Below are 288,358 nucleotides of genomic sequence, written 5' to 3'. Positions count from 1 at the left end.
CAGTATGTGTGTTTGCAAATGTCCTACCTGGTACAATACAGAACGGCTACAGTGCTGAACAGTTTATGTAGAATGAATATGTGTGCTCAATGTATATGTGCCTGTCACAGTACAATTCATGGACATAACAGTACTGGGGAGTAAGTGTGATGGGAGTGCACACTGAGTGCTAACGTTCCAGCAATGGTACATTGCATGAAGGACCCAGGGTTCAATCATGGGAAGCCCAGGCCTGCCTGTTGAAGACACAAGGAGGAGAGGAATCCCACAGCCAGATTTGTGAATTGCTGCATTCTTGTCAGCAGAGTGGGGCACACACTGAAGGAAAAGAAGGAAGGGATTCTCCCTTTACACTTCAAAAGGTTGCTCTTTTTCAGTGATATTTCACAAGCAACAAGCCTTGAAAAATCCCAGGAAGGCAGATGATGCTGCTAAAAGAATCAGAAAGGGTAGGGTTGGGAGCCCAGGATGACCTTTTTGATGCACATATCAGCGTGGCTGACATCCAGGTATGACCTCTGGTCACTCCCATGAAGTATGTTGTGGGGCCTCCTGCGACAAACAGAGGAAAGAAGGAAAGGAAAGATCTAACACAAACACGTGGAGTGCACTGCAAGATTATCAGTCCAATCAGTCATATATATTCTTACAAATCTTATTTTTCTTGATGATAGTACAGGACAACCAATGTGTTACATTCACATGTGAACTTCATCAGGGCTGTGAAAAATATCTATATGAAATCAAATATATATATAACATACATATCATGCAACATAGACATAACACAATTTCAATATTGACAACATTAAACAAACATATTGACTTAATACTGACTACAAAAGAACAAAAGGGAAAATTAGATGCAAATCAACATACTGTTTTGACAAGAACATATGGCAAATATATATAACAATTTTAAAACCAATAAAAAAACAATTAAACAAACAAGGCATGCCAAATTGACAAGTCCTAGTCCACAGTTTCATTTTCACTCATGTTCAAAGATATTGTATTGTGATGGGAACTAAATATATTTGAGATCCTGAACCATGTAAAGAGCAAAGATGGAGGAGATAAAGAGGATTTATTACTAATGGAGAGTATCAGATATAATATAAAGTTGAAAAATAATATCGTAGGTCAGAAGCAAAAAAAGAACTGAAGATTATTTTCTCTTTTTTTCTTTTTTCTTTGTTCTCTCCTTCTAGGGGCTATAGCCCTCCAAATCGTATCAGGGTCCTCACAGAGTCAATCCGAACTCTATGCAGTAATATGGTAGTACTGAGGGAGGGATTGATTTCCATAATCCTGGGGGGGGGCACTACAAACCTGTCATTTTATAGGCCCCTCACTATGATTAATGTTGATAGGAAGGTGCTGTGAAAGGTTCTAGCAGAAAGGTTGAAGGGTGTTGTGGTAACCCTGGTCCATGAAGAACCGTGCGTATTTATTCTGGGAAGGAGCACGGCTCTGAACCTGCCAAGCCTTGCACATGTGATGCATCCAGTACAGCACAGGAGCACAGCTCTGAACCTGCCAAGTCTTGCGCATGTGATGCACCCAGTACAGCACAGGAGCGCGGCTCTGAACCTGCCAAGTCTTGCCCATGTGATGCACCCAGTACAGCACAGGAGCGCGGCTCTGAACCTGCCAAGCCTTGCACATGTGATGCATCCAGTACAGCACAGGAGCACAGCTCTGAACCTGCCAAGCCTTGCACATGTGATGCATCCAGTACAGCACAGGAGCACAGCTCTGAACCTGCCAAGCCTTGCACATGTGATGCATCCAGTACAGCACAGGAGCACAGCTCTGAACCTGCCAAGCCTTGCACATGTGATGCATCCAGTACAGCACAGGAGCACGGCTCTGAACCTGCCAAGTCTTGCACATGAAATGAAATTAAATGAAATGTTGTACTTGTATAGCGCACTGCTGCCCCAGCAACGGGGCGTCCTGGCGCTTGCACTCATACCGCTGTGGAACCCTTCCTGGCTTTCCCTGTGAAATGTCCACTCCTGGGCACCCCCAGGGTGAAGCCAGGCATCCCCAGCGCTGTTGGGGCCATTGTGGAGATTAAGCAAGCTATTGCCCAGAGTTGCAGAGTGGGACCCATGATTAGAGTAGGCACCGAGGCGAGAATTATCAGGTCAGAGGAAATTGAGCCCAAGACCCGCCGAGGCGGGAATGGAAACCTGGTCCCGGGCAAGATCTCTGCATCAGGGTCTGCCGCTCTAACCATTGAGCCACACTTCTCCACATGTGATGCACCCAGTACAACACAGGAGCGCGGCTCTGAACCTGCCAAGTCTTGCAAATGTGATGCCCCCAGTACAGCACAGGAGCACGGCTCTGAACCTGCCAAGTCTTGCACATGTGATGCATCCAGTACAGCACAGGAGCACAGCTCTGAACCTGCCAAGCCTTGCACATGTGATGCACCCAGTACAGCACAGGAGCACGGCTCTGAACCTGCCAAGTCTTGCACATGTGATTGTTAGAACTGGCGATCACTAGGTGATCCTCCTCAAATGGGCTAACAGGACAGCCCAGGTCCCCAACTTGGTGTTCCCTCATGAAACCATCCAAGTCCTGAGGCAGGGTTTCGTACGTCTGGGGACCCTCGGTCACCCACTTACTCCCGCTCCACTGAGCCAGGCCGTAAGCCCCTACACCCTCCTCGCTATCCTGGGACCTAGCTGGGCTACACGGAGCCTCTTCCACCACGCTGGGCTGGAAGATCCCTGAACCACTACTTTTGGAGTCACTCCCTAATGACTCTAGAGAACCTTGGGCCCTTTCCCAACGGTCTGCTTCCTCTGCAAGGTCCCCTGGACTAGCAAACCCATACTCCAACAGGTGTTGGCGCAGCTCGAAACAACAACTCCTGAGCATCTGCTCTTTGACAACCAGACCATACATGGCGGAATAACTGCGTTTCGGGTTAAGACTCGCCCAATCGTCCAGTGCATCCTCACATTCACCCAAAAACTCGTCCCAAGACTGGTGAGACAGCTTCCTACTGCCCCTAAACTTCAACCTTAACTCCTCCTCTTGGGAAACAGGTACCAGACTGGGGGAACTGGGACTTCCTATACTGAAATCTATCTCGCTGCCACCACTGGACTCAACCCTCCCTGGGGAGCCCAGAAAACTAAGACTGCGCGCAGGGGATAGTCTACTCTCCAGCGCTGATTTCTCCCTGGTGAAGGCCCTCTCAGCCTCCTCTATCCTCTCCTGCGCTAAGACCCTCTCGGTCTCCAGCTTTTTCTCTTCTATAGTCAGCTGCGCCATCCCCCGGGCATGCTCTAACCTGAGCTTCTCCATGGCCAGCTGATGCTCCCTCTCTTCCCTCCTATCTACCCACTCCTCTGGGGACAGGGAAAGGGATGGGGTGCTGCTCCTGACACTGGACCCAGCAAGGGACTCCCTATCTTTGGGGTCTTCACTTTCTACTGGCGTCCCTGTCAGGTAACCTTCCTCTTCTTCAGATTCCTCAGGGCTCTCCTCAGACCCACCACCCCCTCGGCGTGCAGCCCGGGCCCTATCTTCCTCGCTGCGCTCTCGCTCCCACTCATCCTTTTGCCATAGGATCAGGTTGTCCCTCAGTTTGGACTGGGTATCTGACTCACCCACCTCTATGTCTCTCTCTTCACAGAACCTTACCAACTCCAACCTACTGTATCTAAACAGACCACAGAAATTAAAAGCAGGCTCCATTTTGGCGGACGTTCCTGAGAAGAGTTTAACACAAGGAACCTGGGTGTCTGAGCTAACACAGGAGTACATAATTCACAAAGGACACCTTTAGGAGAGGAAATAATGGAACTTCAAAAAAACAATAATCCCTAAAATGTGGTTATCTAATGCAGAGTTTTGTAGTGCAGCCAGTTGCTGCTGCGGTACAGCGCAAACGCAAGTCCAAATCCCACCGCTGATCACCAATGTTAGAACTGGCGATTTCTGGTTGGCTAGGGCTTGCGCCAAAGCCAGGCAGAAACCACCACTCTAGTCAGGGCTGGGGAGTTACACGCCAAAGATAACCCCTGCTCACCCCCTTGGTAGCTTGGCACGAGCAGTCAGGCTTATCTCTGAGGCGATGTGTAAAGCGTTTGCGCGCGCACCCAGCAACAACACCCAAGGCCCACCACAAAGGAAACTCCACACAAGGTATTCTATAAAAATAGCCTTTGTATTATAATAAAACACATTAGATAAAAACACACACTTTACAATGTGCCAACAGGCACGGGCAGAATTTACAAGGGATTATATGTACAGGGGACATGGCCACATGGACCACTGTCAGGAATTAGCACTTTTTAGAACGTAACACAAAAATATATAAAATTACTGTAGCACAAAAATAATAGGTATAGCACACAACCAGTACTTACTGGTATCAGGAAAGTACCACCTACGCAACCGTAACTACCTTAGGAAACTGTCACGCAGGGGACTGGAACCTCACTAGCACCACCTGTACTAGGAGAAAGCAAACAACCACCTAAGTATCACAATACCTGTAGGGGTAATAGGACGTTACACATGATGCATCACATTCAGAGGTGTAGGGAAGGAAAACACATGATGCATAAAAACACATTCAGAGGTGTAAAGCAATGGCACATGACGCATAAAAACACATTCAGAGGTGCAGGTTGGAACAACAGCGCAAAACTCCACATGAGCCACCACCTGTGGCAGTCCCTGGGCCAACTGGCCTTGTAGGGGCTAGGACGCCCTTGTCCCAGTAAAGCTGCGCAAGCCAAAACGTAATTATCCCAACCTAAACGTTGCAGCTGCCCACTAAGTGCTGGGCAGCTGTGAAACGGAGCGTGGGCACCACTGTGCCCTTTTACCACAACTCACAGTCGCGAGGGGGGGGGGGCCTCTGGGCTCTTAGAACAGGCAATGCCCCCTGAGCCTCGCAGGCTCTAGACAAATACTGGGCCACTCGTGGGAGCCTCACCGGACTCGGTAAAATACTGCCACCACGTTGGAGCGCCACGCGCTCAGCAACCACAATGTCCCCCACGTTGGAGTCCTTCTCCTGGACTCAGAAAGAATAATGCCCCCAGGAACGTTGGAGTCACACTGGACTCTGACGCACAATGGTCCCAACCGTTGGCGCAACTCGCGCTGGTAGCAACTCTGTCCCTCAAGCGTTGCCGCTGCCCCCTGTCAGGCGGGGCAGCGGGAGGAAAGAATGAGCACTATGCCCGCAGTGCTCGAGTTCCACACGAGGACAGCCCCGGACGATGCGCCCCACCACACCCCCAGCCACCCAAGCTGAGCCGTACTCACCGGCTCACAGGCAGACAGCACACGGAGGCGGGGTGGGCTCCCGGTCCTCCTCTCGATGGGGGCACTTCTTCTCACGGCGTCACTTCTCCCCTCCTACGAGGGCACCGGCGCGCAGGGTCGGCTCCTGCCTGCTCCGGGGCCCAAATACAGCCGCGAGTCTCAGGAAGGAGGCGGGGTAGGCTCCCGCCCTCCTAGTTTTGTTTCCGGTTGTCCCAGCGTCCCGCCCTCGGCCTGCCTGACTTCCTGCAAGCCCGGCCGCGGCGGTGATCTCCAACCTCGGTCCACAGAGGGGTAGGCTCCCTCGGTAGAGATGATATTCGGCGGGGTGGGCACCCGTCGTAAGTATAACCAAATAAGCGGGGTGGGCACCCGCAAATTAAATAATTAAATGAGCGGGGTGGGCACCCGCTATCAGGATCAGAGCGCTCACAGCGCTATGCAGCAAAACAGCGCTCCCAGCGCTCTAGAGCCCATAAAAGCGCTCCCAGGTGCTGCGGGTCAAGAAGGTCCAGCAGAGAGTCCTTAAAGCGCAGGGGGGGCAAAGGCTGGGCCCAGAGCCAGCTCACAGGGCCCTCCAGCAGGGAGGCAGTCCCCAGTGGCGGTCTCTCCTGGCGCCCAGCAGCAGCAGGCCCCCTCCAGATGATCCTGCAAGAGAACAAATTGTAAGGGGACACAGCCCCTTTTTATACAGTAAAAGTCTTTGTCTGAAGGTGCAGGGAAGGGGCGAACCAGTTCCAACAGGTTCCTGAGCACTTTGTTTTGCTCAGCCCCTCTCCCTATTCACTGGCAGGCCAGGGTCATCAGACGCAGCACAGGGGCCGGAGCCAGCAGTGTGTGGGGAAAGCCCTGTCCTATTCAGGACCCAGGTATACTCCTCCCCAGCCATCAGTATGCTAAACTCCCATTCACCACTGGGTGACTCCTCCTGACTCTGGGGATTTCCCTAGTCCGTCACATGACCTCCACCAGCCAATCGCCAGACAAGCCACACATTTCATACTGCACACTGAAGTGCCCACTTCTAGAAGTGGCACTTCCACACTAGGTACATGCACGCCGCACACATCATCGCGCAGCATTCAATCACACGAGTCTGCACATACCAAACTCGGGCCTGCACACCCCACGCATCAGGAACTACCAGGACACATACATTCCCCCATGCATTCCTATGGGAGGGCAGGCCAACCTCAACACACGCACGCACTTTTACCCTGGGACAGAGCGGTAAAGTGCGCAGAAACCAAAAACCGTTACACCAGGTCACCAATAAAAAGCAAAAAGTCTCGGGGGTGAACCTGCCAGAAGGGCCAAGTCCAACAGTGATGCACCCAGTACAGCACAGGAGCACAGCTTTGAACCTGCCAAGTCTTGCGCATGTGATGCACCCAGTACAACACAGGAGCGCGGCTCAGAACCTGCCAAGTCTTGCACATGTGATGCACCCAGTACAGCACAGGAGCGCGGCTCTGAACCTGTCAAGTCTTGCCCATGTGATGCACCCAGTACAGCACAGGAGAGCGGCTCTGAACCTGCCAAGTCTTGCGCATGTGATGCACCCAGTACAGCACAGGAGCGCGGCTCTGAACCTGCCAAGTCTTGCGCAGGTGATGCACCCAGTACAGCACAGGAGCGCGGCTCTGAACCTGCCAAGTCTTGTGCATGTGATGCACCCAGTACAGCACAGCAGCACAGCTCTGAACCTGCCAAGTCTTGCACATGTGATGCACCCAGTACAGCACAGGAGCGCGGCTCTGAACCTGCCAAGTCTTGCACATGTGATGCACCCAGTACAGCACAGGAGCGCGGCTCTGAACCTGCCAAGTCTTGCGCATGTGATGCACCCAGTACAGCACAGGAGCGCGGCTCTGAACCTGCCAAGTCTTGCGCATGTGATGCACCCAGTACAGCACAGGAGCACGGCTCTGAACCTGCCAAGTCTTGCACATGTGATGCACCCAGTACAGCACAGGAGCACGGCTCTGAACCTGCCAAGTCTTGCACCCAGTACAGCACAGGAGCACAGCTCTGAACCTGCCAAGTCTTGCACATGTGATGCACCCAGTACAGCAAGGGAGCACAGCTCTGAACCTGCGAAGTTTTGCACATGTGATGCACCCAGTACAGCACAGGAGCACGGCTCTGAACCTGCCAAGTCTTGCGCATGTGATGCACCCAGTACAACACAGGAGCACGGCTCTGAACCTGCCAAGTCTTGCGCATGTGATGCATCCAGTACAGCACAGGAGCACGGCTCTGAACCTGCCAAATCTTGTGCATGGGATGCACCCAGTACAGCACAGGAACGCGGCTCTGAACCTGCCAAGTCTTGCGCATGTGATGCACCCAGTACAGCACAGGAGCGCGGCTCGGAACCTGCCAAGTCTTGCGCATGTGATGCACCCAGTACAGCACAGGAGCACGGCTCTGAACCTGCCAAGTCTTGCACATGTGATGCACCCAGTACAGCACAGGAGCACAGCTCTGAACCTGCCAAGTCTTGCACATTTGATGCACCCAGTACAACACAGGAGCACAGCTCTGAACCTGCCAAGTCTTGCACATGTGATGCACCCAGTACAGCACGGGAGCACAGCTCTGAACCTGCGAAGTCTTGCACATGTGATGCACCCAGTGCAGCACAGGAGCACAGCTCTGAACCTGCCAAGTCTTGCACAGGTGATGCACCCAGTACAGCACAGGAGCACGGCTCTGAACCTGCCAAGTCTTGCGCATGTGATGCACCCAGTACAGCACAGGAGCGCGGCTCTGAACCTGACAAGTCTTGCGCATGTGATGCACCCAGTACAGCACAGGAGCGCGGCTCTGAACCTGCCAAGTCTTGCGCATGTGATGCACCCAGTACAGCACAGGAGCATGGCTCTGAACCTGCCAAGTCTTGCACATGTGATGCACCCAGTACAGCACAGGAGCGCAGCTCTGAACCTGCCAAATCTTGCACATGTGATGCATCCAGTACAACACGGGAGCACAGCTCTGAACCTGCCAAGTCTTGCACATGTGATGCACCCAGTACAGCACGGGAGCACAGCTCTGAACCTGCCAAGTCTTGCACATGTGATGCACCCAGTACAGCACAGGAGCACAGCTCTGAACCTGCCAAGTCTTGCACATGTGATGCACCCAGTACAACACAGGAGCAAAGCTCTGAACCTGCCAAGTCTTGCACATGTGATGCACCCAGTACAACACAGGAGCACAGCTCTGAACCTGCCAAGTCTTGCACATGTGATGCACCCAGTACAGCACAGTGAACACGCACTTGCTATGGTTTTGGTAGATATTACGAAAGCGTTTGACATTTTGGAATGGCAGCATCTATAGCTTGTGATCTGGAAGATGGTGTGTGGGCATCGTTTTTGTGCATGGGTGGGAGTATTGTACATGTCTAGAGCCAGGGTGTATAGTGGGGGCATGCTATCTGAGGAATGGAGCATCAGATGGGCACGCAGCAGGGATGTCTGCTCTTGCCTCTGCTGTTTGCCCTGGCGATGGAGCTGTTAGCAGGAAAGCTTCAGGAAGATATGAGTGAATTTGACATGGTGGGGGGGGGGGGGCTCACACACCTGATTACCCTATACGCAGATGATATGTTGTTTTATCAGCCTCGCCTGTGTATTAAGAGACACAAATAATTGTTGTTCTCCCTGGATCCTTGGCAGGTTCTCATAGAGATGATTTAGGCCCCCTGGGCTTAAAATGGAAATTCAACTTGTTCTGCTATCTTGGCAATATAGTGGGACACACCCTAGAGGTATCTGACCAATGGTGAACGGGATGACGGAGTCCGTCAAATTCTGGACACACAGCCTCCGTCCATGGCAGGGAGAGTCGCGGTGACAAAGATGGTGTCCTTACCCAGATGTTTGTATGTAATTCAGAAGTCCTGTCATACACTATCATGTAACCCGTTCAACACATTAGTTATGTTTCCCTGGTGAGGGCATCACTATTACAGCTTAAACAGAGCCCGTTGGAGTGTGGCATGGGTCTCCCTGATTTAAAGTTATGTATCCATATTGCTACATGCTGCAAAATGGGTCCCAGAGAATAGAACTGCGACACGCAGCTTTTACATGGAACATATGGCAAGCACTCCCTGCTGCGTGGCAAGAGTGCACCGGACGGCACCTCTTAGGTGTGGGAACGAGTGACAGTGGGCTGATTAAATGACCTCCCTTTGCTCGGGACCTGGGGCCATGGATGCAATTCCCTTCTAGTTGTATCGAGGATGACGTGTCTGTGGTGGGATGGAGGGAAGGGGCATGCAAAACCTGGAGGGATTTATATCCGGGGAGACGTTTCTCACTTTTGCGGAAGAGCAGGAGGCCTTTGTGCTTGGGTTGGACAATAGTGACCACACCGTCATCCGCTCCACTCAACACGCATGCACAGACGTCACCCAAGGATTACACTGACACATTCGTTATGGGTGAAGAACTGCTGCAGGTTTATTTCAACAACATAAGTATGACGATAGAGTGGGTTATCTTACGGGCGATCCAGGGCAAGCAGCCCCTCGCTGCTCCGCCCGCCTTACGAGCCAGCACGCACGGTGGGTCGATGCCCGACAGCGCGGCACATTCTTTTCAGATCCTCCTTTGGATCACGTGATCTGTCTAATACTCCCGCCCCCTTTTTACGGGGGACGGAGCGTGTTATGGCACACCCCCGTTCGGTCAGGCCCCCCAACCGCCCGAAGGACTAACGGGGTGCCGTCGCGGTCTTCCCAGAACCTCCTGCGGCTCACGGACCTTGGCTCGGGCACCCTTACTGTGCCGGACAGGGGTACCCTTACTGTACTGACTGTCGCAGAGGTACCCTTACTCTACCCTTCTGCCTCCAGATCGCCCTGTAACTCCGCCTGCAACACAAGAAAAAACATTATAACATCCCAGTTGCGCGCTGCCTACGCCGCGCAGGGTAAGCGGAAAGGGTGGGATCTCGCGCGGCCAGGAGAGAAACAGGAAGCAGAGGGCGATCTACGGAGGCGGGAGGCATAAATAGGCCTGGCCCCGCCCAGCCCAGTGGCCCGCCTCCCCCAGCAGGGCCATTGATTGGGGCCTCCCCTCCCAAGGCGCGGCCTCATGAGAGAGGAGGAACAAAGGGGGGGAGGCTCCGACGGGTGGCCACTAGAGGGCTGACCTGCTAATGTCCCCCTGCATGGGACGCGGCCAGCGGCATAGTGACCACACCATCATCCGCTCCACTCAACACGCATGCACAGACGTCACCCAAGGATTACAGTGACACATTCGTTATGGGTGAAGAACTGCTGCAGGTTTATTTCATACAACATAAGAATGACGATAGAGTGGCACATTCTTTTCAGATCCTCCTTTGGATCACGTGATCTGTCTAATACTACCGCCCCCTTTTTACGGGGGGCGGAGCGTGTTATGGCACACCCCCGGTTGGTCAGGCCCCCCAACTGCCCGAAGGACTAACGGGGCGCCGTCGCAGTCTTCCCAGAACCTCCTTCGGCTCACGGACTTTGGCTTGGGCACCCTTACTGTGCCGGACAGGGGTACCCTTACTGTACCGACTGTCGCAGAGGTACCCTTACTGTACCCTTCTGCCTCCAGATCGCCCTGTAACTCTGCCACAGCTCTGGGGAGGCTTCCGTCGCTGCCAGAGTCCCCCCCTTCCTCCCTTCGCTGTTATAGGTGCCCTGCCCCTGCGAGCTAGCTTTTAGTGGGCTAAATTATGGATCCTGTTCTGTAATTTGGAACTTTACTCAGAACACCAGCGCCGACTAACAGAGGGGGGTTTCCTCCAAAAGTGAATTGGCGCAAGGATGTCTTTAGGCCCCACTGCTGTTCAGCTTATACGTGACTGCTGTTCCTAACTTCTTTGCGATGCACTGCAGATCATCCTAACGTAATTGTGTGACGATCTAAAACCTGCATTGTAGAGCCAGAACTGAAACATAGTTTCTTCAATCCATCGATACCCTTCGTTCCTTGAACATAATTTTATAAACAATGGAAGACTATGTTTTCTGCAGGGGAAGGTGGATGTATTTACGGAAAACAGTATCTTTCCTGGCACGAAGAAGGTTTCATTTTCCACTTTGTCTAAAAAGGTGATGTGTTGATAGTGTTTATGGTTCCCGCCATGCAGCTGCTTCGGGGTTTGCATGATTTCTAGGCAGGGCAAAATATTTAACGCTGCCTGCTACAGATGAGAATTTGCCTCTGAAGGATACATAACTTCCAGCTCGCGGACCAAACTATGCGAACGTCTCAAGCCCCTGGGCTACAAGGAAAGACTGAGCGAAGAAGAGCAACACTAACTCTGTTTCTCAGGCTGGAAGATATGGCATGGGCAACAAGGCATTGAAACTGGCGGTTATGGTATGGACAGGAAATCTTATTGTGATTCTCAATTGGGCCAAATTAGGGTCCTTTGTGGCTTAGAAGTGTGTTTCCAACAGCTACAGCACAATAAAGCAAGATAAAGGTAACGTGTGAGTTACTGCCTTCCCTACGTTTATCAACACGAGCTGACATCACGGGTATCTAATGATGGGATGGGTGCTTAAAAGCTGTGAACATCAGACAGTAGGGGGGCAACAGCCTCTGTCTTTGTACTCTCACCCAGCACACAGGCAACATATGCTCACTCTCCCTGGCTGCTTCATGACACTGTCTCCGAATAGTTAATGCCACCCTTAGCTAGTGACAGCATTCTTGGCAAGTGATTCGTTGAGACAATCTCACCTTCCTACAGCACGCAATAAAATAGATAAAACTGCTAACTCTGCCGTATTTACCTTTTCGGCCAAAGCTCCCTACTTATGCTTCCTTTCACATTGTATTCTTATCCTATTGTTTACTTCAAATGACCAATATCTCAGCAACATCTCCTGGTTTTGGCCTCCCTACTGCCAATAATGACCTGGCATTCTCGGGATCTATCTTAACTAACCAGATAATACGAGTTTTATTGCATAATCTTGCAAATTAAGTTACAGTAATTGGATGACGGAGTCTTATTCCCGCCTTGTTCTTCAATAGTTCATATAAAATCAAACTAAGATAAATATTATTGAAATATTTCGGTCCATTCCTACTTTTTAATTTACTTAAAATTACAGCTTAATTCCTGAAAACGACATGTAATTTGATCTAATGTTTATTGAATTCAATCAGTTTTAATAAGTGGATTGGCTCAGCACCTCCTTCCCTACTTCAAAACCTAATGCTAACCTAACAATCGGGTACATATGTGCAAGTGCCTAAACAGGCACTGAAACTATTTACCGTTCGTGTAATGTTTGTTATATAATGTTGTTGGTTAATGTTATTGACTGATACAACTTGAACTGCAATTTTTAGAATTGCTTTTGTAAAACGCTGTAACCTTATCTCACCTTTAACCATAACTATTAGTCCAAAATATCGTTAAACTTGTTGACTTCCATTTAATTAATTCCAAAATAGTGTAATTTCTTTTTTACTAATTGTTTATTCCAACAATATGGTTTGCTGTCACCTATGGAACATCCTGTGTGGTTCCACAAGCTGTTTTCGAATCTCTCAGTTTGTGCAATAAACACATTATGTTCTGCTCCTAAAAGATTATGAAAAACCATCCAACATTTGTTGTGTTATGTTACACTAAATTTGTAGGGCACACGTACCAGATTGGTTTCCTGGCGCTACTCTGAAACCTGTTAGAGTGGTACGTTACTCATATACCTGTCTAACTAGCCATGTTTTAGGAGTTTGCGGGAAGTCATGAGGTCTGTGCAGGACCTAATCTCTAGAGGTGGGGAGTTCCAATATCTGGGACCTGGTGTGATAAACCTTGTTCCACCAAAGTGTTTCCATGTAAAGGATCCCTGGGGAAACCACATGTAGTTTCAATCTTGGGGGTCACGACGTGGCCAAGGTGAACATTTCACGTCAACACATTAATATCGTAGAATGGATAAAAGAGAGCGGTATTGGTGGATTCCATAACAAAATGACTTTCGAGCTTTTGCACCATGACCACTTGATGTGCCATTGGCTTGCCTATTTGGCAATATCCTTTTCGCAGGAGTACCGCTCTCAGATATCATTCCCCCACACAGGGCATCTTATGAGCGACACCAAAAATATTTACCGCTCCTTGTGCTTACTAAAATGGACCCGATCCTTAGTTCCCAGAACACGATGCACTAAATGTCATCTGGCCCTGGTGCCTATCAAACAACTGTGATAGCATCTGTCACCCTCATAAATAAATAAACGAACTTCAAAAGGTCGCAGAAGAGGCGAGCCAGGCCAAGTCTCGGTAGACCATGTCACTCTGGGCTTTACCTTGCCTCCCTGTGGAACAGGGAGAACAACCTTAAAGATGTTATGTATGACACACAAACCCAGGCCTTCCGCTTGTCTCAAAACAGCTCAGGCTGCTGACTGTCCTGTATAGACTAAGCTGCCACTATGACTGAGTTGAAGAAAACATTATGCCAGCTGTTTCCGAATAGCAAGGCTAAAAGATGAAAGGCAGCAGCATCTCCTGACTTAAGTGTGGAACTCACAATAATACATACCTTCAAGATGTTATGAATGACCCACAAACCCAGGCCCTCCGCTTGTCTCAAAACAGCTCAAGCTGCTGACTTTTCTGTATAGACTAAGCTGCCACTATGACTGTGATTTGAAAGAAAACGTTACACCAGCTGTTTTCGAATAGCAAGGCAAAGATGAAAGACGGCAGCACCTCTTGACTCAAGCGTGGAACTCACAATAATAACATCGGTATTCCAAATCCAAACTTCCTTAGTAACATGGCGAGTGGCCCGCCAAAGAGTACATTTGAAATATAAAGCCCTGCATTTTCAACATGAAGCCAGGAATCGAAGGAAAGATTGGGGACAATAGTGTGAATAGTGATGGTGGCCTCTGGTTCAGGGCTTTCCTGAATGAAACATCCGTCAAGGTAAGAGAGACCATTAACTCAACTCGAGCTTGGGAAACTGCCCCATAGGTTGCGTGCATGGATAGTAGTTCCACCAGCGTGTGGGCTGCAATAAGAAATACATTACAGGGACCAATATGAGCATGATGTTTGGACAACAAAGCCTATATATCTTACATCAGACTCTGAAAACCATGCTGTTTTGGCAAGCTGTTATGTTCGACGAATGTGGGAGTAAAGTAGCCAGTCTACTGTACCTGCAAATAACAACATGTATCTATACCAATACTTGTCTCATTCAGAATGTTCCAATAAAACCCTCACACAAAGGAAAACATATTGCAGCCTTCTAGCCCGCCGTAGCGGGCTATACCAGCTGTTAGTAGGCCCGCTGCAGCGTGAAAGGCCCGACAGTAAAGACTATTCCCTACTCCCACCGCTAATAGCATGGCCTGGGCAGCAGGCAATAGCAATCTTAATGAGATTGAATTCCTCAAAGCATGCTGCAGTGGTACGCTCTAAAATTAAACCGACAGGAGAGAAACAGGAAGCAGAGGGCAATCTACGGAGGCGGAAGGCATAAATAGGCCTGGCCCCACCCAGCCCAGTGGCCCGCCTCCCCCAGCAGGGCCATTGATTGGGGCCTCCTCTCCCAAGGCGCGGCCTCACGAGAGAGGAGCAACAAAGGGGGGGGGAGGCTCCGACGGGTGGCCACTAGAGGGCTGACCTGCTAATGTCCCCCTGCGTGGGACGCGGCCAGCGGCATTCCTGCAATATGCTAATTTGGCAAGTACGGCGTGGGAAATTTGGACTGACTTCCCGAGAGCACCCTGGCAGATGGAAACCTTACATTGGTCATTGACGGAGGGCTCGGCGACACACATGGTGAGGCCTATTTATAACATTCTTAAGAAGGAAAGAGACAGGGCATATCCTGGAGGTGTGGAGGCCATGGAGGAAGGATCTTGAGACACTCCTAACTGACCAGGAACGGAACGCCCCCTGCACCCTCGCCAAGACAGTCTCGTGCAATGCCAGATTTAGATCGAGACATTGTAATGTTGTACATTGCACCGACCTGAAGCCAGTTAAGCTCGGCAGGATGTATTCAGGCAAGGAGCAGATCGTCCCACATGTAGAAGGTAGGGAGCCTCCTTCCTACACATGGCAGGGGAGTGCCTGGAGGTGCGGGATTATTGTCTCAGGGTGATTGTGAGGCTGAGGTGGTGACTGCACTGACAATTGAGGGGAGGGCTAGAGAGTGCCTGCTTGGCATCATTAAGAAGCCTGGAGGGGGTAAAATGCATTGGAAATATACACATCTGCCATTGGCCTTTGCTAAGATAAGAGTTGCTGTGGGAGGGCTGGGTGTCACGGCCCCTCCATGACACTATGGTGCAGGGATATATACGAGTGGGCGGTTACTGAGGAAATTCATAGGAAGCTTAGTCTCAGGGATGACAAGCTACAGGAGGACTTGGAAACATGGGCCGCATTGTTAGAAGCCATGCACACAGAACAATAGGCGGAGGATGGGAGGGGAGCATGGGCTCAGGACACAACCCCAACCGGCACATAGGAACACACCCCGCGGACCGGGGGATCAACTGGGGCTGCCCTGAGCCCTGGATGACCGCTTTGTGGTCCAAGTAGGGGGATGGGACCACATGGTTGCTCAATTCCCCAGTGTAGGACTGCTCCTTAAGTTAACTGACAAATAGTTCCAGTAAGGAAGATAAGGATAGGAATAGCTAAAAAGGGAATTGGGCGTGGGCGGAGGGGAAACTGATGTCTCTGTAAGGTATCAACTCTACTGAAGAATAAACACAGTTGAAGCACCAAAAAAAGAATAGAACATATAACTTTAAATTGCTGTGGGAAGGCAGGTAGCCCCTCACACCCTGACAACTCAGCTGTGCTAACTTCTGACTGGGACTACTAAAGTTGGTACTTCAAGATATCAACATAATCATTACTTTAAACCCGACTTGAAGCCTGTGTCCCTATTAAATATAAGGCAACATTAGAAAATTGCAACTCTGTCGCCCAGGTTTTCCAATGGCCATTCACAGATGCTAGTCCCAAGGCAAGACAACCTTCTATCCTCCTTCGAGCTTCAAAGGGGGAAGTCACGTTTGAATGGTATATGGTGGACACACATGAGAAAGGCTGTTCTTTTGTTCAGGTAGACAGGCTGGTGTCAGGGACAGAGAGTGGTGACCAGTTTTCTGTGGGCATGTAGCCCTCAAGTAGCCACACCTCTAGTTTCTACACACTAGAGGTTCAACTCTCTTGAGAGTGGCAGAATAGTGCAAAAACTCACCAACATTTTCCAATATTGAGAACGTTTCTTTTTTTGTTTAAAGCAGTCCCATTTCATTGAAAGAAATTGAGCAGTTTTAAAAAAAGATTTTCAATTTTGACATTCAATCAGAGGTAAGGTGATCTGCTGACCCTTCTGGGCATCATTCCTGTGCTGTCAATCAGAGGGAGTCACAATTTGGGACCAGCCAAATTAATATTTATTAGGCAGGTTGTTCTGTGAACCCCTCCAATTTGGTATTTTGCAAACCGGCCTATTACTACTTAGGTCAGTTCACAAAATAAGATATTGGTCTCAGAAAGCAGAGTTTGATTCTGTGAGCAGTATCTTCGTACATCAGGCTAAAGGTGTACCATGATGAAAACCATCCTCGTCAAACCAATGCCCAGGCTGTGCTGGCATGGAAAGTCCCTCAGCACTTGGACCACAGTGGAAGCCTTTCTATGTCTCACTCTGAAATATAGGAACCTTAAGGCCTACTGTGAGAGCCTATTTGCCCTCTGACAGCCCTTTTCCCTAAGAAATGATGCAAGCAATGTGTGTGAGCTGCATTGAGTAATGCCCTAGTACCTTATGCTCTTGACCATAGTCAGCTGTTTGTAGTACGGACGCTTACTTCCAAAAAGGAAGGTGAGGGTATTTCTTGTTCTCCTCGATGAGAAGCTAAGGAGATGTCTTGGAGGTTTAATTGTTCATAGACTGTTGTCCAGAAAGAAGAACTAGGCCATACTTACAGAGCGCTTTAGAAAACATTTGGTACCTCAACCATTTTTAATTCTTAACCTGGGATCCGGGGACACATGGGAATCCGCAAAGCCTACTCAGTGGGCCCGCGACTGCTTACAATATGAAATAATATGAACATATTAATAAAGTGTAAATAAATAAAGAAACAAAATGTACAATTGTAAATTGTAAAACTTTTTTGTAGATGTGAAGGAATTTGAAATTTGAGGCTAAAAATGAAGGTATCGCCCACAGATTGATTTGTGGGAGCAGTATGGAGAATGAGTGGCCTGAATTAAAATTAGAAATGCCTCAACATTCCTATTCAATTTATAATTTAAAAAAATATATATTTGTGAATTAAATTATACACTTTATTATTTGTTTTTATATTTTATAAGTGCTTCTTTTTTACTAGACCCGGGCCCAGTTATAACTCCGTGGAGGTACCCGAATTCCAGTAAAATGCAGTGGGGGTCCCTGTGTTCCAATAAGGATTAAGCAGGTATCCATACAAGTCAAAAGGTTAATAACGACTGCTTTAGGTTGTAAGCAGATATGAAACGTCTCAAGTAGATGAGGCCTTAAAAAAGGGGGAGCACATTTCCTTGGAAGGCTTGGTGTGTACCTAGAACCACAAGGCAAGCATCTCACAATGGAATGCTGATGGTCCTTGAAAATGTTCCAATCAGATGGCAGACATTCCTCTGCATATGAGAGATCAATTTAGATCCAGTACTGTTAAATCTCTGCTGAAGACTCCAGAGCCACTTCCTGTTGAGTAGCATCATCCAAAAGATGTGTCCAGTATAATGTAGTACCTTACTGCATAGCTCCTTGAATACTGTTTGTGTTTTTAACTCGGACCGTGATGTAACTGGGGCCGTCAGGATTGTTGATAGTTTTTAGGTGCCTTAGGTTTCATGGATGTCAAAAGTACATATAACTGGAGGATTTATTGAATGGATTGTCTCAAACACCATATGAGTACCAAGCCCCTCGCATATTCTAGAGTTCCTGAAGTGAGTCTTGACTGTCCACCCTCTCTACCCTTAGTGAGTCAAGTGTTCAAAGACATAAGGGGCATATTTGCTAGGAAAGTGGCGAAGCGTGTCGTTAAGCCAAGAAGGCTAACAACGCACTCCGTCACTTTAGAAATGCAGGGCTGCACCATATTTACAAGAATATGGTGTAGCCCTGTGTTCCCTCTTGCGCTGGTGCTAAATTTAGCTGCCTAGCACCAACACAACGCATGCACCCTTGCACCATAGTGCAAAGGTACCTGTGTTGAGGGGAGGGATTGTTTATGTGCAGGAAAGTGTCCCTTCCTGCACATAACTCATGTTTAAACGGAGTTTTTGTAACTTCTATGTGTGCTGCTTCATGCAGCACATATAGAAGTTGCAAAACGTAATCTAAAAAAAATGATTGTTTATGTGGAGGAAGGGACACCTTCCTGCACATGAACAATCATTGGTGTTTTGCACTTTCCATGTGTGCTGCACTACTCATGGAAACAGAAAAATGAGGAGAAATTAAAAATGTCTCCTTGTTGCGCCAGCGTGCTTTTTCCTGGTCAGGAATCCATTCGATCATTCCGGCTGGCTTCCGACGGGCTTAGAGAGCCTGTCCACCAGTCTGAATGGCGCAAGTAATCTCAAGGGGAGGCCTTTCTGCCCTGGAGATTACAATGCCGTTTTCCTACATGGTTTTCATGCCAGGTTGTCCGACAAGAAAGCCATGCTGGAAAGCATCTTTGGGGGCCCCCAGCATGGCCCCTTTGGTGCACTGCGCCCCTGTTGATCCCTGCACCTTGTGGCAGGCACCTTGAGGTACCTACCACGGGGTGCCGGTATGAACTGCATCTCCCGTTTTACTATGGGAGCATGCATTCCGGACGGATTCCAGCCGGAATGCATGCTCCCATAGTAAAATATAGGAATGTGACTGATCCTAATGGGGCGGTCGGGAGCGAGACGGTGTCGGGCAGAGTTATCCCGCCCGACATCATTATGAGCCCCTATATTTGTTATCCGATCGGAATATAATCTGAACTTCCTCTCTACTTCTAGAGAGTAACGTGTGGAATGGGAGTAACTTGGTTATCCAAATGGGATGTAATCCACCCACGCTGACAAGTTTGTAACTTTGTTGTCCTACTGGAGTGTAATCGGCACTCCTGCTCTATTCTTAGAAAGCCAGCCATTTCAATGAAGCGCCGGACAGGTGCTGGGTAGGGGTGTTTCTCTGGGACGCTGGATCACCCGATGGGGACCTGCTTGAGCCTTACATCACCATATCGGGTCTTCTGGCTATGTTAGTCACCACTATTTGTTCTATCCCATAATGTGCAGGACACCATCTACTGAGGTGTCAAGAGCTGAAAAAACCTTAAGAAGCAAGACCTATCATCTAGTTAGGTGAGACATCCCACCCTATACTTGATCCGTTTTATTTCTTTTTAATTGCGTTCTCTTCCAGTCATCCTTTCTCTTTATTTGTTTTAAATGATGAGTGCATTGCATTACCATATATGCACTGACTTGATGGGCAACTTTTTGTGGGGCTGTGAGGATGACTATATACTCTTTCATACAGACTACTATTTCTATTGTTCTTGTTTTTGTCATCCCTGTCTAGGTTTACCACTAGATCTGGCGGGACCTTGTGCTCGCACTTAAAAATAGTGGTAGGTAGGAACTCCTACACCCAACCACCATGTGCAGATAGTTGTTTTTATAGGTCCTGATGAAATGCATAGTATCATTTTTTGAACACACTGCATGAAACATATTGACCACCTCCTTAGAGCTGACCATTGCTCCACTGGACCACTGAGCCAGCGAGCAGCCTCTCTTTTGTATATTTTTAATAAGGTGGATAGCCATTCCATTAAACTTTTCTTTTGGATTATACAACCTTTTTCAATATCACTCACTCACATCTACACCTTCACCTAGGGCCCTCACACCCACGGCACCATATGGCAGGAACAGAAGGTCTCCGCTAAAGAGCCCCTTTATGGGTACCCATCGGGTATTGCACCACCGACCCGACAAGGAGCGAGTCCATATGATGAAGCATGACACCTCGCTTGCTGGGTGTGTGAGGACTCTAGTTCCGTTTAGGAAGATTCTCCTCCTGTGACCTCCCCACCCGTTGTCCATCCATGTGGGGAGCAGCATACCCTTCTTAGTTTACATTATCTGGGCATGTACGCTGGACCCCGAAGCCCTATTAGTCCCCCTTCTTGTTTAAGATTTATTCTGTTGTCTTTGTAGTCCCACAGCTCTTTGGAGAACCTGAGCAGTACATGGACACTGGCGTTACAGATGGACTCGCAGAGGGGGAGAAGGGGGAGAGCCGGAGTCGACGGAATAGGTCTGGTGTAGCTTCATATCCCTTAAAGCGAAGTTTGTTATGGTCAATATGCCGCGATCTACACGATGCGGTCGGTTCGTCCAAATGGTTGAGAAAGACGCAGTCTTGGTTTCCTAATCAAATCCCACACTGAATCTGGGGTTCTACACTTGGGTGAGCCCTTAACTACCCTGGGGACAGGTTTGGGATGATTCAGGGGTCCCTCCCAAGCATCCCCACCCAGCCGTAATACACTAAAGCTCGTCTGGGAGGTGGTCATACCTCCCTGTGACAGGATACCTATTGTTCAGCCTTCCTCTGCTTGAGCTTGGCTCATCAGCAGGAGGGCAAAATCGTGTCTCTGGTTGCAGCAACTGAGTCGTGCCGTCCGGGTCGAGCAGACCTGTACCGGGAGCACCAAGAGCCTAACGAAGGCCCTTTCTAGTGCTTGGAATCATACCTCTCACACCTACTACAGTGTGGTGGTATGATTCCAACATGTTTGATACCAAACATGATAGAAATCATATCAGTCACTTTCGAAATGGTCACCGCGTTCTGATGTGGTTACCACTCCACTATAGTCTATGACTGTATCACTGACAACCTAGGAGAAAGGACACCATTGGCTGCAGGGGTGTCCCGCTCATGCAGGGGCACCCTCTCATGTAGAACCATGCACCCTGCCTTTAGAATTGTGTAAAGCCTGTGGTTGGGGTGACCTATATCTTTAGTAAGGGGTGATAGCACCACCTTACACAGGCTGCAATGGCAGACCTGTAGGTTTAGTTTGAATGGTCTCTCATGGATGGCATAATACATGCTTCAGCCCATGGAGGACCTCTGGGGTACCTTTGCCCTGGGTACATGTCTAGCATATACTAGGGACTGACAAGGGTACCCCGGTATCCAATCTGGGGTGTACCGAGGTACTCAACATGACAGTTTAGGGAGAAAGCAGATAGACTGGGGTCATGATTAGCCGGATCCCAGTCAGACTAGTCAAAAACAGCATTGCATCAAGCAAAAAGTGGGGGTAACCATAAGAAGCAGATCCTACTTTCCTACAGGGAGTACATTGGTCATCCAAATGGACTGTAATTGTCCCACCCACTTTAACATCAGAGAGTCAAAGTTGAACACCAGTCATGAACAACAGTTCCCTCTGAAGATACTGTCTACTAGCCCCTCCCTGCCACATGACTTTCAGAAAAGCTTGAGTAATTACTAGTTGACCATGGTAACAAACTATGTAATTTCCAGGCAGGGTGTAATGCCACAAACTGTAGATGGGAAATGATGAAAATCTATGTCAATCATGTAAGACAAGTCAAACAGGCTAATGACGTGGGGTGTTTTCGGAAATCCCCTTGTGCTGGAAGCAAACAAGCCTAGAATGTAACAGTGATTTCACATCCAAAGAATGTGGCTCATGACAAGTATCACCTACCCTCTCTTCTCAGCCTTTCTGTGAAACATGTGGTTAGTTCTATCAATTTATAGGATATTTCACTTAGGGCGCCCACTGTACTGTTATGGTGGATTAATGCATCAATATATTTTTTATTGACAAATTTCTGAAAATTCATGCACCCACCTACATCCACAGGACGGCATGGAAATGACTGATGTCACTTTAATATAGAAAAACAATATACACACCCAAACTCTTCCACTAACAGATTTGGTGCCTCATTTACGAGGCCCTGGGATATATTTACAAGTCACTTTTTTGACACTCGGTGGTGCTGTGTGCTGAATCATGTTTACAAGGACACGCAAACCCAACATGCGTAGCTTTTCATGGCCTTGTATATACAGGCCCTTTTCAAGCATCCCTTTGCGTGAAGGGGGCATGCAATGGGTGTTGCTGTGGGTGTTCCACCACAACACCCATTACTTTTTGAAGCATTCCCATATTTACAAGAATCTGTAAATCTGAGGCAGTGCCAAAAGCTAACGCCAATGAAAAGCAGGCATTAGAGTGGCAAAACGAGGAGAAATACATTTATTTCTCTTTGTTTTTTGCTCTTTCTATGTGTGCTACATTCTGCAGGACACATAGAAGGAGCAAATCGCCTTTAATCATTGCAAACAATCATCCTGCAACGCAGGCACCCTTGCACCATGGCACAAGGATGTCGGTGTTGGAGCAAGGCAGCTTTTTCAGCTCTTCACAAGGGAAGATACTGGGGTGCACCATATTCTTGTGGATACTGCGCATCCCTGGATTTTTTAAATGATGCTGCGAGATGCTGCTAAAGTGCTTGTAGCGCCGGGTCACATCTTTGTAAATATGCCCTCTTGTGCGCCACCGGAAAGTTAATTTTAGGGAAGGTCCGGTGGCGCACAGTGCAGGGCCATATCTGGAAGGCCACGTGAAGCCACCCTGCGTGGCTTTTCATGGCCTTCTAGATAAAGACTCAGGCAATGCAGCGCAAGTCGCTGAGTTGCCTCACACTGCGATGGGGAGGTGTGCCATGGGTGTTATGGTAGGTGTTCCCATATAACATCCACGGCATTTGACACATTCCTCTAGTTATGAGTTTTTACAAACCTGGGAATGCATCAAAAGCCTATGCCTCCCCAAGGGAGACGTAAGGGAGGCACAATCCCTTTACGTCTCCTTGTTTTTCCTTATTCTATGTGTGGTGTGTATTGCAGCACACATAGAACGAGGAAAATACCTCTCATTATTGTTTTTGTACAGGAAGGTGTACCTTTCTGCACAAAAACAATCAGCCCTGCAATGCAGGGTGGTGCATGGCACATCGCTGCCAAGGTTTCAGATCGCTATGTGTGACAGTTTCATAATTGCAGTCTAATAATGAGCGACATTTCAACGAGTATGAGTGACATTTTCTTGCGTACAAAATCAAGCAAAGGAGACGAGGGAAATATATAAGTATCAGAAATTACACCCATTGGAGCAAAGAGACACTCTAGGATCCTAACAAAAGAATAAATTGCCCTATATAGAATCTGGAAACCTCAGTGTTCTTATTAATATTGTGTGATCCTTGTCAAATCACTGGTCTTCATGCACTCAGCTCCGTTACCTACAGCCTGTCTGCTATGTAAAAAACACCCACCCGCCTCGCATGGTCAGTGACTGGCTGCCGCCCCCCTCCCTATGACCACACCAACCCCTGGACACAGGAACATAAAACATGGTATCTTTGGAAGGCGGGAGGTCGCAAGACCCCCCGGCCGTATTTATTAAGTTATAAAACAATAAATTTTTAATTGCACGATAATCAGTTATACAAAAATTAGCAGGACATTAGATACATTATTGTCAACAGGTGTGAGTGACTATCCTTAACAAAACTCTAATACAGATTGTTTCCTAACCGAGTCTATCATCCTCCTCTGCATTTTTGTATACTAACATTTCTGGGCCATATGGCAAGGTCGCTAACCGGTGTCAGGTCCTACTAGCTGCGCCTCACCTAGAGATGTGCGCATGCGCAGCCGGGCCCGGTAATTAACCCGGTCCACGCCGTGAACTTCATTTACCCACTAAAGGAGGGCCCTTACTCTGCGCCATCCGGTGACGTCATGAGTATGCGCGCGCGGGGTGGCTACCAGCCTAAGGAAAAAGCAAAAAACAATGGTTCTGTTGGGGAGTGCACAGACTTATTTCAATATGTACTTAATACAATGAACTAATAAGCAGGTACACATTCAATGAGAAGCAACAAAACACACACATGGGTCCTGAAATTCAAAAATTGAATTAATTTTACTCAACAGTGTGACTAAGTCATACATCATGCATAACACCGTAGAGCTACAAGGGAAAAAGGGCCTAAACACAATTGCACCAGCAACACATAATACAGTACCATTCACTACAATGGGAGAGAAAGTCCTACGAGAAAGCATCATCAGCAACATAACATTCCAGATACAATATCGGTCACTACAATGGGAGAGAAAGTCCTAAAAGAAAGCCTCATCAGAAAATAAACATTCCAGATACAGTTTACTACGCATGGGAAATTAAGCTAACAACATCCTAGCAATTTACACACTAAATCGGACTAGTAACGCATCAACCGCGTTGCTCCAGGGATGGTGGGTGGGAAAACAAGAAGCCCCGAGCGCAGGGCACGTCCAGTGTGGGGGAGCGTCCAGGCAACAAGGGGGTCACCTGGGTGCTCCCCGCTTCTTTATCCTGGAAGGCCTGAGGGGGGGGTGGCTACGACCCCCCACCCAGCCCCTCAGCAGCCCGCCCCCTCCCCCCCGACCCGGATGTCGATTAGCGCCATCCGGGTCAGGGAGGGCGGCAACCAATCGGTAGCAGGGCGCGCCCCAGAGAACACGCCCCACCACCGAGAGGTCCAGGAGGTAAGGGCGGTCGCCGCACCGCCATGCGGGTGGGGGGGCCAAGAGCCCCCCCTTTTCATTTAGTGACTATTATTTCTGAAACGCTCATCTTTCTAGAGCCGCTTCTGGGGTCCTGTATGCATGAACACATTTTAAAGGGGCTACCGAGGAAACCTGTTTCCAAGAGTGGCCATCTCGCCAGGTTTCAAGAAGTGTTTCACCTCCATCGAAAAGAATATGAAGAACCTTTGCCAGAAAGAGGCTCTGTGCTCACACATTGGAGGCTCTTCTTCAGAACTGTCGCTGTTTTTAAAGAAATGTCTTAGATTTAAAATGGTTACGAAAGATCAAAAAAGCTTGAAGAAGCACTATCTAAAGCAGAAAACTGCACTAGTGTTGCAGAAGCGTTTCATTACGTGTACAGCAGGTTTGCTCCCTCTGACCTCAGATGGCCCTAGCATGACGCTTGTAGAGACATCACAGCCTTTTGGCTCTGATTACATCAAGCTGAGGTTGATGCACGTAATCTACGATAATTTCTCCAAACGTCACAAAACCAGACTTGAGCCAGGTGTAAAGGTGGCACGGGGCAGCATTCGGATGTTAGACCCTCCCCCGCTGGCAGCCAAATCATGCCTCTGACGTCAGTTTCGGGCTTCAGAATGCCGGGAGATCAGCTCTGCATCTTGCCTGCTAAAGAAGAAACTTGTAATCTATACACAATTCTTTTTCACCCCTTTGAATAGCTCAAACCTTGTCTAGGTACAAAAGAGTGCTTCACAACTAATGCAAACGACATTAGAGGTGTATTTTATAGCGCCTTGTCCAGCGGAAGAGAGCTCATTTAACCTGCCAGAGCGAGGCAGATCCCCGAGTCTCGGGACTCTCACACCGGTCTGTTTTGTGTCATTCAGCAGGTCGGCTTCCAGCTTGACTGGGCACCACTGGAAGGAAATACTATGCTTTAAGCAACAACACGCTGCACAGTCTAACTCCAGCAAAGAGGTCCAGCACGTGATGTGAGGGCCAAGAGCAGGAAGAAATGACAACCACAGTCACCTTCAACCCTTATGCTCTGGCTGCCAGCGGCTCAAACAGAAGAGCTATTCAGCGGTGGGCGCTAAAGCTGCATGGACGAAAAAGCTGTAACTCCTAATGCGGTAATAGGCGTTCAAATGTGCTAGCCTAACCCACGATGCGTGGCACTTTGTCAGGGCTGCCCACCACTGGCGTAACGAAACTTGAGGGGGCCTCCCTGCAAGGTACGTGAAGGGGCCCCCTCCGGGCTCTATCAGGAGCTCTCCTACCAGAGTGCTGAGCTGAGGGGGGCCCCTGGAGCTTGCCACCCACCCCCCTCAACACCGCAGTGATGCAGGGGCCTGTGTTACGCCCCTGCTGCCCATTTTATATCCCAATAATCAGCTTAAATAAATATGCTGGACTATGAGAACAAAATCGCGCAATCCTCAAAATCCCTGAGGATCACCGTTGACAAACAACTGAATCTTATATAACAAACAGCCTGCAATTCTGACTCGGACGTCTAAAAATCATCAAACCTTGCATTCAAGACACATAAACTCACCTGGCAGTCATACACTCTGCTGCAAGACTCATCCCAGGAACAAGATGCTACAATTGGGGAACTACCTTTACAACGCAACTTTTACAACGCTGTGCTATTACAACGCATTTTTTACAACGCTAAAACTTTTACAACGCATGCTTTTACAACGCGTTCCATTATATGGTAAGTACCTTTACAACGCATATACCTTTACAACGCATTTGGTGGAAATGCTTTTACAACGCATGTATTTACAATGCATGTGTTTACAACGCAAGATGTTATAATGTAAGTACTTTTACAACGCATATACTATTACAACGCATTTTTTTTTTGCAAAATATTTATCTAAATATTATTAGTTGGGTAGCATTAAAATTAATACTTGAGTATTTTTTTTTTTTTTTTAATATAGCAATTCTAATTAAAAAAAGGGCAGTAGTTAATAAAAAAATTATTACTTGTGTATTTTTTCTGGTAGAAAAGTTTGGTTGGTTAGCAGTAAAATAAATACTTGAGTATTAAAATTTTTTTAAAAAATGCAATATTTATTTGAAAAAAGTGAGTTGTTTATAAAAATAATAATACTTGAGTATTGTGCCTGGTAGAAAAGTTTGGTTTGTTTGGTGATAAAATAATAGTTTAGTATTTTTAGTTTCTATAGTAGTTTCAAAAAAGTGAGTAGATAATCAAAATATTAATGCATGTGTATTTTATTATGTAGAAATGATTAATACTTGAGTTTTATAAAATTTAATACTTGAACATTTAGTTTATTGTTTTAAAATATAAAAAATAGATACTTAATAAAAACTTATTTTAAATGTTGAGTATTTATCTACTTAAAAATAAGTTTTCTTAAACATTAAAGAGTATATAATATTTAAATATATGGAAAAATGATTGAGTACCTATTTTTAAATACTAGAGTATTTTTATCACATATGAAAAGACAACAGTATTTATATGTTTAAAAGAAAGTGTCCTTTTATAAATAAATGGAAGTGTATTTTTGATTAATTTATTATATAAATAAATTAATAATATATTTAAAATATTAATATCAACATTAAAAAATATTTACAGTAATAATTATACCAATTTAACATTTTTAAAATTTAGAAATCAGAAATAACAATTATAACTTACTTTTTGAATTTATTTCCCACGGTTTTCCATTGAAGTCTATGAGCGTGTTTGTCCTTTATTTATTTTGGCAGCCTCAGCATATACAGCCCGCGGAACAAGAAAAGAAGGTACAGAAAGTGAAGTAAGAGGAAGTTTTGAAAGGAAAAGGCAATAGAGCCAAGGTAAGGAACATATTAAGTAATTTTACAGTTATTAAATTACAATATTGGAGATTTAAAAACTTAATTAAAAATAATGATAGGAAACAAATATTTATTTCACAATTTTATTTGATTTAAAAAACATGAAAAAATTAAACATATTTTTCATTAATTTTTCAAAGTAAGTTTTATTTTTTAAACAAAATATAAATATTTTATTTACATATATTAACATTTAATTACAGTTGAATGTAAAAAAGTAGTCCGCCATAAATAGAGAAGCACGCGATGACGTAAGGACGTGTGCGTCGACGTAATACGCCATTTTGCAGAGCATCGGAGGAGGAAGCAGCAGGAAGCTGATCTGCGTCCAGGTAGGAAATATTTTCTGTTGATATTATAGATTAAACCTTTTTAAGGGATACATATATAGTAAGGAAAGAATAAGGGGAGGTTGCTGGAAAACTAATAGATGTTTTAAAAGTTGTTAAACATGTCCACATTAATGTCATTAATACATGCCTATGTCGGGTCGCTGAAAGTAAGTTAGTTATTTTAAAAAAGTATGTAACTCTTTCTAAATAAAAAGTTACGGTTTAGACAGTTGATTTCTTTGTTTCCGAAGATAAAGATGTACTGTCGATCTTCATTTCTTGGTAAAAAAATTGTGCCTACTTTAATATTTTGAAAATCTTATTTTGAAATACAAATGAAAATTCAGCTGCAATGTGTATTAAGGAATATGGTTTACTTTCTATTTTATAGTTCGGATTGAGTTTTGGTGATTGGTTTTGACGGACTTTAAATTGGATTTTTTCGATAATTTGAAAAATGGCGTACCGATAATGATAAATGGTTCGAATACTATGGAACAGTAAAATTTTTCAACATTGGTTTTGTTTTGATGAAATGAAGATTTGTTTGAAAAAATGGAAAAAAACCCGACTTATTAATTTGAAAAAAATTTTTTAAAAAACATCTTTGTATGCCAATTGAATCATTGTAATTACTATAATTTTTAGCAAAGCAGGAAAGTAAGCAAATTCATTGTTTTAAAAAGAAAGAATGTTAGAAAGATTTTCGAGGTAGTCTATAGCCACACACAACGAAAACTGTTGTAGAATTGCCAATAGTCTCTCAGACATTTCCCTTGTTTTGACTGTTACTCGTGGGTTTAGACTACCTGCGAGTGTTTGTGCTAATCTCATGTCTTGGAAACTTTGCTCCTTCTTCAAAGTTTCCAAAAATGAGTAGAAGTTCGGATGTGGTTTTCCAATTGTATGATTGAAGGAGTTATGCCACCCCTCAATGGCATTGTTTGTTTTGGCCTCTCCCTCTAAACAACTCGTGTAGCAGTTCCACCACTCCACATGGAATCGTGGCTTCCTCCTGCGACCCGATCTGCTTAGGTGTCCAATCCATGTGTCCTCAAAATAATTTAGAATGGGTGCCAATTTTTCCTCGTTACTCGTATAATAAACAGATTCTATAATTGCAGTGTAGTACTCGTCCACACTTTCGGGAGGAACAAAACAAAGTGCAGTTAATTTTTTTAGTTCAAACTGTAATTTGCTATCCCGAGAATATTCTGCAACTAGGGATGTTTTTTGTAGTTTACGCCAAAATGCCTGCGAAAAATGGAAAAAACATCCCTGAATTTGGGTATCCGTGTACGTTTTGGTGATCACATTGATCATGCTCAATTCGAAATCGATTATTATTTTTCGAGGACTTGCAGATGTTTTGCTTTTAATCACTGATAAAAGTTCAGTGTATGTTGCAGAAGTCTTATCAGGTAGCAAACTATACACTAAGGGAATTACACTATTGTTAATCTTAGCATGTATAGTGTAAATTTGAGTGAAAGGATGGGGTGTACTTTTAAACGTCCCATCCATCATCCAAATTTCACTACTTTCTAACTTAGCAAGGTTACGGGGGGTACTAAAAATTAAAATACGTTTCTGAGGGTTTTCGTTGTCATGCAGAAGGAAAGGTTCATCAGAAAAAGAAATAGAAAGATCATGAGGAATTCTAATGTCAGAGAATGTATGTGGTGTAGACAATTGAATATTACTTGCCTGCTTTTGTCTCTGAATAATTCTTCTCAAATTGGGTATTATAGGCATGTTGCTAGCAACATGACTGGGGACATGCTGTGCAACCTCCCTTAAAATGGATCCTGTAGAATCATTGGAGGTGCTTGCAATAGCTTTCATCTCATTAATTGTCTCTCTGATTTCTACATCCATTGCAGAGGCAGAGTGGTTATGTTCTGTGGTTTTCACAACCAAATTATCAACAGTAACCGCTCTGCCACTGCAATGGGTAGTGTAGTATTGCACGCACCTCCAATGATTTCTAGTTAAACTTATTCTTTCCTTACTATATATGTATCCACCATGGTTTAACAGATTTTTGCCCTTCCTGGATTTAATGAAGTTGGCTGCTCCAAGGCTAGACATTATCTGAAAAAAGGAGAAAAGATAAAACATTTAGCTTGATATTTATTAATATTTGTATACAAAACATAACATGTACTCAATCCTTTATTTTGCCTACTGATGCATCTTCATGGAGTAAGAATAGCACATTGTTACCCCTACACTATCCAACACTTACCCTACTGCTGCACCTTCCTGGAGTTAGAATAGTAAATTGATACCCCTACACTATCCAACACTTTCCCTACTGATGCACCTTCCTGGAGTTAGAATAGTAAATTAATACCCCTACACTATCCAACACTTTCCCTACTGCAGCTCCTTCATGGAGTTAGAATAGTAAATTAATACCCCTACACTATCCCACACTTTCCCTACTGCAGCACCTTCATGGAGTTAGAATAGTAAATTAATACACCTACACTATCCAACACTTACCCTACTGCTGCACCTTCCTGGAGTTAGAATAGTAAATTGATACCCCTACACTATCCAACACTTTCCCTACTGCTGCACCTTCCTGGAGTTAGAATAGTAAATTGATACCCCTACACTATCCCACACTTTCCCTACTGATGCACCTTCCTGGAGTTAGAATAGTAAATTAATACCCCTACACTATCCAACACTTACCCTACTGCTGCACCATCCTGGAGTTAGAATAGTAAATTGATACCCCTACACTATCCAACACTTTCCCTACTGATGCACCTTCCTGGAGTTAGAATAGTAAATTGATACCCCTACACTATCCCACACTTTCCCTACTGATGCACCTTCCTGGAGTTAGAATAGTAAATTGATACCCCTACACTATCCCACACTTTCCCTACTGATGCACCTTCCTGGAGTTAGAATAGTAAATTAATACCCCTACACTATCCAACACTTACCCTACTGCTGCACCATCCTGGAGTTAGAATAGTAAATTGATACCCCTACACTATCCAACACTTTCCCTACTGATGCACCTTCCTGGAGTTAGAATAGTAAATTGATACCCCTACACTATCCCACACTTTCCCTACTGATGCACCTTCCTGGAGTTAGAATAGTAAATTGTTACTCCTACACTATCCAACACTTACCCTACTGATGCACCTTCCTGGAGTTAGAATAGTAAATTAATACCCCTACACTATCCAACACTTTCCCTAATGCAGCTCCTTCATGGAGTTAGAATAGTAAATTAATACCCCTACACTATCCCAGACTTTCCCAACTGCAGCACCTTCATGGAGTTAGAATAGTAAATTGATACCCCTACACTATCCCACACTTTCCCTACTGATGCACCTTCCTGGAGTTAGAATAGTAAATTGATACCCCTACACTATCCAACACTTTCCCTACTGATGCACCTTCCTGGAGTTAGAATAGTAAATTAATACCCCTACACTATTCAACACTTTCCCTACTGCAGCTCCTTCATGGAGTTAGAGTAGTAAATTAATACCCCTACACTATCCCACACTTTCCCTACTGCAGCACCTTCATGGAGTTAGAATAGTAAATTAATACACCTACACTATCCAACACTTACCCTACTGCTGCACCTTCCTGGAGTTAGAATAGTAAATTGATACCCCTACACTATCCAACACTTTCCCTACTGCAGCACCTTCATGGAGTTAGAATAGTAAATTGATACCCCTACACTATCCCACACTTTCCCTACTGATGCACCTTCCTGGAGTTAGAATAGTAAATTAATACCCCTACACTATCCAACACTTACCCTACTGCTGCACCATCCTGGAGTTAGAATAGTAAATTGATACCCCTACACTATCCAACACTTTCCCTACTGATGCACCTTCCTGGAGTTAGAATAGTAAATTAATACCCCTACACTATCCCACACTTTCCCTACTGATGCACCTTCCTGGAGTTAGAATAGTAAATTGTTACCCCTACACTATCCAACACTTACCCTACTGATGCACCTTCCTGGAGTTAGAATAGAAAATTGATACCCCTACACTATCCAACACTTTCCCTACTGATGCACCTTCCTGGAGTTAGAATAGTAAATTAATACCCCTACACTATCCAAAACTTTCCCTACTGCAGCACCTTCCTGGAGTTAGAATAGTAAATTGATACCCCTACACTATCCCACACTTTCCCTACTGATGCACCTTCCTGGAGTTAGAATAGTAAATTGTTACTCCTACACTATCCAACACTTTCCCTACTGATGCACCTTCCTGGAGTTAGAATAGTAAATTGATACCCCTACACTATCCAACACTTTCCCTACTGATGCACCTTCCTGGAGTTAGAATAGTAAATTGATACCACTACACTATCCAACACTTTCCCTACTGCAGCACCTTTCTGGAGTTAGAATAGTAAATTGATACCCCTACACTATCCCACACTTTCCCTACTGATGCACCTTCATGGAGTTAGAATAGTAAATTGTTACCCCTACACTATCCCACACTTTCCCTACTGATGCACCTTCCTGGAGTTACAATAGTAAATTGTTACCCCTACACTATCCCACACTTTCCCTACTGATGCACCTTCCTGGAGTTAGAATAGTAAATTGTTACCCCTACACTATCCAAAACTTTCCCTACTGCAGCACCTTCCTGGAGTAAGAATAGTAAAGTGTTACCCCTACACTATCCAACACTTTCCCTACTGATGCACCTTCCTGGAGTTAGAATAGTAAATTAATACACCTACACTATCCAACACTTACCCTACTGCTGCACCTTCCTGGAGTTAGAATAGTAAATTAATACCCCTACACTATCCAACACTTACCCTACTGTTGCACCCCCTGGAGTTAGAATAGTAAATTAATACCCCTACACTATCCAACACTTACCCTACTGCTGCACCTTCCAGATTTTGGAAAAGTAAATTGTTACCTCTACAGCATGGTACATTTTAAAAATTGTTGCAACTTACAATGTTTGTCTAAATTACCTTTTTTTCCGAATTGGTTTTCTGGCAGACTCCTGTTCAGTGGTATTGCTGAGTCGGTTTGTGTAGACACTTTTGAGGTGATTTGTTGGGGAATGGATAAATAAATGTCTGGAAAAGTGAAAAAAGAAAAAACTTTGAAAACAGAACGATGTTGAGAAATGTGTTTACTAAAATTATTCCACAAAAATTGCACATGTGATATAAGTTGCTGCACATAACTATTTCCGTAATGAAAAATACATTCTTTAGACATGAAATATAAATCTTAAATTTGTAAATGTAATCATAATTACATTGATTATTTCTTTGAAATTTAGCTATGTGATAGTTAGTCAAATATTTTGAAGGTAAAGAATCCGTGCTGTAAAAAAATACCTTGTTTTTGATAATTTGCTTTTGTGGATGAGGTGGTAGAGGATGTTTTTCTTTGTTGGCTCAAATTTTTAGTTTTGAGAAAAAAAAGCTTTTCTGTTCTGGAAAAAAGGCGAAAAAAAGATAATTAACGGTGGGTAGAAATGTAGTACTTGAGTATTTTTAAAATTAAACAGACATACAATATAACTAGTACTACATGATACTGTCCTAATTAAAACACATTACTGTATTAGAAATATAGATATGTACCCCTACCCTACACGAAAATATCACTGATGGTGCTCTTTCCTACAGAAGAAATTGAATTTTGTTTCTCAAAACTATCCATTAGTTTTCAAATTAGGTACGATACAGGAGGGATAATTGCAAAAGAAAGGATTTCTAATGTTTCGTTATAATGAAATGGGAAAGAAAACATACCTTTTCTAGTAGGTATTTTGTTATCGTGCCTTTATCCTGATGTTTGCTGGAGGTTAAAAGGTTTTTGTGAAAAGATGTTCACTGTTGGAGAAAAATAAAAAAAAAAATTGTTCCTTTGTCAACGTTGGTTATAAAAAGAAAATTTTGATTTTTATGCGGTGTGATTGAGTATTAAAAAAAAACACCATTGGCATACATGACTTTATGAAATTTTTATAAATAAATTTTACAAGTAAAACCATGACACAAAAATAACATTTACCTAAACAATTGAGTTTGTCAGTCGTTTACGTGGTGGGGATGTCCAAATAGGTTCAGCTGCTGTGGAATGTAAAAATCTTCCGATTTTCTGGTTGAGGAAAATAAATTACTTGTTTTAATTTTGAGTTTTATTTTATTGATAATATATTGGAAACAGTTCATTTCTTAAGTTTTTATTATTAAGTGAAAAAATATTTTTTGTGGTTTCAGAAAATATATTTTTCTAAAAACTATCGTTTACATATATATTAATAACTTACTAGTACTTGCTCTGTTGTGAATTCCGTGCTCTCTCTGAGGAGGTCGCAGTGCAGGTGACAGAGGGTCAGCTTATTACGTCTGCTCTCTCTGCTAGTTGATAATCAACTGAGTGCAAAATGGTGTCTCACTTGTATTTATAAGTTTTACTGTGTGTCACTATTAATTTTTTTAAAAACTGCGTTCGTTGTGTTTTTTTTAATGCTTTGTTTTACTGTGGAAAATGATATTTTAAAAATGCTTTTAAAGAAATATTTATTTCATTCATTTGCCCCGTTTTGGCATCCATTTTGGAACATGTCTTTTGGTATTGTTTACATAGAAACTGTGGTAGGACAAGTTTTATAAGTGAGATGGTTAAAATGGCGCCTATGTGTATGTGTGTTATGTTTTCGTTAGTTTACTTACTTTGCGATCTTTTCATGTTAAAAATGTGTATGTACTGTAATTTATTTTTTCCATATTATTTAAAAACTTACAAATGTCTTAAAACGAATTTTTATGGGGAAATATGAGTATTGATTTTAATACTCGAGTATTAATTTTAATACCCGAGTATTAATTTGTTACTGCATTTTGGTCGATTTACGTACAGTTCTTCTCCACGTTTTAATACACTTCCCCACCCTAAAACCCCTAATTTCCCTGCATCCCGTGCCAGATTTTATTGTACTTTTTATTTAAAAAAAAAAAAAACGCGTTGTAATGGTATGCGTTGTAATATACTTCGTTGTAACAGCACTTTTCAGTATTGTAATAGGTTTTGCGTTGTAACAGAATTCGTTGTAAAGTAATGCGTTGTAATAGTACTAGCGTTGTAAAAAATGCGTTGTAAAGGTATGCGTTGTAATAGCATGCGTTGTAACGTCATACATCCCTACAATTATATTGCCACATTTATCATTTCATTCAACTAGCGCATATCATCGCTCGAAACATCAAAGTAGCATGCATTACACACAAAACCATTCATTGTGGCACCCCGGAATGCATGGCCCCAAAACTCATCGCTTCTTCTGGTGGATGCAGGTCATAAAGAAACCATAAACTCCTTTCTGCCACAACCACTAAAGTTTAACCCAATCTCTCCTCGGGAAGCATGCCCAAAATATGGAAGTCTATTCCCATAGGAAAATAAACAAACTGCTCATTCGAGACTTTCAAAACAACTTCTGGATCCAGAAACACCCTTGAACGATGCGCTGCATTGCAATATGTCCATTTTTAAAAAAACACGATAATGTGATGGCACATAGTTAACACGGCAATGTGACCTAGTTTGCCTCTAATGTCCATCCTCTGGAACCCATCACTAGGCCTGGGCTAAATTTCCGTTCCGCTTGCGGAAATTGCGATAATTTGACATTTTTGCGTTCCGCGGAACGCGCAAAAATGTCAAAATTTCCGCATTCCACAGCTTAGCGATAATTTGTTTCTTGCTCGCGCTGTAAAATAATATATTCTCGCACGCGATAACCTTACCTGAATCCCCGCGTTCGCCGACAAGTTTTCCCGATCCGGTCGCGTTCTCCACGAGATGTTGGATTGTTGGTAGCCATTTGCGCTGTCTCGCGACAGTTCGCGCCCGCAGTAATGTCATTGCTCGCGCGATCACGTCTTTCTTCTCGCGATCATTCACCGCGACCCATCACTCAAAACCGTTCTGTTATACTAGCTTTTGCCCTCACACTTTCTTCAAAATATTTTGTTACTTTTGTTGTATGTAACTTGTAAATTATGCAAACCTCTCTGACATCCTAGGGTCTAGTTCACGCTAGACAAAACTAAGCAAACAAAAAAATCTACAATACTATTTTTCAGAAACTAAATGAAGAATCAGAAGCCCACATCTCCATGGAAAGTGGTAACTGTACAGCTGGAAATCTCGGTAAGCTCAGGAATTCTCTGATGTTTAAAGAACAATTTTCTGGTTGGCGAATAAGAGGTCAAGTCACAACAAATACCGCATTTGAAAAAGAACAGGGGAGAGAAGGGCACCCACTCCTTCCTTGCTGTGATAGGAAGTCACTTCACCCCTACCCCCTCGTAGGTCCCCTTCACTCTGCACTGACTATACTCTAGAAAATCTGCATGGGGCAATTATTAATTTATCAAGGCTGCACGATGTAACAGAAGTCTGAAACGGAGTGTCGTAAAGTAGTTTTGAGTGTCATGAAGTGCATTTGAGTTGGACTGGCATAGCGTGCAGTCAAATAAAGTTTCATTCATTGAAGTTGCGCCTTGTAGAGTACAGGAGAGTAGTCTGTCATGAAGGTTTGGAAAGTCTTGGTGAGTAGAGTAAAGTGTTGTAGAGTGGTGTGCAGCCGTATAAAGTGTAACTTTAAACCTGAAGTCTAACTTTACAGCTGAAGTCTAAGTTTACACCGGAACTCTAAGTTTAGACCTGAAGTCTAACTTTACAGCTAAAGTCTAAGTTTACACCTGAAATCTAAGTTTAGACCTGAAGTCTAAGTTTAGATCAAAAGTCTAACTTAGACCAAAAGTCTAACTTTACTACTTTTTGGTATTCACAATGGTAAGTTACTACTGGCAACTTTACTACTAATAATTTTACTTGTAGTCACATAACTGTACTACTAGTAAGTTTACTAGTAGTCAACATTTATTTTTTGTGTTTGAAAAGCTTTATTGAACCAATTGATAGTACATCAAGATATCAGCTACATATAGACAAATAAACTTTAAAATAGCATATTATATCAAGAACGACAGCTGATACCAAAAACCAAAGAGTAAAAGCAATTTGTGGAATTTTGTATATGTAGGAGGGGGAAGGGAAAGGAAGGGGAAAGTAGGAGAAGGGTAGCAGGGGGAGGGGGAAAATTAAATCTATAATATAAAGAAAGAAATAGGAAAATAAAAGGCATATAACATATTAACAAAATACTGTAAATAAATCAATACATTTTGTCGAGCATAAAAGATCATATAAATATTAACCAAGTGAGAAGAAAGAAAGTAAAAGTAAAAATAATATTAATAATAATGAAGGACAGAGATGCAATTCTTCAAGGGGGTTTAAAGTTTTCAGAATTGATATGTGTATTGTTCTTTAAGGCCAACCGGTCCAACTAGGTAGTAAGGGGCAACCAGAAGAGATCTCTATTGATGGTTGGATAGCAAGAGGAGGCAAAAGCCACATCAAGTCTATGAAAATGACATAAAGAATTCCACCAAAATTGTATGGAGAGCTTTGTGAGATTTTCCATTTAAGAGAAATATGTTGAAAAGCGAAAGCAAGCAAGAGATCAAAAAGACCATGGCAATGTGGAGAAAGGTCTAAAGAGTCGGAGAGACTACCTGCAAAGATGAGAGGTATAGAGTAAGGAATGGAAATTGTAAATAGACGAACAATATATGACCAAACCTTCTTCCAGAAATCAGAAACTGTAGGACAGAGAAAAAAGAGATGAAAAAGGTCAGCATTAGGAGAGCCACAAGTCCAACATTTCGAGTCAGAAGATGCAGAGAAACGCGACAAAGAGGCTGGTGAAATATAAAGTCGATGATAAAGGAAAAACAAAGATTGAGTAAGAGAAGCAGAGCGAGAAATTTTTAAGGATCTGGACCAAAGTTTATCCCAAAATGTGACAGATCAATTGCATCCCAAATCCCGTTTCCAAGAAAGTTCCAGCTTAGATTTAACTCGATCTGGATTGGGGGCTGAGAAAATCTTTTAGATAAGGGAGGCTTTAGGAAGAGTAAGAAGTATGTTGAGGAGAGAAGTCTGAGTAAGAGAAGTAGATAAAGAGGGAAGAGAGTAATAAGTATCAAGAATAACAGCCATAAGAATAGTAAATTTCTGCAAAAAGGATTGAGGGCAATGAAATAAAGATTGAAATTGGGGAAAGGAACAAGGAGAAATTTCATCGAAAAACTGATTAACCCATAGGATACCTTTTAATCTCCATGTGTTCCAAAAGACGGGTCTGTTGTTGAGAAGAATAAGCGAATTGTGCCAAATAGGAGTGTCTAAGAAAGATTCACGGGACATGGTGGCAGGATGTATCAAGGATTTCAAGAGGGAACAAATGTGTCTAAATAGGGGAAGAGAAGTATAAGAGGTTTTGGTGGAAAAACTGATGATTTCCTTAAAGGAAAAGGGAAACAGTAATATTTGTTCAATGGAAAGCCAAAGGGGAGTAGAGGGAGAGGAGTCTGGTGTGAGCCATCTTGAGGCTTGGCGAAGTGAAAAGGATTTACGATAAAGACGAAAGTCTGGGAAATTAACTCCACCATTAGATTTTGGTTTTCGAAGGGATGTTAAAGCAATTCTGAATTTTTTATTGTTCCAAAGAAACCTAGAAAGGCACGAGTCAATACGTTTAAAATAAAAAGCAGGGATATGAACTGGAAGCATAGAGAGAGTATATATTAAAATTGGAGCAATCATCATTTTAATCGAATCCAGCCGCCCCCACCAAGAAAGAAAGAGAGGATTCCAAGCAGAGAAGGATTTTTCAATTCGAGATAAGGCTGCAGACATATTGAGATTAATTGAGAAGGCAATGGACTTTGAGAACCATATACCTAAGTATTTAATTTTCGAACTATTCCAAGCAACCCAGTGGAAGAGAAGGATTGAGGAAGACAGAACTTTGTGAGAGGAAGTATTTCAGTCTTATCCGAGTTAATTTTGAATCCAGAAACCTGTGAAAAAGAGTTAATTTCAAGTAATAAAGGGGGTATAGAGGTTTCAGGGGCAGAAATAAATAACAAAATATCATTTGCATATGCGGAAAGTTTCAATTGGCGATCCCCATAAGGAAAACCAGAGATGGAGTTATTATTACGAATAGAAGTCAAAAAGGGTTCAAGAGCTAGAACAAAAAGAAGTGGGGACAAAGGACAACCTTGTCGAACACCCCGGTGAAGAGAAAAATAAGATGATATATAACCGTTAACCAGGACCGCAGCTTTAGGGGCAGCATATAGTAAGGAGATAAGCGATATGAATTTAGGGCCGAAACCATGCCAGCGTAATGATGCAAACAAGAAAGACCAATCGACTCTATCAAAAGCTTTCTCTGCATCAACAGAGATAGCAGCTAGAGGGATGGAGAGAGAGGGGGTTTTATTTAAAACATTAAGAAAAAGACGAGAATTATCCGAAGTAAGTCTGCCCTTGACAAAGCCACATTGTTCTTTACCAATAATGTGAGGCATAAGGGGGTCCAAGCGCAAAGCAAGCAGTTTAGCAAATAGTTTGTAATCCACATTGACGAGAGAGATCGGACGATAATTTTTACAAAATTGGGGGTCCCGACCCTCTTTAGGAATGAGACAGATAGTGGCCTCCTGAAAAGTGCCTGCAGTTGTGCCGGATGAGTAAAAGGATTGGAAAAGAATTAAAAGTTTAGGAAGTAAGAGATCAGAAAAATGCCTATAAAATTCAACAGGAAAACCATCTGGACCTGGTGATTTTCCTTTAGTTAGGGTATTTAAGGCTTTGGAGAGCTCATTGAGGGAAAGATCAGTTTCAAGACCAAGAAAATTGAGATGGGAAGTAGAAGGAGTAGGAAGTTTCTCAAAATAAGACTGAATGAGAGAAGGAGTGGGAGGAGATTCTGGTGTATACAGATTTTGATAGAAAAGTTGAAATTCATTAAGTATTTTCTGATTTTTATGTAAAAGAGAGTTATCGGCAGAGTAAATAGAGTCTATAAGAGAACGTTCCTTGCGCACTTTGAGATAATTCGCGAGGAGGTTCCCCGATCTATTTCGACCACCATAATAACGAGCACTACTACGAAGCAGTATTGAGGATGCATTATCAGTAGTAGCTTTATTAAACTCAAGTTTAGCTCGTATGAGTTCTGGTGAAATTGAATTATTAGAGGAGATATAAAATTCATGTTCCAAAAGTTTAATATGGGACAATATATTTTTCTGTTTCTTTTTTTTAGAGACAAAATCAATAATGAACCCTCTTGCTGTAGCTTTAAAAGAGTCCCAAAGAAGATGGGGAGAAGTATTGGGATCGCAATTAAGTGAAAAGAATTAATTAGCGAAGGAGCGAAAGGAGGCGGAAAAAAGAGGGTCATGAAGAAGAGAGCTATTAAAATGCCAATGTGAGGATTTTGGATGTGGCGGGAGCAGGTCAAGAACTGTCACAATTGGGGCATGGTCCGAAATGACTATGGGTTTAATAGAAGAGGACAGGAGATTTTGCGACAAAGATTGAGAAAGAAAAATGTAGTCTAGACGAGAAAGAGATGCATGAGGAGGAGAAAAAAAAGAATAGTCAATAGTGTCAGGGTGAGAAAACCTCCAGGAATCAATGAGGTGTGTTTGAGAGATAGTGTCAATAAATTGCTTGTGGGTCTTGTGAGGTATAAAGCGAACTGTTGACTTCCGATCAAGAAACGGGTCTACAATCTGGTTGCAGTCACCACCCGGAATAAACAAATCCTCTTGAAATTGAATACAGTTTTGTGTGATCAAAGGCCAAAAAGAAGAATCAGGTTGTGTGGACCATAGATATTAAACACAGTTAAAGATACAGAATAAATTAACAACTTAGCTGATACCCATCTCCCATCATTGTCGTTTTCTTGTGAGATGCATTTACATTTTACTTTCTTGTGACAAAAAGAATAGCGACACTGTTTTTTTTATTGTGAGATGGAGAGAATAAAACCATACCCACCCAGCTTCTTTTTAGTTTAAGTGATTCGGCTTCAGTAAGATGAGTTTCTTGTAAAAGGACTATATCAGGGTTATAAGAAGCAAGGTGGGAAAGGATTCTCTGTCGTTTAATAGGATTAATAAAACCTTTTACGTTCCATGAAATAACTTTGAATGTAAAGACAATAAAAATTGAAAGGAAACGAAAGTTACAATAGTGAAAAATGAAAGAAAATACCAATAAATAACAGAAAAAGAAGGTAGTAAAAAGGAGAAGCCAAAGGAAAGAATTGCAGAAGCATAAGAAAAAAAGAATAAAAACTAAGATGAAGAAAAGAAGAAAGATATAGGGATGAAAAAGGAAAAAAAGGGATAGGTAGAAAAAGGAGAAATAGTAGAAGAGACAGTACATATCCAAAAAGGATGACTGAAAATAACATACCTGTGGGGAACAAAGAAGGGAATAGTGGGGTAATGGCGACACACGACAAGACGATCCACCCAAGACTAGGAGTCTCTACCACACCAGGATGAAAAGGATATAGGGAAGTAACCATATGGTTTGTAGGGACAGATCTGCATGAATAAACAGAATAAAGAAATCGGATAACATTAATATATATCAATAAGGAGAAATACAACCAGTGAACAAATAACAAGAGAGGCAATAACCTAAGAGGCTAACAGTGCCTACAAAGAACAGATACAAAAAAAAGGTAAACAGTAAAGGGAACAGCGTTACATCTAATCAAATAGTATCAGAGCAGAATGGCATATCCATTGCATAACAAATAGAAAGAAAAATATATAAAGCCATATAACAGGAAACCTGTAAGGAAAAAAGAAAAGTTAAACAATCAACCATTAGGAGGAGTAGTAGTGTCCATGCCAGTGGTAGTATTGATATGAATAAAGTTTTTAAGTTCCGCAGGATCTTGGAAGGACCAAGTCTGATTCTAGTATGTCCCCTTAAAGATACATGGATGAAATAAAACATATCTAGCACCAAGAGTTCGAAGAGGCGCACGAAGACTCAGGAACTCTTTCCTTCTAGATGCAGTAACATTGGAGACATCTTGAGAGAAGAACACCTTCTGACCCATCCAGGAAATTTGACGTTTAGACCTCGCTGCAGACAGGACTGAGAGAAGATCCGTAAATTTCAAGAAGAGGATGATGACCCCACGTGGTTTAGCTGGAGCTGCTGACGAAGTTAAACGCGGATCAAGTCTGTGTGCTCTTTGGATATTGAGAGACGTAGTAGATGGCATATCCAGAAGTTTTGGAAGAAAGGAAGAAAAAAATGATACAGGCTCATCACCTTCCAAGGACTCCGGTAAACCATATATACGTAGGTTATTCCTCCTATTTCTATTTTCTAAATCTCTCCTCGAAGAGCTGCATTTTGCTGTTAGTGTCCTCCACGAACGGGCGCAAGGCACGTATCTCCTCCAAAAGCAACTCCAGAGAAATGGGAGGTGGAGTTTTGTCCGGAGATGGAGGATCATGTTTCAAGCGTTTAGAAGAAGCAGTAGGGAGAGAGGATTTGCTGGAAGTAGGTTGCGTTGGAGAGGAACGGTTAGAGGCAATTCCAGCCATTTGATCAATGTTAGAAGAGGAGACTAGTGATGGAGTGGGTGAAGATGAGGCAAACGAAGATTGCTTCGATGGAACAAAAACAAACCTCGGTTTGTGCAACTTTCCCATAAATATCTGATGTCAGAGTGCAGCTTGAACACCTGTAATGAAGGCAGAAATAACAGAAAATCTTCCAAAATAACTGCCTAATAAGCTGTCTTCAAAGCGCCTCCAAGAAAAATCGTGACCACCATAGATTGAAAGACAAATAAGGTTGACTATTGGAGGAATGTGTTCAAAAGAATAGACCCATAGAACCAGATTGTCCTCACAATTATAGTAAATACAGTAAAAACAAACAAAGACCCTCCAAGAAAAATTGTCTTCCAAGATAATTGACAAAAAGATGCAGATGAACACAAGAGGAAGGCATAAAAAGGAGCAGATCCAAAAATTCAGTCATTCCATGTTGAGTGTAAGCACAAATTGCGTACAGGTCAGGAGATGTGAGATGTGACATTCACAGAGAACAAGTTGCACTGAAACAAGGATCCTGAGCAAGTGCAACACTGTATACGGGGAACAGCAGGAAGCAAGGCATAGGCAGCATTCGTTTCAGGCCGTTAAACTCATTCCTGAGGAGATACGCACCTAAAATGGCGGGCGTCTCTAGAGAGACAAATGCAGTGGTGAACAATCCTCCAAGAAAAAGAAAATGCAAAAAAACTGCTTCTTAAATAAATTGTCAAAAAAATGCATGTAAACACTGGAGGAAGGCAGAAAGAAAAATAGTTCCAAAAAGACAGGTATTCCTTGTGAGGTATAAGCACCAATTTATGTTAGTCAGGAGAAGCGGTGTAAAAAAAAAAGAAAACAAACTCCAATATGCCAGAGGTTATAAGTTCTGGAAGATCCTTTTGTGAAGATGCAGCAATAAACAAGAGTTCAAAGGGCCCAGTAAGCAGGGGGGGTCGGTATGTAGACAGCATTCATTTCAGCGCTTAAATGCATTGTTGACAGAGCGCGCATTTAAGATGGCGGGCGCCTCTGAGGAGACGAGCGCGTCGGCAAGAAATTAATCAAGCGCGACGCGCTTAGATGTAAAAAAATAGCTCACCGGAGAACCCAGGCATTCCGATTCCGTGTACAGTTAAGCTCCATTGGAAAGGCAGCCGGGAAAGGCACCAACAAACCAAGAGTATGTCCCGGCGCGGCGGAGCGGAGCCTCTAGGTGGCCATCTCGTCCGGCATCCTAGCCACGCCCCAGTAGTCAACATTTTTATTGCATTGGCCCAGAGGATGGGGTCCCCGTGGCCAATAAAGGGTCGGGAAGGGTGGCCATGCAACCTCCCTCTCCTTTTTTATTCCATTTGAGCCAAGGAGATGGCTTCATTATTAGAAGTTGGACCAGGGATGGGGTCTCCAGGCCTCTGAAGACATGGTGAAGGGTGCTATGTGTCCCCTAACCTATAATTTTTTGGTCCACAGGGATGGGTTTCCTGGGGCCCATTTTGGTTCGAGGAGGAGGACCATGCAACCCCTTCTCTGAAATAATTTCTTTTGATCCCATGGGATGGGGTCCCAGGGGTCTCTTAAGGGTTAAGGAGAGGGCAAGGTACCACCTCCCTTATATGTAATTTATTAACCCGGGGATGGGGTTCCTTGGGCCCATTTCGGCTCAGGGAGAAGGGCTGCAGGTCACTCTCACTTATAATTATTATTTGGCCCTGGTGGATGGGGTACCCAGAGGCCCTTTGGGTTCAGGGAGGGTGCCAGGACCCTCTCTCCTAAAATATCTTTTGAGGCTCTAAGCGATGGGGCCACCTTCCCCCTATAGTTTATTTATGGTGATGGGGAAAGGAAACCTGGGGCCCATTTGGACCAGTGTGCCCCCTCCTCTATTTTAAAAGTTTCGGCCCGGGGGTGGGTCCCTGGGGCCAATAGTGGCTTGGGAACAAGGGGGTGGGGGGGAGGGATCCCCCTTCTCTGGCAGGCCATGCAGCAAACCCCATGCCGCTCAAATGAATGCCATGCATTTCTGAGGTTGGCTGCCCGATGAGGGTCATTTGCAGGCACTGAGGCCAAACCTATGATGGGCAAGGCCAAAGGCTGTATGCACCATGGGCTAGCTTTCCTGTGAGGGGTTGGCTGTAGAACCTGACTGTAGACAGGCGCAGTGGGAGTCGACTTTATGTATGATAAAATAATATTACTTTATGTTAAAAAACCCTCAAAAATCTCTGGAAAATCCATGGGTAAAGTGACATAATAGTTAGAAATTATAATGATATCTTAATTGACTTTAAAGAAATAGAATTAGAAATTCACAGAAAAATGCAGTGATGTTATAGTTAGGTCAAATTTTCAGTTCCAAAGTAATATTTTGAACTCAAACAAGCACCACAGCTAACTAGAACTTGTACCCCACCATGACCTACATATTGCCTTACATATGACATCACTCATGACATATATAACAGTGCAAGATAAGGGTGAAACAGGAATGGGACAGATAGGAGACAAGGCAGGCAGGAGCATGAAGAAGGCCACACCCTACTTAAAAAGGCCACCCCCACTGTCCACATCTCCAATCCCACAAGATTTTGAAAGGTAGTGTTCACATCCACTTTCAGCTGTCAGCATTCCAGGTACTTTCACTGAATTATGAGGGAATTACCAGAAATCCCACTAAACAAATATATGCCAATTATGTGTGCCTATAGTTTCAGTGCTGGGAGGCCTTCGGGTAGTCATGCACTATATAAAAATTCTAGAATAGAATAGAATAAGTGAATGTGATCAAACAGAAAATGAAAATATAAGTTGCAACTTTTCTGAGGAAACAATATTTCATATGTAATATTAAGATATAAATAGGTTATAATTCTGTATTTCACAATCAAAATGTGCACAGCTGCAAATATGGTGCATCCTCAGTTCCAAGAAATCAAGTAATGATCAGGAGGCTGGACACATATCACCACAAGTAAAATATGAGTAAAGATTCATCACATCATCATGGACTATCTCTGACTGAAGTGGGGTAACGTCTGATAATGTGGACTTACTTTGCCACATTTAGAGAGCAAGTCTTTGACTTTAAAAGTTGAACTTGTTCATTTTCTTTTCCAAACACCCCTCCAAAATTAGCATAATTTCCGAGCACAGCTATGTAGTTATGTCACAGAAGTAAAACCTGTCTGTCTGGTCCATATTTAACTTTACTGGCACAGCTGTAAGAAAACAGAGTCTATAGAAAGGCAAGCATACACATTCCCTGCACATGTGCAGACAGCAAACAGCACAGAATCTTGCTCACACATACACACACACACACATACACAATATACACAGACATCACTTACCATTACCGCTAGGACACGAATATCACACATCAACAACACACACAGATTTCACACACTACACACAGATGATACTCATCCCGCACAGGTATACCACACCCATGCTCCACTGATATCAAACTCAGACTTTACAAATACATCGTGCACAAAGAGTATTTTCTGTCATTTTGTGGCTCGTCATTTGCAGAGATGAGGTGTCTCTTGGGCAGTGTACTGGCTGCGGCACTCCTCGTTGTCTCAGGTAAGATTTACTCCATATTTTACAATTGTCGACCTGTGTGTAGCTCTACATGTCACCCATCACCTCCAGAGCTACTATGAAGGAGCCGTCCAATATGTGTGTGTGGATTGGAAATGAGAGATGTATCTAAAATCCGTGATGGATGGCTGGTAAGATATGATTCAGGGTTGGTCACCTTTGGTTCTACCCAAGTGGTGCTTGGCAGAGTCCTCTGACGCTAGCAGTGTGGGATGGTGCAGATCGGGTCAGCTATGATTCTACCTGCGTGCGGCTTAACATAGCTGGTCACCTTTAATTTTACCCCTGTGGTTCTGTGCAGAGCTGGTCTCCTGTGATTCTATCCTGTGCGGCTTAACATGGCTGGACACCTTTCATTCTACCCCTGTGGTTCTGTGCAGAGCTGGTCTCCTGTGATTCTATCCTGTGTGGCTTAACATGGCTGGTCACCTTTCATTCTATCCCTGTGGTTCTGTGCAGAGCTGGTCTCCTATGATTCTACTCTGTGGTGCCTTGCAGGCAGGGTTGCACGTCTATGATTCTACCGACATGGAGCTTAACTTGTACTTGTGGTGCTGTGCAGAACTGTTAGTCAATAGCTTTAACTCTGTGGAGCAGAACAGGACTGGTGTCCTTCATTCTACCCAAGTGGTGCTGTATACGGATGTTCACATATGATCCCATCTTTGTTATACGCTGCGAAGCTGGTCAGCCATGCTTCTACCTGTGTAGGACTTGGCAAGGCGGTCGTGCTACTGTGCAGAACTCACCTCCCATGATTCTGTGCCTGCATTGTTGTGTGGAACTGGCCTCCTATGGTTCTGCATTTGTGGTGCTGTTCAGAACTCCTTTCCCATGACTGTGTTTTCCTGTATTTCTATACAGCAGTGGCCTCCTATGATTCTGCCCCTAAACTGCTGTGCAGAGCTGGTCTCTTATGTTTCCGCTCCTATACTGCTGTGCAGAGCTGTTCTCCTATGGTTCTTCCCCTGTCTGTATTGCTGTGCAGAACTGGTATCCTATGATTCTGCCACTGTGTTACTGTGAAGAACAGGTCCCATATGCTTCTGCTACTGTATTACTGTGCAGTACTGTTATCCTATGTTTCTGCCCTGTATTGCTGTGCAGAACTCGTCTCTTATGATTCTGCACCTGTATTGCTATGCAGAGCTGGTCTCCTATGATTTTTCTCCTGTATTGCTGTGCAGAGCTGGTTTCCTATGAGTCTGCCCCTGTATTGCTGTGCGGAGCAGGTCTCTTATGATTCTGTCCCTATAATGCTGTGCAGAGCTGGTCTCCCATGATTTTGCCCCTGTATTGCTGTGCAGAGCTGGTCTCCTCTGATTCTGCTCCTGTATTGCTGTGCAGAGCTGGTTTCCTATGATTCTGCCCCAGTATTGCTGTGCGGAGCTGGTCTCCTATGATTCTGTCCCTGTAATGCTGTGCAGAGCTGGTCTCCCATGATTCTGCCCCTGTATTGCTGTGCGGAGCTGGTCTACTTTGATTCCGTCCCAGTTGTGCTGTGCAGAACTTGTTCCCTGTGATTCTGCCCCTGTATTGCTGTGCAGAACTAGTATCCTATGATTCTGCCCTTGTATTGCAGTGCAGAGCTGGTCTCCTATGATTCTACTCCAGTATTGCTGTGAAGGACTGGTATCTAATGGGTTTGCCCATGTATTGCTGTGCAGAGCTGGTCTCCTATGATTCTGAAGATGATAGATATACAGGGTCCAGGGATCCCACATCCAGATAGTATTGCCCAATGTATGAATAAATAGTTTTGGAGGAGATTCACTCGAGGCACTGGACCTCTATGGCCTCGGAAAATAGTTCATGTAAAATGTTGTGAGTTGATACTCCTCCTCATTTATTTAGATATTGGGGTAGTCAGAAAGAAACCATTGAGTCATTTTTTTGAAAAGCTTGTTTTGTTTATTTTCAATAAATATTCTTTGAATGGTCCACCACAGAAGTTACATCCTTATTTCCGTATGATGTTATTTTGAGATATTACTAACAGTCGACACGTGTTTCGACCAGGGCTTTTTCAAGGCTTTTATTTTGAGGTAGTAACGCATCACAGATATTTTTAATCAAGCTTTAAGTTTGGTAGGTCTTCAGATTTATAAGTGGTAAGAATGTTTATGGTCTATGTCAGGCAGTCGTAGTCCAGGGACAATCCCGCGTTTATGCTTCCCACTGGTGTCAAATGATTCTGCCCCTGTATTGCTGTGTAGAACTGATCTCCTATGATTCTGCCCCTGTAATGCTATGCAGAACTGGTCTCCTATGATTCTGCCCCTGTAATGCTATGCAGAACTGGTCTCCTATGATTCTGCCCCTGTATTGCTGTGCAGAACTGGTCTCCTATGATTCTGCCCCTGTATTGCTGTGCAGTGCTGGTCTCCTATGATTCTGCGCCTGTCTTGCTGTGCGGATCGGGTCTCCTATGATTCTGCCCCTGTGTTGCTGTGCGGAGCTGGTCTCCCCTGTATTGCTGTGCCAAGCTGGTCTCCTATGATTCTGCCCTGTATTGCTTTGAGGAGCTGGTCTCCTCTGATCCTGTCCCTGTATTGCAGTGCAGAGCTGGTCTCCTATGATTCTTCCCCAGTATTGCTGTGCAGAGCTGGTCTCCTATTATTCTACCTCTGTATAGCTGTGAAGAACTGGTTTCTTATGGGTCTGCCCTTGTATTGCTGTGAAGAACCGGTCTCCTATGATTCTGTTCCTGTATTGCTGTGAAGCACTGGTCTCCCATGATTCTTCCCCTGTCTGTATTGCTGTGCAGAACTGGTATCCTATGATTCTGCCCCTGTGTTGCTGTGAAGAACAGATCCCATATTGTTCTGCCCCTGTATTACTGTGCAGAACTTCCATCCTATTATTCAGCCATGTATTGCTGTTCAGAACTGGTCTCCTATGATTCTGTCCCTGCATTGCTGTGCAGAGCTGGTCTCATAGGATTCTGTCCCTGTATTGCTGTGCAGAACTGTTATCCTATGATTCTGCCCCTGTAATGCTGTGCAGAACTGGTCCTCTATGATTCTGCCCCTCTATTGCTGTGCAGAGATGGTCTCCTATGATTCTGTCCCGGTATTGCTGTGCAGAGCTGGTCTCCTATGATTCTGCCCCTGTATTGCTGTGCAGAGCTGGTCTCTTGTGATTCTGCCCTGTATTGCTGTGCATAACTGGTCTCCTATGATTCTGCCCCTTTATTGCTGGGAAGCACTAGTCTCCTATGATTCTGCCCATGTATTGCTGTGCAGAGCTGGTCTCCTATGATTCTGCCCCTGTAATGCTGTGCAGAACTGGTCTCCTATGATTCTGCCCCTGGATTTCTGTTCAGAACTGGTCTCCTATGATTCTGCCCCTGTATTGCTGTGCGGTGCTCGTCTCCTATGATTCTGCCCCTTTATTGCTGGGAAGCACTAGTCTCCTATGATTCTGCCCATGTATTGCTGTGCAGAGCTGGTCTCCTATGATTCTGCCCCTGTAATGCTGTGCAGAACTGGTCTCCTATGATTCTGCCCCTGAATTTCTGTTCAGAACTGGTCTCCTATGATTCTGCCCCTGTATTGCTGTGCGGAGCTGGTCTCCTATGATTCTGCCCCTGGATTGCTGTGCGGAGCTGGTCTCCTATGATTCTGCCCCTGTATTGCTTTTCTGGAGCTGGTCTCCTATGATTCTGCCCATGTATTGCTGTGCAGAGCTGGTCTCCTCTAATCCTGTCCCTGTATTGCTGTGTAGAGCTGGTGTCCTATGATTCTTCCCCTGTATTGCTGTGCAGAGGTGGTCTCTTATTATTCTACCTTTGTATTGCTGTGAAGAACTTGTCTCTTATGGGTCTGCCCCTGTATTGCTGTGAAGAACTGGTCTCCTATGATTCTGTTCATGTATTGCTATGAAGCCCAGGTCTCCTATGATTCTGCCCGTGTATTGCTGTGCAGAACTGGTATCCTATGATTCTGCCCCTGTGTTGCTGTGAAGAACAGGTCCCCTATTGTTCTGCCCCTGTATTACTGTGCAGAACTTCTATCCTATGATTCTGCCCCTGTATTGCTGTGCGGAGCTGGTCTCCTATGATTCTGCCCCTGTATTGCTGTGCGGAGCTGGTCTCCTATGATTCTGCCCCTGTATTGCTGTGCGGAGCTGGTCTCCTATAATTCTGCCCCTGTATTGCTGTGCGGAACTGGTCTCCTCTGGTTCTGTACCTGTGTTGCTGTGCATCACTGGTCTCTTGTGATTCTGAACCCTGTATTTCCATGCAGAACTGGTCTCCCCTGATTCTGTACCTGTGTTGCTGTGCATCACTGGTATCTTGTGATTCTGAACCCTGTATTTCCGTGCAGAACTGGTCTCCTATGATTCTGTACCTGTGTTGCTGTGCATCACTGGTCTCTTGTGGAGTCTGAACCCTGTATTTCCATGCAGAACTGGCCTCCTATGAGCTGGTATAAATGTCAGTAACACGCAGAAAGAGGCAACATAAAGGATAGAAACGAGCCTAAAGAGGTAAAATAAAGGTCAACAATGAGCAACAAGAGGCAAAACAAAGGTGAGAAATGAGGAGAAAGAGGAAAAATAGACGCCAGAAACCAGCAGCAAGAGGCAAAATAAAGGTGAGAAAAGAGGAGAAAGAGGAAAAATAGACATTAGAAATCAGCAGAAAGAGTTCAAATAAAGGTCAGCAACGAGCAGAGAGAGGCAAAATATTGGTCCGTATCGAGAAGCAAAATAAAGGTGAAAAATGACGACAAAAAGGCAATATAAAGGTGAGAAATGAACAGAAAGAGGGAAAATAAAGATGAGAAACGAGCATAAAGTGGCAAAATAGAGGTCAGAAACATGCAGAAATAGGCTAAATAAAGGTCAGCAATGAGCAGAAAGAGACAAAATAAAAGTGAAGAATGAGCGGGAAGAGGCAGAATAAAGGTCAGCAATGAGGAGAAAGTGGCAGAATAAATGTAGGAAGGTGGAATCTGACTATATGGTTGCCCCCACTTTTTTCCTGGTGTTTTGCTGGTTTATGACTTAGTTGGACTGGGACCCTGCTATTCAGGGCCCCAGTCTATCTGCTTTCTCTGTAAAATGGTTTCCATGTACATTAGGTACATTTCTAATTGGATTCTGGAGTGCCTTATAAGCCCCTAGAATATGATATACTATGTACCTAAGGCATAGGTACCTCAGAGGCCTACCAGGGGCTGAAGCATGTATTATGCCACCCCTGGGAAGCACTCCAAAATGGCACCACAGGTCTGCTACAGCATCCTGGGTAAGTGTGTGCTTGCACCCCTTACTGTGATATAGGCTACCTATATCACTACCATTGCACACATGTATAAAACCTATAAGTCACTCCTATGGCAGGCCTTAACAATCCTGAAGGCAGAGTGCTTGGTTTTTATGTGAGAGGGTGCCCCTGCATGAGCAGAGCCCCTCTGCAGCGTTCGGAGTACGTCCTCTGATGCTGTTTGTGGTGCAGCCTGACCATATACTCTTAAGTGCATTATAACCTCGCGGTAAATACAAACTTTGGGATGGCTGCACGGAAACATGTCGTGTTTGGTGTCAAATGCTTTGGAATACTACCCCCCGACCAGTTCTGGCAGCAGGGGTAGCATTCCACCCTTCTAGAGGGAGAGACACGTTCACACTGGTCTAACCCGGTAGGACTTTCTACAGCCCTGGCATCACAAAATGGATGCCTCTGCCACAGATACAGGTCTGGCCTCCTGCTGCTGACCGAAACTCCAGCAGGGGAGGCCTGGACAATAGGTTTCCTGTCCCAGGGAGGTGTAACCACCTCCCCAGGCAGGCAGATGTGTATTGGGGCTGGGCGGGAGCACTCTCTGGTGCTTTAAAGTCCTGCACTGGGGGTACACTTGGTGTCCCTGTGCATAGTCCAGTTCAAACCGGTTGCAGGGGCTACCTGCCCCTGCTCTGGCGTGAAACTGGACAAAGGAAATGGGTGTAACCTCCCCTCTTTCCAAACCCTCCCATAGGTGGGTCCCTAGAGTATGTCCAACCCCCAAACTTTGTATAAGTATGGGAACCCAGTCCTTGCGATTTTAGATTACCCTGGATGAAACTTTGCAATATATATCCTGGACCTTCGACGTTCTACTTTGCTTAGAAGACTGAAGAAATCTCCCTTGGGGTCAAGGAGTGACTCCCCTGCTTGGCAGGCACCAAAGAAGCAACTGTCCAGTCTGCAATTCCGAAGCTCCTGTTGGACGCCAAAGTCTTTGCATCACCAGAGGTGGATTTCCTGACTTCCCTGAGGCTACCCTAATTCCACAGAAAAGCTGAGGCCTGTGGCTATTGTGGGTGACGAGGAACCATGACCCCTGGGCACAGCGTACTATTGCTGGTACATCGGCTTCCAGTTTATCCTTGAAGTTTTGCTTTGGGCTCCGAGTAGCCCCACGCTTGAGCACTGACTGCACTGAAGATCTCTGGCCTCCACTCCACGAGTGACCTGTGGGCTGGGTTCCAGTGTGACCGCTCAAGGCTCCTTCGCGATCGCTAGCCCGTTGGCTAGCGGGTCCCCACGTAGGCAACTCCTCTTCTGCTTGGGCTTTCCTGGTTGCTTCAGACGTGCCCCGACTTACCCTCGCTAGGTGAGTCCCTCAGACCTTCTTCGTCGGCACCGATGTCCTTCTTCTCTTTCCAAGAGACTTGCCGTTGCCAAGGCTTGTTGGGTCCATTCTGGTCGCCGACACCACAGCACTTGACAGACTTCGCGGGACAGCTGGAATCCAGCTCCTAGTTGTCATCGGCACCACCTGGACCTCGTGGCTGAAGAGTCAAGACACCCGTCAACTCACCTGAAGCACCCGACATCTGTGGTCATTGGTCCATCCTGCTCTCGGTCACTGGCAAGTGACCCAGACTCTGTCCCCCCTGCTTTCAGGTTCCTTCCATCCTAGATCCAGGTTTCGATCTCTTCGGACACTTCTCCTCTTCACGGCAGCAGCACTTCTTTGCCAGCTTCCATTGAAATCGACGACGCGACCCGACACCAAAAGACACCTATGCACCCGGCTTCACTGGGTGAGGTAACACGAGTACTCCAGTGCTCCCGTGGGTGCTAGCCCTAGGACTGCCTAAGTCCAAAAGGGTTTGGTCCTTACTCGATTCTAAGTGTCCCTAATCTTTAAATTTCCAACCACGACATTGCCCATAGAAGCTAATGGGAAACGGCGGTTGTGTTTACACACTGCACACTGCCCCCGTGGGTCCCCTGCGTCACTACCTTGGGTGGTTCCTTGGGGTCCCAGCGATTCTTCAGGCACTAGGCCTTGTGTCTAGTTTAGTGGTGGTTCTTATACCACTTTATTGGTATATGGTTTGGTACGCTCCTTAGGCCCAAACGTGTATTTGTGCTATTACTGTTGATTGCTAACTTCTAAATTAAGTACTTCGAACTCCAGCCTCATAAAGAGACTAGAGGGGTGTGTTTTATCTTAAATACATATATTGTAAATATATACCTGGTGTGGTTATCCTTTCATTTGATCATTCAAGAGATTATAGACTGGTAAAACAAGCTGCTTTACATTCCTTCAAGACTTAGCCTGAAGGCTGCTCTCCATAGCTACTACTAGGATAGCTTTCAATAAAGGTTGTCTTTAACCTATTCACCATAAGGGGTTGTTTGGACTGATGCATGGTGCCCACTATAATTAGTGGACAGCATATATCAGGCCTACTTCTCACAATAAAGGTCAGCAATGAGCAGATAGAGGCAAGATGAACGTGAGAAATAACCAGAAAGAGGCAGAGTAAAAGTTAGATACTAGGAGAAAGAGGCAGTTAAAGGTCAGCAACGAGCAGAAAGAGGCAAGATAAAGGTGAGAAACAAGCAGAAAGAGGCAAAATAAAGGTCATATACGAGCAGAAAGAGGTGGAATAAAGATTAATAAATGGCTCGAGCATGTTTCCAGACGATTTTGGTGTTGCAGTATTGATGCACAGTAATGCGAGGACATCTCTACCAAACAAAGAAACACTTACTTCATTTAGTTAAAGGAAGTACCCTGTCTGGTGGAGATTCACCTCTTTGAATTCTTGTCATCTTCTCTTGGCGAGTGTTCACATTATCACAGATTTATGGAAGAAGACGATTGAGGAACAATTCCATTGCCAAAATTACATGCACACAAGGTTACTGGAAACATTACCCTGTGGTCCTTTACAGAGCTGGAGTGCAGAATATGCACAAGACATTTACCCAACGAGGTAGCACTTACTAATTAACCTGATGAAAGTTCTTCTTAGAAAAAATGAGGTTCATTATATATTGTGCACAACAGTACATTACAGTGGGATGTGATCATTTTGTTTGTACTTTCCAACCTACTCTCCCCCCTTGATTCCTGTGTGGCTCTCTGGATGCAGTGTGGCAAGCTCCTTCTTCTCCCATTCAGTGAAGGTTAGTGGTGGTATGGGAGGGCTGCCACCAGTTCTTTGGGCCACCTCGTGTTTGCCATGGACCTGATGCTTGACCCGGGCCTTGAGATCGACCCACCACCTTTTGATGTCAGGCAGTGAGCGTAGGGTGGTCCCTACAGCATTGACTTTGTTGTAGATCCTTGCCCGCATCTGACTTTTGCTCACAAGTAGGGTGTGTTGGTCCAGGCTGCATTGCAGATCTGGTTCTATCCTTATTGTTTCATCTAGCATCACTTTCAACTCAGTGTCAGTAAAATTGTGCATTTTTGGTTTGTCCATGGTGCAAAGGTGACAGAAGTGCAGGGTGTAGGGGTGATGGGTTTATGTGAATTATTTCAGGTGTGTGGGTGGGAAGTGGTGTTGTGTGGAGATTGGTGTATGTGATGTTGTGCTGTGTGCATAAATGGTGTCCTGTTTCTCTGTATCAGCTTCTGGTGTGCAAGTGATGATGGTCCAGGAGGGGGGTGTTTAATGCTGTGGTATGTGGGTGTGTCCACATGAGTGGTGTCCTCCAGGTGTTTCTTCCATGCTAGGCATGGCTTACATTGCCAATGGACATTTGGGGTGTATCATTGTGGCATGTGTGATGTGATTGAGGGCAGTGTCGAGTGCAGGCACACTTTGTACATCGCTTGTTCAGTTTGTTACTCCCGCCATTGATTTGTTCTATGCGCGAGCAATGTTATCAGAATGCATTGCTCCATCCTCCAGCTCCGCGGTTTCATCGTAATTGTCCATGCGGACATTCCTCAGAAGGAATGGGCTTTTTAATCCCTTGAAATGCTTTCCCCGTCCGTCGTGGTCAGATTTGCCACTTTTGCAAGCATGGCGGACGGTCATTTGTGAGTTTCATACGCCGTAGTAGGATTTTCCGTGCATTGCATCATAATTTGACCGACAGAGTTGCCGAGAGTCATGCGGGTGGATTTTTGACAAGTGCACGGCGGACCAAAGCCTTTTTGGTCCGTCATCCTAATGAGCCCCTTAGAAGACAGTAAAAGCACCTACATACACTAGTGTACACTATGGGCCCGATTCACAGAACAAACTTAAGACAAAATCCTAAACTTAGTACCATTTTGGTATTCACAGAATGCACTTACTACTTCTGGTATTCACAGAATGAACTTACTACTGTTTTGATTCACAGAATAAACTTACTACTTTTGCTATTCACAGAATGGATTTACGACTACTAAACTTACGTCCGCACTCGGGCCGGAATTTCCGGCCCAGAGGAGGGGCTTCCGGGCCGGAGGCGGAGCTTCCGGCCCGAAGGTGGGGATTCCGGCCAGTGGCGGAGATTTAGCCATGGCCAAAATCTCAACCTGTGGTCCGGAAGCTCCGCCTCCGGTCCGGAAGCTCCGCCTCCGGGCCGGAAGCTCCGCCTCCGGGCCGGAAGCTCCGCCTCCGGGCCGGAAGCTCCGCCTCCGGGCCGGAAGCTCCGCCTCCGGGCCGGAAGCTCCGGCCCGAGTGCGGACGTAAGTTTAGTAGTCGTAAATCCATTCTGTGAATAGCAAAAGTAGTAAGTTTATTCTGTGAATCGAAAAAGTAGTAAGTTCATTCTGTGAATACCAGAAGTAGTAAGTGCATTCTGTGAATACCAAAATGGTACTAAGTTTAGGATTTTGTCTTAAGTTTGTTCTGTGAATCGGCCCCTATGGGTTGGGGTACCCCTGTGATTGGCATGACCTTCACTGTAAGGCCCTAGTACATAATAGGGCAGCGGGATTAGAACTAACTCTAAGTCAGAGGTGCGGAAAGAGAAGTACAGAAAGAAGAAACAGAGGTGCCGAAAGAGGCAAGAGAAGTGCAGAAAGAAGCAAGTGAAGTACAGAAAGAGGCAATTGAGGTACAGAAAGGCGCAAGAGATCTGCACAAAAAAGCAACAGAGGTGTTGAAAGAGGCAAGTGAGGTGCAGAAAGGGGCAAGAGATCTGCAAAAAAAGCAACAGAGGCGCTGAAAGAGGCAAGTGAGGTGCAGAAAGAAGCAACAGAGGTGCAGAAAGAGGCAATAGAAGTGCAAAAAGAGCTAAGAGGGGTGCAAACAAAAGTAAGATAGTTGCGCAAAAGGGCAAGACAAGTACAGAAAGAGGCAGGAGGGGGGCTGAAAGAAGGACGAGAAGTGAAGAAAGAAGCAACAGAGGTGCTGAAAGAGTCGCGAAGAGTGCAGAAAGAGCAAGAGATGTGCAGAAAGAAGCAACAGAGGTACAGAAAGAGGCAAGAAAGGTACAGAAACAGGCAGGAAAGCCGCAGAAAAAGGGAACAGGGGTGCAGAAAGACGCAAGAGAGGTGCAGAAAATAAAATAACGTGCAAAAAGAGGCAAGAGGGGTGCCGAAAGAAGCAAGTGAGGTGCTGAAAGAGGCAACAGAGGTGCAGAAAGTTGCAAGAGAGATGCAGAAACAAGCAAAAGAAGTGCAGAAAGAGGCAAGAGAGTTGCTTCAAGAAGCAACAGAGGTATGGAAAGAAGGAAGAGAAGTGCAGAAAGAGGCAAGAGAGGTGCAGAAACTGCCAAGAAAACAGGAGAAAGAGGCAAGAGGGATGCAAAAAAGGGAAGAAGGGTGCAGAAAGAACCAAGAGAGGTACAGAAATAAGCAAGAGAGGTGCAGAAAGAGCAAAGATGAGTGCTGAAAGAGACAAAGGGGAGCAGAAAGAGACAACAGAGGCACAGAAAGAAGCAAGAGAGGTGCAGAAATAGGCAATAGAAGGGCAGAAAGAGGCAAGTGAGGTGCAGAAGGAGGCAAAAGAACTGCAGAAAGGGACAAGAGAGTTGCTGAAACAGGCAAACGGGTGGAGAAAGAAGGAACAGGTGTGCAGAGAGAGGCAAGAAAGGTGAAGAAAGATGGGAAGAGGGGTATAGAAAGAGGCAAATGGGATGCAGATATTTGCAAAAGAGGTGCATAAACAAGCAAGAGCAGTTCAGAAAGAACCAACAGAGGTGCAAAAAGAGGAAAAAGAGGCGCATAAGTAAGTATGGAGAGGTGCACAAAGAGGCTAGACAAGTACACAAAGAGGCAGGAGGGGAGCAGAAAGAAGGAATAGAAGTGCAGAAAGAAGCATCAGAGGTGCTGAAAGAGGCATGGAGGGTGCAGAAAGAGCAAGAGAAGTACAGAAAGAAGCGACAGAGGTACAGAAAGAGACAAAAGAAGTATGGAAACAGGTTGGAAAGGTGCAGAAAGGGAACAAGGGTGTAAAAAGAGGCAAGAGAGTTGCAGGAAGAGGGGTGCAGAAAAAGGCAAGAGGGGTGAAGAAAGAAGCAAGTGAGCTGCAGAAAGAGGCAAGAAAACTTAAGAAAGGGGCAAGAGCGTTGCAGAAACAGGCAAAGGGGGTGCAGAAAGAGGGAGCAGGTGTGCAGACAGAGGGTATAAAAAGAGGCAAAAGGGATGCAGAAATTTAATTTGAAAAATAGGTGTATAAAGAAGCAAGAGCAGTGCAGAAAGAACCAACAGAGGTGCAAAAAGAGGCAAGAGAGGTGCAGAAAAAAGCAAGAGAAGTGCAGAAAGAAGCAAGAGAGGTGCAGAAAGAGGCAAGTGAGGGGCAGAAGGAGGCAAGAGAACTTCAGAAAGAGACAAGAGAGTTGCAGAAACAGGTAAAAGGGGTGCAGAAAGAAGGAACAGGTGTGCAGAGAGAGGCAAGAAAGTGCAGAAAGAGGGAAGAGGAGTAAAGAAAAAGGCAAAAGGGATGTAGAAATGTGCAAAAGAGGTGCATAAAGAAGCAAGAGCAGTACAGAAAGAACCAACAGAGGTGTACAAATAGGCAAGAGAGGTGCAGAAATAAGTAGGAGAGGTTCACAAAGAGGCAAGACAAGTACAGAAAGAGGCAGGAGAGGTGCAAACAGAACGAATAGAAGTGCAGAAAGACACAAATGAGGTACAGAAAGAGGCAAGGGAGATGCAGAAACAGATAGGAAAGGTGCAGAAAGGGAACAAGGTTGCAAAAAGAGGCTAGTGGGGTGCAGAAGGAGGCAAGAGAACTGCAGAAAGAGGCAAGAGAGTTGCAGAAACATGCAAAAGGGGTGCAGAAAAGGGGAACAGGTGTGCAGACAGAGGCAAGAGAGGTGCAGAAAGAGGGAAGAGGGGTACAGAAAGACATAAGAGAGGTGCAGAAACAGGCAGCAAAGGTGCAGAAAGAGGGAACAGGGGTGCAGAAACAGACAGGAAACATGTAGAAAGTGGGAACAGGGGTGCAGAATGACACAAGAGAGGGGCAGAAACAGGCAAGAGAAGTGTAGAAAGAGGCAAGAGAATTGCTGCATGAAGCAGTAGAGATGTAGAAAGAAGCAAGATAAATGCAGAAAGAGGCAAGTGAGGTGCAGAAAGATGCAAGAGAGGTGCAGAAAATGGGAAACAGGGTGCAGAAGGAAGCAAGAGTGGTGCAGAAAGAAGGAAGAGAAGTACAGAAAGAAGCAAGAGAGGTGCAGAAAGAGGCAATAGAAGTGCAGAAAGAGGCAAATGAGGTGCAGAAGGAGGCAAGAGAACTGCAGAAAGAGGCATGAGAGTTGCAGAAACAGGCAAAAGGGGTGCAGAAAGAGGGAACAGGTGTGCAGAGAGAGACGAGAGTTACAGAAAGCGGGGCGAGGGATACAGAAAGAAGAGAGTAAGGTTCAGAAAGAGGCAAGAGAGAGATAGAAGGAGGAAAGAGAACTACAGAAAGAGGCAAGAGAGTTACAGAAACAGGCAAAAAGGGTCCATAAAGAATCAACAGAGGTGCAAAAAGAAGAAAGAGGGGTGCAGAAAGGGTCAGGAGAATTGCAGAAAAAGGCAAGTGAAGCGCAGAAAGAAGACAGTGAGATGCAGAAAGAAGAAGAAAGGTTACAGAAAGATGCACAAGAAATGCAGAAAGAAGCAAGAGAGGCACGGAATGAAGAGAGGTTTGAGCACCATTAGTACCAATTTAACACCCGCATTTAGCAATAAGTAACACGTGCCCATTCCAACTTTGCAAAGGGCCTTCCACCATGCTGTAACACGTAAAGCTGCATTTTTGGAAACATTTGAGCCATTTGAGCTAGAAACAAGGCTTTTTTTATTAAATCTACAGACTAGGCAGCAGATGATGGAATATTTGGAAAATGCAGAAAATGTTTAATTATGTGACAATTGGTGCAGCCGAACAGTCACATAATTCCAGTGCCCTGCTCATACCTCCGACTAGGTCCAAAACAAGTTTGACACTCACTTCAGCTGCTGTCTTGAACATTTCAGGGAGAACTGTCATCCGGCATACGGGGACAGAGAAAAAATGAGGGGGTCCCAAAACACCTTTTCCCCTTGATAGTTTCCACAGAAGATTTTTAACAAGGCTACAGCCCGAACTGCTGAACGGAATTACATCAAATTTGGCAGAACGGTGGCTCATTTGAGATGTCATGAGTGATGTCATCCGTGATGCCACTGACAATGTCATCAGTGATGTTATATGTGAGGTCATCAGCAAAGCATTGTGGGGGCACGTTTTATACTTAAAGCTTACTATAATTGCTGAATTTTACTGTTTTTGAATAAGTAAAACCTGAGCCAAACTATAACGACACTGCAACCTTTGTTTTTTTCAGTGAATTTTTAAGTTTTTTTAAAATTCTATTTCCTAACTACAAAATCCCTGAAACCTTTGGCTTTTTCAGTGTATATACAGATAGATAGATAGATAGATAGATAGATAGATAGATAGATAGATAGATAGATAGAATGTTTATCCACAATTGTTTAATCATCTTTTTTTTCAGTGAGACAGATAGATAGATAGATAGATAGATAGATAGATAGATTATCCACAATTGTTTAATCATCTTTTTTTTCGGATTGTATCTTTAGACAATAAAAGACAGCAGAAGTATAAATACAGCATAAAATCTTTCTTAAAACCAATTCATGCATAAACAAGACAATCCAAATTTAAGACCACATAATTAATCATCCCTTTACTCTGTATAAAAACAGCAGCGTTTAAAAAACAAATAACATTTGCAACAACAAATTCACCTGGCAGCATCTGCAGATGCAATAGTGCTGGGTGAACTTGTTTAAAGTCATTTCCTTTAAATAAAAAAACTGCAAGGGATCTCCTATACACAAATCATCATTAAATGCAACGTATCCTGTTGACATTTATTATTGCAGCCACAGGGACCCAGGGATTTAAAATCATAAGAACTTTGTGGCAAAGCTAAAGTCAGATGAAGCAAGTTAAATTGAAATCGAGTTAATAGATACCTATCCTTATTGTTCTTCACCAGGATTTAATAGGACTCCATCTCCAGAGTGGTGGTTGTCAAAACACATGTTCAGACTGTGCGCTATATTTACAAGCCCCGTCCGTCACTTTTTTTGACACTCTGGCTGTATAGAGGGCAGACCCATATCTACGAGGCCATGCAAATCACCATGCATGGCTTTTCATGGTCCTCAGATATGGGGTAAGGCAACACAGCGCAAGTCATTGCGTTGCCTCACACTGCATCAGGGAGGTGTCATATGGGGTGTTGCTGTGCATGTTCCTACACAAAACTCATGGGTTTTGACGCATTTCCAGATTTACAAAGATCTGTAAACCTGGGAATGCTACAAAGATGTATGCCTCCCCAGGGCTGGTGCAGCACTTGTTTTTGTGAAGGAACAACACAAAACAATCTGATTTCAATGCAGGCACCCTTGCACCATGGTGATAGGGTGTCTGTATTGGTTCAAGGCTGCCTAAACGGTGCCAGTGCAAACAAAAAGACAGGGATGCATTGTGTTGCCATAAATATGACACATCCCTGCACTTTCCTTATGGCGCTGCATGCCGCAGCAAGCTGGTTTGTGGCACAGCACAGCATCATTTTCTTGTCAATGACACAATGTGTGGTTTCAAAAAACAACAAAAGAGTGGAGCCACCCAGGAATAACAATGGCAAAGAGAATCATTCTGAAGTGGAAAAAGAACCCTCACTCACCAACCTAGTTGGTTACATGCTTCATCATTGGGTCCTACCAGAAAGGCCGAATGCCTCTCTGGTGTGCTACAACACCTGATTACAGCGGAGCAGGTGAAAGTGACAGTGCAAAAAAAGTGAACCAAAAGTGAATGGATAAAATTTAGTTTACCAAACCACAAGGATTATTTATTAGTGGCAAGGTAAGTCAAGATTAAAAATGTGAAATGGATGATAGACTGGATAAATTGTCCAGTCACATCACTAGTGTAACAAGAATGTGGTCTACATGTTTCAGCCTAATAGGTGCAGATTCGCAAGGCTTTCTTCAGGACCTAGCGCCATGGCGGTATGTACACTCTAAGGTACACCCTAACCAGTGGCAAAAAATGTTTACCGCTTGACTTACGATTTTCAGGAACACTTCAGTATTGCTGAAGGCGTTCAATCTCTGTTGAATAAAAAAATGTGCACAATAATAATAAATAAAGTATATATACCCAATACACCCAATCGTGATATGTATGTTACTGACTGTGCCATAGTTAACAAATAGGAGTTGCTCAATTATAAGTCAGTCTCCAAGCTATATCATACATTATGATCACATAGTCTCAAAAGTAATTGTATAGGAGAATAAACATGGTAGGTATCTAAGTTTGATGATTGCACAAAGGAAAAGATTCATTGCCCAGTGCATATGTGTTTTATCGCAATAAACTTTATGTACAATGTGAACCTGACTTAAAAACAAAAAGAGCGTGGTAAAAAGATTAGGACTTTCAGGAGAAAAATGGAGGCAGGTGATAAAAAGAAGGAATACATTCTTACAAGAAACGTCATTTAATCTCACGTCATGGACCCAGGCGGGGAGCGAGGACTTGTAGTCACACTCTGTAACACATAAAACTCCCATGAATGCTCACACGCACACACAGCGATTCTCAACCACTTCTCTCACGGGCTGTTACGAATACTTACTACTCCAAAGTCAAACGCTCGCAAAATACCTAGATTCACTCGTCCGCAGGATACCGACGATGTGGTCTGCCGGCGTCTGGCGCTATTTGAATAGGGTGTTTCCGCATCATGTGATCCGTGAGATGTGACGTTTACGTGATGACGTTACTACGCTCACGGCAAACAAATGAGACGCATTCAGTCAAGGACAACTAGAACGTTGCCTCAATAGCTCACCATTTTTCAAGAAAACTTTAACAATAGACCAGGAAGTGGCGGATTCGGAGCAAATACTACATCATTGGGGAGACAGTGGCAGCAGTTGGGGGACCGGACACTGCACAACATGACCTAAGCCAACAGCAACAGAGTGAGTAACAACCAGGGACTGGGGGGACGGGGTAGATGGGCACAATGGCACACATGCACAATTAAGTATAGCACATCTGCAGACAAACCATGCCCAAGAGTCACAACTCCAACCAAGAGCCTAATTTACCCAGGTCTGCAGCATCTCACCACTGTGTAAGCACAGAAGTGAAAGGCACACCGCCTGAAAGGGATAAGGGCCAGCCAAATCAGAGCTGAAGGGGCAACTCACCCACAATGCAGCACCCACACATAAGAATCAAGCACCTTAACATTGACAACAATTTGCTACAAACTGCAACACTTTCACAACAGAACAGAGGACACAACTGCTGCCTCATGTGTGCAGAAAATGGCCATTTGCATTTGGCATAGCAGGAAACTGTGAGATGATAATGTACAAGTACAACCTCACATCCCTGATTGTGGAGAGATGTCCACTGTCCCGCATCAAATAGGCATCTCCTCACAAAGAGTCACAATGTACATTGTCATGCAGTCTGTTTATAAACTTGTACAATCTGTAAACATACATGTGAACACAATGTCACTCTGCATCTCCCCTTCACATTGCAGAGGGAGAATCAACACCTCCTGCAGAGCAGACCCAACAACTCAGCACTGATGATGAAGAGGACCTGCCCAACATCCACACCGACGCCCTCCAACAGCTCATAAACAGCTTCGGCAACCCACCTCCAGGAGCGGGGCAGCCCAGCTGCATCGAGGAGACCCCACCCCTGCACAGACCACACAACAGGAAGCACCCACACCACGGCTGTCTCCCATGATCCCCACGAACAACACATGGCATTCTGTGTGTTAGGGTGCCAGGAGAAGAAGCATGATGAGCTGCGGGTGGGGTTCGACCTCATGGCAGCCAAACTAGATGCCATTCGTGGGTGTCTAAGTCCCATCAGGGACCACTTACAGTCCCAAATGGACACCCACTGTCCGCTCCATGCTCTCCAACAATCTATGGCTGACATCGCTGGAGTTATAACTGTAAGCCAAGAACAACTGTCTAGTCAGAGTGGCTCCAGCAATGTCAGCTGGGATTTGGGACACATAAGGAGAATGATGGAGAGCTTGGAGCGGATGCAGGTGGAAAGAATGGCTGCCACGGCTGCACACCAGCGAGATGTAGCTGGGATCTTCCATGCCCTGCAGATCCACGTCCTGACATTGACAACACAAGGCCTGGCGCTGATGAATGCTACTGCTACTACTCCATCCACATCTCTGCCCCTGAAGTGTCACTGCCACACAGTGATGTAGACAAAACCCCACCACCCACATGTGAGGCACCTGACACATCAGAGGACGAAGATGATGATGAATCTGGCTTTGTGGTAAGAATGAAGTGGTAGCATTCACCTCCGCCATATGGCCGGTTTCAGCTTGGTACTGCCCTCTGCATCATGCCCTGGAATAAGACCTCCCACTGTCCCCCGATACACTCAGTGACACTCACCTTGGACCTCGACATGGACTGCCATATTTTGTTGGGTTACCAATCACACTGCGGACTGAAGTCTTCCACTTCCAATGAACTTGTCAATTCCTAAAGGACACTGGCCCTCCACGGGGCAACAATGTAAAGTGGTGTTTGCATGGCCCTGTACTGCTCAAGCTTCAACACTCCACTGAATGTGAATAAAACATTTGAATTCACACAGATGTATCATGGCTATGATCAATCAAGTATGATAGTATGGATGAATATAGGGACAATGATTCCACAAAAAGGTACTCCCTGGGTAATGCAATCATTGCGCATGTATGGCCGTGACCCAGATAGGCAGTGACACACATTGCCATACAAATCAACACTCATCAAAGTTGAATACAAGTGAAGGTGCGTAGACTTTATTAGCATATGTGTTTCAGTACGGGCAAGCTAAGTGCCCCAACATGCAGAACAATGCAGCAGTATGTCAGAATGAGGAATGTTGCCAAGTGCCGCTGTCCACTCTGGGGTAGTGCCTCACCTTTCACAGTTGTGTGTTAACCCGCGTCGTTGTCCGCTCATGTATTCGGAGTCCAGGCAAATGCAGCCATGTCCACTGTTGTCGTGACCAGATCTCCAAGATGCAACAAGATGTTGGGACATGTGCAATGGGTTCCAATCTGTTGTGGCTGCAGGTTTGTAGTTACTTGTCCATCAAAGCGATTGCAGCTTCATAGGCTATCATTTCCAACATGAAGTCGTTGTCGACTTCATCAAACAGGACAGCGATCCGATCCGTTAGCAGGTCCGGACAGATGTGCTGCATCCACCCCCTTTCACCAATTAGCACTACAGCCCAATAGGGGAGCCGTTCAATGTGGTTACTGCACAGGAGGAGTTGTGCAATCTCACAGGTCCAGCTGCCAGCATGTATGCCAAATATCAAGGCATCCCATAAACGGCTATCACAGTGCCGTGCTCTCCATGCCACTGGAATCAAGCTATCCTGGCTGAAGAGGGGTGAAACCCCGAAACCGGTCCTACGATGCTTGGTTCCAGTCCAAGGAGGACTTGGCTTGGCAGTTCGGGCTTTACTGTTCCCATGAGGCACAGGGTCAAGACTGATTTGCATATGGCTGGGTTCAAACTGGAATGGCATGGTGAGCAAAAAAACGACAGATTTAGGCCCAGATCTCTGTACTGGGGTGATTGTATGACATTGTTCTGCATTCTGTCCATCAACTGTTGCTTTTGCATTTGTCACCCCGAGTGGGACGGGTATGCTCAGACGTGAGTCCCGTGCTCTCCATGCCACTGGAATCAAGCTGTCCTGGCTGAAGAGGGGTGAAACCCCGAAACCGGTCCTAGGATGCTTGGCTCCAGTCCAGGGAGGACCTGGCTTGGCAGTTCGGGCTGGACTGTTCCCATGAGGCACAGGGTCAAGACTGATTTGCATATGACTGGGTTCAAACTGGAATGGCATGGTGAGCAAAACAACCGATGGATTTAGGCCCAGATCTCTGTACTGGGGTGAATGTATGACATTGTTCTGCATTCTGTCCATCAACTGTTGTTTTTGGATTTAACACCAGTAAAAGGCAGGTGTTAAATCACAGCCTGGTGAGTACACAAACAACTTACGTAACATGGGGGTAATGGCATCCACACCCCAACTACAACAAATGCACTCACCTACCCCCAAGCCCTCACCGGACACAACCACACTCAAAAACAACGCTCATGCCACTAACATGTGTATGCCCCATTCACAAAGCAAGGCCATGCCATGTCCCAGCCTACACAAACCACAAACCCAAGACTGGATGTACGGGATGCTGGGAGGGTGGGGATCGCTAAACATATTGTACAACTCAGAAACAGACACCATTGCCCTCAGCCCATATGGCCCAGGTATATACCCATGCACCATGCTCAATGCACAGGGACTGGCAAAGTACTGACAAGGTAGCAGACACTTGGCCCCGCTGTAGGCAGCACAAGGCCCTCCTGTGACCACTGCAAACTCTAACACAAACACAACAAGCACAGATATCTAGGACAGGAACTCACACTCACTGACATGACCGCTACATCACCTGGGAGACCCACTGCCAAATCACACTACACCCACCAGCAGGGACCGTCAATCAACCAACAATCGATCAGGGTACTTGTAAGGTGCGCTACTTACCTGTGAGGGTCTCAAGGCGCTGAGGGGGGGGTTCCACTACTGCTCGAAGAGCCAGGTCTTGAGGAGTCTTCTGAAGGCAAGTAGGTATTGGGTCAGTCGTAGGTGGGTTGGGAGGGTGTTCAGGTAGGCTTGTCCGGCGTTGTGGAATGCCTTGTGTGTGTGGGTGAGGAGCTTGAAGGTGATCCTCTTGTCGATGTGGAGCCAGTACAGGTCACTCAGGAGGGGGGTGATGTGGCTGTGGCGGGGGGCGTTGACGATCAGTCGTGTGGAGGCATTTTGGAAGCGTTGTAGCCGCCGTTGGTGTTTGGATGGGTGTCCTGCGTAGAGTGCATTGCCATAGTCCAGTCTTCTGCTGACGAGGGCCTGTGTCACTGTTCTACTTTTTTCGGTCGGGATCCACCTGTAGATCCGGCGGAGCGTGCGTAGGGTGTCGTAGCAGGAGGAAGAGACGGCGTTGACCTGCTTGGACATGGAGAGGGAGGATGCGAGGATCAATCCTAGGTTGCGTGCATGGTCGGTGGGTGTCGGTGCTGTCCCCAGAGCGATCGGCCACCAGGAGTCGTCCCATGCTGAGGGTGTGGGTCCGAGGATGAGGACCTCCGTCTTGTCCGAGTTCAGTTTCAGATGGCCGCTCCTCATCCAGTCGGCGATGGCCCTCAGACCCTCGTGGATGTTTGTTTTGGCTGTGTGAGGGTTCTTGGTGAGGGAGAGGATGAGCTGGGTGTTGGCAGCGTAGGAGATGTTTTTGAGGTTGTGGTGGCGGGCCACTTGTGTGAGGGGGGCTATGTGGATGTTGAACAGCCTCGGGCTGAGGGATGATCACTCACCCCTTACACAAGCACACACCCCCGGGGCAGCCAATGGAGTTACACACTCTCACAATGGACATGTGACACAACAAGATCAAGCCACAGCCAAAGAAGCATCCAAGGCCAAATTTGACATGTCAAACACCCTGGAGAACATTTCAATCAGTCCCCTGCAACATACCCATCCACAAGTGAACATTGATGTGAATGCTAGGCACATACAACTACCTGGAGGAACTGTGGCAACTAGAATATGTATGAAACATGGATGTCGCATTAAACAGCATTAACATTGTCTCTCTCTCACACACAGGGCAACGTCATGGATCTCCCCCCAACAATGGGGGGGGAAGTACCACAGTCCCAGGCTCGGGAGGAACCTGATCCCACCGGCAGCGACACCTCACAACACTCCGCGGATGACCCCAACCCACCTGGCCCCTCTGTTGTCCAAGCCCCTGCAGCACCTGCTTCAGGTACATCTGTGCCAACCACCACCCCCATTACTGCCACATCCCAGGAGACACCCAGGAGCCCTGCCCACACTGAACAACTGAGCCAGTCTGTCCTGGAGGGACAAGGTTCGCCGGGCACCCAGGAGGAGGCAGCCAACACCGACACTGCCATTCCTCAGGGGTCCCGTCGACCCGATGTGCCCACAACGGCAGGCCAGGCTCGTGTGGGCAGGGGTGGTGGGAGTGGAGGCAGGCGGAGGAGAGAACCTGACCAGACAGCTGAAGGTACCGGTATGTCACACGTACGCAACATCATGGAGGCATACCGGCGTGACACCAGGGCCATCAATCAGGTAGTGGCGACCCTCACAGACATTAAGAATAAGCAGGCCGAGCAACAACCAGTCAACAACAACACCAAAGACGGATGGAGACAAGACTGGCTGAGCTCCTGGCGCTGCAAAGGGACATAAGCCATTCACTCCGTCGGATCGCCGACAACATGGGCAACCCTCCCTGTGACACCAGGCGCAGACCAGCACCAGCCACAGGGAGGTAGGAGGAGGAGGAGGATTCGTCCGACGGAGCGTCCTAAGCATCGTCAAGGCCTGCATCTGAGGGTCCCCGGAGGAAGGTGGGTCGTCCACGGAAAAGACCGTGAGAGGCAGCGAACCATCCACATCTCCCAGGTCACCTGGCCTGGCACCTGGCCTTCATGCACAACAGCAGCACATCATTCACTGACATTCTCTGCCACATGGACTTGCTGGTCACAGTCTGACCAATGATGACCAACACTGTGGTCTGGACTCTGAAGACTTCAAATGCCAAGGATCCCATCTCCCCCTGTGAACTTTGGATTCTATGCACCCGGTAGAGCACCTTATTCTTTCTAACAAAACACGCACCCCACCAAGAATAAAACTATTTATTTGTCATTAGATGTTGCAGTCAATTAGCATTAGTCCACAACATACGTGTAGGTAAATGTCAAACTATGCCTGAGTGTTGAACTAACTCCAGCCATCCATACCCTGGGATCTGAGTCCGGTACAGGACACACATGGGTCACAATGTATCATCCGATACAGCCTGGGAGCCCAATACTCACTTGTGATGGCTTCAAGCTGCTGAGGGGGGGTTTGAAATACTGTGCGGACACACCAATCAGGAAGAGGATCATGAAGGCCTAGAGGTCATGGTTCATGTGGAGGTTCCCGGGGAGGGAGTCCCAGGTATGTTTGTCCAGGTGGGAGAACCCTCTCCTTCATGCTGGAGTGTTGTGGATGTGAAGAATGGTGGCCATGCCAAGATCGGATGCATAGAGTTGGGCCAACGGGGTCTTGGATGACAGACGTACAAGGTTGATTTTGGGGTCTGGGGTTGTTGACTGCCTCCTGAGTGTGTGTGAGGAGTGTGAAGGTCATCCTGCAGCACACAGTGATCCCTTGCAGCTATCTCAGGTGGACGGTGATGTGGATGGGGTGCGGGATGTTGAAGCTGAGTTGTGCAGATGCACCCTGGATGTGGACAAGTTTCCCGTGAGTTTGGAAGTACTTGCTCCGTAGAGGGCGGGGCAGTAGTTGACACGGCTGGTGTCGTGGACCTGGGGGATGGTCTGTCTTTCCTTGGAGTGGATCTATCTGTGGATCATGTGCATCATGCAGAGGGTGTTGCAGCATGAGGTACGGATGCTGGTGATTTGCATGGCAAATGTGAGTGACAAATCCATGATCCACACCATCTTGTGTGCGTGGCCACTGGGTGCTTGTGTAGGGCCCCTGCGGGTGGGACACAAGGAGTAGAGCCAGCTGTAAGGGGACAATCCTCAGATGATTACCTCAGTCCTGTACAAGTCCAGCCTCAGGTGGCTGATGTTCAGCCATTCATCCACAGACCTCATGCCTTCTTGAATGTTGGAACGGGCAATGGCTGCGTCTTTGGTGAGGGTGAGGAGCACCTGGGTGTCAATGGCATACGACATGATGATGAGGTTGTGTGCGCATGTGATTGTGGAGAGGGGGGTCCAGGACATATTGAAGATTGACACGCTGAGAGATGATCCCTGGGCCATGTGCCAGATGACGCCACTATACTACATGCTGAAGGCTTGAGTCCCACTCCCATGGCCTTGCTGGTGGACGGATCCGATGTGCAGCAGGAGGGACATGATCTGGTTGGTGTGACAGGGCCTGGAAGGCGGGGCAGCACTGTGTAGGCAGTTGGAGTTGCACACTCAGCATGCAAAGGTGTTGTGTGTGCGCTTAGGGTATGCCTGAGAGCAGGCGGTTGATTTTCGGATAGACATTGCTTGGAGGGTGGCTGCAACATCAGACTGTAGTGTGATGTGGGTCATGCAAGGACATGAGGGTCGTGCAATGTGCACGTTGCATGTGCTGATGGTCCTGCCTTTGGCACTGCGTGGCCGTAACAGTGGCACAGACAAGATGATGACAGCCAAATGAATGGGTGGAGGGAGGCAGGGAGGAGCATCTTTGAGGCATGTGTGTTGCCGAATCCCGCTACTTTGTGTGCCCTTGCTGCAGGGGCCGCAGCAGCAGGCAGCATGTCCTGGAAACTATGCCAAAAGTAGCACACAAAGACAAGGATGTAATGTAATGTAATGTAATGTAAAGAACATTTATATAGCGCTTCTATCACTCCAAGGAGTATCTTGGCGCTCAATCGACCCAGATGGAGGGGTTGGAGGGGAAGAAGACAGTTTACACTTTACACTACACATTACACATGTGCTCTACAGGCCGCTTCGGTCAAAGAAAACACCCATGTTTTCAATGCTTTCCTAAACTGGGTTTCATGAGGCAGTAAACGTAAAGAGGGCGGGAGCTTGTTCCAGGCCTTAGAGCCCAGTACAAAAAGGGATTTACCCCCTTTTGTTACTAACTTAAATCTGGGAATTGTAAGCAAATTCTGGCCTCCGGACCTTAGACAACGTGTCGGATAATATCGTCTAAAGCCGTTACATAGGTATTTTGGACCTTGTTGTTGAAATGCCCTAAAAGTGATTAGTAGAATCTTAAAAAGGATCCTTTTGCCAATTGGTAACCAATGGAGCATGTTAAGTGCCGCTGAGGCTGATGACTTGCGAGGCCAACGTAGTACTAAGCGGGCCGCTGCATGTTGGACCATCTGTAATCTATGGAGTACAGACTTATTGGCTCCAGCATACAAACCATTACAATAGTCCAACCTGGAAGTTATTAAGGCGACTGTAACCGTTTTTCTAGCTGGCAACGGAAGAAGATCAAAGAACTTCCTTAAGGCTTTTATAATATGAAAGCACGTGCCAGCTACGGCAACCGCTTGATGTTTAAAAGACAGTTGGTTATCAAACTTAATACCCAGGTTTCGAGCAGATGTAATGGTGTCTGGAGGGGCTTCTGCGTCATCAGGCCAACAAATCGTTGGGGAAAACAGATTTTGATTTACAAACGGCAAGATTTCTGTCTTTCCGGCATTACATTTTAGATGATTGTTGGTCATCCATTTAAATGTTGCCGTTAAGCACTCCTTAAGGTTTTCCTCGGCGCCAGGCCGTTCCCTATCCAGCACCAGGATAAGCTGAGTGTCGTCAGCATAAGATATTGTACTGATCTGGAATGATGCGATCAGTTTTACCAAGGGGACCATATACAGATTAAAAAGTATAGGGCTTAAACTCGATCCCTGAGGGACCCCGGAGCTGACGACTTTAGCTTCAGATTGGTATTGACCCAGCACAGTGACTTGGTGTCTATTACTAAGAAAACTACTGAGCCATGCCAAAGCCTCCCCATCCACACCTGCGGCAGCCAACCGGTCCACTAAGATGTTATGTGAAACCGTATCGAAGGCTGCCGACAGGTCAAGTAGGATTAAGACAGCCTTTTTTCCCTGGTCGATAGCCATTCGTAGGGTCTCTGCTGTGAACAATAGGGCAGACTCGGTAGAATGTTTTGACCGGAACCCTGACTGGTTAGGATGTAAGATGTTATTCTCTTCCAAGAAGCTCGTAAGTTGACTGTTAACGAACTTCTCTGTCAGTTTGAACATCACTGGAAGCAGGGAAATAGGGCGCAGGTTGGAGAGGGTAGTAGGATCAGCTAGTGCCTTTTTCTGGAGAGGCCTAACGGCTGCAAGCTTCCACACGTTAGGAATGTCTGCCGTAGCTAGTGACGAATTAATAATACTATTAATAATAGGATTAATCGCCACTACTAAGGTCTGCAAGACCAGAGGGGGGCAAGGATCAAACGGGGATCCGGATTTACTGGCAAGAATAGCTTTGAAGGTATCTTCAGGGGAAACAGGGGCAAATCTTTCTAGACAGGTTAAGGACTTCTCTCCCTCTGTCCTTTCAGCAGCTCCCGACATAAGGGAAACTGGAGGAAAGGTCTTCACAATATCAAGGATCTTATCTTCAAAGCAATCAGATATTGCATTGCAGAGATTTTGGGACGGAGGAATCTCCTGCGAGAGAGCTGATGGGTTCATAAAATCCTTTACTTTCTTAAAAATTTCTTTTTGCCCATGACCTGCCATGGAGATAGCCTGTAGATAGTGAGCTTTCTTAGCTGACTTTATTCCTGCATGGTATTTCCTTCTAGCCCATTTATAGACATCACGGGCAGTGACCTCATAATTCCTGCGCCACCTCCGTTCCAGTACTCTCACTTCTCTCAACTCTGTTTTCAGGGCCAATGAGAACCAGGGGGCATTCTTTTTGGTCTTAGTGGGATTCGAGTTCTTATTACCAATTGGTCCTAACAAATCACCCGCCATGGCTATCCAGTCACAGAGGATTTGATTATCCGCAGAGGTATTGCCTGTTAGCACCGGTATACTTGTTTTTAGTATGTCTATGATGTCAGGTCTACTAGCTAGATTCTTCCAGTTAGGTTTGAGGTTTCCATCAGGACGTTTTATTTTGTTTGTAGTGGTGACCGTAGTTTTGTGATTTAATAGGATATGAAATGGGATGAAAAAATTATCGGACTAGGTCTGAGGGCAAGGAGATTTAACTATGAGCCTAGTAGAATTTGAACAAATACAATCCAATAAATGTCCTGCTAAGTGTGTATGTTCATGATTCAAAAGAGTGAGTCCAAGAACATTGATGATGTCCATAAAGCAACCAACTCCTGGTTCTTTAGGGGAGTCTAGATGCAAGTTTAAATCACCCAGTATTGTAAAGTTGGAGAATCTGAGCGCTAAATCACTCAGTGCATCTTCAACTGTTTCCAGAAACTCCATAGGGGATCCTGGAGGGCGATAGATAAGGGCACCTGAGAAGGTAAAAGAATCGTGAATGCCCAAAGAAAAAAGCTAACGCCTCTGCTCCTTTAATATCAGACAGTTCGTGGGTGGAACATTTTAGAGAATTGCGATAGATAATAGCCAGGCCTCCTCCCCGTTGTTCAACTCTATCCAAGCGCTGAATAGAGTAACTCTGCGGGAGGGCTATGGCTAAATCGGGATTAGACCACGGTTTAAGCCATGTTTCAGTGACCAAAAGCCAATCCAGATCGGTTTCCGTGATAAGATCGTGTATATTCTGGGAGTTTTTACAGAGCGATCGGGCATTGATTAATCCACCCCGTAATACAGGGGAATCAGAGGAAGCCTTACTAATATGCTCTGAAGTTAAAACAGATTTACCCTGACCACAACATACAGGATCAGACGGATTGTCAGGGTTTGAGACCTCATAACAAAGCGAATCTAGCACAATGGGGGGTGACGAGAATATATTCGACATACCTATATCGGCGTATCGTGGACGTTGAATCGCACAGCGTCTCCCGCCTCCGCGCCTCCTTCACGCTGACGAGCGCAGACGGGCAAGACTCTGGCCCGACTCAGGCACTAATCAGGCGCTACCGCTGCGCGTCACCGCTGCGCGAATACATGGGAGGTTTCAGTACAGTCTCCACTCACCGTCCGCCTGAGCACTAGAGCGCTCAGCACTATGGCGCCACGAGACCTCCCCAGCTACCCCCAAGATGGCGGCAAGACACGAAGAACTACAGATTCGGCCCGCTAAAGCAGCGGTGGGGGCACAATTATGGTGCGAGAATGTGGGCAATGATTCTAATTTAAAATCAGGGGTAAATAACAAATAACTAAATCAAATATCTAAATTAGGTAAGTTTATTTTTTTTAAACGCGAGTATTTTCCTGTGATCGAGCGCGCTAGAATGCTGGCAGAGTGTAAAGCGCTGTGATCTATAAATGCAGCTTTCCCTTCAGGATGTCAGAAAGGACAACTGCAACAGGCGTATGTAAAGGAATGAGTGTCCGGTTACCCATGGCACACCCAGAGAAAATGGATGTACAATCACCAAAGATGACTGACACAGGATCAGGAAACAGAAGGCCGAGCCGCGCACAGGAGACACACCGTCAGCAGGCGTTGATGCCCCGTCGTGGGGACCAACATGCCCAAATACATACACAACCATGGACTTCATGCACAATCGAGATTCTAACCCATGAAGAACTGCATGCATGTAGCCAAACCACACATAGACTCATACGCACAATCTTTGACAACTATGCCAGAGATGCCGCATGCAAAGTGGCAAGAGACCTGCATTGACAGAGATGCGGCACCTTGGAGGGTGAGAAACCCCTTTATTACTCAGGCTCACACTAAGGGAAATGCATCAATATGAACAGACTCACAGGTCATTTGGCTGAACATGTGGGACCTACACTGGACACCCCCTTCACAACACAGATGTAGTAAATCCAAATGGCCTGGTACACAAGTTAAGAGGATGAGCCAAACACCCCCTGCCGCACACGGAGAGGCTGCAATTCCCCATTGAGCCTCTTATGGGGATGTCCCACACTATGTCCACCCGTAGCATCCAGTATGTTTCTGAGGGAAGTTTTACACACATTGATGCCTTCATCAGAATCCACAAACCATAACAGATGACTGTCACAAAGGTTGACTATCAATTCATGGGAGTCATGATACATGTCATGTGCCCCATGGTGAGTCGACATGTATGCATGGTAACCCAACATGCACAGGAGCAGTCCCCACACATTCCAAACACGTAACACCCCCAAAATGCCTTGCTACAATCCTCACCCAAAATGACTTTTCCCCATGTCCGTGCATGGAACGCTGATTCAGCACACGTTGCAATTCTCATGAGGAATAGCAGGAGGCCAACGATGACACGACCAGACAACATGCGCAAGAACCTGTGGATGACAGACACACAAGAAGTCAGCTAAAAGATTGTTATCCGCATACATGGTCATTTACTCTACAGGAATAATGTCACCATGCGATTTGAAAATTTAGTGTCTCAGCTAAAATGAGTGGAATGACATCACTCGAGTGACACATCAGAACACACATCTAAGTCACTTAGCATACAGTCAGCTGGACACACACATTGCAACACATGCCACACAAGGCTCCAAGCGTGCACACTCAGACCCAGTGACTCACCATTATGAGAAGAGGTTGCGTACGAGCTGACTCTGGATATCCTCCTCCTCCTCCTCACTTGCCTCGTGACCAAGCCCTTCATCCTCCACGGGTGGATGTTCCTGCTCATGCTGCTCCAGGATGAGTGGCACTGCCTTCTCCACTGCCATGTTGTGCAGCATGCAGCACACAAGGAAGATTTTGCAGACCTTTGCCGTGCATATGGGAGGGACCCGCCTGTCTTGTGAAGGCACCGGAATCGGCTCTTCAGGAGGCCAAACGTCCTCTCAATCACTCGCCTGGTCTGCCCGTGTGCATTGTTGTAACGGTGATCTGCAGCTGATCTTGGGTTGCGGAGAGGCGTCATCAGCCATGGCATGTTGGGATAGCCAGAGTCCCCTACATGGAAACACAATGTAAAGAAGTGGGTCAGGAGATGCTGTAAGATACAAAGATACCGCAAAACACAGGACAAACAGAGTATACCCACCAACAAGACATGCTCGTTCGTTGTGCAGCCGCAGCATCATTTGTGGCACCCTGCTACGCCTCATGATGTAGGCATCGTGTGCTGACCCTGGAAAACGTGCACAGACATGGGAAATCAGCATGTTAGCAAGACACACCACAAGGGCATTTATAGAGTGGTAATGTTTACGGTTGCGATAGGCGAGCTTCTGTGCCTGTGGTGGTACCAAAGCCACGTGTCCCATCAATGGACCCAATGACATGGGGCATCCCTCCCAGGGCATAGAAATTACCCTTGACACCTGTCAACTCCTCAGGAGTCGGAAAATGGATGACTTCATCCAGGTGCTCCAACATGGCTGCCAAAACATCATGCAGGACACGGCTGAACATCGTCTGTGACATGCCACCAACATCAGCTATGGTGAATAGAAACGTACCTGTGGCAAAAAAATGTAGGGCTGCCATCACCTTCATCTTGGGGGTCAGCGCAGTAGGATACCTTTGTCGTGATTGGAGGTGTGGTGCCAGCTTTGCGGTCAAGTCCTCAATCAACTGTTGGGTGAATCTGTAACGAGGTATGCAGTCACGTTCCCTCATGGCACCCAAGTCTGGCATTGGTCTGGGGACAGGCGGTGCCCTGCAGAAAATTGAAATGAATAACGAACAGTGAGAACATGACAACATCAATGTCAATGAACTGAGCACATGCTCAACTGCTAATACACATCTGCTAAATATAGAGTCTGGTCTGTGCAATACATCCAGGACATGTATGCCATCCAGGTGATACTCTTACGATAAGCCAGCTACACCCATTGATTGTCAAGTCTACATGACATGCCCTGAAACGAGCTGTGGGCCAGTGTCAGTGAACAGCCAGAGACATCACAAGAGTGACATACATCCACATATCAGCATTTGAAGAATGTCATCTCATACAGACAGCTGACGGCAAGCTAGATGCACAGATCACATGGAATGTCAAATGTACTGATCACACACATTGCGATGAAGGGGTACACGTGAAAACAGAAAACACAGACATTGAGATGACGCAGATATGTCCTCATGTCAAAATATCATGTTCGATGCATACAGACACAAGTTACGTGGAAATCCACGTGTGGCATGGTGTGCACACAGACATATGTTGGATGCAGCAACAGCAGATGCAGTTGACGGAACACCAACAGCAAGCTCATGGGAACACATGACACACACATGACATAGTCACATCGGTGCACGCTGGTTGTTGAATGTCAGTTGTTAGTGTCCCTGTCCCTGGCATCAGGGGACAGTTGCGGGTGGTGGTGACTGTGCCATACCAGTGATGCTGTGCTTGACACGTTTGTAAAGTGTGAAGGGGAAGTGTGCCACATAGTGCCCCATCACACATGACATGTGTACACAGGTCATCACACATCAATTGTGCAAATACATGAGGAGACATGTGCAATATCACTGCCTGACACACCTAGGCCCTGCACATGTAGGACAGCAATGACAATGACTTGATGTACATCCTTGTGCGAGTCTGAGACCTCCATTCCTTTCGTGTGCGCATCCTATCAACAGTGGAAGCGTGTGAAATGCACCGTACACACGCTCTGAGGGCGTGTGTACGGTCCGTATCACTATAGTAGTGGTGCCGTAGGAGCACGCGTGGTAAGGACCGTACACACGTACATGTACTACCAGTGCCTACACGTACGTGTACTACCAGTGCGTACCCGTACGTGTAGGCACTGGTAGTACACGTACGTGTAGGCACTGGTAGTACACGTACGGGTAAGTGTACTACCAGTGCGTACACGTTCGTGTAGGCACTGGTATAGGCACTGGTAGTACACGTACGTGTAGGCACTGGTAGTACATGTACGGGTATGTGTACTACCAGTGCATACACGTACGTATAGGCACTGGTAGTACACATACGTGTAGGCACTGGTAGTACATGTACGGGTACGTGTACTACCAGTGCCTACACGTACGTGTAGGCACTGGTAGTACACGTACGTGTAGGCACTGGTAGTACACGTACAGGTACATGTACTACCAGTGCGTACACGTACGTGTAGGCACTGGTAGTACACATACGTGTAGGCACTGGTAGTACACGTACGGGTAGGCACTGGTAGTACACGTACGGGTAGGTGTACTACCAGTGCGTACACGTACGTGTCAAACGCACTGTGCAACTGGTGTCGTAGGGGGTACGTGTCAAACGCACCGTACCTGTGTGTGGATTTGAAAATTACATAGGGGACACATAAGGGACAAGTATTAGGCACTAAATGCATGCTGGTTGTCATGGATACAGAGTTTTCACTTCAAATATTTCCATCAGGTGTCCTGGAAAAGTCAGTTGGCCACAAAATACAATGTTGCAAAGTGGTTGTTGACTTGACATGATGCTCAAAAGTTGAACGATGCAAATGCTGTCACTGGTGTATGCGGAAAGGCATTGGAGTAAACGTAAGATGCAAATGAATCTGACCAATCACTATGTACTCCTCCAAATGAATGCCCCTCAGCAAGACAGATATAAGTCAGCCAGAACCCATGAGAGGGCACTTGCCTGCACAACTTTCCTGTTGACAACACTGCTGCTATCTGTGCTTCCTCTGGCACCATGTCAAGGTCTGTGGAGAGGGCCCAGCCATTCACCCATGAGGAGAATGAGGCATTGCTGGATGTCATCCTCCCACAGTATACCAGCCTGTATGGGAGACCAGGTGAGCAGGTGAGTGCTGACTCCACTACCTTTGACTGTGCACCTTTTTTGTGACTGTCACTTCTGGCATTGTGTCCAGGTGTGACAGACATGCAATGTTGTTTAGAGTGGGTCCCAGGGGGGGAATGGCTTATGTCTCCCATGCAGAGCATGATGTAGTTCATGTGTGCACTCCTCACTTGCATTGTGCTTACTGTGACATTCACTGCATAGTGCATGACACATTCAGCCTAGCTAATCCTTTCTGGCATTTTTTGTCTATAGTCCTGAGGTGATTCAGTGGTCCCCCCAGTGTGACAGGTGACTGTACCCACAGATGTGTGTGAGTTGAGTGGAGCTGTGGTGAGAGTGTCCAAGTGATGTGTACGCCCCCTGGATATTGATGTGTGTGAATGTTCCTTGTCATATGGGTGAGTGTCTATGTGAAGTGTTGCACCACAGCTGCATGGAGGAGGCAACAGCTCTACCCATCTGATGTGAGAAGTAAGCCGTGCTTTGTGTCTGACTTGCTGAGCTCGCCCCACACCTGTGACACCCCACAGGCAAGTGGCACATGTGCAGAGTGAGGTTTGTATCCGCTGTTGCCAATGGCATGTGATTGATCTGCGCCTGTGTGTGTCTGTGTACCCTGCTGAGGTTACGCCAGTTGCCTGGGGCATGTAACTGCTTGGAGGTGCTGTCCATCAGCCTGGTGTTGCTTGTGATGCACAGTGTGTGCCATGATCATGGAGTGTGTCGCACCCCTCATGCCACCTGTGTACTTTCAATGCCATGTAGTGCATTGGGGCTTCCACAGAGGACAATGTCCATATGACAAAGATGCTATTCCTTGGCAGCATCCTATGCCCTGTTCAACATATCAAAGATGTTCAAATGTGTGTCTCTCTGACATGGAGCAGGTGTAGTGATGTTGTCTCACTTTGTCATCCTCACTGTTAACTGCCTACGAGAAGGGGGAGATCTGGAAGCAGGCCGTCAGTGCCGTGAGAATGGTGGAGGGTCGCAGTCGGCGCCTAGCCCAAGTCAGAAAACGGTGGCAGGACATCCGGTGCTGGACCCGGAGGATCGCCCGGGTCCTGCTGGGGGACTCACCTCCACGCCCCCACGGCGGGCGCCGACACCTGACCCACCAGATGAGGCGTGTCCTTGCGGTGGTCTTCCCTGACATGGATAGGCAGTTACAGGAGAGACAGCAGCAAGGAGGGGGAAGGTACATGTGTGTTTGTTGTGTGTCACCAGCTTTTGGAAGTGCTCAGTCGCCTGGATACACTGCCAGGGTTTATATGTGCAGTGCATATCCTGTTCCCCCAAGTCAACCGGTGCTGTTCTTCTTCCCTTCCCCTCCTAGACATGTGTTCCCTGGTCTGTGTGTAATCACTATTGCACATGGTCATCTAGGCTGCCAGTTAATCCAAGTGCACATTGCTTTCTGCATCATGTGTGGGGGTGGTCTGTGAAATGTGTTGGTACCTTAGTAAGTTTCAAATTAACAGACTTGCAGCATGCATGACCGATGTTGTGGCCTCAGACATGATGTGCATGAGTGGGAGCTATGCAGAGTGCCGGGACGGTTGCTCATGTTACAGTCAGATCATTCCAGGACCATGGAGCAGTGTGCCCACTACAGTCCCCTGAGACACCCTTGCCTCGGAATCATGTGTGTCATTCAACACTGTGCCCATTCTCTGTGTGTTCAGCATAGGTTGGCCTCTGTGGCATTGTTCCCTGGCCTCATTTGTATTTATCTAAAGTGTGCTACATGTGTCCACTGGACAGGGTGACCCCATTTGGCTTGTGCATACTCACACTGGGCAGTGCCTGTGTGTCTATTTACAACTATCTGTTGATGGTTGTTTGTCACAAGTATGTGTTGGCAGCCTCACCAGGTGATGTGGAGTACATTTTGGAATTCTTGATGCACATTTTTGAAAACCCTGATTAAGAGGTGTCACTTCTTGATCTGTCTCATGCACATTGTCTCAGGTATAGGGGGTTTGTGCGGGCGAGGCCTCATGTCCAAACCTTATGTCTCCTTGCTAGGTCTGACCTGTGTGTGATAATTGTCTGGACAGACACTCAACATACAATGACCCAGTGATGTTGTGCAGGCTTTAATGTTTGTGCTTTGCAGCATGTGTCAAAAGTTTAAATACATGATTCCTGCTCATCCATTTTTGGCACCAGTGTGTGGTCCAGATGATACGTAGTTTGGTCTTTGTATGCTGACATCTGTGTGGACATTCTTGCTTGCCATGAGGGTGTGTCCTCAGTGCAGGTGTGCCTTATTCCGACACAATTGCAGGCCCATTAGCTTATGCATTGTCCTGTGTTTGGACATGTGTGCCACTCCACATGACAGGCAGTGGGTCAGATGTGTTGCCAACTGTGTCATCATGGTACGGATGGCCATGTGACAGGTGGCATGATTCAAGTTGTTAGTCAAGAAGTCTTGTACCTTGGCACTCACTACACTTGTCAACATGTCTTAATGTTTTCAATGCTTGACTTTGATGTTTTGTTGTGAAGGACAAATGTGCCTGCATGACAGATGTCTCCCAAGGAAGTGCACAAGAAACCACCTTTACACTTTCAGGGGACACGCTGGCACATTTTAAAGAAAGGCACAGTTCGAATAAGACTGTTTTTCAGATTATACATATCCATGTTCCCACAGTGTGGTGGCATTTGGGTAAGTCCTTGGTTGTTGCTGATACCAACTTACGAGTGTCAAGTCATCCAGACCGCCGTGGTGCCATGTATATGTTCTTACTGAAACCCCATTTCTTTCTAACAGTGGCTTCTTTGAAAACGGCTGGCAGCTCATACAATGACTGTGTAAATGTAGTTTTGTTTGCACCTCCTTGTGTGACTTCTTTTATACAGGCACATGTGTGTTCTGTTCACAAAGTGGCACTTTCACACATTCTAAACACGTAGGGCCCGATTCACAGAACAAACTTAAGACAAAATCCTAAAATTAGTACCATTTTGGTATTCACAGAATGCACTTACTACTTCTGGTATTCACAGAATGAACTTACTACTTTTGCGATTCACAGAATAAACTTACTACTTTTGCTATTCACAGAATGGATTTACGACTACTAACTTTACGTCCGCACTCGGGCCGGAAATTCCGTCCCGGAGGCGGAGCTTCCGGCCCGGAGGCGGGGCTTCCGGGCTGGAGGCGGGGCTTCCGGGCCGGAGGCGGAGGCGGAGCTTCCGGCCCAGAGGTGGGGATTCCGGCCAGTGGCGGAGATTTAGCCATGGCCAAAATCTCCACCTCTGGGCCGGAAGCTCCGCCTCCGGCCCAGAAGCCCCGCCTCCGGGCCGGAAGCTCCGCCTCCGGGCCGGAATTTCCGGCCCGAGTGCGGACGTAAAGTTACTAGTCCTAAATCCATTCTGTGAATAGCAAAAGTAGTAAGTTTATTCTGTGAATCGCAAAAGTAGTAAGTTCATTCTGTGAATACCAGAAGTAGTAAGTGCATTCTGTGAATACCAAAATGGTACTAGGTTTAGGATTTTGTCTTATGTTTGTTCTGTGAATCGGGCCCGTAGATTGTGTAAAGGGGTGTGATTCCCAAGAGATCACAATGTATTTCGTTTGGGTTTCCAAAGTACTTACAGGTCTCTGAGTGTGGGGACACCTTCAGCATTGAGGTCTGTTATTTAGCCTTGGGTGCACCAATACTGTTTCTTTCACAGTAAACAAGAGGTGGCATGCCTTCATAGTATTGCTGTGCTGAACTGTTCCCAGACACTAGCTTCTCAGTGTATTTCTAAATCAAGTTTTTGGCTGTTGTGTCCTATTTTTCATTGTTTCCAAGTGGCATGGTGGGTCAACCAACTGGGGAGTACAGGGCTTACATATGTGCGGAGTAATCTAGATGTTACTCATGATGCATTGCCTGATATGCACTGTGACCTATTTTGTTTGGACTCATGTGTCAGATGTATACAGGTGACTGATTATTTTCTGTATCTTCACCTTGCCCACAGCATCATCGGAGGAAACCGAGGGAGACACCTGCACGGACCTGGAGGAGGGATCCAGCACCGGTGCCACCAGTGCTGGCGAGTCTGCGGGAGCAAGTGGCACGGAGGGCGAGGGGAGTCAGGCGGAGGACCTGTCTGGTGGCGACACCGACTACGACGCTGACGGGTCCGAGGCTGAACTCATCAAGGGGGCGGAGGCTGCTACAACACCTGGCAGCAGCACAACATCTGTCCCCGCCTCCTCCATTCCCATCACCGCCCTCCCAGTTGCTCCGGTCCCTTCTGTCCGTGCAGGGCACCACCATGTCTCCTTTGTGCCAGGCACCTCACCCCCTGCCCCTGTCACCCCTGCTGCCCTCACTGCAGAGTCTGTGGACATTCAGCGGCAGTTGCAGGTTGGCCAGACATCGATGCTGAATGTCCTCCATGGCCACACCAGACTGCTGACACAGATGGTGTCGTTCATGGAGGGCATGTCAGCAGCGATGTCTGACCAACGGATGTTGCTGAGGTCCATGGACTCTTCACTGACGGCAGCAGTGAGTCTCCTGCAGCGCTTCGTCGTCCCCCTACCCCAGCCCCATCCACACTTCCCACTCCCATGCCTGTCCCATGCACACCCAGACATTCCCAAGCACGCACCCCACCAGACACAGGCAGCACACCAACACGTAAGGGCAAGCACACACCTCCTGGCACGCACACTCAGGGGAATAAAGGCGCACCCACTGGGTCTGGGGAACACAGACATACACGCAGCCCCAGTCTGAGTCCGCATTCCTCACTACCCAGTCCCTCCAAAAGCACTCCCCTTGGCTCCCCTGCCACACAGTCAGACAAGGAGAGCTACATGTCTGTGCTGGGCCTCAGCCCCATTGGGTCACCAGCCCGCAAACGGGCAAGGCACTCCCCGGGTAGGGGAGTTGAGTCCCCCCCATGTCCACCCCCTCCCCCAGTAGCGCTGCACCCCATCCCTCCGACCCCCCCTCCTTTGTGCCTGTGGTTTCTTCCGGTGCAGGGGATACTCTGGACGCCCTGGCAGAAGTGTGCAGCGACGAGCTCACCTCCACCTTTGGCGCTACCCCACCCCCAGTGGTGGAGGCGTCCAGCCCTGCACCCACCACACCTACCCTTACACCTCCTGTCCCTGCGGTGCCTGGTCCTTCCCCACATGATACCCCCTCCCCAGTCGACGAACCTGAGGGTTCAAATGTGCAGGCAAGCTAGGGGAGACGCGTGCCCATGTGTCCCCCCAAGGACTTCTATTCTGGACTGGCCATTGGCCTTTGTATATAGTGTTCTTGAAAAAAAAAGAAAAATTTATGCTGATTAAAGCATTTTTTTTTTTACTTTGAACACTATTGCATTTCAGGTATTGATGTTGGTGCTGATGCTCCAGGAGTTGGGGTTGTGGTAATGTGTTATGTTTCTGGCAAAGGTTCGAGTCTGATGGTCATGAGGTGGACCATGGGATCTGCGTGCCATCACAAGGTCTCTGCAAAGGATCTTTGGTCCTGTGTGGTTTTTGTTTTTTGATACATTGTACCAAGGAGTGTCCCTTCCTCCGTGGCACCTGACATCTTCCCTGCAGAGAGTTGACCAATTGTTGTGCTGACCTGTGTATACATTCCCTTTGGTGGTGACAGATCCCTTCAACTATGGCCATGCCTGCTCAGCAATGTCTCCGGCTGCATCGTCTGTGCCATCCTTGCTAGTCACTGTACTTGTGTATTGAGTATGTTGCCATGCCTTCATGGAGAAATTCTCCCTTTTCCGCACTATGCATGTGTGTAATCCCAGCCTAGCACACATATGGTACTTGTTCTGCAGGGTATTTGGGCACCTGACTCACAATTGTGGGCATTGTATCTGTGGGAACTCCACCCTATTCCGTCCATAAGAGACAACATCTTGGTGGCTGTCCCAGCACCTGTACATTCCTATCAGTCCTGGGATGTGCGTGACAGTGTGTGTTCCCTTTGGCTCTCTTAGTTTAGTAGGCATTGACATGACTATACAGTCTTGTGGCATGATCTCTGTGTGTGTATTGTGCTTCATCTGCCAGGGGTGGGTATGCATGTGTCATTTGTCCTCACACCCACATGTGGTGTGTTATGCAGTGGGGGAAAGACATCCATCCTCATGGGAGTGGGACACTGCTGTCAGTGATGTGTTGTTATGGTACTATCAACATAGTCGAAAATTAGGGATGCGTACATACACCCATGGAGTTGTGGTCATCTGATAATGATGTGCACATCCCCATGTCTCTGTCCACTGCTGGGAGTGATAGGCACCCACCCCTCACATGTCTCTGTCCACTGCTGGGAATGATAGGCACCCACCCCTCACATGTCTCTGTCCACTGATGGGAGTGATAGGCACCCACCCCCATGTCTCTGTCCACTGCTGGGAGTGATAGGCACCCACCCCTCACATGTCTCTGTCCACTGCTGGGAGTGATAGGCACCCACACCTCACATGTCTCTGTACACTGCTGGGAGTGATAGGCACCCACCACTTACATGTCTCTGTCCACTGCTGGTATTCCTCTGCACCCACCCCTCACATGTCTCTGTCCACTGCTGGGAGTGATAGGCACCCACCCCCATGTCTCTGTCCACTGATGGGAGTAATAGGCACCCACCCCTCACATGTCTCTGTCCACTGCTGGGAGTGATAGGCACCCACCCCTCACATGTCTCTGTCCACTGCTGGGAGTGATAGGCACCCACCACTTACATGTCTCTGTCCACTGCTGGTATTCCTTTGCACCCACCCCTCACATGTCTCTGTCCACTGCTGGGAGTGATAGGCACCCACCCCCATGTCTCTGTCCACTGATGGGAGTGATAGGCACCCACCCCTCACATGTCTCTGCCCACTGCTGGGAGTGATAGGCACCCACCCCCATGTCTCTTTCCACTGATGGGTGTGATAGGCACCCACCCTTCACATGTCTCTGTCCACTGCTGGGAGTGATAGGCACCCACCCCTCACATGTCTCTGTCCACTGCTGGGAGTTATAGGCACCCACACCTCACATGTCTCTGTCCACTGCTGGGAGTGATAGGCACCCACACCTCCAATGTCTTTGTCCACTGCTGTGAATCCTAGGCAGCCACCCACCCACCCACACCCTTGGTGCAGTACACTGCTTTCCTGGGCATACACACACCCCAATATACTGGTTATATGCTGCACCAGGCCCTAAGCCAACATTCGTGGCGTGTGTACGCCTTGTATCACAAATGTACTGGTGCCCTAGGGGTACGGGTGATGCGGTCCGTACCCCCGCATTCATAGGGTGGGTACGGTCCATACCACGTGTACCCCTATGTCACCACTACAATGGTGGTACGGACCGTACCCACGCTCTGAGGCCGTGGGTACGGTCCGTACCACCATTGTAGTGGTGCCGTAGCGGTACACGTGGTACGGACTGTACCCACGCCCTCAGAGCGTGGGTATGGTCGGTACCACCATTGTAGTGGTGACGTTGGGGTACGCGTGGTCCGTACCACCGCGAGTGACGTAGGCACGAATCGTACTTGCTGGTCTGTAAAACGCTGCCTGACTCCGTACGGACGTCACGTACGCGATGTCCCGGACCAGAATTGTGGGGATTTTTTAGCCGCACGTAGTTTTTTACGAATCGTACGGAAATTGTATTTCTGTACGAATCGTACTTGCTGGTTTGTGAGGTGGATTTCCCGGGTACGAGTCGTACGGAGAATACGCTCCGTACGACTATTCGTACCCGGGTTTTACAGGATTGGAATCGGCACCTTATTTGTTCAATATTTTTTAATTGGTAATTAATGTTTAATATTTATTATTTTGGGGTATAACAAATATTTAATTGTTCAATATATTGAAATTGGTAATTACTTTATAATAATTAATATGTTTTTTGTTATGAAAAATATTTTATTGTTCAATATTTATGTTGTAATTAATGTGTATTAATTATTATTTATTGGGGTGTATTATTAATTTATTGCTAATTAATTATTCATTGGTAGTTTTGTTTGTAATAATTATTTATTGGTATTCTATATTTAGAGTTATTCAATAATTAAATCAATAATTATTTTAAATAATTATTTTATTTATAAGTATGTTATTTTTAACTTCTACGCTATCCAACACTTTCCCTACTGTTGCACTCTCTGGAGTTGGAATAGTAATTTTTACCCCTACGCTATCCAACACTTTCCCTTACTGTTGCACTCTCTGGAGTTGGAATAGTAATTTTGACCCTTACGCTATCCAACACTTTCCCTACTGTTGCACTCTCTGGAGTTGGAATAGTAATTTTTACCCCTACGCTATCCAACACTTTCCCTACTGTTACACTCCCTGGAGTGGAAATAGTAATTTTTAGCCATTCGCTATCCAACATTTTTCTTACTGTTGTTTTTGTTGGAGTTGGAGTAGTAGTTTTATTCTCTCTGATATTTAATATTTTTTGTATTATTTTAGCTAATGTAATATATAATTAATAATTAAAAATATTCAAATTGAATGTAATTTTTTTAATTTGTCATACGTAATTATTTAATTTGTATTCATGTTATTGTTTTATGTGTATAGATGTATTGGTAATTTATAATATTTTTAAATAATTTAGAAGTTATTAAAATAATTATTCAAACTAATTATTAAGTATATATATTATATATTATATGTATATGTTTAATTAATGTTTTATTAAATTATATATATTAATTATTAATTTTAAACATTATAAAATATATTTAATTATGTTTATTTTATTTATAAGTGTTATTTGGTTTATTTTACATATTTTTTGAAACGAAAGAAAAAACTATATTTGTTAATAACGATATTTTTGACATCGATATTTTATTTTCGATATTTTTGTACTTACCATGTTGTAGATAGGATATCGATATTCTTGACATAGATATTTTTGCTCCGATATTTTTGTAGGTCGATTTTTTGACCTTCGATATTTTGTCAGTGAGCCAAACTGACCACTTCACTTTTCATTGTGTTACTGATAATCTGTGGAAGACCCACATGATGCAACACATGCATGATTGGAGACCTGCGGGTCTAAAAACACAGAAACCTACCTCTTTAGAGAGGCGTTCCAGACACAAGCCCATTCCTGCCTTTGATGATTTACTCCCTAATACTAGTGACACAAAATGTTCAGGAGCAGTGCTGACCTCCACATATGGCAGCCACACACCCCTCCTTATGCCTTTTTATCATTCAAGTTATGGGTCTGACAAGTCCCATGAGGAAGTAATCAAACCATTATAATGGCCATTGCAAATTATAGTAACATCTGCCATTACCCCAGTAACTCTCTGTGTTTCATAACACGAAGGGAATTATGATGCACAGATCTCAATTGCGATGTGGCAGAGTCCAGGTGTTCATTAGGAAGAACGATTTGCAGTAGGAAGTGTTAATCAAGTTATGAACCTGTAAGAAATGAGCTTGGGGCAGGCACAGATTGAGCAGTACGCCCAAAATGTCACCTAAGCTGATTTAGGCTACTTGCCAAAATGGGCCATTTGGGCAATGATGGTCTCCCTGTCTTCAGTTTCAATAATGCTATCATTTGGATACATAGGTTTGTGTGAAGTGTCCATTTTCCCTGAGGGTATGCCTGACTGTATGACTAGCAGTTCAAATGTATGACTTGAGAGGAGTGTCATATTGACAGTCTTAGCCAGGTCCTAGTACAGTCGTTGTGCGCCTCTGGCGTATGGATTGTGATACATGTGAAGATTATTCTATCCATTTGAGAGTCTTTGGGGAAACTATAAAACTGGCATGAGAGATTTAAATCTGTAGATTTATTAAAATAAAATAGATGGTGGCAAATAGTATTTTGTTAAAATATGAGACAGTTTTTTTTGTGAGATTTAGGATGAAAAAATCCAAATGTGGAATTTTGGAAAAACAATTTGGTTATTGGTGAATTGCAAACTGATGTTTGAAAACCTTTTTAGATGTACATCCTACTCTCACTTTTAAGTGCTTGTTCATGCTAATGGGACAAATATTGCCTATGTTATTTCATGATTGCCTATGTTATTTCATGGTTGCCTATGTTATTTCATGATTGCCTATGTTATTTCATGATTGCCTATGTTATTTCATGATTGCCTATGTTATTTCATGATTGCCTATGTTATTTCATGATTGCCTATGTTATTTCATGATTGCCTATGTTATTTCATGATTGCCTATGTTATTTCATTATTACGTATGTTATTTCGTTGGTGCCATTTGGTATCTCCTGCTATGATTGCTATTTTGTGACTTTCTGAAGACCCAGGCAGCCATGGCCGGGTCTACCAAAGATGTGCCCGTTTTTAATGCAGACCTCCTCCCAATACTGCTTTACACAGGTGATGCAGTTTTAATAGCAAGAACTGGGCGGCACTGTAGGAACCTATAGAGGCGTATTCAAAATGTATGAAAATTCTGGACTTTCATCTTAACAAATCAAAATCCTTTGTATTAGCGGCACGGGCACGCCCTAAGTAAAATGCAGCCTTTCACATAGAGACACGCAGGGCGGAAGTGGTGCATACCTTGTCTTACCGGGGGTTCTTTTTGATAGAAAGCCCTCCTGAGTAAATATGGTGGATAGCAGAGTTCTTGCTATGGAAAAAAGGGTAATGGGCATTTTCAGTTTTATCAAGAAGCTCGGGTCTAACCTATAGTGGTCATAAAAAAGGTACACTCTGCCAAAACCATTTCTACTGTGACAACAGATCCTTTACAGTGAGTAGAGGATGGATTTTATAAGGCTACTCGCTCTTCCGCGCAGCTGGTCAAATTATGTTTGTCATACTGAACCATGTGCCCCATATCTTTCTGATGCTGTCTGGTCAGCACCCATATTGCTCTGGCACTCGATCTGGAGGTGAGATACTGTTAATCTGACACAGAATGTCATCAGGGACTGTCTAACATCAGACCATGAACATAAGTTTGCATGCAGGGGCGGCTCTAGGCTCATGGTGGCCCTGTGCAGGGAGCGCAGGTAGGGGGCCCCGGAAGAGGGGGTCCGGGCGGGGCGGAGCTCAGGAAGGTGTTTTAATAAAACATCCAGAAAAGGCGTTAGATGACCAGTAACATGGTAACAGAAAAACAACGTTTACTTTTTGAGTGCTCATCACTTGGATACTTTGTTTTAGAATCTGGGTCTCTGGAGGGACCCCATTCAACAAGAAAAACACGTTGCGCGTCCGTAAGAGAGTTTGGCCACAAAGCAGGATCCCTCCAATCACATAAATCATATTCAGAACACGGGTCTGTAACATGGTCCTGCTCTTTGGCTTCCTTGTCAATACCAGCATCATACGTCTGTAAACTCTGAACCTCCTTCAGAATGCCAGATGTTGATGGACCGATGAATGATGTTTCAGTTTCTCTGTCTGAGGGTCTTTTGTAATAATCCTCATCCTGAGTTGGTAATTGCTGCATGTTTGTATCAATTTCAGAGTCACCTTGTTCATTTTCATTGGTCTGCTCATGAGTATCATTCTGCTCATGGATATCATCATTTTTTTGTTCTTCTTTATGGTCACCAGCGCCTGTTTTACCTAGTGCATCAGCAGTCCTCTGGCCAGAGGATTCTCCATCTTTAGGTTTCCCTTGGGTGATAAAGTTCAGGATTGCTCCTTCCTGTGACACTACGAAAGCCTGCTGAGCCACCTTTCTCTTTCGTTTCGAATAACCAGATTTGTGTACTCGAATTCTCTTCATTTTGCTTGCAATGCAGCGGGCGAGGCTAGCAGTGGGTAGGGAAAAAAAGAAGACAATCAGCAGTGGCGGCTGCTGAAAGATTTTGATGTGTCATTTTTATTTTCTTGCAAAAACAACAGTTGATGGACAGAATACAGAACAATGTCATACATTCATCCCAGTACAGAGATCTGGGCCTAAATCCATCGTTTGTTTGCTCACCACACCACCCCAGTTCAGACATGGCCATATGCAAATCAGCCTTGACCCTGTGCCTCATGGGAACAGTCCAGCCCGAACTGCCAAGCCATGTCTTACCTGGACTACACAATGAAGGACCAGCATACCCTAATGAACGAGTGAATTTCCACCAACCTACCAGGAAAATATGTTCCAGAACCATCTCCCTAGCAGCCACCCAATGCAGCCGCCGATAAAACAGTGGAGGCCGCTACTTCTCTCACCTGGCAGTGAAGACCTGAAAACCCTCCCCCTGCACCTCAGAGCCTCACCATCGCTCCAGCAGTTCAGGAAGGACCACAAGACCTCGCTGTTCAACCAACAAGCAGCATGATCCAGCAGCATGAATCCCACACCGCCTCGAGACCCTTATGTGTGAAGCAGCTGAGCTTTACAAACCCTGACTGATTGATAGTAATTACCCTTCCCACTACATGTATGACACATTGTGAGGACTAGCCACTTATGGAAGGTTTATTTGAAGAATGTTATAAAACTATAGGGTAGATCATGTGACTTGGCATACAAGGTCTGTTTTCTCAGTCCACTGAGAACAGTAGAGCCTGGAGAATAGTTCATGATCTATTTGGGAAGTGACCTTAGCAGGAAGAGAGTAAGCTACCTTGAAATCATGGCACACAGAGACCTGTCTCAGTACGTCACTAACTGATCCTGAAGACAGCCTACAGGTAACCAAAGACTCGTCCACTTTACCACATTGTCAAAAGACAAAATACAATATATTTCATTAAGGTTTCTTGTATAGTGCCATATTCCAGCAACCAGTTCTGCTCGCTTTCAGAGCACTATTAAACAAGGATTAATTACAGTGAGTCCTAAGGCTATGAAAAGGCACTAGAGGTTCACTGAAGCAAAATTAATGTGCAAGGTACATCCAGTCAGGAGACAACTTTCAAGCAGACGTACGAATCACTAGCACAGCGTACCAACGACCCCATGGGCCGTGGCATAAGCAAGGAAAATGGCCCCTTTGGCTGCTGCTCAGGAAGTAAAATATAGCAATTATCAGGGTTCAATGGGCCCCTGAGGGTTTTGGGTCTCAGTACCACTGTACTTGCTGAACCAATGGTAACTATGCCCCTAGTATGGACAGAGAAGGCTGCTTCACCAATTGCAAACTGAGGACTAGTTAAACTAGTTTTCTCTGCTAGTCATATGACAAGCACTGGAATGTAATTAAAGAAAAGATCAAGAAGCCAGTCTCCTACCAAGGTCTCTGCAAAAGGGCATTAGATTGAGTTAACATGGGTAGGCACTGCCATCTTATTCCAGGCGTCCATCCATAGGTGCTTGCATTTCATGTCTGCCTCAACACCATATAAACAGACATAACCAAATGCCAAGTACATTCGAACACTCGATATTTTAAAAGATTTGTGCAGGCAGATCCACTCATTAGATCACAAGTATCAGCTTCATACTCTGTTTTCATGATTGCTGATAAGTAATTGTAATCATTGTAATGAATCCTTAACATTACGTCTAATACCTCGTACCCTGCTCTCCTCTTCCCCCAATACAACCATGCCTCCCACGTTACACCTCCAAAAGTCACCATTCCTCCCCTCAGCCACATGTAAACACCGCCCCTGCACTCCTGACTCACTCTTCCCTCAATATAAAGCGCCGATCTGTACCACTCCCTATCCCTGGCGCACGGTGACCACCTCTCCGACCCGCGCCCTCTCAGAGATGAATCGTGAGAGAGAAGCTCTCTCTCACGATTCATCATGCCCTCCCTTCCCATGACCACCAGAATACCTCCAGCTCGCCACCTCACATGGCTTACCTCCACCCAGACCCAAAGCACACACCATCTACAATAACATCCTCACCCAACCTTCCCCACGCCCCCGGCTCCTCACCCCCACGGGCTGGGATACATTCCTACGCCTGATCTGCCCTCCTCCCCAGGGCTCCCCACACCCTTGTCCAATGGCTCACCTTCCCCCGGGTTCACTCTGCAGTGGCACACGCTGACCTCCTCACTCCCCCTCCCCATGCTCTGACCCTCGAGCTGCTCACCTCGCAGCTGGCACCAAAGGTTGCACACTGGCATGCTATCCTCTGCAAGGCGGCCTTTCTTGCCCAGGGTCTCTAGGCGCGCTGGTGCATGGCCTCGGCCGGTCTCGGTGCTGCTCGCTGCACGCCGGGCACGGGTGCTGCCACCCCTCCTGCCGCCAGTGATGCGTGGTGCTTCTGTAACCCCTTCGCTGCAGGACTCGCGGGCACTGCGCATGCACGCGCATGCGAGCCTCCGGAGGTGCCAGATCTGGACTATTAAAACAAGCTCGATTCTCCTGGAAAAAAAGTTCTAAACCAGCACAAGACCTACCAGAAGAGCCTGAAACAAGGCCGACCCCACACAAAGACGAGACTGGGTTAGAAAGGAAAAGAGTATAAGAACAACCATTCAGCGTGCATCACATTGGATTTAGCACGCCTCAGTCATTCATGCGCCAAATCCCTGCCAGGGGCCGCCACGAATATGTATTGTATCCGATTCCTCGTGGTGGCCCCTGGGGTTTGGTGGCCCTGTGCAGGTGCACTGCTTGCACATGCCTAAGGCCGCCCCTGTTGCATGGCTGCAATATGTGAAGTGTGCACTGGGAGCTTTGGGTTTGGACGTTTTATATGTAAATCCACCTAGGTGTACGAATATGTCCAAGACGAAAATTAAAGAAATCTTTTTTAGCGAGAGAGGAATCAAGTGGACTAAAATCCTCAGTAAAGATGTACCTCATGTCCCCCCAACACACAAGTCGACGAATCGTATTTAGCGTTTGTGACAAACCCCCAACACCATTTCATTTTATTGAGGTTTTGTATGAATTTCCTTACCCTAATGATGGGCTTTCCAAACAATATGTACTCATTAAGGGCCATATGTATCAAGCCTTTTTACCGTTTGCAAACTGGCAGATTCTCTCAATCGGCCCGTTTGCGAATTGGAAAAAGCCTTTTGGGATTTATCATTCCAAAAGTCCATCGCAAAATAGTGATTTGCAAAATTTGCGATTCTCTATTTTGCTAATGCAATTACGGAATTGCAAATTGTGATTCCTATGCAATTCTGGAAGCACCAGAAATATGCTATTTGGCCTCAAGGAATTGCAAATTATCACCAACTTCAAATGGTGGTAAATTGCGATTTTCTTCAAAAAGCATTTTTTTGATTTTTTTTAAAGTGCCATATGTCGCACATACATGCCCTTAGGGCATGTATGTGCGCAAAATGTGCACACACGCATATTTCAGGGGTGCAACAGGGTGTCCTTTTGGCACCCTTGCAACCTTGAAATTACAGTCTCAATTTGCGATTCTCTAATTGGTAATCACAAATTGAGAATGTCTTCGCATTCATTCCTATGGGCCTCCTAGCCCATAGGAATGAATGGGTAGGTATTCCTTAATTGTAAATCTTTATTTGCGATTTGCAAATAAGGAATATGTAGGATTCACAATTTTGTTTTTGCAAATCCTACATACATTGTAGTTTGCAATTCTCTAATTGCAATTCGCAAACAATCGCAATTTGAGAATCAAAAAAATATTTTTTGATACATATGGCTCTAAATGATTTGCCAGCCTGACCTTGTGATGGAAGGTCAGCTTAGACAGATTTACATAGATTGTTCATTTTCAGATTTTATGATCTACAAAGGAAGAGGTTGATTCTCCCTCTTTTGCGTAAATACAAATTTAGGCAATTTCGCCCAGCCCTTTCTTTTATCAAATGACTGAGCGATCCATTTGTTAGTTATGCAACTGCCTCATTTCCCTGGTCTTCTCTGAATAGTAGGAGCGCTAGTATAGAATGGGAGACCTGAGGATAGTATTGGTGTGTAACTTGAGCTCAGGGGATGGGACATGGATGACAAACTGGAGGAAACCCGAAAAGTGCGCACAGAGAATTTTAGGGGTGTCAGGCTTTGGGCTGCAGAGTTAGTGGCATGGTGTTGCATATGAGCCCTGATGCAGTAGATTTTCTCTAATGATTCCTATATTCCAGCCATATTTGGGCTGAGTATGCACTATGAGGCAGTCTGAAGGTCTTCCTGTCTGTACTTAAAACCAGGCTATGAAGAAGCAGGGCATCCCTACACACAGGGCTTCAGACCCATATCAGATGGTCGGGATCAATGTTACCTTGATTGCTTCTGTGATTGGCGTCAATGAAGGGCGGACAGGCAGTCCATATGAGATGGTCGGGATCAATGTTACCTCAATTGCTTCTGTGATTGGCGTCAATGAAGGTCGGACAGGCACTCCATATGAGATGGTCAGGATCGATGTTACCTCGATTGCTTCTGTAATTGGCTCCAATGAAGGGCGGACAGGCGCTCCATATGAGATGGTCAGGATCGATGTTACCTCGATTGCTTCTGTGATTGGCGTCAATGAAGGTCGGACAGGCACTCCATATGAGATGGTCAGGATCGAGGTTACCTCGATTGCTTCTGTAATTGGCTCCAATGAAGGGCGGACAGGCGCTCCATATGAGATGGTCAGGATCGATGTTACCTCGATTGCTTCTGTGATTGGCGTCAATGAAGGGCGGACAGGCAGTCCATACGAGATGGTCGGGATCAATCTTACCTCGATTGCTTCTGTGATTGGGGTCAATGAAGGCCGGACAGGCCCTCCATATGAGATGGTCAGGATCAATGTTACCTCGATTGCTTCTGTGATTGGCGTCAATGAAGGGCGGACACTCAGTCCATATGAGATGATCGGGATCAATGTTACCTCGATTGCTTCTGTGATTGGCGTCAATGAAGGCCGGAGGCAGTTTGACAATTTTCCAGAGGGGTTTTGAGGAGCTCCAGCCGTATTCCTGATATATTTCTTTTGTGGCAGGAAAGAGCGGCGGCTACCTAGTAGCACACCTAAACCCATATAGGTGTTGTCTTTGGAGATTCTGCTTCCATTTAAGAACCATTCGTCCTCCTTTTTGATTTTCATCCCTATGATCATTGTTTATGTCTTTTGTGAGTTCACCACCGGTTGGTGCTTGTCAGTGTATGTTTGGAGGGTGTTTCGCTAGCGCCGGAGGCCTATTTGTGCCTGGCTTATAAGAAGTGCCTCGTCTGCGTAGAACAGCCACCCCAGATGCTTTATACCTATTTTTAAGGGGATGTGCAGTGATGTCATCTAGGGAGATTGCCAATTCTGCCAAGAAGAGATTGAAAAGAAGTAGGACTCAGACACGCGAGATACCTCAACACTTAGGGATGGCTCCGGTGTGTACTGAATGATATTCTATGCCAGTGAAAATGTGCACTTTGTACACTGCCAACTCCAAGTAGATTCCTAGTCATAGTACATGCTTGAAATCTATTAGGTGGGAACATGAGGAGTAAGCAAAGGGGAAGAAGGAAGGGGAACGAGGGTAAGGTCTGACCACACCTGGTGATGCCTCTAACATGCTCTTACTCCCTTTTCAGCCCATTCGCTGAGCTGCTACTCATGCAGCAATGCCCTCCATGTTGCTGCCTGTCAGACCTCCATCAACTGCTCCTCTGACCTGGACTCCTACTGTGTGAAAGTGGAGGACTACAAATGTAAGCTGACATTGATGTATATCCTGGCTTTCATCATGAACAGAATGATTGTTGTTGTTTTAAAGTGACAGAAGAGGGACATGATAAATAGAAGAAGCACCAATGCCAAACACACGTCAGTGCAGAGAAGACTGCAAGCAAATAGTATTACCATGACCTTTAGTGCCATTTATTATAACTAAAAGAGCAGCAAGACTGCTTATGCAACATGTGCGACGCATATTAAGGTAAGGACCTTACATCGCCTTTGCTGTGTGACCCATCCTCGAAGCGGTACTCCACTGCATTAGCAACACATCAGACCAAAGATAAGAGCTTCCCAAATAGCAGACACTCATTCCTGCTCATCATTCATATCTTCCTCTCTGCAGCCTGCCTGTATGCAAGGCCAATCTTTACCTTTTTCATTCTCAAAGTTTGCCAAGAAACCAAGTGCAACCTTGGCACATACTGTTGGTTGTAGAAAGTCTGAAGCTCCTTTCTCCCAGAGAGCCTGTGATATAGACTTTGTATAACATTTCTCAACATTAGTATGAGAAAAATGGCCCATGATCTGGGTTGTAGGGTTTGCATATACATGAGGGATATCCCCTGGGCATTCAAATATAGTTGTCCATGGTCCACTGCCGTAAAGAGCTTAATATCCAGGGAAACATTTAATATCTGGTTCACATGGCCAGTTCATATTTACAGAAAGCAACAGCTGCACTCATAATAATGACATAATAACAACCATTTGTAAAGCGCACTCATTCACCTTGATGGGTCCTTAATCACAAATACACTTTACGTCTGGATCATCCTTACATACCAACCAACTACTCTGAAATGGTGCAGCACTTAGGGGTTTGGGCAGACCCAATGCTGTCCCAGGGCATCTTTGTTCAGTTGTAGATCACTCCCATGGCAGTGTGCATTCTGTCATTTTCACAGTGTCTGTGATTCTATTATCATGTCAGTCTTTCCCTGATACAATTTTGTAATGAATATGTCAATGTTAATATGCATATCACAAACCTTGCTGTGAAGGAAAATACCATTCTAAAGTAGAATTTGGGAGAGAACAGAATTGCTAGACACGATGGCTCCTCAGACAGTATCCTTATCTGTTTATCCTAGTGATTAAAAACTCTAATAATCTATTAATCTTTCCAGCATAAACTCAAGGGTACAAGAGCCGCAAATTGGGTCATAAATTCCTAATTACGATGGTTTTGTTTTTTTGACCAAAATGTCATCTTGTCATCTGTTCAGTCTGGATTCAGATATGGGACAGAATCTGCCCTCTTTGATGTCTGGGAAGACTGTGATTCACCGATAAAGGAACATCTTCTGTCCTTTGTAAATTGTATTTCTCAGCTGCTTTCAACACCTTTACTCAGGCTCCTTTCCCGAGCAATTATCCATCGTTTTGGGGAACTCGGACCATAGCATAACAAACTTAACAGGTAAAGTTGGGTTCTTTTTCATCAAAATCCTTGGCTTCCATCCATAAAATTCTACTGGTGCCTGATTTAAAATCCACTTATGCCCAATATGTGGTCTGTACTGAGATTGCAAAAGTTGCAAGCTAATTCTATGCAGGTGATACTCAAATCTATACATCCCTTAAGAAGAAAAATCCTGGATGACCTCATATCTGAAACCAAGAGCTGTGCCGGTGGTGAATCCTGCTATGAAAACTAAGAGCTGTGCATATGGTGGATGTCACCACAAAACCAAGAAATGAGCCTGTGGAGGATGTCACCACCAACTCCTAAGTAGCTTGCTGGTATTAGATGTTACCACCCACACCAAGAGCTGTACCTGTGGCCACCACTAAATTTCAGAGGCTGCCATCAGTCTGCTATGACCACTATCTGTGTGACGGCCCATCTACTATGAATCGTTGAGTGACCCACAAGGGGGTCCAGCGACTGCTATGGGCTACCACCGACCCCCAGTGCCTGCATTTATTGAAGTACTCCAGGCAATGGTTTCTTCTGCACGATCTGCTTCACCCTACTCTTATCAAGGGACACTCCACCAACTGGAACGTGTTGTCCCTGAAGCAGGAGAGATCAGTGATTTGTGTTGGCACTTCTATGCACCCACCAAAAGGGACATGGAGACCTGCACTCTAGTGAGGCTGTTTCAAGAGACTGTGCTGAACTGTGCGCAACCATTATTAAACTGAATTATCTGCTCCTGAGCCTTGTATCATGCCACACAAAGATCTTTACCCTTAAGGGTTCCTGCCTGGATTCCAAAGAGGAAAGACTCCTGGGAAAGGGCAAGTGTAGGGCAATATCTCTTATAAACCTGCTACTATTATGTGTGTGGTATTCTGTTTTAAGAGGGTGTATTTAAGTATTTGCCTTATCTAAGTAAGGCACTGGTTTGGACAATCAGTAATTACACTGCAGAGTGATTATTGAGTTCTTAGTTTTTGCAATCCCCTCCCACTCTCCCTGAGAAGCTGGTGACTGCTCACCTTTTCTACGACTGTGAGTCAAGTAGAGAAGGGGTTGTACTAGACATGGTTTGCAGTGCCATAGTATTATGGATCCTGGGACATCAGAGGCAAACAACCACCTACCCCTACAACTTAGGACAATAGAACTAAACTTTATGGGAAGTATTTCAAACCAAAGGAGATTCTCTCTGGTACAGATTCAGTAGACAGTAAAGAGGATATGGCGTATCTGATTGCCCAAATTGACATAGGAATCGGCAAGTTGTCCATGGCTGGTGTAGGCTCGAGAGAGAATCAAGATGCTGGATGTCTCTTCAGGCATTATATGATTGCAACTGGTTTAGTATCCAGACCAGCATTTCCTATGGACCACATCAGCTGTGTTGACCAGAGCACTAACTGGACGTCAGTTTCAGAAAGAGCCTGGGACCATTCCAGATTTTCCTTGAGCAGTACAGGGTAGTAAAAGGACTGGAGCGCACTCTGAGAAAGTACTGGCTATGGCATCCACTACCCCTGCTCTAGAAGGAGAGGAAGATGAGATAACTGAGCAGACAAAGTGTTGGAGTCTGGTTCTCTGCCACAGAGGCAGGGGTTGTTACTGCTGTGGAACCTACCAAAGGGGAATTCTGTGAGGCACAACTTGAGTACCCTGCACTTGAATGAGGCTAGCACAGGTGTAGTTGGAAGGTATTTTATTGGCTTGGAGGATTATTGGTAGCATGTGAATCACAGTCAGGTGCTAGCAAGGGGCTGGCGGCTCCTCTAGTGCACATGAACTTCCAGTAGCCACTGGCCCATAAAGTGTCCTTAGCAGGACACCTGGGGATAGAACGAGCCAGGATAGTCTAGATTCCCAGTTCTATTAGCCAGGGATGCATTGAGCTTCTGTAGAACCTGTTCAACTTGGTATTTGTGGGAGAAGTTAGGATGTATGACTAAAGCCCCATTAGTGCCAAATGCCCTTTTTTAAGTGTTCTGTTTCAATAGACATTGTCGATCCATTTGAGGCAACAGGTTTTTGTGTTTGCTGAGGCTCAATGCACTCAGCATCAGTCAACAATAGTATCTTGATTCCGGTGGAGCAGTACAGCAGGGATCCAGAGGCGGTACCTCTGTGGAACACAACTGCAAAAGTGGCACCTACAGCACTGCTGGGGACCTTTTCTAGCACTGGAATTCAAAAGGCTGTGATTTGTGTCTGAGTAACCAATTTGATCGCCTCTTGCATGAAAAAGATGTGCAAGCACACTGGTGTGAAAAACTACTTCCCACTGCTTACCATTCACAAACTAGGGGTGTGCAATAAACTCTGTTCCACCGGCAGAGTTCCCTGAGTTTTGCCCGGTCTGCTTGGAACGTGAACATCTGCCAACCGCCGCATGGTGGAGTTTTTTCTCACATGCGGCTCACCAACATTAGGTTGGCAAGCACAAGTGAGAAGATAAAGTGCTAGATTGCTACCCAGTGAGATTTCTCAGCCCAGTCGATCACAGCAGGTCACTACCATTTGTAATGAGAAAGCTGCCACTTTAGTGGAAAGCCACTCGAGCAGCAGAAAGAAGCAGTGCTCTCTGTCATGCACCGTGGTGCCATTGGCGCTGATTTTACATTGGGACAAACTCCTGGCACAAAAATCATCCCGAGCTGCGCAACGTGCTGAATTCCGCTGCTCGTGGAACTCCACAGAATCTCGTAGACTTTTTATGGAACTTCCTCAGAGTTAAACTCCACGAGTTCCATCCACCCCTACCACAAACCAATAGAGTGGAGACAAAGAACCAGACCTAAAGGAACAATTAAAAGCATGATGGATGTTAGACCTTATGGTGGCTGTCCCCCAAACCGTTAGTCTTCACCTCTCATATTGTTACTGAATTCATTCTTGTTGGCCTTAGGACTCTGTGCACTTTACCAATGCGAATTAGTGCTAAAGGGCTTTATACTCTCTCCCTTAAACATGCTAAAATTGGCTAACATCAAATCAACACATTTCGTTTACTTGTATGTCCCTAGGAAAGTGGTGCTACTTCTACCCACAGCATGTAAATTAAATGCTGCCAGTGAGACTGCAGCACTAATTGTGTCACCCACTTAAGTAGCCTTTCAAATATGTCTCAGACCTGCCATTGCAGCCTGTGTGTGCAGTTTTTAACTGCCATTTCAACCTGGCAAATTACATTTTTTGCCAGCCCTAAACCTTCTTTTTTACCTATATAACACTCATACGGTAGTCTCTAAACAGCCCATAGGGCAGGACAGGGTGCAGTGTATTTAAAAAGGAGGACATATACCTTTACATTTGTACATGTCCTGGTTGCAAAAATCTCTCACATTTGTTTCTCTACTGCAAGGACTACCTTTCCCATAGGATAATATTGGGTTGCCTTATTACATTTAATAAGTGATAACTTTCAATTGGGAACAGGTAGAATTGTAATCTAAAGCCCACTCAAAAGGTAGATTCAGATTTAAGTCACAATTCTGTAAATGCCACTTTTAGAAAGTTTGTAGTTTCTTGTCCCAACCATCTGATGACTGTGGCCTGTATCCTGGGTCACATGACTAGGTATAATTGCCAATTGGTCTTTGTGTATTGTTCCTAGACTGTGAGACAAAGGGAGGCTAGGTGTTTGCAGCATGGACCACTGAGACTTGACGAAGGGGGAGGAGCTGTCAGTTACCATACGTGAATATCACAAAGGCCCTGCCTCAACACACTCACAAAGGGTTTGTCACTAGTCCTTTGTGTCCCCAAATAAGCTGGGGCCAGTATAGGGAAGAGGAGGATGCCTGAGCCCTCAAGCAGGTGTAAGACTCTAGGGGGCAGATCTATGTTTCCTGGCGCATCCCTGCAAATCAGCATGGATGCGCCAGGAAATATGCGTCACGCAAGTTTAACCTTGCACCACCACAGATGCGCCGCATTTACAATGCAGCGCATCGTGGCGCAAGGATAAACAAATGCGTGACGCATCTGAAGGTGTAAGGCGGCGCATTGCTGGAGTTGCGTCACAAGCGCGACGCAGCTCCAGCAAGACTCGGGGGTGCCCTATCGTCACAATGCTGCGTCAATCCTTACGCCTGCTTCAAGCAGACGCAGGGTTTTGATGCAACTCTTGTAGATTTCACTCAGCCACTTTTCGGAGGCGTTCCTGCGCCGGAACGTCCCCCCCTGCACAGGTACGCCCACATGTGGTGCAAGCTTTACAACGTGACGCATCTCCCTAGATGCGTCACGTTGTAAATAGCCCGCAGCATGGCGCTGGCTTTGCGCCGCCGCTGCTTCACAAAAGTGACGCAACGGCGGCGCAAAAGTGGCGCACGGGGCTTATAAATCTGCCCCTAGAAGCTTATCTTACTTCAAAGTGGGCACCAGGTATAAATATTGGACCCTCAGACACAACTCCTCTGAACCTGTGGAGGAGTCTAAAAAGGACTGTTGTACTGCTCAAAGGACTGCCACTCTGCTGGATTGCTGGACTGCTGAACTGATGGATTGCTGCCCTGCTGTCTTCCTGCCTGAGTAAGAAGGACTGAACCTGCATCTTGAACCCAAGGCCACCAGACTGACTTCAAGGGTTAGTCGTCTAGTCTCCTGATTAGAGCCTTATGGCTCCAACAACCTTACACCCAGCACTTCAATTCTACCAGCTTTGAGTCCTGCTCTCCCAAGTGATCCCACCCCAGTCCTGGACCCTTGGAAGTGGGCCTGAAGGTTATCTGCCAGCCCATCACAGCCCATCGTAAGTGCGGCTATGTGATGCATCTCAACGCAAGTACCTTGCATTGCCTATTTCAGCTCCCTGGAACTGCTGCAGCACAATGCTTCTCCACACAGGGAAAACCCATTGTTGCTCTCCAGAACCACCCCTGCACGACGAGTCTCCATGCAAGTACCTTGCATTGACTTTGCTGCATGATGCATCCTCCAAGTGAGAATCTGCATTGCTTAACAATCAGGATTTAAGATACTTTGTAGCCGGCCTGTGCTCCATCGCTATTGCCACGAACGTGTGTCGCTGGCAGGTGCGAGAAGATAATCACTGTTGCAACGTTAGCACTATTTTTACCTAAATCTTTAAAATTGCATACCGCTGATTTCCACGGATTGGAATTTTGATGTTTGGTCTTAAATTATTTATTCAGATTTACTCTATTTTTCTAATTTGTTGTGGGATTTTTTGCGTTGTTTCCTACTGTTTGATGTGCTGCATAAATACCTTACACATTGCCTCTAAGTTAAGCCTGACTGCTTTTGTGCCAAGCTACCAGAGGGTTAGGCATAGGTTAATCCGTGGTTTGGATGTGGATTCACCCTAAGAAGGATGGTGGATGCTGCTGGAGTAAGGTGGTAACCCCATCAAACAGTAATCCAATTTCTTACAATGGAATCTTTGCCAGAGACCCTCAGAAGGCTACTGTATATCTGATTTGCTTACTGTGAACATCTGTTTGGGCCCACAGTGCATGCTCCATTCACTTTGATTGGAGTAGGCCTGGGTCAAATTTCAATTACTCCAGAGGCATCTGAGGAATTTCAGTAATTTTGTGTTACTCACTCATATGGCATGAAATTACTGGAAATTATACAATAATGCCCATTTATGTATTTTATCTATCTATCTATCTATCTATCCATCTATCCATCTATCTATATATATATATATATATATATATATATATGTTATCTACTGGCGGTCGCCAGTAGATAGTTATAGTTAGGATCGTGTTACCATAGGAAATCCGCAACATTCTATTTGGAATAACTTTGGCGCCGGTTGACGAATCCTCGCGAAATTTTCAAAATAGGTGGGGCGCTCCGCTCCGCTCCTACCCTGAAAGTCTCGGGGGGATTCGTCAAGCGGGGGCTGAGAAAAAAGGGGGGTCCCAAAACGCGTTTTCCCCATCCAATTTTCCATAGGGACCTTTAGTCCAAGGTACAGCCCGAACGGCTGAACAGAATAACTTTAAATTGGGCAAAGAGGTAGTCCTCAGGTCAGGGATGTGCCTTTTGCAGGTCTGGTGTCAATCTGTTCAGTAGTTCCTGAGAAAATCAAAAGTAAAATCATATATATATGTGGGCAGAGCCTAACCACACATCTCATCCTGAGATCTGATTGGCTGTCAGCACTTCATCCAAGAAGTGTTGGCAGCCATCTTGGAACCAATATACATGATAGCACCTCATTAAAAAGCATTGCAGTTAATAGAAGGTTTTAAGACTTTAGTTACATTATAAATCATTTGTTGATGGTATCATACTCATTTTAGGAATTGTGGTATGTTCCAAGGTGATTTCACCATGTGAAAAAGCCTTCTGCTGGGATATCATGATTGAGAGAAAAATATTTTCTCATGCTTTTCCCACAGAGGTTTGGAAGGTGATCTATAAGCTAAACTGAGAGCTTATTTTCTGTAAATTCACATTATCTTTCTCAGTCATGTGAGAATGAAGTCTGACATTCTCAGTAAAACATGTACATCCAACAAGGGCAGAGACTGTCAGTTGATTCCTTTGTGTTCTACTGCAGCTTCCCAGAGTGTTCCAAAGAACAACTAGAGCGCTAACAGTCCTACTTATGATAAACGTATGGCACACCTGAAGCCATCTTGCTTGGATTAAAGTGGTAACTCTTAAAACATTTCATTTAAAAAGGAACAAAATGAGGGGGTTCATTTTTCCATAAAAAGTATGATTAGTGCTGCAGAAAGAAAAATTAGGGCACATTTTGAGTGACTTCTCAAATCCTCTACTATTTCATTAAAAAATTCTGACATGCAGACTGAAACATGCACTTTCAATACCAGCAGCAGTTTTCCCTGGTGAGCAGTAGCTTTACTACAGTGATCTAATGAGCAAAAAGAGTGCTAACATTCTGAATTTATGGCAAATGTGTGACACATCTGAATGCCTTCTTGATGGAATCAAAGTAAAAAACTGAAAGTATTTCCTACTGAGGAGACTGCAGTAAATGAGGAAATTAGGAAACTTCATAACAAATAAGTCTCCCAAAATGGCCACCAGAGACAAAAGAGCCCAAATGTAGCCGAAATATCACCCAGATGTAGCCCAAGTATAGCCCAATGACAGAATGTCCCAGAGTGTTCTTAAAAACAACTAGAGCGCTTACTGTCTTCATTATGACAAAAGTATGGCACACCTGAAGCCATCTTGATTGGAATAAACTGGTAACACTTAAAACATTTAATTTAAAAAGGAACACAATGAGGGGGTTCATTTTGCCATAGAAATTATGATTAATACCGAAGAAAGAAAATGAGGGCACATTTTGAGTGACTTCTCAAATCCTCTTCTATTTCATTAACAAATTCTGACATGCAGACTGAAACATGCACTGTTAATACCAGCAGCAGACTTCCATGGTGAACAGTAGTTTTACTACAGTGATCTAATGAGCAACTAGAGTGCTAACTTTCAGAATTTATGGCAAATGTGTGACATATCTGAATACCTTCATGATGGAATCAATGTAAAAAACTGAAAGCATTTCCTACTGAGGAGACTGCAGTACATGAGGAAATTAGGAAACTTCATGACAAATAAATCTCCCAAGATGGCCACCGCAGACAAAAGAGCCCAAATGTAGCCCAAAATCACCCAGATGTAGCCCAAATGTAGCCCAATGACAGAAGTGTGCAAAACACTTATTATTTTGTGTTTTTGCACTGTTATATAGTGCAGACTTGTCAGGTATTGGAGTGCTTTACATGAGCATTGGTTACATCACACAAAAACAAATTCATTTTGGTTGTAGACATGGGGAGACTAAGTGATTTGACCAGAATCACAGAATGTTGAGCTGAAGCAGAAACTCCAACCTGGTTCCCCAGTTACAAAGTCTGCAGTTCTGGAAGTAACACCACATCCTCTCCCCTAAGTGCAACATTTAATCAAGTGGTCAACTGGATAAAAAAACATAAAGATAACAAATAATTTAAAAGTGCTTTGTCGCTATTTGAAAACTCAGAAAATATGTCCTTATTTTAGTCTTTTAGAGCACTAACCATAATTTTGATGCCAATAAGACCCTCTCATATATGTAATTTCCTAAGGAAATGCTCTAGGTATTACAGTTTTGATTACATCAAGATGACGTCAGGCGTTCCACACTTTTGTAATAAATATAGAATGTTAGCAATCTAGTTGTTCATTAGGATACTGTTGAGAGGCAGAGGCCAGGGGCACGGACTCTGAAAATTGAAGGCAGGTAGGAGGGTGCAAAGGCAACAATTTAACCACACTGAGCAGGCAGGAAGGGCCGTGGCAGCACAACAGACTATGGAGGGCAGTGGAAAGGGGGGCAGGGGCAACAAACCAACAATACAGGACTTGCAAGAGAGGCTGTGGCAATGTAATAGACCATTGTGGGCAGAAGGAAGAGGCAATGGTAGTACAACCATACATGCCAACAGACCCGATTCAGCCAGGAAACGTCCAATGTTTTTAAGCTCAAATGGGCTTTATTTGATCTGTCTCCTGTCTACAATCTCCTCTTTTTCAATGTAACTCAAAGGGGAAAATCAATACCCCAGTTCTTTTTCAAAATCTCCCTCTTACCAAGCTCAAAATGTTCGCAAGTATGGTACATTGGATCATGGAAGGAAATGGGGTAGGGACATGGACTTGGATAACAGAGGACAGGAGGGACATGGAGAGGTGCACCAAACTGACCCAGCAGGGCAGGCATCAGGGTTTGCAGCAGCACAATACACCACACAGGGCATGCGGGACGGGAGTGCAGCACAACAATCCATAGAAAGCAAGGGGGAGGGGACAGGACCATGCACATGGACAACAGAGAACAGAAGGGCAAGAGGCAATGGTAGCTAGCTGACCATAATGGACAGACAGGAGAGAAAGCTGCAGCATAACAGACCATAAAGGGCAGGAGGGACGGATCAGGGGAATTACAATGGAACAGACAAGCCAGGAGGGAGGGAGTAGGGGTCTTCACATGTAAACAGAGGGCTGGGGGCAAGGGGGCAGGGCAGGAGCAGCAAGATAGCCATGGAGGTCAGGCAGGATGGGCACTAGAAGCAAGACACACCATGAAGAGCAACAGTGAGACTGTGATGGCATACACACAGACCATGGAGGGAAGGTGGGAGGGGGTCAGGGGCAGCTAACTGACCACACAGGGAAGGTGGGAGGGGCCATGGCAGCACAGAAGACCATGCATGGCAAGTGGGAGGGTTAGTGGCAGCACAATGGCTATGATGGGCAAGAAGGAGGGTGCAGGGGCATGCACAAAGGACGATGGAGGATAGAAGGGAGGGTCAGGACCTGTGCACAGACAAGAAAGTTCAGGGGAAGGGGCCTCACAACAGACCGCACGGGGCAGGCAGGAGGAGCAGTTGCAGCACAACAGACCAGGGAGGGCAGAAGGGTGTGGCAGTACAATGGACCATGTAGGACAGGAGGAAGAGGATAGGGGCATGGCATGTGGACAGGCAGGGTGGAGGTGGCAGGGACAGGTTACAGTCATTTGACAATGCTAGGCAGGTGGGAGGGGAGTGGCAGCTCAACAGAACACTCAGAGTAGATAGGAGTGGCAGGTCCATGGGACATTGTGGGCAAAAAGGATGGAGCAGGGGCATGCACAAAGACATCGGAGGACAGGGGGAAGGAGAATAGGGGCAGCAAGCTAAGCACAGAGTTTAAGCAGGAGGTCAATGATGGGGCATAGAATTAGGCAATGGAGGGCAGGAGGAGTGGACTGGTACATCATACTAAATTGAGGGCAGTGGCAGCACATCAGACCATGCATGGCAGGAGGGAGGAGGCTAGTCCATGGATTCACACAACAGAGGATAGGGAGGAGGGGGATGGGGCAGCAAGCTAACTGTTCAGAGAAGGCGGGTATTAGGAACTTTATTGTTTTTAAAACGTGTGTCTGTGCGAACTACTTAAAATATGAACAAGTATGCAGCATAATCTCACTTTTATTCAGGAAGAAGAGGGCGTTTGTGACTGTGACTCCGGGCTCACTTGGCAGAAACACCCCCTGACCCTCCACCCCCTATCGCAAAATGTAATGCCCGTGAAAAGGGTAGGTGAACACAGTGTTATATAGAACATACTCCTGAGAGCACGATTGAAAATTAAAACTAGATATAGTGTATGGTATAAACTATGCACCAAAAAGTGTGATATAAGATGAACCGGGCGTGAAATATAATATGCAATACATTGTGCGCAATGACAGATTCATTGGAGAGCGCGAGATAGCACAGGCACTAGCGCGTGCTATGCGATATGCGCCTTGGAGTGTAATATGCACAGGGCAGTGTTGTGTAACCTAACTAGTCTCTAAAGTTGTAATATAAAATATGTGCTGGGGAGTGTAACGTTGCATATGCACTGTGACAAAGATATGGATCCCAGATTGTAATATGTATGGCATAGCACTGTGCGTTATAACACAGGCATCGAGGAAGGCACGTTAGATGGGGCAATATAACCCGTGCGAAGACAAGTGTGGCACGACATATTCACGGGGTGGTGTTACAGTGCACATGGGCTAGAGAGTGTCATAGCATATGCACTAGCTGGTGGAATACAACACAGAGGTGTGTGGCACTCGGCAGACAATGGTGGGTGTAACACAGCATTGGGCTCTGCCAAGAGCGCGCTGTGACTCTCAAGTGATGTTCGTCCCCTTTCCAGAGAGTAAAATAAAAAGTATTACACATCCGGCAGTGTATTAACCGTGAGGGGGGTTTCTTGCATAGTTTTGGTCGAATTCCTGTCAAATCCCCTTTGAATGGCTTGGTGTGCATGTGTATTAAATGTGCCCGTCAATAGCTACCCATGTTTGTATAAATAAACGACAAGGGTGTCTACCGGGATTAGGCACGGTAGGGCATCAGACATGTCAGAGCTTCACTAGTGGTGTAAATACATTCCACGTGGATTCATTGTATGCATAGTCGCCTTTTAATGAATATCACGCAAATCGTCATGGTGATAGGTACGTACGGTTTGTCCAGCATGTCCTAGGTGTGTCTATAAATATATATTTGTTTAAAATAATAAAACACAGTGGCCGGCCCTGGGGATTGGGGTCAAAAAAATTTAATTAGGAGACAGGCCCTGGGGGGTGGGGTCATCAGGGCCAATAAATTAGAATAAGAAGGGGAACCACACAGTCCCCCTTCTTAAAAAATTAAAATAAATAAAAGACTGGCATCGTGCCAGAGGCCACGCCCCCTCCTTGCAGCACTCTGCAAACGCGCCCCCTGGCGAGTTGTAAGTTGGGGAATTCATTCCTCTTCAATACTGAGGGTCCCTGAGGGCCAACTAGCCCAACAGGCATCTCCAGTATGCGCCAGGGAGCTGCGCTGCAGAGAGGTGTTCTGAGGGCAAGTCCCTTTTTACACCTCTCTGCAACGCAGCTCTGTGGCGCTTACTGGAGGTACCTAGTGTTCTAGTTTGACCCTAGGGACCCTTAGGATTCAAGGGGACTTAATCTCTCAACTTACAACAGCCACAGGGCGCGTTTACACAGTGGTGAAGGGAGGGGACGGGGCCTGAGGTGACGTGTGCAAACACGCACTATGGCACGTTTTAAATTGGGGATATAATTTCCCTTCAATACTGAGGGCCCCTGGGGGCTAACTAGCCCACCAAGTGCTTCCAGTAAGCGCCACTGAGCTGCATTGCAGAGAGGTGGTCCAGGCCGTGCCACTTTTGACACCTCTCTGCAACGCAGCTCTGTGGCACTTACTGGAGGTACCTAGTGGGCTAGTTGGACCCTAGGGACCCTCAGGATTCAAATGAACTTAATCTCCCAACTAAAAACGGACACAGGGCGTGTTTACACAGTGGTGAAGGGAGGGGACGGGGCCTAAGTTAACATGTGCAAAAACGCCCTGTGGCCTGTTTTAAGAGGTAGTTTTAACCCCCCTGCCCTATTATATACTAGGGGCTTACAGAGGAGGTCATGCTAATCACAGGGGGACCCCAACGCATAATGTTCCCTCGTGTATGTAGGTGTTTTCACTGTATTCTAAGTGTCTTTTAACATAGCACTGGCTCTAGGACTGGTTAGTCAGACTCAGTTACCACCAGTATCAGTCTGAAAAAGTTGAGGGTACAGGATGATTTTGCAACAAGGATTCTTTCTGCTCTTCTTTTTGTTCTTTCTGCACGTTATCCTTCCTCCTGCACTTTTCTTCGTCTTTGAGGACTTCTGTTGCTTCTTTCTGCACTTCTTTTTTTTCTTTCTGTGCATTTTTTCTTCTTTCTTCACATGTCCTATCTCTGTAGGCATAGTTAGAAATTAGCATTTAAAAAACCTCAGAAATTCACTGAAAAAACCATAGGTTTCAGGGGTGTTATAGTTAGCTGGACTTTTCACTTGTACAAAACCATTGAAATTCCCCCGTTATAGTTAGTTCAGCTAACTATAACTCGCGCGCCCGCAATGCACTGCTGATGACGTCACATATTACATCACTCATGACATGGTCAGTGACATCACTCATGACATCACTCATGACATCTCAAATGACATCACTGATGACATCACTGATGACATCATCCTTGTGATAGAGTGGCAGACCTCCTCTCACCCTAATATAACCTTTGATAAACACATTCCAAAATAGAGACTAAAATGTTCAAAACAATGGACATACCAATACCAGTTACAACAACCTCTTCAGTAATTCTAAGATCCACATACACATCCACTCATTCACCAACAGTCCTATACAGTCACTCATACATGTGCTCACTCATCATATGTACTCATACACCTATACATCCTGTTACACAATGCCACTCATCCATAGAGTTACTCACACACATAGTCACTCATGCTAATAAAGAATCAAACATACATTTACTTACATATACAGTTATACACACACCACCACACTTACTTCTACGGAAACTTACACATACTTAGTCTTTTAAACAATCACTTATAGAAACACATACTTATTCATACAGGAACTCTTTCAATCTCTCACTCTCACATATACTCACTTATATACACCAATAGTCACATATACTAGTTTAAAACATATGTAGTTACTCAGACACACTATTGAGACAGTCATTCACTCACTAACACACCCATACACACACTCATCCACCCATACAGTCCTGCACACATGCTGTCTTCAACACATACAAAGAGTGAGTCACTCACTCATGCACCTATGCACTACGTAATACCCCCCACCGAACCATGCAGACACTCAGACTGATACAAAAAAAACCCCACTAATAACCTATATAGACACCCATGTAGCTACTCACCAACCCATGCAGCCACTTATACACAAAGTGAGAGACTGATACAGATATTTACATATTTAAACATTACTCACTAAGCCATGTATTCACTATGATACACTTAATCAGTCAGTTACACAATCAATTTTTCAAAAACAAATCATCCATTTAGACACTTATATACCCATTTATTCTTCCATCATTGTTTAGATATACATATATAAAACATATTTAATTTTCTGAAAAACAGACATTCACTGGATGATGTCATCAGTGATGTCATGAGTGATGTCATTTGAGATGTCATGAGTGATGTCATGAGTGATGTCACTGACCATGTCATGAGTGATGTAATATGTGACGTCATCAGCAGTGCATTGCGGGCGAGTTATAGTTAGCTGAACTAACTATAACGGGGAAATTTCAATGGGTTTGTACAAGTGAAAAGTCCAGCTAACTATAACACCCCTGAAACCTATGGATTTTTCAGTGAATATATATATATATATATATATATATATATATATATATATACACACATCTATACATCTATACATATATCTATCTATCTATCTATCCTTTTTTTACTGGAAAAAACAAGGGTTTTTTGCATGGATTCTGCTCAGGAACAGAACTATACTTGAGACCACAAAACATCAGTATGTAGGGACTAAATCCCAGGAAAGAACAAAATATGAAAACAACTGCATGTTCTGCGGTACAAAAACAAGCGTGGGTATGTAGCAACGTGTACAAAGCAAGTGCGGCCTGCACCATGAACAGTTAGGCTAACATAGGGAAAACCACAATGGTCCATGCACTGAACAACCGACAGTGATGTTATACAAAAAAAAAACCATAAACTCAAGGTATAGTTTAGTGAAGAAACTATACCTTGTACCCCCATCACGCGCTGCCTAAAACTTCACTTATCAGATCACTTTTGCCATTTCTAATGGCAACATGGACAAGCAATATGCTCATCGCCCCATGTTCATCCAACCCTCATGAGGTGTATAGTCTTCAGCCATGCACAGGGATGGGTTAGACCTGCACCTGACCCAGTGCAAGAGGAAAACCCCACTGTGCATGATGTATGACTGGTACAATAGCGGTTAGCCACAGGGTCTAATCTATGACCAGACCCTTCTCATAGTTTTTAAAAATGTTTTATCAGTACCACTGTACATCAGCACTTCATTATTGTGATGCCAGTACCACAGCATCATACGGAGTGCTGCATTGCCATTACATTTTTTGTTAATTTTTTCATTAATACCTTTGGTACTGTTTGAGAAATCTGTATAAAACATTTTAAAATGCTTTTAATGTGGCTCTTTCATGAAACAATTAACGGTGATCCGTTAATCATGGCCGAGAAAAAGAGGGGCAAATGTGTAATTTCCTATGGTAATTCATATTGGAATGTTTGCTCCCTTATACAGAAAAAAATGGCTGACTGGAATTACAATGGAATTTTGTATTTTCTTGTAAATTGATCCAGTCTTAATCGAGAAATTAGAGATTAAAAAGTTGCTTGGGGTGTGCATGGATGGATTAATGCTGATAAAACGTTTGGGATATTTGGACCGCAGGCGTCATGATACTCTTTGATTGGCCCACTTACAGTGGGTTAACAGATCCTGATTGGCTGACCACAACATGGAGATTACGCTGTGGAAGTCATTACACTGCGTCATGAAATAAAACTGTCCACACATCTGAAACCCACTCCACTGCACCGGCTTTACAGATACCTTAATGCTGTGCACTGCAGAAAACTGGGCACTGCATGGGTGTTTGTTGCTTTTAGAGTACTGGGCACCAAGGGTGGTTGACCACACATGGGGGTTGATGGTTGTCCTTGCAATAAGACTACTGTTGACCCTGGTATGATCCATTCCTAATGTGATATTAGGCCCAGGCACACAAGTGGGGAAGCATTTTTATTGGGTCAAGTGGGGGAACATTGGGTGGTGGGATTTTTGTGGATCCCTGCACAGATAAATTGTGTTTTTATTTACCATTACATCTTACCTCAGGGTATTCGGGGTAAAAGAAAACATTGGGGGATCCAAGCAAGCCACACATCCCCAGGCTCCCCCTGGGATCTAGTGTTCACAAATGTCTGTGTTTGGTAGGTTTCCCTAGATGGCTGTCAAGCCTGGGAACAAAAATGCATGAGCTCTCCTTGCAAAACCAGGTAGTTTTATGATAGATGTTTGATGTCTCTACAATAAGTTTTGGGCACTTCCCTGTCGTGAGCACTTGGTCCACCCACACAAGCGAGGCCCCGTTTTTCTCAGAAGTCTCAGAGGGAGGCTGTGTGGTAAGAAATTTGTGCCGGCCTAGTCATCCGACAACTGTCCCACACAAAAATGTGAATTTTTATCTAAATTTGAGGTTTGCATAAGATTCTGGGTAAGAAAACATTTAGGGATCTACACAAGCCACACCTCCCTGGACTCCCCTAGTGTCTAGTTTTCAGAAATTTCTGTTTTTGTTAGGTTTCCCTTGATGGCCACCGAGTCTGGGACCAAAACCGCAAGTGCCACCCTCGAAAAACCAGGCTGGAAAAAAGGTGTTTTTGTCAATTAATTAACCTTACAAGGGCTTCTGGGTAAGTAAACCTTGTGGGACCCACACAAAAAATACCACATATTATTCACTTAGTGACTAGTTTCCAAAAAGATTTGCGGACAGAAGATGTTCACGACAGAGAGAGTATGCAATCAATTCTAAAACATTATTGGACACCCATCCACTAATCAATCACAGGCATACAGGTTGGATTTGGCAAGATGGTAAGTAAATGGTTCATAAAAACACTTATTGAACTTAAATTCACAAAAGTCATTGTTAATAATTTCATCTGATCAGAGAACCACTGCCTTACAGCTCGTGAGCTGTAAAGACACGTGAAGGTACCAACCCCTGTACAATCCATTCACACGCCATTCATTTGTTACACACAGATAACGATTCACACTGCCAGAGGCTGGCCCAACACAACACTTACATTTACAAACATCGCCATTCAAGGGCCCATCACTCTCATAGGTCAACAGGACTAATACGCCTTTCTACACACACCGCAAGCCAAATGTCAGTACACGCACAGCCCCCCCACGCTCGCGGAGCAGTAATCCACTCCAAACAGGCACAAGTATAGGAACATTTCTTTCCTTTCCCCATGTACCTGTCTTTTGAAAAAAATAATCCAGGAGAAGGATTCACCTTTGGGAGTTCCTTTCTCCCGACGGACTGGAAGCAAATTGCTTCAAGCACATCTGTGGAACCTTTTGATGACGTTGGCACAGCGTTCGTGCACCAACTTTTATAACAATGGGGGGTTGAGCCTATGTACCCTCCCAAACTAGGCCACCAATCAAACTAGTAACAGAAGATTGTTTGGACGTGTCGTTCGACTAAATCTATTTAGACAGATCCCTTTCAAACAAGTCTGTACCACTATTATTTCCTTTCTAAATTAAGGACTGATCATTCATGTTGCTAATGATTTTTGTTTCATAATTGTCTAATGTAAATTGTATCGTATTTATTATTGATGTCGTGTTGAATTGTCACATGTGTGCCTCTTTTCAATGACATGAGTTTGATGTTTTCTATGTATGTTTCACAAATAAATGTATAAAGAAAAGGTGACCAAACCCACTTTATGTGTTGAAAGGGGTTTGTCTAAATAGGTTTAGTCGAACAACACGTCCAAACAATCTTCTGCTACTAGTGCTTGCACCAACGTCATCAGATCACTGAGATGGTAGAGGGAGTGCTTCTGCTGCCATCCCTGCTTGGGGTCTGTAAAGGGGTGGCCCAGCGCTTCCCCCATGCGTTTGTGAGAGGGTGGCTTGGAGCCATGCCCAGCACACACACACACTGTGGCCGCACACATCTCCAAGCAGTCCCGGGCACACCAGGGGTTAAACATGTTAGCCAGAGTGGAAGCTACTGCTGTCCCACCTTTAAGCATAATAACCAGGGGAGCCGCATCCTGCGTGGGGCCTGATTTAAGATATAGTCGAATTTCCTGTGTGTTTTCTAGCGAGATTTCAGGAAGAGTGCTCCGATTTCCGTGCCCCAGCTGGGTGGTGGGGGGGGGGGGGGGGGGGGGGGGAGTCTTATTTGCCCCATCATCTCCTTCCATTGTTCGAAGGATATTATTAACCCCCTCCAGGAAGAAGTTAGTCGCCATCTTGCCCCGCAACTATGATGCAGGCGGACCGGATGTATTATCAGCGGGTTTCATCAGACAGCTCACCAGGTTGAACAGTTCCTTAGATGAATCAGATGCGTTTTCGATCTCTGCAGAAACATACTGAACTCTGGTTTCTCTAATGGCGTGATGATACTTTTACCGCCTTCTTATATTTGTTCTTGTTGGCTTCTTCGTAACTTTTACTCCATGCCCTTTCTACTCATTTGGGTGCATATTTACAAGCTGGCGATAAAATATTAGCGCCGCTTTTGCGGCTGTTTGCGGCCGAAAAGCGGCGATAATTTTATCGCCTAATTAGCAAGGCCACGCTAACGCGTGAAACCTTGCTTTAGCGTGGGGATTCCTAATGCCCAGCTTTGCATCTCTAATGAGATGCAAAGTGGGCGTTCCTGACCCAACATGACAGTCCTATCATCAATCCCCACGCTATGAAGCATAGCGTCAGGAAAAGTAGCGATAACAGGGGTTATCGCTACTTTCCTTACGCCTGCTTCAGGACTGACTTAGCCATGATATCCTATGGAAGGAGGATATCATGGCTAAGTTTCTGAGTCCCTATCAGCAAGCTAACTCCATATTGCGTGAGATTATCGCTGGGTTTCCAGCGATAATCTCACGTTAGGCAGTTAGCGTGAGGGTTTTTATTGCTGAGGAGATAAGCTTTGCTAATAGCATGCTATCTTAGCGATAAAAATCCACGTTACCCAGCGATAATTATCCTCACGCTAAGAGCGCTTAGCGATACTTATCGCCGGTTGTTGCTGATATGCCCCTTTGTTTTTCACATTGTTCTCAATGAAGAGGCAGCGCTTTACAATATCTTTATTTTTAGTCCAAAATGATGGTAGAAGAGGACTCCTCTGGCTGCTTCCCCATCAAGGTTGGCCCCGGTACTTCTTCTGATGTCACTTCATATTTCTTTAGTAGGAAAGTCTGCTGTATTCAGGGGAAGATATGCCACAAAGCAGCAATCATTTTTTTCACTCCATTCTTTGCCCCTTGTTCTTGATCTTTTTACCATAGCTGTTTTCTTCAGGGTTTCCTTTTTTCTCAAGAAACATTTGCAAGTCTCTCCAGCATCTGCTGATTCAGAATTCCTTTTGGGTAGTTTAGCATCTCATCTTTCTATCAACTCTTGATTTGTTTCTCCAAACATTGTCTTCCATCTCCATGTGTTGGTTTGTTTCCCTTCTTGCTTTTTTTTCTTCCACTTCAAGCTTTATTGAGGGCATCTGTTCACCTTTCATTCTGCCCTTTCAGAATTTCTGTTCACTATGCACTATTGCACTGTCAAGGTGTCATTGTTGCTGAATTAAATATTTGTGCTAGCTTCAGGCAGCTCCAAAGTCAACACAGCCTCTGTCCAATCCAGAAACTGCAAAAAAATGTCACTTTAATGCACCCTAATTTCTCCCCCGTTTGATGGATCTGCTCAAATTTGCCTTGCCAAACTCAACTGGATAATGTTTATTTGGAAAATGTCATGCAGATTCATTGAAAAATGTTGAGGCTGCCATTACAGGATTTGGGATCTTGGTCCTGGCAACCTATTAAAAAAACTTGGAGGGCACTTATGAGGTGAATACATGCAGCCACTTGGTACATGAGGGGAGACCTAAAGTGTGAATAATGAAAAGAAACAGTAATTAGGACTTTGTAGTATTTTTGTGGACACAGGAGCTAGGTTTGCGGCTCCCAGTCCAACCCCCTGAGATCCATGGAGCCCGGCTAGGGGTCTGAAACGCAGCACAAATATCATGGACCAGGGCCGCAAACACTCAGTAAGCTTTATGGGCTTATGCTGATGTTTTTTCTGCTTCTGCCAGTCTGAAACCAGTTCAAAATATGACAAAAGATGCAAGGAATGCACAATCCCATGACACGTGCCACAGGTTGTGGTCCATGGCTGCAGGAGGCAAAGCTTGCCCTGAGTTCACAAACACACTATTGGGGTCAGCAAACCGTAACATGTTCATAGAAAGAGGAAAATAAGGCTGTGCAAGACCTTGCAGTGGTGTTGTCCTTACCCAACATATTAGGTGCAAGGTCTGGCCTGAGGCCAAGCCTGGCAGATGACCACAGGTTGCCTCTTTAACTGTGCAGCTGTGGTTTGGCTCCCAGTGCCAGGGTGCCTGGTTAGAAAACTGGTGAATATAGAGTGTGATAAAAAACAATCACTAAAAAGACGACAAAGTTAAACTGTAGTCATGATTAGATTTGGTTATAACACATAAATGTAGTCTGACGGCCATTGTTTGGCCCTCTGGAGATCACCGACACAATACCGAGGTAAACAATATCGTTTGACACAAATAACATGTCAAAAATATTGTTTACCAAAATATTGTGTCCCTATATGTATAATGATAAGTACAGAAGACATCTTACATAAAAAAATCAATTTGCACCAGTTTATATATAAATTATCAAATTAATAAAATATAAAACATTTCAAATACGCCAAAAATATAAAACTAAAAAAAATATATAGTTATTCAAAATAAGGAAACATATTGGAGTCTGGGAATAATAGATATACTATTCCCACTCCAGTTTATGCAACAGTAGGGAAAGTGTAGGACACCGGAGGGGTTACATTTATTATTCTCACTCCAAAGAGAGCAACAGTATGGGAAGTGTTGGACATCAGAGGAGTAAGATGTACTATTCTCAAGCCAGTCTGTGCAACAATACAAAAAGAGTTGGAAGTGGGAGTGTTACATTTAAGATTCCCACGCCAGTCTGTTCAACATTAGGGAAAGCATCGGATGGAGGTGTTAAATTTACCATTCCTACTTCTCTCTAAGCAACATTAAGAAAAGTACTTCACTTTAAACACATTACAAATTTGAATACCTCTATTAAATTAAGAAAAAATGTAAAACATATTTATTAAAACTGGTTAAAACACAGCTCCTAGCCTGCCACTGCAAGTTTGCCATTACCATTAATGACAAAGTCCCCAAGTCCCTTAACAGTACATATATAAGTTTCCTTTAAGGCAGGCCTATATAGCTCAATGGAAAGGACCTGTATGTTGCTAAGCAAAATATATATTTTTACATACGTTTAAGCAGCAAAACCCTTAAAGTGTTGATCTGGCTGAGGAAAGTTAATACCCCATTAGCTAACACAGGGTTACTCCTGAATGGGACTACCCTACTGGGAACTGTAAGGTATCAAATTAATTGGGACATTAAATGCAAATTGATGGTCAAGTTGACATGTATAGCATTTTTAAGGTTTGCAACTTTCAGAAGGTTGCCATTCTCTGACTCAACATGTCCAATTGTTCTACAGAGGCACTTGGACTGAGACAGATTTCAGCCCACATGCTGCACTGGCAGGTATGAACTCCTCCCCCAGGAAGGGTTCATGGGGTGGTAGCCTAAAGGCAGGCTTCAAATGGGAGGCTGCCTTAAAAGGGTTGCTGTGACAACACTCCTGTGTAGGATTTTTTTGTATCCTGCAGACAGGCTAGAGCCAGGGGCAAATAAGGGAAACCCAGCTCACAAACCATCAATTAATCAATAAGGGGTTTACAAAGTGTAGCTACTCTCCCGTGAGGGTCTCAATGTGCTGGAGGGGGTAGCTGCTGATCTGTCTGGGCGCTGGAGTTCAGTCGAAGAGATAGATCTTGAGATACTTCCTGGATTGGGTCAGCGACAGGGATTGCCTGAGGTGGCGAGGCAGGGTGTTCCAGGTCTTGATGGTGAGGTGGGAGAAGGATCTACCTCCCGTTCTGGTCTTGTGTATCTGTGGGACGTGGGCCAGAGCCAGTTGGGCAGAGCAGAGGTGTCTGGTGGATGCGTGGAATGAGAGATGGTGGTTTAGATATGCTAGTCATGCATCGTGCAGGGTTTTGTAAGCGTTTGTGAGGAGCTTGAAGGTGATTCTTGTTGTTGATTGGGAGCCAGTGGAGTTCTTGAAAGTGTTTGGTGATGTGACTGCTGCGGGGGAGGATGAGGACCAGCCTGGCTGCAGCATTTTGAACGTTCTGTAGTTTCCTGAGGAGTTTCTGGGTGATACCGGCATAGAGTGCATTGCTGTAGTTGAGTCTGCTGCTGATGAGAGAGTGGGTGTCTGTCTTTCCGGAGTAGGCAAAGTGTGTGGAAGCAATATGAGGATGCTGCATTGATCTGGCAGTTCATTGTAGGCAAACATGTCCCACTACCGAGGGCTTTGAATTCCAACATGGCGGTCGAAACCTAGATCAGCTCCCACCGTCCAAGCCACTACAAGTCATAATCCGCTATTAACCCGGACGCTGCCACAAGCTCCTGCCACAATGGATCACAGAGAACTGTACGTGCGGTGAATGAGACGTACAGCAACATCCTACGATCCCTAGAGAGGCCATATGTTCTCGAGACCGAGACCCAACTCACTCTGAGGATAACCAGCACACGCTGGCTGTGGGTCGGCGCTCTCGCATCTCGGAGGCCGTGAGAGGGAGCTCGCCACCGTCAGAGCAGACCGAGAGAATGAGACTCTGAGGCGAGGGCAGAAATACACCCGCAACAGGTCGGTCACCAGCAGCCTCTGCCCGATAGTCAAACCAGCATAGGCTTCAAAATGGCAGGTGCAACGATCCCGGCACCTCCAGCCTAGGAGTACTTTTTTTGCCTTTACCGAACACCTACCTTTCACACTCCTCTGCTCAAGGTACACCTTTTTTTTTTGGTCCGGTGCTTGTCACCCACATGGTGATCGGCACCGCGATACTAACTGTCCCTGCCTGACTCCAAAATGGTGGCGTTAATTGCCCTGATCATGTCGCTTCAATCAGCACAGCACGGCGCACAACTCACAGTGTACACCGTCGCTTCAGCTGGGGAGCTGGTAGATGCCCCGTGCCGTATAATCATGGGCCTGTGCCATCTCTTCTGTGAGGAGCACCCAATGCTCAGCTGAACCTTCACCGTCCACAGTGAGTACCTGTTACACTTTCGGATTCCTGGCCCAATGACCTGCTGGACCTTGGTCCACATCTCCTGCTGGCAAGGCTACCGTGATTTCTTGGCCCCCTCCCCTCTGCCTTTCACAATGCTTGCATCTCAGGCGGAAGTGGAGTTTGCTGGAGTGCCCGTCTCCGAGATGGCCACTGGGGCCAGTCCTGACTACCGCCGTGGGGGACTCCTGAGGTACCGGGGCACTCCAAAACTGAGCTGGTGGGACGTTCCACGGGGTCAAGTATCTCTCCTGATCTAAAACTTTTTGGTCATCGTCCTGTTCTAGATCAGCCCTCACCAGACCCCGCTCCTGCTCACCCTCCATGACACTTGACACTTGACTAAGAGATCTTTCCATCAGCAGCTGAGACCTAGACATTTTGACTGACGCCCGATGGAGCTACCTTGCGAGCTAAAGGGGAGATGGGATTTTCCTCCTTGACCATCACCTACCCAGCCGGTCTTTGGGCAAACTCTCCTGTGTCTCTCTAATGGACTTTTCTTCCTTCTCCTCTTCACCATAACCCCACCCCCCTCCTGTCTACTCTTCTCCGCTTTCCAGCTATTGCCCTCACCCGTCCTTGCTCATAGTCCCCACCCTGTCTATCCACTGGACTTTCTTCTGTGAACTTTCCCTCATCAGTTGAGACCTAGCAATCTGACTGATGCCCGATGGAGCTACCTGGCTATTGGGGTGATGGGCTGGGGATTCCCTCCTCGGACGCCACCTACCTAGTCGGTCTTTGGGCAGACTTGCTTTCGTCTCTCCTGACGTCTTTTCCTTCATCCTCCCCCTTCACACTTCCCCCTTCTCCCCTCCTCTCTATTTGTCTCACCTTTCTTTCCTCTCCCAATTTGTTGCTTAATTTTTGACGTAATGTGCATTTGTTTTCATTCTCGTTAACATTGTGTAGCCTAATGTAAAGTGCTCTAACACCTTTGGGTCTAGCCAGCACTATACATAACTCATAAATAACGTTCCTCTGAACTTCTGATGGACCTCTGACGACGCCCCATGGACGCAAAAACTGTTTGCACTCACCTGGATACACGAGCAATCTTGGCTGATGCCCGGTGGAGCTGTCATAGGCAGCTAAAGAGGAGTCTGGCCCTGGTCTCACCCCTTCGGCTGTCACCTACCCAGCTGGACATCTGTAATTGTTTTCATTGTTTTCCTCGTTTTTCCCATTGTGTATTCCCTCCCTCCCCCACCTCCTCCCCCTGTGACTCTTTGATTTAAATGATGCAACTATGTAACCTGTGACTCATGTAAAGCGCTCTGATACCTATGGGTCTAGTAGCGCTATATAAAACTTTTTAAATAAATAAAACAAATAAATAAATAAAGTGAGGAGTTCAGTAGGATGTCGAGGTATCGTGCTTGGTCCATGGGGTAGGGTCCCCAATGCGGCAGGCCACCAGAAGTCATCGCAAGCTGAGGGTGGGTCCCAGGATAAGGAATTAGGTCTTGAACGAGTTGAGCTTGATGCAACTGTCTTTCGTCCAGGTGGCAACGGCCTTCATCCCACTGTGGAAGTTGTTTCTTGTGGTTGTGGGTTCATTGGTGAGGGAGAGCATTAGCTTGGTGTCGTCAGTGTAGGAGACGATGTTGAGTCCGTGGTTCCTGGTGATGGCTGCGAGTTGAGCCATGTAGATGATGAGGAGCCCTGGGGCACTCCGCAGCTGATCTCTGTGGGTTCAGAGAAGAATGGTGGTAGTCTGACTCACTGTGTTCGACCGGTGAGAAAGGAGTGTATCCAGTCCAGGGCCTTGTCGCGGATGTCGCGTCATGAGTCTCGTGATTAAGGTGCAGTGGGAGATGGTGTTGAAGGTGGCCGAGGGGTTCAGGAAAATGAGGGTTGCGGTTTTGCCCTAGTAGAGGTGGGAGGGGATGTCATCTGTGGGGGCGAAGAGTGTGATCTTGGTGCTGTGGTTTCTTTGCAAGCCTGAGTGGGAGATGTCCAGGATGTGGTTTGCTTCTATGAACTCAGAGAGTTGGGCAATGACGGCCTTCTGGATGACCTTCACTGGGAAGGGGAGCAAGGAGATGGGTCTGAAGTTCTTCAGGTCTGTCGGGTTGGCGGATGGCTTCTTCAGTGGGTGTTGATCTTGGCATATTTCCAGTCATCAGGAGAGGTGGCGGTGTCATGGAGCAGTTGATGGTGTGGCGAAGCTCGGGGGTGATGGAGGTGGCTGCTCTGTGGAAGATGTGGTGCGGATATTGGTCTGAGGGGGATCCAGAGTGGATGCTCTTCATGGTCTTGAGTGTGTCGTCTGTGGTGAGCGGGGTCCAGTTGAGCAGGATCTGATGTGGTGCGATGTAGTCAGGTGCAATAGTGTCAGGCATGGTGGAAGGGTCTTGGGTGTCAAAGCTGTCCTAGATGTGTCTGAACTTGTGGTGGAAGAAGGTGCCGGGTTTGTTTCAGAGGGCTTGGGAGGGTGGGAAGTCTGTGGTCTTGCTGTTGGGTCTGGCAAACTCCTTGACAATGGTGTAGATTTCTTTGCTGTTGAGTGCGTTGGCATTGATTCTGTTTTGGAGGGCCATTCTCTTTGTGGTTTTGAGAAGAAGGTAGTGTGCAGTGACGGCGTCTTTGAAGGTTGCGTGGGTTTCCAAGGTTTTGTTGTTTCTCCATCTCTTCTCGAGTTGTCTACAGGTGCGCCCGGACTAATGGAGTGCTGGTGTGAACCAACTGGCTTTCTTGTAGTGTTGCTTGCCGGGTGCCTTCTTGAGAGGTGCCAGAGTGTCAGTGCAGTTGGAGATCCATCAGTGGAGGTTGCTTGCTGAGGTTTTATCGTCGGTGGAAGTCGGTGGAGTGGTGACACTGAGGGAGGTGAGGAGATGTTCACCTATGGCGGGGCAGTGACGGCAGTTTCCTGGGGGCATGTAGACCCATGGTAGCCACACCGCTGGGGTGGGGGTACCAAAATCCTCACAGTCAAGGACGGGTTTTGCCTTAAGAGTGGCAATATTGCACTCTGGGATCACCCAATGTCACACATCACTGCAACTGTGTCACCACTGAGGAAGTTTGTCAACTAGCCCGTTAGCTAGTAACCGTGCTGGCACCTTGGGGCACTTTGATGGGATATAATGGGCACCCTTGGCACTTCAGTAGAACCTGGATCTGAAGAGAGGACAAGAAGTAGACTTCTTTGTACCTGTTGGAAGCGCACAAAGAAAGGCTGTGACTCCGCAGTAACTGCACCTACTGCACTTTGGGCTAGCAGAGTTTGGGTGCTGTTCTGCATACCTGACTCTGGGAAAAGGTGATACCCAGCCCCAGACCAAAGCAGTGACTCCAAGGGTCAGTTGGTTGACCCCCCAGAACAGCACTAGGGACATTAAAACTGTAAGAGCCCACACTTTCCAAGTTGGCATCCACATAGCGCTTGGACGCCTCAGGGCAGCAATTCGCGCTGTTATAAATTTACTTTCATTCAAAAAAAAAAAATTACATTCATTCATTCATTCATTCATTCACATCAGATGTGTTGCCACTGCTGGATGCCAGGCACTTCAAGAGACTTATCCGAGATAACCAAAATGTGCACCCTTATCTGCCTGACCCGTGGCCATTGTGACTGAATTCATAGACCAAGAGGGACAATAACCCTCACTAAAGGATTGCAACCTGACCGCTGCTTTGCAGAAACCAAAGGTCCGCAACAGTTGCCCTCCAACCCATGCAAAGAGGATTTCATGAAACTCTGAGATCCATGGTCAAAGTTGTACCACATCACCCATGGATGAGGACTTAACCGGAACTGACCCCCGTCAACTGCACACCATCAGGAGCATCCTTGAGCATGTTTAAGCGTGCATCCCTCAGCATCAGGACTACTCCATAGAAGGCAAGGGCGGTCAATCTTCAAAGTTTGGAACTTGCTCCAAAAACTCTGTGGTGACTAGGAAACTATCCAAAGCATTCATACTGGCTTCCTAGACCTCTGTACTGTTGGATTTGTTTGCCCAACTTGGGTTCGAGTTTTCAAACTAAGCATGTTCAAACTTTTCAAAAGATTCCAAACTTTTTGTTGGCTAATGCTTGTTTGCAATTGACACAAAAGTTATTTATTGCTTCTAAAATTCGTTTCTACGGAATCCTAAGGTGTACTTTGATGATCAAGATCTCTAAAAATTCATAAGCATATAATATATTTTTTATAAATTGGTGGTATATTTCTTTTGTGTTGTGTGGCCTTTCTTATTTCATTTGTTGTTGTTCTGGAATGCTTTACACATTGTTATGTTGCTAAGCCTTACAGCTCACAACCACAGCTACACAGGATTCAGCTTAAGGTGGAATAAATGTACCTGATATGACCCAAGACAATACGTGAGTGTGTACTTCATGTATAGTACACCCAAATATTCAAGGTAAGAATCTGTCAACAGCTAGTAACTTGCTTGCGCTTACGTTGCTGGCTGACATCGCCATATTAAAGCAGCAAAAACTCCACATCTGTTTTATTCATTTAAAGGGAACAATTGATACAATCCCTTGGGCAAAAGTTAGCCCCATAGGATGTACCAGTGAAATCACTAGATCCTATTACACTTCTCTATTCAAACAAATGGGTCCACATCAAGTTGCAGGATAAAACATCCCTTCCCGGAGAATTGAAACACTGACCAGACTAAAACATGGGTGTTTTCTTGCTACCTGTTTCTTTAATATTTTTGGTAGAGAACAATCCACATCTAGATAAAATAAACTCCCATTCTCCAAAGTATCAAATACGCCTTTAAATTAACTCCAATACGCTGACATTACTACTCTGATCAGTGCAACACCGAGAAGATTGCAATCAACTCCTTTGATGAATACACATTAATGAATCATCAGTAGCTTGACATCAAAAAACTAAAATCATGTCAAACGGAATTTCCATCCTCAGAACAAGGTCCTGGTATTACAGACAGGGAAAGTAATTGAATTAGTTGAAAGCTATAACTATCTTGGTAAGAAAAAGATCTATGTCATGAGCCTCTTTTTTTAATTTACTCGAAACCAAAGCTATCTTTTAAGACTCTTTGTGATAAATTGGCAAGTCCTTCTCATGCTCATCTAATGAAAATAATGTCAGCCAAACGAATTCCTGCTCTAAATTTTGGTTCATTTATTTTTCGAGGCAAAGATGCTAAAATATTAGGCTTGCTGCACTTAGGGTGGCAAATTCTGTTTTTTAGATCCTGAAGAACATCAGACAGGCACATATCCGATTAGAGTTTGGCCTTCAGAGGCAGCTATTAGCACGACAGGCAACTTTTTTTAATTCATCGAATCCTTTGATTAGATCAAAAGCTGGATCTCTTGCAAACAAGTGCTGGAAGGAGATCCCAAATCCTGCTTACACGGTTCATGGAAGACTAATTTGATAGGCCCTCTTTAAACTTTTGGATTACAAGAACAACAGCTAACTCAGATGACGTCTCACTTCAACTGGATGATGGCATGTTTACTACCATAAAACATGCTCGGTCAACTATTGATTCTTATGAAATTTGGGGGTTTTCAGAATATGATTGCACACTTTTCTATGCACATGTGAGATGCATTCCTGAGGCTAAGGCTTGGGGGCATTTATCCAACTAAGGATGGACCTCCGAAATGGCTAAATGATTGACAAAATAATATATGTAGGCTTTGTGGTTACCCACAAGAGGCATTATTGTTGAATGCAGCACATGTGGAAAGAGGAATAAACGAGGAAAAATAAAGATATTTCTCATTACATGTTTGTAAACAGTTTGTAATTGAACAATCTTAGTAAGCAGTAGCCAAAATTTGTTAAAACCATTATGATTAGAAGCTGCGGTAAGAATGTCTTGACAGGCTCTCATTTTATATTTATCAAGTAATTCTATCCCAATTGCTTGTCTATTGTTGACATATTATTGGCTATTATTGGCTATAACCTTGTTGCTATCAATGCTGAGATTATTGATTGGTATGTGCAGGACATCTAACCTGGGCTTCTATTGGAATTCTATAACGCATATTAGCAAGCCCATTATCGCCGTTTTAGCGGCAGTTTCCTGCCGCTAAAACTGCGATAATTGTATCGCCGGTCTTGCTAATATCCCCTATCTTTTTATGTGGGGAGACTCTGCAATCATACAGATAGTACTCATTGATCATGTTATGAATACAATCATTAACTATACAAAAATCTAAGTTTACCTTTGTGAACCTGGCTCAACCTTCATGACAACAATATTTTTTTTGCCAATATTTTTGTCCGGACACCTCCTTCGGGCGCCATTTTAATTTTTAGCTGTTCAGAAAGAGCTTCAGAGAACACCAAAGTTCGTTTTCTTTTTTTCTGGAGATTAATGGGAATGTTGCTACATAAATATGTAATGCTGTCCGGTCACAGGTGCAATCTATGTTGTTATAAACAACAAGATTGGGGAGAGAAGAGGTAGTGCCCTAAATGGGCACTGGAGGTGGATACATCCTCCACTTAGAATCAGTAACAAAACAAAAGGATCCACCTCTAAAAGGGGGTACAGTCAAGTATGTTTATAACTGTGTTATGGAAAGTGCGTATCCTCCAATGGTTGGACGCACGCTGTGTTTGCTTAAATACCCCTCACACACCAAAAGGGCCCTTGGTCATGCTTCATCATGGGGTCTTCCCGCCCCGCTACAGGACGGTGCATGTTACAACCTGCGACTACTCAGGAGCACTAATAATGTAATACTATGTGTGGTGCAAGAGTAGTGAGAGGGAGGGTCAGAGGTGAATGCAAAAGAGTGAGTTTAAAAAGAACCTGGCCTCGTAGACATACAAAATTTAATAGGTCAGTTGAGGCTGGTGCTGATAAAAGCGTTCGGAGATGTCCTGCGTAATGTGCGGATACTCCTAATGAGTCAACATGTTTCGAAACATCAAGGCTTCTTCGTCAGGACTAACAAAGATCCCTCCTGTATTCACAATGTTACTCAAAATTGGGATCTAAAATAATGTGATATATACAATGTGAAAAGAAAATGCAATTAATCAAGCATTTTATACAATACCCAATGGTATGCCTTAATTAATCCCTGTAAAAGAGAAAAACAGTTATATGATAGCTGCGCGTCCTCAATATGCAAACATGTAGTCCCTGCAAAAATAAGCAGTTCGCCACAATGTGACTATAGTGTTATTTAGCCTTAATCGTTATCAAATGAGGTGCTGTGACCTGTGGGGAAAATGACAAACAAGACAGACACACACAAAACGGAAAGCACACACTCTATCACAAAGTCTATTGTAGTAATCACATAAGAGAAAAAGTATGCAAAAAGCATAAGGTTTGGTTGATACATACTTATGTAAATGAGAGACAATGCCTCATGAGTATCAAGAATGGGTGGAAAGGATGTTGTCACTGAGTACTAATGAAAGAAAAGGAAAACGACCCTTACCATCGAGGCAAAGTGGGCTAGTAAAAGCGAAAAAATCGCTAAGTCTCTGAAACGGCTATGCCGTACTTACATGCCCATCAACAATCCCTTTCTCTTCGTAGCTCCATCCCGACTGTGTGAGGAGTCCGCTGGGAGAGCTCTATTTATGTAGGCAGTAATTGGTAATGGGTCAGGAAAGAGGCTTCACCTGGATCGCAACTAGTGGTGAACCGGAAGTGTAATGCTGTTTCACTTCCGGTAGATTTCTCATGCTGGCACTAGAATGGTAACCTGTGTGGTAAATATCCCATAGGAAGTGAGTATATTCTAGATATTATCGCTCCTTAGAAATAATAGGCCGATTGCCGATGGCAGTGTTCGCTGTATGACTGAAGGTTCAAAATTAAATCGCCAGGTGCCCAAGATAGTAACTAGCGCCCATAAAAATTAATTAATACGTTCCAAGATCACAGGTGTGACAGGATTGTCAGCCCCTGTCATAATACCCCATACTCAGATTGCCACAAAGGCATATAATATATCATATCAAAGGTAGCTAGTACTCAGAGCTCTAATAGCTTACATAAGCATGAAATATATCAAAGGAGGTGCTATACAGGGTAATAAGAAGGTGGGAGCAGGGACACCTGTCTTATACTATACTGAGTTTATCCTACTTATGCCACAAAATCTTCCAAAGGACACCGCTTGGAGACCGAAAGGTCAGGGATAGCAGAAATGTTCTGAAAGCGTTCCCTTATAGACACTCAAACCTGGCACTACGTCAGTTGGGCCCCAGGTATATCCTCGTTCAGGCCTCTAAGATGGGTGCCCAGATGGAACACCCATCTTTGCTCTTTCTCAAACAGGCCATTCTCATTGCTTAGTTGTTCTATCAGTGTCCATTTTTGGTCATCCACACTGTGGGCCATAGTAAGGAAGTGATTCACCATCTTGGTTGTGCTCTTCTTACAACGTACATTGCTCTTATGTTCGCCAATACGGATCTTTACTTGCCTCGCAGTCATTCCGAAGTATTCAAGTATGCACGGACACATAAGCAAGTATATCACGTTCCTGCTATTACAATTCGTGAGCTTCCTTTGCTCCCAGACTGAGCCGTTATTGAAAGTGATGTTGGTGCTCTTCTTTGTTAGGTTGCACGTGCTACAATTGCCACATGGATGATGACCTTGGATTGGGGGAAGAGTCGTGATAGTGGGGTCTCTTTCAGGTACGACATGTGGTCTGGTGTGGAACAGAATATCTTTAAGGTTCCTACCTCTTTTGTGGGAAAACATGGGTTTTGGGAAATTAAGACCCCCACAGTTGAGAATCCTCCAGTGTTTATTCACTATTTGTGACACTTGGTTGGAGTGAGTGTTAAAGGTGGTCCCACAAATAGGTCTGGTTTCCTGTTCCTTGGGGCCGTGATTTTCTAAGAGGGAGTCTCTGTTGTTGTTCCTTGCCAGTTTCATACCTCTCTTTACGATCCGTTCTGGGTAGTTGCGTTCCAGTAGTTTCTTCTCCAAATCCTTGGCTTGTCTTTTGAAGTCCGTTAGTTCCGAACAGTTCCTCCGCAAGCGGAGGAATTGGCCATACAGGAGGTTATCCCGGAGAAGTCGGGGTGGAAACTCTTATATAATAGTAGGCAATTTTTCGCCGTTGTCTTAAAATGTGTGGTTGTTTTAAGCTTGCCACTATCTGAATAGATATTCAGATCTAGGAACACAAGGTTTGTGTTAGAGGATGTGTGGGTGAACTTCAGAAACGTGTTCTGTTGATTGAGCCATGCCATAAATGCTGTGACCGATTCGGAGTCACCCTTCCATATTACCAGAACATCGTCGATGTAATGCTCCCATTTAACAATGCTGTCATGGAATGGATTGTCCTGGTGAAGTATCTTCTGGGATTCAAGGTGGTGCACGTAGAGACCAGCCAGATTTGTGGCGAAAGTACCCCACACGCTGGTCCCATGTTTTTGTAAGTAGTGTACCCCTTGGTACAGAAAGAAGTTCTTTTTAAGGGCCAGTGAAATACACTCCATGACTATATTTCAAGGTGTATGGTATTTATTTATTTATGTTAGCAGTTTTATATAGCGCGAACAAGACCCTTGCAGGTATCAGAGCGCTTTACAGTACAGAGATACCAACATAAAAAACGAATAGGTATCGTGAAATAGGTGAGTACAGTAAAGGTGAGCATACACGAATAGCACGTATTTACAGGAGAATATCAATGAGTCAAGTGAATTTGGCCAGAATAATAGATTTCACTTCTTTTTTAAAAAAAAGCTGCGGATGGATTAAGTCTCGTTTCTTGGGGCAAGGCATTCCAAATCCTGGGAGCCATTCCTGAGAAGGAGCGGTAGTATGTTTTCTTCTTGGAGAACCGTTGTGGTTTAAGTAGAAGATTGTTGGAGGTCCTAGTGGATCTGTTACCACCCGATAGTACCAATTTCTCCGCTAGTTTTGTGATGTAAGCCCTTATGTGTCATACAGGCGATTTTCAAATGAATTCTGGCCTCAAAAGGAAGCCAGTTGAGGGCACGAAGGTCAGGGGAGATGTGGCAGTTTCTTTTGGAGCCTGTGATGAGCCTAGCGGCTGTATTGATTGTGGCTCTTAAAGGAGCGGTCGTTGATCTGGGTAGGCCGCAAAGAGCAATACTTCCATAATCCACTTTGGGGATTACTAGAGATTGAACTGCCTGTTTAAAGTCACTGGCCGGTATGAAGGGTTTCAGTTTTCTCAAGGTGTTAATCAGGAAATTAGCTCCTTTGGTTGCAGCGCTGATGTGCTTCTGCATATTTAACTTATTGTCCAAGGTTATTCCCAGTGATTTAGCTGAATCAATGATGATAGGTTGACCATCGAGTGCTGTAATGTGCTTCATCCATTCAAGGATGGTGGTTGTTTGGTTGGGAGGGGCGATTAGGAAAAATTCAGTTTTCTAGACTGATTAGTTTTAGATGATTTTCTGCCAGCCAGATCTGTGTTTTGTGGAGTGTTGAATTAAGGGATTTGATGTCATCAAGTGAGTGGACCTTAATGTAGAGTTGTGTATCGTCGGCATACATGTGATATTGGATGTTTGATGAATTGAGAAGCTCGGTGAGAGGTTCCATAAACATATTGAAGAGTGTCGGGGAGAGGGATGAACCCTGGGGTACTCCCAGAGTGACCGGAAGGGGTTGGATAACGATTGGTTAATCTTGAATCTTTGTTTTCTGTTTTGGAGGAAAGACGTGAACCAGTTTAACACAGTACCAGATAGTCCCATCCTGTGTTTCAGGAGGTCTAGAAGATTGTCATGTTTGACTGTGTCGAAGGCTGAGGATAAGTCAAGCAGGATTAGCAGGCATCCCTTGTTTTGATCCAATATTTGTAGCGCGTCATCAATTATGTGGGTCATGGCTGATTCTGTGCTGTGCCCTGATCGAAAGCCTGATTGGAATTGATCGAGCAGGTTGAAGTGATCTATGTGATTACTAAGCTGCACGTGGACGCATTTTTCTAGCAGTTTGGCGAGGGTCGAGATGTTGGAAATTGGGCAATAGTTATTCAGGTCAGATGGGTCCGCCGATGGTTTTTTTAGGATGGGGGATATTTGACCAACTTTGAGGATGTCTGGGATGATTCCTTGTGAAAGAGAAGTGTTTATAATCCTGGTCCATAGGGGCAATAGCAGTGGAGTGAAGGTTTATAAATGGGATGCTAGGAGAGGGTCTGTGAAGTGATTGGAAGGATTCAGTGCTGTGATCATTTTTTAAAATAGTTTCTTCATTGTAGAAGCTGAAGTCGGTCCAGGAGGCATTGTTCTTGAGTTCGAACTTTTTAGGGCATATTATCGAGATACTAGGTGTGTTCGGTGCGCCACTCCTTTGTGGGCCAGTATGTGATAAAAGATCGTTAAGTAGGACTGTCTTTAAGTTTTCAGTCTTAGTTGAGAAAAAGGATGCAAGATCCTCACAATTGGGAAGTGTTTCGGGATCAGCTTGGGGAGAGTGGGAGACACCCTTGCATTGAGCTTTGATTATTTCGTATAGTCTTTTGGGACGATTCTTGGCTTGGTCTAATTGTTGACGAATGAAGTTAGCTTTCGATCGTCTAATCTTTCTATAATAGGAATTTCTTTTACTTCTTAGCAATTTGAGGTGGGCAGCAGATGGAGCAGCTCTCCATTGTCTTTCAACTTTTCTTAGAGATCTTCTGTCTTCATTTAGCCTACCATCATACCAGGGGTTTGATCCTTTTGCGGTGACTCTTTTCAGTTGTAATGGGGCTAAGTTGTCTAGTACCTGGTTCATAGAGTGAAAGTAGTGGTTGGTTAGAACATGTACATCCTTTAGACCATCCAGTGGGGGTGTGAGGGTGTGACTAGTGGTTGTGAGAGAGGCAGGGGAATGTTTTCTAGGTTCCTTTTCCAAATTTTCGTTCTCATCGGTTGGATAGAGAGTGGCTTGATTTCCTTCTTGATGTGGAAAGTAATTATGTGATGGTCAGACCAGTTGCAAGGGAGGATCGATTCCAACTGGGTAGAGTCTGTTTTGGCAATTACTAGGTCGAGGATGGAACCCTTTTCGTGGGTGGGGCAATCACAAATTTGGGCCAAATTAAGGTCAGACAGAAAAGCTTTGAGGCTATTGACCTCAGGGTCGTTCCAGTGGAGGTTGAAGTCCCCCAGGAAGATTTGCGTATTTTGTTGTCCGACATTTGCGGCTATGATATCCATTACATGTTCGATGAAGATGGGATTGTTTCCAGGAGTGTGGTAAAAACAGTGTAGAGAGCATAGAGGCTTGTTATTGCTCGTGATGTCTAGGCAAAGGTACTCACAGGAGGAAAGCACCGGTGAGTTGATGCGGTTCACCGAGAGGTAGTTCCTATGAATGCAGGTAATGCCACCCCCTGGCCTATCTAGTCTGTCAAGTCTAGTGATGTAATAATTAGGGGGAACTAGTATGTCTAAGAGGGGCGTGGAGGAATTGTTTAGCCAGGTTTCAGTCAAAATTATGAGATCGGGTTCAGTAGTTAATATGAGGTCAGCTATGTCTGTGGCATGACGCGATGCAGATCTACAGTTTAGTAGGATACATTTGAGCTGGGTCATAGAGGGAGTAGTGTTGTGGTTATGGAGGATGGGTACCCTCTTCAGGTTGTTTTCAACAATACCTCTAGCAGTATGTCGTCTCGAGACTCTAGAGGCATTGGGTTGGTTGGGTTGGATAAAGGACAATGGTAGTTCCAGGTAGTGGAGAAAAGTACTTCTTCTATAATGTCCAAAGTTTTGTCGTGTAGCAAGCTTGTATATAAACTTTCGACATCTAGTCCAAGTAGGAGATGTTGTTCAGGATCAAAAGGAAGGTCCTCAAGAAGCTGTAGGACTGCCTTGGTGTCCTTGAGGTAGGTGTAACATGAGTATCCTATGAATTTGGATGCATGATCTGCTGTGAAATGAAATTCACATATATGAAGATAAATGGGTATACTTTGAAATTACTATTGCATAATTAGGATACATGGTCTGATGTGGCATGAATGGCCCTTGAACCACATAAAGGTTACACTGTCACACAAATGCCCCATGTATATGTAAACACGGTATGTTGTCATGTGAATGTTCTATGGATTCACATACATGATGTGTTGTCAATTGAACGGTACATTAAATGCAAATATATGTCACAGGAATGTCTACAACTACATGGAATACTCCCACATGCAAATATGTCTTCTCCTGACTGATACCTTTTACCCCAACAGACAGATCTTACTCATTTAGTTTCCGGTCAGCGTCACCTACGCCAACATCATCTGTTGAAAATGAACCTGATGGCAAAGATTATCGTAAGTTTTTCTCATCACTCAATGGTTGCAGATATTTATTTCGGCATTGTTGACAGTTAATGCCACAGCTCTTTTGATCACATAGCTTATCTTTGCTGACCATTTTGACAGCTCTATAATCTTTCAGACCTCTAGCCACCCAGACTGGCTCCACTTTAAAATGGCTAAGTCACCATGAAGGCATGAACTGCTGATTAATCTTTAGGTTCACCTCCTAGTGCTGGTTGTATTACCATGTTGGAAGTATATTCCTGTTGGAGCTAATTTGTTTTCTCTTTATTGTTGTAAGTGGTTCAGTGGTAATGTCAGTCTCTTGGAAGGGATATTTGAGAGGGATAATGGGATTCATATTGTCTGTTATATTATTTTTCTGCATCCGTGCACTGCTAAAAGTACATCCAAAACGTTTCGCTTTACACCGATGTCTTGGTCCTTGTTTCAAACAATGATCTCTACTAAACCCCTGTTCTTTGCCTCTAATTGTAACGCCCCCCGTCACCTACCCGTGATTTGGTCATGATTGGTTATGAAATGAAGAGCCCCCGTCACCTGCCTGTGATTTGGTCATTATTGGCTATGAAATGAAGAGTCCGCCATCTTGGTTGGACAAACTGCGGGGGTCCAGATGCCCATTTCCTGACCATGGACCTGTTGCCCCCCTGCTGAACACCACCTAGTCCCCACAGTGCCACTGATTGCTTACAATGCTGCTGTTCATTTCACCACTGCAAGACCTGAACATTTCCAAGCCCTACCCTCTGATACGAGGTGCTGCACTCTTCCCCAATCTCCCTCCCTGCTTTACACCGCATATGTATCCAAGGATTTGACCAGGGTACGTGGAGCTTACACAGTTGGCCTAAAAGATTTATAGCCTTCGCTGGTCAACCATTCATAAAGTGTTCTCCCTGTGGCACATTACACATGAAGGAGCAAAGCTGCACTATAGAAAATCATAAGCCCCTCTGAAAGCAGTGTACCAATCTTTTGCATATCTAGTTGAAGGAAGAGAACCGATTAGGGCCACCTGGGTCACCCACGACCTCCTTTAGCCTTACAGGAATGAAGAGTCTATGACGCAGTAGAGAATACAACCAAACTTGTTTATTCATTCAACACACTGCAGTGGAGTCCAATCTGGCCAGCCGCCTATTATTGCTGAGAAGGGACTGCCTTTTACAAGCATAAAGTTACAATATGTAGGTTGCAGAGCCCACTAAGACCCGCCTATTATGGAAAAGTACTGGTAGCTGTCGTAATACAATGGGGGCACAGAAACATAAATCTCGAGTCAGCAGCCTGGTAAAAGCTATCTACTATTCAAGGTCATCTGGCCTATCCTCCCTTCTAGACAGGTAGGAGAAAGCCTCGATCTAAGAGGAAAGGCATGCGCTAATAAGCAGATGTGGGCATTGGAGAAACAAAACTTACCAAGGACCATTTCTCGTAAATGAGCAAACAACAGTTTCAAATGTACAAGTAAGAGTTTTGATTTTAGCAAAACATGGTGTCTTCTCTAACTAAAATGGCGGCACACGTGTGAACCCAATTAATGTAACATCTGCATCTACTGGTTACATCTTATACGCAATATGTAGTTATGATGTATTAGCCATATAAATGCGAACATAATATTGGGTAAAATAACAAATTTACGTTTCAATTCTATCAGACCCTCCTTTTAGCATTTTTATGCTAAATCATCTTACTTTTTGCTATCAGGTAAGGGTATTTACAATTCTAATAACTAAGGAGAAATTTTATAATATAGATAAGATTCAGTCAGGTACAAATAACAAAGTGAAAGAAAAATACGACACTAGTCGTCAGCTGCACAAGCAATATCAGGAACAGAACCTGCAAGGGAAGTAACTGATCCAAAAACTCCCTCATCCAACTCCATGAGGGCATTGAGCTCTTTTTGAAGCATTATCTTTGCATTTGTATCATGAATTTAAATCCTTTTGGGTGCGAGAAATGTAGTACAATATGAGCAACATAAGGGAAGACACTGAATCAGAACACAGCAGCAAATTAGAATGACAATGAAATAGATCACCTTTTCTGAGATCCAACCCCAACCACCGAACAAGGGCCAACTCCAATTACTGCTTTCCATGCCTTTAACATTTTCCAGGATGTCTAAAATATGTTGTGTAATATTCTTTTCCTTATTTGTAATGCCGACTACACACTGATCTCCTATGATGGCAAATGCGCCACCATTTTTAGCCAAATTAACATCGACTGCATACCACGTTTGCCCGGAGTATATGCGCATACTTTCCGAATGAGTGGTGATGTCCCTTAAAGCTGCCACTGTCGAATTAAATAACTTTTGTAATTTACACCCGAAATACTCTCTAGCTCGTTCACCCCTTGCCATGGCAGTACCACCAAATCTAATAATGGAGGAAAGGATGTATCCAAAAGTGATACAATTACTATAATTATTAACCTCCAAGTCAGTGAATCCCTCGCAGAATTCCTTAGTCAATGTTCTACTATGCCGACGAGGTACCCCAAAGGGCAACACCATTCCCAAACCCACGTATACGTACCATTCGATAAAAAAAAAAAAAAAGCAGGTGTGCGTACAATGGGCCTTGGTAATCTGATGGAGCATATCTAGCATTCATTCCTTTCATACTGGGGTCATCCTTTTTTCCTAAACACAATACATTTTTGTACACTATTTCTCCAGAACAATTGACATACAAATAAGCATCAGTAATATTTATTGTAGGGCAACATGCAGTATACATACCTGCTTCTTGAGTGGCAGTCAGATCTTGGTAATGCCAACCTGTCAGGGTGATATTCCTTTTACTAAGGTACAAATCATCACAATACATTTCGGGCATGCAGCCAGGATACCCTGTGCCTCTCAGCTTTCTATAATATAAACAAGGTCCAGGATATTCCAGGCCAAATTCACCATTTACGTCTACAAATTGGGGAGGACGAACTTATGTGTAGTTTACCAATGATAGGGGATAAGCAGTCCATAAACTTGTGACAAAATCAGTGGATTAACAAGCCATGTTATCCCCAAAGAATTTTCAGTAGGTGTCTAAAAAACATTGCTATGTATAGCTTGCCTATTACGATCAGAGGAAACAACCTGATACAGGACACATGATGAGGTAACCCCAGAACATTCCAATGTCCAGAGCATCCCCCCTCCCACCAATAAGAACAGCAATATAACCACAACCCAAAATATTCTTTTCCTGAGCAACCTTTCAAAGCCAACCTGCCCCGGGCGTAGGGCAACAAGAAATTATTCATCCGCTATGAGAGAACAACCAAATAGATACATTTTGTTAATTTATGTATATATTCTCAAATCAAAGCAAACACAAGGAGATGATGGACGGAGCGCAGAAACTTTTCAGACACTCACCCTAAGTCACAGATCTGGGTTGAATAGATCATCGTTCTTTAGCTCACTTAGCTAACCCAGTTCAGACACAGCTATATGCAAATCAGTCTTGACCCTGTGCCTCATGGGAACAGTCCAGCCCGAACTGCCAAGCCATGTCTTCCCTGGACCAGAAACAAGCATTGTGGGACTGGTTTCGGGCTAACAGCCCTCATCAGCCAGGCTAGCTTCAATCCAGTGGCAAAGTGAGCAAGGGACCCACGTCTGGGCATACCCTGCCAACTTAGGGCGTACAAAGCAAACACAAGGAGATGCTGGACTGTTGTGTGTAGATTTAGATTCCGTATATAGGTTTCCCGATTTATACCCTTATATAGGTACGATTCATATTGCCATTATTTAGGCATAGAAAATCCAGCCCTTATTTAGGCATTGTCCATGCTAACCAAATACAGGCAAGGTCTCCTACATCCGTCAATCCACGTCACAACGAGTTCTTGGAAAACCAGACTCTCAAGCCTTTAGGAATTTCCCTTGCTTGGTGTTGGACCCGGCCTCGTGGCGTGGTCCCTAACCCTATGGATTGTGCCCGTTCCCCGCCCCGGCCTTCACGGGCCACCCGTCTGAACTGCACCAAGGCCCTTCACCCGGAGCTGCACGCGGTCGCATACCCCTCGTGGCTCCGCCATCTTGTTGGCATCCACGTCACACTATGCACCAGCCAGCGCGTCCCCGCTCAACCCGGCCTCGACCCCAGCGAAGCCCCGACATCAAGGCACCACGAACTGGCCAGGGGGTGCCGCAGGGACCATTCATCGCCCCCGGCGGAGGACAGTATCGATGGGACCCCCAACTGTCCTCCCATCCCTAGGTGTGATCGGCCTGCAAATCTCTTGGGCCTGGCGCCTCTCCTGCTGGGCGTCTGGCCACCTCCACCCGGCCTCTCCGCCCCCCTCGGGCGCCTGGGTCCGGACATCAAAGGGCTCCAGTCCTATATCTGGGGTGACCCCGCCACAGATCGGCAGTTGTATCCCGGAGTCGAGAGCCCTGCTGATTGAATCGCGGCTGACCCTACGGAGAAGAACTTTTGTCGGAACCATCACGAACCCTGCAGACTGCGTCGCGGCTCCTTCTTGTGAACACTTTGAAGCCACCCGGAACATCGGAGCCCTGCTGACGCTGTCGCGGCCCACCCTCGCTGAAACCTTCCTCGGAGCCCTGCTGACGACGTCGCGGCTCGAGCTGAGCAGAAACCACCTTGAGAGCCCTGCTGATTGAATCGCGGCTCTCCCTGAACTGTACGCCAGAGCCCTGCTGACGCCGTCGCGGCTCAACCCCTCCGAGGTCGGAGGTCCTCCAGCTTGAGGAGAAGAACGGGGCCCCAGGTACCCTCGTACCGCATCCCTGCCAAAGACTGTCCCGCTACCCCTACCCTTCCAAAGAGACATTGAGACTTTTGGTGGATCCCTCGATCCCTTCGTGTAAATATTGATCTCGTAACCTTCTTATTGATGATAAAGCATTTCTTGTCTTGAGACAAACCTCCTTGAGTCCTGTGTGGTGGTGTTACTGTGCTAGTACGTGATAGGAGAAGGATCTCCCAGGAGACTTCTCGGCAGCGCTCGGCTACTTCATACAGTGGGAGGGCCCCCCTTGGTGGTCTCGCCGACTCCTCGGGGCCCGCCTTCCAACATTTGGTGGCCAGCGACGGGATCCGAGCCGAACGCAATACGTACCAGCCAGTACCCACTAGCTACCCATCCAAACGAACAGCATCATGAGCAGCCAGGAAAACAACGCGACAATGGAGTTCCAGCCCGAACGGCTGGAGGAATATACGCACAAAGAGTTAAAGCAGTTCTGCAAGGACAAAGGCATTGCAACCACCGGCCTAGGTACCAAAGAGGAGATGCAGAAGGCTCTAAGGGCATGGTGGGAGGCCGGGGCAGGCCCCTCCCAGGAAGAAGGTCCCCTGCCCCTGACTGAGACCGCAGCAACCGCACTGACTCCGGCAACCGGAGGAAGAAAGAGCCTAGAAACCGGCCTCTCCGAAGACGAAATACGAGAGCGGGAGAAGGTCCGGAGCCACGAGCTAGAGCTTGCACGACTGAGGCTGGACGGCGAACTCCAGCTGGCAGAAAAGAAACTGGCCCTAGAACAGCTACGGCTTCAAGAGGAGATCGAGGAGAAGAGACAACACCGGGAGTTGGAGGAGAAGAAACTGACTCTTGAGCACGAGCGCAGTCTCAAGGAGCTCGAGATCAAGGCCAAGAACGGAGGGACCAACACCCCCAGTACTAGAGACACTCTACCGCCTTCCGAGACCAAGGTACATATCCCGAAAGAGGTCGTCAAGGAGTATTACAAGAATGACGACATCCAGCAATCGTTCAAGGCCTACGAGGTGGCCATGGCCTCTCATCGGGTGCCCCGAAAAGACTGGGGCGCGGGCCTGTGGGGGCGGTTCCTGAGTGAGGGTCGAGACACGCTGCTCCAGCTGCCGGAGGAGGTGATGACCTCCTACGATCACATGAAGGAGGCCCTGCTCACCCGCTACGGGCTCACCGCGGAAATGTACCGCCAGCGGTTCAGAGACTGCAAGAAAATCCCGGGCACCACCTGGGTGGAATATGTGGACTTTTTCAGTCGGGCCCTAGAAGGGTGGATCAAAGGGAGCAAAGTCACTACCTACGGGCAGTTGGTCGACCTCATCGTGTGGGAGCACCTCTCCAACAATTGCTTTGTGGAACTGAGACAGCACCTCCTCGACAGCAAAATGACCGACCCACGAAAACTCGCCGTCGAGGCCGATCGATGGGTCAATTCCCGGGTCCCCCGGAACGCAATGGGGGAGTACCAGAGGAACCCCACCGGACCCCCCCGCCAGCGCGGTGGAGGGGGAGGGCCGAACAGGAACCGAGACCCTCCTGCCGGGGCCCCCAGGAGCCCCCCTCGAGGGCCACCGCAGCAACAACTCTCCCCGAGCCTAGCCCGAAGGGGGGCGCCCCCGGCCAGACCCGGACCACGGCCACCAGTGACCTGCTACGGCTGCCAACAGACCGGACACTATGCCAGCGATCCGGTCTGCCCCCTGAACCGAAGAAACGGGGCCGGCGGGCCCCCGCCCCGACAGCTGGCGGCCACCGCCCTGGGAGAAGAAGAAGAGGAAGAGGAGGCCCTCGACCGAGGAAACACTGAGTGGGAGCCTGCAGCCATGTCCCTGGTCTGCCTGGGTAGCCGAGAAATGGTACCCTGCACCCCCATCCCAAGCAACACCCAGAAGTACCGGCAGCAGGTCACGGTCAATGGACAACGGGCCGAAGCCCTTCGTGACACAGGCGCCAGCATCACCGCTGTCCGCTGCCACCTGGTGACCCCTGAACAGATTCTACCGAATGTCCTGTGCCCCGTACGGACGGCCGACAACAGTGAAAGCCTGTGCCAGATGGCCCTGGTCCCCTTCGAGTGGGGAGGGGTGACGGGCCTGCTGAAAGTAACGGTGCGCGACGACGCCCCTGTCGACTGTCTCCTGGGGAACGACTTGGAGAGTTCCCCCTGGGCTCAAGTGGAGCGACGGGAGCACCTCCGGATGTTGGGACTGGCTGACTGGGCCTGCGCCATCACCCGGTCCATGACCGCCCGGGCCTCCAGCTCATCCTCAACCTCCGGGGCCGCCCCAGCCGAGGGGCTCACACCCCCTCCCACCAGCAGCGAGGAGGAGGCGGACACCGACCCTGGACCCAGCGAATCCTCCCCCGAAGAGATGGCGTCCCCGAGCACCCTACCAGAACTGACACAATGGCGACATGAAGGGGGCCCCACCCGAGAGCAGTTCCAGCAAGAACAGCAGTCCTGTCCCTCTCTCGAAGGGGTCCGACAACAGGCGACCGCACAAGCCAACGGTGACCAGACCGGCACCCACTGGGTCTACTGGGCCGAGGGCCTGTTGTACAGCGAACAGAAAGTGGCAGAACTCGGGGCCAGCCGCGTGTTGGTGGTCCCCCTCCGCTTCCGGGAGTTCCTTCTCAACCTGGCACATGATGTGCCCCTCGCCGGACACTTGGGGCAAGACAAAACGTACAGTCGTCTGGTGACCCACTTCTACTGGCCCCGGATGCGGAAAGACGTGGACAACCACTGCCGGTCCTGCCAGACCTGCCAAGCCAGCGGGAAGACGGGGGGGGTCGGGTCAAGGCCCCCCTCCAGCCCTTTCCAGCCGTCATCACCCCGTTCGAACGGGTCGGAATCGATATTGTGGGGCCCCTGGACCCCCAAACCGCCCTGGGCCACCGCTTCATCCTGGTCCTCGTGGACCACGCCACCAGGTACCAGGAGGCGGTCCCGCTAAGAACTATAACGGCCCCTGTGGTAGGCCGGGCCTTGATGGGGATCTTCTCCCGAGTGGGATTTCCCCGCGAAGTGGTGAGCGACCGCGGCACAAACTTTATCTCCAGGTACATGCGGTCCCTGTGGCAGCAGTGCGGGGTCACATACAAGTTCAAGACCCCCTATCACCCTCAGGGGAACGGACTGGTTGAGCGGTTCAACCGAACATTAAAAGGGATGATCCAGGGCCTGGAAGAGCCCCTCAGGCGGAGATGGGATGTTCTGCTGCCGTGCCTCCTGTTTGCCTATCGGGAGGTCCCGCAGAAGTCCCTGGGGTTCAGCCCGTTCGAGCTATTGTATGGACACCCGGTCCGCGGACCGCTCAGCCTGGTCAAGGAGGGTTGGGAGATGAAGCCCCAAGGCGCCCCTCCTGACGTCTACCGATACCTCCTGACTCTCCGGAACCAGACCCGCAAGTTCCGAGCCATGGCCGAAGCCAACCTCGAGGCCAGCCAGGAGGACATGAAGCGGTGGTACGATCGGAACTCCTCTACCGTCGAATTCGAGCCCGGACAGAAAGTATGGGTCATGGCCCCGGTCGAACCCGGCGCCCTCCAGGACAAGTGGACCGGGCCCTTCAAGGTAGTGGAGAAGAAAAGTCCCGTCACCTACCTGGTCGACCTAGAGTCCCCCCGGAACCCCCTCCGGGTCTTACATGCGAACAGGCTAAAACCCCACTTTGCCCAGACCGAACTGAGCCTGCTGCTGGCGACCGACGAGGGGGGCGAGGACGACTCCGAACCCCTGCCCGACCTCTTGCAGTCCAGCATTCAGGATGGATCGATCGAAGGGGTCCAACTCGCCTCTTCCCTGACTCCAGAACAGCGCAATGACTGCCAGCGACTGCTGCGGGACTACGCAGCCCTCTTCTCCCTCACCCCGGGGGTGACCCACTGGTGCGTCCACGACGTCGACACCGGGGAGAGCCCCCCCCGTGCGACACAGAGCCTACCGGGTGCCTGACCGAGTGCGGGCCTGCATCCAGGCCGAAGTAACGAAGATGCGGACCCTGGGGGTCATCGAACCCTCCGACAGCCCGTGGGCCAGCCCTGTCGTCCTGGTGCCCAAGGCCGCAGCTCCCGGCCACCCCCCAGAGTTGCGATTCTGCGTGGACTACCGAGCCCTGAATGCTGTAACCAAGACCGACGCCCACCCGATACCCCGGGCTGACGAACTCATCGACCGCCTGGGGGCCGCTCGCTACTTGAGCACGCTGGACCTCACCGCCGGGTACTGGCAAATCCAGCTCACCCCCGGCGCCCAAGAAAGATCCGCCTTTTCGACCCCGGATGGCCATTACCACTTTCGGGTGATGCCCTTCGGAATGAAGAACGCCCCGGCCACCTTCCAGAGACTGGTGAACAAGGTTTTGGCCGGGCTTGAGGCCTTCAGCGCGGCCTACCTAGATGACATTGCCGTGTACAGCAACCACTGGGCAGAGCACCTCCTTCACCTGAAAGCCTTCCTGGCCGCCCTCCAGCGGGCCGGGCTCACAATCAAGGCCAGCAAATGCCAAGTCGGCCACGGATCCGTGACCTACCTGGGCCATCAAGTGGGGAGCGGGCAGGTGGCCCCCCTCCAAGCAAAGATAGATGCCATCCAGTCCTGGGAACCCCCCACTACCCAGACCGCTGTCCGGGCATTCCTGGGCCTCACCGGATACTACCGGCGGTTTATCCGGGACTATGGGAGCATTGTTGGCCCCCTCACAGAGTGAACGTCCAAAAAGCAGCCCAAAAAGGTGCACTGGACACCCCGCTGCCAAACAGCCTTTGACACCTTAAAGTCAGCCATGTGCACTGCTCCGGTGCTGCAAGCCCCGGACTACCAGAAAGAGTTCGTGGTACAGACGGACGCCTCCGAGTATGGGATCGGGGCTGTCCTATCCCAAGCCGATGAAAAGGGGCTCGACCGACCAGTGGCCTTCATCAGCTGACGACTACTGCCCCGAGAGCAACGCTGGAGCACTATTGAGCGCGAGGCCTTCGCTGTGGTGTGGGCCCTCAAGAAGCTCCGGCCCTACCTCTTTGGCACCCACTTCCGGGTCCAGACCGACCACCGGCCCTTGCGGTGGTTAATGCAAATGCGGGGCGAGAACCCCAAGCTGCTGCGGTGGTCCATCTCGCTACAAGGGATGGACTTTGACGTCGAACACCGGCCCGGCAATGACCACGCCAACGCCGACGGCCTGTCCCGCTTCTTCCGCCTTGACGAGGAGAATCCCCAAGGAGATGGGTGACTCTCTATGCCTTCGGCTGGGGGGGACGCCTGTTGGACCCGGCCTCGTGGCGTGGTCCCTAACCCTATGGATTGTGCCCGTTCCCCGCCCCGGCCTTCACGGGCCACCCGTCTGAACTGCACCAAGGCCCTTCACCCGGAGCTGCACGCGGTCGCATACTCCTCGTGGCTCCGCCATCTTGTTGGCATCCACGTCACACTATGCACCAGCCAGCACGTCCCCGCTCAACCCGGCCTCGACCCCAGCGAAGCCCCGACATCAAGGCACCACGAACTGGCCAGGGGGTGCCGCAGGGACCATTCATCGCCCCCGGCGGAGGACAGTATCGATGGGACCCCCAACTGTCCTCCCATCCCTAGGTGTGATCGGCCTGCAAATCTCTTGGGCCTGGCGCCTCTCCTGCTGGGCGTCTGGCCACCTCCACCCGGCCTCTCCGCCCCCCTCGGGCGCCTGGGTCCGGACATCAAAGGGCTCCAGTCCTATATCTGGGGTGACCCCGCCACAGATCGGCAGTTGTATCCCGGAGTCGAGAGCCCTGCTGATTGAATCGCGGCTGACCCTACGGAGAAGAACTTTTGTCGGAACCATCACGAGCCCTGCGGACTGCGTCGCGGCTCCTTCTTGTGAACACTTTGAAGCCACCCGGAACATCGGAGCCCTGCTGACGCTGTCGCGGCCCACCCTCGCTGAAACCTTCCTCGGAGCCCTGCTGACGACGTCGCGGCTCGAGCTGAGCAGAAACCACCTTGAGAGCCCTGCTGATTGAATCGCGGCTCTCCCTGAACTGTACGCCAGAGCCCTGCTGACGCCGTCGCGGCTCGACCCCTCCGAGGTTGGAGGTCCTCCAGCTTGAGGAGAAGAACGGGGCCCCAGGTACCCTCGTACCGCATCCCTGCCAAAGACTGTCCCGCTACCCCTACCCTTCCAAAGAGACATTGAGACTTTTGGTGGATCCCTCGATCCCTTCGTGTAAATATTGATCTCGAAACCTTCTTATTGATGATAAAGCATTTCTTGTCTTGAGACAAACCTCCTTGAGTCCTGTGTGGTGGTGTTACTGTGCTAGTACGTGATAGGAGAAGGATCTCCCAGGAGACTTCTCGGCAGCGCTCGGCTACTTCATACAGTGGGAGGGCCCCCCTTGGTGGTCTCACCGACTCCTCGGGGTCCGCCTTCCAACACTTGGATATTGATTTCTCCAAGAACTCATTTATTATGTATGAACATCTATTCTTTAGGGGTTCATTCATGACGTTCCGATGCCCGCCTTTTACGTCAATACAGGCATTCCTAAACACCTTCAAGGTATAAATATACCTACACTGGCCCTGACAAACCACGGTTCCGGTACGGTCCAGTTCGACTGCCAACTTGCGGTTCGCCACGGCAAGTTCGGAAGGAGATCGAGTTCCAGCCTGATGCACTGACCAGACGCTGTCATCCTCCTCACAGAGAATCCAGCTCCAGTGTTTCTGACTCCCCTTGCGGGGTGTTAGATATTGAGTCCCAGAAAGAGATTCCAACCTCGCACATTCTAAGGTATGGAGCAGACTAGAACTTAGAGAAACCTTTGGCAACACTTAGCAAAACTAAACTATAGCTAGCTATACTTTAGAAAACAGCACCTACCTTTTACCTCGTACTACACTTAGGTTAGGTACACTGGGGTAGAACAATTTAGAAGCATCAGATGAGTATTCACATTTTAGCCTGTGTTATTTATGTATGTATTGTAATGAATATATGTCATAGCTACAAACCATGCTATTGCAGTATTATTTTATTGTACTGCTAACTCTGTACATATTGTACTTCGCAGCCTGTCTTACGATTGTAGCAGTTCATATCTCTTGCACGAGAAATAAGACTGTTCAATAAACACTTTTTATTGAAACGCCCATCTCTCTATTTCTATGCAACTCTGTAGAAACGAAGATTGACTGAGTGAAACTGTTATCTATTGTTTCCACGGTTCTGAGATTGTTCCGACTCCAAGGGAAACAAAGTTGTCATGTTTATGCGGTTGTCAGACACTAATCCCTTCTTGTTTATTCGAGAAGTTTCTATTGACCTCTGAGTTAGCTGGCACACACAAGTAATTAAGTTTAATGTACTCGATAGAGACATACTGACCTCAGTCCTATGTCAAATCTATTGTTTATATTATTCCAATGTGCAGAGCCTATCAGGGATATAGGAACTACACTACAGAACGGAGCGCTGAAACGTTTCAGACACTCACCCCCAGTCACAGATCTGGGTTGGATCCATCATCGTTCTTTAGCTCACTTCGCCACTCCAGTTCAGACACAGCGTCCCAGGTAGTGCACCAATCTTCTGATCCCTAGTCTAATAGGAACGAGCAAAAACAAGGGGCATTTCCACTTGTCTTATTCAATGAAGTCCATCCCTAACTACACTCACTTTTCTTTTGGTGCACTATTATTTCGCCGAGGACGCAAATTATATCTTTCTTTTCCAGGCACTGTCTCATCTCGAAGAAGAATCTGAAATTCAGGGGGCGCCGGGGATTGGGTCCCAGACTCTGGTGAATTAGATGAAGTGGAACACTGAGCAGCCCTTATTTCTGGGGGGACTGCTGCATTCAGAACAGCATTGTTCATTTCTGTCTGCGTCCACACCAGTTGGGCATCCGAGAACGGAAGGAATCTCAGAACACGTTTAGTCTCGTGGTCTCCGATGCCCTCACGCACCCAGGCATTGTAAGGGAGAGGTAACGGAACCCGCTTACAGTGGGAGGTGTGTATCCAATTCTTCTGACCTTCCACTGTCACTACCGTCTTTGTTGTGAAGAGGACCAAGTAGGGGCCAAGTAGGGGCCCTTCCATCTAGGTTCCAAGCCGTCCTTTCTCTGAAAGCTTCGTATCAATGTATAATCTCCAGGCTGAATGGTATATCCAGGCCCCTCAGGTGCTGGAGGCAGCGTCTGTTGTATTTGTTGGTGAATAGAATGCAGGCTTTTAGTAAGTAAGTTCAAACAAATAATTGACCAACAGAGTATAATCTATCTCAGATAAACTTCTTTGGTCTAGGGACACCCCAGACATTTGCTGGATGACCGAAGATTACCTCATTGGGTGATAATCCTGTTTTCGAATGGGCTGTCGTTCTCGTGGACAACAGGGCAAGGGGTAATGCATCTGGCCATTGCAATCCAGTACTTTCCTTAACTTTTGCCAATTTTAGCTTGAGAGTACTATTGTACTTCTCAACAAAACCTGCTGAAGGAGGATGATTAGCTGCATGAAATTGTTGCTGGATATGCAAACCATCACACACCAGCTGGATCAGTTTGGCATTGAAGTGACTTAAGTTGTCCCTCCAGGTCAAACGGGGCAAGCCGTAGTGGGGGGAAAAATCCTTAATAAGAGCCTTTGCTGTTCCCTAGCAGTGTTTTCCTTCATGGGGTAAGCCTCAATCCATTTACTAAATGCACAAACTACCACTAACACATATTTCAGGTTATTGACTTGTGGTAATATCATGTAATCCATTTGGAGTACCTCAAAAGGGAAAGAAGGGGGTGCAAAATTTCCAGAGGGTGTAGGGGTACCTTCTCTAAGATTGTGTTTGAGACAGATTATACAGTGCTTCATCAGCAACCTTTGAGATATTATCATTTTGCCACACAGGATTTAACAACATGCTGATGCCCTTGGCACTAATATGGGCTGGACCATGTGCCATAGTGACTACAGGAAAGACATACGTATCTGGTAACATCCATCTTTGTTTCTCGGACAGATCAGTCCAGCATCCTTCGTCATCTAGACGCCCTGTTCTCTCCTGCCACACTTCTAATTCTTCTACTGTTGCCTCACTCTGGATCTCCTTGACATTTGCTAATGTGTCCTCATCCCATTCTCAGGCACCCGCCTAGCAGGGCCAGTCGCAAACATCTTCTCCATTTTAGATCTGGCTGTCTCCTTAGCTGTCTGATCTGGAACTGTATTTCCTCTCCCCACCTCATCAGTAATTGCTTTACGAGCACTGCCTTTTACTATTGCCAAGCGTTTGGGAAGAGTCAAGGCTGTCAAAAGCCTCTTTATAGCGGACCATGTTGAATCTTGGTCCCATGTGATGTCACAAATCCTCTCTCTGCCCAGAGGCGTCCAAAATGATGGGCCACACGAAGGCATATTGACTGTCAGTATAAATATTGACAGTCAGTCCTTCACTTAGCTCGCATACTTGCAAAAGGGCTAATAGCTCCGCAGCTTGTACTGATTGATAAGGAACACGTGACATCTCAACTACAGTGCACAGCATAGTAATAGCATATGCCACTGTAGTAATGCCATCTGACAATTTAAAACAAGAGCCATCGACATATAGGTCCCCTTGAGGACCAGATAAGGGAACACCAGTCAGGTCTACCCGTCCCTTCGTTTCCTCCTCTGTAGGAAATAAACAATCATGGACATCAAACTCCTCTTTTTCCAAAGGGAGGGGTAGTAACGTGGCTGTGTTCAGAACGGCACACCTTTTCACAATAATGTGAGTTGCAAACAATGTCAATTCATATCCAGTTAGACGAGCACTGGTAAGGTGGTGCTACTTGGTTTCATTCAAAAGTACATCCACAGCATGCAGTACTATTACTGTGAGATCATGGTTGAAAATTAGCCCTGCTGATTGTTGAATAGAGACCACTGCAGCCGCCGTGGCTCTTAGACAACTCGGGAGGGCTCTTGAGACAGGTTCATTGCGTGGCAGAAAAATAAGCAGACAGCTTCTGCTTACCTCCAAAAGCTTGTGTTAATACAGAAAGCTCGTAGCCAGCCACTTCGTGTACGTACAGCACGAAGGGCTTCTTATAATCCGGCGTGCCAAGCACAGGTGCAGAGCAAAGTGCAAGTTTTAATTGTTCAGAAGCATGCTGACATTCATGCGTCCAGGCCAAGGGTTCATGCACATCTTTAGTAATTAGATGAAGCAAGGGCTGTATTAATAAAGAATAAGCAGATATCCAGTGCCGACAATACGAGGCGATGCCTATGAAAGCACGCACATTCCTCTGAGTCACAGGGACAGGCATCTTAACAATGGCATCAACTCGTTGAGGTGAAAGCCTCAGACGCTCTTCGACAGCAGGTGACCTAAATATGTGATCTGCTGTTGACAATATTGGAATTTAGAGAAGGACACTTTATGTCCATTTTTTGCCAAATGCATTAACAATTTAACCGTGGCATCCCAACAATGCTCTTTGGTATCAGAGGCTATTAAAATGTCATACTGCAATAATACATTAGCTGCGGGAAGAGAGAGGGAGTCCAATTGACTTTTTAAAGCTTGGCTATAAATACTAGGACTTTCAGTATACTCCTGAGGAACTGTACAAAATTGGAAGCTCCTGCTGGCTAAAGCAAAGCTGAACAAATACCAGCTACCAGGGTGGACAGAAATGCTAAAACAATAATTTCTCAAATCAATCACGGAGAAAAATTTCATTGTGGAAGGAATCATTGTGAGAAAAACAGTCACATCAGGAACTACCGGACACTGGGGGACAACAAATTTCTTAATTTCCTGCAAATCAATCACAAAACGATATACATCAGGGTGTGCATCAGGAGAATCCACAGCCACCTTTTTAAGAATAGGGAGGATGGGGCTATTACACACATTTGCGACTGTCTCCTCCACCACCCCTAACTTGACCAAATCCTGTATAATCTGCATCAAAGCCTGTTCCCCGGCCTGTGATATTTTGTACTGAGGAATATAGGAGAGCACAGTGTTATCCTTGACCTTTAAAGAATCGGGTGGTATCTGCAGCAATCCTACATCTCCTGTAGCCCACAAAGAAGATGGTATATCTTTAAATTCCACATAAAGAGGCACAACCTTTGCAAAACACTGCTTTGCACCATCCATATTAGGGGCAAAATTAATGTTAACACCAACTGGAGAACAATAATTCGTAGCATATAATTTCTATAACAAATCCAATCCTAATAAATTTTCACCACAATTCGCTGTCAACAAAAATGGGGAGTCCATAATATACAGTCAGAGTCAGAGGTTTAGAAATTAGGCTAACAACCGGTACACCTGAAAAAACCACCAAAACATTATTACGGCCAGACAGGGCTGCCCCTGGGACCAGTGAAAGAGAAAGAGAGCTATTCATTGCGCCTGTATCCAATAAAGAATTCTGCGTTGAACCATGCAAATCTACTGTGACATAAGGACCACGCGGATCTTCAGGAATTTGAACTGGTCCCTCACCCAGTCCCTTGCTGTCCTAGCTATAGGGCAAGTCTGTAACTTCATCCACATCATGATAATACTGTCGTCCCTGGGGATTCTCAAAATAATTCTGATCAGACCGACCCCATGAGGATGTACGCACTTGAACCTCATCTCGATTAACCTCACCACGGCCTCTTCCACTCTAACCTCGTCCTCTAGGTGCTGCAACTTTCTGTAGCAAATCTGAACACTCGCTTCACCAATGTCCCTCTTTTTTACAATACGCGCACTGATTCAGCGCCACTGGCGTTCCACCTCTACCAGCCCCCCCGTGATCTTTGAGCCGGACCAGCGGTTCCACCTATACCAGACCCAATTGCAACTTGGAGTAACAACACCTTTGTCTTGAAGTCCTTTAAGTCCTTACTCTTTTTCTCTACTTTATCCTTTTCCTAATTTTCTCGATGCTCATAATATTGAGCCATGCTCAATATCACTGTAATTTCAGGAAGAAAGTTTGTAACAAACCTGTTAACAAACAAACGGACACCACCTTCAACTGACAAATCTTGCCCACTGAAATCCCAAAACAGCCCTTCAAACCAAGTAAAAAATCAAACACAGTCTACAGTCTACTCTTTCTTCTGACGACATGTGGTCAACTTATCCCATTCCACTTGTCTAGGTGGAATAAGAGAATGCATGTAGGTAATAATACGATTAGGTAAAGCCAAAATCTCAGCCCTAGGTTTTTCCCCCGGCTTTTGTTCCTTATCCCATGCCTTAATCTCATCCCATGTACCACCCATTTCTACTCTATGATCCTGTGTATGCACCTGCCTCCATATATCTACCGGCACCAACAGCCCAAAAAACATCTCAATATCTGCTAGAGTCATAACGGATGAGGATTCAGCCTCTGTTAATTCCTTATAATTTGCTATGGGATTTTTCCTAGGGTCCGGTAACTGACTTAAGTGCAAGTACCTTACTTCTCTTCCACGGGGTATAGACCCACTGTTCCTGAAAATGAGCCTCTGCCCGTTGCTGGACAACAACATTTAATGCATTACGCTGTTCAGGAATCTGAGGGTGATAAATGGGATGCACTTTCCTCATCGAAATCTTAGATACATTAACCGGAGAACTATGATATAATTTTGCCTGATAACTGAGTAATATCCCAACATTACCCTGAACTTCAGTAGGGGCCATACCAGCAGAATATACACAATCTCGAATGTCGTAAATAATTTTAGGAGCTCTGCCTCCAATACACTGTTCCCATAAACCAATCAATGTAGCTGACATATGCTGAAGGGCATGTTGTTGCACAAACGGACCAAAGTTTTTCATTGCACTCCATATATACTCCAAACTATAAATCGCATTCCAAGCCCATTGTGCTGCTTGAAGTGCAACCATTCTTTTCTCTTCCTCACCCACATCAGATCGAGTCATTGCCCACTACAGTCGCTCCCATGCTACCACCCAATGCCCTCCATCCGACCCTTGCACCAGTGTCCCAACACTACACAACACCATGGATGACATGTCTAGGGAGATGCAGACACAGGTAACAGAGTCAACAATGGCTGTGTGGTAGATGTAAGAGAAGGAGGTGAAACAGAAGCAGAAACAGCCAACACGGCGGGGGTGCCTGCAGTCACCGTACCCGCAGATTGCGAAAACAGACGGGAGACAGATAAGACTGGAGCCGAAGCTGCCGAGGCTGGGGAAAGGCCAAGAGAAGGCAGGGGAGCAATGGAGGACTAAGATGACGGAACAACAGGATAGTTCGAAAGATATTATTAAGCCTCTCCAGAAAGAAGTTAGCCAACATATTGCAACGCAACTCTAATGGAGGAGGGCTGGATTCATTATTTGTGGTTTTCATCAGATTGTTCACCATTTTAAACAGTTGTTTAAATGAATTAGGTGCATTTTTAATCCTAGTAGAGAAATAATTAACTCTGGCTTCCGTAATGGCGTGATGGTATTCTTTACCGCCTTCTTATAGTTGCTCTTGTTGGCCTCATCGTAACCTTTCCGCCATGCCCTTTCGAGTTGTTAGGGTTCCTTCCTTAGTTTCAAGAGTTTAGTTGAGAACTATGGTGCTCTTCCTCCAGAGCGTATATCCTTTTGTTGTTTTAGAGGCACAAGGTGATTTACGGCATTCCGCACCCATGGCTCATATCTGCTGTATCTATTGGTTATGTCTCCTGTCATTGTGGGGATGGGATGTATATGATTTACATTTAAAAATTGGACAACATTCTACAGCTAAATGTTTGTGAATAAAACAGTGTTCACCCGAAATGTAAATGGAAAATATAAATTTAAATCTAACCTCCTTGAGCGTAATAATATATGTATGCAACCTAATCCTTCAACTACCTTCTATAATACAGAATGCAGATCACAATATGTTCTGAAAGCCAAAATAAATATATAGTTCAACACCTCTAGAAATAATGAGAGATTCTCACTTCTAAGTCAAAGATATAACATTAGTTCATAAAGTCTATCAAGAACAAATCCATTTTTAAGAAAGAATTCCAAGTCCATATGAAAGCTGATGTTGGTACTCCAGCACTAAGAAAATTTAGCAGGATACTCAAAGCATGAATTATGACTCAGTCTTCCAAATGAGCAAGACACAAGCAGACAGCGATGTGTCCATTGCGAAGTAAGGTTCTTCAAGGCAATATATTCGAGTTTAAAGATATAATATTCTGAATGACTAACATGTGAAAAACTATAAGTGTACCTAACATCTATATCCATCTACCTTCATTGACACCTGTGATGAGCCTTTGCCTACTTTGATCGCAAGTGATGCACACCATGCTAAAGTTTTGGGCTTATGAATACTCACAACTTTTTGTTTTCTAAAAGCTTAAACTTCTAGAAGGAACAGGAGAAGGTATTTGGGAAAGTTTACTTATTACAGGAAGCCATTTTACCTATGTTCTGGAGTTCTATAGTTTGCCTTCTGTTTCATAGCTCTTCAGAAGGAGGTGGAGCTAGATTGTATCATCATTCCTAATGTAAGAAGGTGGGTGCAGTGGATTTTATTGACAGCTTCCCAGTCGAAGATGGATCCTGCATATCCTATGATATCAATTCCTCTTTTCCAGAAACATCTTTTTTTTACATTGTTCTCTATGAAGAGGCAGAGCTTTACTATATCTATATTCTCAGTCCAAAATGATGGTAGAAGTGGACTCCTATGGCTGCTGCCCCATTAAGGATGGCTCCGGTACTTCTTCTAATTCAACTTCATATTTCTTTAGTAGAAAAGTCTGATGGATTAAGGAGAAGATATGCCACTAAGTAGCAATCATTTTTTCACTCCATTCTTAGTCCCCTGCTCTTTGTCCCATAGCTGTTTTCTGCAGGGCTTTCCTTGGACTCAAGAAACATTTTGCAAGTCTCTCCAGCATTTCTCCTGATTCAGAAGTCTTCACCACTCCATTTTGAGTAGTTTAGCATCTCACCTTTCTATCAACTCCTGATTTGTTTCTCCAAACATTGTCTTCAATCTCCATGTGTATATTTGTTTTCCTTCTTGTTTTTTTCCCTTCCCTTTCAAGCTTTCTTGAGGGCATCTGTTCACCTTGCATTCTTCCCTTCTGGATTTTCCTGCGGGTGTCTGATCACTATGCATTATTGCACTGTCAAGGTGTCATTGTTGCTACAGGAATGATTTGGTTTTATCTTCAGGCAGCTCCCAAGTCAATGCAGCCTCAGTCTAATCCAGAAACTGAAAAATATAACTTTAATGCACCCATCTTTCTCCCCTATTTAATGGATCTGCTCAAATTTGCCATGCCAAATCCAAATGGATAATGTTTTTTGGGTAAATTTCATGCAGATTAATTGAAAAATGTTGAGGGTGCCATTACAAGATATGGGAGCTTGGTTCTAGCATCCTGCTAAAAAAGCTTGGATAGCACTTATAAGGTGAATATGGGCAGACCACCAGGGCGGTCCTAAAGTGTGAATAATTAATAGAAACAGAAATTATGATGTTGCAGTGTTTTTGTGGACCTAGGGGCTGTGTTTGCAGCTCCCAGTCCAGCCCCTGAGATCCATGGAGCCTGGCTAGGAGTCAGAAATGCAGGACAAACATCATGGGCCAGGGCCGCAAACCCTCAGCAAGCTTCATGGGCCAATGCTGATGTTTTCTTTGCTTCTTTCAATCTGAAACCAGTTCAAAGGATGACAAAAAGATGCAAAAATCTAGAACAGGAGGCAAAGCTAACCCTAAGGTCACAAACTCACTATTTGGATCAGAAAACCGTAACATGTTCAGATAAAGAAGAAAAAAGGCAGTTCAAGACCTTGCGGTAGTGTTAACCCAGCATGTTAGGTGCAGGGTCTGGCCTGAGGCCAAGCACTACAGGAGACCATTGGTTGTCTCTTCAACTGTGAATGGGTGGTTTGGCTCCCAGTGCCAGGTTAGAAAACTGGTGGGTGTGATAAAAAAAGAATCACTGAAAAGAACACTATTTTTTTGGGGAGTTTTATATAGCGTGAACTAGACCCAAAGGTATCAGAGTACGTTACATGAGCACTAGTTGCGTTACAATATTTTTGGGTTTGTTAGAGATTATGCGATTTGCCAAGAATCACAGGAGGTTGAACGTCCCAGCCAAGACCCGAACCCAGTTCCACAGCTTCAAGGTCAACCGCCCTAGCCGTTAGGGTACATGTAGTAGCACAGTGGGGAGGGATGTAATGCACCCCCTGGAGAAGCTGACCCAATATCGAGGGAACCAATATAGTTTTACACAAATAACATGTCTAAAATATTGTTTACCAAAATATTGTGTCCACATACGTATAAGTACAAAAGATATTGAACATAAAAAAATCAGTATATATATATATAAATTACCAAATAAATGAAATATAAAACATTTAAAATCCTCCAAAAATATACAATAAAAAAACCAAATAATAATAATAGATATATTTAAGCAATAAAAGGAGAAGTATTGGAGTCTAGGAATAATAGATATACTATTCCCACTCCAGTATATACAACAGTAGGGAAAGTGTGGAACTCAAGAGGGGTTACATTTATTATTCTCACTCCAAACAGAGCAACAGTAGGGAAAGTGTTGGACTTCAGAGGGTTAAGATTCACTATTCCCACTCCAGACTGTGCAACAGTAGGGAATGCCTTGGACTTTCGGATGGGTAGGATTTACTATTCCCACTCCAGTCTGTGCAACAGTACGGAAAGAGTTGGACTTGGGAGTGTTACATTTACGATTCCCACTCCAGTCTGTGTAATAGTAGGCAAAGTGTTGGACAGAGAGGTTAAATGTACTATTCCTACTCCACTGTAAGCAACAGTAGGGAAAGTACTTCACTTTAAACACAATACAAATTTGCATTAAATGAGGAAAAAATATAAAACTTATTTATTAAAATAAACACATTTGTATTTTATATAGTAAAAAACAAATAAATCACATGATTAATACACAATGTAATAATTAATTAACAACATTAAAAAAATCATCTAATTATTTCTTAAATAATTTCTCACCCTGTAGCCCTACCAACCAGGCAGCACACCAAAAATGTAACAACAAAAAAAGAAGTATGACTCAATTTATATAATTGATAAACAATTGATAATTAATTGTTCATTCAATATTACTTAATTAACTTCCCACTCTATACCCCTACAAACCCAGCAGCCTGCATCTAAAATACAACTAATATATGTACAATTATTGCATGAGGTACATAATTAGTAATTAATTAAATAATACATTAATAATTAATAGTTAAATATATATTACTTAGTAAACTGCCTACCATATACCCCTATAACGTAGCAACCCGCAACCTAAATATAACTGAAATTATTCGGTATTACTTAATTAACGTAACTAATTATCAAGTAAATAATTAATAATACATTAATGATTAATTGTTAATTAATTATTACTTAATAACCTTTCCACCGTTTACTCATTAAAAACCAGCAGCCCACTCCTTTTACCTCAAATATATAATTATTGCACAATTTAGATATTACTCAATTAACTGCCCACACTATACCCCTATAAACCTTAGCATCCTGCACCCACAATAAATTAGTATTTCATAATGTACATAATTATTAACAATCACACAGTTACTTAATAAGAATTAATTATTAACAACTAATTATTACTTAATTGCCTTACCACACTATCCCCCTACAAACCCAACAACCCTCTATAAACTACTGTTAGCAACTACATTAAAAATTCTACAGTTAAATACTCTGAAAATAATCTAGCAAGCATTATGGAATGCTAAGAATAATTATTTACAGGAGTTATAGGATAAAATGTTATCTGCAAGCAAGTGTAAAATTAATAGGGTGCTATCAGTAATGATTTAAACAATTACGGAAATAGCGCCAATAACGCACACATTTCAGAGTCTACCTTGGCTGATCATATAACTATCTTGTATTGATCCTGTCCGGTTGCTAAATTGAAGCAAAAGGCATCCTGGAACACCAGTCAGTTGGGGAAACTTGATGATAAAACTGAACCTCATTTTTATGGAAAACAGCAAAGTCCGGCTTTTCCATCCATGGATGTGGCATGTCTGTTTTCCCTGTAATGGAACTGCTAAAAAAAAGAAACATCAGCGCTCCTTAAGGATCAGGTGTAATGCAGCAGAAGACTCCAATGGTCTCCCTAATGCCATCTTTCGGGCTGATCCTGACCCTGACCTGGGGGCATTGGTGCTGCCCCTCTCAATAACAAAGTAATCTAAACTGAAAGTGTTCTGGAATCATGGCAAGGAAGCATCTTGCAACCCTTCCAAAAGAGTGGATCATCAGACTTACCTGCCAATTATCGACTAACTGCTCTTACTGATTAGAGGCAAGCGTTGTTGCCTCCGGATTATTAGAGGAGATAGAAGATTGGGCACCTGCACCACACCTTATTCCATTGAGCCAGTCTGGATTTCACAAGGGTAAGGAAGCACATGTTTTGCAGATTTCCCCTACTTTTCGCCCTCATTTGGACTATTAACCGCTGGTTTTTGACTTTGAGAATGACCCGTGACCTGCTATCCAGCCCTCAGGGACACTGTCCCTTTACTAACGTTATGTATAATTGGGTTTTTCACCACTTAGCAAGCACTGATTTACTTACACGTCCCTAGTATATGGGACCCAGGTACTCAGGGCATGTAAGGCAGAGCTTCCACACAAAGCTTCAGCACTGGTTGTGGCACTCTATGTGTGAAAAACCTAAAGCGCGGCTCCCAGCCTGCCACTGCAAGTTTGCCATTACCATTAATGACAAAGTCCACAAGTCCCTTACCAGTATATATACAGGCTTATATAGCTCAATAGCAATGAGCTGTATATTGCTAAGCAAAACATATATTTTTACATATGTCTTAGCAGCAAAACTGTTAAAGTGTTGGTTTTGCTGAGGAAAGTTAGTAGCCCCATTAGCTAACACAGGGTTACCGGTTGGGACATCAACCGAATGGGACTACCTAACTGGGTACTGCAAGGTATCAAATTAATTGCAACATTTAATGCAGCTTGATTGTCAAGTTGACATTTTTGTCACTTTTAAGGTTTGCAACTTTTAGAAGGTTGCATTCTCTGACCCAACTAGCCCAATGGCCTTACCAAGGCACTGGGACTGAGACAGATTTCTGCCTACCTGGGGAGACATGTCAACGATCCTAGGCCAGGAACAAAGGAAGTTGCTGCACTGGCAGGTGTGACCTCTTCCTCCAGGAAGGGTGCACGGGGTGTTAGCCCAAAGGCAAACTTCAAAGGGGAAGCTGTCCTTGAAGGGTTGCTGTAACAACACTCCTGTGCAAGATTTTTTGTTTCCTGCAGACAAGCTAGAGCCATGGACAGAGAAGGGAAAACCAGCTCACAAACCATCAATCAATCAATCAGGGGTTTATAAAGCATAGCTACTCACCCATGAGGGTCTCAAGGTGCTGGGGGAGAGGGGCTGCTGATCTGGGCACTGGGGTTCAGTCGAAGAGCCAGGTCTTGAGATCCTTCCTGAATTGGCTCAGTGACAGGATAGCCTGGGGTGGAGAAGCAGGGTGTTCCAGGTCTTGGCGGTGAGGTAGGAGAAGGATCTTCTTCCGGTTCTGGTCTTGTGGATCCATGGGATGGTTGCCAAGGCCAGTTGAGCTGAGTAGTACGTGGAATGTATGTATGTATGTATGTATGTATAACATATTTGTAAAGCGCTCCAATCACCCAACGGGCATCCTGGCGCTATAATCCAAATAAACCTGTGTAAACAGCAGCAGGCTACTCTATCCTAGGAAACAGATGAGTTTTTAATTGTTTTTTGAAAGGTAGAAAGTCTCCAGCACATCTAAGCGACAGTGGGAGATTGTTCCACAGCTTGGATGCCATGTAGACAAACGAGCGTCCCCCCATCCGCTTCCTCCGGATTTTGGGGACCGTTACCAAGCTAGCTGACGCAGAGCGGAGAAGTCTGGCAGGGCTGTACCAAGTGAACAATTCCTGTAAGGGGAGTGGTCCCAAACCATGTAAGGCCCGGAAGACCAAACACAGAGCTTTGTATTCGACCCGCTGAGCAATAGGCAGCCAATGCAAATCTTTAAGGGCTGCAGATGATGAGTCAAACCGTCGGCGAGAGAGTGCTAGCTTGGCGGCAAAATTCTGGACCCGTTGCAGTTTGCCCAGTGCCGTGATGGGAGCCCCCAGAAGTAGTGCATGGCAGTAATCAAGTCTACTAAGAATGATACTACGCACTACTTCTGGTCTGGCATGGGCAGGGAGCAAAGGAAGAATCTTCCGTAGGGTACGTAGAAGCCCCATACAGGAAGACACTGTTTTGTCAATGAAACCCTCAAGTTGAAGATTGGGTTCCATGATCACACCCAGATTGCGAACCGAGCTTGCTGCTGCTACTGTGCCTTGAACAGAAGGGGGCCAGAAGTCTTGCGGTAGAGGACGTGAAACACGATCCACTGAGCAATGCAACACCTCCGTCTTGGAGCTGTTAAATTGCAGCGAGTTGTTACTTAGCCATGTTGCCGTGGAGACCATACAGTGATGGAAGGCCTCCAATGACACCGCTTTCTCCCCCTCAATGGAGAAGACGAGTTGGGTGTCGTCAGCATAATTGGTAACCGTTATGCCAAAAGATTTAATTAATTGGACCAGGGGGCGGAGGTAAAGATTAAAAAGAATAGGGCTGATGGCTGAACCCTGGGGTACGCCCTGCCCTACCCTTCTGATGGTAGACTTGAAGGGGGGAAGGGCAACCACCTGATGTCTATTGGTCAAGTATGAAACAAGCCAATCTCGGGCCAGGCCCATCACCCCAGCCTCCTCTAACCTCCTGGTCAAAATGGCATGATTGACCGTATCGAACGCTGCCGACATGTCAAGCAGCACTAAAAAGGCTGCCTGACCATGATCGGCACGCGAACGAAGGTCGCTCAAAACGGATACCAAAGCTGATTCGGTTCCATGGGCTGGTCTGAACCCAAACTGCGCTGCATCTAGATAATCATTAGCTTCCAGGAAATTGGAAAGGTGTCTTGTGACCAATTTCTCCAGGATCTTAATCGGGAACGGGAGCAATGAGATCGGTCTATAATTAGCAGGAGATAAGGGGTCCAGTGATTCCTTCTTCAGCAGCGGAGAAACTACCGCAAGCTTCCAGCTGTCCGGAACCTGGGCAGAGCCTAAAGATTGACAGCAGATTGCATGGAGAGGAGGAAACAGCTCCCGCCCAAACACCTTCCAGAACTTGTGCGGAAGAACGTCTAAAGGCGAGCCTGAAGACACACTATTAGCTAAAGCCACAAATTCTGAAAAGGAAGGGGCGGGAAAACTATCCAGCCTTGCTCTTCCATCCGCCACCTCCAGTGTAGGCGAGGGAGTGGTCACCGAGATGTTAGGATTCATTTTACTCAAGATGGTCGCAATCTTGTCTTCGAAGGCCGCCGCCAACGAATCACAAAGTGACTGAGAGGCAGGAATGGCGGTGGACGCACTGGCCGGTCGAGATAACTCATTAACCATTTTAAATAGGGCCTGAGCTTTATTAGAGGCTGACAACAAAGTCTCCTCAAGGAACCTTGCTTTTGCGCCTTTGATCTGGATCTTATATGCTGCCAATTCCCGCCTGAAAAGTAGCAGATCCGATGCCAAATAATGTTTCCGCCACTTTCTCTCTGCCCGTTTACACTGGAGTTTTAGTTGGAGAAGCTCTCTCGAATACCAAGGCATGGCAACCCTTTTCCTGTCTCGTCTTTTTCTTAATGGGGCCAACTTATCTAAAGACGCCGTGATACGCTGAATGAAGATCTCATAGCTTTGCTCCACATTCTCATCCAGGTGGAAGGTGTCCGGGAGCAGACTAGGAAGAGATTCACTCCTCAGGAGCCTAGACCATTGTCTACCGATCTTGACATTTCCCAGGCTACTATACTTTGGGTGGTTTTCCGGAAGGTCGGCCAAGAACAGAACTAAAGCATGGTCCGACCAACATTGTGGTAGGATATTTTCCACCCTTACCTGACCATGATTGGCATAGATCAGGTCCAGGGTATGGCCCTTCTGATGGGTTTTTGAGGCCACCAACTGCTCCAGGTTTATGTTACTACACGCCTGAGTGAGGCAAGAGTAAGCTGAGTCTGTTGGACCGCCAGGCCATAGATTAAAATCCCCCAGCACTAATAATCTGGCATGTGAATTAGATAGGTCATAAATCAGGTCTGTAAGTTCGGACACAGCCGACATAGCACCAGCAGGGGGTCTATAGCACACAAGTACCGTAAAAAGTACACCTCCCTGTCCTTTCAATGAACAGCCCATCAGTTCAAGGTCCCTGATTTTCTTAATTTCTAGCGGAGAGAAATCCAATGACTCTCTATAGATAAGCCCTACACCTCCTCCTCTGGCCCCAATACGTGGGTTATGCCTAATCTTGTATCCTGGGGGGCAGGCCTGCCCCAGTTCAACCCCACTATCTAGCCGTGTCCATGTTTCAGTCATGAACAAGGCATCTAGGTCGTATTGTTCTATGAGGAGCGCGATCTCTACATGATGCCTACCTAAAGATCTCACGTTCAACAGACCACAAGTCAAAGACTGAGGGCTGTTGGTGGCAGTAATGAGCTGACATTGTGCCAAATTAACAGGATTCAAAGCACACAGATCCTCTTTTGTATAAATTATGCGCTTAGGTGGGGGTGACTCCACTGTCTCAGCCGCCAGCGCGCCCGGTGCGCGAACGGGCGCAAACGGGCTTACCTCTGGCGCACCTCCGGCGCGCCCACGGCGCGACCGCTGCGCGGTGGGCCGGGTTGCTGGTTTGGCATTGTAGAGGTCTTTGCAGGTGTGTGTGAGGAGCTTGAAAGTGATTCTTTTGTTAACTGGGAGTCAGTGGAGTTCTTGAAGGTGTTCGGTGATGTGAGTGCTGCGGTGGAGGTTGAGGACCATTCTGGCTGCAGCATTTTCAATGTTCTGAGACGTTTCTGGGTGACGCAGGTGTAGAGTGCGTTGCTGTAGAGGAGTCTGCTGCTGATGAGAGTATGGGTGACCGTCTTTCTGGATTTGGTGGGGATCCATCTGAATGTCTTGTAGTGTAGTTCCTAAGAAAACTCAGGAAACGCTGTTTGGACAACATAAACTAAGGGATTGGTGAAGGACTAACTCCAGACACCCCCTGATGATATGTTAGCCTGAAGGCCAGCTAGCTCGCAGTGCCACTATCTGTCAACAGATTCTCACCAAGGCGTGGCTGCTAGTCTCTGGCAACCACGGAACATGATAACCCTGACCCCTCTGAGATCGTGGAAACAATACAGCCCCTATCACTCAGTCACTTGTGCTCAGAGAAGTACACAGAATAAATGATGGAGTGTTTTCAATAAGTATTTATTGAACCAGCATCATTCTTGTGTAAAATGCATGTGCTTCAGCAATCATTAAACAGAAGCAAAGATATACAGTCGCTATTGCCAAAAAAAAAGAATAGTAGACAGATTTCTACCATTGCTCTATAACAGTAAATATATGCAAATATAGAATGCACAGTAATTCGGCGTACTCCTACTAGTGCGGACCCTATCTAAATGCGCCCCATGAACCTAATTTGTGTATGGGTGTGGACGCATGTATATTAGTGCCTAAGCTAGGAGAAATTGAACCCCATTACCTGATGGGAGTGAGTGAAGGACTCTGTCTCGGTCTTGGATGAGACTTCCTGCAAGGAAAGTCAGACCGCTGCTTGACGAATCAGTATGAAGGACCTCAGTGTGTAAGCTTCTCTCCTCTAACCTACTTAGTGATGGCGTGAATATTTTATACTATAGGTATCCACAGGGGTCCTACCTAGATCGATATTCTGTGGTCACAAATTAGTAAACAAGCCTGAGGTTAGTTGCAACCATGCTCAGTATACTTGACAGCAGAGGATGACAATGTTGGTGACCTATGTACATACTAATTATGCGAGAGGATTACGATATAATACCACGAATCCTCATGCATACCAAATTAGGGGATTTTCAATCAACAATGCTTGTAGCACTCTCCTGCGGTTATTTCTTCATGTAGTGTGAGATGAACAGTGCCAAGCAGCCTGACTCAACAATGCTTGTAGCACTCTCCTGTGGTTATTTCATAATGTAGTGTGAGATGAGCAGTGTCAAGCAGCCTGACTCAACAATGCTTTTAGAACTCTCCTGTGGTTATTTCTTCATGTAGTGTGAGATGAACAGTGCCAAGCAGCCTGACTCAACAATGCTTGTAGCACTCTCCTGTGATTATTTCTTTATGTAGTGTGAGATGAGCAGTGTCACAAGCCTGACTCAACAATGCTTGTAGCACTCCCCTGTGGTTATTTCTTCGTGAAGTGAGATGAACAGTGTCACGCAGCCTGACTCAACAATGCCTGTAGCTCTCTCTTTTGTTTATTTCTTCAAGTAGTGTGAGATGAACAGTGTTACGCAGCCTGACTCAACAATGCTTGTAGCACTCTCCTGTAGTTATTTATTCATGTAGTGAGATGAACAGTGTCAAGCAGCCTGACTCAACAATGCTTGCAGCACTCTCCAGTGGTTATTTCTTTATGTAGTGTTAGATGAACAGTGTCACAAGCCTGACTCAACAATGCTTGTAGCACTCTCCTGTGGTTATTTCTTCATGTAGTGTGAGATGAACAGTGCCACACTGCCTGACTCTGCCAAGCAGCCTGACTCAACAATGCTTGTAGCACTCTCCTGTGGTTATTTCTTCAAGTAGTGTGAGATGAACAGTGCCAAGCAGCCTGACTCAACAATGCTTGTAGCACTTTCCTGTGGTTATTTCTACATTTAGTGTGAGATGAACAGTGCCAAGCAGCCTGACTCAACAATGCTTGTAGCACTCCCCTGTGGTTATTTCTTCATGAAGTGAGATGAACAGTGTCATGCAGCCTGACTCAACAATGCTTGTAGCACTCTCCTGTGGTTATTTCTTCAAGTAGTGTGAGATGAACAGTGTTAAGCAGCCTGACTCAACAATGCTTGTAGCACTCTCCTGTAGTTATTTATTCATGTAGTGTGAGATGAACAGTGTGAGAAGTTGGCCTGATATATTCTCTCCACTAGTTATAGTGCTCACCCTGTACCAGTCGAAACAACCCCTTATTGATGATAGGTTAAAGACAACCTTTATTGAAAGCTATCCTAGTGGTAGCTATGAAGAGCAGCCTTCAGGCTATGTCTTGAAGGAATGTAAAGCAGCTTGTTTTACCAGTCTATAATCTCTTGAGTGGCTAAATGAAAGGAGACTGCGCCAGGTATATATATATAAAATATATGTATTTATTACTAAACACACCCCTCTAGTCTCTTTATGAGGTTAGAGGCAAAAGCACATAAGTTACACTTCAAATAACACAGTAAATAAGCACAATATACGTTAGGCCCTAGGGGCCAGCCAAACCATATACGAAGAAAGTGGTATAACAAACACGACTTAACTAGACACAAGGCCTAGAGCCTGAAGAATCGCTGGGACTCCAAGGAACCTGTAGTGAAAAAGGGGATGCACGGAGGCCATGTGCAGTGTGAGAACACAGCCGCGAGCTCCTGTTAGCTTCTATGGGGAAAGTCACGGTTAGATTTTTAAAATTAAAGGACACTTAGAAGTGGACAAGGACTTAGATAGTTCTAGGGTCAACACCCACGGGAGCACCGGAGTACTCGAGTTACCTCACCCAGGGAAGCTGGGTGCATAGGTGTCAAATGGTGTCGGGTCAAGTCGTTGTTTTCAATGGCAGCTTGCGAAGAAGTGCTGCTGCCGGAAAGATGCGAAGTGTCCGAAGAGATCCAAGCCTGGATCGGACATGTGAAGAACCTAAAAGCAGAGGGGACAGAGTCTGGGTCACTTGCCAGTGACCAGGGGCATGTTAGAAGAATGCCCACCGATGTCGGGTGTTTCAGGTGAAAGAGATGAAGCTTGACTCTTCAGCCACGAGGACCAGAAGGTGCCGAGGATGACCAGGAGCTGGATTTGAGCTGTCCCACGAAGGATGTCGAGTGGTGCACCGTCGGTGCCCAGATTGGACACAACAAGCCTGTCAACAGCAACCCACGCAGAAAGGAGAAAGATGCTTCGGTGCAGACCAGCAAGGTCCTGGGGACTCCCCAAGAGATGGAGAGTGGGGGCACATCTGGAGCAACCAGGGAATCCCAATGAAAGTAGAAGTTGCCTTCACAGGGACCCACCAGTCGAAGGACCAGGGATCGCGAAGGTACCTTTAGCGGGAATGCAAGGAGCGGGCTAGAACACTTGTGGAGAGTAGGCCCACAATCTTCAATGCAAAAGGTGCTCGGGTCTGGGCTGCAAGTAACCCAATGCACAGCCTTGAGAGTCGTCGGGAAGCTGAAGCCCTTGCAAATGTGCAAGGTGTCCAGGGATTCCGGTTCCACGGTTCCCATTGAGGGCTACGGGTCTCAGCTTTGCTGGGGACTCAGTTCGGCCTCTGGGAAGTCTGGAAATCCACCTCTGGCATTGCAAAGTCTTCAGCGACCAGCAGCAGTTTCGGAGATGCAGACTGGACAGATGCGTCTTTGGTGCCTGCCAAGCAGGGGAGTAACTCCTTTACCCCAAGGGAGATTCTTCAGTCATCTGGTGTTGAACAGATCGTCGAAGGTCCAGGATTCAGTTGCAGAGTTTCGTCCAGGAATATCTAAAGTTATGGTTACAGAGGTTCCTTCTTTATACCCAAGGAAGGGGTTGGACTAAATCAGGGGACCCACCGATGGGTGGGTTTAGAAAGAGGGGTGGCTACACGCATTTCCTTTGTCCAGATTCGAGCCAGAGCAGGAGCTGGTAGCCCCTGCAACTGGTTTGAACTGGACTATGCACAGGGCTACCAAAAGTGCACCCAGTGCAGGACTTCAAAGCACTCTCAGCGTGCACCCACCCAGCCCCAATACACTAAAGCCTGTCTGGGAGGTGATAACACCTCCCTGTGACAGGAAACCTACTGTCCAGGCCTCCCCTGCCGGAGTTTCGGTCAGCAGCAGGAGGCCATACTCGTGTCTGTGGCTGTAGCATCCATTTTGTGATGCCAGGGCTCTTTTAAGCTGGTACCGGGTATACCGGTGCTGTCATGTCTCTCCCTCTAGAAGGGTGGGATCATACTCCCACACCAGTTACTGGTGTGGGTGTGTGAGAAATTGGCCTGGTATATGCTGTCCACTAGTTATAGTGGGCACCTTGCATCAGTCCACACAACCCCTTATGGTGATAGGTTAAAGACAACCTTTATTGAAAGCTATCCTAGTGGTGGCTATGAAGAGCAGCCTTCAGGCTAAGTCTTGAAGGAGTGTAAAGCAGCTTGTTTTACTAGTCTATTTTCTCCTGAATGGCTAAATGAAAGGAGAACCACACCAGGTACATATATCAAATATATGTATTTATTACTAAACACACCCCTCTAGTCTCTTTATGAGGCTGGAGGCAAAAGCACATAAGTTACACTTACAAAAACACAGTAAATAAGCACAATATACGTTAGGCCCTAGGGGCGGACCAAACCATATACTAAGAAAGTGGTATAAGAACCAAAACTTAACTAGATACAAGGCCTAGAGCCTGTAGAATCGCTGGGACCCCAAGGGACCACCCAAGGTAGTGACACAGGGGACCCACGGGGGCCGTGTGCAGTGTGAGAACACAGCCGCGAGCTCCGTTAGCTTCTATGGGGAAATTCGCGGTTAGAATTTTAAAGTTTAAGGACACTTAGAGGTGGACTAGGAACAAACCCTTTTGGACGTAGATTGTTCTAGGGCCAACACCCACAGGAGCACCGGAGTACTTGTGTTACCTAACCCAGGGAAGCCAGGTGCATAGGTGTCAAATGGTGTCGGATCACGCCGTCGTTTTCTATGGCGAGATGCTGCAAAGTGCTGCTGCCGGGAAGAGGAGAAGTATCCAAAGAGATCCAAGCCTGGATCGAAGATGTGAAGAACCTGAAAGCAGAGGGGACAGAGTCTGGGTCACTTGCCAGTGACCAAGGGCACGATAGTCGAATGCCCACCAATGTCGGGTGCTTCAGGTGCGAAGAGGGGAAGCTTGACTCTTCAGCCACAAGGACCAGGAGGTGTCGATGATGACCAGGAGCTGGACTCAAACTGTCCCACGAAGGTTGTTGACTGCTGCAGTGTTGGTACCCGGATTGGACACAACAAGCCTTGGCAACAGCAACCCATGCAGGAAGAGTAAAGATGCTTCGGTGCGGACCAGCAAGGTCCAGGGGACTCCCCAAGCAATGGAGAGTCAGGGCACGTCTGGAGCAACCAGGGAATCCTAATTAAAGTTAAAGTTGCCTTCACAGGGAACCACCAGTTGACGGACCAGGGATCGCGAAGGTACCTCGAGTGAGAACACAAGGGGCCGGTTCACACTTGTAGAGTGTAGGCCAGCAATCTTTGGTGAAAAAGGTGCTCGGGTCTGGGCTACAAGTGACTCAATGCACAGCCTCAAGGGACATCGAGAAGCTAATGCACTTTGCAAATGTGCACGGTGTCCAGGGGTTCCGGTTCCACAGTACCCACGAGGGCTACGGGTCTCAGTTTTTCTGGAGACTCAGGTCAGCCTCTTGAAAGTCTGGAAACCCACCTTCTGTGTTGCCAAAACTTTGGAGTCCGGCAGGAGCTTCTGAGATGCAAACCGGTCAGATGCTTCTTTGATGCCTGCCTTGCAGGGAAGTAACTCCTTTACTCCAAGGGAGATTCTTTAGTCATCTAGTTGTGTAGATCATCGAAGTTCCGGGATTTCTGTATCAGAGTTTCATCCAGGTGTAATCTAAAGTCCTGTAGTCAGGGTTTCCTTCTTTATACCCAAGGAAAGGGTTGGACTAACTCTGGGGACCCACCTATGCGAGGGTTTGGGAAGAGGGGTGGCTACACCCATTTCCTTTGTCCAGTTTCATGCCAGAGCAGGGGCTAGTAGCCCTTGCAACTGGTTTGAACTGGACTATGCACAGGGACACCAAATGTGCCCCCAGTGCTGGACTTCAAAACAATCTTGGAGTGCACCCACCCAGCCCTAATCCACTAAGGCCTGTCTGGGAGGTGGGAACACCTCCCTGTGACAGGAAACCTATTGTCCCGGCCTCCCCTGCCGGAGTATCGGTCTGCAGCAGGAGGCCAGACTTGTGTCTGTGGCTGGCAGCATCCTTTTTGTGATGCCTGGGCTCTGTTAGCTGGTACTGGGTATACCAGTGCTGTCATGTCTCTCCCTGTAGAAGGGTGGGATCATACTCCCACACCAGTTACTGGTGTGGGGGTATGATTCCAAGGTGTTTGACACCAAACACAACATGTTTCTGTGCAGCCATCCCAAAGTTAGCATTTACTGCGAGGTAATAATGCACTTAAGAGTATATGGCCAGGCTGCATCACAGACAACCCCGGAGAATATATTACGAAGGCGGCAGAGGGGTTCTGCTCATGCATGGGCACCCTCTCACATAAAACCAAGCACTCTACCTTCAGGATTGATAAGGCCTGCCATAGGGGTGACTGATAGGTTTATATGTGCAGTGATAGGGTGAGATATAGTGAACCTATATCTCATTAAGGGGTGCATGTATCACCTTACTCAGGCTGCAGTAGCAGACCTGTGGTGTCATTTTGGAAGGCTTCCCCAGGGGTGGTATAATACATGCTGCAGCCCCTGGTAGGCCTTTGGGGTACCTATGCCCTGGGTACATAGCATACCATATACTAGGGACTTATAAGGGTACCCCAGAATCCAATCTGGAGTGTACCTAATGTACATGGAAACAATTTAGAGAGGAAGCAGCTAGGCTGGGGTCCTGGATAGCCGGGCTCCAGCCAGACTAAAGTTGAAAAACAGTGAAACATCAGCAAAAAGTGGAGGTAACCATAAGAAGCAGATCCTACTTTCCTACAGGCTCCCCACCCACACCCTCGTATTGCTTTACCCCAATACTCATGTTGCTTTTATACCTCTCCCAACCTCCTTGTGTTGCATTGGTGTTGCCCCCTCCCTCCCTGTGTTGCTTTGGTGCCCCCTCACTCCATTGTATTGCTTTGGTGTCCTCCCCCATCCCACCATCCATCATTTAGCTTAGGCAACCCCTTGTCTTGCTCCTGTATTTCCCTTCCTCCTCTGTGTTGCTTCTGCCACCCCCCACTATTTCCATGAAACCAATGAATGCTTGTTCTCAACTAAGGTCCTCTATTTGTTCTCTGCTGTATGAATATTCCAAAGTGTGAGTGTTCTTGTGTCAGCTGTACGTGCTACTTACGCTTTTGTGAACTCACTGCTTGTCATCATTATACCTTATTTCCAGTCCTGGACATATGTGGTATTCCTATTGATTTAATACGCTTGCCTGCTACTTCACAGGTTGATCAGGACCAGAAATTACTTTTTCAAATTCTTAAGAAAAAGCAAGCATTTCATAGGAAAAAATGAAGAATATATCTGTGATACTAGGATAATAATGTAGGGCATCTGACATTAATGGAAAGATATGTTGTGTTGTGTTCTAATTAATATAGTCCAAAAATTGCATGTCTTTTTAGTACACTTTTTATGTAATGTATTGCTGTTGTTTTCTAGTGCGCCACAGGAGCATTATGCTTTAGTCATTCTCCCGAAGGTAGCTGATAATTATCAGACCGTTTTCACTGAATTATTTTAGGTTTTGTGATACATTAGGTAGTCTGGCTTATTAATTAAGTACTCCATGGCAAACTATACGTTGAAAGGAACGCCTTTCGGCTCCATCTAGGCCCTGCACATTGTAAACCCTGGCTAATGACGACTAGTATCCACAATGCAAAATTACAGAAAGCATGTTAAAACTATAAAAATAAGGCAAATTCATCCCTCATTTACTTGCAGATTTCATAAAGAAGATGCAAAAATAATCAAGTAACATGCGTCATGTCTTTCCTGCAATTAATCAATATAGTGTTTTTAATTGCAACCGACTGGTGCAGTTAGTAATGGCATTATACCAATAAAATTATTTTTATTCATTATTTAATTTCTTTTAGGTTGCAGTCTTGCCCTATTTGGTCATGAATTGCATTTACAGTGTTTAATAAATAGCACAAACGGCCAATCTTGGGTGTGTGCGGGTGTTTACCAGTGACACATGAAGTAACAGTAGATTTTGTAGTAACCAGGATAATGTGCTGCATAGCTGAACATTATATAGGTCCCAAAGGCGAGACCTATTGGCCATGCCAAGGCTTGTTTAATATGAATTTGGTTCTTTTTGAAATTTGCATTAAATTTGCAGTTAAGCTCATTTACCTGTACTAATTACATTGCTATTGCGCCGTTACATTTACTTGTTTATGAATATCCATATTTCACTTTATTTTTTTTTTAAACTTATGGCTTTGTTATTTTTACTGTTAAGGATTAAATGATTTTAATTAAACAATAAATCTGTAGAATACAATGCAATAAATTTGCAATTATGAACTATATTTAAAACAAAGTAATAATTACACAAAAAATAGAAACACAGAACATTTATATTTGAACTAAAACACAATAAAGTAATTGAAAAAACATTCTTTTTTTACAACTATTTTATTGAAAATGAAATTAAAAAAATCAATATTGTTAGCAACAATATTACTTATCTAAAAATATTGGGCCTGATTCACAAACTTAAGTTTACAATTGTTTTTGATTCACAAAACAGTCTACGAATAGTATCTTTACAACAGTGGAGTCTCCGCACTCTGTACTCATAAAAATACTATTCATGAATCCAGATGAGAAGAGCATACGATCATAAACTACACAAAAGTGTAAGTTTACCTTTGTGAATCTGGCTCTACCCTCTTGACAACTATATTTCTACATCACGATATTTTGGTATCACTATTTCTTTTGCCAATTTTCTGTCTCCCTTTATTTACACCTCTATATTTTGCCCAGCCGCCCTCTGTGCTGCTATTTTATGTTTTAGCTGCTCGGAAAGATGGAGACCAATGGGAGTGTTGGTACATGGATGTGTTATTGAGTCTGGTCACAGGTACAATCTATGATGTAACATGGCTATCTTATGAATTTGGAGGCATAGTCTGCTGTTAGATGGAATTCACATGCATGATGATAAATGGGTATGCTTTGAAATTATTATCATATACATGTTCTGATGTGGTATGAATGGCCCTTGAACCACATAAAAGTTACACTGTCACATAAATGCCCCATGAATATGTAAACATGGTATGTTGTCATGTGAAGGTTCTTTGGATTCAGATACAAGATATGTTGTCAAATGAATGTCACATTAATTGCAATTATAAGTCATAGTAATGCCACATGCATTCAATTACAGGGAATGCTACCAAATGCATATCTACCTTTTCCTGACTGCTAACTTTTACCCCAACAGATCATTACATCCCCATCAGCTTTGGCCGTTCAGTGTCACCGAAGCCAACATCATCTCTCAAAGATGAACCTGCTGTCAATGATAATGGTACATTTTTGGCATCACTCAATGGTTACATTTATTCAGACATTGTTCACAGTTAATGCCACTGTTCTTTTGACCTCACAGCCTATCTCTGCTGACCATTCTAACAGCACTATTCTATTCCAGACCTTTATCCACCCAGGCTGACTCCATATTAAAATGTTTAGGTCACCATGAAGCCATGAACTGCTGGTTTGATAACCGCAATGGATTTATATTCCTGGGGTTATAATTTGTTTTCTCTTTAATGTTGTAAGGGGTTCAGTGGTTATGTCACTCTCTTGGAGGGATATTTATGTTGATTTATTCTGAAGAATGACATTAAGATGATCAGCGACTCAACTTATTCTGGAGCATGACACTGATGACATCAGTGGCTCAACTTTTTCTGGAGAAAGACAGTGATGAGATCAGTGATTCAGGTTATTCTCAGGAATACTCTTAATGAGATCAGTGACTCAACTTATTCTGGAGAAAGACACAAATGAGATCAGTGACTCAACCTTTTCTGGAAAATGACATTATTGAGATCAGTGACTCAACCTATTCTGGAGAAAAACAGTAATGAGATCAGGGACTCAGGTTATTCTGAGGAATGCTCTTAATGAGATCAGTGACTCAACTTATTCTAGAGAATGACATACATGAGATTAGTGACTCAACTTATTCCATAGAATGACATTAATGAGACCAGTGACTCAACTTATTCTAGAGAAAGGCAGTAATGAGATCAGTGACTCAGGTTAATCTGAGGAATGCTCTTAATGAGATCAGGGACCATGGCCAGATTTAGCGCTGGTGGGACACAGTGCTACAATAATTTTTGGCACCCCACACCCCATGACCATCTCCTCGAATTCTCTCACTACAACCGGGCAAAAGTGTCCCTCATATCTCCAATCATAAGCTATTGCTAAACACAGCGCCCCCCTTGAGGTCGGCACCCCCTCCACAGGTCAGTACCCAGTGCTCTGCACCGGTCGCACTGCCCTAAAGCCGGCCCTGTCAGTGGCTCAACATATTCTAGAGAATTACATTAATGAGATTGATTACTCAGTGTATTCTGAGGAATGCTCTTAATGAGATCAGTCACTCAACTTATTCTGGAGAATGCTCTTAATGAGAACAGTGACTTAACTTATTCTGGAGAAAGACAGTAATGAGATCAGTGACTCAGGTTTTTCTGAGGAATGCTCTTAATGAGGTCAGTGACTCAACTTATTCTGGAGAAAAACAGTAATGTGATCAGTGACTCAGGTTATTCTGAGGAATGCTCTTAATGAGATCAGTGGCTCAACTCATTCTGGAGAATGACATTAATGAGATCAGTGACTCAACTTATTCTGGAAAAAGACAGTAATGAGGTCAGTGACTCGGGTTATTCTGAGGAGTGCTCTTAATGAGATCAGTGACTCAACTTATTCAGGAGAAAGACAGTAATGAGATCAGTGACTCAGGTTATTCTGAGGAATGCTCTTAATGAGATCAGCGACTCAACTTATTCTGGAGAATGGCATTAATGAGAACAATGATTCAAATTATTCTGAGGAAAGATCTTAATGAGATCAGTGAATACACTTTTTCTGTGAAGAGAAGTGACAAATCCCATGAAACACTAAGTAATTGCCCTCTTGGATGCGGAATGTGAAGATATTTGCATATTGCCTTCTGAAATAATGAATAGTGGCGTGACCAGTTTTTCACAGGCCCTAGAGAAAGAAAGGAGGTGTGCGCCCTAGCTGCTGTTTGCATTGTAAAATACAACAATAATTAGGGTTTGATGGGCCCCACATGCCTCTGAGCCCTGGTGCACTGCACCTGCTGCACCAATGGATGCTATTCTCCTGCCCTTGGTTGAATGGGAGGAAGGAAAGAAGTTACTGCTAAGCAATGGGGTTTATTCCAGGAGGCTCCACAAATGACTTATATACCGTTGGCTCCGATGGAGCAGGAATTTATGTCTGCTAGAGCAGGAGAGTACAAGTCTTCAGCTTAGCCAATAAAGATGTTTCTCAGCAAGTTAAGGTGAAGATTCTATAAATGGAGGGCAAGGTGCACAGTTTTCTTAGGCTTTCATCAGCATAATATTACATCTTTGTTCTAAGCTGAACAGTAAAGTTACCACACACCAGAAGTATATTGTAAATTTACTGAGGTTCTAAGAACCACTTAAATGTTAGGTAGTTGACATCAGTAAGGAAAAATTATATTTTAATTTCCCAAAAATAATAATTTCTCCTGTAAAAAGGTCTCTACAATTGTAGCTATAACACTTAATTTTTTAGGTCTAACTTGACTGCACAGTAGTTTGCAAGACGTGTTGTTACCAGTTATTTAAAATATGCATAGAGAGTGCTTCGAAACCTGCTTGAAGTCTCAAATCGCTGTGACAAACCTGGATCAACCACTCCCGTGCATGACCTAGCTAAAGGTGAGAGTCCAAATACCCGAAGAGGCTCCCAGACTGCTGGAGGGTTTTCCGCCTGTTTTCTCCCACGTTCCACCTCCAAGTAGGGCTGTTGCAGGCTCTGCTACCTCTCACCACCCCCCATTCACCACCACCCATCTGTGCTTGAAATAAGCCTCTGAACACCTGAGGCAGCAATCAGAGTACGGGCATGGTTCTTGCCTATTTTTGCCCCCATGTTCCACATCTAAGTGGGGCTGCTGCAGTCTCTGATGCCTCTCACCGCTCCCCCATTCGTCTGACCGAGGTACAGCAACAATCATCAAAGATTGGGTGACCTGTTCTCAGGACACCCCCGCGCCGCACGGCCACCAGCTGTGTGTGTGCCCCTCGCTGCTGCTCGCAGCCTCGTTGTGCCTTCTGCCTTGCCGCCCTAGCTGCCTGCCTCGCTGTCCCTTGCCCCTGCAGTTCCGCCGTATTTTTGTTATAATTTGCTGTATTGTTGTATTCGGACTGCCTTATTGTATCAACGTGGTTGTTTTCCCCCTGTGCCTTGCCCGCCCCGCTCCCAGCTTCCCGCCGCCGTTCACGCGGCCATGCCCCCTTTTGTTCTGTGTCCTCCCCGCTCCCGCCTCCCAGCTGCTCCTCCCTCTCACTTGTCCTTGAATGGCGACCGCGCGGACGCGAAGCGGTCACGCGCAGCGGGTACGCCGATTGTGCGCCGAAGGCGCGCCGAAGGCAAGCCCATCTGCACCCGTCCGCGCCTGGACCGCGCCCAGTGCCAGGACCCCTGGCCCCCACCGATGCGAGACGGCCCGACAGACCTACGACGCCGCTGCCCTCAACGCACTCAATGCCGGCAGGAACCCCACCTGCTGCCGGGCCGCCCCGAAACTCATTCACGGACCCTTCACCTGCAGAACCTGCAAGTTCACCTGCCTCCGAACCTGCACCGCGCCCGCCAAGCCAAGCTCCAGCAGCGACCTCAAGTGCATCTTGCTCAACACCCGCTCCGTCCACAGACACGCCGTGGAACTCTGGAACCTCCTCGACACAACATCACCAGACATCGCCTTCCTCACGGAAACATGGATGAACGCCTCCTCAGCCCCCGACATCGCCATCGCCATCCCGGACGGGTACAAGATCATCAGGAGGGACCGCGTCAACCAGACCGGAGGAGGCATCGCCATCGTCCACAAGAACACCATCCGCATCACAACCGACTCCAACGCTGTTCGTTCGCATCTATACTCCCCCCATACTCCATCCCCCATGGCTTTCATCAAATATTCTCGCCAGGAGCTTCTTGCCATGAACACCAATAACTCAGCCACCAACATACTGGATATCACCTCCCTCCCCTCCAGTAACAGCCCACCGGTCCGGTCCCCTTCTCTAAGCAGACACCAATCAAGAGCACCTACCAACACCAGACCTACCCCCAACACACTCCCCATACCTAAGCACCTGCTTATACTGCAATGCTCGATCCCTTCCCAAACATTCTCTAGAAATCTGGTCACTCTTAGATTCTGACAAACCCGACCTATTCTTTATTACTGAAACCTGGCTATCAGAATCCTCACTACCAGACATCGCAGTTGCCCTCCCCCAGGATTATAAAATCACAAGACTGGACAGGACAGATAAAAGAGGTGGAGGAATTGCCATCGTTTATAGGGCCAACATCAAGCTTCATCTTGTCAACTCACTTCTTGCAGACTGGGGTGAAATTTGCACCTTCACAGTAACTCTGGGGAATAAAGAATCTTGGAAAGGCGCCCTCCTATATAGGCCTCCAGGAATTAAAACGAACTTTGTAAACAAACTCACCGAAACCATCGCTTCGCATGCTCTATCCTCGGAGAATTTCTTCTTATTGGGGGATTTTAACTATCATATTGAACTTTCACAGGACCCACACACCACTGAACTCATCACCAGTATGAATGCGCTAGACCTAAATCAGCTAGTGATCGGCCCCACCCATTCTGCCGGTCATACCCTTGATCTACAAACTCCAACAAAATAACTATTGACTGTCTTGTACCCGTTCTCTGGTCCGATCATTTCATGATCAATTTTCACATTCATCTTAACTCACTTCCACCCCAACCAAGGATGGATCCTAACATGAGCAGACCATGGAATAAGATCAGTCCTGAAGCATTCTCTTCACACTTTTCCCCCGCACCCATCGAATCGCTCAAGGATCCCAACCTGGCAGCGATTAACCTAGATCTAGCTATCACTACTACCCTAGACATCATCGCCCCTAGTAAACTAAACAGATGTCCTAACAAACTGTCTCCATGGTTTACCATAGAACTTAAAACAACGAAACTGGTCGTTAGGGCTCACGAACGTAAATGGCGTCATACAAAAGATCCTAATGACAGATCACAATACAAAAAATCCCACCGTCAATACATGAACGACATTGCCCTAGCCAAAAAGTCTATCTGGGGCATAGGATAGACCAGGCCGCTAATTCGCACAGAGAACTCTATAAAATAGTTAAGGAGTTCTCTAACCCCCCGTCCTGCCAGCCCGCCACAACTGCGTCCCGCGAATGGGTTGATACCCTTTCCTCTTTTTTTCACAACAAAATCAATGATATTTACAAGAAATTCACCAATCTCACTGTTATTGTTCCATCTCTCAAGCAGAACCTAACATAGCCCCTCCCGTTCCCATCGCCATCTTAAAGGAATTTCACTCATTCACGGAAGATGAAGTAACCCTCACTATGAATAGAATTAAGTCAGGCTCCCCAACAGATCCGGCTTCTTCTTTAATTTTGTCCAAAGTTGCCCCCATTCTTACCCCTCACCTGACCAAAATCTTTAATCTCTCACTTTCTCACTCGACGGTTCCCTCACATTGGAAAGAACCCACCGTCAAACCCATCTTGAAAAAACCTTCTGCTGACCCATCACAACCTCTGAACTATCGGCCCATCTCTCTCCTTCTGATGTTCGGCAAGGTCTTGGAATCCCTAATTAACACCCAACTCACTAAACACCTTGAGTCTAATAAATTATTAGATCCATCTCAGTCAGGATTCAGGGCGTTTCACAGCACCGAAACAGCCCTACTTGAAATGGTGGACAACATCAGGCTAGCTCTGGATGCTAAACAGTCCGCCATCTTAATACTACTTGACTTATCCGCTGCCTTCGACACCATCTCACACAGCATTCTGATAGAACGGCTGGCAGAGGTTGGTGTCGAATGTTCTGCTCTATTATGGATCAAAAGCTACCTGACTGGACGGAGCTCTAAGGTCCAGATTGGCAAATTCTCCTCCATAAATCAGGAAGTAGATAAAGGTGTACCGCAAGGCTCCATACTGAGCCCCACGCTTTTTAATCTCTACGTGTCTCCCCTAGCAAGATTAATCAAAGTCCACGGATTTGAAACCGTGTCCTATGCAGACGACACACAAATCCTTATCACCCTGGGACCCAATCCCACTAATGCCAAACTGAGATTCCAAAAATGCATGCTCGCAGTAAAAGACTGGATGTCAAACAACTACCTTTTACTCAATGCTGCCAAAACAGAGATTTTGCTTTTTGGAAATGCTCATAGGCATTGGACAGACGATTGGTGGCCAGCATCGTTGGGACCTTGCCCCCTTCCCAAGGCAGCAGCGCGTAACTTAGGGATAATGCTAGACAACAAACTCACCTTGGCTGACCATATAAATAACATCTCCCACATCAGCTTTGGGCTCATGCGTAACCTAAAGAAAATCTTCAAGTGGATCCCTCTTTCCTCTCGTCTGCCTTTAATCCAGGGACTAATTATTAGCCGCCTGGACTACGGCAATGCTCTTTTCACCTCTATAAACGAGAATCTCTTGAATAAACTCCATGTCCTCCAAAATACTGTAGCCAGGATGGCTCTTGATCTCCCCTCTCGCACCTCTTCTGCCCCCTGTTTGAGGTCGCTTCATTGGCTTCCTATAAAAAAGCGTATTAAGTTTAAAATGTGCTGTCTGGTTCACAAATCTCTGAACGGCAAAGGTCCAATTTATCTTGCAAATAAACTGACAGACTACCGCCCGACCAGAACACTCAGATCCTCCAGCATGCACCTTCTTACTGTCCCCAAAGTACGAACCGTCAGAAACCGAGATAGATCCTTCTCCAAAATTGCCCCCGAGAGCTGGAATGCTCTTCCCTTGCACATTAGACTTGAACCCAACCATCAGAAATTTCGTAAACTCTTGAAAACCTGGCTATTCTAATACTGCTTGACCGCACGCCTATCATCTGAGTATCTACTGGCGCTATGAAACCTTCGGGTGATATATGCGCCTTACAAATGCCAATACATAACATAACAACACCTTCGCCGCCGCCGAGCACCTCAACTTCCAGATTCACACCGACCCAAAGACGACCCTCAGAGGCACCCTCATCTACAGACCCCCGGGACCACGCACACAATTCAGCGAAGACATCACGGACTTCATCAGCCCACACGCCCTCCCCTCGGCCGACTACATCCTCCTAGGGGACCTCAACTTCCACCTGGAGAACAACAAGGACCGCAACACCGTCACCCTGCTGGACAACCTCGCCAACCTCGGACTCAAGCAACTGGTCAACACCCCCACCCACTACGCCGGCCACACGCTTGATCCCATCTTCTCATCCAGCAAACACATCACCTTCAGCCACTCCACCGGACTCCACTGGACTGACCACAGCTGCGTCCACTTCAGCTTCAGAAAAACCACAACCCACCACCACCCGCAACAGGTTCCTCACAGGAGCTGGAGCAAGATCACCGCCGACCAGCTCACCACCTCCCTCTGCCAGAACCCACCTGCCAGCACAACGGACCCCAACGAAGCAGCCCGCAACTTCACGCAGTGGCTGACCGCCTGCGCCGACGACCTCGCACCACTGAAGAACCCTCCCAGCAGACCCAGAAGCAAGAAGGCCCCCTGGTTCACCGACGAACTCAAGGACTCCAAGAAGACCTGCCGCACCCTCGAGAAAGCCTGGCTCCTCGACCAGACCATTGACAACATGACCGCCCTCAAACACGCCACCCGCAAGCACCACCAGCTCATCCGCACCACCAAGAAGAAATCACTGAAGGAGCGACTGGACAACAACGCCCACGACAGCAAGGAACTCTTCAGCATCGTCAAGGAGTTTTCCAACCCCAGCACCGGCAACAACGACATCACCCCTTCACAAGATCTCTGCGACTCCCTCGCCTCGTTCTTCCACCGCAAGATTGCCGACATCCACAACAGTTTCGGCACACCATCCACGCACCCAACCGTCGAACCAACGCACCCCACCGCCACCCTCCGCACCTGGACCACGGTGACCACCGAAGACACAGCTCGCACGATGAACACCATCCACTCCGGATCTCCAACCGACCCCTGCCCCCACCACGTCTTCAACAAGGCCGACTCCACCATCGCACCCCAATTCCGGGACGTCATCAACACCTCCTTCAACACTGCCACCTTCCCGGAGAGCTGGAAGCATGCTGAGCTCAGTGCCCTACTGAAGAAACCAACAGCGGACCCCACCGACCTCAAGAACTTCCGACCCATCTCGCTCCTCCCTTTTCCTGCCAAAGTCATCGAGAAGATCGCCAACAGACAGCTTGCCGCCTTCCTTGAGACGAACGGATCCCTCGACCCCTCGCAGTCCGGTTTCAGAGCCAACCACAGCACCGAGACCGCCCTCATCGCAGCCACCGACGACATCCGAGCCCTGCTCGACAACGGGGAAACAGCGGCACTCATCCTCCTGGACCTCTCCGCAGCGTTCAACACTGTCTGCCACCGCACCCTAGTCCAACGCCTCAGCAACACCGGCATCCAAGAGAAGGCACTGGAGTGGATCATCTCGTTCCTCATCACTCAGCCCCACCTTCAACGTCTACATGAGACTTCTTGCTGCCATCGCACGCCAACACAACCTCAACATCATCTCCTACGCCGACGACACCCAGCTGATCCTCTCCCTCACCAGAGACCCCGACACCGCCAGAACCAGCCTACACGAAGGGATGAAAGACGTCGCCGAGTGGATGAAGAGCAGCCACCTGAAACTGAACTCAGACAAGACGGAAGTCCTCATCCTGGGACCATCACCCTCCGCCTGGGATGACTCCTGGTGGCCCCCAGCCCTGGGCACCGCCCCCAAGCCAACAGACCACGCACGCAACCTGGGCTTCATCCTGGACTCCTCCCTCTCGAGGACCAGACAAGTCAACGCCATCTCCTCATCATGCTTTCACACCCTTCGCATGCTTCGCAAGATCTTCCGATGGATCCCGACCGAAACCAGGAAGACGGTCACCCAGGCCCTCGTCACCAGCCGACTGGACTACGGAAACACCCTCTACGCCGGAACCACAGCCAAGCTACAGAAAAGATTCCAACGCATCCAGAACGCCTCCGCCCGACTCATCCTGGACATCCCCCGACGCAGCCACATCTCCGGCCACCTGAGGGACCTGCACTGGCCCCCCGTCAACAAGAGGATCACGTTCAGGCTCCTCACCCACGCACACAAGTCTCTCCACGACCTGGGCCCCAAGTACCTCAACGACCGCCTGACCTTCTACACGCCCACCCGCCAGCTACGGTCTACTAGCCTCGCCCTCGCCGCCGTACCACGCATCCGAAGAGCCACCGCCGGAGGCAGATCCTTCTTCTACCTGGCGGCCAAGACATTGAACTCCCTCCCCATCCACCTTCGGCTGACCCAGGACCATCTCGCCTTCAGGAGGCAACTCAAGACCTGGCTGTTCGAGCAGTAGCGGACCCCTTCCCCCAAGCGCCTTGAGACCCTTCCGGGTGAGTAGCGCGCTATACAAGTGGTATGATTAATTGATTGATTGATTAATTTAAAGGTCCTACCATCCTGAAAGAAGAGAATGCATCCAACCCTGTTCCTAACGTCGCCCTGACCCCGACTTTACTAAAAGTGAGCTCCTTTATACCCAAGTCAGCTGCCAGACTGCTATTCTTTTCTCCTGTGGCCCACATGGTTGGTAATCCAGATGGGATTTTTCATCTGCTACTGCCTCGCTATACACCCTCGGCTCCCATAGCCCGCCTGAGTCCTTGTGCTGACCCGCAGTTAACTAAGGAATATGCTTGAGGGGGAGAAGGGATTTCCTATTCTCTGGTGTATCTTTTTCTGCATCCATGCACTGCTAAAAGGACTTTCAAAACTTTCCGCACTAGAACGCTGTCTTGGTTCTGGTTCTTGACCATTATCTCTACTCAACCACCGTTGCTGTGCCTCTACCGGCGTCCCCCGTCGCCCGCCTGTGATTTGGCCACAATCGTCTGTGAAAGGAAGAGTCCACCAACTTGGCTGGACAGGCTGTGGGGGTCCAGACACTGATTTCCTGACCCTGGTCCTGTTGCCCGCTGGTGATCATCACCTGGTCCTCACAGTGCCACTGATTGCTTGCATTGCTGCCGCTCATTTTACCACTCCAATAGCCGTGTCTTCACAATGCCCTGTTCTCTGTTGCTAGGTGCTGCACTCCTCCCCAATCTCCCTCTCTACTTAACACTGCATATGTACCTTGGGACCTGACCAGGGTACATGGAGCTTACGCAGTTGGCCCATGGGGTTTATAGCACTTGCAGGCCTTTTATCTGTGCAACCATTGATTAAGTGTTCTCCCTGGAGCAGGAAGGAAGGGAAGCACACCGTACATGAAGGAGCAAAACTGCGCTATAGTAAATCATAAGCCCCCCTGAAAGCAGTGTATCAATCTTGCGCATATATAGTACCCACCTGTTCTAATAATGTTCTTCCCCTCTCAGTGCTGCAACTGACAACTTGAGGGCCAGTTGGTGAGAACCGTCTCTACAGCTCAGAAAAGCCTCTCCGCCCCCTCCCTTAATGATGCTTTCCTACCGTAGGGAAGTGTGGGAGTCGGAAACATTCCTACTCAAAAACATTTTTGGCGGCCAATGAAAGGGAGAAAAGAAGAATCACTCGACAGAAACAGGGAAGACACAAGGATAGGTATTTAGTTCTCAGGACTTCCAAAACATGGAGTAAAACACCTTCCCTTGAATCAATAGCCCGAAAGGACTCCAGCATAGTCAAGTAGGCCCACCTTACAAAACAACTATAGGGTTCACATAGGACAGCTGCTCTGTTTCCCCAGGTCAGAATTAAACTCAATATTTCTGACAATCTTCTCCACTCACTGAACAGAATCTCACCTTCAGCAGGTATCACTGCCCGTTAACCCCTGGTTATCTGCATGTATTACACTGTAGGCAACAACCCTTCTCGACAAAGACCTTACTGCATAGAACAACCTCAATGATTTACCACCTACCCTAAACCCCATGACATTGCACTGAAGTGATACGGCCCTAACTCATGGAGCATCAACTATCCTAAAAATCTCTCTAATAATGCAAAAAAGATAATTAAACACTGCATACCTAAACAACCTCCGGAAAAATGAATAGCCAATATCTACTACAGAATGAACAACAGCATCAACAAAACTGACTGTCTTCTACTCAAATCTCCCTGCTACGTACAGAAACATCTTCCTTCTCCACCTGCAAAGTACTTAAACAATTAAAATTCCCTATGGAACTATACTTACCATACCCACTCACTAAGCTTTTGAGCGGAACTCTTCATTTCTATTTTAAGGACAGGGAAAATACTTATTTAAGTGACAGACCATCACCTCACCATCTTTGACTGACACTTCCCGTCACGTCTTGCTTCATTAACACAACATGGTCATGTGCCCCAAACACCCCTCTCTCCCCTACACCTTACCATCAATCCAGAACCGATTTGCTTCCATGACTGCACTACCTCACTAGCCACCTTTGCTGCACCCCCTGACACACTAAGCAGCTTTGCTGATCCCCTTGACACACACCTTCGCCAAGTAATCACTAGAATGGCTTCCAATGCACCCACTTTAACCAATGACCACATGGAAACAAAACCCCCGGATGCACACTCTAGGCTTGACAGCGCCAGCCCCAACTCAAGACCGTCCAACACTGAGCCTCCTACGAACATAATCCTTTCTCCTTACGTAGACCCTACACAGTTCTCACTAAGCCTCTACTTCCCACCCAAAACACTTTCCTCCCCTATAGTGAAGCTCACTCGCCTTCTATAAACGTGAGACCACTGCTTATCCACCCACTTTCAGAGCAGGAAGCCTTCCTGACATGCGCACCCAGCTCCTGAACTGAATGGAAAATAAACTTGATTCTCTAGCTGAAGAGTCAGACATGTTGCACGCAAAAAAGGACCTCTCGATCCAGGCCAAGTTAACCCTCTATCTCACTCCTAGTATAGTATAGATAAACGGTCTCCCCATAAAGGTTCTCCAACTGTCAGCCATCACACCCATTAGGCCTCCATTCAATTGAGTTGTTCTTTCCACAGACCCCACCAAGGTCAAAACCGAATATCCTCTCTGCAAGCAGGTGCACTCAGCGAATCTTATATCACAATTACTACAACAATAAATCCCTCGAACAATCACCTTACCTAGACCACCTGCTCAATACATCACCATTTAGACACTGCATACCACAAACAATAGTTCTAGCCTCCTAAAATGCATGCTGCTCAACTGCACATCAGTAGTTAAACACACTACAGAAATCGCTAAAACTATACTTGCTAACGGAGTATATATTGCATTCCTCACCGAGACCTGGCTTTAGGAACACTCAACCCCTATGCTAGACTTGCTCACATCACCTGGCTACACCATCATTAGACAGGACAGACCAAGCCGAATAGGTGGTGGGCTAGCAATCATCCACAAAGAGGTAACCCAGCTTATCTCCCTAAAGACCTTAAAGTACTCGATCTTAGAATACCTCTCCTCTCATGCTCCACACCATCTACCACCCTCTTGTTGATCACACGTTCTTCTCAGAAGAACTAACTGATCTAATAACACAGTTCTCCTTAACTAACATTAAGGACATGTTTTTGGTGACTTCAACAGTCAATGGAAATCACAGAAGACTCTATAGTCCCTGATCTAACATACTTTCTTGAAATAAATGACTTTAAACAACTCTGAAACAAACAGACACATAATAAAGGCTTCATTATAGATGCGATAATCGCCCTTCGATCCGACGTAACCATTGACTGGTAAGACCAACATCTCATACTGTACAATCTTAAGACACACCCCATATCCTACCCAGCCCAATCCAACAAACCTATGCACTGGGCAAGGAACATCAAACAAATCCCAATAATGAAATTGTAATTTGGTATCAGTGCCCAACTATACTCTCCCTCACACAGTTGATAACCACTATGTAGACTGATGTTCTTGACTGAGTGGCAGCCCTCAAACTTAAATGAACGAGAAAAATCTAAATCCTGGCTCAACTCAGATTTTAGCAATGAGAGCAGATAACTAAGACAGTCTGAAAGAATATGGAGACAGAATCCCTTGCTGGCACACCTCTCACTCCTATAAGGAACACATCTTTATAGAAAAAGCCACTTTATTTCGCAACCAACTTGACCACGCACAGAACAGACCCAGGGAGCTCTTCAACATAATTAAACAACAAACTACACTTACCTCCCCACACAAAACAAGAGCCAACAACAAACACTGTGAAGAAATTTCTAACTTCTCCACTGATAAAGTTGCAGAAATTTAGCGACCCTAATCCAAGTCACAAGTCTGACATCCCTACACACCTGCTAAAATGAATCACAGCCCACCATGGAAGCTCCCTCTCACTGTAATTAATTAACGAAATGCCAAGAAAACCAAAGTCAACAATGATCTCCTTCAACTGGAAACAAAGCTAACTGGCCTGACTTCAAGCCAATGACAGAAAGAGAAGTCTTCAATATAATTGCAAACTTGAAGCCCACAGCCCACACTTCTGATCCTCTCCTATCCTCACTAGCACAGAACCTCAACCATATCAACTCCCCTTTTAGGACAAAAATCATCAACGCCTCTCTCTCCTCAGGGTGTGTACCTGACTTCCTTCTAATAAGGCCAAGTCAGACCCATACTCAAAAAACCAGGGGTGGACCCCAATAACCTCAGTAACCTCAGACCTTCCACCAACCTCACATTCCTAGCCAAAACAATGGACAAGTGCATCCTACTAAACTCAACCCACATATAGACAAATTCAACCTCCATGACACCATCAGGATTGAGGAAAGGCAGTAGCACAGAACTGTCATGCTCAATATTTCTGATGACATTCACAGAACCTTAGATGAAGGTGACGTCTGCCTCCTAATCCTACTGAACTTCTCTATGGCTTTTGATACAGTAAATCACCCAAACTTACTAGAGACACTCAAGAACCACACTCGTATTAATGGCACGTTCTTGAGATGGTTCACATCCTACCTGCAATACCGCTCACAACAAATAAAATGCAACAACTGTCTCTCGAAACCTACACAAGGTCCCCATGGTGTACCATAAGGATCAATTCTCTCCCCAGCCCTTTTCAATCTCGTCATGAAACCCCTCACAGTTATTCTGAACTTAACAGGTGTCAAAGATCACCTATATGCAGATGACACCCAACTCTACTACACAATTAAATCACCCATTGCCATCCTATATCTGAATTACACACTAATCAACATATAAACATAGTTAAACTGCAACCACTTAAAGTCGAACCCCAGCAAAAAACAAGCATTTGCAATGCAATAGGTCTCGCATTACTGAATGTTGAGCTATTGGTGTTGCAAATAACAATGCAACCCCAATAGCTCACACTTTTAGTAATGAGACACCAATTGCATTGCACATGCTTTTTTGCTAGTTGTGACCTGGCTGTAAGTGTCCGCAATAAACTGAAACCCAGCTGGGTATAGCTACATCATTTCACAGACTCGTTAGACCATTGGAGTAAACAAAGATACAGCTGTGAATGCAGCACGCAGCTGGAAATTAAACTCTTGTCAACAGACCCTTTTTAAAAAACACAAAGATGTACCTCAGACCATGTTACTAAGGGTATTTTGCTCTATGTGTGCACTGCTCCGGCAGGGAGGGCTCGGGCAGCCGGCACGGGAGAGGCATGAATGTTAGAAACTCACTGTCGGGCATAACTTCACTTTTTGCTCCTTTCAAACAAGGGAGCTGAGGCAGGAGGACTTCTTGGGTGGTGGAGAGGAGTGGCGGGCAAACCTGAAAGGTGGCCTTTGGCTAACATGCTTTTTCACAAAAAAAGCAAGACATCGCCTTCTCCATTAAATGACTTCTGGATGCCTCCAAGAATCACCCCAAAAGTTTCAAAGTGATCAAAGACCAAACAACTCCACTTCCTGGGCAATGACACATGTCATGATACCCAATGCCCAAGAGGAAGTGAAAAGGCTTCCTGAATTTCTCCAAAATCTTTCGGCTCAGATGACTGCATTAACCTTCAAATATTTGTCTTTGAAACATTTATAAAAAATTGCAATAAAAACAGGAAGTTAAATAACATGTAGTTAAATTCCCAGTGATTTTGACAGGCTTATCCCACGGAGGAAAGATATGTTTTCGATCACAACTGCGCCATTTAGAAATGCCATTCCCACTTGTAATTCTATCACAGAAGCCGAAGTTCTAGCACCATATTTTTGAGAAAGAGAATGTAAATACAAACACCTTTCATTTAAAAACAATAGCGATTTCATTATTTAACAAAACATAATGCAAATATGCGTGTATTTTTTTAAATTAATTTACTAAAGGGCCATCATGTGAACCATGCTACAATCATTTTAAAACCCAAGCTGAATTAATTTACAAAGGAACATTCTAGAATGTCTATTGTAGGAGATTGAAAGCAATGCTCGACTTGTTAAAATATTTATTTTATTTTTCTTTCCATTGGAGGGCCCCTTTAAATTGCCAATTTGTAATATAGTTATACAAAAAACACAATGCAGGTGTTTTAGAACAGAGTAACATATTTCCAGCACTGTAGCATAGGTGTAATGTAAACAAGCATTGGCATAGCCAATAGATCTCGCCTTTGGGACCTTATAAGTGTTTAGCCATGCAACAGTTGCATAACTAAATACTTATAAGGTCCCAAAAGCGAGACCTATTAGCTATACCAAGCGAAAGTGATCACGATCAAACATCAAAGCGGCCCTGCGGCCGCGAAAGTGAAAGTAATCGCGGTAAAAGCGGCGCGCGCGCCCGCGCACATGCACTGTAGCTCTAGGCTGGCCTGGTAGCACTTTTTGGAGCCCTCTCAATAAGTCTCGCCAGACCAGCGCATGCGCTGGATCAGGCGAGACCTAATAACTACTACTCTTCTTCCCCCCCCAAAAAAATCTACCAATGCATCAACGGTTTAAGAATTTGGATGATCTAAACTGTTCTCTCACACTAACTCCATAAATTCCTTGGGCATCACTGTGGGCAAAAACAAATTAATGAAGGAGAACATAAACTCAGCCAAAGAGCACCGTGATTGTCAATGCAATTACCACCAGCATAACCAATAACACCACAGTCACCACAACTACCACAACTATCCCAATCCTTACATCACCACAACTATGACTACCATTACGACCACCACCCCAATTAAAAAAAACACCAGCATCATCACTACTACCTTTCCTGTCATCATTACATCATCACTATTGTCACCTCAATAACCATTTCAATGACCACCACCACTGCCAACAATACCTATATCACATCAACTTCATTATTACCTCCACCACTACCATCATTTCCTCCACCACTACACCCAGAGCTGGTAGGAGTGGCATTAATATGCTAACACAAAAAAAGAGAATGAAGGAATTATGTTTTCACGTGTTAGCTAATTAAACCTAGATCTATTGTGTTTGCCAATGATTTTTGTAATCTATTTGTAAGTAGTAAAGATCAAGATAAAAATGTCTAAATAACCATTCACTTATACACATTTTTACAGATTCATAATTAAAATTTATGTTAATTCCACTGCCAAAACAATATTGCTGTCAGTGCCTTAACTCCAGAGAAGAGCACAAGGCTATACCCACTGGGGCTGGACCTGGTTGGGCAAGGACAGCCCTTAGTTTGTTTTCCGTCCTCCCAGAAGACTCTGACACCAGGCTTGGCCGGCTGGTGGTTGTACCTTTAGGCTGCAGTGGAGGACTTGCTCTGGTTTCTAGATAAACATTTCAAAAGAGGTGCTGTTTCCCTTCTTGAAGATCAATAAAAGTATTTGTAAAGAGGCAGTTTGTAATTACATGTCAGAATGAGGGTGAGGTGGGAACTTAAACATATTATAATGATAATGCTTAAGAGTAATGTATGCACCTCTGAAATGCATGGGAGCAGCAAGGCTAGAGTGAGATTTAAATGCAGGCCAGGAATGTGTTGTTCTAAGATGAAAAACACACTTCTTTCCAATCCAATGAGGTCAGACACAGTACCAAAGAGCATTTTTTCTTCTGAGTAGCAAACCATGGAGGCACATATTACACAACTGCATATAGCTCTCCCACAGCTGCTTTTAGGCCTGAATGAGTGAAACTCACATGCTTTAAATGTGATAGCTTGTGATATACGAGTGCACACTCGGCTCACCCATCCATAGTGTGCAGTCAGTGTTTTCAACTTAAGTTACACACAGAGTGTATCAGAGTATGCAAACAACCACTCAGTCTTAACTTATGGTGAATCAAAGCCATTTGAGAACACATTCCGCCCATGGTGTGCGGGTCTTTTACACATTTCTGCTGTCCCTTACCACCACATGTTTCATGGTAATAAGGGAGAGTAAAAACTGTTTGACCATCTATTCAAATCAGGTGTGTGGTCAAATGGCCAAATCTTTGACTACCCTTAATCCATCGGGCTGTTATAGGGCTCTGTCAACGATAGAGACAGAGTAGTCACCATCAATGACATACGTAAGATCCTCCTATCAGGCAGGTGGACTTTCAGTTTGGCAGAGAGGGTACTTCCACACTGCTGAGGCAAACTCTAAATCTTGAGAAGTGCTTGTATTGTCCAATCAATGTATGTCAGCCCTGATGAAGTATTGATCCTCTCTACGACAAATCGCTCTTCTAAGAAATTGGGCACTATTCAAAAAGGATGTTAACCCTGATAATAAATCTTAGTACTTGCCACAAAAAACATGTTCATTCTACTGAGAAGAGTTACTCTCCATGAAAAGCATAGGTGCCACTTGAGAAGTGTTGCTTTTTCTTATTAAATGCAAAAAGGCCTACCTGCTATGCAGAGAAGCACTGGTACATTCCAGTCCTACTGAAAAGTGATGCATTGCCCAATTAATGTGTGGAAAACGTGCTGAGATTTGTGGATCCTATTTTCAAAAATTATAATAGACTTATAGAATTGTCCAGTAACTATATAGGGCCACATTTATCATCACTGTAAATAGCGATTAGCTAATTGCGATTTTCTGCAAATCTCAATTAGTCGCTATTCCTAATACACAAAACTCAATTAGTTTCATTTAGCGAATCCTAGTGGGTCGCAAATCGGCCTCCCTCATGAGTATTAATGTAGTAGGTCGCAATTCGTGAGCCATAAGGAATCTCTAATATCATGGGGATGGTGGACTGCTGGTGTCCTGATTGCTTTTAAATAAAACAATATTTTTTCTTTTTTTTAAATGCAGATCGTTTTCTTAAAGGAAAACAGGTTGCATTTAAAAACGTTTACTTTTAATTTTTTTAAGAGCAGGCAGTGGTCCGTAGGACCGCTGCTCCTCTGAAAAAAACTTTTTTTGCTACCATCTCCATTTGCGAATGGGTTACCACCTGCTTGAAGTAGGTAGTACAATGCTAATGTTTTCCAACCGCATTTGGGTCGCAAAACATTCTTATATACCGATGCGATTCGGTATTAGGAAGGGACGCTTTAAACATGCCCCACCGTAATACCAAGTCGGCATGTACTCGCAATTCCAAATAACATGTGACCGAATTGCAAATTGGAATTTATACTTACCAAAATGCATTTTACTGGTTGCAAACGGCATGATTCTATGAATCGAGTTGTTTGCAACCTGGTAAGTGCATGATACAAGCGGCCCTTAAACACTTGACTGAGAAGTGTTTGCATTGTATAATGCATATATGGCAGCTCTGCGGAGAGGCTTTGGTGCTGTACATGAAATTTAAATCTGACGACTGAAAAGTGCCGGTTCAGACCCATGGGCACTGAGACGGCCCAGCAGGTCAAGCACTTGCCGTTGATTTCTGCCATGATTTGCAGGTTCAGAGTTTGTACCACTGCAAATCTAACTCGGTATTCCATCCCCTATAGTACGAGAAACACCTGGTGTTTGCAGCCATTAGAAACAGCAGACATGTAGTAGGAAGGATAAAAACATACATTTTTATTATTGTTCAGAAGTGCTGATACTGTTTCATTAAAAGCATAGCAGCCATGTTGAGAAGTGTTAAATATTTATCCACCCCCTCGAAACAGTCTTTCAGGTTTTTAACATGATTGTTTGTTCACTCTGCTCCACAGTTCATTATTTTCTCCAAAACCCAAATATTCATGTAGGTAGGATTTAAACATGTCAAAAGAGTAGTGCAGTCTTTCAAAACCTCACCATAAATCACCATTTATTTTAAAAAAACATTGAAAAGTGGGAACCCTGAATCCATCCATTCAAGTTTCACTATTATATTGTTGTCATTGATGGGGCCATGCCCTCTGAAAAAATTACTTCTGGCTACGAGCCTTTGATAATTTCTAAATCACTTACACATCTATCATAAACAAAATGGAGACAGATTATGATTCATAATCTATCTCCATTCTGTAGAGTGCTTTGGGCACCAACTTCAAAGTGAACACATACTTGGAATTTCATAAATGCACCTGGAGCCTTACATTATGGCAGCTCAGTTAGATGCATCTGATTCCCAAGTGAAACAAGTTTTGACCTTTAGTTCAATTTATTTAAACCAGGCAAAAGTTCTTTAAAGGCTAACAGCTACCACTAGGCATGCTACACAGGATACGCAAAATGCATAAGAACTTTATCCTGAGATAGTAAAGCAAAAAGCTGAGGCCCTGATTCACATGCATTTCCTAGATGTCAAGAGTAAGACAGGAGGGCTACAAATGTAGGTGACAGCAAACAGCCTTCCCGGAGTAACTCAAGAGAACTCCTGGAGTTTCAGGAGTAGGACAGGAGTACCACCCTAGTAAATCACAGCATAAGTCGGGGCACTCATTGTTTGGGCCCTTATCAAATGTTTGATAATTGCAGCTCCTCTTATCTTGGGGGAAAGCTGGGGAAAGCCTCCTCTTCAAGAGCAACCAAGAGCTGCTGAGCAGAGCTGGATAAAGAGAAAAAGGGGGGAGTTGTGCATATACAGAGGTTTAGTCAAGTAACCAGCACCAGAGACAGATGCATAACTCTTTCAAAATGATTCTTTTGTGGATGTGAAGTCAGGGGAGTTTGACAAATAGTGGTGTGTGAAGTGGAGATAGCAAGGAGACCCAGAACACATGCGTGGTGTTTCCTATCATTCCGAAACAAACTTTTAAAGGCCATTAAAAAAACATATGGGGCAGATTTATGTTAGACTTGCGCCACTTTTACGCCGCCGTTGCATCACTTTTGTGACGCAGCGGCGGCATAAACCATGCGCCATGTTGCGCCTTATTTACAACGTGACGCATCTAGGGAGATGCGTCACGTTGTAAAGCCCTGCGCTACATTAAACCTGTGTCAGGTTTAATGTATGCAGGGTGGGCGTTCCATCGGAAAAAGCCTTGGAAAAGTGACAGTGAAATCTACAAGATTTCACTCAGTCACTTTTCCGATGCTGCTTCGTCAAAACCTTGCGCCTGCTTGAAGCAGGCGTAAGGCATGACGCAGCATGTTGGGTATGGGCAGCCCCTAAACATTGCTGGAGTTGCGTCGTGCTTGCGACACGACTCCAGCAATGCGCCGCCCTTACGCCATCAGATACGTCACGCATCTGTTTATCCTTGCGCCACGATGCGCTGCATTGTAAATGCGGCGCATCTGTGGTGGCGCAAGGGTAAACTTGCGTGACACATCTTTCCTGGCGCATCCCTGCTGATTTGCAGGGATGCGTCAGGAAACATAAATCTGCCCCCTTGCGCCTGCTTGAAGCAGGCGCAAGGCATGACGCAGCATGTTGGGTATGGGCAGCCCCTAAACATTGCTGGAGTTGCGTTGTGCTTGCGACACGACTCCAGCAATGCGCCGCCCTTACGCCATCAGATACGTCACGCATCTGTTTATCCTTGCGCCACGATGCGCTGCATTGTAAATGCGGCGCATCTGTGGTGGCGCAAGGGTAAACTTGCGTGACACATCTTTCCTGGCGCATCCCTGCTGATTTGCAGGGATGCGCCAGGAAACATAAATCTGCCCCATAGTATCCCAAATTAAACTCTCTTCCTCAAGTACTTGTTCCAACTCACTAACGTTGGACTCATTCTCTGTGCCCTCCTTTACTTAAAGGTAAACCCATTTTAGATAAGAGCTTGAGCAGGACCCCATCTGTGCATTCAACATTTCCGAAGTAAAGGACACACGTCCATCTCTTCATTAGATCTTAACCCCACTGCCCAAGTCACTAGAAGAGTTAGTACAGCCAGGAATGAACTGCACTAGACGATAATAGCAGTATCATACACAGATCATTGTTTATTGATCAAGCTTCAAACTTACACTAGGGTAATGAATTTAAAATACAGATATTTGCGCCTTCAGATCTAATTTAATTAATCATCTCACTAAACTCAGAAAACATTAGTGTGCAAACTCGAAGAACAAGAAAGTGTGCGCTTCTTGTACTTAATGGTAAAACCTCTCTGGATGAGAGCCCGAGTAGGCTCAAACCCTCTTCAGGGGTGAAACATCCAGAACTTTAGCCCTTAATGTTCCAGAAGAGCAGGGAGGGTTAGTCAGTCATTCTGCCACGGTCAGCACCCCTCTGGCAGATGCTTCGCTGGGACTGCTCTTGGGAGGTGGAAAGGAACATTGTTCAAGTCTGTGGAGCAGGTCTAAGTGATACAACCATACCCAGTTGTGCCAGGACCTTTGTGGATGTATGTATCCTTTAAAATGCCTGCATGTTTTTCCTTTAGATTTGTCAGAGCTCAACACATACAGGGGCTGCTCAGCCCTGTGCAGAGGAGGAGAAGGAGAGAATGGAGAATATTACACTCATGTTCACTGCTGCAGCACCGACTTGTGCAATGGCGCCAACCCCGTGAGAATCAGCAGCACCCTGCTGCTCCCCCTGGCAGCAGCTCTCATGCTCGGAGCCGGACTCTAAGGTGAGGGAAGCTCTGCTCGTTATGGGGGGACGGGGAGGGGGGACATGGATCATGCAATGTTAGGGGAGCACATGTGGTAATCCTGCATGGAGGGGCTCCCCTGCTGCAGCTCTCCTGCTCAGAGCCAGACTCTAAGGTGAGGGAAGCTCTGCTCGTTATGGGGGGGGGGGGGGACGGGGGGGGGGGGGGGATATGGATCATGCAATGTTAGGGGAGCACTTGTGGGAGGGGCTCCCCCTGGCAGCAGCTCTCATGCTCGGAGCCGGACTCTAAGGTGAGGGAAGCTCTGCTCGTTATGGGGGGACATGGATCATGCAATGTTAGGGGAGCACATGTAGTAATCCTGCATGGAGGGGCTCCCCTGGCAGCAGCTCTCATGCTCGGAGCCGGACTCTAAGGTGAGGGAAGCTCTGTTCACTCTGGGAGGGGGGCACATGAATCATGCAGTGTTAGGGGAGCACGTGTGGTAATCCTGCATTGAGGGGCTGCCCATGGTACCTGCACTCCTGCTCGGAGCCGGACTCTAAGGTGAGGGAAGCTCCGTTCACTGAGGGGGGGTGGACGGGGAGGGGAGACATGGATCATGCAATGTTAGGGGAGCACATGTGGGAGGGGCTCCCCTGCTGCAGCTCTTCCACTCGGAGCCGGACTCTAAGGTGAGGGAAGCTCTGCTCGTTATGGGGGGACGGGGAGGGGGGGCATGGATCATGCAATGTTAGGGGAGCACATGTGGGAGGGGCTCCCCTGCTGCAGCTCTCCTGCTCGGAGCCGGACTCTAAGGTGAGGGAAGCTCTGCTCACTGAGGGGACGGGGACGGGGAGGGGGGACATGGATCATGCAATGTTAGGCGAGCACTTGTGGGAGGGGCTCCCCTGCTGCAGCTCTTCCACTCGGAGCCGGACTCTAAGGTGAGGGAAGCTCTGCTCACTGAGGGGACGGGGACGGGGAGGGGGGACATGGATCATGCAATGTTAGGGGAGCACATGTGGGAGGGGCTCCCCTGCTGCAGCTCTTCCACTCGGAGCCGGACTCTAAGGTGAGGGAAGCTCTGATCACTGAGGGGACGGGGACGGGGAGGGGGGACATGGATCATGCAATGTTAGGCGAGCACTTGTGGGAAGGGCTCCCCTGCTGCAGCTCTTCCACTCGGAGCCGGACTCTAAGGTGAGGGAAGCTCTGCTCACTGTGGGGGGGGGGGGGGACGGGGGGCAGGAAGGGGGGGACAGGAAGGGGGGACATGGATCATGCAATGTTAGGCGAGCACATGTGGTAATCCTGCATGGAGGAGCTCCCCTGCCGCAGCTCTCCTGCTCGGAGCCGGACTCTAAGGTGAGGGCAGCTCTGCTCGTTATGGGGGGGGGACGGGGGGGGGGGACATGGATCATGCAATGTTAGGGGAGCACTTGTGGGAGGGGCTCCCCTGCCGCAGCTCTCATGCTCGGAGCCGGACTCTAAGGTGAGGGCAGCTCTGCTCATTATGGGGGGGGGACGGGGGGGGGGACATGGATCATGCAATGTTAGGGGAGCACTTGTGGGAGGGGCTCCCCTGCTGCAGCTCTCCTGCTCCGAGCCAGACTCTAAGGTGAGGGAAGCTCTGCTCACTGTGGGGGGGGGGAAGGGAGGGGGGACATGGATCATGCAATGTTAGGAGAGCACATGTGGAAGGGGTTCCCCTGCTGCAGCTCTCATGCTCGGAGCCGGACTCTAAGGTGAGGGAAGCTCTGCTCGTTATGGGGGGGACGGGGAGGGGGGGGCAGGAAGGGGGGACATGGATCATGCAATGTTAGGGGAGCACATGTGGGAGGGGCTCCCCTGCTGCAGCTCTCCTGCTCCGAGCCGGACTCTAAGGTGAGGGAAGCTCTGCTCACTGTGGGGGGGGGGGGGGGAAGGGAGGGGGGACATGGATCATGCAATGTTAGGAGAGCACATGTGGAAGGGGTTCCCCTGCTGCAGCTCTCCTGCTCCGAGCCAGACTCTAAGGTGAGGGAAGCTCTGCTCGTTATGGGGGGGACGGGGAGGGGGAGGGGGGACATGGATCATGCAATGTTAGGGGAGCACATGTAGTAATCCTGCATGGAGGGGCTCCCCTGCTGCAGCTCTCATGCTCGGAGCCGGACTCCAAGGTGAGGGAAGCTCTGCTCACTGAGGGGGGGTGGACGGGGAGGGGGGACATGGATCATGCAATGTTAGGGGAGCACATGTGGGAGGGGCTCACCTGCTGCAGCTCTTCCACTCGGAGCCGGACTCTAAGGTGAGGGAAGCTCTGCTCACTGAGGGGACGGGGACGGGGAGGGGGGACATGGATCATGCAATGTTAGGGGAGCACTTGTGGGAGGGGCTCCCCTGCTGCAGCTCTTCCACTCGGAGCCGGACTCTATGGTGAGGGAAGCTCTGCTCACTGAGGGGACGGGGACGGGGAGGGGGGGAGGGGGGGCATGGTTCATGCAATGTTAGGGGAGCACATGTGGGAGGGGCTCACCTGCTGCAGCTCTCCTGCTCGGAGCCGGACTCTAAGGTGAGGGCAGCTCTGCTCGTTATGGGGGGGGGGGACGGGGGGGAGACATGGATCATGCAATGTTAGGGGAGCACTTGTGGGAGGGGCTCCCCTGCTGCAGCTCTCCTGCTCTGAGCCAGACTCTAAGGTGAGGGAAGCTCTGCTCACTGAGGGGGGGTGGACGGGGAGGGGAGACATGGATCATGCAATGTTAGGGGAGCACATGTGGGAGGGGCTCCCCTGCTGCAGCTCTTCCACTCGGAGCCGGACTCTAAGGTGAGGGAAGCTCTGCTCACTGAGGGGACGGGGAGGGGGGACATGGATCATGCAATGTTAGGGGAGCACATGTGGGAGGGGCTCACCTGCTGCAGCTCTTCCACTCGGAGCCGGACTCTAAGGTGAGGGAAGCTCTGCTCGTTATGGGGGGGGGGACGGGGGGGGGACATGGATCATGCAATGTTAGGGGAGCACTTGTGGGAGGGGCTCCCCTGCTGCAGCTCTCCTGCTCCGAGCCAGACTCTAAGGTGAGGGAAGCTCTGCTCACTGAGGGGACGGGGACGGGGAGGGGAGGGGAGACATGGATCATGCAATGTTAGGGGAGCACATGTGGGAGGGGCTCACCTGCTGCAGCTCTTCCACTCGGAGCCGGACTCTAAGGTGAGGGAAGCTCTGCTCGTTATGGGGGGACGGGGAGGGGGGGCATGGATCATGCAATGTTAGGGGAGCACATGTGGGAGGGGCTCCCCTGCTGCAGCTCTCCTGCTCGGAGCCGGACTCTAAGGTGAGGGAAGCTCTGCTCACTGTGGGGGGGTGGACGGGGAGGGGGGACATGGATCATGCAATGTTAGGTAATCCTGCATGGAAGGGCAACTGCTGAAAGAAGATGAGAGACGAGGTCTTTCTTCATAGAGATGCTGGTGTAGAGACTCAGGACTTTTCATACAGGTTGTGGCTGAGGGGGAAACCAGGCACATGAGGGTGCCATTAGCTAATTAGAAGTAATTTTTTAAGACTAACATATACTTAATTGGGGAAGTGTGAGTAGAAAAGCGTGGCCGGTGTGAACCACTTATATTCCTGATGATTAATTTAAAACTATACAATTGTTGACTTTAAAATTGGGCTGCAGCACACCATTGTTAAAGAAAGAAAGCTTACTTTAAACCAATAAAGAAAAGTTTATGATAACTTAAGCCCTTATTTAGAGTTTTACAGGTGCCCGTCTTTAGAGATCATCACCGTCCGGCCAGAAATTTCAGTGCCACTGTAACTCTCCTTAGCGGCCACCATTTATAATGCAACCACTCAGCAAAGACTTTTGTTTTTCAAAAACAAACTCCTAAAGCAGGGGTTTATTTTTTGAAAAAGAGACAAACAACGACTCTTGCATTTCGCTTTTGCTCAAGATTACAGTATGAAGTTTGCACTGCACCTTTGACCATTTGTGTAGGATGAGGAGTGCTGTTTCTGAAAAGTGGAAAGACCTGGTGCCAGATTTATCATAGGATTGTGTTATCACACCTTGTGTGGCCCTGCGTGGCTTGGTAAATCCAGAGCAATGCAAGATAGCGCAAGTCACTGCCTTGTGTTACTTTGCAACAGGAAGGTATTACGTGGGTGGAGTGTGGGTGTTCTCATGCACATATACATCTATTTTGGGACATTCCCAGATTTACTAAGATTGGGAAAGCATCAAACTCGCATGCCTTCTCGATAGAGGCACAATGAGAAATATCTTTGTTTCTCCTTGTTGTTACCTCTTTCTAAGAATCCTGCAGCACACATAGAAAGAGGAAAATGCCTCTAAGAGTTGTTTTTGTGCATAAAGGTGTCCCTCCCTGCACAAAAATAATCCTGCCTGTAATGCAGGTACCCTTGCCCCAGGGTGGAAAAGTGCCTGAACTGGCGCTAGGCAGCCCACATCTTGATAGATGTGGTGCATTCTTTCCGTCTCCATTTTGCATGGTGCAGTTTCAAGTATCTTCCCTCAAATTCTGTGTCATGCTGATTTGATTCATTTGCTTTTTGTTATACATTTCACTTACTTTTGGTATCTTTGTATAGATGCCGAGGGATTGTGCACGTCTACAAATATCTGAGACTGTTGAGTCTGCCTCAGAAAGTTGTAACCTGTTTGTTATGGGAACTATAGTGCTATGAAAGATTAACCACCCACTGGTCCAACTGGGGTCTTCAGAAGGGATACAGGATCGCTGAATGAGAGCATTATTGCATGGCAATGTGCTTAGAATCAATGTTTGGTCTGACAGGAGATTCAGTCCTGTCTTTCCGCCAGTGCTGGCTGATTATAGTAGACAATTATCATTTGAATCAGTTTCCTAAAAGGATATATAAAAAATGCAAGGCAAATTCAACTGTTACATGTTAAAAAATTGTTGGAGTTACAGGATGTGGGTGAATTGTTTGTTATTGACCTTTTCTAACACTTTGGCTGGGTATGGGAGCAGAAAGATGGATCAAAGAATGCTCAGCTTGCTTGGATCGTCCAAGGGTTTTTGGGGAGGGCGTTGACTACTGTGCGCTTCCAGTCTCATAGAAAGGTGGCATATTATGTGGGTGAAGGTCTTGCTAATTGGTGGACCTCCCATGTTTTAGATGTTGTGGGGGTTTGGGCCCATTGAGGCCCAGGAGTGTACATTTGCTGTAGTCCTTCTTTGGTGTGTTTTTTCCATTCAGTCAGGAGTCAAGTTGGTGAGGGTAACTTTGAGGTCTGGTTGTTTTTTGAAGTTGCTGTAATAATAATAATAATCTTTATTCTGAGGTAATCACATCCATAAAAGATAAAATAATAAAACAGTGACAGGCCTTAAAACACTTCATCGTTCACATCCATAAAAAATTACAATGGTAAATCAGAGACAAGCCTTAAAACACTTCATCAGCACGTCTGAGTGTCAGTCTAGGTAATGTGCAAAAGAGCAAAATCCAATCAATCATTAATACATCTGCTATTTCTAGATCTAAGTGCCGCTCACAAAAAATTCATAACTGCAAAGAGCGTATGATCATTAGGCAGCAGCTGCAGTTACATTAAGGCAACGCAGGCTTGTCTGAAACTCATTGCTTTTAAAAAGGGTTTAAGATGTATTCTCCTAGGATAAGTAAAATATTTACATAAAAGCACAAAATGTCGAGTATCCTGTGGGGACTTATTGTCGCACCCACAGGGGCCTCGCATCTCATCATGTAAAACAAAACCAGCCGGCTGAGCTAAAAGATGGTGAAGCTGGTTATATCTGAAACAAGATATTAAAAGTCTATCAGAGGTATTTCTCAACCTACATAGGTAATTCTCCATGCCCTGTACTGATTTAAGGAGAGCATGCCCTCTCACCGCTGGCTTGGTTAGCTCGGTGTTTTCACGGGCGGCAGTGGTGTGTTTTAAATATAGCTCCTTCACTATTCTCATGTCCCGGGGCTTCACTGAGTCAGGCTTTGAAAAAATATTTGCCCTGCCCAAAGCAGCAGATGTCTCTTTAATATAGTGGAGCCAGGGGATTTTAAGTGCATGGTCTAGTGATAAACAATCTGATGCAATCAGTTCAAGTCAAGTCAGTACGAAGTTTATTGTGTAGATTACTTAAAACCATGACAATAGAAAACATTTAAAAAGAAGAAGCATAATTATACAAAGACAGAAGAGAATACTGGTTCCTGACAAGACCATATTGTAGATGGCTTGTTATGCCCGAAAATAGGAAACTCTTGGTGTACAGGCTTGCTCTCTATCTCCTTCCCTTTCCCTTGTCTATTATGGAAATAATGAATAAAGGTAAGTTAAAAAATCCTCCATAAAATGGATAAAAAGTTTCAACTAAAAATAGAACTCAATGACAGCATGGTCAAACGCTACTCTGCATCAATGCCCGTGATCCAAGAGCTAAGAGTTAACAGTTCATGATCATCTCAGTGCTTTGTTTAGAGTTTTTAAGGAAGTCCTGCACTGCTTTAAAAATGTTACCTATTCTTGCCAATTCAAGGGAGAACATGGTGCTAAAAATCCAGTTCATTGCTTGGTTGCATGTTATACCATGAATTAAGAAGAGTGGCTTTAATGAGGTTCGGCGGCATCGAGCAACGTTGGACAGCTGCACAGTAGATGTAAAAGAGTTTCTGATTTGTAGCCGCAGAGTCTACACTTGACTATTTTAGAGAAAAGCGGCCAGTTAGGATTAAAGTCTTTAATTTGTAATGCCAGCATCCTTACTGCCAAGATTTTAGTCAGGCAAGCTTTCCCTATTGTGCAGTTAAGGTAAGTTTGTGCCCTAAGTCCGACTTGACTTTTATCGTTGTATGACACTGTCAGGGCCCTTAATGGCGATGTAGTATTAATTTTTTGCAGATCCGTGGTCTTGGAAAGTAGTTTAGTCTGTTTTTTCATTATACTTTTTATTGCAGTGGACGTAAGTGAAGAAGTATTTAGAGTGATCAGATCAATTTGTAGAGTTTCTACGGCTGTCCTTAAGTAAGTTGACCATGGATTGATTTTATGTTTGAAAATGTCTTGCAAAATGAATTTCAGGGTGCCCGGCATTGCCGTGATGCATCTGTGGTAGTACTTTATAAAAGACCCCATACTAGACCATATGATGCCCTCCAGGCCAAATTCAAGTCTCACCAAGGGTCCCCTGGTATAATAGGGCAGTTTAAACACTCTTTTATATATTTTTAGATGTAATTTTTCGATGGTGTTGGTGAGTTGACCTGGAAAGGCCTCGCTGCTGTAGATAATTGCAGATGGTAATACTGCCCTGAGCACCTTTCTAATTGGCGCTGAGGAGAGGCTTTCAAGGGCTGTATGTAGTTGACAAAGTCTTGTAGTTATTAATGCTGCCTTGTTCTTTAAGTGACGCTTGTGTTTAGTTGATGTGCTGTTTGCAGAAAAACATGTGCCTAGATAGTTATAGGATTTGGCTCCATAGATTTTTAAGGGACCCAGGGACCAATTATTACTTATTTTTTGTAGCGGCCTTCCAAAGGATAGAACCTTTGTTTTTGCTTTGTTTACCTTTGATGGAGTTAGATTTTACCTATAAAATGTATGCATTATTATATGACAAAAAGCTGCAGACATGAGTTCTAAAATGGCACGCAGATTGTGGCGCAAGCAAGATGAAAACATAAGGCCTGATCAGAATGCTTCAGTTTGGAGGTGCTTTCATGTGAAAACATGCTCAATTAGTTGAACAGCCATGTTTATATGTAATTAATCAATATGTAATCTCAATATAGAATGCACATCAATTTAGAAAATGTATTTGTACTTTCAAAATAGCATCATGTATTTTTGCAAGAGTGGAAATGAGCTGAATTGTGTTTCACAGTGTAGAAAACCACGTGATTTCAGTTTGCATTAGTGGACTTTTTGCCCTTGAACATTAGAATGGAATGTGCTCCTCTTCCCTACCAGCTTTCAATGAAAGGGCTTTGTTAATAAATCACGCCCTCATGTTTCCGTCTCTTCGACCTTCACCATGTTGCATATTTTTGTAGCCTGTTTAAACGTGGAGAGAAGAGCACACATTTTTTTTCATAAATCACTAAAATTTGAACAGGAACATGCCTGATTAATGACGTATCCAGTCAGCCCATGGGGAGATGATGTGTCTTGAAGTTCTGATTGGACCAGCTATGAGGACCGAGCACGTGAACTTTTGCTTGAAATATGGCTTACAAGTAGAAGGAGTGCCTCTTTTTGCTCATTTTTTTGAGGGCCAGGCCCAGTTTCTGTGCTGGACACACAAACGGGGAGGAGAGAGGAGTGGCTGCATCTGTGGGGGCTATTGTGCAGCTTGAGACAGAGACACAGACTAGCACAGCGAGGCAGAGAGAGAGCTGAAAGGATCAGAACAGATTTAGATTTTAGGTGCTAAACTGCATTTATTTCTCTTCATGGGAGATTTTTGCCATTATTAATTATTGATTAACCTTGCAAGACTTACTCTTTTTCTTAGAAACTCTTTAAGAGTTTTGCGCCACATTTCCCTTCCTATATGTGATGCTTATATGCAGACTGTAATATGTTCTCTATTAATCCTATTTTTCCTATTTTTCAATTCTGTAACCTGATTGATATTTGACTAATGAATAAAGAGTCAGAGAACCTTAACTTTTGACTTAAAATAACTCACAACTCTCATTATTGCCTTAAATATTGTTTGCATTTAATTTTCGTATTTATGTTGTCTCCTGTTTGGTGAAACACGGTCATCAAAAGGTCCATCATTTCACCCTTTACAGCCGTAAACAATAGGTAATGAGGTTTTGAATATGGAAATTACCAGGTAATTACAGCTGGATCACTTTCATCTTGTTTATGCTATTGAATAAGTGAAGGGAATTTAATGCTCTCTGGAGTCCTATTTTTGAGTTGTCGAGGAGGACAATGTCATTCGTGTATTGCAATATTGTGATCTTTGTGCTGCCAACTTTTGGGGAGATTAGATTAGCGTTCGTAAGTGCCCGGGACATATCTGCTGTATATAAATTAAACAACATTGGAGCAAGGATGCACCCTTGCTTTAGCCCTTGGGTGGTGTTAATCTTCTTGGTTAGCGCAGTGTCTGACAGCGTGACCCTCACCCAGGTAGTTGTGTATAGCGATATGATGGCATTGAGGAGGCCGCTGGGAATGCCCCACGCCTGCAGTTTTCTCCAAAGGATACCTCTGTCCACCAGATTGAAAGCAGATGAATAGTCCACAAAGCATGAGTAGAGCGCTAATGTCTTCTGTTTTTTTGCCTGGTGGACAAGGTAGGATAAGGTGATTATGTTATCCAGTGTGGAGGAATTGGGTCTAAAGCCAGTTTGGCAGAAAGGAATTATTGAGTTTGTTGTTGCCCAAGCCTCTAGATCTTTTAGGAGTACAGCTGCGTAGATCTTAGCCTCGATGTCCAGTAAGGCTATCAGCCGATAATTACAGGGATTCTTTCTGTCGCCCTTTTTAAAAATTGGGTGCAATATTGAACCTCTCCAGCTGTCGGGCTCTTGATGGAGTTTAGTACAGGTTGTGAACAGTGAGGAAAATATTGCGGACCATAGTGACAAGTCTTCTTTGAACAATTGGGCCGGGATGCCATTCGGACCAGGTGCACCTGAAGATCTTATTTTGCTTAGTACTTTTTGAAAACTATTACTCGTTAATATAGGGGCACAGTCCTCTGAGTCATCAGAAAGATCTGAGTATTCAAGCTGAGCGACTCCTGGTTGATCAACTACATAGAGGTTATTTACATGCAAAGACCACATTGCTTCGGTGATGGAGTTGCTCCTTATAAGATCTTGGCTTGTTTTGTTTTTGATATATCTCCATAGGTCTGCCTGATTATGTTTGCTCATGACTGAGTGAACGTATTGCCAATCCTTTTCCCTCTGCTGATTTTTTTCCTGCCATATCAATTGCCTATGCTGTTTTCTTGCACCTTAGAGTTCCAATGACAGGTCAACTTTGACTTGTTCGTTGCAAGTTTTCTTACGTGCCATTGTCAGCTTGCGAATGTGCCGTGAGCTCGCCAAAATAGTTCGATTTTTATTAATTGGTTTTAACTGATATCGCCTGGGGCCTGTTTGAGGATTAAGTAATTCATGGATGCCCCTGGCGATGGGAGTCCAGTGAGATAATAGCTATTTACCACTTTGGGCTTGCAGGGACTGTCCTGTAGCAGCTTTCCAAGATGCAATCAGTTGATTTAAGGCCAACTCGTTATTAGACCAGATTTTCACACAACAGGTCAGGGGTTTCACTGCCACCATGTCCGCTATGTAATTTACCCCTAGTTCCTCATGCACGGAAAATGATGGGGTGCCCTCTGGGACCTTCAATATACTTTCAGGAACTTATTTTCTGCAATCTAGACTTTGTTGGTCACTATATAGCCCCAAACCTCACTTCCATACAAGGCCTTGAATACCCAGGGTCCATTTATCTAGTCTGTGGGCATAACTAGCAATGGCTCACATTGATTTATTCATATCACCTACCTTCGTCTCTATCAACTGTTTCCAATTCAATTTCTTGTCGAATTGGATTCCTAAATAATGAAATGCCGGGACCTTAGTTAAAGTTTGGGCACCTGCTTTGAATGTTATAGAGCGGGTCCCCGAGTGGCCAACTTCCAAAACGAACCACTACGTGAAGGCCCAAAACAGCTCATAAAAACTACAAATTCATCAATCAGGGCCTGTAGGCCACTCGCAGTGCTTGCCATCAGGACCACATCATCTGTGTATAAAAGAACTGAGAATGCTTTCTTACCCACTCGGGGACAGTCTGTCTGCAAAGATGTCAGAGCCGCCTCTAGGCTGTTATTTTATAGAGTAAATAGAAAAGAAGCTGAAATGCACCCCTGGCGAACTCTCCTGTTGCAGTTAAAACAACCAGTGGTTCCGCCCCCTGTGAGTATCTAACTACGGTTGTAGTGTGGGCATGGAGGGTCCTCAGAAAATTTACAATAGCAGGCTCAATCCCCAGGGAATCAAGTAGGGCCCATCATTTCTTGCGATTCACCTCATCAAAGGCGGCAGTGAGATCCATAAAAACCAGAAAAAGGGCACCAGATTGAGCAACCGTGAATTTAGCAATTGTCAAATACAGATTCAAACATTGCTCAATGCTTGATTTTTCCAGCCGGAAGCCATACTGCACGTCATGTAAGAGAACGGTCCTGAGGCGGAAGCCGGGACCTGAAGCTTCGTTATACTGCTGTATTTGTACTTGTTTTAAAACGCCCTCACAGAACCTGCTGCTCGATTTTAAAAGCACTTGTTTCTATTGTTTTACATTGCACATCTTAAAAAGCCCTGATAGAATTTGCCGCTTGATTTTAAAAAGCGCTACTTTCTACTATTTTAACTTTGCACATCTTGCACACTCTGGGCTCGAACCCGAGATTAGTCGCCGTTGTCCCGCCCTCTTCAGTGAGGAGCTGGACGTGCAGACTAGTGCTCCGCCCCTCCCGACCCGATTTACATAAAATGACATCCTTCCCTAGGAAGCGCAGCGGACGAGCGCAGCGGGCGCGCCAGCGGCGCGCCGAAGGCTCGTCAAAGGCGATCCCGTCTGCACCCGTCCGCGCCGGACCCGCGCCCAGAGCAAAGAACCCTGGTCCGGGGTCTTAGAGAGACGTGAGTCGTCACTCCTATAACCGTAACACACTACTGGCCCTACGGGGCAATGGCAAGAGCTCGGGCTGCGTTACCTTGGAAATGCGGGAAGATCAGCAGCCCCCCCCCCCCCCATCTCTGCACAAATTGCAAGCAGGCTCTCCCTAAGCTACGTTGGCAAACTAGTAAAATTCCCACGGCCTTATTTAAGCCCAGCAAGAGGAAAGAACATACTGCAGTTAAATGCCTGTTACTAAACGCCAGATCGCTGGTGAAACACAGTATAGAACTAGCGGACCTAATACTGGAAACCAAAGCTCTGATTACATTCGTAACGGAATCCTGGACAGATGCAGCCTCAGGTCCAGATATTGTCAAAGCTACCCCCCCTGAGTACGAGTGCTTTGTCCAGAACAGAGAAAAAAAGAGAGGAGGACTTGCCATAATCTACCATAATTCGGTCAGAGGATCCTTCCAGCCTGTCACCACCGACCTTTTCGAAGCACTCGTTTATAATTTCACCTTATCTGATCACCATACCCTCAAGGGTGGCCTTATGTATAGGCCCCCCCGGGCCCAAAGCCCCGTTTCTCCCAGCACTCAGTAGCCTGTTAGAAGCGGTCTGCGCCAAGACGTTTACACTGTTGGGAGATTTCAACTTTCACCTGGAGTGTGACTCAGACCCTGACACGCGGGATCTCACAGAACTGATGCATGGGGTTGAGCTAAAGCAAAGGGTCAGTGGCCCGACTCATAGAGCAGGACACACCCTAGATGGGATTTTTTCTAACCATCCCTATCTAGAAGTCACGGCAGTTCGACCGGTCTCCTGGTCTGACCACGCGGCAGTTCAATTTGAAATTAGCCTGGCCCCGCCTCCCAGACCAAGTAAGGTCAAGAACCCGCCCAGAAGGATCAGGAAGTGGAAAAACATAGAAGGGGAGGCTCTTGAGGGCTTGCTAAGAACCTCTATGGGGCCCCTTCCAGTCAATGTGGAAGACGCAGCTACTACATATACGAACTGGCTGGAGGCAGCTTGCCTCAACTTAGCCCCTCCTAAGACGTATCATTCCACACGCTCTAGTCCTTCGGCTCCCTGGTTCTCTAAACAATTCAGGGATCATAAAGTGCTTTGTAAAAAGTTGGAAATAGTCTGGCGGAAAAACTATAAAGAGGAGGATAGAAAGCCTCTCATCGCAGAGCTGAAAATATACAAACACGCGATCCAAGAGGCCAAACACGTGTTTTATACTAAACGCATCAAGGATGCAAGTAATTCCTCCAAGGAACTATTTCGCATAGTATCTTCCCTGGCTGCCCCCAAACCAGTAGAGATACCACCTAGTCGCAAACTATGCGAAGATCTGGCTAAATTCTTCCATGTAAAGGTAGAAAGAATTTTCCTCCCGCTAGATATTCAAGCAAAGATCGCCGCTCCAGAAACTAACCCAGAGGCAGGCAGTAACAAAGTGATGTTACTCACCTTCTCCCCCATTAGGGAGGAGGACGTGGGGAACCGACTACAAAGGATAAAATCTGGCTCCCCTAATGACCCCTGTCCGGCCATGGTAGCCAAACTACCCCCTTGGCCATGGCCGCAGGTCTTACTCCATTGTTCAATGCTATGTTGGATAGCGGGGAGTTTCCCTCGCGCTGGAAACAAGCCTCCATTCTACCCCTGCTGAAGAAACCTAATCTAGATGCGACGGATCTGAATAACTTTCGGCCAATTGCTAGGCTGCCCCTTCCAGCGAAAATCATGGAGGGCATCTTAAACACACAGCTGAGCGCCTTCTTGGGGGCAGGCCAGAGCCTGGGTCCATCTCAGCATGGATTCCGGGCGGGGCAAAGCACCGAATCTGCACTGATTAAATCAGTAGAGGACATGAGAACAGTGATGGATGCAGGGGGCAGAGCTGCCCTCATCTTGCTGGATCTGTCCACGGCCTTTGATACGGTCCACCACAAGATACTTGTGGACCGGCTAAGGGCCAGCGGGATTCAAGGAAAGGCGCTTAAAATCCTGCATGCCTTCCTTTCCAGCAGGACGCAGAAGGTGGCGCTGGGGGACTTCGAATCAGACCCTTTTGTGCTCCCCTGCGGAGTCCCTCAGGGGTCCTCCCTGAGTCCTACTCTTTTTAATGTGTACGTCTCCACCTTGGCACCAATTATCAGATCCTTTGGCTTCAACTTAACATCGTACGCAGATGACACTCAGATAGTGGTGTCACTGCTACGGGGGGAAACCGATAGCACAGCAGATAGGTTCAGAGGCTGCATGCGGGAAGTCAGCAACTGGATGGCAGAAAATTGCCTCAAGTTGAATTCAGCTAAAACTGTAGTGTTGCTGTTTGGGTCCAGAGACAACTTCTGGTCCCCACGTTGGTGGCCGGAGGAAATGGGTACCCCCCCCATCTCCGGTCCCGAAGGTCAAAAACCTGGGTGTACTGATGGACGACTCACTGTCCTTCAGGCCTCAAATTAATGCGCTTACCTCAGCAACCCACTACGTATTAAAAACCATCCGGAAAGTCCTGCCGTTTCTTGCAGACGAGCACAAGAAGACAGTGGTTACAGGACTGGTGATGTCCCGACTGGACTACTGTAACAGCCTATTGCTGAATGCCCAACAGGGGCTTCTTAATAAGCTCCAAATTCTGCAGAACACAGCAGCCCACTTGATCACAGGTACACCTAAATTTGCCTCGGTATCATGGGACCTGGTGAAGCTACACTGGCTACCAGTTCGTAAAAGAATCACTTTTAAATCTCTATGCGTAACCTTTAAGGCTCTGAATGGCCTAGGGCCCCACTGTATGACCCGATTTTTCCAATGGCACAGACCGACAAGATCACTGAGGTCAGCTGAGCAGAGCAGGGACTGGTAGTTGTCCCCAGAGTCAGAAAAGCTCGTTGGGGGGGAAGGAGCTTTTCCCTGGGTGCAGCAAAGTCATGGAACGCACTGCCGCTGAACCTCAGACAAATGCCGGACCTCCTTTCCTTTAGGAGAGCGTTGAAGACGTGGCTCTTCACTCACTAATCCCTCTGCCCATACACACTTCTGCCAATCAGCGCCAGGACACCTCCGGGTAATAGTGCGCTATAAAAATGTGAGAAATAAATAAATAAATAAATAATATTAAAGAGGGAAATAATGGATAACGAACGCACTCAATTTGTGAAAAAATGCATAATGTTGTATAGGTGGGTGGTGCTGATGGGTTGATCCTTCTGAGAGAAAGGATGAATATATAGTGATAATAGCGCTATCCTCCGTAGAGGGGCGTCCCCCTTTAGCATACTGTTTATACTTTTGAAAAACCTTTTTGACAAGTTGTATTGCTTGAATATGGATAAAGTTTTATTCACTTTAAACTTAGACTTGTTTTTTCACTTTTCTTCAAAACAGATCAAGTTCATTTCACTGTGATCAATACATGGTTGTTATAATTCACACATTATTCTCATCTTCCAAAACTCTGGATATATTTCAATTAACCCTTAGCCCAATGCAGTTCGGGCCATAGCCCTTTGTCAGGGGCAGTGTTTCTGTAAATAAACATGGGAACAATGTATTTGTCAGGCAAGGCACTGAGTTCATCATAATGATCAATAAAGTATATTATTGTGATGTTAATTGTTGAAAAATAGTAATAAAACACGTGTGGCGTGAGAAAGATTGAAACGTAGCTATGAAAACATGAAACCAGGTGTCAAAGGTGACAAGGTGAGGAAAACCGAGTCTGTTCTAAAAAAAGTGCCGGCGGGTAAATGAAAAGGTAAAGAAAAACATACGTGATTGAGGCTGAAATGAAAAAGTGATCATGCCCGAGAGCAAGAAAGCGTGGAGCAAAGTAGTCTATGTAACCGCAGTAGGCAGTATACTTACTGTGCGAGTGTCAATTGTAGAAGTAACCGTCTTCAAAACGGAGAGTATTTAATGAGCTATGAGATCAAGTCAATGTGGATAGCTATACAAGATTCATAGCTTTAAAGAAACTAAAGCTTACCGAATAGTCGCAAAAAAAAGTCCGAAGATGATGAACGTAGTAGAGACTTCCGTGGTATACGGAAGTGAAGGGGTGTCACCCTATGCAGTGATGTCAAAGATCACATGACTTTGACAAAGAGTATACGAATATGCAATTAAAAATGTATAGAGATTAATGTAATACTCGGTCAATGAACCGAGTGCACATGTGATAAAGTCGGACTGGAATAATAATACTGTGATAGAGAAACAAACAAAAGGTCACAAGTCGGGTAATGCGAAGAATTATGAAAATAATTTCGATAATTATGATAATTTTGAAACCCGTACTAAGAAACGTGATATGTAGATAGTAGTGAAGATAAAGACATGAAATAAAATCTCAAAGCGTGTTGACAAAAAATGCATGCAAGTCACGTGTTCATAGAAATAGAAGATTCTGTAGTTTAAATGTGGCGGTCCAAAAAATACCTTACACAGCATACATGCGATATATCAGAGTCTAAAGGGGAAATTGCAATCCCGAACACAAAATTGTGTAAACAGACAAAAGAAATTACGCGTGGTATATGTGACAGTGCTTAAATAAAAACCGAATGTAATGGGGGCATATATATCAGAATTAGGAAACATGGTAAAAACAACATCATGGTGCATTTGCAGGTTTTTCTGGCATAAATAACCAGATGGGATATGAATCACAATTAGTATAGAATGTAATCACTGCATAAAAATAAATGACATCAATTATGTGAAAGATGAATTGTTACGGTTTAGTATCAAAGAAAGCAACTCAATTCAAGTTTTTCATTACGTCCATTCGGATTGGTAGTGTTCATACGGTAAATCCAAGTTGTTTCTCGTTGTAATAAAAATTTCGTATGATCACGGCCAGGAATGGATGTGGTTTGTTCCAGGACACAAAAACTAAGTTGGCTGATGTGAAGTACTGGGTATTTTAGACCCAGCGGTGCAGGGGCACACACCATATGACTTCTGGGTTCACCCTGTTCCGGACCTACAGAAACACAGAGTCTTCTGGGTGAAGTCAAAGATTCGTTTATTGGCTGCAGACCAATGACAGGTATCCTAGAAGTACAACAGCGTGTATGTTCTCAGGAGACTGCTGAAAATCATAGGAACGGACTTCTCCTTAAGTACAAAAATATCATGCTTCAGGCACACATTCCTTGGTTTACGATATGGCCATTATAAGTATACATTCCAAACGAAAAAGCAGAGTCATGATGACCATCCCACATTCCAGTTCGGCCAGCCCACAATGATTTACACAGTAAGGTTCAGATCCCACATCGTATGTCAATAGACCCCCCAATAAACATGAGCATCTCCTGTTTTGGGAAACAAGTCATAAAGCAGGAACAAGCAGGTGTGGAAGAGATTAGCCGGGGGATTGTATAGAATGAAAGGGTTTTATGACGGGTCAAGCCCTGATGCTAATCACAGGTGGACGGAGGAAGGGGAGCTCGTGAGACCGGTTTGACCTGGGGCAGCAGAGCCAGCTGCCCAGGTCACAGAGAAGTCAGAGGGAAAGCCCATGTACTGTGAGGCCCGTATTTACTCCATTATAGCCTATGTGAGGGCAATGACAAGATGGCCACTGCTTCCAAAATGGAACCCGCGTAGTGAAGCTGAATAACGTGTACACAGTGCATTCATAGCTAGAACGGTATATAAAGCACTCGTACATGCCGCATTTACCATTTGCGGTTCGCTAATACCAAGATAGACAGGGGTAGGGCCCTGTCCCCTACGCGGTCCCGAATATTAAAGTACGACAGACCCTCCTTTTGCCCTTACATAGGCAATCACTATACTCATCTTAATCCGAGTCTAGGTCAATGTTCACGAAGTCATGGAGATGTTGCTGTAGCATCATCCTATTACTTAGCTCGTCCCTTGATACAGGTTTCCTTACACATAAGGTAGTACAGAGGCCACATATCGCGGGAGCACACTGTATACACAGACAGAACAGGAAAAGAATGGCTAAGATCATTCCAATGACCATCAGAACTTTCCAACCCCAGGCAGATATCAATTCCCAGAACCACCCCACCAATGACCAATCTCCCTTATCCACGTGTATGGCTTCAGATATTTTATGGAGTTTGGAGATGGCTTGATACACTGTTGGAGCATTATCTGGTATGAAAATGCAGCAACTGGATTGGATGACCTTGCATACCCCACCGCGGTCTGCAAGAATAACGTCTAGAACCATGCGGTTCTGCAGAGTCATAAGGCGATCCGCTTGGAGCTCAGCTGTCAGATTACTAAGGGCACCAGCCGTTACATTGACAGTGGATTCAACCACACGTGTCAGCTGTCTCAGGTTCCTACTATTGACCATAGGTCCCCAAAACGGCAGGAAACCCAGGAAGAAGTCTCCCGCTTCCTGACCAGCAGTGTCCTCCTTACTAATCACACCTCTCACAACTCTGGTCTTGTGATAGTCAGAGGCAGCAGTAAATGTCGGCGGTAGCAAGTTCGCAATATAACATGTGCCCGAGAAATCAGGGGGCAGCCATGTATATGCTCGGTCATTACAGATGAAATATGTGCCCTTAGCAGCCAAAAACGCAGGGGAAAACTGTGACGGGAAGGTGTACGTTTCAGTACAGTCACTCCTTCCCAGTTGAGCTCTAGGATTCTGACCATTACCCTGTAAGCAGAACCGACCCATGTGGGGTACGACCCAGATTGGAGATGAGATTTTTCGCTGTCTTTCACCCAGACTAATACTATACCCCGTCGCGTTCCATCCTACATAAGGTCTCAACTCTTCTTTGGGAATGGATGAGTATGCATCAATATCCCTACTCATATCGGCAACTCCTTTCATCAAAGCCTTATTATTGGTAATAGGTCTGATGGAACGCGGTTGGCGAGGGGAGTATGTATCTAGAGCATAGAGAAACATGGTTTGGAATGCCCATGATGATCCATTGTAACTATACGGCAGCACCAGGTAGGGAATACCCTTGTTAATGGTATGTGGCATTAACCCACACACCCAGCAATTGGTCGTATTCATTACCAGTTGGTGCTGGTGCAAGAGCTGGATAAACGAGTTATTTACGAACTCTGATCGTCTGGTCTGTTCGTGCTCAGGCAAAGGGTGAAAAGAGTGAGAGGAGGCAGTAGAAGGAGATATAGGCTGTTCAGTGGGTGCAATGGGCTTTTGAGCGGAGAAGAACACAAATCCTACAATAAACATTATTATACTACACAGTGTAAAAAGGCACAAAAAGACAAAACATTTACTTTTTACAATTCTACACATCCTTGCGTTAGAGTTCATTTCCTCAATCGGTCTCTCCATCTTAAAAAACTCCATCCTCTACTCGGGCCGCTCGCGGCGGATGAGTTTCTTCTGCTGAGGGGCACGCCTGTCAGTCCAGGGAAACGCCCTAGACCAACCAGAACCGTTGACCTAGCGTCTTCGGCCTGTACCCCAAAGTCTTGGCACCGCGACCCTGCGGCAGAACCCGGATGGTGGTTCGAAAAACAAAAATCAAGAAAGTCCTTCAGATGGGAGAGCAAAAAATGTCAAAAGGGAAATAGTGAGGAAATCTTTATTTGTCCATGGGCCTTGGTCTCAAATTATAGCGGAGACGGCCAGGTGCTGTTTGGTCTTGAAACAAAAGTTCAGGCTCAGTGGTGTCCAATCGACTTGATGGTGGCACAGCTTCCTGCAGAATATTGTCACTCTCTTGGTCTGAAACTGTGCCTCTTAAGCGTGCGTCACTGAATGGTACGGAACGAGGTACAGTGTCTGTCTCTGAGTCGGCGATACCCTCCTTGACCCACTGGTCATATGGCAGAGGCAAGGGGACTACCTTACAGTGGGTACCATGAATCCAGTGTTTCTTCCCTTTCACTCGCACTGCTGATCTTGTCGAAAGGAGAACAAGATGAGGGCCGATCCAGCGAGGCTCGTCGTTGCTCTTGCGCTGGAAATTTCGGACTAGCACCCACGTACCAGGGTTGATAGGGTGTCCAGGAGGTTCAGAGGCTTGGGGAAGAGTATCATGTACCTGTTGGTGCAAAACACGCAGTTTAACAGTCAAATCATACAGGTAATCGAGCAGTACTGGATGCTCTATCTCACTAAATTTCGCCGGTCTTGGCACGCCCCATACATTAGCCGGGCGGCCAAAGACGACCTCATAGGGACTAAGTCCCACTCGTGAGTGTATGGTCATTCTGGTGGACAGGAGTGCTAGAGGCAGAGCGTCAGGCCATTTAAGACCGGTGCTCGCCTGGATTTTGGCCAGCTTGAGCTTTAAGGCTCCATTGTAGCGTTCTACTAATCCAGCTGATTGGGGGTGATTTGCAGCATGGAATTTCTGCTTTACCCCTAGCCCTTCACATACATTCTTCATCACTTTACCCACAAACTCACTTCCGTTATCACACCACACCATTCTTGGCATCCCAAACCTAGGGAAAAACTCCTTCACAAGGGCTTTGGCTGTGGATAGGGCAGTGTTATCTTTCAGAGGATAAGCCTCTATCCATTTTGAGAAAGCACAAACAACCACCAGTACATATTTCAGGTTGTTGCATCTTTCCATGTGAATAAAGTCCAGCTGCAAAACTTCAAATGGACATGATGGGGGTGCAAAGTGACCAGCCGGAGTTGGGGTTCCCCTACCAGGGTTGTACTTCAAACATACTATGCAATTCTTGACCACATTCTCTGCACACTTGGGAATCCCAGCATTCTGCCATACTGGAGCCAACAACTTGCATATACCTTTCGTACTGATATGTGCCATTCCATGTGCCATAGTAACCACTGGAAGCACATATGCATCAGGCAACAACCATCGCCTATGTTCTGTCAGATCAATCCAACAACCATTCTCATCCAACTTACCCATACTTTCTCTCCACTTGCTTAACTCTTCCTCTGTGGCTTCAGCTTGAAGCGACTTCACACTCTCTATTGTGTTCTCACACATTCCCACATCATTAACCCATCTTGCGGGACCTGCAACATACATTCTAGTCTTCACATTCTGTGCTGTTTCTTTCGCGGTCTCATCAGCAAACGCATTCCCACGTCCAACATCATCTGTGACTTTCCTGTGCGCACTGCATTTCATGATCGCAACTTGCAACGGTAGGGTCAGTGACTCAAGGAGATCATTCACCAACTTGCCATTCTGAATTTTAGCTCCATGCGACGTCAGGAACCCACGCTCCTTCCACAAACGCCCAAAATTATGAGTCACGCCAAAGGCGTACTGGCTATCTGTGTATATATTCACTCTCATTCCTTCGGACAACACACATGCTCTCGTGAGGGCGATTAATTCTGCTGCTTGGGCCGAATTATGTGGCACTCGTGCAGTTTCCACGACCGTGTGCAAAGTCGTGATAGCATATGCAGCAGTCGTGTCACCATTCGGGAGCTTGAAACATGACCCATCTACCCATAAAGTGCCATCACACTCAGTCAGGGGAGTATCTTTTAGATCTACTCTCCCTTTCGTCTCTTCTTCTGTTCTGAACAGACAGTCATGTTGCTCAATCTCATCTGAGTCTGCTGGAATTGGCAACAATGTGGCTGGATTCAGCGTATTGCATCTTTTTATGTGTATGTGATTAGCTAACAGTGTAAGTTCATAACCTGATAACCGCGCACTAGTCAAGTGTTGCGTCTTGGTCCTATTTAATAATGTGTCTACAGTGTGTGGAACCATAACGATCAATGTGTTGTCCATTACCAAACCAGCAGATTGTCGGATAGACATCGCTGCAGCAGCTGTCGCTCTCAGACAGCTTGGCAATGCCCTCGCTACAGGGTCCAAGGTAGATGAAAAATATGCGCATGGGCGCGGTCTGTCGCCAAAAGGCTGTGTTAACACTGACAACGCACATCCATCTTTCTCGTGAACATACAATGTAAAAGGTTTGCTGTAGTCAGGAGTACCCAACACAGGTGCTGAACATAATGCATTACGCAATTCCACAAAACTTTTCTGGCACTCTTCAGACCATGGGATAGGATTCGGTGTGTCTTTGCATGTTAAGGCTAACAAAGGTTTTGCCAATAAAGAAAAACTAGGGATCCAATGCCTACAGTATGAAGTGATGCCCAAGAAAGCACGTACTTCTCTCTGTGTTTTCGGCACACTCAACTGTGCAATGGCTTGAATTCTTTCTGGGGTCAGTTTCCTTCCCTCCTTCGATAAGAGATGACCTAAGTAGGTCACTTCTTGTCGACAATATTGCAGCTTAGAGAGAGACACTTTGTGATGGAAAGCGGATAAATGGCGCAACAGTGACAATGTGGCTTCTTTACAAATCTTCTCAGTATCCGCAGCGATCAGTAAATCGTCCACGTATTGAATCAGGATAGCGCCACTAGGTAAAACAAGTGCATCAAGCTGCGCTTTCAAAGCCTGACTGTATATGGATGGACTCTCACAGTAGCCCTGTGGAGCGCGTTTGAAGCGGAAGCTTCGGCCTCCCAGACTAAAACCAAAAATATCTCTGCTCTCTTCTGCAATTGGGATACTAAAGAAAGCATTCTTTAAATCAATCACTGAAAACCATGCAGCAGAGGCTGGAATCATTGTTAACAAGGCAGTTATATCGGGGACAACCGGAAACTGTGGCACAACAATCTTATTAACCTCTCTGAGATCAATCACAAACCTGTAAACAGGTGGCTGTGAAGGATCCGTTCGTTTTAAGACAGGTAAAATCGGACTATTGCAAACGTTGCCTCTTGTCTCTTCAATCACACCCTTATTAATCAAGTCGCTGACAATGTCTAACAATGCTTTCTGCCCTTCATTAGAGATCTTGTACTGGGGAATACGTGGCAGTCTGACATTAGCCTTTAAAGTCACCACATATGGCGGTATCTCCAAGAGGCCCACATCATTGGGACCAGTAGCCCAAAGGGCATCCGGAAGGGATGACAATTCAGGCGGCATTGTATTTTTAGACAAATACATTGGGGAAATCACTTTCTTGCCTAATGTAAGTTGTACTCCTGAAGGAGAACAATACAGTGTAGCGTGCAATCTTTTCAACAAATCTAATCCCAGCAAATTCTCACCACAACCTGTTGTCAGAATCAGGGGTGCTTTCAGCTCGCAAGGTCCAACAGAAAGTGACATGGGACTAGAAATCGGGTTCCTAACTGGGGCGCCAGAAAAACCTACTGAAACATTTATATCGCCAGACAAAGGTGCGCCAGGGAGTTTTGAATGCATGATTGAACTCTTTGCAGCACCAGTGTCTAGCAGAAAAGGCTCCGTTACATTTGCTGTAGTCACCTCAACATACGGTCCACTCTGATCCACTGGCACTGAAACAACTCCCTCTCTCTGTCTATGGCTGTCCTAGTAATCATTATTCTCTGCATCACCGTCCTCTGCATAATAATCATTATTATAATACTGGGCCGTATTACTAATCGCGTTAGCTTGCTGATCAAAGCTATTGATGGTATTTGGAGGCGGCAGAGGACGCGCGTTCTGGGGAACACTTCCACGCCCTCTGCCTCTAGGAGCTTGCTGACCACCCCTACCTCTTGCGCCATACGCATTACCGTTCCGCTGCATTAATTTAGGGCAACTATATTTAAAATGACCTTCCTCTTTACAGTATGAACATTGGTTGGGACCAATAGGGACACGTGGTTGATAATACCCGCTCATTTGCTGGTTGTTCTGAAACTGTTGGGGTTGGTGATAGACACCTTGGGGTTGCCTATAATTATTCTGACCTCCACGTTGCGGATAGGCCTGCTGTAAAAGGACCTTTGTCTTCAGTTCCTTCGTTTTCTTCTCTGTTCTATCTTTCTCGTCTTTATCTCTATTTTCATAATACTGTGCAGTAGCCAGTATTTGCGCTGAAGAAGAAACAGCCCAAGAACTTTCTGAATCTTTTAACTTTTTACACAAGTCAGGAAGTAGATTCTGCACAAACTTATCCACAAACAGCCGTTGGCCACCCTCAGTACTCATATCCTGCCCACTGTGGTCAATAAATGTTTCTTCAAACCTAGTAAAGAAGTCTGACACTGTCTCATCTTTCTTCTGCTTGCATGCAGATAACTTGTCCCAATTTACGCGCATCGCAGGCATTATTGTCTTCATATACGTGATGATTCTACCAGGCAATTCAGCTACTAAAGGTTCTGGTTTCGCACCACCAGTTTGTCTAGCATCAGCAGCAACAATGTTAGCCCATGTATCCCCTAGTTCTGCATTGTGATCTACATTACGAATTGATCCCCATAGAGGCTGTGGAACAACATTACCAAACAACATGTCTATGTCGGCCAGATTCATAATGCATGACCCTGCCGTCTGTGACAACTCTTTATAATAACCTGCTGGGTTTTTACGGGGATCAGGCAAGGATTGCTTAAGCGCTAACACCTCAGAGCGCTTCCATGGAACATGCACCCAAACACGCTGGAAATGCGCTGCCACAGCGGGGTTACCACCGACAGCTGCAACCGCTTCCTTCCATACCGGGGGAACTTCTCTCATAGGGTATTGTCGCGCTTTTGCCTTTTTCCCCACAAGGACATCTTGTTCAAACAACGATTGTTGGCAATCATCATTCCTAAAGGACAATACAACCGCAACTGCTTTATCTACTTCGCGGTCCACAATTATACCAGTTCCAAAATCGAACCTCACTCTACACAACTCCTGCGGGTTCGGATTTTTACCACTATCCTCCAATTCTTCACAGAGAATTTCGCACATTTTCTCAAACACATATCTCTGTTTCGGGGCATCCCATTGATGGAAAACGTTAACAACTGATTCCACATTATACAGTGAAGGAAAAACGATCCATCTAGGCGCCATGTTATCTATTACCTTTTTCTCATCGGGGTTAGGCAATTGGCTGCGCAACTGCTTACGCTGTAAACCAGGAGTCGCACCAGATGACTCAAAGAGAGGAGACATTAATGTAGTAACCACATTAGCTAGGCGCTGTCGCGCTGAAGGAGAAGCTGAGGCGAGAACAGGGGGAAGAAAAGAGGATGTAGAGACAGGTACTGGAGTGGTGGAAGGAAGAGTGTCAGGGGAGGCAGTTGCTGTATTAGGCAAAGTCGCAGGAAGTGCGGGGGCAATTGGAAGCACAACTGGCGGCGCTTGAGAGGGCTGCGCTACAGGGATGGGAACCGGCTGCAAAGCAACTGGCGGTTGCGGCAAGGCTTGCAGTATATGCACTGGAGGCGGCATATTTACAAGCTGGGGAGGCGCCGTGGCAGTTTGAGCATACGGGGGTGGCGAACTCAACAAATGTGACATCAGGGGATCTTTCTCCTTTTCTTCTAACTCATTCTGCTTAGAATGTGGTAAAGCTGGGTAACATTTGTCAATTCCTAACTTACGCTGCCTGTGCAATTGCTCACTCATCTGCTCCTCTTCATTGTCTTTAAATTGTACAGCTGCTTGCATTACTGTCATACCTTTCTCTCTCTTATTCTTTTTCGCTAACTTAATTTCCTTCTGTTTGGCTTCCTTTCGCCATAAGCGGAAAGAGTCAAACATCGCCGGCCGGGCTTTCTTCTTAAACAATTTAATTTCCAAATTATCTAAAATATCGGTATCAAAACTACCATTTTGGGGCCATTTTAAAACACCATCTTTCCTGGTGTAGTGGATCCACACTTCGTTATATGCAATGGGGCCTACGCCATGTTTTACATAGAGCTCATAAGTTGGAGTTCCAACCGGAGGAACCGGACATGATTCCTCTAGCTGGAAATCTTTTCCACAACCCAAACAGAATAATCTACCAAATAGTCCAGAACCAGGCATCTTTGCTCACTAGTCTAGATCCAAACGTCAAAGGATTATCGAATACGATATTCTCGTGAATACACGAGTCCTCTGGTTTTGGCGTTTGCAAACTCCAAAGTACCAAATTACCAAATCAAACGATCCCGAAGGATACCAAAAACAAATGGGAGACGCTCCACTTATACTTAACTGAATATTGCTGATCGATGGCGTCACCAGAAGACTCTCTCGATTGTTTCGCTCTCTCAAAACTCGTCAAGGGTCCAAAACAGGTCGATTAATCAGGGCAGCAGTCCTTCGTAGCCGTCGGGACGCGGAGAACCTCGCAGAAAAGACTTTCGGACCACGTCGACATGCAGGGGTCGATGAAGTGGCGGCCTTCCTCCGGAATTTCCACACGAAGCTCCGCACGAACCTCTGGCTTGGACTGGTACCGCTGAAATCGTCCCGAGTTGGGCGCCAAACTGAAGTACTGGGTATTTTAGACCCAGCGGTGCAGGGGCACACACCCTATGACTTCTGGGTTCACCCTGTTCCGGACCTACAGAAACACAGAGTCTTCTGGGTGAAGTCAAAGATTCGTTTATTGGCTGCAGACCAATGACAGGTATCCTAGAAGTACAACAGCGTGTATTTTCTCAGGAGACTGCTGAAAATCATAGGAACGGACTTCTTCTTAAGTACAAAAATATCATGCTTCAGGCACACATTCCTTGGTTTACGATATGGCCATTATAAGTATACATTACAAACGAAAAAGCAGAGTCATGATGACCATCCCACATTCCAGTTCGGCCAGCCCACAATGATTTACACAGTAAGGTTCAGATCCCACATCGTATGTCAATAGACCCCCCAATAAACATGAGCATCTCCTGTTTTGGGAAACAAGTCATAAAGCAGGAACAAGCAGGTGTGGAAGAGATTAGCCGGGGGATTGTATAGAATGAAAGGGTTTTATGACGGGTCAAGCCCTGATGCTAATCACAGGTGGACGGAGGAAGGGGAGCTCGTGAGACCGGTTTGACCTGGGGCAGCAGAGCCAGCTGCCCAGGTCACAGAGAAGTCAGAGGGAAAGCCCATGTACTGTGAGGCCCGTATTTACTCCATTATAGCCTATGTGAGGGCAATGACAAGATGGCCACTGCTTCCAAAATGGAACCCGCGTAGTGAAGCTGAATAACGTGTACACAGTGCATTCATAGCTAGAACGGTATATAAAGCACTCGTACATGCCGCATTTACCATTTGCGGTTCGCTAATACCAAGATAGACAGGGGTAGGGCCCTGTCCCCTACGCGGTCCCGAATATTAAAGTACGACAGATGTTGTGTTTCAGCTCATTGAAATGAACAGCCACGGGTGATTTGGTGTTTCTGGTGCGGATATTGCTCTTATGTTCGTTTATGCGTAGTCTTATTTTTCGTTCAGTTTTACCAATATATGCTAGCCCACATGGACATTTCAGAAGATATATGTCGTTGTTGCTATTGCAGTTGGGAGTCACTTTTAATTTGATTGGAACACCTGTATAAGGGTGCCGAATGGTGTCTCCTTTAATGATGGCATTGCAGTTCCCACAATTGTAGCACGGTGTGGTGCCTTTAAATTTGTTTGGTTCACTGATGGGGCTCTTTAAGATTTGTTGAAGGTTACGAGTACGTTGGTAAGCGAATCTGGGATTCAATTAAAAAATTCCTTTAAAATCTGTTTCCGATTTTAACATGGGACAATATTTCAAAATTATTTTTTTTATTTGAAAACTCTCAGTGGAAAATTTCGATACAAATGCCAGTCTTTTGGTTTCATTTTCTTTACTTTTTGATTTGAGTAACTCATCTCTAGTTATGGTTTGTACTTTGATTCTTGCTTCTTGAACAATTTTAAGAGGATATCCTCTATCCAAAAATGTATTTATGCAAGCGTTTGCGCTGTTTTCATATGCTTCCTCAGTTGATGATATTCTTTTAAGTCTCAGTAACTGAGAGTATAGAAGGTGTTTTTTCAATGAAGGTTGATGAAAGGAGGAAAAATGAAGTAAATTGTTTCTATCTGTAGGTTTGGTGTAAACTTCGGTTGTCAATTGTTTGTTGAAAATCTTGACAACAGTGTCTAAAAAGTTGATCTGCTGAGTGCTGACAGATGCTGTAAATTCAATTCTATTATCTACTTTGTTCAATTTTTCTATTGCTTGCAATAAAGATTCTTCTGGACCATCCCAGAGTACAAATATGTCATCAATGTATCGTTTGTATGTTATCAGATGATTTTGCCATGTTTCTTGATTTAAGATGTTATCTAATTCAAAGCGATACACGAACAGATTCGCATAGGTAGGTGCGGCGCAATTGCCCATCGAAGTGCCCGATGACTGTATGTAAAATTTGTCTTGCCATTTGAAGTATGAATGGTATAAGGTGAAATGTAGCAATTCCATTAAAAATATCTTCAATGAATGATCTTTCTCGCTGGTAAGCAATATTGATTCAACTGCCATAATTCCCAGATTGTGGGGAACAGAAGTATAAAGTGATTTTACATCCAAGGTACATAGAATGGTATGATCAGTAATTTTGTTTTTCACACTTTCCAATATATTTAAAAAATCTGTAGTGTTCTTAATGTACGTGGACATTTTTTGTACCAATGGTTGTAAATGTCTATCCAGGTATTTACCTATTGGTTCATGGATTGAATGTACTGTAGACACAATAGGTCTGAACGGAGGTAATGTGGCATGTTTATGTATTTTAGGAATCATATATAGATAGGGGATTGCAGGATTCTTTTTCAGGAGATATTCTTTCTCATCCTTTGTGATGGTACCATTGTCCATATATTGATTGTGTATATTTGTCAAAATTCTTTGAAATTCTTTTGTAGGGTCAAAGTCAATCGGTGTATATGTGTGAACATCTCCAACATGTTGATTAACGTTTTGTAAATAATAGCTGGTATCCAGGATAACCATTGCTCCTCCTTTGTCCGCCTGACAAATGGTGATTTCAGCATTAGATGCTAATTGTGTCAATGCTTGTCGTTCTTTTATAGTTATGTTGGAGGATTTGGATTTGGTTTGTTTGTAGATGTTATGTATCTCCTTCTTGACAATAGTTTCAAATACATCAATAACTTTATGACTCATTGGTGGCAGGTAAGAACTTTTAGTTGTAAGTCCTAGAAGAGTGTTCATTTTTGGTGCACTAGATTCCTGAACGATGTTGCAAAAGAAATTTCGTAAGTGAATAGTTCTCATAAATTTGAATAGGCTGATTTCTGTGTCCAAGTGGTTAGAATGGTGTGTGGGAACAAATGAACTTCCTTTTTGGAGAGTGTTCATCTGAAATTTCGAAAGGTGGTGTTTAGAAATGTTGATTACAAGGCTCGTTGGCTCCGTGTTCCTTTGGCTACCGGTTATTTGGTTTGTGTTGTGTCTCCCCCTCCCTCGTTGGGTAATCTTGGGCTTTTCTCCAAAAAAGGACGATTGTCTGTAGGTGTATGCAAAGAGGATGCGTCAACGTCTGTGACTGTTGTTATATTTGTGGTGTTGGATTCTTGAATGTGTTGTCGTGGTTTAGTGGTAGGTCTATAGCCACCTTGTTGAGTGTCATCAGATGATGAAGCATCAGTGTCTGAAAATCTTCCTTGTCCAAATTGTTGTTGCTGTCTTCGTTGAGCGTATATATCTGCCCAATTGTATATCTCGCCTAATTTGTAATCCGTAGTATCTCGACGAGATTTTCAAATTTTTCTTTCATTAATTTCTTTGGTGTAGATATCTAAATTTTGGTTCAGATCTTCCAATGTTTTATCCATCTCTTCTTTGGACATTGAATCACTTAGTTCTTGTTGCAGTTGGTTTATGTCCTTGTTTAAATCCTCTAAAATTTTTGCCAATTCTTCTACTATAAGCAAAATTAAGTCTAGCGAACACTTATTGAGAATGGCTTGCCATTTTTCTGTGAATTGTTTGTTGTTTTTACAAAGCGTCGATTTTAGTGAAATCCGTAATCCCCCAGGAATTCGTTGTACTTTATGATATTTGATAAGCGTACTAGCGTGTAAACATTGATTGATAGCTTTCTTTGAGATATATAAAAGTTGCTTGATATTAGATTGTATAGATCCTGTGCCTTGTCCAATATTGGTTGTATCTTCAATAAGAGAATAAATTGTATTTGTTTCATCCAATGTGAATGCGAATGTATCTGCTCTTTAGTCAGTACTTCTGGCTATGTCGTCATAGGTCACCATGCTGGTGCGTTGGTTAGTCCCTCAGTTAATGAATATGAAGAAAATAATGGATAACAAACGCACTCAAGTTTGTGAAAAAATGTATAATGTTGTATAGGTGGGTGGTGCTGATGGGTTGATCCTTCTGAGAGAAAGGATGAATATATAGTGATAATAGCGCTATCCTCTATAGAGGGGCGTCCCCCTTTAGCACTCCAAAATAATGTTTATACTTTTGAAAAACCTTTTTGACAAGTTGTATTGCTTGAATATGGATACAGTTTTATTCACTTTAAACTTAGACTTGTTTTTTCATTTTTCTTCAAAACAGATCAATTTCATTTTACTCTGATCAATACATGGTTGTTATAATTCACACATTATTCTCATCTTCCAAAACTCTGGATATATTTCACTTAACCCTTAGCCCAATGCATTTCGGGCTGTAGCCCTTCATCAGGAGCAGTGTTTCTGTAAATAAACATGGAACAATGTATTTTTCAGGCAAGGCACTGAGTTCATCATAATTATCAATAAAGTATATTATTGTGATGTTAATTGTTGAAAAATAGTAATAAAACAATTGGGCTAAGGGTTAATTGAAATATATCCAGAGTTTTGGAAGATGAGAATAATGTGTGAATTATAACAACCATGTATTGATCACAGTGAAATGAACTTGATCTGTTTTGAAGAAAAATTCCGTTGTCTTTAGTGCTGATTGGATTTGGGGGTAATCACATATTCTGGTTGGGGCATAGCAACCTCAAAAGGAAGCCCACAAATACGGTGTTCTGTATTAGAGTTTGAGAGAGCCTCATCATCTGCCAGAACCTGTAAGGGGGGCTTTAGAGGGGATTCATTCATAAGACGACTAGAATCATCAGCTGGAAGTCAATCCAAATCATTGAGGTCTGCCAGAGGGGCAAAGATGTTAGACAATGCATTCATTCCACCCTGAACACAAACTTCCCCCCTTTGGGCAATGAAATGCTCCATGCATGTATTATTCTGCCAATGTCTATAAAAAAAGCCCAGTGGAAATAATGTATTATTCGATTGAAGAATATTGGACTGGGCTGAGTATTTCAGGAAGTCAATTTCTAGAGCAGGGTATCTAACAGTGATGCTCATGCAATCTCCCTCAAAGCTCTTCCTTGAGGTCCCTATCCAGGAAATTCTTCTAGCCATCAGGGTGTGTCTGTGGTCAGTCACATTAAAACTAGTGTGGTTTCCCAACCAATGAGACAGTTTATTGATTAGTTGACCTGTAGATTCCTGATTCGCTGGGTTGAGCACTTCCTATTTTGCTGTGCAAAGTTTGGTAAGGTGTTGCAGAGATCCTGTGATAGGGTGAAGGTGTTAGCTGTGGCCTCGGGATGGTGAATTCTTTGACTATAGAGAAGATTTCCTTGCATTTGTTGGACCTCGCCTCTATGCATTTGGTTAGTACCCTTTATTTACTATCTCTCAGAAGTTGGTTGTAGCATCAGAATACAGATTTGTCATTGGTTCTGGTGTTGGCATTGTGGATGGTAATCCATTTTCTTTCTAGCTTCTGTGATTCGCAGAGCTTGTGTGTATAGCAGCTGGCTTGTTTTTTGGGTCTTCTTTGTCTGTTGCTTTTGATGGGTGTGAGGGAGTCCACGCAGTTCGTGATCCATGTGATGAAATTTATGATGTCCTTGTACGGGATTGTTGGTGGTTGGTCTGTTTTGAGGCTGCTGAACCAGTCTGCCTCAGGTACTTTGCTCCAGTTCCAGCTTGATAGGTTGGGGGTGCGTTGACTTGTAGAGTGGTGATTGAGATACTATAGATGATTAAATGGCAGATCCATGTGAGCCATAAGGCAGAGTTGTACATGATCCTGTCACTGGTGGCGAGGATTAGATCTAGAGTATGTCCTGCGATGTGTGTAAGGTCTGTGATGAGCTGGTTAAGACCACTGTTGTTCTGTTGGTCTTTCAAGGAGGGCAGTGGAGCAGGGATCTGTTGGCTCCTTGAGGTGGAAGTTAAGGTTGCAGATCTGCATGAAGTCCTTGGAGTAGATGGTGAAGGAAGGGATGAAGTCAGTGATGACGTTGCAGAATCTGGTTCATGATCCTATTGGTCAATATGTAAGGGTGTCTTTCAGGGTGAAGCTGTCGTCCATTTGTAGTCTGACGTGCATGTGTTCCATGAATTGGGTGTTGATGTTGATGGACGTGTAGCATTTGATGATATAGTTCTGAATGACTGAGAGCCCATCTCCTGGCTTGTGATGGCGGTCCTGTCATGCCCTCTTGTAGCCCATTGGGATAACCACACTGGTGTCAGGGGCTGATGCAAGCCTTAGCCAGGTTCCTCTAAGGAAGAGGAGGTCCAGTGCCTTGTTTCTGAGGAGATCTGACATCTCAGAGGTAATTTTGCTGCACAAGCGGGTACTGAAAAACATGGTTGTGAATGGTTGTTTTGGTATTGGTTTGGTGTGTTATGTGGCATTATCCCTAGTGAGGGGTGAAGTTGCTGGTACATGGGGGATGCATGAAGGTGTGCTGCTGCAGGTGAAGTGCAGTGGGTGGATGTGAAAGGTCCTACCCTGGTGTGTGGTGCAGCATGGCAGCAGCAGTTTGAGTGGTGTCCCTGGTGAGCCTGAAGAGCAACGCTGTGGTGTAGAGGTGGCAGCTGATCGTACCAGGGTTTGTGGCACTGGGTGGGTGTGGGCTATGAGCAGACGAGTACAGGCGAGCTTGCCTTTGCCTATGTTAAGTCCTGGGAGAGGACAAGCACAGGGGGGTGGTGAGTGGGGCTAGCTGATGCCGAAAGTGGGAATTAATCACATCAGAAGAGCAGGTAAGGAGTGGGGGAGGTTGAAAGAGGCACAACAAGGGGAAGGGGTAGAGGGAGCACGAGACAGACACACTGGTGGGAGAAATGGCAAGAAGGCAGAACATGTGCACAGTAGTGGGAGCTGTATAAAAGGCTGAATTGTGTGAAGAGGAGATAGGAATGTGCCACACAAAGTCTAAGAACAGAGGAGGAAAGGAATTAAAAGATGTGAGAGATGAGTATGAAAGAGGCAGAATAGCTCAAAACGGGAGAAAATACACAAAAAGTGAAACAGAGGAGTATGAAAGTTGCAAAACAGGGTGAAAATGGCAAAGAAAAGGCATGAAGAGTGAGCCAGAGTATGAAAGTGGCACAAAGAGGATGAAATGGAATAGATATGGCACAAAAGGAAGAAGTAAGCGATTAAGCGAGTAAGAGGAGGGCAGAGTCCCAGAAGAGAAAGAAGACAGGTCCAGGTAGGTACTGGATTGGGTCTAGGCAGTGTGTTATTCAGTTCCCACTAAAAAAGTAGGATGACAGAACTTCCGAATGTAGGGACTGAGTCCCTCTACACCATCAGAGACTGTCGGCCCAATGTCTAGTTAACTCACCTAGAGGCATATCAACAAGAAAATGCGATAATTAAAATTTTTATCGCCGGCGAAGTCCTCTGTTTATCTCCGCCTTAGCGACGTATCAACAAGGCGCCGGTAGCCAGCAATAAGAATCAGTTCTGGCGCTTAGTGATGGCGATAAAATCTAAGCGCCGGCGATAAAAAAACGCACGCTAAGCCGCGAAAAGCAGAAAAAAGCAGGTTAACTCTAAAATTAGCCTGTCAATTGCCAACAGGCCTGAATTTTGCACACAGCAAGCAGAAAAATGCACTATAAAAGGCCCCCAAGCAGGAAAAAAAAAGAAAAAATGGAATCCAGTGACCAGAGAGCAGAGCAGACCAGAGACATGGAGGAAGCAGGACGAAGCGCAGAGACCGCAGCGAACCCCACAGCCAGCCAGGAGGAGCAGGGAGCGAGCCAGGGGAAGGAAAAGAGGAGGAGGAACCCCAGGTTCAGCCACCAGGAGAATCAGGTCCTGTATAGCCTGGTGGCTGAACACCAGCAGGAGCTGTTCATAAGGAAGACAGTGCCATTGTCCAGAAAGAAACGCATCTGGGAGGAGATCACAGCTAAGGTCAATGCTGTTGGAGAGAGGAAGAGGAGGACCGTGGAGGAGGTGAAAAAACGCTGGAACGACAGCAAGAAGAACACCAAGGAGAAGATGGCCGCCAACCGGAGGGCAGCCATGGCCACCGGAGGTGGTAGCTCCGCGCCGCAGTTGGAGCTGGATGACCAGGAGGAACTGGTGGCGCAAGTCATCACAGAGGAGACGCTGGTTGGAGTGCCGGGTCGGGACACCGCTGCAGGTCAACAGACACAACCACAGGGTGAGTACAAACTATGGAGTGGGTGGACGGGGGTGGATGGCCCCAATGGCACACATATATAATAAATAGCATTGCATACCCACAATTACTGTGGTTCAGGTCCCAGATGGCCCTGTGCATTGTGGCATGGACACACATAAACATTGCTAGACACACTTTGACGGACACACTGACATCCAAATGTGCACTGAAACCTCAGAAAAACACAGGCTAGCTACATCATCAGACCACAAAATAAGTGCCACATCACATACCAAAAGGCCACATCACGTAGAGACGCACAATGCCTACAAAATGCACACCTTGCACCATCACAACCTATATCCAAATCATCTCCACAAGGCCGCAACTCACAGGTGCCAAAATGAGTATGCAGTGTGAATGTGACTGATCACGCGCACGTGTAAGCATGCCAACAGCAAGAACAGCACACCTGCAAAATAGCACATGTGGCTGACTTGAGTGCAAGGATGTGCGTGGCCAACAAGGGTGACTTGGAGGGCCACACACAACCTTGCACACGAGCCAGACACATGTGCAATGTTGCAGCTGTGCTGAGCCTGTCGCTGGCATGCTTACACATGCACGGGACCAGTCACATTCACACTGCATACACATTTTGGCACATGGGAGTTGCGGACTTCTGAAGGAGATTTGGATAAGTGTGGTGATGAGGCAAGGGGGACATTGTGACAACCGCATGCCCGTACTACAAAAGTGCCCACTTGCCTGTACATGCTATGCAGCACTGTGTACAGCAAGATGAGAAAGTAATGAGTCACTCTGCATACCGACAACACATGCAATGTCACACCAAAAATACGGATTATGGGGCATATTACCAAGGACGGTGTTAAAATAATAGCTGCTTGAGCGGCAGAAAACTGCCACTAAAGCGGCGATAATGGCCCTGAAAAAATGCCCTGGAGAATTACAATACAAGCGCATGGTCAAACCAGACCATGGACTTCTATTGGAATTTACTAGGGCATATTATCAAGGCCATGATCGCCGCTTAAGCGGCAGTTCTCTGCTTCTCAAGTGCCGATAATCTGTAATGCTGTCTCTGATAATTTGGCCCTTAGTTGTGTGCTCTACATTGCAAAATACAATGTGGGGTGTACCATGAAAGCCATTCAGTCATCCAAAGGCAACTCACCTGCATTCACACATATCCCTGTCCATAATACCCACCACCCTCACCCGCCCCACGTCAACGCATGGCATTTACTATTTTCACTATCAAAATTTAAACATCCTCATGTCTGCGTAAACAAGATCTTCAGATGTAACAATTGTGCAAACCTAGGGACATATTACCAAGATCAGTGTTAAAATCATTGCTGCCTTAGCGGCAGCAAACTGCCACTAAAGTTGCGGTAATGTGCATGATAATATGCCCCTAGGAATTCCCAGAGAAGGCCATGTTCACACCAGAACATAGACTTCTATGGGAATTCACAAGGGCCGATCATCAAGCCCAACCCCGCCGCTATAGTGGCAGTTTCCTGCCGCTAAAGCCACAATCACATTAACGCAGATCCTAATAATATGTCCCCTAGTTCATCTCCAGTCACTATGGTGTTCATTTTTCTGAGCATATGATCCATGGCTTGTTACAATGACATGTCTCCTCTACTACCATCAACATGAAGAACGATGTAAAAAGGGGCATACCAAACAATTAACAACACAGGCCATATAAACCAACATCACCAGCACCAATCCATACAAAAGTCTATTTCACAATCCCTCAACATCTCCAACATGTTGATTAACGTTTTGTAAATAATAGCTGATATCCAGGATAACCATTGCTCCTCCTTTGTCCGCCTGACAAATGGTGATTTCAGCATTAGATGCTAATTGTGTCAATGCTTGTCGTTCTTTTATAGTTATGTTGGAGGATTTGGATTTGGTTTGTTTGTAGATGTTATGTATCTCCTTCTTGACAATAGTTTCAAATACATCAATAACTTTATGACTCATTGGTGGCAGGTAAGAACTTTTAGTTGTAAGTCCTAGAAGAGTGTTCATTTTCGGTGCACTAGATTCCTGAACGATGTTGCAAAAGAAATTTCGTAAGCGAATAGTTCTCATAAATTTGAATAGGCTGATTTCTGTATCCAAGTGGTTAGAATGGTGTGTGGGAACAAATGAACTTCCTTTTTGGAAAGTGTTCATCTGAAATTTCGAAAGGTGGTGTTTAGAAATGTTGATTACAAGGCTCGTTGGCTCCGTGTTCCTTTGGCTACCGGTTATTTGGTTTGTGTTGTGTCTCCCCCTCCCTCGTTGGGTAATCTTGGGCTTTTCTCCAAAAAATGACGATTGTCTGTAGGTGTATGCGAAGAGGATGCGTCAACGTCTGTGACTGTTGTTATATTTGTGGTGTTGGATTCTTGAATGTGTTGTCGTGGTTTAGTGGTAGGTCTATAGCCACCTTGTTGAGTGTCATCAGATGATGAAGCATCAGTGTCTGAAAATCTTCCTTGTCCAAATTGTTGTTGCTGTCTTCGTTGAGCGTATATATCTGCCCAATTGTATATCTCGCCTAATTTGTAATCCGTAGTATCTCGACGAGATTTTCAAATTTTTCTTTCATTAATTTCTTTGGTGTAGATATCTAAATTTTGGTTCAGATCTTCCAATGTTTTATCCATCTCTTCTTTGGACATTGAATCACTTAGTTCTTGTTGCAGTTGGTTTATGTCCTTGTTTAAATCCTCTAAAATTTTTGCCAATTCTTCTACTATAAGCAAAATTAAGTCTAGCGAACACTTATTGAGAATGGCTTGCCATTTTTCTGTGAATTGTTTGTTGTTTTTACAAAGCGTCGATTTTAGTGAAATCCGTAATCCCCCAGGAATTCGTTGTACTTTATGATATTTGATAAGCGTACTAGCGTGTAAACATTGATTGATAGCTTTCTTTGAGATATATAAAAGTTGCTTGATATTAGATTGTATAGATCCTGTGCCTTGTCCAATATTGGTTGTATCTTCAATAAGAGAATAAATTGTATTTGTTTCATCCAATGTGAATGCGAATGTATCTGCTCTTTAGTCAGTACTTCTGGCTATGTCGTCATAGGTCGCCATGCTGGTGCGTTGGTTAGTCCCTCAGTTAATGAATATGAAGAAAATAATGGATAACAAACGCACTCAAGTTTGTGAAAAAATGTATAATGTTGTATAGGTGGGTGGTGCTGATGGGTTGATCCTTCTGAGAGAAAGGATGAATATATAGTGATAATAGCGCTATCCTCTATAGAGGGGCGTCCCCCTTTAGCACTCCAAAATAATGTTTATACTTTTGAAAAACCTTTTTGACAAGTTGTATTGCTTGAATATGGATACAGTTTTATTCACTTTAAACTTAGACTTGTTTTTTCATTTTTCTTCAAAACAGATCAATTTCATTTTACTCTGATCAATACATGGTTGTTATAATTCACACATTATTCTCATCTTCCAAAACTCTGGATATATTTCACTTAACCCTTAGCCCAATGCATTTCGGGCTGTAGCCCTTCGTCAGGAGCAGTGTTTCTGTAAATAAACATGGAACAATGTATTTTTCAGGCAAGGCACTGAGTTCATCATAATTATCAATAAAGTATATTATTGTGATGTTAATTGTTGAAAAATAGTAATAAAACAATTGGGCTAAGGGTTAATTGAAATATATCCAGAGTTTTGGAAGATGAGAATAATGTGTGAATTATAACAACCATGTATTGATCACAGTGAAATGAACTTGATCTGTTTTGAAGAAAAATTCCGTTGTCTTTAGTGCTGATTGGATTTGGGGGTAATCACATATTCTGGTTGGGGCATAGCAACCTCAAAAGGAAGCCCACAAATACGGTGTTCTGCATTAGAGTTTGAGAGAGCCTCATCATCTGCCAGAACCTGTAAGGGGGGCTTTAGAGGGGATTCATTCATAAGACGACTAGAATCATCAGCTGGAAGTCAATCCAAATCATTGAGGTCTGCCAGAGGGGCAAAGATGTTAGACAATGCATTCATTCCACCCTGAACACAAACTTCCCCCCTTTGGGCAATGAAATGCTCCATGCATGTATTATTCTGCCAATGTCTATAAAAAAAGCCCAGTGGAAATAATGTATTATTCGATTGAAGAATATTGGACTGGGCTGAGTATTTCAGGAAGTCAAGTTCTAGAGCAGGGTATCTAACAGTGATGCTCATGCAATCTCCCTCAAAGCTCTTCCTTGAGGTCCCTATCCAGGAAATTCTTCTAGCCATCAGGGTGTGTCTGTGGTCAGTCACATTAAAACTAGTGTGGTTTCCCAACCAATGAGACAGTTTATTGATTAGTTGACCTGTAGATTCCTGATTCGCTGGGTTGAGCACTTCCTATTTTGCTGTGCAAAGTTTGGTAAGGTGTTGCAGAGATCCTGTGATAGGGTGAAGGTGTTAGCTGTGGCCTCGGGATGGTGAATTCTTTGACTATAGAGAAGATTTCCTTGCATTTGTTGGACCTCGCCTCTATGCATTTGGTTAGTACCCTTTATTTACTATCTCTCAGAAGTTGGTTGTAGCATCAGAATACAGATTTGTCATTGGTTCTGGTGTTGGCATTGTGGATGGTAATCCATTTTCTTTCTAGCTTCTGTGATTCGCAGAGCTTGTGTGTATAGCAGCTGGCTTGTTTTTTGGGTCTTCTTTGTCTGTTGCTTTTGATGGGTGTGAGGGAGTCCACGCAGTTCGTGATCCATGTGATGAAATTTATGATGTCCTTGTACGGGATTGTTGGTGGTTGGTCTGTTTTGAGGCTGCTGAACCAGTCTGCCTCAGGTACTTTGCTCCAGTTCCAGCTTGATAGGTTGGGGGTGCGTTGACTTGTAGAGTGGTGATTGAGATACTATAGATGATTAAATGGCAGATCCATGTGAGCCATAAGGCAGAGTTGTACATGATCCTGTCACTGGTGGCGAGGATTAGATCTAGAGTATGTCCTGCGATGTGTGTAAGGTCTGTGATGAGCTGGTTAAGACCACTGTTGTTCTGTTGGTCTTTCAAGGAGGGCAGTGGAGCAGGGATCTGTTGGCTCCTTGAGGTGGAAGTTAAGGTTGCAGATCTGCATGAAGTCCTTGGAGTAGATGGTGAAGGAAGGGATGAAGTCAGTGATGACGTTGCAGAATCTGGTTCATGATCCTATTGGTCAATATGTAAGGGTGTCTTTCAGGGTGAAGCTGTCGTCCATTTGTAGTCTGACGTGCATGTGTTCCATGAATTGGGTGTTGATGTTGATGGACGTGTAGCATTTGATGATATAGTTCTGAATGACTGAGAGCCCATCTCCTGGCTTGTGATGGCGGTCCTGTCATGCCCTCTTGTAGCCCATTGGGATAACCACACTGGTGTCAGGGGCTGATGCAAGCCTTAGCCAGGTTCCTCTAAGGAAGAGGAGGTCCAGTGCCTTGTTTCTGAGGAGATCTGACATCTCAGAGGTAATTTTGCTGCACAAGCGGGTACTGAAAAACATGGTTGTGAATGGTTGTTTTGGTATTGGTTTGGTGTGTTATGTGGCATTATCCCTAGTGAGGGGTGAAGTTGCTGGTACATGGGGGATGCATGAAGGTGTGCTGCTGCAGGTGAAGTGCAGTGGGTGGATGTGAAAGGTCCTACCCTGGTGTGTGGTGCAGCATGGCAGCAGCAGTTTGAGTGGTGTCCCTGGTGAGCCTGAAGAGCAACGCTGTGGTGTAGAGGTGGCAGCTGATCGTACCAGGGTTTGTGGCACTGGGTGGGTGTGGGCTATGAGCAGACGAGTACAGGCGAGCTTGCCTTTGCCTATGTTAAGTCCCGGGAGAGGACAAGCACAGGGGGGTGGTGAGTGGGGCTAGCTGATGCCGAAAGTGTGGAATTAATCACATCAGAAGAGCAGGTAAGGAGTGGGGGAGGTTGAAAGAGGCACAACAAGGGGAAGGGGTAGAGGGAGCACGAGACAGACACACTGGTGGGAGAAATGGCAAGAAGGCAGAACATGTGCACAGTAGTGGGAGCTGTATAAAAGGCTGAATTGTGTGAAGAGGAGATAGGAATGTGCCACACAAAGTCTAAGAACAGAGGAGGAAAGGAATTAAAAGATGTGAGAGATGAGTATGAAAGAGGCAGAATAGCTCAAAACGGGAGAAAATACACAAAAAGTGAAACAGAGGAGTATGAAAGTTGCAAAACAGGGTGAAAATGGCAAAGAAAAGGCATGAAGAGTGAGCCAGAGTATGAAAGTGGCACAAAGAGGATGAAATGGAATAGATATGGCACAAAAGGAAGAAGTAAGCGATTAAGCGAGTAAGAGGAGGGCAGAGTCCCAGAAGAGAAAGAAGACAGGTCCAGGTAGGTACTGGGTTGGGTCTAGTAGGCAGTGTGTTATTCAGTTCCCACTAAAAAAGTAGGATGACAGAACTTCCGAATGTAGGGACTGAGTCCCTCTACACCATCAGAGACTGTCGGCCCAATGTCTAGTTAACTCACCTAGAGGCATATCAACAAGAAAATGCGATAATTAAAATTTTTATCGCCGGCGAAGTCCTCTGTTTATCTCCGCCTTAGCGACGTATCAACAAGGCGCCGGTAGCCAGCAATAAGAATCAGTTCTGGCGCTTAGTGATGGCGATAAAATCTAAGCGCCGGCGATAAAAAAACGCACGCTAAGCCGCGAAAAGCAGAGAAAAGCAGGTTAACTCTAAAATTAGGCTGTCAATTGCCAACAGGCCTGAATTTTGCACGCAGCAAGCAGAAAAATGCACTATAAAAGGCCCCCAAGCAGGAAAAAAAAAGAAAAAATGGAATCCAGTGACCAGAGAGCAGAGCAGACCAGAAACATGGAGGAAGCAGGACGAAGCGCAGAGACCACAGCGAACCCCACAGCCAGCCAGGAGGAGCAGGGAGCGAGCCAGGGGAAGGAAAAGAGGAGGAGGAACCCCAGGTTCAGCCACCAGGAGAATCAGGTCCTGTATAGCCTGGTAGCTGAACACCAGCAGGAGCTGTTCATAAGGAAGACAGTGCCATTGTCCAGAAAGAAACGCATCTGAGAGGAGATCACAGCTAAGGTCAATGCTGTGGGAGAGAGGAAGAGGAGGACTGTGGCGGAGGTGAAAAAACGCTGGAACGACAGCAAGAAGAACACCAAGGAGAAGATGGCCGCCAACCGGAGGGCAGCCATGGCCACCGGAGGTGGTAGCCCCGCGCCGCAGCTGGAGCTGGATGACCAGGAGGAACTGGTGGCGCAAGTCATCACAGAGGAGACGCTGGTTGGAGTGCCGGGTCGGGACACCGCTGCAGGTCAACAGACACAACCACAGGGTGAGTAAAAACTATGGAGTGGATGGACGGGGGTGGATGGCCCCAATGGCACACATATATAATAAATAGCATTGCATACCCACAATTACTGTGGTTCAGGTCCCAGATGGCCCTGTGCATTGTGGCATGGACACACATAAACATTGCTAGACACACTTTGACGGACACACTGACATCCAAATGTGCACTGAAACCTCAGAAAAACACAACCTATATCCAAATCATCTCCACAAGGCCGCAACTCACAGGTGCCAAAATGAGTATGCAGTGTGAATGTGCCTGATCACGCGCACGTGTAAGCATGCCAACAGCAAGAACAGCACACCTGCAAAATAGCACATGTGGCTAACTTGAGTGCAAGGATGTGCGTGGCCAACAAGTGTGACTTGGAGGGCCACACACAACCTTGCACACGAGCCAGACACATGTGCAATGTTGCAGCTGTGCTGAGCCTGTCGCTGGCATGCTTACACATGCACGGAACCAGTCACATTCACACTGCATACACATTTTGGCACATGGGAGTTGCGGACTTCTGAAGGAGATTTGGATAAGTGTGGTGATGAGGCAAGGGGGACATTCTGACAACCGCATGCCTGTACTACAAAAGTGCCCCCTTGCCTGTACATGCTATGCAGCACTGTGTACAGCAAGATGAGAAAGTAATGAGTCACTCTGCATACCGACAACACATGCAATGTCACACCAAAAATACGGATTATGGGGCATATTACCAAGGAGGGTGTTAAAATAATAGCTGCTTGAGCGGCAGAAAACTGCCACTAAAGCGGCGATAATGGCCCTGAAAAAATGCCCTGGATAATTACAATACAAGCGCATGGTCAAACCAGACCATGGACTTCTATTGGAATTTACTAGGGCATATTATCAATATGCCCCTGGGAATTCCCAGAGAAGGCCATGTTCACACCAGAACATGGACTTCTATGGGAATTCACAAGGGCCGATCATCAAGCCCAACCCCGCCGCTATAGTGGCAGTTTCCTGCCGCTAAAGCCACAATCACATTAACGCAGATCCTAATAATATGGCCCCTAGTTCATCTCCAGTCACTATGGTGTTCATTATTCTGAGCATATGATCCATGGCTTGTTACAATGACATGTCTCCTCTACTACCATCAATATGAAGAACGATGTAAAAAGGGGCATACCAAACAATTAACAACACAGGCCATATTAACCAACATCACCAGCACCAATCCATACAAAAGTCTATTTCACAATCCCTCAAGGCATGTCACTACCCATGTTGCTCTGTACTCCTTGATACCCTTACCAGTGCGTAATCTGTGTTATCCAGAAGCTAAACACCAAAAACAAAATATACAGGCTACCCCTTCAGATTCACCCATCATGCATGTCTTCAATGGTGTGGAATGGTCACATCTGCGCACTAAAAAGGCACTAGCCTGGTACCAGCTCCCCCGGCTCAGTGTTGACATTGCACTCACTGTCTACTTCCACAAATGGGCAAAATAAATGGTCCCATGCCCTAGCCGCATCAAGTGATCCCTTGCCCACTGTACCCTTGACCATCTATCTATCTAACTATCCCATCACACTCTGCCCATTTGGTGAACCGGCACTCCCATTGATTGAAACTCGTGGCCCCACTTGCCTTCCAGTGCATCGTAATATCCCCTCATGGCCAATAATAATTCCCTATCCATAAACTTGCGGCACGCACACGTTGAGCCGTGTGTGGGAAGCAATGTAGGATACAAGCCCCCTACGACAGATCAACCTCATTGGCTGTCAACACCTTCAATACTGTTATCAGTATGGTCCAATAAGTTGCCTAAAGGGGTCACAACCAAATCATGTTCGGAAAGTATGCCCCCTCTCCCTTAACCCTTGTGCATGCCTATGAGTCAGTGTAGAAACATGCATTGACTTACTGCCGGTTTGAGGTAAGGCAATGTTAAATAAATCAAATAAGCCTTTGAAAGTGGGTGTGCCTGCAGCACCTCCATGCTTACTCCACAATCTCTGCACAACCCCTTTCCGGGATCTCTCAAACTACATCTACCTCCCATTTCAATTACGAATGTCCAAAGGGGGCAGCTCCACGAGACACATGCACATGTACAGGCATGTGACTGCCTTAAACTTTACAGCGCTGTCAATAAGTATTGGCACCCTAAAGTAGGCTCAGGTCATGCATGGTCCCCTTTACAATGCGCACAAATATCCGCTGTGACCGCTGCATGGAGTATGTAGTCCCCCATTTGAAAATCAAACCGCTCATGCAGAGTCTAGAATGTTTGCGCCTGCTACGATGCACAATACGGCCCACCACTGCCACACACACTCCACATGTGGGACCAAATCTGTGGGTAATGGGTGTGGACACTGTCTGCTCATACAGCAACAACATTTGCCATACATGCTGCACCATACTCTGAAAGGGTAATCCAAAAGAAGTTCAGTAAGCAAGATTAAACATGACAGACGCAATGTACACAACACAAATTGCAAGGAGCCAAAGCAACTTAGAGGCACATGTGTCCCACACAGTGCAGCTTTGTAGATAAAAGACGGCACATATAATCAAGGAAGTTCTGAAAATTATTCCCACTTCTGCGGCCTGAAACAGACACCAAAGTGGTGATAATGTGCCTGATAACATGCACCAGAGAATTGTAATCAAAGGCCATGTTCACACCAGAACATGTGCTGATCCTGGAATTATATGTGGCACATTTACAAGGACATCTTAGCTGCTTGTAGCTTAAGTCTCCTGCTGCTAAAGCGCAGATAACAACATGAACGTCCATGATAACATGCCCCCAAGTAGGCTGACATTGCCAATGTGCCAATAGTGGGCACCCATCACACATCACCAATAGCACACTAAACACATGCACATGTGCAAGCCCCTGAAAAACAGCAACTCCTTGAGCCACACTGATAAGGCATGTGATAGGGCATGATGGATAGCATTACTGCAGGACATAGAGATTCACATGGTGCAGGACACCTCACTGATGTTGCGGAGTGTGGAACTCATCCTCAAGGGAGCATGTCACACCCTGGCACAAACTTATGTAAACACAACCCCTGATGTGAACAAGACACTTGATGACCTACTATGCACAAGTGTCACTACTCTGACAAGGATACACCATCCACACAGATTTACACATGTCTGCATTGTCCATACACAGAAGTCAAAGGCCCATTTCATGAAAGGGACAAGGGGCAGCTAAACAAAGGCAGCAGGTGCCACCATCACACAATGCAGTGTACACACATACAAATCGGAGTAGCTCAACATTGCCTAATAGGTGTTGCGGACTGCATCAGTCACATAACACAAACCAAAACACAACAGGTATAATTTGTGTGTAGACACTGTCAAGACACATTTCTCACCTAGCCAACTAGTGATATTACAACGTACAAGTACACCCACACATCTGTGATGTCTCAGATATAATCACCATCCAGTAACTAGCATGCATATTGTTCAAAACATATATCATGTACAGTCTCACTCAGTCTGATTGTGAAGTCAAATAATGCATGCCCATAAATGGATACCACTGTTAAACTGTATCTCCCATGAACATTTCAGAGGGAGCGACAACACCTCATGGACAGCTGGACGACCCACTCCACCACGATGACTCGTCCATAACACCAACTATCAATATGGACGAGTTTGACCGTATCCTCGATTCCTTCGCAACACCTACTCCAGTAGCAGGGCTACCCACCAGCATTGCGCCCAGCCCACCCCCTGCACAAACCACCCAGCAGCAAGCACCTCCAACCACACCTGCCTCCCAGGACCCAGCCAGCACATATGCGGCCTTTCAAAACATGGTTCTGGAGGTACAACTGGAGACACGGGACTTTGTGCGGGTGGGCCTTGAGAGCCTGGCAGTCAACTTTGAGGAGCTCAGGGGGTGTCTGAATGGCCTTGAAAACAACTTTGCGAGGCTGACAGACATCCACACCTCCCTCAATCACATCCAACGCTCACTGGATGACATTGCTGGGGTCCTGATCCGGAGAGTGGACACACTGTCCCGGCAGGATAGCTCCAGCAGTGTCTCTGCTGCATTATCCCGACTGGCAGGGGTAATGGAGTCCAGGGAGCGGAGGGAGCTCCAACAGATGGCTGCCACGGCTCATCACCAGCGCAATCTGGAACAGATATGGCAGGCCATGCTTCTTCACATGACAGCTTTACCTCCCCACGGTCCTGTGACATCTGCTGCTTGTGCATCTACATCCTCAGCTCCGCCCCTGATGTGTCTGTGCCTCACATTGCTGCTCCCACCATACCACCGTCCACATGTGCGACACACGACACATCATCGGACGAAGCTGATGATGAAACTTCCACCATGGTGATGCGCAATTTCAGCTAGCAGTGATGGACAAAGGCCTGTTGGTTTGTACACCACAACATCTTACTGCCCTTCCTCTCCCACTGTCTGCCGACGTCCATCAACACACAGCGTGGACCCACACATTGACCCACAGCAGATCTCCTCTTGTTCATTGACAATGGCACTGGCACTGCTACATCCGCCTCCTCCCCTGGCTCTGTCGCTCGCAATGGACTGCCCATCCCATGTCCTATGGTCAAGTTCTGCTCAATGCTAAACCACTTATTTTTGTAAATAAATGCACTTTAATCACACAGGTGTGTGTGTCCTTGAACAATCAAGTAATTAACTTAGGTAATAAGTAAGGGGCAGTGAACTCACAAGAAGGTCCAGCAAGGCAAAATCTATCAATGTACATGTGTGACCTGATACGGATAGGCAGTGAGATGGCTGTGTATGTGTAAAAGCTATCTGGACAATTTTACCATGACAACATCTTTAAAGTGCACCACTAACCCCTGCGTGTCTCAAGGAGCGGGGGTGGGTGGGAGTCTGCCACTGCTTGCAAAACCCTTTATTGAGGACTCACATTAATGTCAGCATGTGCTGTGCCTGCTGCAGGAGGGTGAGGAGAGTGTCCCAGTTGTTTGCGTTGAGGTGGCATACTGAACTCCTGCCGCAGTTAGCTGTCCAGATGTGGGGGACTGTGGCCATTGCAATGTCAGCGTAGTGGACCTGCTGGATTGGGGTGCAGAAGCTGAGTTGTCTGTTGAGGTATGCATGTCCGGAGTTGTGGAGTGGCTTGTGTGCGTGGTTCTTGTGCGTGGAGGTGAGACACTTGTTGGCGGTGAGCCAGTGCAGGTCTCACAGGTGGTGTGTGATGTGCTGTCATCAAGGGATGTTGAGGACCAGCCGTGCAGAGGCGTCATTAATGGGTCTTAGTTGGTATTAGAGTTTGTTCGAGGCACCTGCATGGAGGATGTAGCTGTATTCCAACTTGCTGCTGCAGAGTGCCTGTGTGACTGTACTCCATGTCTTGGTGGTAATCCACCTGTTGAACTTGACAAGCATCTGGAGGGTGATGAAGCTGGAGGACAACATGTTGTTTTCCTGTTTTGGCATGGAGAGAGTAGACTTGATGTTGAACCCCATGGTGCATGCGTGGGTGGTTGTTGCTGGATCTGTTCCCAGCGCTAACGCACACCAGGAGGTGCTACATGCGTGGGGGTGGATTTTAGGATGAGCATTTCTGTCTTGTCGGATGTTTATCTCCTGTTGGCAGTTCTTCATCCACTCAGCAACGTCTTACAGTCCGACATGGTGTATGGTTGTGTAAGTGAGGGTGGCCATGGTGAGGGAGAAGATCAGCTGGCTGTTGTTCTCGTAGGAGATGATGTTGAGGTTGGGCAGTTGTGTAACGTGTGCAAGTGGTGACATGTACATTTAGAAGAATGTTGTGTGAGGGATGAGCCATGGGTTAATGCGCAGAAGATCACTGTGGACTCTGAGCAGGAAGGGTGGAGGAGGGCGGACTGGGGTCTGCCGTAGAGGAACGAGATTGTCCAGTCACGAGCCTTGTCTCGGATCTCGTTGTCGTGTATGCGTGTGCATAGTGTGCAGTGCAAGACAGTGTTGAAGTAAAATCACAGATACTGGTCAATGAGTGCTGCTCTTCCACTGTTGTCCATCTGTGGCATTATGTAATTGGCGGCAGAGATGTGTCCAGTTTGCTGCAGGAGTTGCCGCTGATGCACAAATGGGACAGATCCTGGATGCTGTTCCCATAGAGTAAGTGGGTCAGTTGTCTGTTGATGGATCTCACACGAATAGCAGCAGGGAGAGGGTACGAAAGGAAACGCCGGTCCTTGGGTTCAGTCATTTGTGTATGGAGTATTGGGTTGATATCGGCATGCTTCCAGCTCCACGTCAATGTAGAATTTACCAGGGAGATGTTGATGCTCATCTGGATATGGGGTGCAATGGTGGGGCTCGCTTTGGAGCAGATGTGGTGTGGGCATGTGCCTGAGGTCGATCCGTAGTGGATGTAATACCAGATGTGCTTTGTGTGTGTGTTGTTTACGTTGGTCCAGGAGAGCCGGGGGTTGCCGTGTATGGGATCCGTGGTGATGGAGGCCTCAGTGCTAGTCGTGGCAGTCGTGGCGTTGTAGCTGTTGTGGATTGCTGCACACTTGCGATGGACAAAGGTAAATAAGGAGTTGCACAGGTCTTGGAAAGGTGGGATGGTGTTGTTGTTGGAGCTGGTGTAGGAGAGTTCTTTCACTAGGTTGAAGAGCACTTGGCTGGTGTGTGCGTTGTTGGCAATGCGGTCTTTGAAGGAGGGCCAATTGCATATCTGTGGAATTGATGGTGTCTTTCTTCACTATCTCATGGCAGGGCGGCATTGATGCCTGGTGTTCGGCATTGAACCAGCTGGCTCACTTGCTGGTGTGTCTGTTGGAGTGTGTCTTAATCTTGGCGAGTGTGTTTGCGCTGTTGCCTATCCCTTGTCTGACGTACTGTGTGCTGGAGTGAGTGTGGGTGGTTGTGCTCCACGCAAGGTTGATGGTTATCTGTGCTTCTGTGACTGTGCTCCAGCAGTGCCAGTGGATCTGTAGGGTGTGGTGGCGCGTGGTGTTTTCATGGAAAGAGAATTTGCTGCGTTGATGGTTGTTCCAGTGGAGTTTGGCTGGGTGGTTGGAGTAGACGTAGGAGCTTGCAGATAATATGTGGTCAAGTGTGTGGCTGTTGTGGTGGGTGGGTGTTGTGACAAGTTGTATGAGCCTGAGGGTGGCCAGGGTGTCGGTCAGGGTGGTGGATACAGTGCCGTCAATGGACACGAGGTGGAAGTTCAGCCCAATGTGAAGAATGTAGTCTGTGGTTGTGAGGATGTGTGTACCGACAAAGTAGTTGATGGAGATGCAGAACTGTGTTCGGGGTCAGGAGCCTATGTCGAGGCGGGTTACTCTGAGGCTGGTTTTTGAATTGTTCTGGACCTGGATGTGCATGTGTCTTGCGTTGATGAGGATGTTGCTGTGGTTGTTTCAGACTCTGCGAGTTTTCCTGTTGACGATGTCAATTCATAGTCCTACTCTGTTGGGGCGGTCCCTGTGGTTGATCTTGTAGCTGCACAGGATGGCTATGGCGAGGGAGTGTTCGGATGCGGGGTTCAATTAGGTCACTGTCATGGAGACCATGTCTGGGGAGGTAGAGTTGAGTAGGTCCCAGAGTTCACTAGTGTGTTGGCATCTGTGGCAAGTGTTGGGGACAATGCATCTGAAGTACTTTGCTTACAACAGAGTGGGTGGATTTACAAATTCAATGATGGTGACAATGCATTACCAGCTGGAGATGTGTCCTTGTGTGCGTACCGTTCTGTCCATGAAGCTGGTGTGTGATCGTCCGATGTTGAGGGTGTTGAGTGTGCTAGCATTTTTGTGGCAACTATTGTAGTTGCGTCATCGGAGCCAGGATGTTCCTGCACTTAGCGCGGGCCCGCCGTGTAGGTATGCAAGTGGAAGGTGAGTTTGGAGGATCAGCCTGGCATGTCGGTGTTACAAAAGTGCGTGTTGCTGTGCGGCTCAGTAGGGGAAACTGTGGCGGGAAGGGAGAGCGGAGGTGGTTTGAAAAACACGTGTCCAAATACAGGCTAAGAAATGTAAAAGAGCAATACAATTAATGCCATCAGAAGGGGGCACAGTGTTTCAAAATAAATAACACTTGCAAGGACGCCAAAGATGAGACAACCGGAGTCAGAGAGTGAAGAAGGCACACAGGGTGGCCAACAATATTACACGGCCAAAATAGCACTGACAACATTGAACTGATGGCACAACTAGCAATATGCAAATTCTGCTCACACTACATGTATGACATGTGTGTGAGAAATTAGTATCTTTCATGCTTGGGATTCACCCACTTGTTGAGGAACTGCTGAATGGACTTTGAGTGAGTGTGCCCTGGACTCCAGCCAATCAGGTGTCCAGGGCCCTATGTTCCTTCCCTAAACACTAACATTCACAATTGTCTAACCATGGACAACTCACCTACAATCCACGTCTGGTTGGGAGGCTGCCTAGGGTGCCACACATCAGACATGTTGCTGGTCCCCGGGGTGCACAGCCCCGCTCCCCTGGGCCAGCAATAATGCACATGCTGGGCGGGGTGCTAGGTCTCCTCCCCCAGGATGGCCAGGGGGAACCTTCAAAGGCATGCAGACTCAGTGAGCTTCGACAGGCCACGGACTGTGCCCAGAAAAATGTCCCCAACACCCCGTACTGACACCCACTCTTGTGGGAAGACTGGCCGGAAACTCAAAATAAGTACAGGGTATGTTCCAGCCTGCCCACACCAACTCTCAGCTGGGGCAGGCGAGGTGAAGGCCATTTCCGTGCGCTCTCCATCTTGAAGATGTGAAGTCCCGCACAATCAGGACTAGGCTACTGGCCCATTCCCACAGGTGAGTGGCAGGATAGTGTGTGTATCCTACCTGTAACGCAACTAAACCTACTATTTAGAGGCACCCTGAACCCTCCTTCCCCAGATTAATAAAACCGAAAGGAAGAGCAAGAAGAAAGAAAGTACCGTGCAGCTGCTAAGAAGACAAAGACACCAACTGCTTTGGCCCCAGCCCTACCGGCCTGTCGGCCCTTGAAACTGTTCCTGCCACAGACCAGACCCACTTGTGGCCAGCAACATCACAAACCCCTGTGGACATGTCTCCCTTAAGACTGTGATCATATGGGAGGCCCATGGGCAGTAGCTCTGCCCAAAGCAAGTTTCCAACCCCTGTCATCCTCATGGAAGCGCAAAGCATTCACACCCTGCAGTAGACAAGCCTGGCCTGTGTTGGAGTGGACAAAGACCACGATGACGTCCCCCCTGGCAACTGTTACCCCAAATCTGGCCACCAAGGTCTCACCGCGACGCTCATTACTACGCCTGCAGCCTCAGAACCAGGGACCCCCCAGCCACAATCAACAGAGGGTAAGCTTTGTCGAGACCAAAAGTCACCCCAGCACCCTGCGCACTGCGGCCCCCTATGCCCGACTCTGGGGGACATACCCACCCTCAAAATACCCAATTTAAATCACAAAGTGGTGGGGGCACATGAACAAACTGCAAACCCGAGCTTGCAGCCTTGGTTTCCCCAGAAGCTTTCACATTGCAATCCATTGAGCGCACAAAGGGTCAAAGGCACCCTCCACCCACCTGCCCGAGTGGCCCTGGCAGTGTAACTTCTACTCCTACCTACTTCCCACATTTGCGCTGAGCAAGTGACCAGGACCCCAGCTCCCACATCCGCGTGGCCTGCTAGTCAGCAGGCAGCAACCAAAGACCTCCTGCCTCCCATAGGATAACATCGTGCAACACTCACTCTGCCCCTGTCTGACATAGTCCCACAGAGGGTGTACCAACTGTACAAACCTGAGCCTGGGGGAACCTTGAGTCTGTGCACAGAACCCTAACTCTGCCAGTCGAGTACTTACCAAAAAGCCGATAAACCAAATTTATTCCATAGGGTAACATTGATTGGTTTACTAAGAAAGTCCTTGTAAGTGTTGAGATCCTAAAAGTTACTAGTTTTGCTAGAAATGAACCAACTAACAGAAATTGGAATACTTACCTGCTATTTGGAGAGATCCCAATGCAGGGTCTTGTTGCCCAGCACTGACCCTGAAAACCACTCACAACCGTACTTACCAATCACACTATTTACTTCCATAGGAAATCAGTGGCAGTGACTCTTAGGGTCAAGTTTAGTTTAGTACTTGCTAATTATTTCTGGTAAATCACAACAGCAACTACAATGGATATACTCACATGTGTCCAAGACCTTGCACAGGACTAAATATAGGATCCAGGCCATGACTTACAAAAGTTATCCTGGAAGTAATCATTATCAAATCACTTCCAACTCACATTGAGCTCAATGTATTATTGTGTTTGAAAATGTGTTGCCTATTGCAACAACTTGTAACTATTACCTACCAAAGTCAATGGCACATTGCCAAAGTATGTAACTAAAGCCTCGCAATCTGAGTAAGTATCTGTTGATACCTATTGTTGGTTATGAAATAAAACAAACCTATATTTTTATATCAAAAACAGTGGCCTTGAGTTCAGTTATTGAGTGTGTGAGACCACCTGCTGACTGAGTGTGCACAACTAAGGATTTACACTGTCCTCTGATACTGCCTTACTGCTTGACCAAGCTAACACTTCATAGAGTAAGGTCATATCTAACTTTAAACTCTGCACAGACTCTGGTGACTGTGGACTCTGTGCACACCGTAACAATTGTGAAACAGCATATACATAGCCACTTTCTAACAATATGCATCTGTGACAACATGTACAAGTCTGTTGCAGGACAGAAGTAGTGTCAGAAAGAATGATACCAAAGCATACTCTCCTGGCATATAGCCAGACACGGGACGTGTTTGGCAAAGATTGTTGTGATGTAGCACATTGCATGTCACATCTCTAGGTGTTCACCACAGATTGACATGGCTGAGGAGATCCAAGGGCACAGGTCTAACAGACATATATGGAACTACAAACTAGGCCACACTTAAGATGAGTCTACAATACTTACTGATTCCAATGTGCATTGCGTCAGCTAGCTCCTACCTGTGCAAAACCTATGCAAAAGCTACTTCTGAACACTGCCATGAAGTGCACACATATTGGCCTATGTGCCCACGGATGTCATGCGAACTGCACTCTGCATATAGTCTGGATCACTGCAAAGATTACAAGGGTGTCATCACTATGAGACAATGCGATAGTAACAGCTGGGATGAGTGGCTATGGCACTGTTGGTACAGGGAGCAATGCAGCATGTAACCACTTGTGTGCAGCACAACTGTGTATCTGCAAACCAACATCATCAGGTCCCAAGCCATTTCTGTAATGAGTAAGTGTGTCACATTAGCAAGAAACTCGAAGTTAAATCTGTATCCCAGACAGTGCTAATACTCCAAGACACCTGTGAGTGACCTCTATTCCAAAGTCATTACTCATATCACTCATGTGACTCACTGACACTGTAGTGCCATATGACATTAACAATGGAACCACAAATTGCAAACAGCATGCATGGAATGGAGATCGATTGGCCATGGCCATGAACATGTGAGATGTTTGAGGTCACCATGAACTGTCACCAGAGTAGGCCGTAAATCACACTTGCTAATCTATCAGACATGCAAGGTCATTGTGCTCACATCTAAGGTATCTGGGCTCTATCCATCCTGCTGAGTGACAGGTCCCGACCATAGTTACACATACACTGGTTTTTCCACAGATGGTATGATTAGCACACAATGGTGCAAGACCCACTCCCCTGCATCAGCCATGATATAGGTGCAAGCAGAAATCTATGTTCAACCACATTTATTTAACAAACACATATCTATAAAAATAAAACCTACCCTAATCTATGTCCCTAACTCTAGCCCTAACCTAAGTACTAATCAGAATCCTACATGAAACTATCTTAAATAACTATTTACAAATACAGAACATGAATAAATACATCAACCCCCCACCCAAAGATAAATGAAACCTATCCCCAAATACGATGAAATACAAATAGTAGAAAAAGTCTAAAACTAACCCTAACTAAGCCTACACTAAACCTATGCTAAACAACACATACAACTATGAAATGACACAACATAATAATAAAACGGGAAAATTGTGGGAAGGGAGAAGAGGTGAGAACTGGGGTAGTGTTCAGGGCAGTCCAAGGTGTTCCCTGATCGCATTCATCTGCCGGTTAAGGTGGGCGTATTCATGGTGGAGGTCCTCAAGGAGCTTAGTGTGCCGATGGAGAGTCTCCATAATCATTGACAGTCCAGGGTCCATGGTGGCTGGTGCTGGTGCTGGTGCCGGTGCCGGGGCTGGTGCAGGGGCTGGTGCAGGTGCAGGGGCTGGTGCAGGTGCAGGGGCTGGTGCAGGTGCTGGTGCTGGTGCGGGGGCTGGTGCTGGTGCTGGCGCAGGTGGTGGTGCATGCTGGCCTGGCACTGGTGCGGGTGTGGCAGCAGGGGGACCAACATCCCAGGATCCCACGACGACACCTGAGGTGGACGTTGTTGATCCGCTGCCAGGGGTGACACATTCTGGCAGCGTCGGCCAGGTCCCTGCCCTCCTCTTGGTCCGGTACCTCCGTGCCATCAAGCGGTATCCCTTGTGGACCTTACGCACATGGAGGTACCGGTCCTTGGCCACCTGGAACCTATGCTGTTCCTCAGGTGTCATGTTGTCTGAGAGAGAATAAAAATCTATGTCAGTTTTCATTGCCTTACAGTATGTAACCGTACAACATGAGATCTGTATCACAAGTGGCAAAAAACATGTCAGGTCAAGGAATGACCTGTTAAACACAATGTCTACGCATGATTAAATACCTACATGCTGTTAAGACTGACATGACAGTGCATGGCATGGGACATGCACTGACACTACAGAAATCAAAGGATACACTACAAACATGGCACCTTTGTACAACCGGGCTGTGTGTGACCTGTACAATCAACTTCATTCGGGAGGCATAACCCCTACGTGCACAGCTCAAAACTCTCCCACCCTGTGACAGACAGCTGCATCCGAATTACAATGCACATGTGCAGACGTGTGTCCCCCAGGAACTGTGTGCAGTACATGAAGTCAGTGGCAAGACAGGCAAGGGGGTATGTGTGCAGGTCTGAATACCTACCTATTGGAGTCTCACACTACGTGCACATTAACAGGCCTGGGACTGCCCTAATCACACTTGTAATCATGCTGCATCATGCCGCACACATGGAAACATGTTTAGGGTATGAATGCGGACTTCGGCACTTACTCACTCCACCATTACTATGCAATTGGTGATGGTCATCCACTGTGAGGGGGAAACATCATTGACCCACAACTGCCAGTCATGCATGTGTTATAACACCGAATCGCTATCCATAGTACAGATGAGCATGCATGCTACAACATCGCAAACAGTTACAATGGATTCCACTTTGTCAAGGCATACTGGGGTCATGAGGATTGTGTAATTGTTACACACAGATCTTGTTGCGGCAGTCCTGATTAGCTCATCTATGTGACATCAAATGATGCATAGCTAATGCATGCCAATGAAATGTGTGTTAAGTGATGTCCCAAATTGTTTCCGATGAGTTTGTACACATGATCCTGATTCCAGCCTGGTATGTCCACACGGACATAGCCTGTCAACACCACTGTAGTGCACAAATTTAAATTCTCAATTGCCGTACACATCAATGGAATGTGTTAGTGTAACACACCATTGACAATATTGGATCTGAGCTACACCCTGCCACTTCTGCTTCTGTGCTATGCAGCATATCTTAGGCACCACTGTGCCAAGATGTATGACCTTGTACGGACATCATAGCACTGCCTCATTGTGCACATTGCTACACCCACTGCATGCCCCTTGGACGAGGTCAACCACATGTATGTGTGCCATCTTGACTAGGCTGCGCTAATGAACATGGGAGTAAATGCTTGTGGCCTATTGCCATCACAACTGCAGTGTAAATGCCTAGTTGGAAGCATTATTTGTTCCCAAATAGGCACATACATTGACATGTGTATCAATGACTGTTGATGGAAAAAAGCACAAGTCTGAATGATATGCATTGTACTCCTTTACCCTACCATATTAGACACAGTACGGAAAGGCTGAATACCTCAGCACATCATAGGCAATTGACATGCCATACACACACATACTGATAATCAACAACGTGCTGCATTGGGCACAGACACTCAAGACCACGCAACATACCAATGGTTCTTGTCACTACTCACCAGTGGCGTGTGGGTCCTGGAAACGGTCTATGTCCCCCTGGGTGATTGCTTGGCGGCCATCTGTGAGAGCACAAACGCAAATAGGTGGTGTTAGTAAACCCCAGCAAAGGTGGCATATTCACAACGTGAATAGTTACAGTGACAAACAATGCAACATCCCTGTGGTGTTGACTTCATGTTGGCGACCTGACTGGGCCTACCTTGAATGGCATCCACACACAAACATTTCGAAGCAGATTCTGCGCAGCCAAAACATCACTGCTGGCCGAGATGCACATCGGAGTTGTTTCACCCAATATCAGGGCACATCATCCACACAGAGCGCAAAAAACACAAATGTAATCATCATCCTTGACCAATCCCAGCGGCTTTCAGCACTGTCTCACAAAGGCCACCAATATGCAGAGTCCACAAGAAAGGTATCCAAGACAAGACCCTCAACTTGATCTGCTCTGTCCTCAACGTACATACGTGTGGGTGAGACCAGGCGTGTAGTCCCCCAGAGATCCTCATTCAGACCTACAATCTTTCACATCTACATGTCTGGGCACGCCACAATTGTGATTAGCTAGGGACTCAACATTGTATCATAGGCATACGACTGGCAACTCCTCCTCGACACATCCAGCAAACACAACTACACCAAACAAAAGTTTTGCTAACCAATGACAGATCTTGCTAGATGAATGTCAAAGAGCTGCATAAAAGTGAGCAACAACTAAATAGAAGTAGCCATCTTGCGCAAAAACATACATGCATGTAATTACACAGGCTCCTCACACGACATGGGGGACCCCCACCCCAAGACAGCCCAAGCACGCAACATGTAATCCATCATGGACTTCGAAGTCCAAGATAAATGCAAGATCTATCCGGTCTCATCATCGTGCTTCCACACACTCTGCCTCCTATGTCAGACACTCAAAAGACTCCTACTCAGACACACATAGACACTCACTCATGCCCGGTGCAATAGCTCACCCTACTACGACAACACAGTCCATGACATATTTAACATGAACCAGAACCGCAAGCTGCAGGACATCTCAAATGCAAACACAGGACTGATCATCACACTGCCAGAACCCTGCCACACCTCCCACCACCTGCGCACACTCCACTGTCTCCACATCACAGCTCGAGTCACATTCAAAATGTGCACCCAGGATCACACAGCCATCCACAACAATGGGCAAACATACCTTAACATCAAACTCTATTACCATGGCACATCAAAGGACCCGACGATCCAAGCAGCTGGCCCATGCCATGTTCCCCGCCCCAGAAGGACATGAGTGTGAGTCTGCTCCTTTTCCTAACTTGCAGATATGGCCTGTGGCACACTTACGCAACACCTCTGACAGGCAACGTTGGTCTCCATCTCCAATAACTCTGAACATTGCTCTTCAACAGACACACCCCTGGATATACTTCAACATGCAAACACCGCTATGCCCCTGCAACCCTTCCTGCAGAGTATTAGCTCACATTAGGCATGTGTGTTTTGGGAATTTTGACACCGGGGATATCCATTCCTATGTTGTATTTTCAGTGGCACGGTTACTAGACGCAGTCATTGCAACGCCAATTGTCAATCCACCTTGCACACTGCATGGCGCACATCATTAATGTGTATATTTAGAGAACAGCCCAACACCTTCCATACTGTTGCACACACTGTAGTGGGAAGAGTGTGTATTGCTTTTCCAAGGTCAAGGACATCATGCGCAAGTATTTAGTTCAATTCGCATTGCATTAACCACGTTGTTGCAGTATCACGGTCTTGAGACTGCATTAAAACATCTTGGGGCATATGTATCAAGCAATTTGTCATTCGCAAACGCTGACATTTGCAAGAAAATAGCTTTGGTGAATCCAAAATCTCTAAACTGGATGTATGAGCCTTTTTTCCATTGCAAATATGATAACTTGCTATGTTTGGGTTTCATTAATTTGGCCTCAGGATTTAGGGGCATATGTATCAAATGATTTTGTATTTTCAAACGCTGCGATTTAGAAAAAAAAATTAGTTTGCAAATACAAAATTGCAAAACGCAAAGTATCAGCCATTTTAGCATCGCTATTTTTGCAATTCCTTATTTTTGCGTAAGCATTTAAGGAATCTCAATTTGCGATTACTTAAATGCTATGTAACAAGCACCCAAGTTGTGCAATTTTTCCTTAAGAAATTGCAAATTGCCAGCACCTTAAAGTTGGTGTTATGTTGCAAATTCTTATTGAAATGCTATTCCAATTTAGTGATTACCAAATGTTATTAAGCTATTTGAGACTGACTTCCCATTCATTCATATGGGCCTCCTGGCCCTTAGGTATGAATGTGAAGGTATTCCTTAATTGCAAAATTGCGATTTGACATTTGCAATTAAGGAATATTCAGAATTTGGTACATATGTGCAAATTTTTACATAGCTCCCATTTTGCGATTCTCAAATTGCGATTCTCAAAAAATCGCAATTTGCGATTCGAAAATACAGTTTTTGATACATATGCCCCCTTATCTTCTTCTCACACACGTCACTCATATATGTACGTAACATTAGTTGTGGCCAATAAGGGAATTGGTACTTACCACCCTGGATGCCAGGCATGACACCGGTGTAATCCAGGAGGTCCGTCTCCCGCGCCAGCATGTCCTGCCAGCGGTGCTTCCACTGCCGCACAGTCCGGTCAATTTTGAAACATCGTAGCATCTGCGCCCGCACGCGCTCCCAACGCAACTTGCGCACCACAACCCCATAGCCCTGGAGGATGCGCCCTCCCCTCTCAAGCATTAGAGGCAGGTAGCACCGCACCAGCCACAGGAAGCCCCCCAATGCCTCCTAAGACATCCGCCCTGACCTGCCCACCCCACTCATCTCCACACACCCCAGTTTTCTCCACACCACAGGACAAAATTAAAAACCTAATGAGGAAAATGTTAACAAAAACCCACACAAAACACAACAAGACTGAGGACACTAGACAGTATAAAGTAAAATAAATGTCAAACAAAACCAAAAAACACCTTAGACAGGACACAGCACCACAGCAACACTCCAATCCAAAATCTCTACCAGCACAATCACACCAACACCTCCTCACTCTGCCAAATCCAACAAAATGTGCTCAAAAGAGAAAGTGAAAGTGAATGCCACACACATGGAGACAGGAAGCAGGCATAGATCACTGCCTGTGTGTCAGAGACAAATATTTTCACATAGCGACAAAAAAATGCACGCTAAAGGGCTGCTAAGGTACTCTGGCTGATACTGTAATGGGTATGCGGCCCGTTTTCATGCTTAGCGATCAAATTCTGCACGCTAAGGACTCGCTAATGTCAATATGCTTACTGTAATGGGTATGCGGCCCGTTTTCATGCTTAGCGATCAATTTCTGCACGCTAAGGACCCGCTAATGTCAATATGCTTACTGTAATGGGTATGCAGCCAGTTTTCATGCTTAGCAATCAAATTCTGCACGCTAAGGACCCGCTAATGTCAATATGCTTACTGTAATGGGTATGCGGCCAGTTTTCATGCTTAGCAATCAAATTCTGCACGCTAAGGACCCCCTGATGTCAATATGCTTACTGTAGTGTGTATGCGGCATCTTTCATAGCTTTAAATGGTTTTCTTCACGCTAAGAGGCTGATACTGGCCTGATGCTGATACCGTATTGGGGAGTGTGTCCAGCCATGTGCCTTACAATGCGCATGGGATGTATCATTGTGTTTGCAATGTGGATCTCACATCCTGGAAGTCATTGGCCAGTGATGGACATTCTGGACAATACTGTGGTCAGTGCACAATAATACAATGTGAAGAGAGGTTTCCACAATGTCCACAAAAAAACTACATTTGAGTGTTACCTATGTTTCTAGTAAGGCAGGCTAATGTTGGCAAACAAGTTTGCTGGCTACATCCAGATGTCAGACGTGCACGCTTTGTGTACATTTACACAGTTTATAATCCGCCATACGTAGGCCGGACGCATACCAGAAGAGCAAAATGAGCCACTAGGAGCGTCTTCCATTTTCAAATGAATAAACATGTAGGACGGAGAAGTGGACCAATCATGCAAAAGTGCCAAAAGACACCCCTCACCAAATTAGCCTCCCACAACCCCACCTTCCACAATAGTTTCTGCCTACCTAGATGAGAGTAAGCATACACAATATGTGTGTAAGGGGGCCCCCTCGTCACTCCACAGTGTGACCGGCAGTGGATGATTGCCCCATCGTTGTTATGCGTCACACCTGCAAGTACTTTGGGCATGTGACTTACCTCATATCTCTCGACAATTAAGTCACAATGGGCAAACACGGAGTGGACAAACTCTCTCATCCTTCCCTCGGCAGCCCAACACAGGCGCTCAAGAGCTAATAGATTAGTTAGACATTGTAACCAGAATATGAGCCCGGGAAATGCCATATCCCCCCACTGTGATAGGATCCCAGGCCTGTCTGCCAGCAAAGCTGTGACTATTTGCCTAGCCCTGAGGGATGTAATTGAAAAGGCCTTTGGCTGTGAGAGGCCAAGGAGAGTGTACTCTGTAGCGCCGGGCATTGCCATGTCGCACGCTGTGACTATGTTATCGAAGGACTCACCACAATATATCTTCAATTTTTTGCAATGCCTGAGTAAGTGCACAAGTGTACCAGTCATCCTGCAGCCCTGACAGCAGCAATCTGGCTGGCTGTTATACCAGACAGGTAGTTGCACAGGTGTGTGCCAACAATGAGAGCAAGCCTTGTAGGGGGTTCCAGTCCCCGCTAGACTGTGCACAGTGTGGTGTGCGCAATAGAGGATACGTTCCTATTCCTTGGCTTATGTTGGCCTCCGCAGCTACATTTCCATCAAACCCTGCACTTTTGTGCACTGACCACTCAGAGTGGTGATGGGCATTTTGTACAGCTCCGATATGGGGAATGTTTGTCCTCCTTACGCGCTGACCACTTTGCATGTGACGGAACCAACGTCGAGTCCCGTGACGCTGTGTGTTATTTGGCTTTCTGAATACACAAGATCATTTGGGAAATCTTAATCCTGTATGGGCCACAGACATGGCACAAGCCCTTCCAGATCAAATATAGACCCTATGCTCTTGCAGACCAGTTTTTGGCAGCAATGGAATATTGATGCTTCCTGACCCGGGGGCAAGTCAATTTTGTCCACGCTGTAGTTTGTTGGTGAGGGGAACGAGGCCCACCCCTTCCATACTGCCACCCTGTCCAGGACCTTGTGTGTGGGTGCCCTAACCGGCAAGGAGTCCAAGCCCCAGGGCCAGTGCTTATGGGCTAGCCACAGTTAGATCCAGATTTTTTTACCCACCACAGACTGGTCCATGAAGTTCCGTTGCTTCTCCCATGGCAGCCTATTCCATTCAACTATGTATCTGGGGCATGTGGCTTGTTAGTAGCCACCAATGATGTGAAAACCCATGCAGACTTTAATTTATGGACATGTAAACTGCACATGTGGGAGGCAAGTCCGCTTACCCTCCCTGACAGACTTAGTTATGATGGCTTGCAATAGTGTGAGTGCACGGTGGTGGGACACCATGTGTCCAAATTAACATACTTTAGAAATGCGTGGGCGACTCAACATTTACCCTCCCGCTAGGCCGAAAAAACATGTGAGGCTCAGTTTTTAGCAGGAGTCCAGCGCCTTATCCGTCTCATCCAATAGTGTGGGATATTTGATCATCGCTGTACAGGCAGGAGTCAGAGCAATTTGTAGGGCCAGGTACTGTGTATCCCACTGCACACAACAGATTGGCAAATTTTGTTCCATAGCCAACACTTCCTCAGGGGTATACACAGACTACCTTTAATGTTCGAAGACAGTCAACACCAAAAATTGCATGTGACATTACTCATCCCCACATCTTTGTGTGATTTCACAGACATTCATTACAAAAAGTGATGTGAATTGTAAGATCCAACAGACCAGGATAAGAATACTCATGCAATCACCTATAAATATGAAAGAAGAAACATGATAGATGCAATTAGGCATGTCTTAAGCCGATAAAATACCAAAATTAAGAACTCCATTCCATTTTTTGTGATCTAAGGTGTCTGATAAATATCTGAGCTTGGCAGGGTCATCAAATATAAAAGTCTTTGTATGTGACCTTACAAAAGCAGAGATGGGCTAAACCATATCTAGCATTCATAGATTTGTGAGCAGTTGTTTTCTTTTAAGAACTGCAGTGTTGGAGACAGCTTATGAAAAGAAGAATTTGTTCACTGGGCAATGCAATTCTATTGATTTATTTAACTGCTGAAAGAATATCCATGAATTTTCTGAAATGAAGGAGAGATCTAGGGCCCAACCAATGAGCCCTTTTAATGCTGAGTGCACCACAATCTCCAAGGTGAACAATTGAGGGAATAACCTTTTATAAAAATAAGATCTTCCTCTAACCTTCTTGTCCCTCTTGTGTACCATGCAAACAAAGATTTTTCTCCTGTTTCTGTTTTTCAAATCGTCTATCTTTTTTCAATTGTTCAATTTTCTTTGCATTATGGGAAACATCTAGTATGGAAACTTCAACATTGCTCACTCTCTGTTAAGTAGCAGATATTCTTTGGTCATGAACATATCATGTTTGCTTGATCCTTTGAATAGCTTCCTTGTTTACAACAAAAGTTTCCAAAGCTCTAATCACTTTCATGGGATCTTCCATGTTCAAGGGGGAAGGTGATTTGGAGGAAGAGTCCACATCCTTTTTGGGCTGTTTAATAGAGGTAGCAAAGTTAGGCTTGTTTGAAACTGCCTCTGAAACCTGAGGAGAAGCACATCCTTTTTCCATGCTCTCTCCAAAAGATATGTTATTAAGATCCTTCTGATACATTTTAATCTTGATAAGAGACAGAAAACCATATTATCAAGAACGGTGATAACATTATCGCCGCTTTAGCGCCAGGAAACTGCTGCTAAAGCGGCGATAAGGGGCTTGATAATATGCCCTATAGAATTCCAATAGAAGCCCAGGTCCTGGTGTGAAGGACATCGAACCTGGGCTTCTATTGGAATTCTATAGGGCTTATTATCAAGCCCCTTATCGCCGCTTTAGCAGCAGTTTCCTGACGCTAAAGTGGCGACAATGTTATCGCCGTTCTTGATAATATGGCCCAGAGACTTTAAGGTAATAGAAGTAGGGTTAGTGCCAGATTTCTCCCTTCTCAATCTCCCTGTACAGACAATGGAAAGAACAGCATGTGACAAATTCCTCAAGTAATAACAGGTTAATAGTGGTGCCCAAAAACATTCAAGGTAAGGTCTCTCAACCTTGACTTGATATCCTATGCCAATAGAAGACACAGGGTCAATGTTATGAAGGGATGGTTTTTAGCAATGTATAGGAGCAAAAATGACTTTGCAATCCAGAAATCAAACTTCAGCAAAATAGGCACAAATATTCCTTAAACTGCTGCTAGGTAGGTGAAGCACCAATACTCCCACATTCCAGCGGAACAATTAAAATAGAGACTTAAAGAGAGTGCATTTTAAGCCAGGCACTGAGGTAAAAGCACACCATTTTGAAAATAGGCAGAGCAATGCTGTTTTAGTTGTAACTAAGCGGAAAAAAAGTGCTGTTCTTTTAGAGTAATATTTGTCATGTTTTCATGCAACACAACATAGCAAGACATCTTGCTGTGCTGTGCTGTGTTAAAGAGAAAGGGTAGGGGTGCACCAAATCTATCAAGATATGGCACATTCCTGCTCTCTCCTTGTGCTGGCACACTTTTGACTGCCTAGCGGCAGCATGGGCACACTTGCGCCATGGTGCAAGGGTGCCTGCATTGCAGGCATGATTCATTTTGTGCCAAAAGGGACAGCTTCCTGCACAAAAAACTCATTGAGGTTTTTTCCTCTTTTTAGATGTGCTACAGAATGCAATCCACATAGAGGTCAAAACAAGGAGAATTAAAGATATAACTCCTTGTTATGCCTCCCTGGGAAAGCAGCGCATTTTGAAGCTTTCCCAGGTCTCCCGTTCATGGTTGATCTGGGAATGTGCTAAAATCCATGGTTGGATGAGTGGAAACACCCATCCCCCGCCCATCGAATGCCTCCCTGGAAAAAGTCACGCAAGGCAGCGACCTGAGCTAAGGTTATGTGCTGATTCAAGAAGGAAAAAACATGGGCCTACCAAAGTCCATACACTGTAATCCCTGGCAAGGACACATTTGGTGTGAATAAAAGTAAAGTTTTATTGAGATTTAGCTTGAAAAATGTGGCTAGCATCCATCACCAGATGAGAAATTGGATGTACTTTTTCTCCCTAAAGGTTCAGTGAGAAAATCAGAATTCCTCCTCAGCTATTCATCAGAACTTACTCAACTCCTCCTAATATGGCTTGAATACCTCTCTTCTCTAGGCATAGCTCCCACGTTAGTCCAATCAGCTAAAACATTTGGCCTTATCATTGAACAGAAAAGTACTTCGTCCCCCTGAGCTGCTATATTTGACAAAATGGCATCATATCAACTCTTTCCACTCAGGAATGTCAAATCTACAACCACTCCATCTGATATCAGAGAAGCGTTAAAAGGCTTGGTTTCCTTGGCAGCAATGCGCAGTTACTTAGGCATCATCTAAACCTATCTGTATTAGCACTCCTTATCAAAGATGCCAAAGTAAACAAAACTCATCACACATATCTTGAGAAAACTTCATTGGCTGTCACTCGGTGCCAGAATAAACCAAAGATCCCCCTGCCAGAGCACTTCTCATTGGTCTTCCCACCAACTGGAGACACAAAGTCCATTCATTTGGAAGACAAACGGACCTTAGAGTGAAATTTTACCTTCTATATGAAATCCTTAAGGCCAAACAAATCAAAACTAAGCAACCAGGCTGTAAGGAAATGCCTATACGCATGATAACCCCCAAGTTTTTGGACTGCTGTTTATTTTTTACTCTGAAAGTGCACTGAGTCCTGGCAAACAGGCCTGAGTAGCAATGTTCTGATGTCTAAAAAAGATACCTCTGACTGGTTCATACACAATTGGCATACGTTAACATACTTATAAGTTTTACCTGAGTCTAATGAACCCAGTAGTGTTGTCAGGGTGCTGTCCAGTCAGCCGGCATGGAAATGACCACCAGTTCAATTCAATTCAATTCTTTTGTTCTTTGGATTCCACAAGGAAAACCATGAAAGTACACAGTAGAAACAGCATAGTTGGTCTATTAGCAATATATTTAAAACAGAGTGCACAATTAAAACTGCACAGTTAATATATTAACTTTAAAATGGAAAACAAAATCTCAATCTCAGTACTCACAGCCAATAGTCAAACATAAATGCATGAGAATAGAGGCACAGGCTATCCAAGCCTAAAAACAAAAAACTATCTAATGGTGTGCAATGTTAGTGGTAATGAAGACCCGGCACTACCATCGCATATAGCTGAATCCAGGGCAGGTTGAAGGATCATGAAAAAACATACAAATTAAGAGCTAGTGGAAGAGGTCTAGCGCAGCGGCCAGGGTGCCTGACTCCAGACCACGGGGTTCACGGTTCGATCCCCGGAGCTGGCGGCAGGTTAGCCCAGCACCATGTGACGCTGGGCAATAGCTCGCTTAATCTTCCCGATGGCTCCCAGAGCCGGGATACCTCTCCGGAGGTAGCTGTGTGCGTTACAAATGCTGTGGGCTTTACAAATGCTGGTATTTCATAGTACAAACAGAAATCCACAGTTAATACATAGGGGTATATTCTCAAGGAGCTATTGTCGAGTTAGCAGCACTTTATCGCAGCCAAAGTTGCGATAAACTTATCGCCCCATTCACAAGCCGATGTAAACAGCCCATAACACCAGTTTACCCGCGATAGCAGCCTCTAAATACATCGCCACAGATGACTATCGCTTATGAGATGCAGAGTAGGCGTTCCTGTGCCAATAGCCGTGACAACACCACTTCTCAACATTCTCAATGACCTGCCTGAACTGCGATAAGAACACAAAACAGGCGATAAGGGGTGTTAGCTGCAGGAAACTAACAGCTGCTTTGACCTGGTGCAAAGTCGGACAACAACCAGCAACAGACAAGGGAGCCAAACATGAAGAACAACAGATGCACCCGGGCAACTGAACATGCAGCCCGGAGCCCCAAAAGGGCAACAACACCCACCGCCACCACCCCCAGGCCCCCCCTGTCCCTCCACCCCCCGCTCAGACCAACACTGATGCAGCGCAGGCAAAGACAGCAACCTGCTGAAAACGCACCAACCTCACAGACCCAACACCAGGGAACATCACTGCCCACCACAGCCTAAAAGGGACAACCATCCTACGCATCTTGACCACCATTGCCGACAGGCTGACGGTACCAACACAGCGGACAACCAACATCCCTCCGTAGACAAAGATGCTGGCTGTGCTGCACCTGTTGGCCTCTGGGACCTGCCAACCAACACCAGTCAGAGTTGGAGGAGTCTCACAGCCAGCTACATCCAAGCCCCCCACAACTGTCTTGGATGCCATCATCAGCTTGGTACCACACTACCTATCCATCCCCCACACTGCGCAGGAACAGCTAGATACCAAGCAAGGCATCAAAGCCATAGCTGGCTCCCCTCACGTGTCAGAAGGCAATAGAATGCACACGTCTTACTTGTGCCCCTTGGTTGCACTGCACACAATACCCGCTACCTAAAGCACATGCATACCATCACTATGCAGGCAATAGTGGACCACCTGGGAATCTCCACCAACCTCGACGCCAACCACCCATTCCGAGTGCATGAGTCCTATATTTTCCGACAGCCCATCATCACCAGGCGCTTCCTGGCTGGCACCTATGAACATGCACTGCTTGTTGGCAAGTACAAAATGAACACACCACACACCTCAACTCCACAACCATGCAACTCACAACACTGGGAATGCACACGTCACAAACTCACATAAAACATGCCAAACAGCATGCCCACCCACCAGACAGCACAACTCACTCCGGTAACCTGGGCCAGACATGCACATAAGCCATCAACTGCATGGCACCTCAGCCACATGAAAGCTGATTATGGGAAGAGGTGGGGGCCAGGCATGTGTGAAGGAGGCAAGTGACCGATGAATGACAATGTACACAATGCCAAATGTGGCGTTGAAGCAATGGTCAGACTGGAGTATGCAGACCACACACATATCCCGGTCGACATACACCGCTGGTGTATGGAGTGCAGTGGACAGTGGATGCAACCATGTCACCCCAGCCAGTGGGTAAGATCCAGGAAATGTAGCTTATGTCCCCCCCTGTAAGCGTGAGCGGAGTGGGCTGGCCCGGCATACGCCGGGCACGCGTAGGGATGTGAATAAAAAGCACGTAGTCCTGGGCGTGGTCCTCTTCCGGATTGCACAACCACTCTGCCAGCGCGGCGCCCCTCACCCTGCCACTAGGCCGAAGCCATCGCCATGAGCAGTGTTGCCTGCATTCATGTGCGCCTGCTACAACCCCGGCCGCAGGGCTCCGTACCAGTCTTGGCAGGCCCAGCGCTCCCAGGCCCCAATGCACACCTGCCGACACCGGCCTGTCGATGAGGGCCCACCACGTGCGTATGCAAGCTCCAAGCTTGCCGTGAACCTGGCAGCCTCCTCAGACCATCACAGCCTCTGCCACACCGGCCTGCAGTACTCCCTACTCATTGACGTACTCCACCTGCATGCCCAGCGGAAAAGTAGGTCACACATTTGGAACTGAGTCTTGATTATACTATGGTAGAGAACATCATTTATGGCAGATTTAATCTCACTATACTCCCGTCGATGTGGTGCCACCAGGTCTGTGCATAGCATTCCATCCACACATGTCCGTGGGCCTGTTGGACCTGGCCCTTTTGGCCGGATGGTCCCTAGACTTTTCGCCTTCCACCTGTACTTTTTCTGACCTGTTGTTGGCTATTCTATGACTCTGGGCACTGTACCACTGCTGTTCAGTGCTAAAGTGCATATGCTCTCCCTATTTAAAATGTATATGTTGGTTGGACTCCATGATTGGTTTATTTGGTTTACTGTCAGACCCCAGTAAAGTGCACCAGGAGTGCCCAGGGCTTGTAAATACAAATGCTGGTAGTGGGCTTGCAGCACTGGTTGTGCCACCCACAGAAGCGGCCTGGTAAAATGTATCTAAGGTCTGCCATTGCAGAACCTGCGTGCAGTCTGGTACTGTCATGCTGACTGGGCAAGTGCACCCACTTCCCAGTCCCTAAACCTTCCCTTAACTTCATATTAGTCACCCCTATGGTAGGCCCAAGGGCAGGGTGCATTGTAAGCATAAGGTAGGACAAGCCCTGATGTGTGTGGCATGTCCTAATAGTGAATTACAGCCATTTTCGTTTTTCACTATTGTAAGGCTACCTGTTCTCCATAGGCCAGAATGGGCTGTTAGAATTGTTACATCCTATGATCCTAACAGACCCAGGGAACATGGTAGAAATTCGAGTTTAGTATGCCTGAACTCAGAATAATAAAATACATCTTTTAGTAAAGTTTATTTTAATATTCTGTGTTTGCAAATACCACTTTTAGAAAGTTGGTATTTGCTTGCCTGACCATTTCAGCCCGCCTCTGCTATGATGTGTATCTGCCTGTCTGGTTGTGTGAGTGACAGGGCTGGGGAAACCCAGAGGGGCAGGGCTAGGTAGCCTGGTGGTGAATAGGAAGATTGGCAGTCAGATGGGTGGGAGGAGTACACCTGGGCTCTGAATAGGGTTGTGCTCTGCTACCACAATGCTGGCGCCGCCTCCTGCGGAGCGGCTGATGTCTCTGCCCTGCACCCTGAATAGAAAGGCAGAGTCATGTCAACAGAGTGCTCAAGAACTGGTTTGGACTGGGCAAAGGCCCCTCTACCCCAGAGGAACAAAGGAATTAGGGGTATAAGTATTGGGGCCCTGCTCCCAAGAAATTAGATCAGATCCTGCTGAAACAAGAAGAACCTCTGCCAGAAGAGAAGGAACAGGAAGAGCTGTAGGAGGAGTAACTGTCCCTGACCTGGGGGATTGGCCTGCAGTGGTTGCCTTGCTGCTGAAGGAGAGGAGAAAAGACTACAAAGACTTTTATTTCAACTTGTGCTTAAAGATCTCCAAGGGCTTGAACTGAGCTTGCCCCCTGAACGAAGTCCCAGGACCAGTGGACTTCATCCCCAGCTCCCCAAAGTCTTTTGGAAGTGCCTGCTGCTGTTGTTGGGCCTTCTGAGGGACTGCGTGTCGCAAGGAGCTGGAAGCGCGACGCAAGGGAGAGAAGCGTATCGCCGTCGGAGCTGTTGCCGTCGCATCTCGCAGAGAGTGTCGCCGCTGCAGCATCACATCGAGCGGAAGCGTCTCGCATCATCCGGAAGTGTCTCGCATCCACCGAGAAGCGTGCCGCCGTCGGAGCCGCGGTTGCCGCACCTCGCAGAAGGGGTGTCGCCGCTGCAGCATCGCATCGAGCGGAAGCGTCTCGCAACGTCGGAGAAGAGTGCCGCTGCCAAGGCCGCTGTCGTCGCATCTCGTCAAAGGTGACGCCGCTGTAGCTGACGCATCGAGTCGGGCATTCTCGCAACCTCGGAGAAGCGTCACGCATCTGGAAGATCCCGTCTTTATTTCTTTTGCACCAAGAACTTCAACGCATCTGCATCGCTGCAACACTTTCGTTGCCCTGCGTGTCGCATCTAAGGTACATTGACTTAAAGTGTCGCATTTAAGAACTTAAGAGAAACTAAGCAACCGTATTGTGTATTTTTAATCGTTTAATGGTCTTGTGATAATCCTATATAAAGAATCCTTATTTTTAATATACCTACCTGTGTGGTGTCCATTTGTAGTGTTGTCACTTGGTTACTGTATGTGTTCACAAATGCTTAACCTATAACGCTCTGAGATAAGCCTTGTCTGCTCGCGCCAAGCTACCTAGAGTGTGAGCAGGGGTTATTTTAGGAGTGTAACCCCTTACCCTGACTAGAGGAAAGGTTCCCTGCTTGTCACAAGTACCTACCTGTGCCAACCAGAGAACCCGGATTCTAACATTGGTGGCAGCGGTGGGATTCTGTATTTGCATTTGTGACTCATGTACAGTGATTGTTGAACACTACTTAGTGAGTGCAGACCTTAAACGCAACCAATACTTGTTGGTAGATTTCTTTTTTTTGGACTGTCTATTTTTGAGCACTGCCAAGCTTAACCATGGTGGAGAAAGCATCATCCATAGTCTCTGTGGATACTGAATTTAAATGGGAAGAAGAGAAACTAGACAGCTACACATTATCACAGCTGAAATTATTTTGCAAAAAGTTTAATGTTGCTACAACTGGATGTAAAAACAAAACAGGGTTCTACATGGCGCTGAGGGCCTGGGTAGAAGCAAGGAATGCCAGTGATGATGAGAATGCAGATGAGCAACTGGATGAGCCAGTGGGTACAAGAGGAAGGAGAACCCCTTCCCCTGCAGGTAGCAGTGTTTCTAGTAAAAGTTTATCTCCAGAGGAGTTGGCAGACAGGAAGGAAACCAGAGCTCATGAAAGAGAGATGGCCAAACTAAAGGGACAACTGGCATTGGAACAAAAAAGAATGAAAATTGAAGAGAGAAGAATGGAAATGGAACAGAAAAAAATCCAAATGGAGCATGAAAGAATAATGAGGGAGCTGGAGTTGAAAGCCCAGGGCTTGGGAAGCACTCCCTCTGGTGGCAGCAATATTGAATTTTCTAGTGCAGACAGAATAGTACACACACCCAGAGATGTGGCGCCTGACTTGAAGGAGGGGGTTAACATACACCAGGAGGTTCAAGGGCATGAGGTAGCTCCAGTAGTGCGCAGTATCCCTGAAGGGAATAGGGTAACTGGCGTAGGGGTTCATGGTCCTAGTAGTGGGAGGGACACTCTACTGACTCTAGCTGAGAGGTGCAGGGAGAGGGGTTCCCCCAAAATTGAAGTCCTGGTGGGTGAGTGTGAAGACCGCCCAGAAGAGTGTGGGTTGTGTGACAGAGGCAGTCAGACACTGTCTTGCCAGTCTCAGGAGAGTGGTGTGGAGTCCGTGTGTGAGGCACTGGATGGTGAGGTGAAGGATAGTTTGGTTAACCCTACTAGGAGGCTGTGTGATCCAATTGTGGGAGAGCATATTGCAAGTCCCTGTTTTCCAGAGCTATGCCAACACCTGTTGGAGAGTGAGTTCTCTGACCGCAGGGAGCTCCCCCTGGAGGCAGACCTTTTGGTGGAGTCCAGAGGGTCTGGAAAGGCATTGGGGAGTGATCCCAAGAACAGTGGTTCAGGTATCTTCCAACCCAGAGTGGTGGAAGTGGCTCAGAGTAGCCCAACTAGGTCCTGTAGTAGTGAGAGGGGTGTAGGGCCTCACGTCCTGTCTTTAAGGGGAAGGAGTGAGAATGGGTTATGTCCCGGTAGTGCCCAACCTCAGTCTCAGAGCCTGGATGGTTCTTTATGGGAACACCAGGTGGGAAGCCTAGTCTGTCCTGAGGGGCTGCCCGTTGTGCGGGACCCCCTAGTGTCTGGTGAACGGGGAGAGTCTGTAAGCAGGCCTCCATCAGTTCTGGTGTCTGGCAGTACCGCTCCAGTTGGGAGGGTGCAGAAGTCCAGAGTGAGGGGTGAGAGGGGGAAAGAGTCCCCAGTGGAAGAACCAGTGGGTCAGAGGCCAGCCAGAAAGGCTGCGTCACCAGTGAATGACCATGGTGACACCACTTCTGTCCTGGGGGATCTTCACGCACTGTCAGATGGACAGGGGTTGGGAGATCTGCGCCAGGCAGACTGTCACACGACACAGGAGTTATGTGTCACCCTCAGGGGGGCATGCGTGCTCCCCGGGAAGTCCTGGTGTGCCAGGCGAGCATTCAACCACATGGGTTGGTCCCAGGGTTGGGAAGCCAGGTTCAGGTGTTGTCTGACCTGGAGGGTGGGACAACTGTAATCAGTGTCCTGACCCATGTTGCTTCTAGGGGTACCACGCCGGTTGGGAATGTGGAGTACTCTGGAAGGGGGTTGCAGTGGAGGGAGTCCTCGCCTCTGACCCCGGTGCAGCATGAGGGTTTAGACCCTAGGTTGGAGAGCCAGATTCAGGTGTTGTCTGACCTGGAGGGAGGGGCATCTTTAATCAGTGTCCTGACCCAGGTTGCTTCTTGGTGTACCACTCCAGGTGGGAGGGTACAGCCATCTGGAAGGGGGTGTAGAGGGAGGAAGTCCCCGCCTCTGACCCCCGCTCAACTGAAGGGTTTAGACCCTAGGTTGAAGGGCCAGGTTCAGGGTGTCCCCCCTGACCTGGACGCCCAGTTGCAGGATAGAACCCCTGAACTGGTGGGCGAATTGCGCAGGACACCTGCCACAGGTGCCCTGGCAATTCTGGAAGGGGGTACCACTCCAAGTGGGAGGGTACAGAGCCCCAAGGAGGAGGACCGGGTGTGGGAGAGGCCACCCCAGTCTTTGGTCCAGCCGCCGGGTACAGACCTGGGGCTGGTGGGTCAGTGCCAGGATATCATACCTGACCTGACAGGAGGGGGTGTGGACAAAGGTTGCCAAGCACCTGGGGCTACTGCCCCCCGCTCCCTGGCGCCACAGAGGTTTGAGAGCCCTGATAGGCATACGGCCTGGGTCTCATCCCTGACTACTGTCAGTGGCCACTGTAGCATTTTGCTGTCTGTCTGTTGGGATGCACCTGTGAGCCAGTTAAGGTTAGGTGCTGCACAGGTGGTGTCCACAGGTGAGGAGACGGGTTCCCCATGGATTGGCTTGGTGGGCCCTGGGAGTATGGACAGAGGGATTCCAATAGGTTCAGATTGGCGTAGGACTGGAGTCTGCCCCTGCAGTTGCGGGCCAGGTCCTTGTTCTACCGCCTGCAGCAGGGAAGCCCATCAAGGTAGTGATTGGTCTACCCTGCGTTTTGGCTGGAAGGGGGTTGTGTTGGACCTGGCCCTTTTGGCCGGATGGTCCCTAGACTTTTCGCCTTCCACCTGTACTTTTTCTGACCTGTTGTTGGCTATTCTATGACTCTGGGCACTGTACCACTGATGTTCAGTGCTAAAGTGCATACGCTCTTCCTATTTAAAATGTATATGTTGGTTGGACTCCATGATTGGTTTATTTGGTTTACTGTCAGACCCCAGTAAAGTGCACCAGGAGTGCCCAGGGCTTGTAAATACAAATGCTGGTAGTGGGCTTGCAGCACTGGTTGTGCCACCCACAGAAGCGGCCTGGTAAAATGTATCTAAGGTCTGCCATTGCAGAACCTGCGTGCAGTCTGGTACTGTCATGCTGACTGGGCAAGTGCACCCACTTCCCAGTCCCTAAACCTTCCCTTAACTTCATATTAGTCACCCCTATGGTAGGCCCAAGGGCAGGGTGCATTGTAAGCATAAGGTAGGACAAGCCCTGATGTGTGTGGCATGTCCTAATAGTGAATTACAGCCATTTTCGTTTTTAGGTCTCGCGAGCCAAAGGCTCGAAGAGACATTTTATATCTGGGCTTTACAAAGTACTGCCGTGGCCTAAAGCTACAGTGCATGTGCGCGGGCGCGCGCGCCGCGCTTACTTTCACTTTCGCGGCCGCACGGTCGCTTTGATCACGATCACTTTCAATTTCGCGGCCGCACGGCCGCTTTGCTGCGCAGACCCAGCCTCCTCTGCCAGCACACCCACAACTGGCAACATTACTAGCGCTTGTTCTCATTAGACTTCGGGAATTAAAAAACCCTCGCGCATGGAAAGTCATCCTAACTAAACGCAGGCCTACCTAAACGTGTCGCAAATCGTGACATGCATTTAATCAGTCACCCTTTCGTTAGTGAGCCGTAGCTTATCTTTTGCTTTGAATGATTTACATAGTCATTAGTCAGCAGAGAACCGAAAACGGGAATCTGCCAGTGAAAATTAATGGGCGGATCGCATGTTACAGTGGTGGCCATGTTAGACTGAGTCTTTTTTAATTATTCTAAGCAAAATTATATCAGGTATTTTATTCACCATGGGCCTACAATATTAATTTCCTAACTATAATATTAAGTGTGTTTGCGTAGATATTTGTATATAAAAAGATAGTTGTTATCTATAATTTCTATTAGAAAATACAATTCCACGTCACTTGTTGTGAAGAAAGTTTATAAAATATTACCAACTTCAAATTCTGTCTACATTTTTTCAAATCCTTAATCAACTCGCATTTCTTAAAGCATTCTCGTTGCCCTGAAAGCAGAACTGTTTGATGCTGTAGCTACTCTTTCAGCGCGTCCTTCTTTTGTTTTTATCATCGTGGTTCTAGTGATTGGCTCAGTGACTGTGAACTTTTCTTCAGTCCTTCTTTAGTGTCAATCCTTGTCCACAGCACCCTGGCTTAGTAAGGGTAGAATGGCGATGTGCTGGTCTCATGCAGCACTGCGAGTGGGGGGCGCCAATTTATGTATTCGCAGATGCCTGCATCTTTTCCCAGTCCTGAATTCCAAGAAGACGACCCTGCTGATGAAGTTCGCTTCCAAGACCAAGTAATCATTGTTCAGCTTGTCCCATCTCTGCTGCTTCCTCTTTTTACTATCCTTCGCTGCCTACCTTTCACTTTCGTATTTTGTATGTATTTCCAACTTAGTGAGCCTTCCAAACCGAGATGACTATCCTAATTTGTGTCACTTGCCCACATTTTCAGAGCTCTCAGGTTTCCCTCAGCCAGACCCCTGTTTTTGTTGTGCATTTTGCGACGGGTTGTCCCATTTTTCTCATTTTAAAATAGGGAATGCAAAGCAAAACAAGCATTTGCAATGCAATCGGTCTCGCCTTTGGGGCCTAAATATTTAGCCATGCAGCAAACTGTTGCACTTTTCAGTTGAAGTGTTAGGCTGCAACACACTGCTAGAATACACTACTATTGTCTGTGAGACAGTGCTCGGTAAGCTACTCATGCTGGACATGCAGACACTGGAGAGCGCTAAAAAATGCAACCTCATCACTTTTATGTTCATTAAGAGGAGTTTCTACAATACTTGAGAAGCAGAAAAGAAATATCTCACTCAAACTGAAAAGGTATCAATGAATACCTGGCGCAAACTAATTAATGATAAATGTCTTCATCAAATTGATTACCCCTAAAAGTCCACATGAATGTGGGCTGTGAGAGATGAGCTCAATCGCAGGTGCTGCCATCATCTTGATGCGATTTCATGCACCATGACTGGGGCTGCCTCGAGGTAGAAAGCACTTATGCTCTTGGGCAGAGACAATTGATAATGTACCCATGGTGGCTGCAGTAACTTTCTACACAATGCCAACACTCACGTTTTTAGGTCTCTCCTGCGAACGCAGCGCAAAGCGCTGCTGTCCGCCAGCGAGATCTATTGTTGCTGACTTGCCTCGGAAGTGGGACAGGATATGGGCACGCGCAAGGCTTTTGGCGGATTTGAGCCGGTGTACGCGCACTTGACACGCACGTGCACAAACGCGATGTGCACATCTCCTGTCCCGCTTCCGATAACATGCCAGCCCCATTGGAGGCTCCGTGTGGGCTATTGTTGGTGCAAAGTGTACTTTTGCAATTCTGAGCAACAATAGCCCACACGGAGCCCCCCCAGCCCTTCTTTACTCACCGGGCTGCTCTTCTGGGGGGGTCTCCAACACGCGGCTGCAGCACTTCTGTTGCGGGGCTTCTCTGCACTCCTGGGAGCCCCGCGCTGCTGTGGTCATCCTCTGCCGCCGCATTCTTCACCCGGGCCCACTCCTGGGACCCGGGGCTTCTCTTAAGTCCGGCCGCCACTGCGGGGCTCTCCCTTCAACATGGGAGCCCGCGTTAGCACAGCACGCCGGTTTCTGTTTTTGCCGGAGCAGGCCCCGCCCACGTCCCGGGCAAGGGCACCTAACTTCCGGCTTGAAGACTAGAAGTTAACAAGCAATTGCAATGCCATAGTTATCGCATTGACGCGAGTTTGAACTATTGACATTTGCAAATAATAATGCCTTTTATTTTTGTTTTCTTTTTAAAAACCTAAATAAAAGGCATTGTTATTTACAATGTCAGTAGCTCAAACTCGCATCAATGCGAGACCTATTGTTTCTAAATGGCGACGCTTCGACTTTAAACACGCCTGTCATTGTTTAAGAACGGAGTTGCTTTCACTATGTATTTGCATTTCTTTATTTCATACATGCAAACAAATTGATTGGCTTTTCCGAAGGTGATGGGCCAACAGCTGTTTGTACTCCCGTACCCAGATCACCCCCTCCCGCTGTTCACTGTTAACCCAACTTGCTCTTCTGCCCCAGCATCTCATCTCCACACCCCTCCTCCACCCTGAGCTACTTCCCTTCCCGCTGTCTCCTGAGCGCCGATCGCTTGATTTACAGCCTCAATAGCTGTAACTCTAATTTACTAAAAAAAAAAAACCTCCACTGCAAATAAAATAACATGCATAAAAACATTACCACTACTTTATTGATGTCTCTCTGCTCTCCTTGTCACACTGTCCCTCATTTCACCAGTCTCTCGGCTTCTTAGTAGACTTCTCCTTTCACCTCAGCCTTTCACTGTCTTCTAATAGCACTCCCCTCCGGTACTTCACGGGCTATCTCTCCCCTTGTCATTCTGTCCCTCCTTCTACCAGTGGCTCTCCTTTTCTCACCCAGTCACTTATTTCATCACTATCTTTCAGTCTCTCATCTCCACCAGCACTTCACAGGCTCCACCTTTTCATCCTGCCCCTCCCTTTACCAGAGTCGCTACTTCATACCTGACTCCTCCTTTCACCTCATCATTTCATCTCTCTTAATGGCACTACTTCTGTCCCCCTCGCTGCCCCCGTAATTCTGCGCCTTTTTTCTCCTTCTCTCCCCTTCACTGCCACCGTGATTCTGTGCATTTTTATCTCCTGTCCCCTTCGCTGCCCCCGTGATTCGGTGCCTTTTTCTCCTTCTGTCCCCTTCGCTGCCCCGTGACACACCACACACACAACCACAACCACACACAACCACACAAAAACAACCACAAGCACACACACAAGCACACAGCCACAACCACACACACCACTACCACAACCACACATACAAAACCACACACACAACTACACATACACAACCACACACACAACCACAGACACAACCACACCATCAGTGCACACTTTCACCAGGCACAGACACCACTAGCCGTCACTGCACGCTTCCACCAGGCACACACCACCAGATGTCAGTGCACGCTTTCACCAGGCACACACACACCACCAGTGCACAATTTCTACAGGCACAAACACCACCAGCCATCAGTGCACGCTTCCACCAGGCACACACCACCGGACGTCAGTGCACGCTTTCACCAGGCACACACACACCACCAGCCGTCAGTGCACGCTTTTACCAGGCACACACACACCAACAGCCGTCAGTCAGTGCACGCTTTCACCAGGCACCCACCACCAGCCGTCAGTGCACGTTTTCACCAGGCACACACACCACCAGCCGTCAGTGCACGCTTCCACCAGGCACACACACCACCAGCCGTCAGTGCACGCTTCCACCAGGCACACACACCACCAGCCATCAGTGCACAATTTCTACCGGCACACACACCACCAGCCATCAGTGCACACATCAATTGTTAACGCATCCACAATTAACTATTGTAGCAATCGCAGTAAGGCGCACTTTACTTTTAAACATATTCATCTAAAGCGCAGCATGCCACCATTGCTACAAAAATAAATACACATTTTTTTGGCCTACAATTTATAGACCTTTGTTGCAATTGGTGTTGCAATATTTAGCAATGCCAATAGCTCAAACTTAATTAATGCGAGACCTATTGCATTGCAAATGCTTGTTCACTATTGTAAGGCTACCTGTTCTCCATAGGCCAGAATGGCTGTTAGAATTGTTACATCCTATGATCCTAACAGACCCAGGGAACATGGTAGAAATTCGAGTTTAGTATGCCTGAACTCAGAATAATAAAATACATCTTTTAGTAAAGTTTATTTTAATATTCTGTGTTTGCAAATACCACTTTTAGAAAGTTGGTATTTGCTTGCCTGACCATTTCAGCCCGCCTCTGTGTATCTGCCTGTCTGGTTGCGTGAGTGACAGGGCTGGGGAAACCCAGAGGGGCAGGGCTAGGTAGCCTGGTGGTGAATAGGAAGATTGGCAGTCAGATGGGTGGGAGGAGTACACCTGGGCTCTGAATAGGGTTGTGCTCTGCTACCACAATGCTGGCGCCGCCTCCTGCGGAGCGGCTGATGTCTCTGCCCTGCACCCTGAATAGAAAGGCAGAGTCATGTCAACAGAGTGCTCAAGAACTGGTTTGGACTGGGCAAAGGCCCCTCTACCCCAGAGGAACAAAGGAATTAGGGGTATAAGTATTGGGACCCTGCTCCCAAGAAATTAGATCAGATCCTGCTGAAACAAGAAGAACCTCTGCCAGAAGAGAAGGAACTGGAAAAGTTGTAGGAGGAGTAACTGTCCCTGACCTGGGGGATTGGCCTGCAGTGGTTGCCTTGCTGCTGAAGGAGAGGAGAAAAGACTACAAAGACTTTTATTTCAACTCGTGCTTAAAGATCTCCAAGGGCTTGAACTGAGCTTGCCCCCTGAACGAAGTCCCAGGACCAGTGGACTTCATCCCCAGCTCCCCAAAGTCTTTTGGAAGTGCCTGCTGCTGTTGTTGGGCCTTCTGAGGGACTGCGTGTCGCAAGGAGCTGGAAACGCGACGCAAGGGAGAGAAGCGTATCGCCGTCGGAACTGTTGCCGTCGCATCTCGCAGAGAGTGTCGCCGCTGCAGCATCACATCGAGCGGAAGCGTCTCGCATCATCCGGAAGTGTCTCGCATCCACGGAGAAGCGTGCCGCAGTCGGAGCCGCGGTTGCCGCACCTCGCAGAAGGAGTGTCGCCGCTGCAGCATCGCATCGAGCGGAAGCGTCTCGCAACGTCGGAGAAGAGGGCCGCTGCCAAGGCCGCTGTCGTCGCATCTCATCAAAGGTGACGCCGCTGTAGCTGACGCATCGAGTCGGGCCTTCTCGCAACCTCGGAGAAGCGTCACGCATCTGGAAGATCCCGTCTTTATTTCTTTTGCACCAAGAACTTCAACGCATCTGCATCGCTGCAACACTTTCGTTGCCCTGTGTGTCGCATCTAAGGTACATTGACTTAAAGTGTCGCATTTAAGAACTTAAGAGAAACTAAGCAACTGTATTGTGTATTTTTTATCGTTTAATGGTCTTGTGATAATCCTATATAAAGAATCCTTATTTTTAATATACCTACCTGTGTGGTGTCCATTTGTAGTGTTGTCACTTGGTTACTGTATGTGTTCACAAATGCTTAACCTATAACGCTCTGAGATAAGCCTTGTCTGCTCGCGCCAAGCTACCTAGAGGGTGAGCAGGGGTTATTTTAGGAGTGTAACCCCTTACCCTGACTAGAGGAAAGGTTCCCTGCTTGTCACAAGTACCTACCTGTGCCAACCAGAGAACCCGGATTCTAACAGGGCCCACGAGGACTACTGCCCTCGGGCCACGCTGCTTTCGAGTCGTTCGCACATGTGGGACAGAGTCTTGATTTGTCAATGGCAGAGTACATATTATTGCATGCAAGGAGAGGTGTGAGAGGAAGATGCGTGTCAGTCAGGAGGAAAAAAGGATCATCGTTACGGAGGTGATCGAACACTACCGACAACTGCCCTGGTGTCACTAACTCTGTGCATCGCAAGACAACGACACGTGGCTGTGGGCCCTTGATGACCGCTGCCTCCAGCCTATGCGGCGTGCGAGTATGTCACACATTTGGGACTGAGTCTTGATCATACATTGTCCGAGTACGCACATCAATGCAGCGTTTAAATCCCTATATTCCCTTCGATGTGGTGACACCAAGTATGTGCTTGGCATCCCAGCCACAGGTGTCTGTGGGCCCTTGATGACTAGGTCGTTGACCTACACTGTGGTCCAGCAGGCCTCACGCCAATCCAATCCAGTCCATACCAGGCAGGACGTCGCTGACTGAACACTCGCTCGGCTCTGGCGCTCATGCCTCCGTCAACCACAAGTCACCCCCAAATGTCATGTCAACGTCATGTGTTAGAGTTCCAGGGGGAGCCAGTTGAACCGTGTTTGGGCTGCGCTGACCACTGACTCGGGCCTGCACTACAGTCAAGTAGAACACACTATTAGAATTCAGTCTTGATTTATTAATGGCTGACTTGATGTCATTGTACAGGCCTCCTCGCAGACTGCCTCCCCTTTCAGCCCCGGTGCCACTAAGTCTTTTTTCCTGAGAGCCATGGACACTTTCTGGTTGTACTTTAGTGTCGACTGAGTCAATGGACATGGGGTTGTCATCACCATCATGTCGGTGATACTGACTTTGTGGCAAAAACGATGCCGTGGCATTCCACTCCTCCATTCCGGACAGCTTCCACCCTTGCATCATGCCCTGGAGGACACCTTCCACTGTCCCCCGCAACCCTCCGCCACATTCACCTCGGACATTGATGAGGATCAGCTCGCGTGGCACATCTGACTGCACCACAAGTCACCGTCCCGTGGTGGGGCGCCTCTGCCGGCTGCAATGCATGCAGGGCCACTAACTCTGTGCTGCTCCAGTCAGGGACCCTGTCTTCTGATAAATTGGATGGCTTCTGAGACAAGGGCCCTGGGGTCATCAACGCCATGTGTCTGTGGCCCTGCGCTATCCCCTGCCTCCAGGGCTCACACATCAAAGCAAGTCCTGTGCGGCACGGATGTCACATCACCGCAGGAGGCCACACGCCACCACCGCCAGGTCCACCTCCAACCGCCAATTGCAAGAGTCAAAACAGTCGTACTGGCAGACTGACTGAGTTGCTCACACCTGTGTTGGATGACATCATCTGCATGATACCCTGCTTGGCACTCCCGGTGCCCCAAACTCAGTGCACTGCATCTCACGGACACATCTGTTTGCATATTGGGTGGCCTCTGTTCTTGCTCCGGCTACCTCCATGATGCTCCGCTGTTGTCTCTGTTATGCTGTTTTTTCTGTTTCTGTTTTACTGCTGTTCACTGTTCACGATTTCGCCAGCACCAATGACTCCTTGCGGGCTGGCTTACACTCACCCTACACACATCCAGCACAGGCATCACTGTACATGTGGCCCTGCCAATTAAGGGGCCGGGTGCATGTGCCTGTGGCCAGTTCCACGAACTAGCTGCGTGTGTCCTTGTGTTCATAATGTATGCATGAGGGCCCCGGGCCCGTCAAGATTACATTGTGTTGTGTACAGCAGATGCCAACATGTCACCGCAGGTAGCGTGTTAGACCTTGGACATGTAGCTTTATCGTCACCCACTCAATACATTAGTGGAGTGTACTGGGCCATCGTACGCACGTCCCGCGTGGGTGTGTGATTAATAATTGCGTGCCTCTGGGTGTGATTCTGTACTGTAAATGTGCACGTGCATGTGTCTCTGTCGCAGTGGGGATCTCCTTGGTGTGGTGTAGGGGGTCCTGGTGCTGTTCATTTTCCATGGGGTTATGCCTCACTCACACCTGTTTGTCCACCTCCTTTTGTCAACCAGACACCTGGCATTGGAATGCTATGTGTGCCTAGGTGACGTGGTGGCGGGTGCTTCCTGCTGTGTGGTCTGTGCAGGGGCTGGAGTCTCCTCTGTGTGGCTTGGCTGCCCTGCTCCTGGGGGTGGGTTGCCTAAGATGTCCGTGGGCTATTGTAGGGTATCGGTGCCGATGGTGGGGTGGTCTTCTGCAGCATCACTGATGTGTGGTCTTCTGTGCACTGCTGGAGGTGTTGTGTGTCCCTCTGCAATAATGTGAAGGGGAGATGCATGTTGACATTCTGTTGAGATATGTGTTGGCGCATTGTTCTTGTTTACATGCAGGTTGTGTGACAATGTACATTGTGACTGTTTTGGAGGTGCAGGATTTAGATGGGGGACAGTGTACATTTGGACTACATGACGGATTTGAGGTTGTACGCGTACATTTCCATTTCACAGTTCCAGCGCTGTCAGATTTAGTAGGCCTGTTTATGCGCCTGTGCGGAGCCTGTTGTGTCCTCTGTTCTGCAGTGTCAGGGATGCACATTGTGTCACATTGTCGTCAATGTGGATGTGCTGTTATCGCAACGTGTGTCTGCTGCAGTGTGCCACGGAGATGAGGGACATGCTCCAGGGTCATTGTGGGTGTGCAGTGTGCTACCCATCATTGTGCATGTGTGCCATTGTGCCCATCTCCCCCATCCCCCCAGTCCCTCGTCTTTACTCACCCTGTTGATGTTGTGTCAGGTCCTCCCAAGCTTTGTCCGCACTCCCACCTCCTTGCACCATCTCCACACTGTTGACTGTGGCCTCCATTTCCTCCAGCTCCTGCTGTGGTGCAGGACTCCCACCTTCTGTCGCTGTTGCTACCTTCCTGTTGGCAGCGGCTTTGTGCCTGGTTCATGCCAGCGCCTCTTGGCCTCCTCCATTGGCCTCCTCGACACTCCGACTGCATCCAGGTGGTCTAATTGTGTGTCAGTTGATGGTAGTGGTCTGTCACCTCCGTGACGCTGATCTGGTTTTGCTGCGGACTGCACCCATTCTTCCTCTCCCTCTTCTTCCTGGCCTTCCCCGACCTCATTGAACCTTGCTGGTGGTCTGTGGGGGTTGTGGGGTTCGCGTTGGCCTCTGCGCTCGGTCATGGTGCATCCATGTTGCTACGCACTTTGGATTGTTTCTGTTGTGTGGTTTTTGTAGCTTTTATTGTGCATTTTCACGCCAGGCATGTGGATTTGCAGGCCTGCCGCTGGTTTTCACAACTTTTTGTATCGTGATTGGCCTCATCGCAGCTTTTCTTGCGTTCATGTTTCGCCTTTTTGCGGAGTGGCGTTGTTTTCAACGCGCCCATGTGACGTGTTATCTGGTGACTATCGCATGGTGCCGCCGTGTTTCAAATCCTTAGTAAACACAGCGTAATTTTCCAGTGATAGACTGCGATGTTGTGAGTTGCGTTAAATTACTTTTGCAATGGTTATCACACGTTCTATACCCCCCTAGTGTTTATGTGTAGAATGACATATCAATGAAAAACATGATAGGCACCATCAGCGGGATATAGTCATAGCATAAAAATCAGGCAGATGCTTCCTAATGTTCACAACAGCAGAAACAAAATCTACAATTAATAACGTTGTTAGCTTATGGGAAACAGACTGAGGAAACAGCAAGGCCTGTCGACACTGCTTAAAGTTTAAAACATGTGGTCTTATAAATCTATCTCTAATTAGGTGGTAACAAGTAGAAAAGAAAACATAGTACATCGTGCATTGGACAGAGAGTCTGTCATAAGGACAGACCCTCTTTCCTCTATTCTATTGGCCTCTTAATGGGTAAGCCTCCAATAAATTGACTAAATTAAGCTGAAACGTGGTTAACATGAACCTACGGTTGGTCGACAAAATGTCGCTCAGATACAACTGCAAGCTGCAAACTGGGGCAACAGATGGATATGAGACCACCGAGATGTTCAATGTTATGTTATGTTATGTTAAGGTCATTTCTAAAGCGCACGACTCAACCTGGGGCATCTCGGCGCTATACCTGGTAGAAAACTAAGGGGAAGGTGAGAGAAACAGCGGGAGGTGAAAGCTGATCACGAGTGATCAGAACAGAAAGGTTTTCAATTTTTTCCTGAAGGTGATGAGGGAGGGGCAGGAGCGTATGGAAATGGGGAGCATATTCCAGTAACGAGGGGCGAGATATGAGAAGGACCTACCCCCAGAGCGGGTAAGGCGGATTCGTGGGGTCTTCAAGAACCCTAGGGCATTAGACCTAAGGTCACAAACTGAGATTTGTTTAGTGAGTCTGCGTGATAGATATTGAGGGCCTTTTCCGTTTATGGCCTTATATGTAAGACAGCAGGTCTTGAAATATGCTTGTTTTGTGATTGGAAGCCAGTGAAGGTCTAACAGTAGAGGGGCTGACGGTGAACCCGGAGGGCGGTTTAGAATCATTCGCGCGGCAGTGTTTTGTATGACCTGCAGTTTCCTTAGCAGTGTCGGGCCTAATTCTGCCAATAACGCGTTGCCATAGTCGAGGCGAGAGATCACCATGGCCTGGACCAGGGTCTTACGATGCTTGGTAGGTAGATAGGGAAGTATTTTCCGTAGGAGCCGCAGGCTGAAATAGCAAGAGCTGGAAGTTGCTGCTATATGATCCTTCATGGATAGTGCTTGATCAAGTTTAAAACCCAAGTTCTTTACCACTTGTTTAGCGGCGGGGGGGGGGGGGTACCCAGATCATCGGGCCAGCAGCCCTGGGACCAGCACAGAGAAGCTTTCCAAATTAGCATAATTTCTGTTTTGCTGGGATTTAATTGGAGTTAATTCTCAGTCATCCAGTCGGCGATGTTGCGCATTCCGGCTGCGAAGCGAAGATGTTCGAATTGTGCTTCTGGGTTGATTTTAAAAATGAGCTGGGTATCATCTGTGTATGAGATTATCTCAAAACCAGATGATTCTGCTATTTTTGCTAAAGGGGCCATGTACAATTTAAACAAAGTGGGGCTAAGGCACGATCCCTGAGGAACCCCTTTGTCCACACTGTACTTGTCTGAACGGTAAGGTCCCAGCATGATTGTCTGGCTTCTATCAGACAGGAAATTCTGTATCCATTTTAAGGCCTGGTCTCGAATACCGCAAGATATCAGTCTCTCCGACAGCTTGGCATGTGAGATAGTGTTGAATGCTGCGGACAAGTCCAGGAGGACCAGAATAGCTGATCCTCTGGCATCCATTTCTAGCCTCAATGAGTCCGTCACTGCCAGGATCGCGGTTTCAGTGCTGAAACCTGGCCGGAACCCTGATTGTGACGGATCCAAATGATTGTTAGATTCTAGGTAGAGACTTAACTGTCTGTTAATGGCCGATTCAAGTAGTTTGCCCAACAAGGGTAACAAAGATATGGGCCGGTAGTTACCCAGTAAGACAGGGTCAGCAGCCGGTTTCTTCAAAATGGGTCGAACAAAAGCTTCCTTCCAGGATGGGGGAATGATACCCGAACTGATAGAACAGTTGAAAATGTCTTGAATTTCTGGGGCACAACATGGGGCTAGCAGGGCCATAATTCTGGAGGGGCACAAGTCGTTAGGTGAACCTGATTTAGCCGAAGATATTAATTTAGAGACTTACGTTATAGAGAGAGGTTAAAATTGTGTGAGATTATCGGAAGTCTGCTGATTGAATTCTGTGGAGCTCCTGCAGGGGGTTACGGACTGGGCTAGTGGGGGAGGGAAATTAGCATAGATCAAGGTGATTTTTTCCTGGAAGTGAGTCGCAAGGGAGTTGCAAAGATCCTGTGATTCCATTTGAGGTAGTCTGCAGGCTTGGGGTGAGACAAAGTCTCTAACTATGTTAAATAGTGTTTTTGAGGAATTAGTGGCCTGGTCAATTTGTTTTAGAATAAACAGTTTCCTTGCTTTTTTTTATATTTTGATGGTATTTTGATAGGGACAATTTAAAGGTATGTTTGTCCAAATGTGCTTTGCTGGATCTCCAGCGTCTCTCCAGGACCTTACATCTAGTTTTTTCCGTGCCAAGTTCACCTGTATACCAGGGGGCTGATGGTCGTTGTTTGAAGGGGGAAACATTTTTTCCAGGGATCACCGAGTCAAAAGCCAGAGTTAGTCTGGAGTTGAAATTCTTCAGCAGTCTCAGGACGGTTGGGTCTGCCAGGGTATCTGCCTGTGAATATACCTGATAGGCGGCCTCAAATGCCTCTAGGGATAGGTTGTTCCAAGGTCTATGGCGTTGCTTAGGGCGAGGCCCAGATCGTGGTTGTACAATTACATGCTGCTGTCGAGTGGAAAAAGGGACCATGAAGTGGTCAGACCATGTTAAGGGAAGGGGGGGAAGGACGAATAAATGCTCAATATTGGTGAAAATCAGGTCTAGAGCATGGCCTGCCTTATGCGTAGGGGCCGTTGTCAGTAAGGAGAGCCCGATTTGAGTTAGGCTGCTTAGGAGGTGATTCATCTCAGGGTTCAGAAGGTCTTCGCCGTGGAAATTAAAATCTCCAAGCAGCATGAAGTTGCTGGATGCTAGAGCCTGCATGGCAATCAGCTGAACTAATTAATTTGAGAAGTGGGTCCTGGGTCCTGGTGGGCGCTAGATCAGGGCCCCATTCCAGCAATCCGAGGGAGACCTAGTGACTATAAAAAAGCCTAATTCCAGGCCATCCGTGCTATGTGTATCAGTCCATTGGACCTTTAGATAATTCTTAAAAGCGATTGCGATCCCACCCCCCTGTTTTCCCTGCCTATCCAAATGGAAGAATTTGTACCCATCCGGTATAGCAAGATTAATCTGAGGGTTGTTTGTGGGATTTAACCAGGTTTTGGTCAGAAAACATAATTCCGGGGCATGGGAGCTGATCATGTCCCAGATTTCGATCGGGTGTTTCGCCCGAGATCTAACATTACAAAGAATGAATTTAGGAGTGGGCTGGACTGTCTCGGCCTGGTCAGCCCCTGACGGCATATCTAACTTGCAGCCGAAGGGGCAGATTTTGCATGCTACTGGTCCTTCCAGGTTCCAGTTGACGTCAGTTCTCATCTTTTTTTAGTTATTTTGTAAATCATTTTTAACAGGTACATAGATACAAATTTGATAAGGAACAAACACAAGCTTATGTGACCTTCATTCAGGATAAAATAGCTGAGCGCTCACGCCTTCCTGACAGGGGTAACTCTACAGCACTAGTCTATTCATATCTATAAATAGGTGGGGATGCCTGCTATTCTTTTTCAGCATGAACCAGCTGCACATTCCTATTGGTTGAGGCTCATCTCTTCGTCATTTCCACCCCACTTCCCATACAGAATGACCAATATTTCCAGAACTCATAAATATCCTCACCCTCCACCATCCATCATCGTGCAGAGGTCTTTTATCGTCCTTCTCCTGTATTCCTCCCATTAGTCACTTTGCTGCCATTGTCATCGGTTCATTTGGCATCTGTTTCATAATGCCTACTAACAGTAATTCTATGTACATAATTAACTCTGCCAGCTTCATAGACCTTTGAAAGAACTATACCTTTGCAGACCATCTTCAGAAATCAGAATAACATGCACTCCTTGGAGCCACTTTAGGTCCAATGGCAGTATGGACCTACAGGGGCACCTATGAAATCACTGCTGGTCTGTCCAATGGCAGTACGGACCTGCAGGGGTACCGATGAAATCACTGTTGCTCTGTCCAATGGCAGTACGGACCTATATGGGCACTGATGAAATCACTGCTGCTCTGTCCCATGGCAGTACGGACCTACAGGGGCACCGATGAAATCACTGCTGCTCTGTCCAATGGCATTATGGACATACAGGGGCACCGATGAAATCACTGCTGATCTGTCCAATGGCAATACGGACCTACAGGAGCACCGATGAAAACACTGCTGCTCTGTCCAATGGCAATACGGGACTACAGGGGCACCGATGAAAACACTGCTGCTCTGTCCAATGGAATTATGGACCTACAGGGGCACCGATGAAATCACTGCTGATCTGTCCAAAGGCAGTACGGACCTACAGGGGCACCGATGAAATCACTGCTGCTCTGTCCAATGGGAGTACGGACCTGCAGGGGCACCGATGAAATCACTGTTGCTCTGTCCAATGGCAGTACGGACCTATAGGGGCACCGATGAAATCACTGCTGTTCTGTTCAATGGCAGTACGGACCTACAGGGGCACCGATGAAATCATTGCTGCTCTGTCCAATGGCAGTACGGACCTACAGGGGCACCGGTGAAATCACTGCTGCTCTGTCCAATGGCAGTACGGACCTACAGGGCCACCGATGAAATCACTGCTGCTGTATCCAATGGCAGTATGGACCTACAGGAGCACCGATGAAAACACTGCTGCTCTGTCCAATGGCAGTATGGACCTACAGGAGCACCGATGAAAACACTGCTGCTCTGTCCAATAGCAATACAGACCTACAGGGGCAACGATGAAAACACTGCTGCTCCGTCCAATGGCAGTACGGACCTACAGGGACACCGATGAAAACACTGCTGCTCTGTCCAATGGCAGTATGGACCTACAGGGGCACCGATGAAATCACTGCTGCTCTGTTCAATGGCAGTACAGACCTAAAGGGGCACCGATTTAGACACTGCTGCTCTGTCCAATGGCAGTATGGACCTACAGGGGCACCGATGAAATCACTGCTGCTCTGTTCAATGGCAGTACAGACCTAAAAGGGCACCGATTTAAACACTGCTGCTCTGTCCAATGGCAGTACGGACCTACATTGGGGAACCGATAAAAAACACTGCTGCTCTGTCCAATGGCAGTACGCACCTAAAGGGGCACCAATGAAAACACTGCTGCTCTGTCCAATGGCAGTACGGACCTAAAGGGGACCGATGAAAACACTGCTGCTCTGTCCAATGGCAGTACAGACCTACAGGGGCACCGGTGAAAACACTGCTGCTCTATCCAATGGCAGTACAGACTTACAGGGGCACCGATGAAAACACTGTTGCTCTGTACAATGACAGTACGGACCTACAGGGGCACCGATGAAAACACTGCTGCTCTGTCCAATGGCAGTACGGACCTACAGGGGCAGCGATGAAAACACTACTGCTCTGTCCAATGGCAGAACGGACCTAGAGGGGCACCGATGAAAACACTGCTGCCCTGTCCAATGGCAATACGGACCTACAGGGGCACCAACGAAAACACTGCTGCTCTGTCCAATGGCAGTACGGACCTACAGGGGCACCGATGAAAACACTGCTGCTCTGTCCAATGGCAGTACGGACCTACAGGGGCACCGATGAAAACACTGCTGCCCTGCCCAATGGCGGTAAGGACCTACAGGGGCACCGACGAAAACACTGCTGCTCTGTCCAATGGAAGTACGGACCTACAGGGGCACCGATGAAAACACTGCTGCTCTGCCCAATGGCAGTACGGACCTACAGGAGCACCGATGAAATCACTGCTGCTCTGTCCAATGGCAGTACGGACCTGCAGGGGTACCGATGAAATCACTGTTGCTCTGTCCCATGGCAGTACGGACCTACAGGGGCACCGATGAAATCACTGCTGCTCTGTCCAATGGCATTATGAACATACAGGGGCACCGATGAAATCACTGCTGATCTGTCCAATGGCAATACGGACTTACAGGAGCACCGATGAAAACACTGCTGCTCTGTCCATTGGCAATACGGACCTACAGGGGCACCGATGAAAACACTGCTGCTCTGTCCAATGGAATTATGGACCTACAGGGGCACCGATAAAATCACTGCTGATCTGTCCAATGGCAGTGCGGACCTACAGGGGCACCGATGAAATCACTGCTGCTCTGTCCAATGGGAGTACGGACCTGCAGGGGGCACCGATGACATCACTGTTGCTCTGTCCAATGGCAGTACGGACCTATAGGGGCACCGATGAAATCACTGCTGTTCTGTTCAATGGCAGTACGGACCTACAGGGGCACCGATGAAATCACTGCTGCTCTGTCCAATGGCAGTACGGACCTTCAGGGGCACCGATGAAATCACTGCTGCTCTGTCCAATGGCAGTACGGACCTACAGGGCCACCGATGAAATCACTGCTGCTGTGTCCAATGGCAGTAAGGACCTACAGAAGCACCGATGAAAACACTGCTGCTCTGTCCAATGGCAATACGGACCTACAGGGACACCGATGAAAACACTGCTGCTCTGTCCAATGGCAGTATGGACCTACAGGAGCACCGATGAAAACACTGCTGCTCTGTCCAATAGCAATACAGACCTACAGGAGCAACGATGAAAACACTGCTGCTCCGTCCAATGGTAGTACGGACCTACAGGGACACCGATGAAAACACTGCTGCTCTGTCCAATGGCAGTACGGACCTACAGGGGCACCGATGAAATCACTGCTGCTCTGTTCAATGGCAGTACAGACCTAAAGGGGCACCGATTTAGACACTGCTGCTCTGTCCAATGGCAGTACGGACCTACAGGGACACCGATAAAAAACACTGCTGCTCTGTCCAATGGCAGTACGCACCTAAAGGGGCACCAATGAAAACACTGCTGCTCTGTCCAATGGCAGTACGGACCTAAAGGGGACCGATGAAAACACTGCTGCTCTATCCAATGGTAGTACAGACTTACAGGGGCACCGATGAAAACACTGTTGCTCTGTACAATGACAGTACGGACCTACAGGGGCACCAACGAAAACACTGCTGCTCTGTCCAATGGCAGTACGGACCTACAGGGGCACCGATGAAAACACTGCTGCTCTGTCCAATGGCAGTACGGACCTACAGGGGCACCGATGAAAACACTGCTGCTCTGCCCAATGGCAGTAAAGACCTACAGGGGCACCGACGAAAACACGGCTGCTCTGTCCAATGGAAGTACGGACCTACAGGGGCACCGATGAAAACACTGCTGCTCTGCCCAATGGCAGTACGGACCTACAGGGGCACCGACGAAAACACTGCTGCTCTGTCCAATGGCAGTACGGACCTACAGGGCCACCGATGAAAACACTGCTGCTCTGTCCAATGGCATTACTGACCTTTAGGGGCACCGATGAAAACACTGCTGCTCTGCCCAATGGCAGTATTGACCTACATGGGCACCAATGAATACACTGCTGCTCTGTCCAATGGCAGTATGGACCTAGAGGGGCACCGATGAAAACACTGCTGCTCTGCTCAATGGCAGTACGAACCTACAGGGGCACCGATGAAAACACTGCTGCTCTGTCCAATGACAGTAAGGACCTAAAGGGGGACCGATGAAAACACAGCTGCTCTGTCCAATGGCAGTACGAACCTACAGGGGCACCGATGAAAACTTTGCTGCTCTGTCCAATGGCAGTACGGACCTACAGGGGCACTGATGAAAACACTGCTGCTCTGTCCCATGGCAATACGAACCAGAAGGGGCACCTATGAAAACACTGCTGCTCTGTCCAATGGAAATACGGACCAGAAGGGGCACCTATGAAAACACTGCTGCTCGGTCCAATGGCAATACGGACCAGAAGGGGCACCAATGAAAACACTGCTGCTCTGCCCAATGGCAGTAGGGACCTACAGGGGCACCAATGAAAACACCGCTGCTCTGCCCAATGGCAATACGGACCTACAGGGGCACCAATGAAAACACGGCTGCTCTCAATCCTAAGTTCAGCATATTGTAGCAAAACTGATAGCACAGGAGGCTACTTTACAGGCAAAAATGCTGGTTTCATCTGAATAATGATTATGAATAAGAAAGGATAATATGGCATCAGGCAACTCAACTCTTCACTCAAAGCATTTGAGAAAAATATTTCCTTCAATTTATACATTAAGAAATGTGGCAGATAAATAACATGTAATAGCAATTTAGACTCAGATAAAAAAATAAGTTAAATCATTATAAAGTCTTGAGGTAATAAAACTGTAATTGTAATAAACACATAAAATTGTACAGAGCATCAGATAGCATATAATCAAACTATTAAAAGGCATATTATAGTATAAATTCAATGCTTTAAAAGCTTTAAAATGTGTCTGTAGATATATACAGTATATACCGATCGGATATCTGTTAAAAGGATCTTAGGGCACTTATGCCTTCTAATTCCATATTTTATAAGAGAGGATTTAAAAAAAATATTTTAAACTTTTGAAATGTATAATCCAGTGAAATGTTGACACATGAGCATTTCTCAGAGAAAAGGTCACCAAAAATACCCTTTATTATGTTGTAGTATGTGTGCAGCTGCATGGATAGCATGGTGGGGACATACCTTTTAGGATTACCTGCCTCAAATCAGAGTAGGGAAATTCTAAAAAATGACGGCCATGTTTATATAGGGGTTGCATTGATTTTGCACCACCGAATGTGGTGCATGCACGACGCAATCCCAAATCCCATAAGGCAATTTATCAAGCCATTCAAGTCCAATACATGGCCCTGAGTGACTTGATACATCCAGAGTAGTGCAACACAGTACAAATGTCTGCCCCAGGGAGGTGTTTCATTGAATTTAATGCATTCCCAGATATACCATTACTGGTGAATCTGGAAATGTGGCAAAATGCAACTTCCCAGGGGAGTTAGAACAAGGAGAAATATCTTTATTTCTCCTCGTTACTTCCACTTTCTTGTTACTTTCTCTTTCTATGTGTGCTTCAGGGGATGGTGTTTGTGCAGGAAGGGGCCCCTTCCTGCACAAAAACAATCCTGCATGTGACTCAGGCACCCTTGCACCATGGTGTAAGGATGCCTGCATTGGATCTAGGCAGCCCATTGTGCACCAGCACTGGGAAAAGGCTGTGATGCGCAGTATTGTGATAGACACGGCCCATTGCTGCCCTTTCCCTATAACACAGTGCAGTAAGGTGACTTGCTGTGCTGTAATAGTTTTTCATAAACGTGCCCCTGAATATATATTCTATGATCTTCTCAAGTTGGTCTTACCAAGGCTAATGATCATATCCATTCTATATATTTGATATCACATTGTGCTGAGACATGACTAGCAAGCATTTTAAGTTTAAATTTAGGGATATTTAAACATTTTTGATAAAGTCCTGGCACTCGGAGCTCCTCATTAAGCAGATCCTTATGTATATTTAGAAATGTGGCAGATGGATCATTCGCTTTTAATTGAAATGTACCATTGAGATTTTACATCTGAAACATGAAAATAGAATGACGCTAATACATCTGTGTAGTAACTATTTTTATATTTTCCTCAAATTTCTTTTAAAACACAAAAGAACTTAAATGTGTCTTTACTGAGCTCCAGTTCTGACTGGAAGAGACACCTGCCTTCTTGCTCAGGGTGGTTCTCCATTCATGCTGATTCATAGAATGGACCCTACACCATGGTCAGTTATCACAATATGATAAGAACGTTGTTCCCTAGCAGCAACTTCCGCTGAGTTTTAGGAACCTTGTCCAATTCACTGGAGTTGTAGATGGTTCGTCTCTGTTTTTAATCAGGGAAGTGTGAAGAGCTTTTAATATATTTGAGGTAGGACAAAGTGCATTGACAGAGGTGTTGCTATCATGGAAAAAGCCATGCCGTCTTGAGGTGCAATGGCTTGCGGTAAAATATACAGAGCGCAGACGAGTACCCAGTAGCATCTTCTCACTAGGAACTGCCTTTGAAAATGGAAGGATGTCAGAAGAAGACTCTGCAGATTTGATGAGATTTAATGGCTTCCATAACATAACGTGTATTTGTAAAGCAGACATTCAGCCCGTAGGTATCTTGACGCTGAATAAAAGATGTTTATTGTTACCCAACTCAATGGAACTCTTTTTATCTACCTCAGATGGATGAAAGGCTGAGTGGAGCTGCCAGGATTTGAACCTGTGAGCATGAGATCAAACACAAGCCCCTGCAGTGGACGCATTAGTCCACTGAGGCACCAGACCCAGGCTTCTTTTGAAGGAACCAAAGTTATCCATCTGCTGTAGGCGTAAGGGGTGAGCATTCCAAAATTAGGATGTGAAAAAGGAGAATGAGCGTCCTCCAGATCAAGATCTTAAAAATGTTTAAACAGCCAGCAGGGAGGAGCAATCTGGACCAAGGGGTCGCTCAAGAGAAATGTGGAGGCAAAATGAGTTGAAGCAGAGTGGAGCCATTTCCATTTCTGTTGGAGCAACACAGCATGTTGTATTGATACTGCCTGGAGTCTGACAGCCAGTGAAGCTTGTGCTGAACCTCAGAACCCCCTCTGTTTTTCCTAAAGTTTATTACAAGCAGAACTGTCATATTCTGGCCTCCTTAAAGTTTACATTTGCCAAATTCAGAACACTGATATAACAGGCAATAGTATAGTAAACTGATGAAATAATATCAGAGATAACTGCACAATCTCGTCTCAGGTCAAGAATAATGGAAACATCTTCTTCAGGATCCATATTTGAAAATAACGAGAAGACACAGCTGGCTGATCTGAGTGGCCATGTTGAGAGCCTTACCTAACCAGAAAACCAGGCTTTTCACCTTCTCTGCCAGTTTGGATGAGTCTCCCAAACTGAACCAAGGACATTCATTACCCAACACCATAATATCTATTTGAGAGACATTAAACTCAATGAAATTACTGGTCACCCAATGCAAGATGGCAATTAAAGATCATAACAACTTCTTTTGAATTTCAGAGGTAGGCGTGTCAAGTCTTGCAGTCAAAAGTGTATCAGAATAGGAGATTACATCAACTCCAAAGACCCTGATCAAATAAGCAAGTGGGCAAAGGTAGATGTTAAAAAGAATGAGGGGTAACATGGATCCTTGCAAATAGGATCTGGACTGAAGCTTGTTGTAAAGGGAGGTGTGAACTATCTGAAAGACAACTAGCTACTGTCTTTAGCAGGGAGCTTCCACAGTGAGAGCACACGCCCGTCCAGCCCTGCATGGTATGATAGCCCAGTCAGAAAAGCATTAGTTTTTGTGAGATGGTCACAACATGAATAGCAGTAGGAAACAGAGAAAAACTGTGCTGAAATCCTTAAAAGGCGGGCCCTTTATTGCAATTTTCAGGAAGTGAACAATACGCTCTTAGAAACTAAGTGGCTTCCTTACCTTTAGATAAGGCAAGGAAGCTGAGATGGATGTTGCATCCTTCATTGCCTGATGGGTACCTCATTAAAAACAAACGCGAAAGGAGGCCTGAGTCAAAGAGCAACCTTACTAACTGGCCCTGAGCCCCACCTGAGTCTGAATGATGTGACGTTGACGTCAGTCTTACCTGAGGCATAGGCTCCTCTGAATGCCCAATGATGAGGCATAGGAAATTAGTATTGTCTACATTGACCCCCACAGTGACTCCACTGGAATCTTGTAAATATCACTGACTGCACTGATTTTACTTAAAAGGTTTGCCCCACTGAGTATTATTGAGGAATGCTTGAACTGTATTATTTTACCCATATTTCAATTTATATTATCTGTGGTTTCTATTTATAACAATGTATTGTTTACATAGCCAGGGGTGACTTCCTCATCTGTCAACTGTATGTGTGATGTACAATTACCTTTACATCCCTCAAATAGAGTGTAAGCATTTATGATTGGCCAGCAGATCAATGATGCGCTGGGGAATGATACTCTGAAGCTGTTTTGTCTCTGTGGGGTCCTCCAGACAAGGGTCTTTTGGGAATTCAATCTAAGTGGGCCAACATTTCTGTGTCCTGCTTTCCTTCTAGCTCCCGGGGTGTGAGGCGTGCTTCGTCGATAATGAGCTGTTCTAAAGCTGCATACAAGGTCTTCAAAGGAAATATTGATGAAGACAGAAGAGTTGATACAACATGGCAACTGTTAAAGTGGAATCATTTACTTTAATCCTATTATTAATGTACGAAGACTGAGCCTTCCTGGCACATGCTGACACTCGGAGATCAAAAACGTCAGCCCCACTGTACTCATGATTAGTCACTGAATAATGACAAACACAGGTTCTCTCTCATTAAATTGTAATACAAAGGAATATGGAATTGTTCCTAATCAATGTATTTTAAAAGATGATTTTTTATATGTGCTCTTGCTGTGTGATTCAACAGCCATGAATACAGACTTTGTCTCACCATATAAAGGAATAAACAAGAAGCATTGACACTCTATTGAACTCTGTAATAGTATAACAATCGTCTTCCTTGAGTTTTGAATAAATTGATGATCGATGCTCGCAAATTCTTTTCTTTCCCAGTGTAGTCTGTAGTGTAGTCTCTTTCCCAGTGTAGTCTCTTTCCCAGTGTAGTCTCTTTCCCAGTGTAGTCTGTAGTGTAGTCTCTTTCCCAGTGTAGTCTGTAGTGTAGTCCCTTTCCCAGTGTAGTCTCTTTCCCAGTGTAGTCTGTAGTGTAGTCTCTTTCCCAGTGTAGTCTGTAGTGTAGTCTCTTTCCCAGTGTAGTCTGTAGTGTAGTCCCTTTCCCAGTGTAGTCTCTTTCCCAGTGCAGTCTGTAGTGAAGTCTCTTTCCCAGTGTAGTCTCTTTCCCAGTGTAGTCTGTAGTGTAGTCTCTTTCCCAGTGTAGTCTGTAGTGTAGTCTCTGTCCCAGTGTAGTCCGTAGTGTAGTCTCTGTCCCAGTGTAGTCTGTAGTCTGTAGTGTAGTCTCTTTCCCAGTGTAGTCTGTAGTGTAGTCTCTGTCCCAGTGTAGACTGTAGTGTAGTCTCTTTCCCAGTGTAGTCTCTTTCCCAGTGTAGTCTGTAGTGTAGTCTCTGTCCCAGTGTAGTCTGTAGTGAAGACTCTTTCCCAGTGTAGTCTCTTTCCCATTGTAGTCTGTAGTGTAGTCTATTTCCCAGTGTAGTCTCTTTCCCAGTGTAGTCTCTTTCCCAGTGTAGGCTGTAGTGTAGTCTCTTTCCCAGTGTAGTCTGTACTGTAGTCTCTGTCCCAGTGTAGTCTGTAGTGCAGTCTCTTTCCCCAGTGTAGTCTGTAGTGATGTCTCTTTCCCAGTGTAGTCTCTTTCCCCGTGTAGTCTGTAGTGTAGTCTCTTTCCCAGTGTAGTCTCTTTCTTAGTGTAGTCTATTTCCCAGTGTAGTCTGTAGTGTAGTCTCTTTCCCAGTGTAGTCTGTAGTGTAGTCTCTCTGTCCCAGTGTAGTCTGTGGTGCAGTCTCTTTCC

The 288,358-nt window shown here is 46.1% G+C and overlaps 1 protein-coding gene across 2 annotated transcripts; it reads left to right on the top strand.

The window, feature by feature from the left end:
• The first annotated feature begins 46,058 nt into the window (after positions 1 to 46,058).
• Positions 46,059 to 287,326, top strand: LOC146830200 (uncharacterized). Of its 2 annotated transcripts, XM_085604029.1 has the most exons (6): positions 46,059 to 46,371; positions 96,072 to 96,188; positions 133,267 to 133,350; positions 170,528 to 170,614; positions 192,162 to 192,353; positions 286,952 to 287,326. In XM_085604029.1, exons 1-5 carry the CDS (start codon positions 46,320 to 46,322, stop codon positions 192,350 to 192,352), a joined length of 531 nt encoding a protein of 176 aa, XP_085460155.1. In that variant the 5' UTR covers positions 46,059 to 46,319; the 3' UTR covers position 192,353; positions 286,952 to 287,326. The 2 variants fall into 2 exon arrangements, with proteins under 2 accessions (XP_085460155.1, XP_085460156.1); XM_085604030.1 differs by lacking the exon at positions 170,528 to 170,614.
• Positions 287,327 to 288,358: the final 1,032 nt, after the last annotated feature.

The sequence above is a fragment of the Triturus cristatus genome, chromosome 5_1, assembly GCF_964204655.1.
Source record: "Triturus cristatus chromosome 5_1, aTriCri1.1, whole genome shotgun sequence".
In the NCBI taxonomy this organism is placed as follows: Eukaryota; Metazoa; Chordata; class Amphibia; order Caudata; family Salamandridae; genus Triturus; species Triturus cristatus.
The sequence above is the reverse complement of the archived record's forward strand: the minus strand, read 5'-3'. Positions and strand labels throughout refer to the sequence as shown.

Coding starts and splice junctions, on each gene's coding strand:
- LOC146830200 (XM_085604029.1), top strand. CDS start 46,320: ATGAGGTGTCTCTTGGGCAGTGTACTGGCTGCGGCACTCCTCGTTGTC. Junction 96,189..133,266: donor GAAAGTGGAGGACTACAAAT/GTAAGCTGACAT, acceptor TTACCCCAACAG/ACAGATCTTACTCATTTAGT. Junction 170,615..192,161: donor ACCTGCTGTCAATGATAATG/GTACATTTTTGG, acceptor TTTTTCCTTTAG/ATTTGTCAGAGCTCAACACA.